Below are 288,358 nucleotides of genomic sequence, written 5' to 3' on the forward strand. Positions count from 1 at the left end.
CCCCTTGCACAACGAAGAACTCTCAAATTTAAGCTCTGGAACTATTTGGCAAAAAAAAAGATCTAGATGAAGGTTTAGGGTTGGAGAATGGAGGGAGGAGCCATGAAGGCTCCCCTTTTGGGGGCTATGAATTGGTGAATATTATGAATTAGGTTATGGGGTATATATAGGCTTGAAAATGATTTAAACTTGGTAAAAAGTCTCCTCCAAGTAATAGTAAATATGAAATTTCCGTGCCCCATAGGTTAAGGAAAAGATTTGGCTTGACAAGGTAATGTCTTCTTTCCTTATTTCAATTTCCGCCACCAACTCTGCACTTGACAGTTTTGCGCGACTTTGGTAGAACAGCCATAACTTTCTCCACAAAACTCCGACTGAGATGATCAAGGTACCAACGTGAAGCTCTTTCAAAGAAGAAGAGAATGACATATAGAACGCCCTAATCGGACTTCAAGATCGCCAGAAAATTGAGTTTGAACACAGGTTGTCATGCGCGACTGGGCCCAGCGGGCCGCTGGCAAGGGCCCAGCGGGCGCTGGAGAGAGTCAGAACATTCTGGAGTGATTTTCAATGACCGCTGAAGTGCGGCAGCGGTCCGCTGGGTTGCCTTCTGCTCCAGTTTTCGAACTTTGACGTTTTTATGCCCTTTTTAGCTCTATTTTGCACATTTCTCACAAAACACGTCAAAATACCAAAATAAATAAAATATACAATTAATGGACATGTAATACAACTTTGACACTCCAAACGGTCCATAAAATGGCCTTAAAATAGTGTCAAATCCGAGCGTATCAATCGACAAGAGAGACTGATAATAACAAGGGGGAGGACACAACGACGTGGGTGATGGATGAGTTTGTTATAAAGTGTCAATAGCTGGTGAAAGCGTGAGTATACTTCTAATTAATGACCTAATTAAAAGCCGCTATCATTGTGTTTTTTTTTATCTCTATTTTTATTTAGAATTTATTATTACGAGAAATTTTCAGCTATTAATTACTAGTGGGCATCGATTTGTTGCTAGCGGAGGAATCTGCTCACTGATCGCCTACTAACTCCACTAGTAATTATGGCACGTGATCAAGACGCCAAAATTAGTAAGAGGTCCACTGCTAATTTTAGGGCTGACAATTTTTGACACGACACGAACTGGCACGAAATTAATGGGTTTGGGTCAGAGCTTATTAGGTTCGTGTCCTTATCGGGTCAACCCATTAAGGACACGGAAATTTCGTGTCGTGTTCGTGTCGGATTCGTGTTATCCGTTAACAAATAATATTTTAATATTATTAATTCTTATTATTTTCATTTTTCAATACTTATTAAATGACTCTTACAATCTCATTTTTCAATACGTGTTGTTATCGTATCGTGTTGAAAATTCCATCATCATTTTGCTGCTAATAGTGCCGGATTTCATATAGTAGTACTCCCTCCGTTCCCTCATAGTTGAGGCGGAACTTTTCGGCACGGAGTTTAAGAAATGAATATTGAGTGTGTTAAATAAATAGATAAAAAAGTAAGAAAGAGAAAAAGGTAGAGAGAATAAAGTAAAAAGTTAATAAAGTAGAGAGAATAAAGTAAGAGAGAGTAAAGTAAGAAAGAGAAATAAGTTACTATATATGGAAATGACTCAACTATGAGGGAACTTCCTGAAATGGAAAAATAATTCAACTATGAAGGAATGGAGAGAGTATAATACTCCCTCCATCCTACAATAATATGAATTTTTTTTCTTTTTAGTCCGTCCTATAAGAATATGCACTTTCTAATTTTGAAAGTCTTTTATCTCTAATGAGGTGAGATCTATTCTCCACTAACAATATTTTAATTACTTTGTCTCTCTTACTTTACCAATTTTACAATAAAACTCGTGCTGAATCTGAGCATATTCTTGGAGACGGAGGGAGTATGATTTTAAAACATGATTGTTTTTTAGTGTTTTAACCTTAAAGCATGGACATCTGTAAACGTCAATTTAAACAAACAAGATTGTTCTTAATCTTCAAATTGTTTATACTAGTGGGCTTTTCTCCAACATGGATAGTGTACAAGGGAGAAATGAGCATTCTAATATAAATACATAGATAGAGGTATACGGGAGTGAGGTTTTAACTTTTTATCGGGTCATGAGATTATTTACACTAGCTCTCGTGTTAATGGGCCTGAAGTGATGGTATATCATCTCCAAAATTCTCAAATCGCAAATCTCATTTTGTCATTCCTTTCCTCTCTCTCTCCCCCAAAATGCTGCGACATGGTTCACGATCCCTCTTCAACCGAGCTTCCGCCTCATCCATGAGGTGGCGCCGTCTGTTTTCTACCGATCTACCGGCGGAGACTGCCGAAGACACCAAGTTTGTGGAATCATGGAAGAAAATGAATCCGAATCTGGACCCGCCGAAAACCCCATCGGCCTACATGAAGCCTCGACCACCCACCCCGGCCAACATTCCATCCAAGCTCACTCTCAATTTGGTGCTTCCTTATGATTCTGTCTTATCTTCCAAAGAGGTACATTTATTTATTGGTGATCATATTTTGATGTGAATTGGTATTGATAGATTATAGGTTTTGACTCTTGTCTCTAATTTATTCATGATTATTGCTTTTTTCTCTTTTACTGTGACTATGGTTGTATGCTGCATTTTAAAATCGGAATCTCTAGCTAATTTATTTAAATTTGGATCCAAAGCTCCAGGATATGCAATTTTATGTTTTTAAGTGGAAATAGGTGTTTCTATTGCTTGTTTTTTCATTAACCTTTTTAGGATGGATTGTTCATATTTCCTTAAAGATGCTTGGTTCTTACAACCTAATTTTGTCAGACTCTTCCTATGGACAGTTGGCATATAGGTTTAGGGTTTTATGTTGGACCTTTTACAAAAATTTTGGTGAAATTTTATTCGCTATTAGCAGGTGCAGAGCTAGGAATTCAACTTAGGAGGGGTAAAAACATGTGAGGATATTTTGAGGAGTTTTGAAGGGGCATATATGTCGAAATTTAGATAAATTTGCAGAATTGAAGAACAAAGTAATACTCCCTCGGTCCCCCAAAATTTGACAAAGTTTTATATGGCACGGATTTTAATTTGGAATTGGTAAAGTAAGAGAAAGATAGGAAAAAATAAGAGAGAGGTAGAAAAAGGCAATGGAAGTAGTGTTAGTGGATTGTGGGGTCCACATTATTAGTAGTGTGTTTTTGTTCAAAATTTTCCTTATTGAGACTTAATCTAATTTTGGGGGACGACCCAAAATGGATTAACTAGTCTATTTTTTAGGGACGGAGGGAGTATAAGTTTATGCAAAATTGCCCCTCCTAGAGCTCACGTTGCCACTGAATATTAGGACCTATTTTTCTGAACTATGATCTTTGATTTCTTTCTCCATTGTCAACTACGTACATTTGTATTTTTAATAAGCAAATTAGAGATTTTCTCCTTACTTATTTCAGTCAATCTTATGGGTTACCTGTGTTTGTGCTGTGTTCTCAATTGTGCCCCTGCTCTGTCTTAGGGAAGAGTTGTGAAATTTTGATTCTTATTCGTTTTCTTGCTAAGTGAATTCTATATTTATGTCCAAATCTAATTTCCACTCTTCGATGATTACATTATTTTAGGAGCTAAGATGTCTTAGGTGTTATTCTGCCAATCATTAGGAGCTCTAGTAAAAGTTACTTGTTGAATTGTCTGTTCTCATTCATTTGAGATACCTACAATCACTGTGAACGATATACTCATACTATTTAATCCAACATTCATTCTCTATTCCATGCTAATGACTATTACCTTCAAGTCAATGCAGCTAACATCTCATCACTCATTTTCAATCACGGAAATACTGTAGAACAGTTAATGGTTAATTTGTTTGCCAAGATGGAAAATTTCTGTGTTTTATATTATCTGCAAATGCTACTATGTTGCTTAATAGACCTTAGTTGAACTTATAGCTATCAATTCCTGGATCCTTTAAATTTATTGGAATAATATAATCAATGTATTATAAATTACACTTATTCATTGTTCCGTTCACTGGTGTGATTTGAGTGTTGATATAGCCTAGAAGCGAACATGTAAAGTGATGAATGTGTCTCTGCTTTTATACAGGTTGATATGGTCATAGTACCAGCAACTACGGGACAAATGGGTGTTTTACCTGGTCATGTGGCTACAATTGCAGAGCTAAAACCTGGGATATTATCAGTTCATGAAGGCAATGATGTGACCAAATATTTCCTCAGCAGCGGGTTTGCTTTTGTCCATGCAAACTCTGTTGCAGATATAATTGCTATTGAGGCCACACCTGTAGACCGCCTAGACCCAAATCTGGTTCAGAAAGGCCTCGCAGATTTTCAACAAAAGCTAAACACAGCATCAACCGATGTGGAGAAAGCTGAAGCACAAATTGGCATAGACGTACACAGCGCTCTCAATGCTGCCCTTACAGGTTAAAGTTACCCCGGAATTGATTTATTTCTGCTTCTGTGGATTCTTTTTGTCCCCCTTTTTTCAAGGCCTTATGCTTGTTGATCGAACTTTTAGATCTCTTGAGTTTTCTTTATAGGGTTTTATGAAATAAATACTGGCTTTGATGCATTTCCCTTAACTTGTGATCTGGTGGTTGTAGCCAGAAAACAAATTTACAATTGGATGGTCTCATTTTAAGGTCTTGTATTTTTAACTATGTGAGTTTATGATGGAGCTTTTCTATTTTGTGGTCAATGAATACACTAGAATGTTGATCAAAACTCCTTGTTTGCAAAACTATATGCATTCATAGATTTATATGACATCCAACTTCAAAAACTACATTAGTAAGAGATGTAAAAATCATGTTTGGTATGCTTAATAACTCATCTAGGGATCGTATTTTATCAATAAAGTCATTTTTGCATAGAATTTCATTAACTATCCTACCAAACATGCGCTTAATATTTTTGTTCATAGAATTTGATCTCAAGATAAGTTATCTACTCTACCAAAAAAATTGTCATGTCTTGAGATATAGAAGGCATTTCAAATAGGACGTTCTTGAATTTCCAGTGGTGCGAGACCAGAAACGAAGAGCCTTTATAATCACCTAATTGTTAATAACCCAATATATGTTTTTTTATAATATTAATCCTAATTCTAATTCAAATTCAAATTCAAATTTATGGGTTGGTCCAAATAAATTATAAAAAAATGAGAGCTGCTAGTGAATTGTTAGAGCATCCCCAAGCTGCCGGCCGAACCGCACTTGGGTCCCGGCCCGTGGCCCAGCGTTAAACGTCATGATTTTCTGGATTGGGACGGTCTCGGTGATGCAGTCGCGTCCCGGGGCTGCGCCCAGGGTCCGGCCCGGCTCAGGGTTAGCCATGCCCGTGACGCAGATGCGAGTCTCGGCCCGGCGTTGGATGTCTTCGGGCCGGGCCGCAAGTCCCCTAATTTTTATTTTTTGCAGTTGGAATTAAATTCCTTGAAGAAATGGAAGAGGAAATGGAGAGGAAGAAGATGGAGAGGTAGGGCTGACAATTTTTTATCCGACACAATAATCTGACATGAATCCGCAAGAAGTTAACCCGACACGAACACACACGTTTAGGATTTGGGTCTTTATATGGTCGACCCAATAAGAACCCGAAAATTTTGGGTTGGGTTGGGTCGGGTTGGGTTATCCGTTAAGAAAAAAAATGATTATTTTGATTATTTCTATTAATTAAAATAATATATTAAATTTTAATTATTTTTATTAATTAAAAAAATATTATAATTATAATTTTATTAGTAAAAATATGATTAATACTATTATTACTATTTTTTATGATAAAAAATATTACTCCCTCCGTCCCATTGAAAATGACTCACTTTCCTTTTTGGTTTGTCCCAATCAAGATGACCCATTACTTAAAATGGAAACACCTTTATCTCTACTTTATTCCCTCTCTCCTACTTTACTCTCTCCTCTTACCACACAAAATATAACTGCATAAAATCCCGTGCCGCCCAAGGAAGGGGTCATCTTCCTTGGGACGGAGGGAGTACTACATACTTAAATTTTATTAAAAAATAATTATTTTAACTTTATTAGTTAGATTTAATTTTAATATACTTTAATTTTATTATTTACATTTAAAAATTATTTAAATTAATTATTTTAATTTTTTAATATTTATTTTATCGTGTAATATAAAATTTTAAATATATAATATCATATGTCTGTCATTATCGTATAGAGTTTATATTTTGTTGTAACTTACTATCATTAAAAGATGACCGATATTTTTTTGGATGACACGAAATCCGCACGAATCCGACACGAATCTGTTTGGGTTGAACCCGATAAGAATACGATGATTTGGGTTGGATTGGGACCCGATAAGGTTGGGTTGATATTGGGTTGATCCGATAGCAACTCAATCCGCACGATTTGCCAGCCCTAGGGAGAGGAAGAGGGAGAGAAGCATTACTTTTAATGTTGGGAATTGGGAGTATAAATTTTGATTATAATTTTATATCGGGAATTGGGAAGTAGAGTATAATTATAACTAGTGTTAACCCCGCGCCATGCGCGACCTAAAATATTCATTCTATTAATTTTGGATTGTAAATAAACTAAATAAAATATGAAACAATATAATTACATAAAATTAAAAAATAAAAAATCATGTCCTTAACAACATACACACTTCAATACTAAAATACTATTAATATGAAATAGATATAAAATATTTATTATATACAACTTAAAAAATATTAGGAGGACAATGAAATCGCCATAAAAAGAAAAAAGATAAACATCCTTAATTACAATGATACAAATAGTAAAATGAAGAAAAAGAAATAGTAAGTACAAATCCAACCAAATACACCATCAGAGCGCTGCAACTTTTCTCTCATGCTTATTTCTCTCCTAATCTATTGTTGACCTTATATTCCACCTTAATTTGTGCTCTTCATCTTCTTAATTTGCTTTCTCTCGACATTTCGTTAACTTTGGGTGTTTTCTTACTTTAAAACTATGAAAGTGGCGAAATTGACAACGAATATGAAAACCATTATCATACAACTTCTGCTATTTCTATTATAAAAAAATATCTATTATAACTAAAACAAAAAAATTAAAACAAAACTAACAAAAATAAAACAAACTAATATTGAGAAAAAGCTTATATATATGAACTAACATCACTCAAACAGAGAATGATCATCAAAATTGGATTTACAAGTGTTGTTTTTATTTCACCTTCTCTCACATGACTATCTCTCCACAGCTTATGTCTCGGGCTTCAGGTCTTCGCCTTTCACTCTCTCTCACAGGATTATATATCCACCGTCTTTGTTACTCCGTCTCCGTTGACAAAGTTATGCTGAATTCAATGGTTTTCGGTTTTCTTCCTATAGTAAGACCACAATATTAGTAACATAATAATCATACAAAAAGTGGATAGAATAGATGAACAAAAATATGCTATTATTAACAAAAGAGTAAGAATCCTACCGATCTTTTATGCAATGGGAGAAAGCAAGAAGGAAATGCAAATGACATATATTTATAGACAAAAAATATAAAACAAAATATTTGAAACCCACCTATTAGTAGCCATAAATTATTTGACCGTTAATTTATGTTTATATAAGTAAATATTCATATTAAAACCTTCATTTTGTAGTTTACTATTCTTTAGAAAAACTTAAAAATTCACGCATGAATTATGATAAATAAGTAAAAGAAAAGTTAAAAACTGAATAATTAATTTAAAAATTGATTAATGGAGTCTAAGGCTTTATAAGAAACGTTTTTTCTTGCAGCACCCAATTTGATACCAAGAACTAATGTACGTAATTATTTTTATCGTTACTTATCCTTGAACAAAGATATTAATACTTCTAAAGGCATTGTCTATAGAAATAAAAGAAAAAAAAATTAAAAATTACATTCCACCAATCAATTTTTTTAAATTAATTTATAACAATAGAATATAAATAATTATAAATAGCATTTAATATAGTTAACAATATAGTCATTAAAATACGCATAACTTATTGCTTAGTATGTTTCATAATTTATTTGACATTTGAATATAATATCCGCAAAATTTAGATATCCATTCATCATAAATAATTTTGCAATGGATAACGGCTTAATTTATACCAATAACTCCAAAAACGCATGTAACAGCTCAATTTATACCAATTATTCCCTTATGGAGTGATCAATTGCTAACTAATCATTTAATTGCTAACTACAACTAAGTTAAGATTATAGGATTTTAGAAAATTTGTGGTCTACAATTTGCCACGTGTAATTTTCGTTTTTATTAATTAAATCGTAAAAGATAAAAAAAAAACTACCAAATTAGGGTTTTGGATGAAAATGTCAATATAGTATTTCGAAAATATCAACACAATGCTTTGAGAATGTTAACACATTGCTTATATTGACATTCTACATGTACTATATTGACATATTTTATATACTATGTTGACATTTGCGCTGTACGAAAAAATAATTTTTTTTTTAAATCTTTTCAAATTTTGACTTCGGAACATATGCAAGTGAAATCTTGTTAGAATCCTTATGAAATTATCTTTAATTTGATATATGTTGTGCGAAAAAATAATTTAAATCGAGAAATATGCGTTTTAAAGTTATGGGATATTTTTCAAAAGTTAGTTACAACTAATTTGTTGTAAATTGACCTTAATACCCTTATTGACGATTTTTGTTGATCATATTGACATTTTGGGGTTGATGATCTAGGACCTTAATTTGAATATCTAATGGCTACTATTATTTAATTGTAATTAGAGCATCTCCAACCATTCCACTAAACTCAAACTCATTTTAGTGTAAATCACACACTAAATATTGATTTTACTCCAACCATTTACACTAAACTCAAACTTAAAAAAATATTCTCTATATTATGCCTTTTTTACTCACAAAATTTTAAAAACTTTTAGGTATTGGTTTAGTGTAAACCTAAAGATAGGTATTTTTTCTCAAAAACCAAAAATAGGATAGGTTTTTGAGTACTATTGGAGCAAAATACCTATCCCATTTTAGGTTTTAGTGTACCCTTGGAGATGGTCTTAGCAATTAAGTATTGAGTTAACAATATAACACTCGAGAAAATATTCCATGGACTAGGCATTACCAAGGTGGATGTATGATGTGGTATGCTCCACTAATAATATTTGAACGAATGGAATTCACACTCCAGCTGGACTAAATCCACTCCCACGCAGTTAACAGCACAAATTCTTGAATATGGAAACTTTGGATTCCCATATATAAATCATACATAACTTAAATCTCTCGTCATTTTTCAAATCAATTAAAAATAGTTTTCATAGCTATCAATGGAGTTCAAAGATTCGCTACTTTTTTTTATTTTCTTTGTTTATAATATATACAATGGCCAGTGGCGGAGCCACGCTGTGGCTGGGGAGCCTTTGGGCCCCTCAGCCATTTCAACTTTCCCTATATATTATATATGTAAACAGCCTATTTCATATGTGTTTCTAGCTCAGTTGGCTTCATGGTTAGCCTTCTATCCGACAGAACCTGAGTTCGAGGACCCTCGAAAGCATATTTTTATGCTTTTTATAATATACTTCCTCCGTCCCAAGGAAGATGACCCCTTTCTTGGGCGGCACGAGATTTTATGTAACTTTATTTTGTGTGTTAAGTGGAAAGAGTTGAGTTCGAGGACCCTCGAAGGCATATTTTTATGCTTTTTATAATATACTCCCTCCGTCCCAAGGAAGATGACCCCTTTCTTGGGCGGCACGGGATTTTATGCAACTTTATTTTGTGTGTTAAGTGGAAAGAGTAATGTAAGAGAGAGGGAATAAAGTAGAGATAAAAGAATTTTTATTTTAAGTAATGAGTCATCTTGATTGGGACAAAAAAAAAAAGTGGGTCATCTTTAATGGGACGGAGGGAGTACCTCTTTATATTCCTCTTTTATGTTTAATACTACCATATTATGTTCTAGTATATTTATATTTATTCTCTATAATTTCAAAATTTAAACTAATACATATTTAAATATAAAAACTATTCCTTGACCTCAAAAATATGTGAAATAACATACCCTATCATTATTTTCTTTTATGTTTAATACCACCATATTATGTTTTAGTATATTTATATTTATTCTCTATAATTTCAAAATTTAAACTAATACATATTTAAATATAAAAATTATTCCTTGACCTCAAAAATATGTGAAATAACATACCCTATCATTATTCTCTTTCATTTTGTAATTTTTATGCCTTTTATAGTATACCTCTTTATGCTTTTTATTCCCTGACCTCATTGGCATATTTTTATGCTTTTTATAATATACCTCTTTATATTCCTCTTTTATGTTTAATACTACGTTCTAGTATATTTATATTTATTCTCTATAATTTCAAAATTTAAACTAATACATATTTAAATATAAAAATTATTCCTTGACCTCAAAAATATGTGAAATAACATACCCTATCATTATTTTCTTTCATTTTGTGATTTTAGTCTATGAATAAAAATTAGTTTATTATTCCATGAATATGTAAATACATATAACACTAGCATCTTTAATTTTCATTTATAGGTTTTGTTGATTTTCCCACAACTAGTAATTTTATAAAATGAATTTCAGATACTAATATATTCATAATTTAAGAAAATATTTAGTAAATTAATTCACATTGACTTTGTCTTCAAATATGTTTATATAGTTTTTATTGTCCATATTTCAATTATTTTCACTATCTATTTGTTCCTCTCAACAATTCCTTATTGCTTATGTTGCTATTCCTCATCGGCTCTGGACAATTATCAATTAGAAATTTGGGCTCCCCATCGAAAAATTCCTGGCTCCGCCACTAACAATAGCGTAGTATATATACGCATTAAAGATCCAATTTTTACGACTTAAATCACCCATTAATTATCTTCCAAATTAATTGAAATAATGCAATACTACTAAAATACTAGTACCATTTATTATATTAGATTTGAATTAGGTTTAGTTTAATATGAACTCAGCCAATTAAAATACTACTATTGTTAGGTTTAAATTAAAAAGTCACAATCTTATTTTTATGCCATTAAAATGATATTATACTAGGTTAAAAAATGATCATAAAACCAACAAGATAAAACTTTAGCAAACCTACATGTAGAATTCAAAATATTTAATTATAAAAGAACAATTACAAAACAAAGAAAATAAAAAAAAGTGGCGAATCTTTTAACTTCATTGGTGGTAATGAAAACTCTTTTTTTGATTGATTTGAAAAATGATTGAGAGATTTAACTTCAAGAATTTGTGCTGTTAACTGCGTGGGACTGTATTTCTTCCGGCTGAAGTATGAATTCCATTTGTTCAAATATTATTAGTAGAACATACCACATCATATATCCACCTTCGTATGTCTAGTCCATGGAATAATTTCTCCATAACACTCCCCTTACTTCATAAATATCCATATTCATTCCATAACTTAAATATTGCATAATAACACCAAAACTTATAAATATTTTAAATGAATACCAAAACTCGTCTTTTATATATGTATAGATTTTATATTGGGAATTGGGGAGTGGTAGAATTAAAAATGAAATTTATAATTTCTAGTTTATAATTTTCTCTGATCAAATTTTTTTAATTTCTAGATTATAATTTACAATTTTTGAATTAAAAATGATATTTTCGTATTATAATTACTCAATATTTTCAATTTTTACAAGTAAAATAGGTTAGAGTTGTGAATACTGTAATTTAATAGTTGTGGTCCGGGATGGGGCCTGAAGGGCTAGGAGGAGTTGTAGTCTGAGATTCAAATTTAGGGGAATGATGATGTGGAGGGGACTTGGGACCTGAATTGAGGACATGATTGGGGATGCTCTTATAACTAGAAATCATATCTTGGATATTTATTTGTACAAGCCCCGTAGCCCGAACGGCTTGTACTGACTGAACCGAAAAGCTTGCAAGGAAGCCCAGAATATGGAAGAGTAAAATTATAAAATTATCAGATTTTTGTGCTCAGATGTTTAAGTTATGCATTATTTTAATTTTGTAAAATATATACTCTATTCGTTAGCCAATAAATATCTCATTTAACATTTTTTTTATTTGTCCGTCAATAAGTGTCTCAAATTAAGTGATTAATATCATTTTTTTTAGCAAAAAACAACTCTTTATTAGTTTATTTTTTCTTTATCTCTCGTTTTATTTTTTTTGTCTCATACTTTATTTTCTCTCCACTTAATTTAAGATAGCATCATTTTCTTAAATTTTGTGTTGAAAAGAACTTGATCACTTGCGTAGGGACGGATGAAGTACTATTTTTTTGTAAGTGGACCTCACATTTCATTAACTCACTTCACTCACATTTTATTATAAAATCGATATATAAAAGTAAGACTCACACTCCATTAACTTTTTCTATCACTTTATTTCACAAATTGGAACCATTTAAAACTCAAAATCAGTAAAATATGAGATTTTTATTAACGGACGGAGGAAATACTTTTTCATCAAGTTTTTCAATATTATATTATTCTCTACTGAATTTTATTTTCATTATCCTTCTTATACCTAAGTTCCAATATCTCATTCATTCAAGAAGATATACACAAATTAAAACATCTATATATTAACGAAAATACTAAAAATTGGATTTAACTTTGTGTAAAATGATCCATAATAAAGATATTTTCTTTAGAATATGATCACTAGGTACTATAATTTTAAGGAAGCCGGTGTCAAGTTTGGAAACTTTTTTTCTCTCTTAGATTATGTACTTTCTGGAAACTCTTTTCTCTCTAATAAAGGTGGGGTTCACTCACTACTAACAATACTTTAATTACTTTTCTCTCTACCTCTCTCTTACTTGCTAAAGGTCGGCAGCTTCAGAGCCTGCAGAAATGGCAGGTTGATTTCCAGCTTACCAAAAATCTCCATGAAGTCCTCAGTATCCTCCTTCTACTTCTTAGCTTCCCCTCGTAAGGAAACGACTTCATTCGTTTTAATACACTTGTGGAACCTCCAACTGAAGGCTCTCCAGTTTCCTTCCTTCTTCAATCTCCACCTCTGGTTCTGGGTTTAGGAAAAATGGATCAGCCACACGGGGTAGTGGTCTTTCCAAATCACCTTCCTGAAGACCGTCCTCAACTCTGGTGCTCCTTATCTCCGTGCTTCTTTGGTCAGGGACTAAACTCTCCTTCTCCTTGCTTACCATGGGGGGTACATCTTTATCATCCTTCATCACTGGACCTTCATAGCCACGCCCTGATCTCAGAGTAATCTGACTGATGTTTGCCTTGTCAGGTGGTTTCACTGAGGCTGGTATCCTTCCTTCATTCCCTCACATCTCACTCAACGAAGTAGCGATCTGGGACATTTGCTTAGCCAACATGTCCATTGCAGCTTTCTGCTCCTGCTGTGTATCCTGAAGTTTATGCACCACGTCATTGTTGGATTGCATGTTGTTCTGCATATGAGAGCTGACTAGGTCATGCACCATATCGTCGAGACTCCTCTGGGGTTTAAAGTTGGGTTGACTAGGTCATGAACCATATCCTTGACCATGGTTTGGTCCACCCCTGATTCTGGCGGAAGTTCCCTTGGCCTCCCTGATTGTTGTTGTGCTGGTTTCCTGACCCTTGATTTTCTTGGTAGTTAGGCTGGAAATTCTGATAATTCCCAGTGGTGTTTCTCTGGTGTGGTGGCACATAGGAGCTTCCTTGGTTGTTCTGGTTCCTATTGCCCCAATTAGGCTGGTCTCCTTGAGTTTGGTAGCCCCAGTTATTCTGCCCTTCTTGACTCCTCCCTAACCAGTTCCAGTTGTGATGCGGCCCTTCTTGATTCCGGTTAGGCCAATTCTGTTGGTTCTCAGCTGGACCATGATACTGAAGTTGAGGTTGTTGGTTCCCGTCAGTCCATTTGAAACAGGGTTGTCTCTCCATGGGGCTTCTTTAATCTTCCATTGGTTCCAGCCTATATTCTGGTTATTCTGATTCCAATTTCCCATAGCGTTCGCCTGGGCTTGGTATTCTCCATCGGTTGACAGACCATAATAGAGTTGGAGTTGATTTTCTTCTTGACCTGAAAACTTCTTCTTTCTCCTGTGAGACAAAGGAATTCATCTTTTCAATTGCGCTGAGAAGTGCCCTTTCCAATCGATCTATTCTGGCCCCCACTCCTTCTCCTTCCTTCTCTTGCACTGCATTTGCTGAGCTCCTTCTAACAAGATTACGCGGGTTATCATAGGTCTTCTTTGCATCGATCAACCTCCCAAGGGTTTCTCGTGCTTCACTTGCTTTATTTTTGGTGAAATTCCCATCACTCGAGGAATTCATCAAATCCTTTGACTCGAGGTTGGCTCCATCATAAAACAGGTAATAAGTTTCAGCTCCCATCATCCTGTGGTTGGGGCAAGCATTAAGTAATCCCTTAAATCAAGACCAATACTTACTCAAAGTCTCATCGTAGTCTTGCTTGCACTCCTGAATCTCCTTCTTAAGGGTACTTTGTTTGTTCGAAGGGAAGAAGTAATCCAGGAATTCCAACTTGAAATCTTTCTAGGTATGAATTGAGTCCGGTGGCAGCCTTAACAGCCATGTGTTGGCTTCTCCCTTCAAAGCAAACGAGATTGAGCGTAAGCGATAGTCCTCCTCCGTCGCATCATTTGGCCTCTTCTGGATGCTTCACAGCTTGCTGAACTCGTTCAGGAACTCATATGGACACTCATTCCTTCGCGCTGCAAAAGTAAGTAGAAAGCCTAGCACGTTTGTCTTTATGTCGATGGACCGCTGATTTGAAACAATAGCATTAGCTGGTTCGCCATCTAGATGTGCAGTGAGCGAACCGATCTCAGGATCAGGATCAACTCTGCTTCCTCCTCTGTTTCTGAGTACTCTGTTTTGATGACATAGGGTCCTCTCTGCCTGACGAATTCCAATCTTCGTCACTGTCTGAACCAAATGGAAATGGATTTCCTGTCGTTAACCCCGATCTGGTGGTGACCGTAGATGTTGACTCCTTGACCTGCCACCTGAACTGAACGTTCCTTGACCCAGACGAGTTACTCCAGTTTCCAAACCGTGAGCCTCTGCTCATAAACTGAAAAGAAAGAAAAACAAAAAAGAAAATCAAAACTATATACGCCAAAATCTCTGAACACTCACACAAACTACGCCATCCATCCCCGGCAACGGCGCCATTTGAGAGGTCGGGTTGAGAGCACAGCACATATCAATTAATTCATAATCCTCAGGTCAAGGAAATTTACTAGACTGCAAGATCTAGGAACTCGATAACTAGGAAGATTATGGTCGTTGGACTCACCTTCAGCCTGCTGTCAAAGAAAATAATACCTCAACCCACTACACTGTAACTAGCATAGAGAAGCAAGGGTCGAACCCACTGAGATAGATAGGACGCGAGTGAGAGTTAAGAGGACTTTGGACTGGTTTGGCTACTACCACGCAAACTTGGATTTAGAACTTAACTACCAGACTCGGGAAGTGCACATGATCTACTCTAACAGCTAGACAGACAAAGAACAGACTATGGGGACCATTTCCAAAAACAGCAAAGGTACAAATGAAAGGCTGCAAATAACTAACTGTGAATTTAACTAACATCCATCTTCATATTTTCAACCGGTTCAAGCATAAACATGAATGAAACAGAGCAACAACCCAGATTCAAACAGAACATGACGATTCGAACGTCGAAAAAATACAAATAACCATGCAGAATTCAACAGATCTAAACATCGGATGCTTCATCCGCCCCGGATCCAAGCCATCCACAACAAATCACGGCATATTCCATCTCCGATCACTCCGATCTAACCAAATTCATCCGATCAACTACAATTCCAACACAATCCAAATTCAAAAATACAAATCAAGTGCAAAAAACATCCAAGGTAAAGCAACAAGCAACGCAAATATAAAACGAAAACAGAACATGAAATTTCATAGCTAAACGATTCAGAATTCAACAAGGATTCAACAACAAAACAACGCCGAGCTTCGAACAACGAAGACTCGGGGAAATTCAGAACAGAAATTAAAACGAAAGCAGTAGATTGTTTCTTCGCCTCACGTGGAGACGGTGGTTCACAACAGCAACTCAAAAGACGAACCCCAACCCCATGAATTTCCGATAACCCCCAAGTGTGTGTAGAAGTGTGTGAAAGTGAGCTAAGAGCAAAATGTGAGAGATCCTTTCATGTGTGTTGCGTGCTCTCTATTTATAGACGTGGAGGTGATCTTCTGGAATCTTCTTGAATTCCCTTCTTTTCCCTCCATCTAGCAATCTCTCCCGTCTGGTAATTTTTTCCTTTTCTGCTCACTTTCTCGCCAAACTCCTTCACCAGGTGATTTTCTTCCTTCCTTCTTGGATCTGGCGATTTCTTGAATATAACCCCATAACCAATGCATGAAATTAGCCTTATCAAATTTGTATAACCATAATTGTGAACGCACATCCTTAGAATTCTCATATCTCTCATACTTTATCTTTGTGATTTAATAGCATTTAGTTGTTTATTTTCTTTTAATTGTTTTTGTCCAAAAATTCTCTTGTTTCTCTAGATAGTATTTGACGCTTAGTACATAATAGCCAGTTGCAATTATATTCCCCGTGTTCGACAACTCGGTACTGACTTTTGGCAATACTAGATCTACTCTGTATACTTGCAGGTATTTTTAGTGCTAATAAAAAGTGCATCAAGTTTTTGGCGCCGTTGCCGTGGAATATTCTTGCTTTAAGCTAATATTTTAGAAAGGTTGATTATACTAATTTAGAGTATAATATTATTTAATTTTATTTTTCTTTTGATTTTTTTTCGAGGTACATGAGGAGAGCAAGAAGCGCAACAATGGATGCATTTCAATATTGGAGACAACCGACATGGGCATATACCAATGATGAATCCGAGCAAAAATGCCATGGACATGAATTCATATTACAAGAACTTGAAAGACACAGAGAGGAGAGTCTACAACAAGGGAGAGAAATTAGAATGGAAAACACAATGAAGTCCATGGAGAAGAAATGCAAAGAGATCAATGAAGGACTCGAAAATATTAGCAAGATGATGACTAAGGCGATACTTCTATATTTTGAAGAAAAATTAATTATTGAAGAAGAGAAAGAGGAACAGCCCCACACCAATTGGGAGGAACTATTAGAAATTTGCTTCATCGAGGTACAAGAAAATATGAAGGTGACTAATCAGAGGTTGATGAATTTGGAAAGACACACCGACCTTTTAGAGCAAGGAGTGGCAAGTTTTGTCGCACAAGTGGGAGACTTGGAATACAATATGAGGATTTTGGCCACTACAATAGTGACAGAGAAGAAACAAACTTATTCATCGCCAGCCGTTGATCGTCCTCAGCGTCCCGCATCTTCACAGTGGTCCGCCGGGAACTTCACAGCCAGCCGAGCCTTACTCGGACACAGATGAAGGGCAGCCACCAGCGGCCGTTGCACCACTTTGCAGCGGTCCGCTGCCTGAAAGTCAGTTCCCAGAATCGCAGTTTCCTAGCACTGACACCATGACCATGCCTCCCCATGAAGATGAAGAAGATGAGACAAACAAAGTTGTAGTTAATTCTTTCTAACCCTCTCTGTCTATAATGTTAATTCCTTTTATTGCTAACAAATCTGATTTTGGTGAGGATTCACAATTAAGTCATGCATGGAGGAAAAGCTGGAGCAAAACCGAAAAATCCAAGTTCAAGCTAAGAAGTTGACCAAAATATCTGAGGTACAATTTGTGTGGGTTCAATATTATGTGTCCATTGTCACATTCTGTGTTTGCAAAATCTTCTACTGCAACACTTGATAAGCTCCGTAGAGCGTGGGTGAGATATAATGTTCCATGTTGATTGCTTTCTAGTTTTTGTTAATTTTCTCGATTAGTTTGTTTTTCCTCCGTAGAGCTGAAGTTTTCCTCCGTAGAACTAAAGCTAGTAATAGTTTTTTTTTAGTACCCTTCGTTTTTTATTTTCGTTTTGAAAAAAAAAAACTTTCTGGAGCAGGGCTAGCGGTCCGCTGCATCGAACTCAGCGGCCCACCGAAAGAAGAACAGTGAGGACAAACCATCCTCAGACCCTGTATTGCAGTCAGCGACCGCTGAGGCGAGTCAGACACAATATTCTACATAACATATGATTCCTCTTTTCATTCTTTCATTCTTTTTCTTTCTAACTCTAGCATCCACTTCTTCCCCTTTCTTTAAATTCTATTTCTCCACATTATTCATCCACCCACACTCCAAATTCACATCACTCAGTTTACAGTTCGAGAACCAGATAAAAGATACGTGGTTTAGTATTAAAGATCTTCACGTATAGAAGGCGCTAGCTATCTTCGAGTCTTTGGAGAATCATCAAGGTAAAATAGCTAAACCGTAGAAAAGCATGTTTTAGATTTTAGTTAATTTAAAGCATGATTTATTTGAGTTATGAGCATGATACATGTGATATTGCGCGAATAGAATTTGTCTAAATAATCGACTAAATAGATCTTGATTATCTGATTTATTTGAATTGAAATTAACGCACGCTTCTGCTGCCTGTCCCTTTAATTGGTATCAGAGCAAGTCTTTGGCTCTGATTATTTGAATTTAAATTTCGCGAAATTCATGTATTCATGCGTTTTTTTTTCAAAGCATGTTCTTTATCCTTCTTGTTATGACGAACTTAAGAACATTCGAAACAAAGAACTCAAATATTTCGAACGCACGAGACGTGCGATTCATCGGCGCTTGCGTCGAGAAAATCACGCTACATGCGATCGAAGTAGGGTTGTCGAGGAGTGGGAGCTAGGGAGGTGATCAACCGGCGAAGCGCGTGCAGACGAGGGTGGACTCATGCACGCCGCCGGCGAGACTACCAGTCCCAGAGTAGCTTCGGAAATTGCGCCAATCGAGTGGGAGTGTGGAGCGATCATAGGCGACGTGAAAACGAGCGAGGGCTCGTCCACGCCACCGGCAAGAGCGCGGCCCCTGCCTTCCCCAGATTTGACGGCGGACGACGGTGGAGGTGGTTGTCGGAAGCCGCTACTCGTCCGATCGTCGCTGAACCGAGAGCTGCGACGCCGCTCGCGGCGGCTGCTGGTTCTGGCGAGGACGAACGGCGACAAAGGGAGTTCGCCGGAGAAGCGCGACTATCGCCGAGCAAAGGCTGACGTCGACGGAGGGAGAATTCGTCGCATTCGCGTCGGAGAAGGAGAAAGGAAGAAGCCGCGTTTCACGCGGGCTGCCGGCAATAGCTGGAAGACCAAATCGCCGTTCCGGCGAGCGAATCCCGGCAGATATTCGTCGTCGTTGATCGTGCTAAACTCGATCACGAGATAACGATGGATTATTATTTTAATGATTATTTAATTCCTAAATTAAAAGATATCATTAAAAATATTACTCCCTCCGACTCGCATTAGGAGTCACACTTCCGTTTCTGCACTCGTTTTATAAAAATGATAATAAATAGTTAAAGTGGAGAAATGGTAAAGTAAGAGAGAGAATAATGTAGAGAAAACTTTAACTATTTATTATCATTTTTATAAAACGAGTGCAGAAACGGAAGTGTGACTCCTAATAGGGGACCGAGGGAGTATTATTTAATGGAAATAAAATATTTTGGAAAGATTTCCCTAGATTTTAGGAATATTTGGATAATTGACTATATCTATGGAAATAAATATTTTTATTTTATTCCTAGATGATATGGACAAGAATAATTTAATAGTTTCCTAATTATTATATATTTTGAATCATAATAAGGATAGATGTGTAGAATTTCATTAAATAATATAATATTATTATGTTCCCAATCTTAATAAGGAATTAATTTAAGTTTATTTATTCATGTCAGTTCAAGATATAAATAATTTAATTATTTTAGTAATTAATATATTATCCTTTAATAAGATGTTTAAAAGATAATAAAAGTTTTAATTATCCAGTCAATTAAATGCCAACATAATTTAATTTAGCCTTTAATCTGCACTAAGGCTAAGGATAATTAATGAAAAACCATAACTCAAATATCTAAGCGATAATTACGAACTATGTTTGTATATGGTCTCCATCAATTGGTCCACAACTTACGAAGCTACTTTCTGAATCTTATCGCCACCCATGCTGTGGGGACAATAATCCTAAGAAATAGCGAGTTCGTATAGGTCGACGTCTCACATGTGAATAGTATGGACTAGAAAGTAGTTTCCAATATTATCGCCACTCATGCTGTGAGGACAATAATCCTAAGAAATTCCGAGTTTCAGAAGTCCAAAGAGAATCCACGAGATAGCTTGGTCTTGTTATCAACTCATGAGCATTGTTATGGGAGTGTGTTGTAGAAACAAGATACTGTAATGCTAAATCTGATGGTCTTACTTAGGAAACATTTGGCGGCCATGCCGTGCTGCGGTCTCTGGACTATTCGTCGGTGTTGTGACCAGTAAAAATGTTAAAATTTTAATGCGTATTGACCTCTACTTGAGAGTTAAAAATTTTAATTTTACAGTTATAAGAATTTGAAAAGTTTTATGGTTAATCTCTTCAACTTCATTACATAAGTTTATGACAAATAGTAAATATTATGTTTTGCATTGCAAACAAAATCGTCAGAATGTCACTCAATCCTCTATCTGCAATTCTTAAAGAAAACAAACTCGAGGGCCAAAATTACATTGAATGGAAACAAAATTTGGACATCGTTCTCACGGCTGAAGAGTACAAGTTTGTGCTCACTACTCCACCGTGCCGGCGGCTAATGCCGCACAGATAGTTATAGATGCACATAAACGGTGGCATAAGGTGAATGAGATGGCTAAGTGTTATATGTTGGCCTCCATGTCAACAGTTCTTAGACATCAGCATGCTGCCATGGCCACTGCCGCCTATATTATGCAAAATCTCACAAACCTCTTTGGTACTCAGGATCGAACGGCTAATTCTTAAGCCTTTCGGAGTATCATGGCAAAGACTATGAAGGAAGGCTTTTCTGTGCGGGACCATGTCCTCGAGATGATGAGCCACCTCAATCAAATTGAGGTTTTGGGAGGCGTCATTGATGTCGAGTCCCAAGTTACTATCATCCTTCAGAGTCTGCCCCCTAGCTTTCAGCAGTTCAAGCTCAACTTTGAGATGAACAAAAGAAACTACACCTTGGCTGAGTTGTTGACTGAACTTCGATTGGCAGAAGATCTCATGAACCAAGCTAAGGCTGCGATGGTTAGTTCGACACATCGTTCCTCTGGCCCTAGGCCTGGCGCAGGAAGGAAGAAATTGTGAACCAGGTCGTAGCTAAGGAAGCTAAGGGAAAGAGGAAGACGAGGTTAGGCAAGAAGCAAACAGGAAAATGAGAAGATGCATTGGAAGCCAGACTGCCCCAAAAAGGGTAAGGCTACACGTATGCACCAAGCTCTAGTTGTCGAGTCATGTTTGGCTTCGACTTCATCTCATACTTAGGTTATTGACATTGGAGCCACTGATCATATTTGTTTTGATCCTGACTTAATGAAGGTGAGAAGACAGCTATATTATAGTGAGATCGAGGTCCAGCTGGGTGATGCTACTAAAGTGGCGGCCGTAGTAGTGAGAGACGTTTATTTGCGTTTTAGTAGTGATAGATTTTTGGTTTTGAAGAATGTTTTGTTGGTACCTTCTTTTAGAAGAAATTTAATTTCAGTTTCTAAATTGATTTTTGATGGATATTCGATATCTTTTAATGAAGTGTTATTAAGAAAGATGGTTCTTATATCTTTCGTGGTATCATGGAAAACAATTTGTACGCAATCATATCTACACAATTTAATAATCGCAAATTAGAACTCAATAATGCATCGAAAATTTCTAGGAAAAGAAAGGAACCTTCAAGTTCAATGAATGGAACGTACTTATGGAACCTTAGACTTGGTCATGCCAACCGAAGAAGGATTCAAACTCTCGTGGACCAAGACCTTCTTAAAGGTCTAGATACTGAGTCGTTCTCCACGTGTGAATCCTGCTTAGAAGGCAAGATGACTAAGAGACCTTTTAGGGTGAAAGGCAATAGGGCCAATGAAGTACTAGAACTCATTCATAATGATGTGTGTGGACCAATGTCAACCGAGGCAAGAGGCGGCTTTGGCTATTTCATCACTTGTATTGATGATTACTCGAAAGTTGGATATGTTTATTTGATGCGTTTCAGGTCTGAATCTTTTGACAAGTTCAAAGAGTTTAAGGCTTATGCGGAGACACATCATGGAAAACGTATCAAAAGCATGCGATCTGATCGCGGACGCGAGTACCTTAGTGCCGAGTTTTTTGGACTACTTATCACTAGAGGGAATTTAATCCCAACTGACTGCGCCGGGGGCACCCCAGCAGAATGGCGTAGCTGAAAGAAGGTGAAGGAACTGTCACATAAATCAATTACATAATAATTCTGATCTATTTAGCAGATTATTTAGACAAATTCTATTCGCGTAATTATCACATGTATCATTCTCATAACTCAAATAAAACATGATTTAAATTAATTGAAACCTAAAACATGCATTTCTACGGTTTAGCCATTATACCTTGATGATTCTCCAAAGAATCGAAGATAGCTAGCGCCTTCTCCACGTGAAGATCTTTAGTACAAAACCACGGATCTTCTGTCTGGTTCCCGGACTGTAAATGATGAATTGGCCCGGATCTCCCTGCTTCACTGCCCTAACCTTTTGGATGATCTCACTGCAATGATTTGGTAGCTTAAGGTTGGCTTTAGTCGGCTTCTTCTTCCTCATCACCGTCTCCCTTAATAGCTTTGCATACTTTGGTATCTCCTGCAATGATTCAACAAGAGGGATGTTATTATGGACCTTACAAAACATATTAAGGAATTGCTTGGACAGTCTCTTCAAGCTTGAACTTCCTCTTTGGCTGAAAATGGAATACAATCCCGTTGTGCCGCACGAGCTCCTGCTTTGTGGACGATTTTGCCGACTCAATGGCGGTCCGCCGCGGGGTGCGCGGCGGTCCGCCGGCGGTTGGGCAGACTGCAGTCGGTGGGTCAGCGGCGGCCCGCTGCGGTGGTTGCAGCGGCTCCGCCAGGCGCGGGGCGGTCCCCAGATTTTTGCTTTGCCACCCACTTCTTGTTTATATTGTTCACTCGTGTTGCTGCCTTTGCCTTGTCCTTATCAAGTTTCTTTTGGACCTGCTCCGTTTGAGAATTGATGTTCGAGATGGCAGTCGAGATTGTGTTTATCCCTTGCTCGAGATTGTTAATTCTAGCCTCCACAACTCCGATCTTGGTATCATTGATTTTTCTATCTTGTGCAATTACCTCCAGGATTTTCGTGATTCCTTGGTCATACTTCTCCTCCTTCTTGACGGGTTCAACTACTCCTCCTTTGCTAACATTAAATCCTGCAGGGGGTTGCAAGAAATTATTGTTAGAATACGACAGATTAGGATGTGGACGGTTCCTATTATAATTATTGAAATTACCGCCCCCTTGGTTAGGGCGATAATTGTTGTTGTAATTTCTGTTGGGACCGCCTTCTTGCATGTAGTTGGTCTCTTCCACTATCGGGGCAAGACTTTCCGGTTTAGAGACCGCAATGATGGAGGTTGGTGGAATCGGATCCTCCTTCCTCGATGTGTTCATTTGGTCCACCCTAACTCTGAGCTCGGCCAATTCCTTAGCACAGGAGCTTTCTTCGGCCTCTTCTATAGCAGCTACTCTCCTTGAGTTGTGCCTTTCTTTCAACCACCCTCTACTGTTGGTGGCGAATTCCTCGATCACCGCCATGGCATCCGTGCCTGTCTTCCTCAAGAAACCACCGTTTGCCCCCGAATCCAACATAGCACAAATTCTTTCTTTAAATCCATTATAAAGGATTCCTACCTGATGGTCCACGGTAAAACCGTGGTTGGGCACTTGCGGAGAAGAGCTTTGAAACGAGCAAACGCCTCATAGAGGGGCTCATCAGGGCCCTGAATAAATTGGAAGATCTCGCTTTTATGCTTCAAGATAGTGCCCGGCGGGTAGTACTTTTCAAGGAAGGCAGCTATTATGTCCTTCCATGTGGAGACCTTCTCTGTGGGCATTCACTCAAACCACTCTTTATCAGAATCAATTAAAGAAAAGGGAAAGATTTTTACCCTTATGGCATCGTCGTCGACACCATTCAATTTCGGAGAGTTGGCGATCTCCACAAATTTGGAGAGATGGCGGTTGGCATCTTTTGCGGCCCTACCTACAAAGGGAGTCTGCTCGACCCTTTGGATAAGGGTCATGCGTAACTCAAAATTGTTAGCATTTATACGAGGCCCTTCGGGAAAAGCAACCATATTCCCGTGATTGAACATGTTCATCATAGGTACTATCTCTCTGTTCTTCTTCTCCAGTGCTTCGCGGGCTGCCCTTTCCGCGTCTCTCTCATCCAACAATAGCTGCACCATCTCTTGCAACTTCTCGAGGTTTGTTTTGTCACCCATTGAACCTGATCCATTTTCACTTCTTATTTTCCTACGAGTTTTTTCGAGTTCTAGATCGAGCGGTTTTAGGTTGTCCTTCCCAGAACGCGTTCGCATACAAAACCTGAAAGAATAAAAAATATTAACAAATTAAAACTAAAAACAAAAACAGAAAGCAATTAAAATACAAAGTAGTAAAATTTTCCGCTTGAAGATATCACTCCAAAGTGAATTGTCTTCCCCGGCAACGGCGCCAAAAACTTGATGCACTATTTTTTAGCACTATTAATACCTGCAAGTATACAGAGTAGCAACAGTATAGCTATAGGTGAATGTCTATCCTTTACTAAAACTCAATTACTATATGAAGAACCGAAAGATTTTGAAAACTTTTGAAAATTGAAAGCAATAGAAAGCAATAAACAACTTGATGCAGATAAAACACATATATAAAAGTATAGAGATAAGGGAATTCCAGGGATGTGCGTTCACAGTTATGGTTATACAAATTCCAAACTACAATACCCTAGCACAGTTATTACTTTGATAGAACGAGTCACCTAACTTATGCTCATGCAATGCAAACGTTGATTACTAACATTAAGGTTGTCAATCCTAACACGTAACTCTGAAAAGCTCCTAAGACCCTTAAAAAGTCCCCTCTCTCAATTAACAGTGTGGTTTTAAAGGAAGCTAATTGTAGTGTCTACTAAGTGAACCTAATTCGCTAGAACTCTCTCACAGTTATGAAGCAAATTATGTTGGATCAACACAGAATGTTTCACTCAGACGTGAAGCGTCAAGATTAACTTAGGGAAGAAACAAAGTAAAAACAAAACGGATATTAAATAGAAAATAAGAATTGTATAACCAAAGTCGTTATTAACACATCCCTAGAATCCTATGAATTTAGTTACATATGATGTAATAATTTAAACACATAGATTGAAGGAAAAACAATTGGAACATAAAACTAAAGCTAATAAAACCCGTAGGTTGAGTCGTTGTCGTTCTTGATGTTCTTGAATCCTTCTTCAACTCCTTGCACAATGACGTACTCTAACTTTTAATCTCTGGGAATTATGTTGCAAAAAGAAGCTCTAATTTGATGAAGCTTGAGGGCCTATTTACAGGGGAAAGTCATTCCTCATCTTAGAAGGAAAAGATCTTCAAAATATTGTAAATCTTGGAGAGAAATCTAGGTCAATTCGGATTCACCGCTTTTTACGGCGGGTCGCCGCCTTGTATTCCAGAGTCTCTGTCTCCTTGGTGGCGGGCAGCCACACGTCCTCTGGCGGTCGCCGGATGAGACTCCTTTTCTAGCATAGATTTTTGAGGCGGGCCGCTGCAAGCAACTAACCGCCGCAGTACATGTTGCGTCGGCCGCCGGTCGCCGTCTGAACTCCAAATTTTCAGACTTTGCGTTTTGACTCCCTTTTTCGGCTCAAATATGCACATATCTCACAAAACACGTCAAAAAACCAAAATCTATGAAATTCAAATAATAGACATGAAATGTGATTTTGACATTAAAAACAGACCAAATAATGGCCTTAAAATAGTGCAGAATCCGAGTGTATCACTTGCTTGGATATAGTGATAATGAAACCGAAGTTTGTTTCCTTTTCTCATTTCGGTTATGAATATTCTCTTTCTGCCTAGATTAGTTAGATCTAGTAGTTTAGCGTCGATTTCGATATTTACCTGCATGGATTTCCCTTGTTAGATTAGATTTGGTTTTTGTGCAATATTTCAAGTATTCTGATCTGTTCAATTCTAAGAAAATGTCAAGATCTCGTAGTTGTTAAATTTCTGCCACCTTGCATGCTAGTTTGTTTACGTAATTCGTAGGGTTGTATGTTAGTCATCTCCAATTTTCAAGTTTAAGTTTCATATCTGAGTTTGTTGCATGATTAACTTGAGTTTGTCAATGGAGTTTTCGATTCACATCTTCGCATTTCTTGGTGATCAAGACATCTCTATCTAATTTGGGGACCACTTATTGCTTTTAGCCACCTTTTGCGTTTTGTCCTTTCACCTTTTCCAGCTTTTCTGTAGATCTGGCAGTTAGTCGCCCAGTACCCTTGGAATCCTCTGTTACTTTGTCTAGTCATTTATAGTAATTTTTTTGCTTTTTACATGCAACAGAGTAGTATAGTCTTACATATTCACACACTCAGTCACATGCCGAAGTAACAGTTACTTACTGGTTAGGATAGTATAAGTTCCTCTTTTTAATTTACGTCTAGGTAAACTCAACCCGAAGTGTAGTAGCGAACCAACCCTTCCAAAGTGTTGTCACAATCATATCACGCAACTATCCGTCTCTGTGGGATTTGACCCTTACACCACTATACTAGCCAGTATAAGTGGGTTGAGATTTTGATAACATGTTTTAGGTCTCGTGTCAAGTACACTGCTAAGTCCAGGTCACCTCCTGACTAGTTGACGTACGACCCTGCATTAACCTGCTCTTTCACAAGGTTAGGATAGTGCAAAGCACAAGTGATTGAATTGATTTGTAAAAATCAATATATTATTCATATATCAACTTTTAGACCCTCAATAACCACATCCCATTTGACGAATTTTTAATTGTCACAAATTTGAAGCCTTAGCAGATCCTAAAACACATGGCAAGTGGCCAAATGTAGTTCGATGTAGGATAACACATAGTAGTATGTTTTAATTAGAAGAGAGAAAGAGAAATGAATAATGGAAGAAAAGGAGAACGAGAGAAGATTTTTATAATACTATCATATTAGGTCATTTTTCGTAGAAGCCCAAAAATGTCCTCTATGGCTAAAATGTGAAAATGTATATTCGAAGAACATTTTGAAGCGAAAATTAGCTTCAGATACCAAAAATGAGATTTTCAAGTACTAGAAATGCTATAGAAAAAGATCAAGAATTATTTTCGTAAACTGAAAGATCAGGTACCAATTTTAATGTTCACCTTTTCTTTATTTGTTGCTTATCATAATTCAATTTAATGCTGCCAACTTTATTTTGATTCCTTGTGAATATATCAGCACATGATTTTCCAATAATTTTGTAACTTGCAGATTAATCAAGAATGTATTCCACCCTCCGTCTTATAAGAATATGTACTCTCTCCTTTTCTATTCGTCTCACAATATGCATTTTCTAATTTTAAAAAGTCTTTTTTCTAATGAGATAAAACCCATTTTCCGCTATCAATATTTGAATTACTTTTCTTTTCTATCTCTATCTTACTTTACCAATTATGCATTAAAACACGTGCTTAATCTAGAGTGCATATTCTTGTGGACCGGAGGAAGTAATAATATATGCAGCTTGACAATTGGAGTAAATTAGTACTACTACAATTCACACTACGATTGCCTTCATCATTCATACACAGTTCTGGTTCTTGAGTAAAACCCAAAGCGCCTTAAATAAAAACAGTAACCAAGAAGAACAAAAGAAGAATCATTAATTCAGAAACAAAGACAGGCAATTTACCGAGAAACCAGATTATCTTGCAGAACAAGCACTGTTCTTACCCTGACTCTTACATCTACACACAAAATGCTACTCAAACTTTAGTTAGGTCCAAAACGCCATTGAGTAAATTGACAAATACATGCGTCCACATATTAAAAGAGCATCATGATCATGATAGTTCACATGGACAACCCCCCTTCATGGAGGTCAGAAAAGCACAAACTCAAAACAAGTTATTGGGAAGACTAATCATTTAGCATTCCATAAGAAATGGGGGCCAACTTGCCACCCCTTTAGTTGGACCACACATGAACAAGACCATGCCTATTTCCAGTGTATATTTCGTTGCGGTCCTCATCATAGAAGAGGGCAGTGATATCTTCCAAGGCCTCAGCAACGGTGCTGATTCTAGAAGCTTGGATGCGCTTCCTTGAGTTGCACTTCTTCCCCCCACAACCTGCACTGCAGTTGCATTCGTTCATCGGAAGACTGTTGCTTGCTTTTATTTTTGCCAAGCACTTACCAGTTAAGATATTGCTGATGTTGATAGAACCCGCTGCATCAACAAGAAATACATGAGGAACAAGACAAACATTAGGCCCATTAATAGAGATTGTCATGTTAACATAGTTCCTATTGTATTCCACAGAGGTTAAACGAAAATGTAGTGCCTAGTGTAAAAGAAAAATTCATATAAAGAACCCAATCTTTACAAGTAAAAGTGAAAGGTTAAAATTTTGACATGGACAAAAGTGCACAGATGAACATTAATACTAATATTAATACAAATAAAAGTGAAGGGTCTCAATGGACCCACCACCTGCTTTAAAAGTATAGAAACAACATACTCCCTCCGTCTCATAGAAATAGGCCATATTTCTTTTTTCGTCCGTCCCATAATATCCATATATAGTAACCTTTGTTCTTCTTCTCTTTTACTTTATCATTTATGGTCCCACCACCCACTTGTACTTTCAACTACTTTTTCTCCTCCTCTCTTATTTTACCAATTATACATTAAAACCCGTGCCAACCCTAAAGGGCCTGTTTCTACGGGACGGAGGGAGTATCTGTTTTCCCTAATGAAATATACACCATGTAATAGATATAGAGAACTTAAGGAATGACTATGTGCTTCCGGAACATACCTATGCCATCAGACAATGGTTCATCAGAATCTGCTTTGCAATACGAAATGATGAGATCCTGATCACTTGTGATATATATGTTGTTAGTGTTGCAATCAGGATGCCATAAAAGGTGATCCTCAAATGAGGTCACAAGTTCCCCTCTGAAGTTCCAGACAGCAACTGTTCGGTTTCTGAAAGTCAGGAATAATTGGTTCTCATACAGAAATATGAATGCAGAAGGGGTCATGAACTCGGTCCGGCTAACTTCTGTTATCTCAACATTGCGAACCTAAATAGACAGGACGTCAGATTTCGGAAGGACAAGAACATCACAATTGCAATATATAGAAACTTACATCAACAATCTGGAGATTCTCATTCTCTTGCTTGACTAGAAGCTTCTCATTGAACTGCTCGATGAAATCAACCTTCTTGTTTCTATGAAGAAGATGGTTAAACGATTTCAAAACAGTCCCATCTTCAATTGAGAGAATCTTCAAGGGGACGGCGCCTTGGGTTTTTGTGAATATCAAAAGCATGATTCCTGGACTATTGTACAAAACATATGCAAAAAATATTAAACAAAATGCCAGCAGAACACAATCAGAGGGAGGGAAACAAATTTACAACCTCCAATTATCATTGCAAGTAATTCAGCTAATAGTCGATTACTCAAGCATGCATAAAATCATAATAGCACAACTGGCATACCCAAACCACAGTTTTCAATATAATCCCAAAGGTAAAACTATAGTTTCAAGATTAAAAGAAGCATCCCCCCTGTAACATTACCTGATCTTGATCTCCTGAACATTTTTATCTGAAATCGAGTACAACATCGTGTAGTTTTTCAAGTCAAAAACCTTGTATATGCTGAAAGAAGACAGTTGTAGATATCAGAAAAATATACGTGTCAAATATAATAGATGATCCACTTATCAGCTAAGATTACCTGTCTTGTGCAGAGTAGGTAAGAACCTTTCCATTCACATCATCAAACTCGACAAAACCAGGCCACTTCAATGACTCGGACTCAAAAAGAGGGAAACCAGCATCAGGTTTGCCCCTTCGTATGTATCTAAAAGATGGGCCACAGATGTAATGAGGAGTAATAAAACAAAATGAGAACAAAAAGAAACAGCAAGCAAATGGTAAGATGAAATTACTCTATCCGTGTTGTTCTGCATTTTAAGGAACTAAAATTATCCGAAGCATAGACAGAAACAGTAATTAGTGAATCATTATTTTTGTTGTAGAATAAGCTCCGAATGACTTCATCAGGACAAACATTCAAGAAGCATATCCTCTCGTTAGTCTCTGCATCAAATAGGTGACATATATAAGCCCTTTAAATAGCCAAGAGAAAATGCACAAGGAGCTTAAATTTCAGTAGTTTTGTACCTCGACTAAATGCTGCACACACACCAGATTGGGCAAGTGCAAAGACAATATCACGGGCAGCAACTATCTCAATAATTTTTGACCTCTTCTTAAGAAACGGTAATGACAAAGAACAATATCCCTTGGGATCATGAGTATCATACTCCTCCTGAACCAAAAGATCAAGGTCGGTATTAGTCCATCATGCACATAGGCAACATTATATCCATTCTCCTCATGACAGTTGAATACAATATAAACAGCCAAAAATAATGAGTTCTAGAGAAAAAGACTTCTTTCAAATGAGTTGATGCTTATAATGTGATCAGTTTGACATAAATGTTATAACACCTCCATCAGATTTTAGGAATTAAAATTTAGCTGATAATGAACAGAAAAAATGACAAGAACTTGCTCATCCTCTACACCAAAACTAGAGAATTTTCATGAGCAAGAATTTTCATGCCGCATATCACTATCATACATGATAAGTGAAGAAACTATTTGAACTCAATTAAAATCAAATTTATCAATATACTAAAGTATATGAGAAGAAAGTTTATGTACTTAAAACAAATAAAAGAAAGAAACTTGCTCATTCAATAAACAATTACAAATTGTATCTTCAAACTCATACTAGTGCTACAGAACATTAAATTCCTATACCAGCTTCTTCAATAGTGGGGTGCAAAAGTATAATACATTTTTCACAAACGGCTTGGAATTATAATCTTTTTTACATTACTAAGCATAAGCATGGACGACCCCTCCAAAACTTGTTTAATCGGGCCATCATCTTCACTCCATGTATCATAGCAAGTCATTACTCGGCCCGCGCCTGGGAGGGGCAGACTGGGGACAAAGATAGGGATGCACAAGGGCTGCCTGAGTTGATGAGTCTCTAGGAAGCTACCTTGAGGACATTCTAGAACACTAACAAAAACTAGACAATGTAGCAACCAATATGGATGACGAGAAGAGCAATTCAGAAAAGTAGCAATCGACATTTTTCAAAAAATAGAAGGGTTTAATATAATGTGAAACCAGACAAAGCCAAAAGATTTAATGGCTAACAAACCTATAACACCTTATTTGTACAAAATCTTGTTCATTAGAAAACCCTATTATTTGACCTAAAAGTGTTAAAGAAGAGTAAATCACTGTACTAGAGAAGACTTAGGTGCATAATTTGTTGACCATGTAAGTAGATTCATGGATATCGCACTCTAAAGAACCATTTCATAACATCTATAACATCTATATGTGTCAGTTGAGTTGACGAAAGAATCATGGAGAAGGTCATAACCCACTACTACTATCTAATATGTCTCTCAGCTTCCTTTATAAGTCGTGGCATGTTAGCATAAAAGGCGAATTATAATATCGGCTTTAGGTATAGACTGAAACACCTATCCATGTAAAACACTGTTATAACAACTAAAAATATTGTAGCACATTCTCCACACAAAAAGATAAATAATACACCTTCTGGTATACAGATCTACAAACATGCTAATTCAAGTGAGAAGCAAAAAAAGGGGAAATTGAGGTGAAAAAATGCCCTCCAAATCTCGGCAAACACTTCATCAAGCAAGCACCCAAAAGCCCTAATTTTTCTGTGCGTCAAAATCTTCGTTATAGGCAAATATAGTTCATCAAAGTTCAAATCTTTAGAGGCAACTACCTACAAACCCTTGAAATGGGCCAAAACCTGAAAAGGTTGAAGAAGTCGAAAAGATGGTGAAAATCAACTAAACCTGCAAGCTAATGTTGCGGAATCGCTCCTGAGCATCGCTCATGCTAAAAGCACGATCACGCTTCGAGGAAATCTCCCTTCTCTGCAGCTTCTTCACGCTATTAACAAAACCATCTAAACCACCGCGCGGCCGCTTCTTCGCGACCACTCGCCGGCCACAGCACGGCCTGGGGCTTGCCGTTATTCTCCGCCCGTCCATGGCACTTTTTACAGAGAAATCTAAACCCTAAAGAAATTATGCATATCGAATGTATCCGAGCTTTGAATTGTAACATGCAATGAAAAAACCCTAAATCTCCGGACCCAGAAAAGATAGTCGGGGCTCCTTTACAGGCCAAGGTCCGGAGCGAAATTCAATCGGAAACAAGAGAAAAATCAGTTTCTCATCCTCTTCACAGTGAGTTTTTGAATTAATCGTCGCATTTACGCAAATTTAGATGCGAGAAAATCACTTTCCCCTTTTCTCTCTGTGCCTTCCTGTAGTAGTAAAATATTTACTCATGAGAATGCAATATGGCAAAGAGTAAAAGCTCTGGGTTTGAAACGAGGATCCAAAAATAGAGAATGCGAGAAATTTGTCGGATTTTAGAAGCGTTTGGCGACCGACTAGAGTTCAAATTCCAGATTGACAACATTGGACCCAATTGTAAAATTCTTCCGCTTTCCAATGTTTATAGTTTCCGTTCAAGTTTTAAGAAATGTAATGGATAGAAAAAATTAGTGATGCATCGTAATTTAAAAAAAAAATTGTGATGTAGTAGTATGTGTTAATTTATAAAGGAGCACATAAGTATAATACTCCTTCCGTCTCAAGCTACTCGCACTTTTTATTTTAGGCCGTAAATTTGAGATTGATTTTTTAATGTAATTAAATTAAAATTTTAAGTGTAATAAGACATCACTTAATAAAGGACCTCTTAACTTAATCTAACATATTAATTAAATGCATTAATTCTAACTTAAACTATAAATAGTGTAAGGAGTTTGTGATGTGCCGAAAAGTAAAAGTGCAAGTAACATGGGACGGAGGGAGTATAAAAATATAAAGATAGAATGGCGAGGATAAACACCGGCCATAGTGTTGGTAGCAAGTCTAATATATCAAAGAGCAATACTCCTTCTCCTCGTTTGAGCTCTCCGTTTCTTGCCAGCACTGCTGGTTTTGGCAGGAACAGAGCTGGCTCGTATCAAGAATCTAGTATCAAGAAGGGGCAAATTGCCCTCCTCCATTTTCATCACTTATATATAATTTATGTACTATAAAATTTATTTATTTTAATTTCTCATTAATTGCCCCTTTTAAAAACCCTTAATTTTGCATATGTTTTATTATGCCCCCTCCAACCCCATCCCCCGGTTATAAATTCTTGACGTCGTTCCTGGGTTTTGGCACATACCGCAATGCTAAGTGCGAGATTTGGGGAGCTCTACTAAAATATATATTTATGTGTTTTCTTCTTTTATTTAGTCTCTGAATGTGAGTTGGTAAAATCAAATTTAAATGGTAGTACATTTAAAAAAATATATGTGGAATATTAATTGCAAATAGAATAAATGTAAGTTCAGATATAAATGAAAATCTTTAATAATATAGAATTAGACATGCACAAACTGATCCAAATCAGCTGTTAACCGCCGGTTCGAACCACCGGACAGTTCGGTTCAGGTTCAAGAATTTGAGAAATCGGAACTGTTGGTTCGCCGTCAAACCGGCGGTTCAACGGTTCAAGTAGGTTTTCCGGCTAGGTCCTAGGCTTTTCAGGTGCAGTGTTGCAAAAAAGTGGGCAAAAACCATCAGTTTTCCGTCAGAAACCGTGGACTGAACCACCGGTTCAGCCCTAAACCGCCGGTTCCGGCGATAAACCGACTGAAATTTCAAATTTCAGTTATTTTTTTTAAAAAAATTGGGTTTTTCCAATTTTTCTCCTATAAATACTCCCTTCCCTATCATTTCTACTCACCCCATTCTCGTGTGACAAGGATTTCTCTTCTCAATCTCTATTTTCTATTCTCATTCTCATACTTCAAATTCAATATGTCTTCTTCTTGTGATGCACTGATACGCTCGGATTTTGCACTACTTTAGGGCCCTTAATTTGTTTGTTTTTAGTGTCTAAATCACAATTCATGTCCATATTTCACGTATTTTATCTATTTTGGTATTTTGACATGTTTTGTGAGAATTGTGCATATTTGAGCCAAAAAGATAGGAAAAAGTTGAAGATGGAATTCCGACGCGTTCAAGACGCCCAGTGGCTCGCTGCGGGTGTGCCGCAGCGATCGTTGGCCCACAGCGACCGCTATGCTTGAAGCGGTCCGCTCCGGAAAAGTTGTGCTGAAAAGTCTGAAGACGCAGTCGCTGGGACATGTGCAGCGACCGCTCAAGAGAATCCCGTAGCCACTGGACTTGATCCAATTCACGGTTTTAGCACAAGGGTCATCAACCCGCCTAGCTAGTTGGGTAACTTTAAGTCGAGCCAACGACTTCAAAACAAAGGCGCTTGTTGGGAGGCAACCCAATATTTTATTTTCTTTTATTTTCTCTTGATTATCGTATCTCCGTTTTCCAAAAAAATTAAATAAAAATAAAAATAAAAATAAAATTAAAAATAAAAATAAAAATTTAACGGCAACCGCTACGTAACCCACAACGGTCGCTGCCATTTTGACACGTGCGTAGGAATAGGGTCGGGCCGTAGCGGTCGCTGTGTGTGCCGCAGCGGCCCGTAGGAGACCGCCGTCAGGAGAGACCTGCAGCGGTTGCTGCGCGAGAGGCAGTGACGCGAAAACTGCTTTAGAGTTAGTTTTTCTTTCTCTTTTCTTCATCTTTTCTCTCCATTCTCTCTTTTCAAATCACTCCAAATCAAGGTATGGAATCCCCACTTCAATTTCTGAGCTTTTGCTTGAATTTTTCCATGGATTTTGCTTTATTTGATGAATTGTTCGGTTGAGAAGTTTGTTTCAACATGGGGGATGAGTTTGATGTTGTTATTTCATGATTTTTTTGGTTATATTTGAGAATTGGGTGATGAATTGTGAGTTTTGATAGTGAAATCCCTCCTTGCTCTTTGTTGTTATACATTGCAATCATGTTCATAGCATTGTGAGGCTATTATTATTCCCATGAATTGCAATGCACGAGTAGATAATAGAGATTGTTGGTTTTGTTGTTTATGATGATGCGTCTCTGCATGGGGATTAATTCACGTTGGGGGATGGATTATTGGTGTTCTTTTGTGCTGATGTTGTTTTATGTCTTCATGAGTCACTCTAGAATACATGCTAAGTACAAGCTTGCACAACATGGTCTATTTTTGTTGATCATTGCTTGGTTGATTGCAAGTTTAGGGGGAAGCCCTTGTTTGTCACTTGATGATGCTCTTTTTATGAGTTTTGTGTTTCTTTGTAGGACCATGACAACAAGAGGAAAGCCCGAAACGCGAAGAGCTATGGCATTAGCCTTCCGTTGGAAGCACACAAGGCAATGTGGAAGAAAGTCTCGGTGAGAGACACCATGCCTTCAAGATACCCACATGATCTTCCCCTCGCCACTTTGGGGATTATAGAGGACTTTTTGGCGTTGTATGACATCAGTGAGGGTAATGGCCTTGGCCATATGTTTCGTGGGAGGTGGCCATCCTACTGCAGACTCACTCTTGAGTTTCTAAGTAAACTTAAGGTCAACAAGGACCGCCGCACCCGCATCCCCGAGTCCATTGACTTCCGCTTCGGCAACCACAACCACACATTCACCATGGCGGATTTGTGCGAGGTGTTCCAGTACCACAACCCCAACCCCAACCCCGACGAGGAAGTGGAGTGTAACTACTTCGACATGTGGAGAGCTATGACCATCGAAGGGGAGGACTTTTTGACGGCCTACGCCAAGTATTCTTCCATCCGCAACCCCGTCCTTCGATACCTCCACCGGGCGATGACGCAGCTAATGTTTGCCCGGATTGACGGTGGGAGTGTCTCCCAAACCGAGATGGACGTGATTGGAGCTTGCTCAACAAGAAGGGGATCAACTTTGGAATCCTCTCCACCATCTACGTCGACCGCATCTCCAAGAAGGACGTGAGTTGATCACGGCGATTGCCGAATATGTTGGCATCCCAACGGTGGACTTCACTCCGGATATGGGTGAGATGTTCATCAGCTATGAGGTCCTTTTTGCAGTAGGTCTTTTGAAGACCGACTTGAGTGGCCAAGCCTTCTTCCTACAGTCGGCGCAGGATTACTTTCCCGTTCCACTCCCACAATTGACCAAGGTTGATACGTGGGACAATAAGGCAAATTGGAGGCTCGACACCGCTGCCCACCGGAGTGTAATCGAAGCTAACCCCATTGATGGGGAGTTTAGGAGGCGGAACATGCCGCTGCACTTCCCCAACTTCGAACCGGAAGTTGATTCCACCTACGCCACCATTGATGAATGTGGAGGGTGGAGAGCATTCGTATGCTCAAGGAAGTGGGGCACCGCCACCGCCGCCGCCGCCTCGGCATGAAGAGGAAGAGGAGGAAGAAGTAGAAGGCCACCGCCGCCGCAACAGGAGGAACCGCCGCCGAGGTCGACCGGATCCTCAAGAGGAATTCCAAGCCGGTTCCTCCGCCGAAATAGGAGAGATGTTCTCCTACTTGCAAAACATGTCCAACACTTGGGCCAACCGTTGGGTGGAGCAACAACAAGTCAACGCTTTCAACCAACAAGGTTGGAATGCTCAAGGCGATTGGCGGGCGCCCGAGACGAACTTTTGGGAGGCTCAAAGGCTCGAAGACGTTCATCAACGACAACAACTTGCCGAGCTTCGCCAAATGGCCACGGAGGCTCAAGAGGAGCGTCAAACCATGAGGGAGGACATCACCAATCTCATCGGAGCCTTCGAGGACCATAGTGCTCGTTTCCCTCCTCCTCAAGAATGATGAAGTCAAGATCATGACTTTAAATGAGCATTTGTATCATTACTTTGTCATAAGACAATTTGTTTTTGATGTTTTGACAATTTTTTATTAAGTTTTTGGTTATTTTTATTTTGAATTTTCGTTTTAAAGCCTTGAAATTTTTTCGCAGGTTCTGGACTCCCGCCAGCGACCGCTGCATGTGTTGCAGCGGCCCGCTGGCCATGCACTTGATAGGTCTGACTCATCTGCAGCGACCGCTGCCCAATGACAGTTCCAGCACGATTTTTTGATCTTTTTCGAATTTTCGCCCCGTCCGGACCCCACGAGAAAATTTCAAGGTATTTTTATTGCTTTCTAGTTTACTCACGTCCCTACCAACTCTACAAACTTATTTTACACTTTGTTGTAAATAAGTTTGGGGGGATGAAGTGGTGGACCGTGAGTTTAGGGTTTCTGTTTTTGCTTCTTTTTTTTTTTTGCTTTGTTTTGAAATAAAACCTGAAGATGAATCCTTGTGAAAACCTTGAAACATGTCGTGAGCATAACATGAAGAACTTAGAAACACGCATGCTTAGGGACACACTTTAGATCGAGTTGACGATGATATTACATTCCATCTATGTTTAAGTATGGCTTAACGTTTTGATTTGATGGTTTGGTGAAAAGGTGCAAAATTAGTGAATTGCTTGTTCGCCTTGAATCATGCTTTATACCTTGTGAGATTTGAGCTTTAAATTTCTTTCTTGTGTGATTTATGTGCATTCATGTATATGTTTCTAGAACTTGCTCCTAGTCTTGCCTAAATTTACATAGTGTTTAAGTTGATTTAGGAGGATGTTAGGCCATCTTTTCTAGCCTACTTTTATACCCAAAATTTTCGACCCTCTCAAAATTTTCAAAATTCCATGTGGAGCCAATTTTGAGCCTTTAAGCCTTTTCTTTGGAAGCCAAATTAAACGGAATCTTGAACACTTGTTTGCAAGTGTAAATAGTTTAATTGCTTTCAAATACAAAAAAAGTCCAAACAAAGAAAAAGTTAATCTTCAAAAATATTTTCGAAACACCAAACTCTTCAGGGAAATTGTTTTGTCACTCATACTCCTCAACCTAGGAACTTGGTGTTTCACCTTTAGTTTTGTATGGAATCGTGAATTGCTAGGGGAGGAAGGATTTTCAGAACAAGATTTTGGAGGGAAGTCGATTGTTTTTTTTGAAATTCAAAATCCACCTTTCTAGGAGGCGTACGGTTGCTTACATCACCTTGCAACCATTCGCCAACCTATCCTAAAAAGCAAAATAACTTTATTCCTTCCCTTTCAAATCAAAAATTTCAACCAACCTTTCTCTCTCTAATCTCGCGATTCTCTCTCTAATCTCCCCCAAATTTCTCTCAAACCCTAACCCCGAATTTTACCCTAGCTTTTGTGAGTCTTTGCAGAAAAAAACCATGGAGAAGGCACAAGATGTTGCTGCAAGGAAGGAAAACCCCACCACCAAGCCACCGTCCGGCGATTCGTCCAAACAACCGCCGGTTCTGGCGACTTTTCCAGTTCTTGAGATACGCTCTGAGTGGCGTGCTTTCGCAATTCCAGAGCCCACTGCCGCCGAAAACTCTGAAGAAGCTGCATTCTTGAAGGAGTTGGAGGAAAAGTTTGGCAGCAGGGAAGAAGCCCAGAGAATCTTTGGCCTGTTTTCGGCGATGCATCAAGGGAGATCTGCCGGAACCACAGCCATAGCGCCACAACCACCAAAAAGACCTGACGAATCGATAGCCCAAACCCAAGATCGACCACATGCAGAAACTGGGCCGAGCCCAAACATCGGAGGACAAGAAGGGGTTGGCGGACTTGAGGAGGAACAGGAGGGCGTTAGCGGTTTTGCGGACGAGCTTGACAGAATGGAGGTGGACGATTCTGGGAATGAGGCCGCGAGGAAAGGTAATACTTCTGTTATAAAGTCTGTTGAAGGGGAAAACCCTATTGAAGAGTCTGTTGAGGGGGCAACCCCTATTTTAAAGCCTGTGGAGAGGGAAACCCTAAATCTGTATGTTGAGGGGGGACCCTGTTTGAATCTGAGGGGGAAACCCCGAAACACACTGAGGAGGAGACTCTGAAACCATCTAAGGGGGAAACCCCATCTATGTTTGCTGAGGGAGAGATCCCTAAGAAATTTGTTGGGGATGAGGTCCCCGTTGTGGATCTGGACGATGTGCCAGAGGGAGACGACTCGCCAGTGAATCTGAGGGAGTCAAGAAGGATGGCGCGAAGGAGCATGCTGGATGAAGTAGATGATGCAACCAGTCCAGGGGATCAGGATCCTTTGCCCCAGGGGCAAAGAGTGTGCAGGAAGAAGAGATGCCTGGGTTAGAAGAAGAGGTGGACACTGCGGAAGAGCACCACGTGGCTATGGAACGCAAAAGAAAGGGCAAGAAGGTGGCCACTCCTAAGCCCAGGAAGTCGTATCGAATCTCTTCAGTCAGGGAGGAAGCACTGACGCCGCCCCGTGCACCATCTAAATTCCCTGGACCTGGCAGTCCGGCAGTGGAACACGAGTCAGAGGAAGAATCTGAGGAAGAATGGGTGCCAAATTATGAGCGGACAGAGATCTGGGTCACGAAGAAACTGCTAACGTCCATGGCGAAATTTGATGACCCCAAGCGAGCCCAAACATACAAAGACAGGAGTGCAGTGGGCAAGTTGCTAAATTCGGGAAACGCTTTGATCTGAAGGCTCTGGAATTCATTGAGTCAGAAGAAGAATTCTTGTCCTTTATTAAGGACATTGGCTTCGAATGGTTGCTGAACCATAGTGACCAGGTGGTACCGCTCGTAGCAGCGAGGGAATTCTTCTCGACTTTCAAGCTCAAGGCAACCACTGATCAAGATGCAGATTCGATTTCCTTCCGCCTCTTCAACATAGAGCACGAGATGAGCATTAGAGAATGGTCTCTGCGGATGGGGCTTTTTACAAATGCTGAGGATGACGAAGGAATCTAGGATGAGCGGATGTTCGGACCACCAAAGCACACCCCAGGATTTACGCCGCAGACCGCATGGGAGTCTATCACGCATGGAAGGAGTGGAAAGTTCAAGACGAGTGTCTTGAAGGGCCTGCACATCACAAACCATCTCTTAAGATTCGCGCAGGTGTTTATCAGATACAATCTGATGGGAACCGCGAGCTCTGCCCTTACCACTACTGAGTTATACTTCACATGGTGTATGTCTAAACGAATTAAAGTCCACCTGGGGTATTGGTTAGCACAAGCCTGCCATCAGATGGCCGCAAATCCCTCTCGCCACATGTTCACTTGTCATTTACTGGGTGCCTACATCAAACTTAACTATATAATGAAGTTCGGGAAGACAGAACCGGATGTGACGATGTGTGAGCCACCGGAAGTGTTTAGTCTGGATTATTTTTTCAACAAGGGGCTGCTGTACATGGAGGGAGAAAAGGTCTGCTTCTACGATATGGGTGCAAGTGTGGACAAGGTGAAACGCGAACCGGACCTGGTGGAGGATGTGATGACTACGGACGTGGAAGAGCTGCGGAAAGAGATGGCTGTGATGAAAGAGGAGCTCGGGGGAGTAAAAATGGGGCTGCAGGAAATCAAAGGGAGTCTGGATGTTCTGGCCGAAAGGTCTGTTGGTGTTTGTATACTAAAAGATGCTTCGAGCGTACATGCCTTTGTACAGTCAGCTTGTGCATGTATACGAGAAACGCCACGTCCACTTGTTTACCTAATTATGAGAATAAATAATATAATATAATGGTTTATTATTGAAATATGATAAACAAGTCTAAGGCTTTTTACTAAGAAGGTCAAGTAGGGAAATTCGATGAATCTCCTCATGAGTTTTCCAGTAGGGGACTTGGCCAGATCTAGTAAGAAGAAAAACGTATTCACAACCTAGATAGGCTTTGGCTACCTATTGGTACGGTTGTGGTGTTTGTGATAATTCTCTTTTACCTAAGAAGAGATTAGTAACACCAGTGTGGTAAAGCACTGAAAGGATCTAATCCGAAATGTATTCTTTATTGCTATCTACTGAAAGAATATATTTCAGAAAGTTTAGTATTTTCTAGTCTATGATATTAATATCAATATTGTTTATTCAATCAAATGCCACTTTGACTTATCAATATGTGAGAGTTTGTACGTAACTCAAGTTCATGATATCTTGGGTGGTAGTAATTGAATAACATGAAGGTATTGGAATATTATTTCATAGAATTCGCGTGCCCAGTGTGGTATGATTAAATCCCTAAAAGGGTGATCCCCAATGAGGTGTTTGAAAGAAGAATTTATTATTCAGAAATCTGCGCAGTTGGAATTTATTCCACGAATAATAAATAAAGTTTCAAACTAGAAAAACTCTTTGGAGAATTAATTTAATTCTAATCACATAGCAGACAAAAGAATTAAATTGATGGATCAAGATAATCTTAAACGCGGGAAATATTATAAAATAAAATGGACCCAAGTTATTTGTAATTTGGTGATTTAAGTGGGAGTGCAATATTATTCTTTAGTGGAACAAAATAATATTCCATTGATAATATATTAAATCATGGGTCATTTGATTTAATTAGTAATTTATCTAATGGCTGAGCCCAACACTTAAGTCATTCCATGGATCCCCATCCTAGCCCAACAAGTCCATGCTTATAAATAGTGTAGAGATGGGAAACCCTAGTAAGCACTCCACACATCACAAACCCTAACCCTAGCCGCCATAAACGGCGCTCTCTCTCTCCCCTCTTGCCTCGGTTTTCGTGCCTTTGCACGAGGGAGATTAGGGTTTTGGTTTTTGTTCTTGTTCTATCCTAATTCATATGATTAGATCAAGACAATTTCGTGTTTGTGTTGGTTTTCCCTAGATCTCATATCACTTTTATTTGGTTCTTCGAGATCCGCCCACACGGATGGAGAATCAAGGACAAGGGAATAGGTTGGAAGATTCGTGGTCGATAAACCAAGGATCTCCGGGTGGTGCAGCTAGCAACGTCAATCCAATGATGGATTATGAGGTAACAATCGAATCTACATCGAATATGCATGATTATGTGTTTATTTGATGTTATATCTATAGATCTATGTTTATTGCATGAAATTGGAGTCGAATGCATAATCACCTAAATAGATCCGTTCTAGGACCTGTTTTGTTTCCGTGTCTTCCGCTGCAGTAGTCCCAACAACTGGTATCAGAGCCAATTTTTAGGCTCTGATTATGTATTTGATTAATTGAATTTTTCGAAAATTATAGTGTTAAAACTTGGGATTTTCGAAAATAATGCAATATGTGTTGGATCTATGTTTTTCTTGATTTTAATTTTGGATCTATGATATGATGTTCTAGATCGATGAAAGAATATTATGAATCTTGAATTTTATTCAAGTTTTTCACAAAAATATTCTAGATCTATGATGAACATCATTAGATCTATATATTCTAAGTAATATGTACTAGATTATATGTTTGTTGATTACATATATGTATGTGTTTAAGTGAATATGTGTTTGAATCAAGAAATAAAGTGGTCCATGATTGAATACTTGGATCGATGAAAGAATATTATGAATCTCGAATTTTATTTGAGTTTTTCACAAGAATATTCTAGATCTAAACAAGTATTCATTAGATCTATAGTTTTATGTTCTTAATATGCTAGATCTATTTAAATTGCTAAATGCTTGATATTTAAATATGCATATTTGATATGAACATAAAAGATTGTTACAATTGAGAAACGTTTTAATAAGATTTAAGATCGCGGTCAAGCGAAGCGACCGCGATGAATCAAGTTGATTAAAATTGAAAACGAATAAAAGAACACAAGGTTTTAAACCTAAGTGTGTTTGCGTTCCGGACTGTCTTCATCGGGGATCCGAAATCCAGATCCGGTGAGGAGAGGCAGCGGCGCCCTCGGCTAGTCGGAGAAGTGGCACGGGCAGCCCTCACGGTTGCGGATCCGGGCAGCAGCGCGAGCGGTAGGCAGCGGGCAGCGGCTCCGGCAGCGACTGCTTCGTCTTCGGATAGCAGCGCCGGACAACCGCTGTGTTGTCGACGGGCAGCGGCTGCACAGCCGCATGGGAGCAGCAGCGAGCAGTTCCAGAGGCTGGACGGCAGCAACTCTGCAGTCGCAGCAGCTCCGGCAGCGGCAGTGACTCCAGGCAGCAGCAGCAGCAGCTGCGTCGCCTTCGGGCGTCGGCGGAGGAGTTGTCCTCGTCGGACAGCAGCTTCTTCTCCGGGCAGCAGTGACGCTGCAATGGTAGCGGCGTCTGCAACGCCGGATTCTTCGTCGCTGGACGTCGGTGGCTGCTCCAGTGGGAGCGGCAGAGACGGGCGGCGGCGGGCAGTGGCGGCGGCAGTTACTGCAGTGGGAGCAGCCGCGGGAGGCGGCGGAGGCCGGGTGCGGCAGCGGCGGCTGCTGCGAGGCCCGTCATGGCCCAAACCCTAATTAGGGTTTTGGGTTGCATTGTCTCGTCGTCTCGTTTCGTTTTCATTTCGTTTCTTAACACGCAAGCTATTTATAATTGTGGTTTAAAATCCTAAACCTAGAATAATTAAAATATCTTGTGGGAATTAGAATGATTTTGCCATTAAGTCAAGATTCTAATTTAAAGAGAATAATTGTCTTCTTTAATTTTGCCAATTGGAATAATTAGTCAAATAATTGATTTAATTTGTTAATTAGTTGATTTTGATGGATTCTTTCCATCTAGATAATATCATGATAATTAACATAAGGAAATTCAATATTTATTTGATCTAATTTTTGGCTTTTCCTTAAATAGATGGAATTTTAAAGAATATTCTCACTATATGCTTTCATGTTTTATTTTGAGATTTAATTGAAAATTGTTTATGTTTTATTTGGTGTGTTATGGAATTATTTCCTAGATATATACCTAAGGAAAAGACATGAGTTTTTCAATTGTTTTAAACCCTCAAAATTTTCGAAAATTACATGTATAATAATTGGATGGATTTTAATTGGAATTCAATTCCTAGTTTGAATTTTGTCTTTAATATGATGCAGGTGAATTTTATTTCATCTAGATAACATCGGATTAATTAAAGAAGTGAAAAATTCTTTTGGCATTAACATGCTACTTAAATCCTAAATTATTAAAGTTTGAAATAGTTAATTGGATTTTAATTGGAATTCAATTCCTAGTTTAATTTGAATTTTATCTTTAATTTTGATGAAGGTGAATTTGTTTCATCTAGATAACATCAAATGTGATTTAAAGGTATGAAAATTCATAGAGCATTAATTTTGCTATAAAAATCCCTAATTATTTATTTAAGTTGAATTTTGTCTTTAATTTTGATGAAGGTGAATTTTTATTTCATCTAGAAAATATCATTTTGAATTAAAGATGTAATAAGATTCTTCTTGTCATGTGATTTTATTTGAAAGCTATGAGAATTTTAATTCTCGAATTTAATTGGTGTGTTTTAAATGGATTTAGTCTTGATTGGATAAATGCGGATTTATATATCCAAGTGGGCATTTAAAATTAAGACTTAGCTAATCTTTTATGATATACACCTAGACATTAATTTTAGGATAATGATGGATTAATTCTATCTAAGAAAATCCTAATAGTATTAAAAGGTAATTATAATAATCAAGATACGTTATTTTAACTAATAATGTATGATTGTTTAAGATTGGACTTAATGTCTAGATAATCTTGTTTATGTGAAGATAGAATTTTAATTCTATCTATTTATTTTAGATGCTTAATTAAATGATCAAGTTTCGTCATTATGTTTATGTGAGCCTTTTGTAAATGTGTTTACATGTTTTATTGATGATTGATGGATATTTAATTTGAGTTATGATTTTATTTGTTAAAATCTAGTTTAACTCATGCATCGCCTATGTACTTATTGCCTTGCATGCATAGCTAGTACATGTTTAATTATTCTTTGAATGTGGATATCTGCCTTATCTGCTTAAGTGATAATTAAACTATTAAAACCACCAACAAGAAAATATGAAGCGATAATTACAACACATTTGTATATGGCCTCCATAAAATTGGTCTTAGTGCGAAGTAGTGACCGACCTGTATTTACGGGAGGAACATTACCAGTTCGTAAGTTTGGACTTCTCTAGATAAAGGTTATTAAAATCGTAAAATTAGTTTTTCAGTAATATCGTGACTGGTCTTTACCGGAGCAATATTGCTGCGAAATTATAAGGATTGTATTTTAATAATGCTTAGAGGGAGCTATAGGAGGAGGTGCTTGTCCGGTTCGACCTTTCTTTAGAGGAGTTCACGCACAAGTAAAGAATCCTTAGTGCTTAATTTTATGGTTATACGCTTTAGCATTGTTAGTCAGCCATACCATTCTTATGGTCTCTGGACTATCTGTCGACATTGTGGCCAGTAAAAATAATGGATTTCTTGCATGAATATGACACGGCTTCCTAGTAGAAGAACGTTTGTGCTTGATTTTTGTGGATGTAAAAATTGATGAATTGTTTTGTGGTTATTTGCAATTCCTTGAAATTTTACATGTTTATATTATTGGTATTTATTCTCAGCTTGAACGAAAGATGTTTACTACTTGGGAAGTTTATAGTGCGATCCTTAAATCGAAGGAACGCGATTCTGATTCTTATTTGGATTGGAAAAGGAGACTTGACGTTGATCAGTTGGCTAGTGATTTGAGGTTAGTCCTCACTAAGGATCGCCCCTCTGCTTATTACATATCAGACAAGGAAAAGGATGCTTGTGATCGATGGGATACCGCGAGCGGTCATGTCAAGAGGTTTTTGTTGGCCTCGGTCGGCAATGCTCTTGGCAAGATTGACAAGCCTGACAGGTCATTGATTGAAGAACCTAAATGGTTTGATGAAATGTCCACCAAGTGTCTCATGAGATCCGTGGTGAACATTTTGAGGAGAACGGTCTTGAAGGAGAACCAAAACATTAACGACTATGTCGTGGAAATGGTTGATGGTTTTGATAGGCTCGAGGAGTTGGGTGGGAAAATAGGCCCAGAAACCCAACAACTCATGATTCTCGATGGACTTCCAAAGAGCTATGAGAAAGTAAAGAAAGAGATAATGGACAAGCTTTGACCAACATCTCTTCTAGTACTCTCTAGCAAGCTCATTGAGGCACAAGTCCAGATAAGGAAGATGGAGGGTGGGATGGTCAATAGCTCCACTGACCTAAGACGCAAGTCTGACATGGCAGAGAGTTCGAGCCAACCCAATGTGATTAGGAGGAAGACATGATCTTGATCTAGCTATGACATTTATGTTTTGAACAATGAAAGTCTTATTTTGCTTTATTTACATTGTTGAATTTTAAGAGTTTTTGATATTGTTTGGTTTTGATATCATATGGATTATTGATATGGAATTTTATTCCTAGTTTATCAATTGTGTTTTTGGATTATCGATGTCATTTTATAATGCTTGCATTATTAGATAAATGAAATTTTGATTATCCAATTATTTATGACATCAAATGTAACATGGTTAATATCAAAATGTTTACTTGTGATTAAATTTGTTGATTCAATTATTATGAAGTTTTCTTCTAGAAATATTGATTATTAAGTTTCTTTAATCCTTAAGTCTTTTGAACCATTATTTTGTTGATGAGTCAATAGAACATTAATGTTCGACATGGATTCAATACAAAATAAAATGATCTAATGATCGCGTTTGTTCAAATAAAGGTGTAAGAAAAATAATCACAATAATTGATTACAAGGCAAGTAAATTAAATTCAACTAGAAACAAGATAAGTATTTATTATAAATACTAGAAATTCTTGTATAGTAAATATAGTGTGCACATTAAATTTGTTTTAATGTTTCAAGCCAAGGGTTAACTATTTAAATAGTTGATATTTTATTTATTTTGTTGTGAAAGTGATAATTAAAATAGTGGGAGCTTTTCTTAAATGAATGATTAAATTCTAAGTGTTTAATAAGAGCTTCATAGCTAATTTTATTAAACTAGGATGAATTTAACTCTAAGCACTATTTAAATTGTTTTAATAGCCTTAGAGAATATTGAGACTAGTATTTTTCTACTTTTAAAAGTGGGAGCTAAATTTAGTCTCATAGAATATTCATAAATGGAATTAAGGTAATGTTTGATAGAGTTAGAAGGGTTCACACCCTAGAATGAAAGAAGTGATGACTTGCACACTTTCTAAGACTCTAATAAACATTAAAAGATATTTCCAAGTTAGCTATTAAAATTAGAATTACTTTTGGGTTTCCAAAGGAAGTATTTCTAAAAGTCACAAGAAATGGTTAAATAAATGAACTCTTGGAATTTATGACTATAAAACAAAGAATGCAACCATTCGGTTTTATTTTGTCATAAGGACTAATTTCCAATTAGTCATTGTGATGAGGTAATTATGTTCATGCATAAATTTACATCACAAGTTATATAGCAAGGATAATACCAAATTAGGTTGGTATTATATAGTTAAAGTTTTGGGAATCATATTCGACATGATTAAAACTTTATATTTGCTATAAGTATTCTACTTTAATTAGTAGAAATTCAGAAGGATCAAAATAGTGGATTTTGATAGAGGAATATGTATAAGTGCACTTGAGAAAGGCACATAAAATTATTCCACTGGATCAAAGGGCCTAGAAATATTTTGATCAAATTATCGTACTCCTTAGCAAGAATTAAGGTTATAAATTACAAGTATATTTTCGTTTTATGTACTCTAGAAAACTATGTTGGTAGATTCTTTTAAAGAATTATAGTTTTGAGTACATAATGGCCAAAGCCTGCTTTGAGTATAAGTGGGAGAAAATGTGTGTGAATGTGTAGCACAAGGCCAATAAAGCGGTTGGTATACTCGAAAGCATTCTTTGAGTATAAGTGGGATATTGTTGGGGTTTGTATACTAAAAGATGCTTCGAGCGTACATGCCTTTGTACAATCAGCTTGTGCATGTATACGAGAAACGCCACGTCCACTTGTTTACCTAATTATGAGAATAAATAATATAATATAATGGTTTATTATTGAAATATGATAAACAAGTCTAAGGCTTTTTACTAAGAAGGTCAAGTAGGGAAATTCGATGAATCTCCTCATGAGTTTTCCAGTAGGGGACTTGGCCAGATCTAGTAAGAAGAAAAACGTATTCACAACCTAGATAGGCTTTGGCTACCTATTGGTACGGTTGCGGTGTTTGTGATAATTCTCTCTTACCTAAGAAGAGATTAGTAACACCGGTGTGGTAAAGCACTGAAAGGATCTAATCCGAAATGTATTCTTTATTGCTATCTACTGAAAGAATATATTTCAGAAAGTTTAGTATTTTCTAGTCTATGATATTAATATCAATATTGTTTATTCAATCAAACGCCACTTTGACTTATCAATATGTGAGAGTTTGTACGTAACTCAAGTTCATGATATTTTGGGTGGTAGTAATTGAATAACATGAAGGTATTGGAATATTATTTCATAGAATTTGCGTGCCCAGTGTGGTATGATTAAATCCCTAAAAGGGTGATCCCCAATGAGGTGTTTGAAAGAGGAATTTATTATTCAGAAATCTGCGCAGTTGGAATTTATTCCACGAATAATAAATAAAGTTTCAAACTAGAAAAACTCTTTGGAGAATTAATTTAATTCTAGTCACATAGCAGACAAAAGAATTAAATTGATGGATCAAGATAATCTTAAACGCGGGAAATATTATAAAATAAAATGGACCCAAGTTATTTGTAATTTGGTGATTTAAGTGGGAGTGCAATATTATTCTTTAGTGGAACAAAATAATATTCCATTGATAATATATTAAATCATGGGTCATTTGATTTAATTAGTAATTTATCTAATGGCTGAGCCCAACACTTAAGTCATTCCATGGATCCCCATCCTAGCCCAACAAGTCCATGCTTATAAATAGTGTAGAGATGGGAAACCCTAGTAAGCACTCCACACATCACAAACCCTAACCCTAGCCGCCATAAACGGCGCTCTCTCTCTCCCCTCTTGCCTCGGTTTTCGTGCCTTTGCACGAGGGAGATTAGGGTTTTGGTTTTTGTTCTTGTTCTATCCTAATTCATAGGATTAGATCAAGACAATTTCGTGTTTGTGTTGGTTTTCCCTAGATCTCATATCACTTTTATTTGGTTCTTCGAGATCCGCCCACACGGATGGAGAATCAAGGACAAGGGAATAGGTCGGAAGATTCGTGGTCGATAAACCAAGGATCTCCGAGTGGTGCAGCTAGCAACGTAAATCCAATGATGGATTATGAGGTAACAATCGAATCTACATCGAATATGCATGATTATGTGTTTATTTGATGTTATATCTATAGATCTATGTTTATTGCATGAAATTGGAGTCGAATGCATAATCACCTAAATAGATCCGTTCTAGGACCTGTTTGGTTTCCGTGTCTTCCGCTGCGGTAGTCCCAACAAGGTCATCTGCCCAAAATGATATGATGGCCGATGCGGTCAGAATTATGAAGAAAATGACAGAGTGGAGGAAGTTCTCCCAGACCCAGCAGAAGCTGCCCCCTGGACCCAGTAAAGTGGTCAGGCAGCCCGGTCAGGGAAGCTCGTCACTCCAGAAACTCCCTCCCCCGTCCAAGCCGTTGGTAGCCCCTCGTGCATCTCAAGCTCTTGCGTCCGTCTCTATGAAGAAGCCCCTGCCTAAGACCCCTGTGATAACTGAAGAGGAAGCGCTGGCGTCGCCGGCTAAGAAGAAGTTGAAATTGAACCGCCCCAACGTACCATCCAAGTCTGGCTCCCGAGGGGGCCAGACTCAGAATTGAAACCCCCCATTGACCAAGTAAATTTTATTTTTCAATTGTTTTATTTTTCTTTTATATGTTTATGTTTTATTTGTGCTGAGCATGTGTAATTGTTGTTATGTGCATTCTCCCACTTAGCCCAATCCTTGGTCTAAGTGTGAGAAGTTTTTGTTAAGTTGAGCATGTTGTTTTTCGGTTATAATTCTGTTTTCTCCCACTTAGCCCAATTCTTAGTCTAAGTGTGAGAAGTTTATGTGTATACTCAACATGTTATTTCCTGTTTTGTATCTTTGTCTTCTCCCACTTAGCCCGTTGTCCGGTCTAAGTGTGAGAAGTTTTCTTGTTTGATTATATTGTTTCTGTGTTTTGTTGTGATTGTGTGCACCAACTCCCTTATTTCCCCTCTTCGCGTATTGCTCAGGTTGAACACAGGGTGGTGCTACATCTCCAGAATGCCACTAAAGCAGGGATCTTGATGACGAAACAGTGGGTGGGTTGTTCTCCGTCTCCTTCGCCCCTGCTGAATATGCCCGGCCCTCACCCGGTAAAGAGACCAAGACCGGTGCTTTGGAAACGTCCGCAACCTTCCTGGTGCAAGCTCAACACGGATGGTACCTTCACTCCCTCTGCCGAGAGATCAGGAGGAGGAGGAATTATCAGAGATGAACATGGCGATATCATCGTGGGCTTCTACCAGCCGCTGATCGCAGACTCGAGCATCGAAGCCGAACTACTTGCTCTAGCCCAAGGCTTGGAAATGGCGAAAGAAGTGAGAGGTAATATCTGGATTGAAATGGACGCTGAGATCGTGGTAGATAACATCCGCGAAGGGTGCCTCGGAGCTTCAACACATAGTCACGTTATGGCAAGAATCATAAATTCCATCCGAGACCAGAATTGGAAGATTTCCCATATCCATAGGGAAGGAAATAAGGTGGCGGACAAATTAGCTTCTCTTGGATATCAAGAGCAGTACAGTAACAATTATGACAAACAATCCGCCCCTCCTATGATCAAAGCTCTGGTACATATGAATCAGCTGGGATTTCCATCATTCTGGTTTCAACCTCCTTGATGTCAATTTAAACCAACTAGAGAGTACACGGTTGTCTGCCGCATCTTAGAGGTGGTCCCCTTTGTACTCTTAGGGTCCCTCTCTTTTATGTCTCTTGAACCATGTAATTTCCTGCCACTTTTGGGCACCTTGTAATTTTCTCGCGTTAAATGAACGGGTTGAGGGTCCGCCTAACCCTCCGCCAGGAAGGCGTTCAAAAAAAAAAATGCAACTTTAACACTCAAAACGGACCACAAAATGACCTTGAAATAGTGCAAAATCCGAGCGTATCACGACACTAGTCGGTTGCTTGCGCCCACAAACTCCTTCCTTGACTCCTCGTATTTTCCTCGGCGATGTAGAATAAATCCCAAGATTTAGTTAAGCGCGTAATTCAAAATCTCGCAATTATTTTTCCTCGAATTACTTTATTCCGGGCTTAAAATAATTATTCATCCGGCAAATTAATTAAATACTTTCCCTACATTTAAAAACAAGCCCAACAAAATTATTTACTTTGAACCAAGACTCCAATTAAATTAGCCCAACGACAAATTGAGCTAGTCCAAATAAGTAGAGGGATCGGCCCCTCCTCATTCCATCTGCCTCATCTCTCTCACACCATCTCCCCAAAATCCCCAAAATGAGAGGAAATCCCTAACTCTCTTTTCTTTCTTCCGCCGACGCACCACCACCGTCTCCGTTCTCCCCCCCTATTCTCAGACCTGCATTTAATCGGTCTCCCCCATCTCCTCAGTTTGAAATTTCACACAGGAGAAATCCCCAAATTAAATCCCTTGCGAGTGACGCAGCACCGCTGCCTTCGCCTCCCTCTCACTCCCTTCCATTCAAGCACGCCGACGCACCACCGCGGCTCTAATCGCGACACTGTCTTACTGCTGTGCTCGGGTTCGAACAGCCACCGGTCTCAGGGAGGGAGAGCGCTGCTGCCTCTTCGCCGCTTCGCTGGATTCACGTCGCAGTTAGCCGCCTCCATCTTTCCGGAGTCGCCGCAGTCTACACCCAGCCGTTCGCAGCTCACCACCAACGCTGTTCGGGGTCCAGACCCGCCGTCGTAGCCAACACCCGTACCCCGTCGTGCCAAGTTGCTGTCCGGCAGAAGCTCGATTCACCCGAAACATTTGAAACAGCTCCGAAACAACCCACAAGGTAAGTTTCTTATACAAGATATGTTTCTCGTGTGTGCCGTGAGGGTGTTCTATTTGTGATGTTCGATTGGGTTCGTTGTTGATTTAATTTCGACTTTCGATTGATGCAAAAGGACATGCTTGATGTTTGGAGTGAAAGGGAATGGAGAAAACGTTACCGTGCTCGAATTGGTTGATGGAGGAGGGGAATAAGTTGGAATTCTCAGTCACTGCCAAAAGGAATTTTTTGAACTTAATTTCACAGTTGAGGGTTTGGTATGTGAAATTGTGAATTGCAATTACCTTTGAGTTTGGAATGAAAAAAAATGAGATAGCTGTGTACTCCCTCCGTTTCTCTCATTTCTCTCTTGCTTGTGATGAAGGAAGCTTTGATAACTTTGTATGAAATGTGGGGTTGATGTGTTAGCTGAATGATATGGTCAATTTTTCCTAAAAAAAAAAAAGAAGATAAATGAGACTTTAAATCACGGACATCTTAAAATTGCAAAATATGACATTTTTTTGCAGACGAAGGGAGTACTTATAAACCGGATAGAAATAAAATTGGGGATCGATTTGGTGGGAAATATGTTTACATCCCTAGGATACTCAATTGACAAAAGTAGAAAGAACCCTAAGAAAATTTCGGAGCCCAATTCTCTTTCTCTGTTAAAATTCCTTTCCTCAATCGTGGCTGCTTAATCTTCTGATTAAACCCCTAGAATCGATCATTTTTATTGTTCTAGTCACGTTTCTTTTTTTCTCTTTCATTCTATTCGCATCCTCGGATTCCATCTCACTCTATAACAAAATGTGCTTTTTTTGTGTTCATGTATTATTTCCCAAATTTTTTTTTGGCTCAAGTATCGTGAGATTTTCGATTGCACAATTGATAGGGTTTCGCTATTCTCTCCTTTTATAATCTTTTTGCGTAACTTTGCTTGAAGGGACTAGGGAAATATGTCTGACGTTTTTGACGATGAAGTTGATGCTGAGCCCACGATTTCAATTGGGGATTACCTGAAATCTGTCGAAGAAGAGGAGTTGGTGAGTGATTTATTATGTATTACTACGAGCTTATCTAATTATTGATGTTTTTGGATAAACTAGAAAAGTTACCAACTCGAAATTCAGGGTGGGAATTTTGTGGAAAAGAGGTTTTAAATGCTGCAATTAAAGTGCAGCTCTAGGATATGACGGTTATCCCCAGTAATCCAACACCGTATTTTTTACTGATTCATTAAATAGAATCTCATTTCTTATGATTGCAGTTGGTAGAAAGCCTAATTTGTTTTTCTTTCTGTAGATTAAGAACATGTTTAAAATCTGATTCTTACAGTTGGTCTTTCTATTAGACAAAATATGTGGTAAAGATTTTATTTTCAAAATCATTCGAGACACTGAGTTTGATGATGTGAATGTATGCATTTTGGCCGTGATTGGAGTTACTGGTAATCAATCTGCTTATTAAATAGTGGAGGAACTAACTCTTGTTGCTAAGATATTGTTTTGCGCAATACCCAAACATCTAGTACTATGGAGGCAGCAACTCTTGTTGGCAAAAATGTTGTTTTTCTATCTCTCTTTCTTTGAGCATCGATCTTACTTTCCTTTCCAATTTTGATATCCCTATTGAAATTAATCTTTAAAAACAAGATCCTTTATGTTACTTGCCCATGCTAATAACTTTGACATGAGAGATAACCAACCATTTATTAAAGTGGAAATAGATAGGAGAAAGTGAGACACAGAATATGCATTACTATTTGTGTATTATGATGTATCAGTCATGCTGTTGATATGTTAGTATTTTCATCCCATGCCATTTTACAGATATGGTACCTTTTACTGGCTGAATCTTTTCTTTCTTTCATACACTTTAAAGGAAGCAGATTTAATTCTGGGAGGTGATGAGGGCAAGGAGTGTACCTACGGAAAAGGGTATGTTAAAAGACAGGCAATTTTCTCATGTTTGACCTGCACACCTGATGGGAATGCTGGGGTCTGCACAGCATGTTCTTTGGTTTGCCATGATGGCCATGAGGTATATTTGAGTTCTGTAATAAGTTTTGGGTTTTCATTATTAATTTCTTTGCTCATTCACGGTATATATACTTATGATAATGATGTGTATGTTTATTTGGCATGTAGTGACAAGTTTGTTATATTTGGATGTGTACTTTACCTTCTTAGCTCCCATACATTTTAAGATATGTGTTAAAAGAAATGGTTTTAATATGGGGAGGAATGAATAACTTGCACTACGGTTTCTAACTGATACTATGTGCTGCTCTAACTAGATACTGGAACTATGGACCAAAAGAAATTTCAGATGTGATTGTGGAAATTCAAAATTCGGTGAGGTTTACTGCAAGCTTTTAGCCAGCAAAGATGTGGAGAATACAGAGAACATGTACAACCACAATTTCAAAGGTACTTACTGCACATGTGATCTGCCTTACCCCGATCCTAATGTTGAAGAACAAGTTGAGATGATTCAGTGTTGTATTTGTGAGGACTGGTTTCATGAGGAGCATATCGGTCTTCAGTCTGGTGACAAGGTTAGCATCTATATTGTTACCTTTTGGCTTCTCTTATACTTCACATGTCCTTGAAAAGACAAAAAGCTCGCATAATGACTGCTAAAACATTCTTTATGGTGTTTGCATATTTTTGTGGAAGGCTGTATATGTATTTATTGGTTAATAATAATAATCTTTAGTCTGGAAAGTGAGAACTGAAATGGTTAATAATGGAACAAACACATCTGTACTTATGCTTGTTTTGTTGCTGGTTAACCCTTTTTATTACAGCATTGAGTCATGCTCCCTCTGTCCCATTGAAAATGAAACATTTCCCTTTTTGGGTTTTCTCATTAAAAATTAAATGTTTCCTAAAATTGTGATACCACCATCTCTACTTTTTCCATCTCGCATACTTTATTCTCTTTTCATTAACTCACAAAACAACACTACATAAAATCCCGTACCGAAAAGTAAACGTTTCATATTTAATGGGACGACACATTCATTCACGTTCAAATGTAGATTCTAATATATGAATTCAAATGTAGATTCTAATATATGAATCTGATTGGTTCCTCACAAATTACGGACGCTAGTAGACTAGTAGTTTGGTCTGTAATATTAAATCTCTATCCCCTTTACCACTGGCATGGTATGGTAGACATTGAACTGTCTTGTGTTAGTGCTTTGTGGTATGGTACAACTATTGTCTTTTGTTGAAAATATGTACTTATAGTATTATCTTATTGTCTACATGAGATACTTATGTACTCCCTCCGTCCCGGATAATTCGACCCAGTTTTCCATTTCGGTCCGTCCCAAATAATTTGTCCCATTTCCTTTTACCATTTTTGGTATTGGACCCCATATTCCACTAACTCATTCCTACTCACATTTTATTATAAAACTAATATATAAAGGTAGGACCCACATTCCACTAACGTTTTCAACCCACTTTTCATTACAATTCTTAAAACTCGTTCCCGGTCAAAGTGACTCGAATTATCCGGGACGGAGGGAGTAGTTATTAAGCGCTAACAATAAATTTGTTGAACTCTAGAAATATTGGTTTTCTTTGTCTTTTCTAATTATTATAATATTGTTACTGTTATTTTCTCCTTTCGCTATTGCGTAGTATGTATTTGAGTTTGGCCATCTTTCTATTGTCAAATAGATCCCTAGAGACGAGGAAGGCGAGCCACTTTATGAGGATTTCATCTGCCAAGGGTGTTCAGTCATCTGTTCTTTTCTTACTTGCTATCCTCAAATCATTTCAGCACCGGATCCTTCGGATACTGGGAAGGAAAAGGCCGTTGAAAACACTGTTTTGATATCTTCAGACACACTTGATGATGACAGTAGCTCCACTGTCTCTTGTTTAAGCAATACAAAATCTCTTACTGTTCCTGGAGAAGGTGATGCAGAAGCTGTAATTAAAGGATGCAGTGAAGTTGCTGGGCCGAGCACCAACTGTATTATTGGAGGCACAATCGAGAATCTCCCAGATACTGGGAATAGCAAACCCTTGTTTCTTTCAAAAGGTTGGAGAGAGTTTCTGTGTAGGTGTGGAAAATGTTCGGACTTGTATGCCCAGAGGCGAATTAGCTTCTTGCTCGACAAAGAGGACTCGATCGCTGAGTATGAGAAAATGGGAGAGCAGAAAAGGAATGAGAATATTCAGAAACTAGAGGGTGCTGAGTTGAACTTTATGAACAATCTGGGCCATGTTGAGAAGATGGAAATACTAAGCGGAATTGCTGACATGAAGAATGAGATATTTTCTTTCCTGGTATGTCGATATGTTTTGAAAGCTAAAGGCATTGCTTTTTGGTGCCAATAATTTGGTTTTGTATTTTCCATAACAGGAATCGTCAGACCCCTCGAAGCCTGTCACGACTGCAGATGTCCAGCAGCTTTTTGAGAATCTTGCAAAGAAGAGAAAGCGTTCTAATTAAGTTATGAAGCATAGTTGTGAAAACTGGCAATTTATATTTATGACTCTGTAGTTGGTGTTGGGAGCATTGTTTTGATATACTATATTGTTTTATGCATCTGAAGTTCTTGACTTGGGTTGTAGATTCTGTATGTTATCTTAACAGTTAAATCAGAACCTTTTATCTCTCTCTCTCCAACAGGATATTGTCATTCCTTTAAAGGGTGTGACAATTTGAGTATTCAGAGTCAGGAATGAGATTACTCGTTTTGGACCTACTCCTTCCCTCCGTACCATAAGAGCATGAACTTTTGGTTAGACACGGGTTTTAATACACAATTGATAAAGAGAGAAATAGAAAGAAAAAGTAATTGGAGTATTGTGCGACGGACTAGAAAGGAAATAGTGTATATTTTTCTAGAATAGGCGGAGGAAGTACTTTTTATCATGCATTTGGATGGACAAGAGTGTGACATAATCATTATATGAGTTCTTGATTGAGTTGAGTTGTGTTATGGAAGCGTGTTGCCTTGAGAAATTAGTCACACCTTTATAACAATTGATTATACAAATAAAAACATAAAATAAAGAAGTTTTGAAATCAACTAGAGCGTACACATGTTGATCCATTTTACTGTCTGGCAGTTTTTATAATTGTGAATACACAACTAAAAACATTAAATAATACAACCCTCTAAGGGTGTCCATTATAGTTGGCCGGGCCAAGCCACAAAATGTGGCCAAGCCATAAAATCGTGGCCGGGCCACCAACGCCCATGTTTTACACTATAGTGGACATGCCCAAGTCACCAAATAATTTATTTTTTTCATTTTGTGTATATTTTAATTAAAAACGGGTATATTTATAGAATTTGTGTAGGAATGAGGTAAAAAAATGTGTATACTTATAGAATTTAAAAAAAAAAAAATCAAAAAATATGGAGAGGCGCGGCTCGTGGAGGAGAAGAAGAAGAAGAAATTAACTAAAGCATACACACATGTTGATCAATTTTATTGTCCTTATGACATTTTTTATAATTATGAATTAATTGTTTGAAAGGTTGACTAAATTATTTATTTATAGAAATGGTAATTTGGTGGTTACGCATAGCAATAATTAAACTTTAAAGTAACAAAAATATAATGTAACGTGCACCCATTTAATACTCAGTCGATCGTTAAAGAACTTGTTAGTATCTTTGAGCATCTTATAAGTTTGCCTCACTTTCTGATTTAAGTAGATCTAAACGTGAGTGATGGAAATATAAAAAGGAGGATCATATTTTTTTCTAACGTATTTAAATTTTTATAATTGGAATGAAATGCGAATAATAAGTAATGCTCGTAATTATCTGAGTCCTATGCTAAGACAAAGCGGGAAAAATATTTAGATGTAGTCACATGCACTCGCGGCGGGGGCTTACCACTGCCGAGCTAGGCAGTCCCACACTCGCCCTCACACCCCGTTCACGCCCATGTTCATCCTGAACCACTCTCGACCACCCTATTCTCTCAGAATCTACAAGAATAGACTATGTGTTAGTCATTTCATTAAAGCAAATCAAAGTGAAAGTAGGGACAACACACAAGATAATTTGTACCATAATAGCCACCATTCCTCTCCCAAAAATTTGACGACCAACTCTTTTATCCATTGTTCTAACACTGTCAGACGATGATAACTCTACTTATATGCGCTGAGAAAATCATAAAAAAATCAAAAGGAAAAAAATGAACAGTTGAAATTTAAAAAAAAAGCCCAAAAATAGTGAAGTATCTTTTTCGCCCCTAAAGAATGTGAAGTGCAAAAAATTTGTCTTCCAAAAAGTGTTGTCAAAACAAGGATATCTCTACTTAAATGCTTTTAGAAAAACCCTAAAAACCCAAAATGAAAAAAAATGTAGAAATTAAAAATAAGCCAAAAAAAGAGTAAATTATCTTCTTCGCCCCTGAAAGATTGAAGTGGCCAAAATTCGTCGTCCGAAAATGTCGTCAAAAAAAGGATAACTCTACTTATAAATGTTTAGAAAACCCTTAAAATTCAAAAAATGATAAAAAAAAATGAACTGTATAAATTAAAAATAACATAAAAATAGTAAATTACCTTTTTCGCCTCTAAATGATGTGACGTGGCCAAAATTCATCGTCCAAAAAATGTTGTTAAAACAAGCATAAATCTACTTAAATGCATATCGAAAACCCTAAAAACAACTCAAAAGGAAAAAATGAACAATAGAAATTAAAAAAAAAACTAAAAAAGAGTATATTATCTTTTTCTGCCCTGAACGATGTGATGTGGCCGAAATTCGCCGTCCGAAAAATGTTGTCAAAACGAGGATAACTCTACTTATAAACATTTAGAAAACTCTAAAAACTCAGAAGGAAAAAAATGAATAATAGAAATTAAAAAAAAAATTGTAAATTATCTTTTTCGTCCCTAACCGATGTGAAACACCCAAAATTCGTCGTCCGAAAAATGTTTTCAAAACCAGGATACCTCTATTTAAATGCATTTAGAAAAGTCTAAAAACTCAAACAAAAAAAAAAAAACAGTACAAATTGAAAATAAGCTCAAAAAAGAGTAAATTATCTTTTTTGCCCCTACATTATGTGAAGTAGCTCAAATTCGTCGTCTGAAAAATGTTATCAAAATCAGGATAACTCTCTTTAAATACATTACAAAACTCTACAAACTCAAAAGTGAAAAAACAAAGAACAGTAGGAATTAAAAATAAGCCAAAAAAGTAAATTATCTTTTTCACACCTAAATGATGAGAAGTGGCCCAAATTCGTCGTCCAAAAAATATTGTCAAAACATGGGTAACTCTACATATATGCGTTTAGAAATCCCTAAAACTCAAAAGAAAAAAAAAAACCAACATTATAAATAAAAAAAGCCTGAAAATAGTAAAGCATCTTTTTTGCCCATGCACGTTTTGAAGTGGTAAAAATTCGTCTTCCAAAAAATGTTGTCAAAACAAGGATACCTCTACATAAATGCGTTTAGAAAACCCTAACGATTCAAAAGATAAAATAAACAGTAGAAATTAAAAATAAGCCCAAAAAAGAGTAAATTGTCTTTTTCATCCCTAGACGATGTGAAGTGACCAAAATTCGTCGTCCAAAAAATGTTGTCAAAATAAAGATCACTCTACTTATAAACGTTTTAAAAACACTAAAAACTCAAAAGAAAAAAAAAACAAACAACAGAAATTAAAAATAAGCTAAAAAAAAGTAAATTATGTTTTTCACTCCTAAACGATGTGAAATGGCCAAAATTCGTCGTCAGCAAAATGTTGTCAGACGAAGATAACTCTACTTATATGCGCTGAGAAAATCATAAAAAAATCAAAAGGAAAAAAATGAACAGTTGAAATTTAAAAAAAAAGCCCAAAAATAGTGAAGTATCTTTTTCGCCCCTGAAGAATGTGAAGTGCAAAAAATTTGTCTTCCAAAAAGTGTTGTCAAAACAAGGATATCTCTACTTAAATGCTTTTAGAAAAACCCTAAAAACCCAAAATGAAAAAAAATGTAGAAATTAAAAATAAGCCAAAAAAAGAGTAAATTATCTTCTTCGCCCCTGAAAGATTGAAGTGGCCAAAATTCGTCGTCCGAAAATGTCGTCAAAAAAAGGATAACTCTACTTATAAATGTTTAGAAAACCCTTAAAATTCAAAAAATGATAAAAAAAAATGAACTGTATAAATTAAAAATAGCATAAAAATAGTAAATTACCTTTTTCGCCTCTAAATGATGTGACGTGGCCAAAATTCATCGTCCCAAAAAAGTTGTTAAAACAAGCATAAATCTACTTAAATGCATATCGAAAACCCTAAAAACAACTCAAAAGGAAAAAATGAACAATAGAAATTAAAAAAAAAAACTAAAAAAGAGTATATTATCTTTTTCTGCCCTGAACGATGTGATGTGGCCGAAATTCGCCGTCCGAAAAATGTTGTCAAAACGAGGATAACTCTACTTATAAACATTTAGAAAACTCTAAAAACTCAGAAGGAAAAAAATGAACAATAGAAATTAAAAAAAAAATTGTAAATTATCTTTTTCGTCCCTAACCGATGTGAAACACCGAAAATTCGTCGTCCGAAAAATGTTTTCAAAACCAGGATACCTCTATTTAAATGCATTTAGAAAAGTCTAAAAACTCAAACAAAAAAAAAAAAAAACAGTATAAATTGAAAATAAGCTCAAAAAAGAGTAAATTATCTTTTTTGCCCCTACATTATGTGAAGTAGCTCAAATTCGTCGTCTGAAAAATGTTATCAAAATCAGGATAACTCTCTTTAAATACATTAGAAAACTCTACAAACTCAAAAGTGAAAAAACAAAGAACAGTAGGAATTAAAAATAAGCCAAAAAAGTAAATTATCTTTTTCACACCTAAATGATGAGAAGTGGCCCAAATTCGTCGTCCAAAAAATATTGTCAAAACATGGGTAACTCTACATATATGCGTTTAGAAATCCCTAAAACTCAAAAAAAAAAAAACCAACATTATAAATAAAAAAAGCCTGAAAATAGTAAAGCATCTTTTTTGCCCATGCACGTTTTGAAGTGGTAAAAATTCGTCTTCCAAAAAATGTTGTCAAAACAAGGATACCTCTACATAAATGCGTTTAGAAAACCCTAACGATTCAAAAGATAAAATAAACAGTAGAAATTAAAAATAAGCCCAAAAAAGAGTAAATTGTCTTTTTCATCCCTAGACGATGTGAAGTGACCAAAATTCGTCGTCCAAAAAATGTTGTCAAAATAAAGATCACTCTACTTATAAACGTTTTAAAAACACTAAAAACTCAAAAGAAAAAAAAAAACAAACAGCAGAAATTAAAAATAAGCTAAAAAAAGAGTAAATTATGTTTTTCACTCCTAAACGATGTGAAATGGCCAAAATTCGTCGTCAGCAAAATGTTGTCAGACGAAGATAACTCTACTTATATGCGCTGAGAAAATCATAAAAAAATCAAAAGGAAAAAAATGAACAGTTGAAATTTAAAAAAAAAGCCCAAAAATAGTGAAGTATCTTTTTCGCCCCTGAAGAATGTGAAGTGCAAAAAATTTGTCTTCCAAAAAGTGTTGTCAAAACAAGGATATCTCTACTTAAATGCTTTTAGAAAAACCCTAAAAACCCAAAATGAAAAAAAATGTAGAAATTAAAAATAAGCCAAAAAAAGAGTAAATTATCTTCTTCGCCCCTGAAAGATTGAAGTGGCCAAAATTCGTCGTCCGAAAATGTCGTCAAAAAAAGGATAACTCTACTTATAAATGTTTAGAAAACCCTTAAAATTCAAAAAATGATAAAAAAAAATGAACTGTATAAATTAAAAATAGCATAAAAATAGTAAATTACCTTTTTCGCCTCTAAATGATGTGACGTGGCCAAAATTCATCGTCCAAAAAAAGTTGTTAAAACAAGCATAAATCTACTTAAATGCATATCGAAAACCCTAAAAACAACTCAAAAGGAAAAAATGAACAATAGAAATTAAAAAAAAAAACTAAAAAAGAGTATATTATCTTTTTCTGCCCTGAACGATGTGATGTGGCCGAAATTCGCCGTCCGAAAAATGTTGTCAAAACGAGGATAACTCTACTTATAAACATTTAGAAAACTCTAAAAACTCAGAAGGAAAAAAATGAACAATAGAAATTAAAAAAAAAATTGTAAATTATCTTTTTCGTCCCTAACCGATGTGAAACACCGAAAATTCGTCGTCCGAAAAATGTTTTCAAAACCAGGATACCTCTATTTAAATGCATTTAGAAAAGTCTAAAAACTCAAACAAAAAAAAAAAAAAAAACAGTATAAATTGAAAATAAGCTCAAAAAAGAGTAAATTATCTTTTTTGCCCCTACATTATGTGAAGTAGCTCAAATTCGTCGTCTGAAAAATGTTATCAAAATCAGGATAACTCTCTTTAAATACATTAGAAAACTCTACAAACTCAAAAGTGAAAAAACAAAGAACAGTAGGAATTAAAAATAAGCCAAAAAAGTAAATTATCTTTTTCACACCTAAATGATGAGAAGTGGCCCAAATTCGTCGTCCAAAAAATATTGTCAAAACATGGGTAACTCTACATATATGCGTTTAGAAATCCCTAAAACTCAAAAAAAAAAAAAAAACCAACATTATAAATAAAAAAAGCCTGAAAATAGTAAAGCATCTTTTTTGCCCATGCACGTTTTGAAGTGGTAAAAATTCGTCTTCCAAAAAATGTTGTCAAAACAAGGATACCTCTACATAAATGCGTTTAGAAAACCCTAACGATTCAAAAGATAAAATAAACAGTAGAAATTAAAAATAAGCCCAAAAAAGAGTAAATTGTCTTTTTCATCCCTAGACGATGTGAAGTGACCAAAATTCGTCCTCCAAAAAATGTTGTCAAAATAAAGATCACTCTACTTATAAACGTTTTAAAAACACTAAAAACTCAAAAGAAAAAAAAAACAAACAGCAGAAATTAAAAATAAGCTAAAAAAAGAGTAAATTATGTTTTTCACTCCTAAACGATGTGAAATGGCCAAAATTCGTCGTCAGCAAAATGTTGTCAGACGAAGATAACTCTACTTATATGCGCTGAGAAAATCATAAAAAAATCAAAAGGAAAAAAATGAACAGTTGAAATTTAAAAAAAAAGCCCAAAAATAGTGAAGTATCTTTTTCGCCCCTGAAGAATGTGAAGTGCAAAAAATTTGTCTTCCAAAAAGTGTTGTCAAAACAAGGATATCTCTACTTAAATGCTTTTAGAAAAACCCTAAAAACCCAAAATGAAAAAAAATGTAGAAATTAAAAATAAGCCAAAAAAAGAGTAAATTATCTTCTTCGCCCCTGAAAGATTGAAGTGGCCAAAATTCGTCGTCCGAAAATGTAACGACCCGCCCATTTAGGGTATAATAAATGCGGCGTTCGCTAACTAGGTAGACTTAAATGCATCAAAGAATCATAGGCTAGGGTTTCATTAAGAAAGGATTTGACCAAAGCATTAAATGAACAATTAAGTAGAGGAAGAATAATGCCTTAGCAAGAGAATCCATCAAAAGATTAAAAGCTTAACCAAGTTCTTCAAAAGAGAATATTTCTAACTGTTCATATTCCAAAACATACCCACGAAAATAAAAGTATTCATCCCAACCAAAAGATAACAATTTTTCATAAAATAGCGGAAGCGACCAAGAAGAAGTGAGGCTATGTATGAAGACACAACGACACCTTAAGTACCAACAGATCATCTTATTATTCTCTACTCAACACCGCCGCCCGCTCGTCACCACTCAACCTGCACATAAGGAAAACACATGCAGGGCTGAGTACGATAATCATACTCAATGGGCTCATTGCCGAAAACAGTTTTATCACAAATATAGTTATTATCATGCCATTTTCAAGTGTCCGTCGGGGTTTTAACTTTAGAAAGACCCGAGGCACCAAAATATCTTCTTTCTCAAATATCACGGTCGCGCAACCATTTTTCTCATAGACGTTTACCATATCCTCATTCTACATGACAAGGAATGCGGCCGCAATCCAGGTCACTAGACCGGCCGACCCGTACGCCAGCACTCGGTCTAACATTGGTGTACACTAACCCAAGTAGAGTTTGCGGCTCTACAAGGATCCGAATTCGATTATAACAATAGTGGCATAGCCACGAGGGATAGGCACGACAAAACAAATCAAGGCATGATAACACATCTTTCATTCTCATCAATATCATTTTAGGACAATGTCCTTATTTTAAAAGAAAGCCCACCTCGTTGGTTTAGCTCGATAGTATTCTTTTCTCCTCGTTTATCACGCTGAGAGCGCGAAGTATCACCTTTAAATTAGGCATATCACAAATCAGTTTCAATCATGGATTTCAAATCATGCATGATCTCACGTTTCCCTTTTTTTCCCATCGATTATTTTCAAAATCATCAATCAAAATCAAAGTATGATTAACATACCATTTTTATTTTAATAACAACTCCAAATTCACCATTAAATCGTGTCACGCATGAGTGTTCCACACACACAACATACGCACACGATCATCACACTTGTGCACGCCGACCGAGGCGTGCACACACACACACACACGGTCTCGCACACACACACACTTGCACACATATCCCAAAATTCATCAATTTATTTCCCCTTCACTCAATCTAAATGCATGTGGACTCAAGAATACCGATTAATCGGTAGAAGAGGAGAAGATCAATAAATAAAGTACCTTTTCCAAAAGAACGAACGGTAGAAACAAGGAATTAGTCTTGATTCTTCAATAATCTCTTGAATTTCACTTGAATTCTTCTCAATTGATGAAGAAATCTTGAAGAAAACTTGAAGAAAACTTGGAGAGAGTGGAGGAGTAATTTTCGAAAATAATGGAGAGTGGGCGCCGGTTTTGTGATCTCTAGGGTTAGGGTTTCTCTCCTATTTATAGAGTCACAAATAATAATATCCCATAATTAAATAAATCAAGATTTGGAAGATATGGAGAGATATGTTGGTTGAAATTGGCGTGAGGTAGGGGAGAGATATAGGGAATTCGAAATTCTTGGCTATATTATTAGCCTATGATTTATTTCAAATATTTCACGGAGTAGAATAATATATCACGGAGCAAGAATAAAATAAAATACTCCCCAATTTAATAGGAACTAGGCGTGACTTTTTCCTTTTCCAATAAGGAATAAATTCAAATCCTAATTTAATTTGGATATGGCAAGATATGGTAGATATTCTAGTATATTTATATTTATTCATGGAATAGAATAAATAAGGGATCAAATAAAATAATAAATAATTTCTCCCTCCCAATATATGAGATTTTCGAAAATCTCATGGGAAAATCAAAGTGGAAATTTCGAAAATTCCATGATGGAATTAAAGAGTATTTGGACTTTGGATTTAATTTGGATAATTATCCCAAACAAATAATTAAATCCAAGAATAATATTATTTCTTCTCCAATAAAGATAGTGGCCGAAAATTCCACATGATTTAAATAAATGCTCCTATTATTTTTCTCACTCATCCCTTAGCAAAATAAATAATAATTTCCCCACAATTATATTTCTCCGCATCAAAATATTCACATATTCCAAATCAATCATCTCTTCACTTTCACTTCATTTTCTCATCGCATTGACCTTTCAACGGCCACGTCATTTTTCCACATCTTTGACTATTCAATAGCCACGTCAACATTTCAACAAGTTGACTATTAAACTCAATTAAAATTCTCATACGCAATTAGGTCACAAAGACACTATGCAATTAATCACTCATCAAATAATCCACATATGATAGCATTTAAGGCATTTAATGCAAAAATTTTATAACCCGAAAATTAGGGTTTGAAAAAGTGGGGCGTTACATTCCACCACCCTTAAAAGAAATTTCGTCCCGAAATTTTGGTACCTCATGGAAATAGTTCCGGGTACAGTTCCTTCATCTTGTCCTCAAACTCCCATGTGGCTTCTTCATAATCGTGGTTCCTCCATAGCACTTTCACGCTAGCAATGGATTTATTTCTCAAATTCTGAACCTTCCGATCCAAGATCATTTGGGGTCTCTCTTCATAGCTCAAGTCGGAATTCAACGCGACTTCTTCGTAGTGAATCACGTGCTTTGGATCGAACACATATTTTCGCAACTGCGATACGTGAAAGACGTTGTGCACGTTTCCAAGACTTGGCGGTAGCGCCAATCGATAGGCTACGGGTCCTATTCCTTCTAGAATCTCGTAAGGCCCGATAAAACGTGGTTTCAATTTTCCTTTCACACCCAAACGTGTTATCCCTTTCGACGGGGACACTTTGAGAAAGACTTTATCACTGGCTTGGAATTGTAGGTCGGTTCGTCGGACGTCAGCGTATGACTTTTGTCTGTCCTGAGCTTCCTTTATTCTAGCACGAACTTGTCGTCCGACTTCAATCATTTCCTCGACTGCATCGGGTCCTAGCACCCGTCGCTCGCCAACTTTATCCCAGTAGAGTGGCGATCTACATTTTCTTCCGTATAAGGCTTCATATGGCGCCATGTTGATTGTTGCTTGGAAGCTGTTATTGTATGCAAATTCAATTAGCGGTAGTACGGTCTCCCAACTTCCGCCTCGGTCGAGCACTACGGCTCGTAGCATATCCTCGAGAGTTTGGATCGTCCTCTCGGATTGCCCATCATATTGCGGGTGAAAAGCCGTGCTGAAATTCAGTTGCGTTCCCAACTCGCGCTGTAGACTAATCCAAAATTTCGATGTGAACTTCGGGTCACGATCGGACGTAATTGTCACTGGGACTCCGTGCAATCGCACGATCTCTTTTATGTAGATCCGAGCTAGCTTGCTCGATCCATGGGTTACCGGAATCGGTATGAAATGCGCACTCTTGGTAAGGCGATCTATAATCACCCAAATTGCGGTGTTCCCACTTAGGGTCTTTGGCAAGGCCGTCGCAAAATCCATGGCGATATGCTCCCATTTCCACTCGGGTATCTCCAGTGGTTGTAATTTTCCATGCGGTCATTGATGTAATGCCTTCACCTGTTGGCAGGCTAAGCAACGTTCTACAAATGCCGCGATATCTTTCTTCATGCCATTCCACCAAAAGGATTTTTTCAAGTCTTGGTACATCTTTGTACTTCCAGGGTGAGCAGTGTATGGAGTTTCATGAGCTTCGCTCATGATCTCGTTCTTAAGTTCTTCGTTGTTTGGCACGCACAACCTTCCTTCAAAGGTGAGGGCGTTGTCGGACTCCTCACTAAATTTTCTGGATTCGCCGGTTCTCACCTCAATTCGAATTTCCTCGAGTTCCGCATCCATCCGTTGCGCTGCAACGATTCTCGTTTTCAGATCTGGTTTAACCACCAAAGTGGCAATTCGCCCTTCCACTGTTTCGGGTGCTATTATCACTTCCAATCGCATTCTGCTAAACTCTCGTATCAAGCTCTCTTCTTCCGTTAGGAAAGTAGCCATTTGCGAATGATCTCTGCGGCTCAAAGCATCTGCCACAACATTCGCTTTGCCGGGGTGGTAGTTAATGCCACAATCGTAGTCCTTCACTAATTCGAGCCATCTTCGTTGTCGCATAATCAAGTCTCTCTGCTCGAAGAAATACTTTAAGCTCTTGTGGTCCGTAAAGATTTCACATCTCACTCCGTAGAGATGATGCCTCCAAATCTTTAGGGCATGTACCACTGCTGCTAACTCCAAATCGTGCGTTGGGTAGTTCAACTCGTGTGGTCTTAATTGTCGCGACGCATAGGCAATCACTTTATTATTTTGCATCAAAACGCATCCTAATCCAACCTTTGAAGCATCGGTATAGACTACGTAATTCACTCCAGACTCGGGTACAGCTAACACTGGCGCGGTTGTCAATTTCTCCTTCAAGAGTTGAAAGCTTGCTTCACACTCTGGGGTCCAATTCACCTTGACTCCTTTCTTGAGTTGTTGCGTCATTGGTCTCGCTATCTTGGAGAATCCTTCAATGAATCTTCGGTAGTATCCTGCCAAACCTAGGAAACTCCAAATTTCGTTTGGTGTTGAAGGCGACTTCCATCGTTGTACCGCCTCGACCTTGGCGGGGTCCACTCGAATTCCTTCTGCCGACACAATGTGTCCTAGAAAATTCACTTCCTTTAGCCAAAATTCACACTTGCTGAATTTGGCGTACAACTTCTCGGTCCTCAACGTTTCCAACGTGATTCGTAGGTGCTCCTCATGCTCCTTCTCGTTCCTTGAGTAGACTAGCACGTCATCTATGAAGACTAAAACGAATTTATCCAAATACGGATGGAACACTCGATTCATCAAGTCCATGAACACTGCTGGGGCATTCGTTAGGCCGAACGGCATCACAACGAACTCGTAGTGTCCATATCTCGTACGAAAAGCAGTCTTCGGTATATCCTCCCTTCGAACTCGTAATTGGTGATATCCGGACCTCAAGTCCATTTTTGAAACACGCCTGCTCCTCGAAGTTGATCGAACAAGTCATCTATCCTTGGCAGTGGATATTTGTTCTTAAGAGTCAACATGTTTAACTCCCTATAATCGATGCACATCCTCATCGATCCGTCCTTCTTCTTCACGAAAAGTACTGGCGCCCCCCATGGCGAGACACTAGGTCTAATGAAACCTAAGTCCATGAGTTCTTGGAGTTGTACCTTTAACTCCTCCAACTCCTTTGGCGCCATTCTATACGGTGCCTTGGATACGGGTGCAGCTCCCGGTTCAAGGTCAATCGTGAACTCCAATTGTCGATCTGGCGGTGGTCCACGTAACACTTCGGGAAAAACGTCGGGAAAATCTTTCACAACAGCAACATCTTCCATCTTCTTCTCGTTTTTCTCCTCTCCATGGAGGTAGACAAGATAGGCAGTTCGCCCTTTTTTCATCATTGCAGTCGCTTGCAGCGCGGATATGATGGCGGTTCGCCGGTTCATCGCGATTCCGTGGTATATGGTGGGTTCTCTTCCCGGAGCTTGTAGAGATATCTGCCTCTCCTTACAACGAATCGTCGCAAAGTTCGTTGTCAACCAGTCCATTCCCAAGATTATATCGATATCCTCCATTTTTATGACTCGCAAGTCATGAGCAACTATCCTAAATTCTCCCATAAAAATTTCTATGTTCGAGCACGTTCTAGATATTTCTATCATTCCTCCTACTGGTGAGGACACCATCATTCTACGTTCAGATTCGCTTGTAGGCAAGCTCAAAGTATGCACACATAGTTCAGATATAAACGAGTGCGACGCGCCCGTATCAAACAACACAACAACAGGGGTGTTGAGAATTTCACCCATACCTGTCAAATTCCCTTTTTCACGATCCTCTTGCTCTTTCTTCGGCTTCTTCTGCTCCAACGCGAACGCTCTAGCTTGGGGAGGAAGTCTGGGGCGCTGAGGTTGTGGTTGTCGCGATGATGAGTCGCAATTTCCTCCCGATTCATTCTGCGGTGCCCTAGCTGGCTGACGGGATCCCTGATCGTTCTGCCTTGATCCCGATCCTCTCTTGTTATTCGGACACTCCCTGGAAAAATGACCGTTTCCTCCACAAGTGTAGCACTTGATCACGTTCTGGTATCGGCATTCTCCGAAATGATACTTAGAGCACACATTGCATTGTGGTGCCCTAGGTTGGTAGTCTCCTCTCTGGCTAGACGTGCGCTGCCCTCCCTCGTACTAGGACCGATGTTGGCTCGACTGGTGCCGTTTTCCATCATGCGAAGCTCTAGGCTCATCCCACTTCCGTTTCTCCCTCGAGTAGTGCGGTGGGGGTAACGACGAAGTAGCGATCTCCTTAGCTTTCTCCTTAGGCATTGCTGCCTCAATATCCAACGCGAGTGCCAAAGCTTTAGCGTATGTGAGTCTCCCTCGACTGGCCAATGACATCTTTATCTCGGACCTTAGTCCCTCGCGGAACTTGTCCGACAGCTTCTCGTCTGTGTCGACTTGATCAGGGGCGTATCGGGTCATGCTGTTGAGTGCTCGATCATACTCGGTCACCGTCATGCGTCCTTGCGTCTGATTGTTGAACTCGGATGCCTTCGCTTTCCGGTAGCTTTTCGGCACATACTTGTTGTATAGCTCGGTCTTGAAATCGTCCCACGTCATTGCTTCCACTTGGCCTTGTGTCAAGGTCTTTGTTCTAGTATCCCACCAAAAGTCGGCTGCCTCTGTTAGCTGATGAGTAACGCAACTCATCCGTTCCCTATCATTGCATCCCAAGATTGCGAAGATACGTTCTATTGCGCGGATCCAAGATTCGGCTTTGGCCGGTTCTCCAAGTCCATCGAACACGGGCGGTTTCTGTTCCAAGAACAGCTTCACTACTTCCCTATTAACCGGGGGTGGGGGAGGCGGTGGTGTCGGAATCGACTGCGTCACACTCTCCTCACTTGAAGGTGGAGGTGTCGGTTGACGGTTATGGCGTCTTGGCGGCATTCTGATTTATCAACACAAGAATTATTCCCATGATTCTAACGATAGTCACATGGTATAGTTGAAATAACAAGGTTCATGGTTCAATTGTTTTGGAATATATGGCCAAGCGCAAGATATCATAAGTTCGTCACGTAGACGGATTGCAAAGAGTAGTGTCAATCAACATGGTTACCAAAAAAATTGGTTGCATCAAGGTCAATCAAAAAGATCATCGTCTCCTATCATCAAAGTAATGGCACTTAGGAAATAGTTGTACAGCTTTTAAGTGGCGGATACTGGGCGTCATAAGGTATTCAAAAAATGGTGATACTATAAGAGGCATGATGTGATGATGTGATAATATAGTGATAGATAATTTGTACCATGTACGAAAGGCAATCCATTGAATCCAAAATAAATATCTCCCCATGGCATATAAATCAAAAACGTTGCCTCATAGAGGTCTTAGTATCAATGCAGAAAAACGAAAGAGTAGCAAAAACATAAGGTAGCAAATCAATCCAAAAACATGGGGGAAAGCAAAAACAAATATTCCACGACTATCAATCCTAATCGATGTCGTTCATATCCTCCTCGGGGTCATCATCCTCATCCATCTCCAAAGCGGGTCCTTCCTCGTCCGGTTCCTCATTCTCGCCATATTCACCAACATCCGGGGGCGGCGGTGTTATCGCACGCATATCCTCCACATTTCCGTGGATAACCAAAGGATGTGCCACATTAGCCTTAAGCCTTGGCCTATTAGGGACACGATCAACATGCGGCTCCTTATCGTGACGATACCTCCATCGGCGGGCCTGTCCCGGCGGATACTTGTGGAGGGACTAAGCGGCGGTCCATCCCTCGCAGCTGCCATGGCTGGGAGTAGCACTCCAATCAATCCGATTATATCGCCTCGAGGCTTGTACTCCGGCGGACTGAACCACGTATATGGCAATGCAGCTTGGGCAGTCCATTCGCTCCAAGGACTCGGCAGAGTGTGGATCAATCTCGAGATCCCTGCGTGATGGGTAACTCCTCCATACGCGTATGCATCCATCCAACGATCGTAGAATTCGGTGACGTAGGTTAGGAGAAAGGACTTTCCATCCCACTCAAACTCTTGGTAGGTTTCGACAGGGAAAACCTTGTTCTTTGCGTAACGATCGCGCATCGGTGCGTAATAATGATTAAGCATCTACAAAAGAAATCTCAGCATCAGAACAAGGATCGAAGAAAATATCAATAGTGTATAAGATTTCAACTGATGCTGAGAGTACGATGGATATATATATATATATATGTGTATACGTCGAACGACGAAGGTGTGGAGGTAATATCATATCAAGAAATAACGGAATTTTCATTCCGTGCCAAAAGGTGTGCATATGTATATATGTTTTCACGTTTCAGCGCTTCACAATTCGTTCTCATAAGCCGCTCGCCTCGTATTCGGCGTTGGATGCCTCCAAGTTCGATATTATCACAAAATTTTCATTCACGGCACGACTTACAACTAGGTATAGCAGCGTGCTCAAGTTTGTTCTCATAAAGGTCGTTCATCACATTTCACGCAAATCACAATCACATAGAATTTCATAGAGTTTTATTGTTCAACTCATAACAGTCTCAACATATAATCACTTGCATAACAACATTTATTTTGCATAATCACATTTCGCAAATTTCACATGCAAGCATAATCATCACAATTTTCCAAATATATATCAACATCTCCCATTCGCTTCAACTTCCCATATTTCATAATTCAAATCAATATTCAAGAGATACTTGTTACCTTATTCATCGTGGTTGAGCGGAGACGAGTTGCGGTGTTGAGTCTTCGACGATTATCCATTAATCAATTTATACAACTTTCAAATTTTATTACAACAAGACTCTTGGGTCCAGAGCGAAAAGAACTGAGGCTCTGATACCAACTGTAACGACCCGCCCATTTAGGGTATAATAAATGCGGCGTTCGCTAACTAGGTAGACTTAAATGCATCAAAGAATCATAGGCTAGGGTTTCATTAAGAAAGGATTTGACCAAAGCATTAAATGAACAATTAAGTAGAGGAAGAATAATGCCTTAGCAAGAGAATCCATCAAAAGATTAAAAGCTTAACCAAGTTCTTCAAAAGAGAATATTTCTAACTGTTCATATTCCAAAACATACCCACGAAAATAAAAGTATTCATCCCAACCAAAAGATAACAATTTTTCATAAAATAGCGGAAGCGACCAAGAAAGAAGTGAGGCTATGTATGAAGACACAACGACACCTTAAGTACCAACAGATCATCTTATTATTCTCTACTCAACACCGCCGCCCGCTCGTCACCACTCAACCTGCACATAAGGAAAACACATGCAGGGCTGAGTACGATAATCATACTCAATGGGTTCATTGCCGAAAACAGTTTTATCACAAATATAGTTATTATCATGCCATTTTCAAGTGTCCGTCGGGGTTTTAACTTTAGAAAGACCCGAGGCACCAAAATATCTTCTTTCTCAAATATCACGGTCGCGCAACCATTTTTCTCATAGACGTTTACCATATCCTCATTCTACATGACAAGGAATGCGGCCGCAATCCAGGTCACTAGACCGGCCGACCCGTACGCCAGCACTCGGTCTAACATTGGTGTACACTAACCCAAGTAGAGTTTGCGGCTCTACAAGGATCCAAATTCGATTATAACAATAGTGGCATAGCCACGAGGGATAGGCACGACAAAACAAATCAAGGCATGATAACACATCTTTCATTCTCATCAATATCATTTTAGGACAATGTCCTTATTTTAAAAGAAAGCCCACCTCGTTGGTTTAGCTCGATAGTATTCTTTTCTCCTCGTTTATCACGCTGAGAGCGCGAAGTATCACCTTTAAATTAGGCATATCACAAATCAGTTTCAATCATGGATTTCAAATCATGCATGATCTCACGTTTCCCTTTTTTTCCCATCGATTATTTTCAAAATCATCAATCAAAATCAAAGTATGATTAACATACCATTTTTATTTTAATAACAACTCCAAATTCACCATTAAATCGTGTCACGCATGAGTGTTCCACACACACAACATACGCACACGATCATCACACTTGTGCACGCCGACCGAGGCGTGCACACACACACACACACGGTCTCGCACACACACACACTTGCACACATATCCCAAAATTCATCAATTTATTTCCCCTTCACTCAATCTAAATGCATGTGGACTCAAGAATACCGATTAATCGGTAGAAGAGGAGAAGATCAATAAATAAAGTACCTTTTCCAAAAGAACGAACGGTAGAAACAAGGAATTAGTCTTGATTCTTCAATAATCTCTTGAATTTCACTTGAATTCTTCTCAATTGATGAAGAAATCTTGAAGAAAACTTGAAGAAAACTTGGAGAGAGTGGAGGAGTAATTTTCGAAAATAATGGAGAGTGGGCGCCGGTTTTGTGATCTCTAGGGTTAGGGTTTCTCTCCTATTTATAGAGTCACAAATAATAATATCCCATAATTAAATAAATCAAGATTTGGAAGATATGGAGAGATATGTTGGTTGAAATTGGCGTGAGGTAGGGGAGAGATATAGGGAATTCGAAATTCTTGGCTATATTATTAGCCTATGATTTATTTCAAATATTTCACGGAGTAGAATAATATATCACGGAGCAAGAATAAAATAAAATACTCCCCAATTTAATAGGAACTAGGCGTGACTTTTTCCTTTTCCAATAAGGAATAAATTCAAATCCTAATTTAATTTGGATATGGCAAGATATGGTAGATATTCTAGTATATTTATATTTATTCATGGAATAGAATAAATAAGGGATCAAATAAAATAATAAATAATTTCTCCCTCCCAATATATGAGATTTTCGAAAATCTCATGGGAAAATCAAAGTGGAAATTTCGAAAATTCCATGATGGAATTAAAGAGTATTTGGACTTTGGATTTAATTTGGATAATTATCCCAAACAAATAATTAAATCCAAGAATAATATTATTTCTTCTCCAATAAAGATAGTGGCCGAAAATTCCACATGATTTAAATAAATGCTCCTATTATTTTTCTCACTCATCCCTTAGCAAAATAAATAATAATTTCCCCACAATTATATTTCTCCGCATCAAAATATTCACATATTCCAAATCAATCATCTCTTCACTTTCACTTCATTTTCTCATCGCATTGACCTTTCAACGGCCACGTCATTTTTCCACATCTTTGACTATTCAATAGCCACGTCAACATTTCAACAAGTTGACTATTAAACTCAATTAAAATTCTCATACGCAATTAGGTCACAAAGACACTATGCAATTAATCACTCATCAAATAATCCACATATGATAGCATTTAAGGCATTTAATGCAAAAATTTTATAACCCGAAAATTAGGGTTTGAAAAAGTGGGGCGTTACATTCCACCACCCTTAAAAGAAATTTCGTCCCGAAATTTTGGTACCTCATGGAAATAGTTCCGGGTACAGTTCCTTCATCTTGTCCTCAAACTCCCATGTGGCTTCTTCATAATCGTGGTTCCTCCATAGCACTTTCACGCTAGCAATGGATTTATTTCTCAAATTCTGAACCTTCCGATCCAAGATCATTTGGGGTCTCTCTTCATAGCTCAAGTCGGAATTCAACGCGACTTCTTCGTAGTGAATCACGTGCTTTGGATCGAACACATATTTTCGCAACTGCGATACGTGAAAGACGTTGTGCACGTTTCCAAGACTTGGCGGTAGCGCCAATCGATAGGCTACGGGTCCTATTCCTTCTAGAATCTCGTAAGGCCCGATAAAACGTGGTTTCAATTTTCCTTTCACACCCAAACGTGTTATCCCTTTCGACGGGGACACTTTGAGAAAGACTTTATCACTGGCTTGGAATTGTAGGTCGGTTCGTCGGACGTCAGCGTATGACTTTTGTCTGTCCTGAGCTTCCTTTATTCTAGCACGAACTTGTCGTCCGACTTCAATCATTTCCTCGACTGCATCGGGTCCTAGCACCCGTCGCTCGCCAACTTTATCCCAGTAGAGTGGCGATCTACATTTTCTTCCGTATAAGGCTTCATATGGCGCCATGTTGATTGTTGCTTGGAAGCTGTTATTGTATGCAAATTCAATTAGCGGTAGTACGGTCTCCCAACTTCCGCCTCGGTCGAGCACTACGGCTCGTAGCATATCCTCGAGAGTTTGGATCGTCCTCTCGGATTGCCCATCATATTGCGGGTGAAAAGCCGTGCTGAAATTCAGTTGCGTTCCCAACTCGCGCTGTAGACTAATCCAAAATTTCGATGTGAACTTCGGGTCACGATCGGACGTAATTGTCACTGGGACTCCGTGACAGTAGGAATTAAAAATAAGCCATAAAAGTAAATTATCTTTTTCACACCTAAATGATGAGAAGTGGCCCAAATTCGTCGTCCAAAAAATATTGTCAAAACATGGGTAACTCTACATATATGCGTTTAGAAATCCCTAAAACTCAAAAAAAAAAAAACCAACATTATAAATAAAAAAAGCCTGAAAATAGTAAAGCATCTTTTTTGCCCATGCACGTTTTGAAGTGGTAAAAATTCGTCTTCCAAAAAATGTTGTCAAAACAAGGATACCTCTACATAAATGCGTTTAGAAAACCCTAACGATTCAAAAGATAAAATAAACAGTAGAAATTAAAAATAAGCCCAAAAAAGAGTAAATTGTCTTTTTCATCCCTAGACGATGTGAAGTGACCAAAATTCGTCGTCCAAAAAATGTTGTCAAAATAAAGATCACTCTACTTATAAACGTTTTAAAAACACTAAAAACTCAAAAGAAAAAAAAAACAAACAGCAGAAATTAAAAATTATCTAAAAAAAGAGTAAATTATGTTTTTCACTCCTAAACGATGTGAAATGGCCAAAATTCGTCGTCAGCAAAATGTTGTCAGACGAAGATAACTCTACTTATATGCGCTGAGAAAATCATAAAAAAATCAAAAGGAAAAAAATGAACAGTTGAAATTTAAAAAAAAAGCCCAAAAATAGTGAAGTATCTTTTTCGCCCCTGAAGAATGTGAAGTGCAAAAAATTTGTCTTCCAAAAAGTGTTGTCAAAACAAGGATATCTCTACTTAAATGCTTTTAGAAAAACCCTAAAAACCCAAAATGAAAAAAAATGTAGAAATTAAAAATAAGCCAAAAAAAGAGTAAATTATCTTCTTCGCCCCTGAAAGATTGAAGTGGCCAAAATTCGTCGTCCGAAAATGTCGTTAAAAAAAGGATAACTCTACTTATAAATGTTTAGAAAACCCTTAAAATTCAAAAAATGATAAAAAAAAATGAACTGTATAAATTAAAAATAGCATAAAAATAGTAAATTACCTTTTTCGCCTCTAAATGATGTGACGTGGCCAAAATTCATCGTCCAAAAAATGTTGTTAAAACAAGCATAAATCTACTTAAATGCATATCGAAAACCCTAAAAACAACTCAAAAGGAAAAAATGAACAATAGAAATTAAAAAAAAAACTAAAAAAGAGTATATTATCTTTTTCTGCCCTGAACGATGTGATGTGGCCGAAATTCGCCGTCCGAAAAATGTTGTCAAAACGAGGATAACTCTACTTATAAACATTTAGAAAACCCTAAAAACTCAGAAGGAAAAAAATGAACAATAGAAATTAAAAAAAAAATTGTAAATTATCTTTTTTGTCCCTAACCGATGTGAAACACCCAAAATTCGTCGTCCGAAAAATGTTTTCAAAACCAGGATACCTCTATTTAAATGCATTTAGAAAAGTCTAAAAACTCAAACAAAAAAAAAACAATAGAAATTGAAAATAAGCTCAAAAAAGAGTAAATTATCTTTTTTGCCCCTACATTATGTGAAGTAGCTCAAATTCGTCGTCTGAAAAATGTTATCAAAATCAGGATAACTCTCTTTAAATACATTAGAAAACTCTACAAACTCAAAAGTGAAAAAACAAAGAACAGTAGGAATTAAAAATAAGCCAAAAAAGTAAATTATCTTTTTCACACCTAAATGATGAGAAGTGGCCCAAATTCGTCGTCCAAAAAATATTGTCAAAACATGGGTAACTCTACATATATGCGTTTAGAAATCCCTAAAACTCAAAAAAAAAAAAAACCAACATTATAAATAAAAAAAGCCTGAAAATAGTAAAGCATCTTTTTTGCCCATGCACGTTTTGAAGTGGTAAAAATTCGTCTTCCAAAAAATGTTGTCAAAACAAGGATACCTCTACATAAATGCGTTTAGAAAACCCTAACGATTCAAAAGATAAAATAAACAGTAGAAATTAAAAATAAGCCCAAAAAAGAGTAAATTGTCTTTTTCATCCCTAGACGATGTGAAGTGACCAAAATTCGTCGTCCAAAAAATGTTGTCAAAATAAAGATCACTCTACTTATAAACGTTTTAAAAACACTAAAAACTCAAAAGAAAAAAAAAACAAACAGCATAAATTAAAAATAAGCTAAAAAAAGAGTAAATTATGTTTTTCACTCCTAAACGATGTGAAATGGCCAAAATTCGTCGTCAGCAAAATGTTGTCAGACGAAGATAACTCTACTTATATGAGCTGAGAAAATCATAAAAAAATCAAAAGGAAAAAAATGAACAGTTGAAATTAAAAAAAAAAGCCCAAAAATAGTGAAGTATCTTTTTCGCCCCTAAAGAATGTGAAGTGCAAAAAATTTGTCTTCCAAAAAGTGTTGTCAAAACAAGGATATCTCTACTTAAATGCTTTTAGAAAAACCCTAAAAACCCAAAATGAAAAAAATGTAGAAATTAAAAATAAGCCAAAAAAAGAGTAAATTATCTTCTTCGCCCCTGAAAGATTGAAGTGGCCAAAATTCGTCGTCCGAAAATGTCGTCAAAAAAAGGATAACTCTACTCATAAATGTTTAGAAAACCCTTAAAATTCAAAAAATGATAAAAAAGAATGAACTGTATAAATTAAAAATAGCATAAAAATAGTAAATTACTTTTTTCGCCTCTAAATGATGTGACGTGGCCAAAATTCATCGTCCAAAAAATGTTGTTAAAACAAGCATAAATCTACTTAAATGCATATCGAAAACCCTAAAAACAACTCAAAAGGAAAAAATGAACAATAGAAATTAAAAAAAAAAAAAAACTAAAAAAGAGTATATTATCTTTTTCTGCCCTGAATGATGTGATGTGGCCGAAATTCGCCGTCCGAAAAATGTTGTCAAAACGAGGATAACTCTACTTATAAACATTTAGAAAACTCTAAAAACTCAGAAGGAAAAAAATGAACAATAGAAATTAAAAAAAAATTGTAAATTATCTTTTTCGTCCCTAAACGATGTGAAACACCCAAAATTCGTCGTCCGAAAAATGTTTTCAAAACCAGGATACCTCTATTTAAATGCATTTGAAAAAGTCTAAAAACTCAAACAAAAAAAAAACAGTAGAAATTGAAAATAAGCTCAAAAAAGAGTAAATTATCTTTTTTGCCCCTACATTATGTGAAGTAGCTCAAATTCGTCGTCTAAAAAATGTTATCAAAATCAGGATAACTCTCTTTAAATACATTAGAAAACTCTACAAACTCAAAAGTGAAAAAACAAAGAACAGTAGGAATTATCTTTTTCACACCTAAATGATGAGAAGTGGCCCAAATTCGTCGTCTAAAAAATATTGTCAAAACATGGGTAACTCTACATATATGCGTTTAGAAATCCCTAAAACTCAAAAAAAAAAAAAAAAAACCAACATTATAAATAAAAAAAGCCTGAAAATAGTAAAGCATCTTTTTTGCCCATGCACGTTTTGAAGTGGTAAAAATTCGTCTTCCAAAAAATGTTGTCAAAACAAGGTACCTCTACATAAATGCGTTTAGAAAACCCTAACGATTCAAAAGATAAAATAAACAGTAAAAATTAAAAATAAGCACAAAAAAGAGTAAATTGTCTTTTTCATCCCTAGACGATGTGAAGTGACCAAAATTTGTCGTCCAAAAAATGTTGTCAAAATAAAGATCACTCTACTTATAAACGTTTTAAAAACACTAAAAACTCAAAAGAAAAAAAAAACAAACAGCAGAAATTAAAAATAAGCTAAAAAAAGAGTAAATTATGTTTTTCACTCCTAAACGATGTGAAATGGCCAAAATTCGTCGTCAGCAAAATGTTGTCAGACGAAGATAACTCTACTTATATGCGCTGAGAAAATCATAAAAATATCAAAAGGAAAAAAATGAACAGTTGAAATTTAAAAAAAAAGCCCAAAAATAGTGAAGTATCTTTTTCGCCCCTGAAGAATGTGAAGTGCAAAAAATTTGTCATCCAAAAAGTGTTGTCAAAACAAGGATATCTCTACTTAAATGCTTTTAGAAAAACCCTAAAAACCCAAAATGAAAAAAAAATGTAGAAATTAAAAATAAGCCAAAAAAAGAGTAAATTATCTTCTTCGCCCCTGAAAGATTGAAGTGGCCAAAATTCGTCGTCCGAAAATGTCGTCAAAAAAAGGATAACTCTACTTATAAATGTTTAGAAAACCCTTAAAATTCAAAAAATGATAAAAAAAAATGAACTGTATAAATTAAAAATAGCATAAAAATAGTAAATTACCTTTTTCGCCTATAAATGATGTGACGTGGCCAAAATTCATCGTCCAAAAAATGTTGTTAAAACAAGCATAAATCTACTTAAATGCATATCGAAAACCCTAAAAACAACTCAAAAGGAAAAAATGAACAATAGAAATTAAAAAAAAAACTAAAAAAGAGTATATTATCTTTTTCTGCCCTGAACGATGTGATGTGGCCGAAATTCGCCGTCCGAAAAATGTTGTCAAAACGAGGATAACTCTACTTATAAACATTTAGAAAACTCTAAAAACTCATAAGGAAAAAAATGAACAATAGAAATTAAAAAAAAAATTGTAAATTATCTTTTTCGTCCCTAACCGATGTGAAACACCCAAAATTCGTCGTCCGAAAAATGTTTTCAAAACCAGGATACCTCTATTTAAATGCATCTAGAAAAGTCTAAAAACTCAAACAAAAAAAAAACAGTAGAAATTAAAAATAAGCTCAAAAAAGAGTAAATTATATTTTTTGCCCCTACATTATGTGAAGTAGCTCAAATTCGTCGTCTGAAAAATGTTATCAAAATCAGGATAACTCTCTTTAAATACATTAGAAAACTCTACAATCTCAAAAGTGAAAAAACAAAGAACAGTAGGAATTAAAAATAAGCCAAAAAAGTAAATTATCTTTTTCACACCTAAATGATGAGAAGTGGCCCAAATTCGTCGTCCAAAAAATATTGTCAAAACATGGGTAACTCTACATATATGCGTTTAGAAATCCCTAAAACTCAAAAGAAAAAAAAAAACCAACATTATAAATAAAAAAAGCCTGAAAATAGTAAAGCATCTTTTTTGCCCATGCACGTTTTGAAGTGGTAAAAATTCGTCTTCCAAAAAATGTTGTCAAAACAAGGATACCTCTACATAAATGCGTTTAGAAAACCCTAACGATTCAAAAGATAAAATAAACAGTAGAAATTAAAAATAAGCCCAAAAAAGAGTAAATTGTCTTTTTCATCCCTAGACGATGTGAAGTGACCAAAATTCGTCGTCCAAAAAATGTTGTCAAAATAAAGATCACTCTACTTATAAACGTTTTAAAAACACTAAAAACTCAAAAGAAAAAAAAAACAAACAGCATAAATTAAAAATAAGCTAAAAAAAGAGTAAATTATGTTTTTCACTCCTAAACGATGTGAAATGGCCAAAATTCGTCGTCAGCAAAATGTTGTCAGACGAAGATAACTCTACTTATATGCGCTGAGAAAATCATAAAAAAATCAAAAGGAAAAAAATGAACAGTTGAAATTTAAAAAAAAAGCCCAAAAATAGTGAAGTATCTTTTTCGCCCCTGAAGAATGTGAGGTGCAAAAAATTTGTCATCCAAAAAGTGTTGTCAAAACAAGGATATCTCTACTTAAATGCTTTTAGAAAAACCCTAAAAACACAAAAATGAAAAAAAAATGTAGAAATTAAAAATAAGCCAAAAAAAGAGTAACTTATCTTCTTCGCCCCTGAAAGATTGAAGTGGCCAAAATTCGTCGTCCGAAAATGTCGTCAAAAAAAGGATAACTCTACTTATAAATGTTTAGAAAACCCTTAAAATTCAAAAAATGATAAAAAAAAAATGAACTGTATAAATTAAAAATAGCATAAAAATAGTAAATTACCTTTTTCGCCTCTAAATGATGTGACGTGGCCAAAATTCATCGTCCAAAAAATGTTGTTAAAACAAGCATAAATCTACTTAAATGCATATCGAAAACCCTAAAAACAACTCAAAAGGAAAAAATGAACAATAGAAATTAAAAAAATAACTAAAAAAGAGTATATTATCTTTTTCTGCCCTGAACGATGTGATGTGGCCGAAATTCGCCGTACGAAAAATGTTGTCAAAACGAGGATAACTCTACTTATAAACATTTAGAAAACTCTAAAAACTCAGAAGGAAAAAAATGAACAATAGAAATTAAAAAACAAATTGTAAATTATCTTTTTCGTCCCTAACCGATGTGAAACACCCAAAATTCGTCGTCCGAAAAATGTTTTCAAAACCAGGATACCTCTATTTAAATGCATTTAGAAAAGTCTAAAAACTCAAACAAAAAAGAAAAAAAAAACAGTAGAAATTGAAAATAAGCTCAAAAAAGAGTAAATTATCTTTTTTGCCCCTACATTATGTGAAGTAGCTCAAATCCGTCGTCTGAAAAATGTTATCAAAATCAGGATAACTCTCTTTAAATACATTAGAAAACTCTACAAACTCAAAAGTGAAAAAACAAAGAACAGTAGGAATTAAAAATAAGCCAAAAAAGTAAATTATCTTTTTCACACCTAAATGATGAGAAGTGGCCCAAATTCGTCGTCCAAAAAATATTGTCAAAACATGGGTAACTCTACATATATGCGTTTAGAAATCCCTAAAACTCAAAAAAAAAAAAAAAACCAACATTATAAATAAAAAAAGCCTGAAAATAGTAAAGCATCTTTTTTGCCCATGCACGTTTTGAAGTGGTAAAAATTCGTCTTCCAAAAAATGTTGTCAAAACAAGGATACCTCTACATAAATGCGTTTAGAAAACCCTAACGATTCAAAAGATAAAATAAACAGTAGAAATTAAAAATAAGCCCAAAAAAGAGTAAATTGTCTTTTTCATCCCTAGACGATGCGAAGTGACCAAAATTCGTCGTCCAAAAAATGTTGTCAAAATAAAGATCACTCTACTTATAAATGTTTTAAAAACACTAAAAACTCAAAAGAAAAAAAAAACAAACAGCAGAAATTAAAAATAAGCTAAAAAAAGAGTAAATTATGTTTTTCACTCCTAAACGATGTGAAATGGCCAAAATTCGTCGTCAGCAAAATGTTGTCAGACGAAGATAACTCTACTTATATGCGCTGAGAAAATCATAAAAAAATCAAAAGGAAAAAAATGAACAGTTGAAATTAAAAAAAAAGCCCAAAAATAGTGAAGTATCTTTTTCGCCCCTAAAGAATGTGAAGTGCAAAAAATTTGTCTTCCAAAAAGTGTTGTCAAAACAAGGATATCTCTACTTAAATGCTTTTAGAAAAACCCTAAAAACCCAAAATGAAAAAAATGTAGAAATTAAAAATAAGCCAAAAAAAGAGTAAATTATCTTCTTCGCCCCTGAAAGATTGAAGTGGCCAAAATTCGTCGTCCGAAAATGTCGTCAAAAAAAGGATAACTCTACTTATAAATGTTTAGAAAACCCTTAAAATTCAAAAAATGATAAAAAAAAATGAACTGTATAAATTAAAAATAGCATAAAAATAGTAAATTACCTTTTTCGCCTCTAAATGATGTGACGTGGCCAAAATTCATCGTCCAAAAAATGTTGTTAAAACAATCATAAATCTACTTAAATGCATATCGAAAACCCTAAAAACAACTCAAAAGGAAAAAATGAACAATAGAAATTAAAAAAAAAAAACTAAAAAAGAGTATATTATCTTTTTCTGCCCTGAATGATGTGATGTGGCCGAAATTCGCCGTCCGAAAAATGTTGTCAAAACGAGGATAACTCTACTTATAAACATTTAGAAAACTCTAAAAACTCAGAAGGAAAAAAATGAACAATAGAAATTAAAAAAAATATTGTAAATTATCTTTTTCGTCCCTAAACGATGTGAAACACCTAAAATTCGTCGTCCGAAAAATGTTTTCAAAACCAGGATACCTCTATTTAAATGCATTTGGAAAAGTCTAAAAACTCAAACAAAAAAAAAACAGTAGAAATTGAAAATAAGCTCAAAAAAGAGTAAATTATCTTTTTTGCCCCTACATTATGTGAAGTAGCTCAAATTCGTCGTCTGAAAAATGTTATCAAAATCAGGATAACTCTCTTTAAATACATTAGAAAACTCTACAAACTCAAAAGTGAAAAAACAAAGAACAGTAGGAATTATCTTTTTCACACCTAAATGATGAGAAGTGGCCCAAATTCGTCGTCCAAAAAATATTGTCAAAACATGGGTAACTCTACATATATGCGTTTAGAAATCCCTAAAACTCAAAAAAAAAAAAAAACCAACATTATAAATAAAAAAAGCCTGAAAATAGTAAAGCATCTTTTTTGCCCATGCACGTTTTGAAGTGGTAAAAATTCGTCTTCCAAAATATGTTGTCAAAACAAGGATACCTCTACATAAATGCGTTTAGAAAACCCTAACGATTCAAAAGATAAAATAAACAGTAGAAATTAAAAATAAGCCCAAAAAAGAGTAAATTGTCTTTTTCATCCCTAGACGATGTGAAGTGACCAAAATTCGTCGTCCAAAAAATATTGTCAAAATAAAGATCACTCTACTTATAAACGTTTTAAAAACACTAAAAACTCAAAAGAAAAAAAAAACAAACATCATAAATTAAAAATAAGCTAAAAAAAGAGTAAATTATGTTTTTCACTCCTAAACGATGTGAAATGGCCAAAATTCGTCGTCAGCAAAATGTTGTCAGACGAAGATAACTCTACTTATATGCGCTGAGAAAATCATAAAAAAATCAAAAGGAAAAAAATGAACAGTTGAAATTAAAAAAAAAGCCCAAAAATAGTGAAGTATCTTTTTCGCCCCTAAAGAATGTGAAGTGCAAAAAATTTGTCTTCCAAAAAGTGTTGTCAAAACAAGGATATCTCTACTTAAATGCTTTTAGAAAAACCCTAAAAACCCAAAATGAAAAAAAATGTAGAAATTAAAAATAAGCCAAAAAAGGAGTAAATTATCTTCTTCGCCCCTGAAAGATTGAAGTGGCCAAAATTCGTCGTCCGAAAATATTGTCAAAAAAAGAATAACTCTACTTATAAATGTTTAGAAAACCCTTAAAATTCAAAAAATGATAAAAAAAAATGAACTGTATAAATTAAAAATAGCATAAAAATAGTAAATTACCTTTTTCGCCTCTAAATGATGTGACGTGGCCAAAATTCATCGTCCAAAAAATGTTGTTAAAACAAGCATAAATCTACTTAAATGCATATCGAAAACCCTAAAAACAACTCAAAAGGAAAAAATGAACAATAGAAATTAAAAAAAAAAAACTAAAAAAGAGTATATTATCTTTTTCTGCCCTGAATGATGTGATGTGGCCGAAATTCGCCGTCCGAAAAATGTTGTCAAAACGAGGATAACTCTACTTATAAACATTTAGAAAACTCTAAAAACTCAGAAGGAAAAAAATGAACAATAGAAATTAAAAAAAATATTGTAAATTATCTTTTTCGTCCCTAAACGATGTGAAACACCTAAAATTCGTCGTCCGAAAAATGTTTTCAAAACCAGGATACCTCTATTTAAATGCATTTGGAAAAGTCTAAAAACTCAAACAAAAAAAAAAACAGTAGAAATTGAAAATAAGCTCAAAAAAGAGTAAATTATCTTTTTTGCCCCTACATTATGTGAAGTAGCTCAAATTCGTCGTCTGAAAAATGTTATCAAAATCAGGATAACTCTCTTTAAATACATTAGAAAACTCTACAAACTCAAAAGTGAAAAAACAAAGAACAGTAGGAATTATCTTTTTCACACCTAAATGATGAGAAGTGGCCCAAATTCGTCGTCCAAAAAATATTGTCAAAACATGGGTAACTCTACATATATGCGTTTAGAAATCCCTAAAACTCAAAAAAAAAAAAAAAACCAACATTATAAATAAAAAAAGCCTGAAAATAGTAAAGCATCTTTTTTGCCCATGCACGTTTTGAAGTGGTAAAAATTCGTCTTCCAAAATATGTTGTCAAAACAAGGATACCTCTACATAAATGCGTTTAGAAAACCCTAACGATTCAAAAGATAAAATAAACAGTAGAAATTAAAAATAAGCCCAAAAAAGAGTAAATTGTCTTTTTCATCCCTAGACGATGTGAAGTGACCAAAATTCGTCGTCCAAAAAATATTGTCAAAATAAAGATCACTCTACTTATAAACGTTTTAAAAACACTAAAAACTCAAAAGAAAAAAAAAACAAACATCATAAATTAAAAATAAGCTAAAAAAAGAGTAAATTATGTTTTTCACTCCTAAACGATGTGAAATGGCCAAAATTCGTCGTCAGCAAAATGTTGTCAGACGAAGATAACTCTACTTATATGCGCTGAGAAAATCATAAAAAAATCAAAAGGAAAAAAATGAACAGTTGAAATTAAAAAAAAAGCCCAAAAATAGTGAAGTATCTTTTTCGCCCCTAAAGAATGTGAAGTGCAAAAAATTTGTCTTCCAAAAAGTGTTGTCAAAACAAGGATATCTCTACTTAAATGCTTTTAGAAAAACCCTAAAAACCCAAAATGAAAAAAAATGTAGAAATTAAAAATAAGCCAAAAAAGGAGTAAATTATCTTCTTCGCCCCTGAAAGATTGAAGTGGCCAAAATTCGTCGTCCGAAAATATTGTCAAAAAAAGAATAACTCTACTTATAAATGTTTAGAAAACCCTTAAAATTCAAAAAATGATAAAAAAAAATGAACTGTATAAATTAAAAATAGCATAAAAATAGTAAATTACCTTTTTCGCCTCTAAATGATGTGACGTGGCCAAAATTCATCGTCCAAAAAATGTTGTTAAAACAAGCATAAATCTACTTAAATGCATATCGAAAACCCTAAAAACAACTCAAAAGGAATAAATGAACAATAGAAATTAAAAAAAAAAAACTAAAAAAGAGAATATTATCTTTTTCTGCCCTGATTGATGTGATGTGGCCGAAATTCGCCGTCCGAAAAATGTTGTCAAAACGAGGATAACTCTACTTATAAACATTTAGAAAACTCTAAAAACTCATAAGGAAAAAAATGAACAATAGAAATTAAAAAAAAAATTGTAAATTATCTTTTTCGTCCCTAACCGATGTGAAACACCCAAAATTCGTCGTCCGAAAAATGTTTTCAAAACCAGGATACCTCTATTTAAATGCATCTAGAAAAGTCTAAAAACTCAAACAAAAAAAAAAAACAGTAGAAATTAAAAATAAGCTCAAAAAAGAGTAAATTATATTTTTTGCCCCTACATTATGTGAAGTAGCTCAAATTCGTCGTCTGAAAAATGTTATCAAAATCAGGATAACTCTCTTTAAATACATTAGAAAACTCTACAATCTCAAAAGTGAAAAAACAAAGAACAGTAGGAATTAAAAATAAGCCAAAAAAGTAAATTATCTTTTTCACACCTAAATGATGAGAAGTGGCCCAAATTCGTCGTCCAAAAAATATTGTCAAAACATGGGTAACTCTACATATATGCGTTTAGAAATCCCTAAAACTCAAAAGAAAAAAAAAAACCAACATTATAAATAAAAAAAGCCTGAAAATAGTAAAGCATCTTTTTTGCCCATGCACGTTTTGAAGTGGTAAAAATTCGTCTTCCAAAAAATGTTGTCAAAACAAGGATACCTCTACATAAATGCGTTTAGAAAACCCTAACGATTCAAAAGATAAAATAAACAGTAGAAATTAAAAATAAGCCCAAAAAAGAGTAAATTGTCTTTTTCATCCCTAGACGATGTGAAGTGACCAAAATTCGTCGTCCAAAAAATGTTGTCAAAATAAAGATCACTCTACTTATAAACGTTTTAAAAACACTAAAAACTCAAAAGAAAAAAAAAAACAAACAACATAAATTAAAAATAAGCTAAAAAAAGAGTAAATTATGTTTTTCACTCCTAAACGATGTGAAATGGCCAAAATTCGTCGTCAGCAAAATGTTGTCAGACGAAGATAACTCTACTTATATACGCTGAGAAAATCATAAAAAAATCAAAAGGAAAAAAATGAACAGTTGAAATTAAAAAAAAAGCCCAAAAATAGTGAAGTATCTTTTTCGCCCCTAAAGAATGTGAAGTGCAAAAAATTTGTCTTCCAAAAAGTGTTGTCAAAACAAGGATATCTCTACTTAAATGCTTTTAGAAAAACCCTAAAAACCCAAAATGAAAAAAAATGTAGAAATTAAAAATAAGCCAAAAAAAGAGTAAATTATCTTCTTCGCCCCTGAAAGATTGAAGTGGCCAAAATTCGTCGTCCGAAAATATTGTCAAAAAAAGAATAACTCTACTTATAAATGTTTAGAAAACCCTTAAAATTCAAAAAATGATAAAAAAAAATGAACTGTATAAATTAAAAATAGCATAAAAATAGTAAATTACCTTTTTCGCCTCTAAATGATGTGACGTGGCCAAAATTCATCGTCCAAAAAATGTTGTTAAAACAAGCATAAATCTACTTAAATGCATATCGAAAACCCTAAAAACAACTCAAAAGGAAAAAATGAACAATAGAAATTAAAAAAAAAACTAAAAAAGAGTATATTATCTTTTTCTGCCCTGAACGATGTGATGTGGCCGAAATTCGCCGTCCGAAAAATGTTGTCAAAACGAGGATAACTCTACTTATAAACATTTAGAAAACTCTAAAAACTCATAATGAAAAAAAAGAACAATAGAAATTAAAAAAAAAATTGTAAATTATCTTTTTCGTCCCTAACCGATGTGAAACACCCAAAATTCGTCGTCCGAAAAATGTTTTCAAAACCAGGATACCTCTATTTAAATGCATCTAGAAAAGTCTAAAAACTCAAACAAAAAAAAAACAGTAGAAATTAAAAATAAGCTCAAAAAAGAGTAAATTATATTTTTTGCCCCTACATTATGTGAAGTAGCTCAAATTCGTCATCTGAAAAATGTTATCAAAATCAGGATAACTCTCTTTAAATACATTAGAAAACTCTACAATCTCAAAAGTGAAAAAACAAAGAACAGTAGGAATTAAAAATAAGCCAAAAAAGTAAATTATCTTTTTCACACCTAAATGATGAGAAGTGGCCCAAATTCGTCGTCCAAAAAATATTGTCAAAACATGGGTAACTCTACATATATGCGTTTAGAAATCCCTAAAACTCAAAAGAAAAAAAAAAACCAACATTATAAATAAAAAAAGCCTGAAAATAGTAAAGCATCTTTTTTGCCCATGCACGTTTTGAAGTGGTAAAAATTCGTCTTCCAAAAAATGTTGTCAAAACAAGGATACCTCTACATAAATGCGTTTAGAAAACCCTAACGATTCAAAAGATAAAATAAACAGTAGAAATTAAAAATAAGCCCAAAAAAGAGTAAATTGTCTTTTTCATCCCTAGACGATGTGAAGTGACCAAAATTCGTCGTCCAAAAAATGTTGTCAAAATAAAGATCACTCTACTTATAAACGTTTTAAAAACACTAAAAACTCAAAAGAAAAAAAAAACAAACAGCATAAATTAAAAATAAGCTAAAAAAAGAGTAAATTATGTTTTTCACTCCTAAACGATGTGAAATGGCCAAAATTCGTCGTCAGCAAAATGTTTTCAGACGAAGATAACTCTACTTATATGCGCTGAGAAAATCATAAAAAAATCAAAAGGAAAAAAATGAACAGTTGAAATTAAAAAAAAAGCCCAAAAATAGTGAAGTATCTTTTTCGCCCCTAAAGAATGTGAAGTGCAAAAAATTTGTCTTCCAAAAAGTGTTGTCAAAACAAGGATATCTCTACTTAAATGCTTTTACAAAAACCCTAAAAACCCAAAATGAAAAAAAATGTAGAAATTAAAAATAAGCCAAAAAAAGAGTAAATTATCTTCTTCGCCCCTGAAAGATTGAAGTGGCCAAAATTCGTCGTCCGAAAATGTCGTCAAAAAAAGGATAATTGAAGTGGCCGGATCTCCGTCTTCGATGGTTTCGTATGTGAAATTGGAGTGTATTCCAACTGATCAGGAAGAGATTCCCGACCCAGCTGAGTCGTTGATACGATGACCGAGACCTGACTTCAAACAAATTTCCTCAACCCACTTTTACTGATTAGTATAGCGGAGGTAAGGGTCGAATCCCACGAGGATGGACACGTTTAGATAACTGTGGTGACTTTCCTGGGTGTTTTGTTAGCTACCACGCTTGGGTTGAGATTTACCTAGACAGGAAACAAAGGTAGTACTCTACTGACTAGTAGGCGGAAAAATAACAGACATGTGGGAGTGTTCGTGAGAATGGGGGACAAGGTGTATCAGAGACATATGGGAAGTGGACAGTTACTAAAAGAGGAAAGTTAGAAAACAAAGTGTATCTGATGGCTGGGGGCTTTCTGACAAGTCTGGATAGTACCTCTGAAAAGTAGGGAACAAAAGTAAAAAGTAACTTAAAAGTAAAAGTGGTTCAAACCAAAGTTGATTTTGACGTTTTCTTCTTCACCATGTATTGACAAAAATCATATGAACACAGACACCATAACTAAACTTCAGATTCATGAATTCAAACTCGAGATCCATCGATAAAAATGCTTAAACTTGAATTAAACGGTAAACTGCAACTTTTACTTCTACTGACTGACATGCAAGGTGATAATCACGGCGCAGAAAAGAAACTCATGCACGAAAATTTGACTAACTTAGCTACAACTTCAAATCAACAACTCCCGAATAGAAAACACTTAGAAATTGAAAGCAATGACTAAATCTAACTTTCCTAGGCAGAATGAAGCAAACTCAAACCAAAGTGACATGCGAAATAGAAACTTCATAATGTAAAAGCTGGAAATTAACAAGGTACTTCAAAAGAGCAACAACGATGAGTGTTAGCAAATAACTAGCAATGAACAAAAGTAAACTTTAAACTAAGAAAGCGATTAAAATTGTTTTTGCCACTCCGGGCGATGATACTACTATACTACTGCGATAACTGGCTGGAAGGGCGAACTGATGACTTCTCCGGCAGACTCTTGGACGTCAAGTGACCATGGTTGTGGCGAGGAACGAGAGGTAAGATAATGCTGAAGGATGGATCTTCTAGAGAGAATTCTACTAAGTGTGTTTTTCAAACTCCGAACCGAACTGCCTTTTTTTTTTCTCTCTCTCCAAGTGGCTTCTTTTATAGGGAGGCTTGCCCTTGCTTTTAGGGTAGACTTCTCCCGCACTTTGACCTTTTTGCCCTTGTCAATGATCATCCCAGCTATCCTCCTTCTCTATCTCGAGCCTTTTCTCTGGCATGCATTCTGGTCAGTATCGCACCCTTCTAGTGCCCTTTTCACTTGCGTCACCCGAATCGTCACCTACTGACTTGGATCCTTCAATCCTGCACACTTTAGCAACTGTTTTGCAGATAATACATGTATTTCACGACATACTGACCAGTAACCAAGGCTTAGAATACGACTTATCAAACTGCTCACACTTACCACATGCTTCTCCTCAAGCGTGAAGACAAACACAAAGAAATAAGTCGAATTCGAGCCTGGTTACTCCCCCTGACCGACTCTACCTAGCTAGACTCAAGACTCTGACGCAAACGAAAAGAATACTAACGACACAAACACATACACATATAGTTAACTTAAACACAAAGAACAGGCTATATTTTCAACCACCCTTCCCCTCGAGATCAGGTGCAATCCGGCCTTAGGCAGCCTTGAACTTCCGCCGCCCCCCTTTTTCTTCCCCAGTCAGTACATCTACTTGTCAGGATCACCCAATCCTAGGCCAAACAATGGGTTCACTTCAGTCACTCATTCCTCACAGGGGATGTTAGGACTGTTTTCTCTCAATGCTAAACCACAGATGTTTCGGACTCAGATCTCACATGCAGCTCCCAAAGGTCTTTAAGGTTTGTAATGGGGCTAGTAGTTTGTAATGTTTGGGGTAGTTGTCCCTAAGGCTCTAAGGTTCAAAAGCTAACTACTTATTTTATGAGGGAGAACTGTGTGCAATCGGGCTTCTGGCTAGGCTTCTTCTTTGGCTGGACAATTTCTAACATTGGCTTCCAACGGGTCAGTAGCTTCTTCGTGGCTTCGCCACCCTTATTCCTTCTTCTCCTTTCTCTTTTGTGGTCAAGTATCTGCGACCATTTTCTTCAATTTTTCTTTCTGTGGCTTCGCCACCCTTATTCCTTCTTCTATTTTTTGGATCTGGAAACTTCAGATCGATTTTCTGCTTCTTTCTTTGTTTTTCTCTTCTTCAGCTGGTTCCTTTTTGTATGTCCTCCTGGTCAGTTGCCTCCTTGCCTCATGCCTTGCACGCACACAGTTCCAGTGGCTGATGGTTTATTTCGGGGTATAATTCAGGCTAGAAAATGGGGTTCTAAGGGTAGTTTTTTTTTTTGGGGGGGGGGGGTTTCCTACTGCCTTCAGGGTTTGCTACACGCGGTCACCTTACCCTAGACATCATGTGGTAGCCTCTCTTCTTTTTTCAGTATTTAGTGGAAAGTGGTTCCACCTTAGGCCTTTAACTCACCTTTTAAGAGGGCTTTCGTGTCTGACCTAAGGGTTGGGTTTTTCCTTCATACTCGCATCATCTATACTGACTAGGGGTTACTGGAGGGGGTGGTTTCCGTTTTCCGGCATGTCTTATCTCCCTCAATTCCCCTCACCGTCAGTTCGAGACAGTTGAGTTTTAAGCCCATTCATAAAACATAGTACATAATTCCTAGACCTAAACAAACCTAAAAAAGAAACTAACATGTACTGACTCAAATAACACATAAATACATGTCATACTGGCCATTTGCTCCCCCCTCTCACTTCACAAGTGTCTGCCCCAGATACGGGCTGTGAAGTGAAAAGTGGGAATGACTAGTATGACGGACACACACTTATAACAAACACATATTATATCTAAAAACTTCTCACACTTAGACTATGCAATAGGCTAAGTGGGAGAGTTTCAGATATAAACATAGATGTACAAAATAAAATAAAAAAATTTACAAACATGATATATAACATATAAAGTCCTCACACTTAGACTACGCAGTAGGCTAAGTGTGAGGTAATATGCTCACGACTAAACACAAAGAAAAACATAATAACATATGCACCAAAGAAAGACATAATAACATAATAAAAGAAACACTAAAAAAAATTAAAATGAAAAACTAACTGGTCAGTTGGGGTGGTTCGATCAGATGTTCCTCCTGCTCCTTCTTGGGGCAGGGTTCTGTGCAGGTGGGTCCGTTGGTTCTTCCTCAGCAGGTCCGGTTTGGTTGTCGTCATCCTTCTCTTGCTCATCATCTTCCTCTTCCTTAGGTCCGGTGGTTCCAGCATCTTGTCCTCCATGTCCGCTTGGTCCAGCTTCATTGCTTGCTTTTCCTCTTGCCAACTCCTTTAGTACGCTCTCCATCAGTGCTGTCAGTTTCGCCATCTCCGTCAGCGATTGTCTGTTCTCCTCAGCCAGCTCAGTCACTGCCCACTCCAGATTCTCTTGCCTCAGCCTCTGCGCTTGGTCGATCGGGGCAGCTTGCACCTCCTGGCCTTGTTGTGCCCTTCCCCCAGGGGCTTCTCCCATTGGGTAGAACTGGGGTACTCCTTCTCTGTAGTATACCAAGTTGGTGCGGACAAAGAAGGGTACATCAAATAGGCCAGGAGCGTCGACCATGTACATTGGAGACAAGTCCTCTGCCTCCGTTATGATTATGTTGTTGCGCACAAAGGCTCCCAAGATGTTGCAGAGAGACAAGTTTCTGGCTGAGTAGGTGGCTATTAGATGGCATTGGTAGGCTGTCCAAAATCCCAAGTGTAGTTTTCTTCCACGCTTAGCACACCACACTAGGTACAATTCTGTCATGGACGTTCTGGCGGCTGAGTTACTCTGCCCCAGCAAGTTGTAGCCTAAGTAGAGCTGCACCAACCGTAGCATGGAATTGTTGAAGTGGGTGGATCTGGATTTTGTGGAGGCGAACTGGCCAGCATTGGGGTGGGTTAACTCCTCCCAGGCTTCCTGGGGCTCAAATTCTATATGACGCCTCGGTACCCCCTTCTCACGGCTTCTCCAGTCCGGCCCTATAGCCTCCTCCAGGCTACACATTCCCAATCTGGCAGTCCATTCTATCAAACTCATCGACAGTTCACCACCGAATATCCTAAACGAGATCGACACTTCGTCTAGGTCTGTGGTTACTTGGAACCTAAACGTGGTGAAAAACTCCTTCGCTAATCTCACGGATATCTCTGGGTCCCTATTATCTAACAGCCACTCAAAGCCCAATGCCTCTATACTGGCCAGGAAAGAATCACGTACAGACAACTCATCCAAAGAGGGTATATGGAGTACCTTTCCGCATTTGACTTGTTTGCTACTGTCATCCTTGTCGTCAAATGCGTCCTGAAGCTTTTGGGTGTCGAAGTGCTTCATGTCCTCCATAAGCTCATCAGTGAGCGTTACCCTCCACCGCCGGTACACGATCCTTTCTACCGGAGGGTGGACTAGTTCAAAGTGGTTGTCTGGGAGCTGCTGCTCGTGATAGTCTTCTCCTTCCAGAGAGATATCACTCTCTGAGTCAGAATCCTCGCTGGAAGTGTAGTCTGTGTCACTTGATCTCTCTTTCTCTTCTGGCTCTCTGATCACTATGCTTGCATTGGCAGTGCGCTGCTTCTTCATCACTTGTTTCGTTTTGACAGGGGCTTTCCCCTTCCTCTTCCTTTCCTGAATTCTCTTAGCTTCTTCGACATCCATTACCTCTGCTTCCTTGTTGGTTTGTGTTGAAGTGTCCTCCTGGGCGGTAGGCTCGGCCACCATGCGGGTACTAGTATCACTTCTTGTTGCCTCCTCCCGACCTACTGACTCTGATGCGAGGTCCAGACCCTCAGCCACCTTGTCAGTATTTTCCTCCTGGTCAGTCGGCGTTGTTGATACTGTCCCTGTTGCCAATTGGGTGTCCTCCTGGCTAGCATTCGAGGGCTCCTCCCCAGGTTTTGTAGGAGTAGTCTTCTCGGCATCACTCGAAATCTCCACTGCATCTGCGGCGGTGTTTGCTCCTGCCTTGTTGGACGTCCACTTTCCCAAACATCTCTGTGACACTCTTTGGGGTTTCTGCCTTTCCGTCTTGGGGTCGTTTTTCAACAAAAGCCTCCTCTTTACTGGTTTGGATTTAGTCACCACTGAGGCTTCCTCTTGAGGTGTTTCTGGGTCTCGTCTCTCCTCTTCAAGCTGTTCGGCTCTTCTCGGTTGTTCGTCTGTCTTCTCCTCTACTGACTGGTGGGCTACCCCTTCCGACCTTTCCGCTTTCTTTGTTGCTTCCTCCTTCCCTACTGCCTGGGATGCGAGGTCCAGTACCTCAGCCACCCCTTCAGGGTTCACCACGATTCGATCCCCTTTACCCAAAACCGCTTGAAATTCTTCCTCTGTCATTATCCCTTGCTTCCTGGCCGTTTCGTTCAGATCTATCTTCTCCTTCGCTGCATCGATATCTGCTTCAGTGGCCCTAATCTCCTCTGCTTCATCCTTCTTGCTCTCGCTTGCCTTCCCTCCACCTTCCTTATCTTCCGTTTCTCCCCAGTTGGGATCTTGATAGGCGGAAAGAGGGCTGACGTCCAGCGGCTCTGTTTGGTGTGTGAGAGAAGGGTGGGAGGGTTCTGCTTGTGCAGCAATTGTTGGGGAAATATTTTCGGACGTCGGAATTAAGGTTTTTGGGGTGGTGGTGAGTGGATTTTCTGTGGTTATGGTTGGGGTAGGGTTTGATGTCGCCGGCACTCCTCCGGTTAAGCCAAATCCGGCTAGGGTTGCTGCCCAGTCTCTGTTGGGGTCCTGTTGGCTTAGAAACGCCGCTAATGCGTCTAAAGGAACCATCGCCGGAGTTTGTGTCGTCGGCGGTGGTTGTGCTTGTTGTGGGCTTGGCGGCCTTGATTCGGCTGCTGTCTGGGGTTCAGACGAGGCCCCGCCGGCGGTAGATGCTCGGTTGACGGTTGCTTTCTTCTTTGCCATGGTTGTGCCGGTGTGGTTTGCGGTAGTTTCTGTAGTGGGTGGTGGTTTTTCGGAGTGGGGGTGGTGGTTGTGAGAGAGAGAGTGCAGGTAAGGGTTTGTAAAGTGAAGGGGAGTAGGCGGTGGGGTGTTTTATAGAGGGGTGGGCAGTTGAGGGTTTTGACCGATTGTAGGCGGTGGCTCGGTTGAGACGCTTCGTGTGGGAGGCGGTTGTGCTTGCTGACAGCCGATTGGACGTTGCTTGTCACGTCCTTGCCTCACGCGCCTCCCAGCCTCTGCACTCGCCTGCAAAGCTGCAACACGCCCAAAATTCAAACTTTACTCAACTCCCTCTTCTCAATTAGCTAGAAATAGAAAAAGTAGATAAATGGCTCTTTAATATAATTCAGAGTTTCACCCAAGTGGCATTCTCGTGGTCAGTACGAACTCCGAATTAATATTTAAGATCCGAAAAAAAAATCTTTTTGTTGTTTTTCTTTCTTGACTTAAATTAAAATAACAATTATTTACAATATTTACATCCTTACTAAGGGTATTTGAAGTTTTACCCGGTCAGTAAGTACAATACTATGCTGCTGACCAAGTGAAACTTCAAACCCCTTTCCTACTGATCATTTAGACGTTCTGAAAGTGTAGTGGAATTTCTTCCACTACACACACTTCTTCATTTTCCCTATATATTTTTAATCTATGTCCATTAACGACAAAAGGTTCAGAGTTAGGGATACTCCCTGAAATCTCGACCGCTCCATTGGCACGTAATGCAGTGATAATATAAGGTTCTGCCCATTTTGATTTGAGCTTCCCAGGCATCAGCTTCAATCTTGACTGGAAGAGTAGTACTTTCTGGCCAACTTGGAGATCCTTGGTTCTCAGATTTTTGTCGTGCCACATCTTTGTTTTCTCCTTGTACCACATGGCTGAGTCGAATGACTCCAATCTGAGCTCTTCCAGCTCTTGCAGTTGCAGCTTCCTTTCCTCTTCACAGGCCTTAGCATCCACATTAACCTGTTGTACTGCCCAGTATGCTCGGTGCTCAATTCCCACTGGCAAGTGACACATCTTCCCAAAGACGATGCGATAGGGGGACATCCCTATAGGAGTTTTGTATGCTGTCCGATATGCCCACAGAGCATCTTCCAACCTTATGCTCCAATCTTTTCTGGAGGGGTTGACTGTCTTCTCTAAAACGCTCTTTATTTCCCTGTTTGAGATCTCTGCCTGCCCGTTGGCTTGGGGGTGATAAGGACTGGATAGGCGGTGATGAACTCCGTACTTCTTCATCAATGCTTCGACCGTTCGGTTGCAAAAGTGAGTCCCTTAATCAGAGATGATTGCTCTTGGTATCCCAAACCGGCTGAATATATGATTCTTGAGGAACTTTGTGACTTCTTTAGATTCACAAGTGCTTGTGGCCTTGGCCTCTATCCATTTCGACACGTAGTCAACTGCCACTAAGATGTAGGAGTTTCCATAAGATGAGGGAAAAGGACCCATGAAGTCCATACCCCAGATGTCAAACACCTCACAAACTATTACTGGAACTAGCGGCATTTCATCTCTTGCGGAAATTCCACCGGTCAGTTGGCAACGGTCACAACCCTTGCAGAACTCGTATGCATCTCTATTCAGGGTTGCCAGTAGAATCCGCTATCTAGCACTTTTCTAGCAGTCTTCCTAGGTCCGAAATGCCCTCCACATGCCAAGGAGTGGCAATGCGTCAGTACATCCCGTTGCTCCCAGTCAGGAACACATCTTCTAATGACCTGGTCTGCTCCTGCCTTCCACAAGTATTGGTCATCCCAGAAATAATACCTTGCCTCGCTCTTGATCTTCATCCTCTGAGCCTTTGTTACGTTTGGCACCATTGGCAGCTCTCCTGTTACCAAGTAGTTTGCCAAGTCCGCATACCAGGGTTCCTGTCCCAATTTCTCCTTACCTTTGGTTGTTGCGTCCTGACCAGTAAGTCTCATCACTTCTTCCCAATTGATCTTCCTTGCGGAGAAAATTACTTCACATAAATGCTCTTCCGGGAATCGATCCCTTACATCTTCACTGTTCCCTTCTTGTATTATTCTGCTCAAGTGGTCCGCTACCTTGTTCCCAACTCCCTTCTTGTCTTCTACCTCCCAGTCGAATTCTTGTAAAAGCAGCACCCATCTGATTAGTCGAGGCTTTGACTCCTTCTTCGCAATGAGATACTTGATCGCCGCATGATCAGTATAGACGATGACTCTGGATCCCAGTAGGTACTGCCTGAACTTCTCGAATGAATAGACAACCGCCAACATCTCCTTCTCGGTGGTGTCATAATTCCGTTGGGCTTGATTCAGGGTTTTTGACGCATAGAATATCACGTACCTTTTTTCGTCTATTTTCTGACCCAGCACGGCCCCCACTGCTTAGTCACTAGCATCGCACATCACCTCGAAGGGGTGATCCCAGTCAGGAGCATGAATGATTGGTGCAGAAATCAATTTTTCCTTAAGGAGGTTAAAAGCAACCTTGCAATGCTCATCGAAGACGAATTCCACCTCGTTCTGGAGAAGCCTGGTGAGTGGTTGGGCAATCTTGGCGAAATCCTTGATGAATCTTCGATAAAATCCCGCATGGCCAAGGAAACCTCTTATTCCTTTCTGATCAGTAGGGAAGGGTAGTTTGGATATGACATCCACCTTACCTTGATCCACCTGGATTCCTTTTTCCGACACCACGTGTCCTAGAACAATTCCTTCTGTAACCATAAAGTGGCATTTCTCAAAGTTCAAGACCAGACTCTTTGCTTGACACCTTCCTAGCACTATATCCAAATGTTGCAAGCACGAGTCGAAAGAGTCTCCATAGACAGTGAAATCATCCATAAAGATCTCTATACAATCTTCAATTAAGTCCGAGAATATGCTCATCATGCACCGTTGGAAAGTACCAGGGGCGTTGCATAGGCCAAATGGCATACGCCTATACGCATAGGTTCCAAATGGGCACGTGAATGTGGTCTTATCCTGGTCCTCCGGGTTCACATAGATTAGAAATTATCCACTATACCCATCCAAAAAGCAGAAATACTTCCTCCCAGCCAGTCGCTCCAGCATTTGGTCTATGAATGGCAGGGGGAAGTGGTCCTTCCTGGTTGCAGCGTTCAGCTTTCGGTAATCTATACACATCCGCCAACCAGTAACTAGTCTGGTGGGCACTAGTTCATTCCTCTCATTCTTAATCACCTGGATCCCTGACTTCTTGGGGACCATATGGATTGGGCTAACCCATTCACTGTCTGGCACCGAGTATATAATGCCCAGTGAGAGCAACTTCAAGATTTCCTTCAGTATCTCTTCTCGCATGTTTGGGTTCACCTTTCTTTGAGAGTCCCTATGCACCCTGGCTCCATCCTCTAGCCTAATGTGGTGCATGCAGACATCCGGGTTTATACCTACCAGGTCCGTAAGGCTCCATCCAATAGCCTTCTTGTTTTTGCTCAGCACGGTCAGTAGTCTTGCCTCTTGTTGTTCAGTCAACCCGCTGTTGATGATTACAGGGAATGAGTCTTCCTCCCCTAGGTAGGCATACTTAAGGTTTGCTGGCAATTTTTTCAACTCCACTTGCGGGGGTAGTGTGTCTGTAGGTAAAGGGTTCTTCTCTGAATCCTCCTCTTGTTCCTGTTCAGCATCTGATTTTTCCTCCCTACTGACCGGTACCACGGCCCCTACGGATCCTGCTAGCTCTGACTTCTGACAGAATTCCATAATTGCTTCCTCGATCTCTTCGTCAGTCAACCCTCGGCTACTGATCAGATCACACCATGCGGCTGCTTCCACATCAGCCTGGGCATACACATCCAAGGCTTGGAGCTTTTCCTACAATAATTCGGTCTCAAGAAATTCTTGGACTAAGGGGTCAATTACATCAACATAACATAGATTTTCAGAATCTATTGGTCTCTTCATGGCTTCGTTGATGTCAAAGACAAATTTCTCACCATTAAAGTCAATGCATATTGTCCCTTCGGCCATATCCACAATTGTCTTAGCCGTTCTTAAAAATGGTTTTCCTAACAATATCCCGCTAGACTCCCTAGCTTCTGGTTCACTCATTTTAATGACATAAAAATCAGCGGGATAAGTAAAGTTCTGTATCCTGACCAGCACATTTTCTAACACACCCTCAGGGTTAATACACGACCTATCAGCCAATTGGATTAACACCCTAGTATTCGACAATTTTACCCCCTTTAACCGATTATAAATGGATAACGACATAACATTGATAGATGCCCCTAAATCACACATTGCATGTTCGATTTTCACATCTCCAATCGTTATGGGTAGGGTAAACATACCTGGGTCGGCTCTCTTGGGCGGTAGCTTCTCCTGTACAATGGCCGATGCTATTCCCTCCACCATGATCTTTCCATCTTCCTGGGCCTTCCCGGCTATAAACTCCTTTATAAACTTCCCCAGAGGGGGCAGTCTCACGGCTTGGAGGATTGGTATAGTGACATCCAGCTTCCCAAAGATCGACATGAAATCCACCGTGTTTTCCTTCTTCCTTTTCGTCACAAACCGGTATGGAAACGGTTTTTCTCCCTTAGCCTCTCCAGTCAATCCTTGTGGATTTCCCGTTTGTGCCTCGCGGGTCTGATGTGGGTATTACCCCTCCCGATTGCTCATTCCCAGGTTGTGTTTCTCCCTCCTTTTCTTCCACGGTAGGCTCCTTGTTTAGAAAAAACGGATCCTCCATCTGAGGCAGAGGTCTCGTTAGCTTTTCTGCTGGAATGACGTCGCTCAGCACCCCTTCTCCACTTGACTCCCCGACAGGGTTCTTAAGCTGAGGTCCGTTGTAAGCTGTTCCTGACCGCAGTGTAATCTTGCTCACATTTGCCTTTTCCGGTATATGGACTGTAGATGGGAGTTTCCCTGAGTTTCCCTTCATTTCGCCCACTGAGTTAGCGAGCTGGGCCAACTGCCTGTTCATCATATCCATATTTTCCCTATGCTCCTTCTGGGCACTTTGCATTCCTTGCATTGTTTCATTACTGGACTGCAAGTCATTTTTAATGCTTTGCTGCGAGGCAAGCATCTCTCCCATCATGTCCTCCATAGACCTCCTCGACCTGTTTGGGTGATGGAATTGGTTCGAGCTCTGATGCTGGTTATACTAAGGTGGTGGGTTTGACTGGTAGCCTGAGAAATTCTGTTGGTTTTGGTTCGGTGGGTACTGGTTATACTGGGCAGGAAGGTTATACTGGTCGTTGTTGTGCTAGTACTGACTTTGGTTTTGGTGGTGGGTGTTATGTTGAGGCCCTGGGTTAAATTGTTGCTGGTTCTGGTTTTGATTGTGGTTTTGGTTTTGGTAGTTTCGCTGATGGGGTGGCACATAGGTAGGGTTCGGGTTCAGGTTTTGTTGGTCCGCGGTTGGGATATTGATTCGGTTGGGGGTTGAGTTGATTTGGAGCCGGATTTTGGTTCTGATTCTGATTCCTATCTCCCCATCGGAAATTGGGGTGGTCCCTCCACGGTGCATCTCTTTGTTTCCCCGGAATCCAATTTCCGTTGGAATTGTAGTAACCTGCGGCATTCGCTTGTTCCACATCCGGCGAGTTGTCCGGTTGATCATACGGTAGTGCTGGGGCTTCTTGGCCTCCAGTTGGAGAAGGTGGTGGAGTGTTCTGCTTGATTGCAGTCAGCAGTTCCTTCTTCAATTCTTCCATCTTCAAGTCCATCCGTTCCTCCTGGTCAGTAGCCGAAGCACTCGCTACCCTTTCTCTGCTGTACCCATCTCTCGCGTTGTCGTACGTCTTCTTCGCATTCAACAGCTTGCGTAGCACCTTTTTGGCTTCACTCACTCTCAACTGGGTGAAATCTCCTCCAGATGATGAATTCGCCAGATCCTTGGTTTCTTTGTTCATCCCCTCATAGAAGGTGTGGTGCACCTCTATCTCCTTCATGCGATGGTTGGGGCATGACTCCAGAAGGCTCATGTACTTCTCCCAGTACTCGCTCAAGGTTTCATCATACTCTTGCCTTATGCATGATATTTTCCTCTTTAATGCACTTGTCTTCGAAGACGGGAAAAATTCAGCTAGGAATACTGACTTGAAGTCGGCCCATGTATTGATAGAGTCGGCTGGCAGGCGCATGAACCAAGTGTTGGCCTCTCCTTTTAGGACAAAGGGTAGGGCCTTCAAGCAGTAATCGTCCTCGCTCGCTCCTGCTAGCCGCCTCTTTGCCTTACAGATTTTGCAGAACTCATTTAAGAATTCGTAGGGTCCTTCATAACTCTTCCCACAGTAAGTCGGTAGGATTGCAATCACGTGGGGTTTCACATCACAGGCGGTCTGGCTTGGGGTGACCATTATGGCTTGTGGGGAATCTCCGTCGGCATGTGCGGTAAGTGTCGCGAGCTCGGGATCGTCCTCACCATGGTCAGCCATCCTCACTAGTGTCCTTACTGGCTGGGGTGGTATCTCCGGGAGTTGGTACTCTAGCTCCTCTTTTTCTTCGTCGCTACTCGTGACCAGGTCGGATAGTGCTGTCGACAGGCCAGAACGAGTGGTAACGAGTATTGTTCCCCTGGGAAGTATCCTTGGTCTCCACTGGCCAGGAGCCGAGCCACTTCTCATAAACTGAAAACGAAAAGAAAAGAAAAATTATAAACAGTATGTACACCAAAAAGATCACACACAATAACAGGTATGAACGCCATCCATCCCCGGCAACGGCGCCATTTTGAAGTGGTCAGTTCTCTGTCTTCGATGGTTTCGTATGTGAAATTGGAGTGTATTCCAACTGATCAGGAAGAGATTCCCGACCCAGCTGAGTCGTTGATACGACGACCGAGACCTGACTTCAAACAAATTTCCTCAACCCACTTTTACTGATTAGTATAGCGGATGTAAGGGTCGAATCCCACGAGGATGGACACGTTTAGATAACTGTGGTGACTTTCCTGGGTGTTTGGTTAGCTACCACGCTTGGGTTGAGATTTACCTAGACAGGAAACAACGGTAGTACTCTACTGACTAGTAGGCGGAAAAATAACAGACATGTGGGAGTGTTCGTGAGAATGGGGGACAAGGTGTATCAGAGACATATGGGAAGTGGACAGTTACTAAAAGAGGAAAGTTAGAAAACAAAGTGTATCTGATGGCTGGGGGCTTTCTGACAAGTCTGGATAGTACCTCTGAAAAGTAGGGAACAAAAGTAAAAAGTAACTTAAAAGTAAAAGTGGTTCAAACCAAAGTTGATTTTGACGTTTTCTTCTTCACCATGTATTGACAAAAATCATATGAACACAGACACCATAACTAAACTTCAGATTCATGAATTCAAACTCGAGATCCATCGATAAAAATGCTTAAACTTGAATTAAACGGTAAACTGCAACTTTTACTTCTACTGACTGACATGCAAGGTGATAATCACGGCGCAGAAAAGAAACTCATGCACGAAAATTTGACTAACTTAGCTACAACTTCAAATCAACAACTCCCGAATAGAAAACACTTAGAAATTGAAAGCAATGACTAAATCTAACTTTCCTAGGCAGAATGAAGCAAACTCAAACCAAAGTGACATGCGAAATACAAACTTCATAATGTAAAAGCTGGAAATTAACAAGGTACTTCAAAAGAGCAACAACGATGAGTGTTAGCAAATAACTAACAATGAACAAAAGTAAACTTTAAACTAAGAAAGCGATTAAGATTGTTTTTGCCACTCCGGGCGATGATACTACTATACTATTGCGATAACTGGCTGGAAGGGCGAACTGATGACTTCTCCGGCAGACTCTTGGACGTCAAGTGACCATGGCTGTGGCGAGGAACGAGAGGTAAGATAATGCTGAAGGATGGATCTTCTAGAGAGAATTCTACTAAGTGTGTTTTTCAAACTCCGAACCGAACTGCCTTTTTTTTTTCTCTCTCTCCAAGTGGCTTCTTTTATAGGGAGGCTTGCCCTTGCTTTTAGGGTAGACTTCTCCCGCACTTTGACCTTTTTGCCCTTGTCAATGATCATCCCAGCTATCCTCCTTCTCCATCTCGAGCCTTTTCTCTGGCATGCATTCTGGTCAGTATCGCACCCTTCTAGTGCCCTTTTCACTTGCGTCACCCGAATCGTCACCTACTGACTTGGATCCTTCAATCCTGCACACTTTAGCAACTGTTTTGCAGATAATACATGTATTTCACGACATACTGACCAGTAACCAAGGCTTAGAATACGACTTATCAATAACTCTACTTATAAATGTTTAGAAAACCCTTAAAATTCAAAAAATGATAAAAAAAAATGAACTGTATAAATTAAAAATAACATAAATATAGTAAATTACCTTTTTCGCCTCTAAATGATGTGACGTGGCCAAAATTCATCGTCCAAAAAATGTTGTTAAAACAAGCATAAATCTACTTAAATGCATATCGAAAACCCTAAAAACAACTCAAAAGGAAAAAATGAACAATAGAAATTAAAAAAAAAAAACTAAAAAAGAGTATATTATCTTTTTCTGCCCTGAATGATGTGATGTGGCCGAAATTCGCCGTCCGAAAAATGTTGTCAAAACGAGGATAACTCTACTTATAAACATTTAGAAAACTCTAAAAACTCAGAAGGAAAAAAATGAACAATAGAAATTAAGAAAAAAATTGTAAATTATCTTTTTCGTCCCTAACCGATGTGAAATACCCAAAATTCGTCGTCCGAAAAATGTTTTCAAAACCAGGATACCTCTATTTAAATGCATTTAGAAAAGTCTAAAAACTCAAACAAAAAAAAACAGTAGAAATTGAAAATAAGCTCAAAAAAGAGTAAATTATCTTTTTTGCCCCTACATTATGTGAAGTAGCTCAAATTCGTCGTCTGAAAAATGTTATCAAAATCAGGGTAACTCTCTTTAAATACATTAGAAAACTCTACAAACTCAAAAGTGAAAAAACAAAGAACAAAAGGAATTAAAAATAAGCCAAAAAAGTAAATTATCTTTTTCACACCTAAATGATGAGAAGTGGCCCAAATTCGTCGTCCAAAAAATATTGTCAAAACATGGGTAACTCTACATATATGCGTTTAGAAATCCCTAAAACTCAAAAAAAAAAAAAAAACCAACATTATAAATAGAAAAAGCCTGAAAATAGTAAAGCATCTTTTTTGCCCATGCACGTTTTGAAGTGGTAAAAATTCGTTTTCCAAAAAATGTTGTCAAAACAAGGATACCTCAACATAATTGCGTTTAGAAAACCCTAACGATTCAAAAGATAAAATAAACAGTAGAAATTAAAAATAAGCCCAAAAAAGAGTAAATTGTCTTTTTCATCCCTAGACGATGTGAAGTGACCAAAATTCGTCGTCCAAAAAATGTTGTCAAAATAAAGATCACTCTACTTATAAACGTTTAAAAAACACTAAAAACTCAAAAGAAAAAAAAAACAAACAGCAGAAATTAAAAATAAGCTAAAAAAAGAGTAAATTATGTTTTTCACTCCTAAACGATGTGAAATGGCCAAAATTCGTCGTCAGCAAAATGTTGTCAGACGAAGATAACTCTACTTATATGCGCTGAGAAAATCATAAAAAAATCAAAAGGAAAAAAATGAACAGTTGTAATTAAAAAAAAAAGCCCAAAAATAGTGATGTATCTTTTTCGCCCCTAAAGAATGTGAAGTGCAAAAAATTTGTCTTCCAAAAAGTGTTGTCAAAACAAGGATATATCTACCTAAATGCTTTTAGAAAAACCCTAAAAACCCAAAATGAAAAAAAAAATGTAGAAATTAAAAATAAGCCAAAAAAAGAGTAAATTATCTTCTTCGCCCCTGAAAGATTGATGTGGCCAAAATTCGTCGTCCGAAAATGTCGTCCAAAAAAGGATAACTCTACTTATAAATGTTTAGAAAACCCTTAAAATTCAAAAAATGATAAAAAAAATGAACTGTATAAATTAAAAATAGCATAAAAATAGTAAATTACCTTTTTCGCCTCTAAATGATGTGACGTGGCCAAAATTCATCATCCAAAAAATGTTGTTAAAACAAGCATAAATCTACTTAAATGCATATCGAAAACCCTAAAAACAACTCAAAAGGAAAAAATGAACAATAGAAATTAAAAAAAAAAAAAACTAAAAAAGAGTATATTATCTTTTTCTGCCCTGAATGATGTGATGTGGCCGAAATTCGTCTTCCGAAAAATGTTGTCAAAACGAGGATAATTCTACTTATAAACATTTAGAAAACTCTAAAAACTCATAAGGAAAAAAATGAACAATAGAAATTAAAAAAAAAATTGTAAATTATCTTTTTCGTCCCTAACCGATGTGAAACACCCAAAATTCGTCGTCCGAAAAATGTTTTCAAAACCAGGATACCTCTATTTAAATGCATCTAGAAAAGTCTAAAAACTCAAACAAAAAAAAAACAGTAGAAATTGAAAATAAGCTCAAAAAAGAGTAAATTATCTTGTTTGCCCCTACATTATGTGAAGTAGCTCAAATTCGTCGTCTGAAAAATGTTGTCAAAATCAGGATAACTCTCTTTAAATACATTAGAAAACTCTACAAACTCAAAAGTGAAAAAACAAAGAACAGTAGGAATTAAGAATAAGCCAAAAAAGTAAATTATCTTTTTCACACCTAAATGTTGAGAAGTGACCCAAATTCGTCGTCCAAACAATATTGTCAAAACAAGGGTAACTCTACATATATGCGTTTAGAAATCCCTAAAACTCAAAAGAAAAAAAAAAAAACCAACATTATAAATAAAAAAAGCCTGAAAATAGTAAAGCATCTTTTTTGCCCATGCACGTTTTGAAGTGGTAAAAATTCGTCTTCCAAAAAATGTTGTCAAAACAAGGATACCTCTACATAAATGCGTTTAGAAAACCCTAACGATTCAAAAGATAAAATAAACAGTAGAAATTAAAAATAAGCCCAAAAAAGAGTAAATTGTCTTTTTCATCCCTAGACGATGTGAAGTGACCAAAATTCGTCGTCCAAAAAATGTTGTCAAAATAAAGATCACTCTACTTATAAACGTTTAAAAAACACTAAAAACTCAAAAGAAAAAAAAAACAAACAGCAGAAATTAAAAATAAGCTAAAAAAAGAGTAAATTATGTTTTTCACTCCTAAACGATGTGAAATGGCCAAAATTCGTCGTCAGCAAAATGTTGTCAGACGAAGATAAGTCTACTTATATGCGCTAAGTAAATCATAAAAAAATCAAAAGGAAAAAAATGCACAGTTGAAATTAAAAAAAAAAAGCCCAAAAATAGTGAAGTATCTTTTTCGCCCCTAAAGAATGTGAAGTGCAAAAAATTTGTCTTCCAAAAAGTGTTGTCAAAACAAGGATATCTCTACTTAAATGCTTTTAGAAAAACCCTAAAAACCCAATATGAAAAAAAAATGTAGAAATTAAAAATAAGCCAAAAAAAGAGTAAATTATCTTCTTCGCCCCTGAAAGATTGAAGTGGCCAAAATCCGTCGTCCGAAAATGTCGTCAAAAAAATGATAACTCAACTTATAAATGTTTAGAAAACCCTTAAAATTTAAAAAAAGATTAAAAAAATGAACAGTATAAATTAAAAATAGCATAAAAATAGTAAATTACCTTTTTCGCCCCTAAACGATGTGACTTGGCCAAAATTCATCGTCCAAAAAATATTGTTAAAACAAGCATAAATCTACTTAAATGCATATCGAAAATCCTAAAAACAACTCAAAAGGAAAAAAATGAACAATAGAAATTAAAAAAAAAAAAAAGCTAAAAAAGAGTATATTATCTTTTTCTGCCCTGAATGATGTGATGTGGCCGAAATTCGTCGTCCGAAAAATGTTGTCAAAACGAGGATAACTCTACTTATAAACATTCAGAAAACTCTAAAAACTCAAAAGGAAAAAAATGAACAATAGAAATTAAAAAAAAAATTGTAAATTATCTTTTTCATTCCTAACCGGATTTTATTTCAAATTCCAACTCAAAACATGAATAAAAAAAGCATAACTACCATTACAAACCACATTTATAACCCAATAAATTTACATATTATAAATATAATTAATAATAATTTAATAATCCATTATAATCTATCTATCTATCTACACATATATGCGAGTTTTGACCATATTTTGAAATACTTATAAGTTATGGGGGTGATACTTGTCTTATTTCATACACAAACAGCCTTCTTCTCGTCAAAATACAATTTAATGCCTCAAATGTCATATTATTAGTTATAACCCAATCTATTCATATATAATAAATATAGTAATTGACAATCAAGATAAATGATCTGTTATAAATCATACTCAGTATGAACAATTCTTTTATAAGAATAAATTTTTAATTTTACCCAAACTTCATAAATATTTACATTTCTGTCCTAAACTCGGGTTTTATATATGTATAGATTATTTATAGATTGTTCAGGGATACAACTAATTTTATATAGAAAATCTAATTATCTTATCAATAGGTGACCATGCTGAGTAAAATATATAAAAAAAAATTAGTATTAAATGTAATTAACATTTACTAAAATTACTGCCAAATTAATTAACAACTAGTATCAACACCCGTGCTATGCACGGGTCATATAATTTTCACAAGTAAATATAAAATTTGAAATAATTAACAAAATAAGAATAATATATACATACTCTTCATGAAAAAAAAAAAGAAAAGAATATGCTTCTCTCCTTCCACTCTAAGTGAAGTATTTTCTATTCGGCATGTGATTTTGTATATTTTTATTCTGTGAGTTGAGTGAATAAGGAATAAAAGTGGATAAAGTGAAAAAAAATAATGATATTTTCATTTGAAGAAATGTATAGTATATTAATTAGAATAAGACATCATAAAAGAGAATATGTCGCTTATAATAGGATAAAGAGAGTACATACTAACACTTTAGTTTAATAATGTCTGAGGCCAAAGGTCTCGGGTTCGTCCAATCACTTTTTTTCCCACTCTAATTAAATGTTTAACTCTCTTCCTCACTCCATTTAATACTTACATCCATTATTTTTCCCTCGTAAATTAAACACATTGACCAGCAACTCCTAAAATCCTATGCCGACTAAGAAATGTGCCATCTTAGTCGGGACGGAGGAAATAGTAGTTTATAAGATTTGTTGCCGGTAATAACATCAAAACAACAAATCATAAGCTTTGGAAAAATGCTATACACAATAAATTAATAGAAGCAAGTTTTAGGGTCGTGCAAAGGGTAAGTGCACTGCATTATTTGCAAAAATCAAATTGATATATATAGGGAGTGGGTTATACTAAAATGACAATCCAAATTAAAATGACAACCTATCACCAATAAGGATTTGAAATTTAAAAGCAGATTCAACCTTAGTCTGTCATGCATTTTTTTTCTTTATATATGCTTAACCCATCTTAACACATCTTTATCAGAACAGTCAAATTTTGCATAAATCACAATATTTATTGTAATAAATTAATGAAGTAAATGGATTTAGTAGAGTATTCTTAATTCTTTTTGAAAAATTGAAAGAAAATTATAACTGTTCGACCATTATAACTGTTATCTTAATCCAAGATTGCTTGAAACCATTATTTGCCTATATATCTTGAATTGCTTGCTTATAATTATAGACTGCTAGCTAGCTTCGATTGTCAAATTGTTATTTTAATTTTGGTATTGTCAAATTGTTAAAATAATTAAAAAGAGTGGGTATGGGTGTTCTTCTTCCTATTATATAGTTTACGGTTATATCTTACATTTAAAATATTAGATATACTTCCTCCATCCCAAGATAAGTGACTCATATTCTTTTTTGGGGCGTCCCAAGATAAGTGACTCATTTCCTTTTTTATATTCTTTCTCTTACTTTTTCTCTCTTCTTTATAATTCTCTTATTTTATTCACTTTCCACTTTACTAACAAAACCTCATTTCCTTAAATCCCGTGCCGATAAGTTTGTGATTACTTATCTTGGAACGAAAGGAGTACATTTAAGTGTGTTCTACTCCTTTCATTGTTTTTATATTAGACCATATCCAAGGGTACACTAAAACCTAAAATGAAATAGGTATTTAGCTCCAATAGTACTCAAAAACCAATCCTATTTTTGGTTTTTGAGAAAAAATTATCTATCTTTAGGTTTACACTAAACCAAAACCTAAATTTTTTTTAAATTTTGTGAGTAAAAAAGGCATAATATAGAGAATATTCTTTTAAGTTTAAGTTTAGTGTAAATGATTGGAGTAAAATCAATATTTAGTGTGAGATTTATGCTAAAATGAGTTTGAGTTTAGTGGAATGGTTGGAGATACTCTTAGTGCATAGCTAAAACTTAAGGAGATCATTTAATTTTGCTTGTAATATCTTAGATATATATAAAAAAAATTTAAAATAATTAAAATGCATACTGTCTATGAGTATAAGATTAATCATGAATTTAAGTATGAAATAGTGGACCACTTTGGTGTACACATACGGTTAATATTGTGATACGTGTAAGAGAGAATGTGAAATCTGCTTAAGAAAATTTGTTCAGATAATGTGGAGAAACAATCAACTACTACTGTTATTTCATCATTAACTATGAAAATGTGCATAACGAAAAATTAATAAATCAAGCATTCCACCCTTATTGAAGCCCTACTTTGTAATTAAGAGATAAGTATAAATTACAAAATTTGTTTCAGCTTTTTGATGGGAGAGAAAGAACCGAAGGGGTGAATTTTCTCCGGCAAACCGGCGGTAACGGGGTGTGGAGGAAGGTCCAGTGTTCTTCTCAGCCTAGAGCCACCGACGGCGAATCATAGTACTTGAAGGTAGCTCTGCCATCTACCTCCTTTCCCCTCTCGTGTTCTCTCTGCCATAGTCTTGGGTGTCCGATGTTGCCATTGTTGCCGCCGCTTTTCTACTCACCTACATTTTATACACGAATATTGTTAGAGTTTGTATACTAGAAATCACCTTTCGAGTGATTGAATACTGTTAAAACTCTCATTTTATTTTCCAAATGAATAAAAGATTTTTTTTGTCATAATGTTGTTATATTTTACATTTAATGGATGTTTATTGCATATTTAAATGTATAAGTAATTTAACAAAGTCTAAGTCTTTGTTTTAGTAGACCGGTTGTGGGCGTCGTCCACTTTAAGGTAACACGGTCAGTTCTAAACAAAGAAAAAGAATGATTTCACAACCTAGATAGGCTTAGACTACCTATCGTGAAAGGTTGCAATGTCAGTCCGATTATTTCTAAGCCTTACTGAAATAAGATGACGTTGGTGTGGTATAGCACTGAATGGATCTAACAGCGAGACAGTCTTTATGCTATCTACTGAAAGACGAGGTCTCGTAAATTATTTCTCAATCAATGTACGTTAGCATTGAGCATACGGTATTGATTATGCACTACTTTGACTTACCAAATGGTGCGGGTTTTTCGCAACCCAATAAGCCTGGTATATTGGGTAGTGGTGATTAATATCTAGCGGTGCTAGGATTGCTATTATGTTGAATCGTGCGCGAGGTGAGTCTCGTTTGATAACATCCTCAAGAGAAGCTTGAAATAAGGTTTTATTATTCGGAACCTAGCTAGTTGGAGTTTAATTACTCTATGAATAATAAATAAGAGTTTCTTGCTGAGTCCTCTCTTGGAATAAATAAGATATTAATTAATTAAGTCCATAGCAGGCAATAATTAATTAATTGATGTTTCTATCTTAAGCGCGGGAAATAAATATAATTTATTGGAAACCCGAAGTACTTATAATTTCGGATTTGGATGGGGAGTGCAGTATTACTTCTGTAGTGGCTGCTCGTAATATTCAATTTTAAGCTTATATTAAATTAGGTTTAATTTAATTAGTAAAAAGCTAATTGGAGGAGCCCATATCCAAAGCCTTCCATAGATCCCTGTCTGGGCCCAATATGTGACTTATTATAAATAGGAGAATAAAGGAGACAGAAAATACACTAATTATTTTCTCAAAATTTTCGTCCCCTACTCCTAGTAGTAGTCGAAATTTTCTCTCCTCCGAGGGAAAGGATTTCTGTCTTCTCTATTTAAGTCCTAGTGCGCTGGTGAGATCAGCCCACCCAGATATCAGTTCACAGTCCGGGAACCAGTCAGAAGATCCGTGGTTTTGTACTGAAAATCTTCACGAGGAGAAGGCGCTAGCCATCTTCGATTCTTTGGAGAATCATCAAGGTATAATGGCTGAACCTTAGAACAGCATGTCTTAGGTTTCTATTAATTTAAAGCATGTTATTATTGAGTTATCAGCATGATACGTGAGATAATTACGCGAATAGAATTTGTCTAAATAATCCGCTAAATAGATCTGATTATTATGTAATTGATTTATGAATGCGCTTCCGCTGCCAACCCCTTCAATTGGTATCAGAGCCAGTCTTTGGCTCTGATTATTTGGATTTAAATTTCGCGAAATTCATGTATGCATGCGTTTTTGTTTTCGAAGCATGTTCTTGTTTTTAGTTGTTATTTTTATGCATGATGAACTCAAGAACTATCGAAACAAAGAACTCAAATCTTGGAACCCTAGAGACGTGCGATTCGTCGGCGCTTGCGCCGAGACGAATCGCGCGACAAGCGATCCGATTAGGGTTGTCGAGTGAGTGGGAGATCGGGCAGTGATCGACCAGCGACGCACAGACGAGAGTGGACTCGTGTGCGCCGCCGGCGTGACCACCGGAATCGGCGGTCTCCGAGCACTTACAGCCAATCGAGTGGGAGCTAGGGCGCGATCATGCGACGACGCGAATACGAGCATGGGCTCGTCCGCGCTGTCGGGAAGACAGCGACGGCTGCTCCTCAACTCAGGCGGCGATCGACTATGCCAGTGGTTTACAAGAGCCGCTGCTCGTCCGAGAGCAGCGACTGTTTTCCTCCGACAAGAAAAACCCTAACCCTAACCCTAGACCTAACCCTAGTCGAACCCAGCCCTAGCGTCGCCGGACCGGGAAGCAGCGACGCCGTTCGCGGCTGCTGCTGGCCTGAGCGAGAACGTCGGGGTGGAGGGAGATCGCCGGTGCTGCGCGGCGTCAGCCGCGCGCTAGGCGACGTCGACGGAGGGAGTCTCGCGGCGCATCAGCGCCGCAGTGGGAGAATTGGAAGCAGCCGCGCCTAGCGCGGGCTGCCAGAGATGGCTGAGCGGCGAACTCGCCGGCCCGGCGGTCGAACTCCGGCAGGTCATCATCGACGTGGATCGTGCGAACCTCGACCACGAGATAACGATGAAATATTATTTTATTGATTATTTAATTCCTAAATTAATAGAAATCGTTAAAATATTATTATTTAATTGAAATAAAATATTTTGGGAAGATTTCCCTAGATTTTAGGAATATTTTGATTATTTTCTATATCTATGAATATTTCATATCCTAGATGATATAGATGACAATAATTAAATAGTTTCCTAAATTATATTATATATCTAGAATCCTAATAAGGATAGATATGTAGGATTTCATTAAATAATAAAATATATTCTCTTCCCAATCTTAATAAGGAATTAATTTAAGTTTATTTATTCATGTCCGTAAAAGATATAAATAATTATTTATGTTAGATAAATCTTATAGAAGACATGAATATGGATTAAACTTTAGTAATTAATAAATTATCCTTTAATAAGATGTTTAAAAGATTATAAAAGATTTAATTATCCAGTAAATTAAATACCAACAGAATTTAATTAAGGCTAAGGATAATTAATGAAAAACCATAACTTAAATATCTAAGCGATAATTACGAACTAAGTTTGTATATGGTCTCCATCGATTGGTCCACAACTTATGAAGCTGATTTCTAATATTATCGCCACCCATGCTGTGGGGACAATAATCCTAAGAAATAGCGAGTTCATATAGGTGGACTTCTCAAATGTAAATAGTATGAACTAGAAAGTAGTTTCCAATATTATCGCCACCCATGCTGTGGGGACAATAATCCTAAGAAATTACAAGTTTCAGAAGTTCAAACAGAATTTACGAGATAGCTTGGTCTTGATATCAACACATAAGCATTGTTATGGGAATGTGTTGTAGAAACGAGATTCTGTAATGCTAAATCTGATGGTCGTGCTTAGGCAACATTTGGCGGCCATGCCGTGCTGCGGTCTCTGGACTATTCGTCGGTGTTGTGACCAGTAAAAATGTTAAAATTTTAATGCGTATTGACCTCTGCTTGATGGTACAAAATTTTAATTTTACAGTTGTGAGAATTTGAAAAGTTTTATGGTTTAATCTACTCAATTTCTTCACATAAGTTTATGACAAATAGTAAATATTCTATTTTGTAGTGCAACTAAAATCGTCAACATGTCACTCAATCCTCTATCTGCAATTCTTAAAGAAAAGAAACTCGAGGGCCAAAATTACATAGAATGGAAACAAAATTTGGACATCGTTCTCACGGCTGATGAGTACAAATTTGTGCTCACTACTCCTCGGCCCCCAGTGCCGGCAGCTAATGCCGCGCAGGCTGCGCGAGATGCCCATAGACGGTGGCACAAGGCGAATGAGATGGCTAAGTGTTATATGTTGGCCTCCATGTCAACAGTGCTTAGACATCAGCATGCCGCCATGGCAACTGCCACCGAGATTATGGAAAATCTCACGAATCTTTTTGGTACTCAGAATCGAACGGCTAAGTCTCAAGCCTTTCGGAGTATCATGTGCAAGTCTATGAAGGAAGGCTCGTCTGTGAGGGACCATGTCCTCGAGATGATGAGCCACCTCAATCAAATTGAGGTTTTGGGAGGCGTCATTGATGCCGAGTCCCAAGTTACTATTATCCTTCAGAGTTTGCCCCCTAGCTTCCAGCAGTTCAAGCTCAACTTTGAAATGAACAAAAGGAATTACACCTTGGCTGAGTTGTTGACTGAACTTCAGTCGGCGGAAGATCTCATGAACCAAGCTAAGGCTGCGATGGTTAGTTCGTCACATCGTTCCTCTGGGCCTAGGCCTGGCACAGGAAAGAAGAAAGTGACAAACCAGGTCACACCTAAAGATGCTAAGGGAAAGAAAAAGAGGAGGTCGGGAAAGAAGCAAACCGGAAAGTGTTTCAAGTGTGGAGAGAAGGGGCATTGGAAGCCAGATTGCCCTAAAAGGAGCAAGGCTACAGGTATGCACCAAGCTCTAGTTGTTGAGTTATGTTTGGCTTCGACTTCTTCTCATACTTGGGTTATTGACACTGGAGCTACTGATCATATTTGTTTTGATCCTGACTTAATGCAGGTGACAAGACGGCTATATGATGGAGAGATCGAAGTCCAGCTGGGCGACGCTACTAAAGTGGCGGCCGTTGCAGTGGGAGACGTTTATTTGCGTTTTAGTAGTGATAGATTTTTGATTATGAAGAATGTTTTGTTGATACCTTCTTTTAGAAGAAATTTAATTTCAGTTTCTAAATTGGTTTTTGATGGATATTTGATTTCTTTTAATGACAGTTGTGTTATTAAGAAAGATGGTTCTTATATCTGTCGTGGTATCATGGAAAACAATCTGTACACAATCGTATCTACACAATATAATGATCGCAAATTAGAACTCAATAATGCATCGAAAATTTCAAAGAAAAGAAAAGAACCTTCAAGTTCAATGAACGAAACGTACTTATGGCATCTTAGACTTGGTCATGCCAACCAAAAGAGGATTCAAACACTCGTGGATCAAGACCTTCTTAAAGGGCTAGATACTGAATCGTTTTCCACGTGCGAATCCTGTTTGGAAGGCAAGATGACCAAGAGACCTTTTAGAGTGAAAGGTAATAGGGCCAAGGAAGCACTAGAACTCGTTCATACTGATGTGTGTGGACCAATGTCAACCGAGGCAAGAGGCGGCTTTCGCTATTTCATCACTTTTATTGATGATTACTCGAAAGTTGGACATGTTTATTTGATGCGCTTTAAGTCTGAAGCTTTTGACAAGTTCAAGGAGTTTAAGGCTTATGCTGAGACGCATCATGGAAAACGTATCAAGAGCCTGCGATCTGATCGCGGAGGCGAGTACCTCAGTGCTGAGTTTTTGGACTACTTATCAGTGGAGGGAATTCAATCCCAAACGACTGCGCCGGGCACACCTCAGCAGAATGGCGTAGCTGAAAGAAGGAATAGGACCTTGTTAAACATGGTCCGATCGATGATGAGTTATGCACGACTGCCCATTTCGTTTTGGGGACATGCCTTGCTTTCCGCAAGTCATATCTTAGACAATTTACCGTCAAAATCTGTTCCTGCTACTCCATATGAGTTGTGGACTGGGCGTAAGCCCAATCTAGAACATCTCAAGATATGGGGGTGTCCATCTCATGTTTTGGAAAAGGATCCAACTAAGCTGGGCTCAAGGACAGAGGTATGTTTGTTTATAGGGTACCGCAAAGGTTCGAAAGCTTATGAATTCTATAGTCTCCGAGACAAGAAAGTCATTGTGAGTACTCACGCGACATTCTTAGAGGAAGACTTTGTTATGAATTATAAAACCAGCAGTGAGGTAGCTCTTGAAGAGCTTACTTCAGTCACAAGTTCCATTAACCAAGAACAAGTACCTGTAGTACAACCAATTCCTGAACCTTCAACTTCTACACCTAATATTGTAGTGCCGCGCCGCAGTGGGAGGGTCTCTCATGAGCCCGAAAGGTACATTGGTTTGGGAGAATCTATGGATCACTCCTCGGACAGTAGTGTACCAGATCCCTGGAATTTTGCAGAGGCGCAGGCGGATATCGATCATTGCGAATGGGTGAAAACAATGGATTCGGAACTACAATCTATGATAGACAAAGATGTCTATGATTTGTCCGTCCTACCCGAAGGCTGTACTGCCATTGGGAGCAAGTGGATATACAAACGTAAACGTGGACCCGATGGACGAGTTAAAGTCTTTAAAGCAAGACTAGTGGCTAAGGGGTATACCCAAAAGGAAGGTGTCGACTACGACGAGACCTTCTCCCCAGTGGCCATGCTCAAATCGATCCGGATACTGTTGTCTATAGCAGCTTACATGGATTGGGATGTGTGGCAGATGGACGTTAAGACTGCGTTCTTGAACGGTAGTCTTGAGGAGACCATCTACATGGAACAACCCGAGGGTTATGCCGTCAAGGGCAAAGAGCACATGGTTTGGAAGCTTAAGAAGGCCATTTATGGTCTCAAGCAAGCATCTAGATCATGGAATCAGTGCTTCGATCAAACTGTTCATAAGTTTGGATTCGAGAAATGCCCTAACGAAAGCTGCGTGTACAAGAAGGTAGAAAAAGGGAATGTGGTGTTCTTAGTTTTATATGTAGATGACATTCTTCTAATTGGAGACAATAAAAAGATGTTGTCATCAGTACGAACTTGGTTGTCTAACCAGTTCGAGATGAAGGATATGGGAGATGCGGGTCACATCCTAGGTATCAAGGTCCTTAGGGATCGTGAGAAAAGGACGTTGTGCTTATCCCAAGAACCCTACATCGAAACTGTACTTAGTCGTTTTATCATGCAAGATGCCAAGAAAGGTTTCTTACCTTTTAGACATGACATCCATTTATCTCAAGAGATGTGTCCCACGACAGCATCTGAGATAGCAGAGATGAGAAGGATACCATACGCTTCGGCAGTTGGTAGTCTCATGTGTGCTATGCTTTGTACAAGACCTGATATTTGCTTTGCTGTTGGCATGGTAGCAAGATATCAATCAAATCCTGGCCAAGGACATTGGACTGCAGTAAAGAACATACTCAAGTACCTTAAACGGACTAAGGACTATGTTCTAGTTTACAAAGCAGCCGAGCTATGCCCTTTGGGATATACTGATTCAGACTTCCAAGCTGATCAGGACTCGAGGAAATCTACTTCTGGTTATGTGTTTACCTTAGGAGGTGGAGCCGTAATTTGGAAGAGTGTAAAGCACAAATGCATTGCAGACTCTACCATGGAAGCCGAATATGTGGCCGCTTCGGAGGCTGCAAAGGAGGCTGTATGGCTCAAGAACTTTCTTATGGACTTAGGTGTGGTTACGAATCTGCCCAAGAGCATCATCATTTATTGTGACAATTCTGGTGCTGTGGCTAATTCGAAGGAACCAAGAGCTCACAAAGCGAGCAAACACATTGATAGGAAGTATCATATCATCAGAGATATAGTGCAGAGAGGAGACATAGAAGTGGTCAAGATTGCGTCAGAGAACAACCTGGCAGATCCTTTTACTAAGGCATTGGCGGTCAAACCGTTCAAGCGCCATGTAGAAGGAATGGGAGTTCGACTCGCTCGAGACCTCAACTCGCTTTCAGTATAAGTGGGAGAATTAGACGTAGTGCACATTTTTTTGTATACTCGAAAGCTGTTTTGAGTATAAGTGGGAGATTGTTAGAGTTTGTATACTAGAAATCACCTTTCGAGTGATTGAATACTGTTAAAACTCTCATTTTAATTTCCAAATGAATAAACAGATTATTTTTGTCATAATGTTGTTATATTTTACATTTAATGGATGTTTATTGCATATTTAAATGTATAAGTAATTTAACAAAGTCTAAGTCTTTGTTTTAGTAGACCGGTTGTGGGCGTCGTCCACTTTAAGGTAACACGGTCAGTTCTAAACAAAGAAAAAGAATGATTTCACAACCTAGATAGGCTTAGACTACCTATCGTGAAAGGTTGCAATGTCAGACCGATTATTTCTAAGCCTTACTGAAATAAGATGACGTTGGTGTGGTATAGCACTGAATGGATCTAACAGCGAGACAGTCTTTATGCTATCTACTAAAAGACGAGGTCTCGTAAATTATTTCACAATCAATGTACGTTAGCATTGAGCATACGGTATTGATTATGCTCTACTTTGACTTACCAAATGGTGCGGGTTTTTCGCAACCCAATAAGCCTGGTATATTGGGTAGTGGTGATTAATATCTAGCGGTGCTAGGATTGCTATTATGTTGAATCGTGCGCGAGGTGAGTCTCGTTTGATAACATCCTCAAGAGAAGCTTGAAATAAGGTTTTATTATTCGGAACCTAGCTAGTTGGAGTTTAATTACTCTATGAATAATAAATAAGAGTTTCTTGCTGAGTCCTCTCTTGGAATAAATAAGATATTAATTAATTAAGTCCATAGTAGGCAATAATTAATTAATTGATGTTTCTATCTTAAGCGCGGGAAATAAATATAATTTATTGGAAACCCGAAGTACTTATAATTTCGGATTTGGATGGGGAGTGCAGTATTACTTCTGTAGTGGCTGCTCGTAATATTCAATTTTAAGCTTATATTAAATTGGGTTTAATTTAATTAGTAAAAAGCTAATTGGAGGAGCCCATATCCAAAGCCTTCCATAGATCCCTGTCTGGGCCCAATATGTGACTTATTATAAATAGGAGAATAAAGGAGACAGAAAATACACTAATTATTTTCTCAAAATTTTCGGCCCCTACTCCTAGTAGTAGTCGAAATTTTCTCTCCTCCGAGGGAAAGGATTTTTGTCTTCTCTATTTAAGTCCTAGTGCGCTGGTGAGATCAGCCCACCCTGATATCAGTTCACAGTCCGGGAACCAGTCAGAAGATCCGTGGTTTTGTACTGAAAATCTTCACGAGGAGAAGGCGCTAGCCATCTTCGATTCTTTGGAGAATCATCAAGGTATAATGGCTGAACCTTAGAACAGCATGTTTTAGGTTTCTATTAATTTAAAGCATGTTATTATTTGAGTTATCAGCATGATACGTGAGATAATTACGCGAATAGAATTTGTCTAAATAATCCGCTAAATAGATCTGATTATTATGTAATTGATTTATGAATGCGCTTCCGCTGCCAACCCCTTCAAATACAAATAGAGTAAATAGAGAAGGAGCAAAACATAGTCGCCTCCTCTGGGGTTGGTCTGCCGGAAACCGCCGGCTGCGACTGCTGCTCTTCTACAACCAGCACTCCTCTCTTCCCGTTCACTTTGTTATTTGTCTTCTTCACATGAGACTGAGTAGATAACTTAAGGAAATTTGGAAAGAGAAATATAAGTACCGATGGTTCTGTTCTTCCACAAACTCAGTTTTATAGTAGTAGTACAAAACTTCTAGTGGAAGCCATTTCTTTTAAAATTAGTAGGAGTGTGGGATAGATGCCTGACTGCACTTGGTTTAAGATTTTGGTAAATGCACAATCTGCATCGTGATATGCACACAAATTGTACTGGCATCTGATTTATAGAGATATAACCGAGTTTTAAACCTTTTTCATTCATTTTCCCGCCAAAATGACATATAATGGCATTTCTGTTAATATCCCAACAACTCTCCCTTTATATATTGATAGATTTATTTTATCATTGCAAACGTTTCAAACTTTCATGAAATTATTGCAATGAATGATTCTTAATGTGATCAAATTAATTCAAAATAAAGGCAATCAGCCGTTAGTCGATATTTTAGTTTTGTAAGAGTCTCATGACTATTTTGTTTTGCCTATAAATATGATATTTGAAAACTTACTATCCACACGCTCATTTCTCAAGCTTGGTATTTTTATTCTCATCATAAGAAGAAAGGTTCAATACCTTGCTAATTGATCTGGAGCCTTTATTCGGTTATGATAACTCAAGTTTGATATTTTTATTCTAAATTTCTAATCATAGGAAGAAAGGTTGAAAGCACTAAACCATTTCATACCTTGCTCAATGATCTAACCTTCCATAATTTATTCTGTTATCAAAATTCGTTGCATTCATTTTATGAAACTACTGCTCATGAAGTCAAAACCAATACCTATTAGTTTAGAGTGTTGACCGTGTGATTTGTTGTTTTGAGGTTCCGTCAATTTTACACGATAGGTTCGGTGATGTACAAAATTCGCTGCATTCATTTTATGAAACTACCGCTCATGAAGTCAAAACAATGTATATCAGTTTAGAGTGTTAACCGTTGTTTTGAGGTTTCGTGAATTTTACACGTAGGTTCGGTGATGTAATTAAAGAACGGGGGATTTTTGTACGATTTCAGGTTTATTATTTGTTGTATATTTTGTGTAGTTCTATTTTTATTTTTATTTTTTTTTCGTTTCTTGACGGAAAATTGTGTGTGGACGAAGGCCGATAATGTTGCTAGATTATTCTTTTAGTTATAGAGACTGAACCATTAAGCTATTCATCGAATAAGCTTCCTATTTAAGTGGTCCTTATATATTATTATTATTATTATTATTATTATTATTATTATTATTATTTTTATTATTTTTATTTTTATTTTTATTTTTATTATTATTATAGTTGAGTCATATGAATTATCAATGCTTTTGGTAAATTGAATGTTTTATATAGTTTATTTTGTATTTAATTCTTATTTAATGATTTGATTTAAATATTATCTGAATTGTTTAGCTAACTGTTTTTATAATTTATTACTCCATGTCAATATTTTAAATTTATTGTTATTAAATGTATAGAATATATAAAAAGTAGTAATAAGTTCATTTGAATTTGTCTAAAACCTGTTTATTTACAGTATAGAATTTTTTATAGAAAATATTTCATGAGATGTTATATTTTCGCCTCTAATATACTCCCTCCGAAAAAAGTAAGAAACGAAAAGGAGAAAAAATGGATAAAATATGAGTTCTATTTTTTTAATGGTAGTACTATTTTTTCTTTTTTTTTATTGCACATTCTAAAATGACAAAAATATGACAATTCTTTGTGAACGAATGGAGTAATAGTTTTAAATATTTGATAAGTTTGACGAGTTATTTTACCTACGAATTCTGTTACCTATGAATTCTGTTAAAGAGTGACGAATTGTGAAGAATTGTAAGTTTTAGTTTATAATGATGAGATTGATTTTAAAGAAGTGTTAAAAACGATGAGTAACTATTCATTGTGTTTAATGCTTTATTGTTATAGACTTTTATCTTCATACTCCATGATTTAATGTTTACACATTAGATTAATGTGATTTGTTTCAAATTTATTATTCTTCTGTGCATAAAGGCGCGATACTAGTTTTTTTAATATTTAACATAATTATAGTATCTACTAAAGTTAAATTTGTTACACAAAATAAACAAGCACGTAGTATTAAATATATTAATTACTGGTTTACATCTTAAACTAAAAAATAATGAAATAAACATCATAAATAAAAACAATATTCCTAGAATTGCTAAATCGCCGCCCCCTTCCAATTATTATGCAACTTAGCAGCTAGTTTACAGCTTTTTTCAAACTCAAAATTCATCAATGGAGCTTCTTCTTTACTAAATTTTTATCTTTAAATTTATTTTTCTTCTCTAAATATCCTTCCTATTATAATCCATAACAATAGTTTCTCTATATTTCTCTACTCTCTTCTTTATTTATTCTCTTGTAGGGTTTTATTCTCTCTTCTCAGGACTAATTTGTACTAAACAAATTGTCAGCATATAAAACCAACTATACAATATATAAAAGGCGAGTTTTGGCCTTATTTTGAATTTTTATGAATTTTGGGTACAGATTTGAATATTAACAAATATAGGGTATGGAGTTGGAATATTTGCATTCAAATGAGAAATCCCATGAATTCATAAAATGAAATGCTGCATTATGAGAAACCGCTGCATTCAAGCTTCACACCTAATCAATTACTCCCTCCGTCCCGCTTTAGCAGTCCCATTGACTTTTCTGCACTCGTTTTGTAAAAATGATAATAAATAGTTAAAGTGGAGAAATAATAAAGTAAAAAAGAGAATAATATAGATAAGACTTTTCTCTATATTATTCTCTTTTTTACTTTATTATTTATTCACTTTAACTATTTATTATCATTTTTACAAAACGAGTGCAAAAAAGTCAATGAGACTGCTAAAGCGGGACGAAGGGAGTACAATATTATTATATGATTAGACTATTAGTCATCCAACATAAATGTGATGATCAATTTTGAATTAAAAAATTTAACCACTAATAAATTATAATATTATAATTAATTGCGTATAAGTAACTAATTTGTAACATCTATTCTCATAATTTTATACTTATGATGTTTTAATTCCATGATCTCTCGTATCCTAATTTTGTGCCTATAAAAAGTGTAGAGTTGTGGATGAATTACCCACCAACAAAAGCATTCTCCATTTTCTCTTAAGCTCTCAACATTTTATTGTATATATTTTAGGAACATTGTATTGCTCAATTTTTGGAGCTCCATCAAGTTCATCGGTGCCTAGCGGGTTTGAGATGTTATATACGTTAGGAGGAAGTCGTCTCATCTTTGGGGATAATACGTCAATTCGAGTGCACTAACCGTGATGTAATTTGTCTTGCGGAAAGAGGGTTTTTCTCGACTAGATTTATAGTTTGGTTTATTTTATAATTTTGATTGCAATTTCCATTTAATTTGTTGTTATTATTTTTTATTTGATTACAATAGTTAGAGTACCGAGTGCATATGGTTCAAGAATTTTAACCGAATATTTTTTACAATTCTTAGAGACGGAAGAATTGTAACATCCTTAACTTGAAACATGAATAATGTTTATCTTCATCTTTACACAATTTATTATTTTTGTATATTTATATTGTCACTAGCACTATAATTATATTAAGTGGTGTCACACAAAAAATAATATTTTATCACTTATGATGAATTAATAAGTGGTGCATAATATGCATATTTGCAGTGAGATAATTAAACCTATAAAAATCGAGTTGATCAAACAATTAGTTGGTCAAACAAAATAAAATAGTCAGCTATCAAATTTTGGTTTACTAATAATACGATTATTGTAGTTAGGATTTATCACTTAATTGTTCAGGGATACAACTAATTTTATATAGAGAATCTAATTATCTTATCTATAGGAAACTATGCTCAGTAAAATATATATTATATTAAGTATAATTTTACAAAAAAAAAATTGCAGTATTGAATGTAATTAACATTTACTAAAATTACTGCCAAATTAATTAACAATTTATTTTATCATTGCAAATGTTTCAAACTTTCAAGAAATTATTGCAATGAATGATTCTTAATGGGATCAAATTAATTCAAAATAAAGGCAATCAGCCGTTAGTCGCAATTTTAGTTTTGTAAGAGTCTCATGACTATTTTTTTTTTTCCTATAAATATGATATTTGAAAACTTACTATCCACACATTCTCATTTCTCATTCTCATTCTCATTTCTCAAGCTTGGTATTTTTATTCTCATCATAAGAAGAAAGGTTCCACACCTTGCTAATTGATCTGGAGCCTTTATTCGGTTATGATAACTCAAGTTTGATATTTTTATTCTAAATTTCTAATCATAGGAAGAAAGGTTGAAAGCACTAAACCATTTCATACCTTGCTCAATGATCTAGAGCCTTCCATAATTTATTCTGTTATCAAAATTCGTTGCATTCATTTTATGAAACTACAGCTCATGAAGTCAAAACCAATACCTAGTAGTTTAGAGTGTTGACCGTGTGATTTGTTGTTTTGAGGTTCCGTCAATTTTACACGATAGGTTCGGTGATGTACAAAATTCTTGCATTCGAGAACCTCAACAGTCCCTCCATTTCGGCTCATGCGTGTGCATTAATGAGTTCCAAAAGGCAGAGGCGGTTGGATGATTCAGAAAATGCATGCGGAGAAGGCATTGATCTGCTGAGTTGGTTCTTGGCTTGTTTCTCATTATGCAGACAATTGTGCTTATGAGATAGAGGGTGCCGGTAATCGACAGATCATTTGGCTTTGACTCTGCTGTCGAGGGCGTACTCAACAAGTTGCTTCTGGAATCAGGCTTCTACAAGGTGTTGGCTCTGGATATCACAAAGGATCATCTTGAATTGTCTATAATAATGCATAGCAAGTTGTCTACATAATGAGAAAGAAGAAACAAATGGATTATGGATAGCTTCAATATTTTCCAAGTTGTTTAGGAAAATGAAACTCAATGGAAAATAATGCAAATACAGAGCATAAATAAAATCATTCTTCAGCCTAAATCGAATACTTATTTGCAATTCATTGCTCTGAGTCTCATTTTGAACCAACTAGCAAGACTGCAAATAGCATACTCCAATAGGGATTGAAACAATTGAAATGAGAACAATATACAAAAAGCAACAGACAATATAACAACAGTAGAAGATGTCAATCACCCATTATCTACTACAGATTATAAAGTTCAAAATATGCAAATACTATCACAAATAAATTAAGGTGTAAGAATTCCTAGAAAAACTTTGTTTTAATTTGAAGAATTGAAAATAGGTCAACAAAACTAGGTAAGCAAAATATTGAAACACCTAAGATTGTAAGTATGAAAGGCCAACTCTAGAGATCAAATTAGCCAACATCAGCAACTGATTCCAAGGGAAAAAGTAAAATAACAGTTTCAACTCCTTTTGCAAAAAGAGAGATCATTCTGTCTTGAAGCTATCTTTTCTTCCACTTGCAGAACTGATCAAGTCTTCTCATTCTTGTTGCTTATTTCTCGCTCTTCATTGTCATGAATGGTACCTTTTCTAACACATTGCTTCTTCAAATCCAATCCAAATGCATCATTCCTTTCACACATATCTTCGAACAGTTCTTCCGCATTACATCCAAAGTGAACACATTAATAAAAACATTGATACGCAGATTTAAGCAATAGAGGTGTGGTAATTTCAATTCGGAGCAGAGTTGGGGAGTATTAAAATGGCTGAGGCTTTTATCACCAAAGGAAACCAACAGAGATGAAGAAAACAGTCAACACCATCCTCTACACAGCAACCATCCTCTTCATCAAAGCAAGGCCCGAAAATTATGGTGAATTTCTTCTTCTGATTGTGGCGCAGCTTTTAATTGTGATAAAATTAAGGATTGGGGAAGAAGAAAGCTGGAAAGAGACGAGCGAATTTTGCAGATTTAGAGGAGCGGTGAATTTCTGCATCCCTATCGAGATCAATTTTGATAGTTTTGAAGGAGAGATGCGTTAAATTTTGAAGGAGAGATGACGTGGAGACAGGCGCTCACATTAATCGCTCAGCAGAACAAATCTCTTATTTGGTTAACTAATTTGGGATGAATTCTTTTGAGAGTTCAATTAAGTTTTAAATTCAATAATTTTGGTGCATCTCATGTTCCTTTATGTATTTTACTAATATTCAAAATAGATTAGTCGAAACATGACGTTGTCAAAGTAACCTCTCTTGTCTAGACTTCTTTATTGCGAATATTAGGACGGTGAAGTGTGTGTGTATTTTAATGCGGATATTAGTCGGCCCAAAGGAAGATTATTATTTGGCACGAGATACACACATACCTGTGGTGGTAAATACGTGACAATTATCCATTTTTTCGTGTAAGTAATTGTGATGCCCAAAGGTGGACATTACTTGACATGATCTTATTGTCAGTGTTTGATCACTACAAAGAGGTTGCCACTTACAAGTTTATATTACTGTCCAAAGACTTGATATAAATGTTGTGCCGGTACCTCAAGATGTTACCTTCTTATTTGAATTTTATGATGTTAGCATGACAGTTAATTTGGTTTTGTTTCTCTGTAGTTATGACGTCTTCTGCTACTATGTCTACCAACGTGCAAAACATACCTATGTTGAATGGGTCTAATTTCAAGGATTGGAAGGAAACCCTTCTGATCACTTTGGGTTGCATGGATCTTGACCTCGCGTTAAGGACTGAGAAACCCGCCCCTCTTACGGATGTAAGTACCGCTGATCTTAAGCGGGACTTTGAGAGGTGGGAGCGCTCGAATCGCGTGAGTCTTATGATCATCAAGCGCAGCATCCCAGAGGCCTTTCGGGGCACGACTTCTGAGGATATTGCTAATGCTAGTGAATACCTTGCCAAAATTGAGGAGCGTTTTGCTAAAAATGAAAAGTCCGAGACAAGCACGCTTCTGGCTAGCTTGATCTCAATGAAGTATAAGGGCAAGGGAAACATAAGGGATTACATCATGCAGATGTCTCACATTGCTTCAAACTTGAAGGCGCACAAACTTGAAGTCCCTGAGGACTTACTTGTGCATTTGGTGTTACTCTCTCTTCCTACACAATTCAGTCAATTTAAGGTCAGTTATAACTGCCAAAAGGAGAGGTGGTCTCTTAATGAGCTCATTTCATACTGTGTACAAGAAGAGGAGAGATTTAAGTAAGATAGAGTTGAGGTTGCTCAACTGGCTACTAGCTCAAGCAATAAGGCAAAGGGCTTGAAGAGAAAGCCTATTGAGAATGCTGTTGTGGACAAAAGACCATCACAAAAGAAGCAACATAAGGAAAATGGTTGCTACTTCTGTGGTAAGTTTGATCATATGAAGAAGAATTGTGCTAAGAAAGGTATGATTCTTCTTCATATGATCAGACTTACCACAGAAGTAGCAACCATTTTCCTTATGTTGCTTCTTTTGTGATGGTCCCTTGTCCACAATAGCATTCTCAATAGGCTTTCTCTTCAAGCTCTTTCCCTTATTGCTTGAGCTAGTAGCCAGTTGAGCAACCTCAACTCTATCTTACTTCAATCTCTCCTCTTCTTGTACACAGTATGAAATGAGCTCATTAAGAGACCACTTCTCCTTTTGGCAGTTATAACTGACCTTAAATTGACTGAATTGTGTAGGAAGAGAGAGTAACACCAAATGCACAAGTAAGTCCTCAGTGTGCTAGGAAAGGTATGATTCTTGCTTTAGTCTGTTCTGAAGTTAATTTAGCTTTAGTCCCTAGTGATATTTGGTGGGTAATTCTGGTGCTACTACTCACATAAATTTATCAATGCAGGGCTGTCTGAGCTTCCGAAAGCCAATTGATGGTGAAAGATACATCTATGTGGGAGATGGCAAATCGGTAGAAGTAGAAGCTATTGGGAATTTTAGATTGTTGTTAAAGACTGGAATTTTTCTGGATTTGAAAGACACTTTTATTGTACCGTCATTTAGATGGAATTTGGTTTCTATTTCTGCATTGGACAAATTTGATTCTTGTTCATTTGGAAATAAAGTTTACTCTTTCAAATAATTCTGGTATTGTGGGCACTGATTCTTTAAGTGCATATGACAATCTTTACATGCTTGATTCTGTTACTTCATATTCAGAAGCTATACATGTTGAATCAAAGGGGACTAAGCGAAAATTAAATAATGAAAATTCGGCAAACTTATGGCACAAGCGATTAGGTCATATCTCAAAATCAAGAATTGAGAGACTTGTGTCAGATGGTATATTAGACACACTTAATTTTTTAGATCTTGATGTGTGTGTTCAATGTATCAAAGGAAAACAGACCAAACATAAGAAATTAGGTGCCAATAGAGCTACAGACGTCTTAGAATTGATACACACGGACAATTGTGGTCTATTCCCTTCGGCTTCTTGGAATGGTCAAAAATATTTTATATCATTCATAGACGATTATTCTCGTTATGGGTACCTATATTTAATCCATGAAAAGTCTGAGGCTCTAGACAAGTTCAAAATATTCAAGGTTGAAGTCGAGCTCCAACTCAACAAAAGCATTAAGAAAGTCAAATCTGATCGTGGTGGTGAATACTACGGCAGAAATGACGGCTCAGGTGAACAACGTCAAGGACCTTTTGCCCTCTATTTGGAAGAGTGTGGGATCGTCCCTCAATACACTATGCCGGGGTCGCCTAGCATGAATGGTGTAGCTGAAAGACGAAATAGAATTCTTAAAGATATGGAGAGGAGTATGATTTCTCATTCCTCCTTACCGCAATCACTTTGGGGAGAGGCATTAAAGACTGCAGCATATATTCTCAATAGGGTACCAACTAAAGCAGCTGCTAAAACACCTTATGAGCTTTGGACTGGGCGAAAGCCTAGTCTAAGTCACGCTCACATTTGGGGATGTCCAACTGAAGCTAGGCCTTACAAGCCAAATGAAAAGAAATTGGACTCCAAAACAGTGAGCAGCTACTTTATTGGTTATTCAGAAAAGTCAAGGGGTTACAAATTTTATGATCTCACCACAAGAACAATTTTTGTGACGGGAAATGCGGTGTTTTTTGAGGATGTTGAGCTTGGGGGGAAGAATGCAATAAGGGACATCACTTTTGAGGAGGAATCTATAATGATTCCTACTACTTCTTCTGACAATGCTCGGATTTCTATTCCTGACATTGAAGAAGAAGCAGATCAAGAACCTCAAGCAAATGATATCATAAATGCACAACTCCAAGTTGATGATCCCATTGAGGACCAACATCATGTTGATGAGATTATTCAAGTTCAACCTCAACAACCTCAAGAACCAATGCCAATAAGGAGGTCCACTAGAGAAAGGAGAAATGCCATTCTGGATGATTATGTGGTTTTTCTCGCTGAAAATGAGGATAATATTGGTTTGAAAAACAATGACTCTGTCACTGTTGATCAAGCAATGAAGGATCCTCAGTTTGAGAAGAGTTTGAGAAGTGGACTCAAGCCTTAGATGAGGAATATAAGTCAATGTTATTTAATGACGTTTGGGATATTTACCCATTACCTGAAGGTGTGAAACCAATTGGTTGCAAATGGATTTTTAAGACCAAAAGGGATTCAAAGGTAATGTGGATAAATATAAGGCACACCTTGTAGCTAAGGGCTTTACTCAGAAGGAAGGCATCGATTTTAAAGAGACTGTGTCTCCGGTTTCTTCGGAAGACTCATTTAGAATAATCATGGCATTAGTAGCACATTTTAATCTTGAGCTACATCAGATGGATGTTAAGAAAGCGTTTCTCAATGCTGAACTTGAGGAAACGATTTATATGGAGCAACCAGAAGGTTTTGTGGTTGGAGACCCAAAGAAAATGGTTTGCAGACTTAAGAAATCCATCTATGGGCTCAAGCAGGCCTGTCGTCAATGGTACCACAAATTTCATGAAGCAGTTCTCTCATTCGGTTTCGAGAAGAATGTTATTGATGATTGTGTGTATCACATGTTCAATGGGAGCAGATGCATCTTCTTGGTATTATATGTCGATGACATATTGATTGCCACAAATGATAAGGAAATGTTGCACGATACCAAGAATTTTCTCTCAAAGAAATTTGAGATGAAAGATCTTGGTGAAGCCTCTTTTGTATTAGGGATCGAGATTCACCGAGATCGCTCTCGTGATATTCTACGATTGTTACAAAAGGGATATATTGAAAAAGTGCTAAAAAGGTTTGAGATGCATGGCTGCAAGCCTCTAGACACCCCTGTGGCTAAAGGAGACAAGTTTAGTGTTGCTCAATGCCCTAGAACAAGTCTTGAGATTAGTGAGATGCAAAAGTTTCCATATGCTTCGGCTATTGGAAGTCTCATGTATGCCCAAGTATGTACTAGACCCGATTTGGCTTTTATTGTTAACATGTTGGGAAGGTATCTTAGTAATCCCGGAATGGATCATTGGAAAGCAGCAAAACGCGTTATGAGGTATTTGCAGAGAACAAAAGATTACATGCTCAGATCATTTGGAGATCATTGGGTATTCTGATTCTGATTTTGCTGGATGCCACCTCGGGTTATGTATTTCTGCTGGCAGGAGGAGCCATATCGTGGAGAAGTGCTAAGCAGACACTTGTGGCACCTTCCACCATGGCAGCAGAATTCGGAGCTTGTTATGAGGCATCTTGTCATGGGTTATTGCTGCGAAATTTTGTCACTGGGCTGCGATTCAAGGAGTTGAAAGACCACTTAAGTTGTATTGTGACAATAACTCTGCAGTGCAGTACTCCAACAACAATAGGAGCTTTGCTAAGTCAAAGCATATTGAGATAAAGTTCCTAGTTGTAAAAGAAATGGTTTAGATTGGAAAAATTTCTATAGAGCATATAGGAACGGATTTGATGATTGCAGATCCGCTTACTAAGGGACTACCACCTAAGGTCTTTCATGGGCATGTAGCCCATATGGTGTTTTGTCATTTGAGGACACTTCCGTTTAGTGGGAGTAGTGAATTTTGTTAATGCTCTATATTGTGTTTAAACATGTTATAAAACTCATGTTATTTTCTGTAGAAATAAAGTGTTATATTTTGTCCATTACTTGTGTAATTTGGTTTTGGTTTGATATCACTTTGGGAGGACCAGTTGGAAATAGGCATGTATGATCACCTTGCATGAAATTTCCATGCTACACTCCATAATTGATCTGTTGTTGATTATATTTACATATGTGATTACTGATGGGTTTAATCATGAAAAAATATGGTGACTGCCCCTTTAGTCCTATGTCGATATGGTTGATAATAAGATTGTTCGGAAATACACTATGTGATAGCACTTTTGAGCGCTCGTTCAGTTTGTACACATTTATTTGGTGTCATGTGTTGCCCAAGTGGGAGATTGTTAGAATTTTGGGCTTCCACATGACTAATTTAATGTGTATGGCTATCTTTCAGTTGCCCAATTAAAGTGATCCAATAAAGATTAAAGTTTGGGCTAAAGTGTATTTATTTTGTTATGGAAATAAGTGTAGATACCATATGGGATTTTCTATTTGATGAGGGACTGAATAGAAAATAAAGGGGTTTATATTTTATGTAAATATAAACTAGGGTTATGGTCCCCAGGCGTCAGAAGAACGTTCAATATCTCTGTGAAGGACGTCTCTGATCGTTTGGAAGATCCATAGCCGCTGCAAAGCAATTCAGCCGTTCTATTCAATATAGATCAAGGTACGCTTCCGCTTTACAGTTTGTGCTCCTTCTCCGTCGTTCTCGGTTAATCATCATAGAGAGCTTTATGTAATTGTTCACTCAATTCTTCCAGCAGGTTCCACTCACACACCTTCAGTTTGCGGATGATACAGTTATCTTTGCCCCGGCGGAGAAAACCATTCTGGAGAATTACAAAAAGCTCCTAAACTCCTTTGCTTTGATGACAGGGCTTAGAATTAATTATGGAAAATCCGTGCTCATTCCAATAAGATGCAAGGTGGACTGGATTGAAGAAATTTTGGCAACGCTGAAATGTGTGGTGGCCAACTTGCCAATAACTTACCTTGGTATTCCTTTAGGGGCTAACCCAAAAAAATCTCACACGTGGAAGCCAATCCTCAAAAAAGTAGAGAAAAGACTTGCAATGTGGAAAACAACAACCCTGTCCAAAGCAGGAAGACTGATTCTGATTAAGGCAGTTCTCAATAGCCTCCCAATGTATTACCTTAGTCTCTTCAGATTACCGAAGACTGTAGCCAAACGCATTATCCAGTTGCAGAGACGGTTTTTTTGGGGTAAAAAGGTAGGATCAAAGGGAGGCAACTTAATTGCATGGGAAATTATTCAAAGGCCTATTGATCATGGAGGACTAGGAGTTGGCGACATCCACATAAGGGATGCAGCTTTATTATTCAAATGGTGGTGGAAATTTACAGAAAATAAATGCCCTCTCTGGAAGAAAGTTGTAAGCTCCATACACAATACTAGACACATTGGAGATCTTCAAATGATTGAAAAGAGAAGCATGTCAAGCCCATGGGGTCAGATTCTAAACTTCTCACATTTTAGTAAAGAAGTGCAGGAAGTGGCAAAGCATGGAATCAAAGTGAAAGTGGGCAATGAGCTAACACTAGATTTTGGCTTGACAATTGGATTGGGGATGATACCCTCAAGACTCTATTCCCAAGGTTATTTGTAATTTCTACTCAACAAAATAACCTTATTCGGGAGATGGGTAAATGGGAGGAGAAAAAATGGATTTGGAACTTTATATGGAGAAGAAGTCTTTTTGCTTGGGAGGAAGATTTGGAAAGGGACCTCTATCTTGCCGTGGATCACAAAAATCTGAGTGAGAGTGATAGTGTGAGAGATGTGAGGATGTGGACTTATAACAAACTAGCTCCTTTCTTTGTTTCTGATTTTTACTTGCAGGTTACTCGCATTTTGGGGAAAGAAAGGAACCAATTCTCTAACGGAAAGTTGGCATGGAGAAATGTGGCCCCACCGCGTGCACAACTCCTAATTTGGTTTATATTGCAAGGCAGACTAAACACTAAGTAGAGACTCTTTCGATTTCGCTTCCCTGGAGTCGAAGATGAGCTTTGCGTACTGTGCAGAGAAGAACCAGAAACAATTGACCATATCATTTTTCATTGCAGATTCTCCAGTAACCTATGGTATTTTGGATGCAAGTGCTGGAATCTCACCTTTTGCATGCCCAAGGACCCAATATCTTGTTTTCTTACATGGATGGACACACCGTTCAGGAGATTTGATAAGAAATTTGGAGCTCTCTTTTCTACGTGATCTCTTGTTCAATCTGGTGGCTCAGGAATAAAGTAATCTTCGAAAAGATGAAACCAAATTGGGATGTAGAGAAAAAACTACTCCTTTGGTTGGGACACAAATGAAGTTTATCTGGTGAGTTGTGGCTTTTCATCTTTGGTGTGGATGTTTGGTACTTTGCTGTAGTTTTTGGTTTGTCGTGTGTTCCTTTTGGGCTGGCTTTGTTTGCGGCGGTTGTTGGTTGTGATTGGTATGTTGTTTTGTGGCGTTTCTTTGCTTTTGGGGAGTTGTAGTTTTTGTTTAAGTTTTGTACTCCTTTGCTCACCATGTTGAATGGTTTGAGCCTATGAAACTACCACTCATGAAGTCAGAACCAATGTCTATCAGTTTAGAGTGTTAACCGTTGTTTTGAGGTTTCGTGAATTTTACACGTAGGTTCGGTGATGTAATTAAAGAAGGGGGGATTTTTGTACAATTTCAGGTTTATTATTTGTTGTATATTTTGTGTAGTTCTATTTTTTTTTTATTTTTTTTTTCCCGTTTCTTGACGGAAAATTCCAAAAAGTGTTGTAAAAACAAGGATAACTCTACTTAAATGCTTTTAGAAAACCCTAAAAACTCAAAATGAAAAAAAATAACTGTAGAAATTAAAAATAAGCCAAAAAAGAGTAAATTATCTTCTTCGCCCCTAAAAGATTGAAGTGCCAAAATTTGTCGTCCGAAGATGTCGTCAAAAAAAGGATAACTCTACTTATAAATGTTTAGAAAACCCTTAAAATTCAAAAAAGGATAAAAAGCCCCAGAAGAATCGAGCTAGCAACTGCTCAAGTTGTTTAATTACTCTAGTCGTGGGTTCGATTGACTGGAATATGTGAATCGGGATGGCTTCGAGTGTACTTTTAATCAAGGTGAGGCGACCCCCGAAGGAGAGGTGCCGATGGCCCCAACCCCTGATCCTTTTAGCAATTTTCTCTCGGAGGAAAAGAAACATGTCTGATCTCTTTATGCCTCGGTAGATAGGCACTCCGAGGTAGAGGAAAGGGAAAGATCCTCGCACGATGCCCCCGATGTCTTGAATACGTGCAGCCCAGCCAGAGAAGCCTGCAGTGACATAGAAGTTACTCTTTTGGAGGTTGATCTGTTGACCAGATACCGCCATGTAATCGTCAAGGCACTGTTTCAGTCGCTGGAGGGAAGCATCGGCTGCCTGGGTGAAGATAAGGATGTCATCTGCGTAGGCTAGGTGGCTTACCTCCATGCTCGGCCGCGAGGATTTAAATTTCATTTCCTTGTTACCCAGGATAGTCTTGTCGAGAGATCGTGAGAGGTAATCGGCAGCAATAACAAAGAGGGCCGGAGATATGGGGTCTCCTTGTCTTAGACCCCTCGTGGATTTAAAGAAGCCGATGGATAGCCGTTAATTAAAACCGAGAACCAGCAGGATCCGATGCAGCGGTTGATCATGCTAATCCAACCACTCGGGAAACCCATTTGTTCCAGGATCTTGAGGAGAAAAGGCCATTGCACTCTATCATAAGCCTTTGCCATATCTAGTTTGAGTCCCATGTTCGGAGAGGGGCTACAGCGGGGTAGCTCATGGAACATTTCTTGTGCCAAAAGGACGTTGTCGCTAAGCAACCTGCCCTTGATGAAGCCGCTTTGGTTGGGAGCAATGATCAGCGGGAGGAGGGGGGTGAGGCGGCCCGTGAGGATCTTGGTGAGGATCTTATTCGTGACATTGCATAGGCTGATTGGCCTATAGTCGGTCCACGCCTTCGGGTTCGTCTTCTTGGGAATGAGCACAATTGTAGTGGCTGTGATGCTCCTTGGGAGGTAAGCACCATTGAAGAATTGTTCAGTTGCCCCAATCACGTCTTGCCCTACAATATCCCAACATTTATGGAAGAAAGCGGCCAAGAATCCATTGGGCCCGGTGTGCTATCGCTCGAGATGCCAAATATCGCTTCTTTAACCTCTTCTGGTGTAGGTGGGGCAATAAGGGCGTTCCTATCGATGTCCTCCGGAAGTCCCTTAATAAGCCCGATCTCCGGTTCATTGAGGTGGAGTTCCGTGGGGGCGAGAAGGTCTTGGAAGAAAGTGATCGCTGAAGATCTAATTTCCTCCGCCTCTGAGATTGATCTATCTCCTACTTGGACGGCGTGGATTCGAGCTTTGATCCTCTTTTGTTTAACCCAACTTTGGTAGAACTTTGTGTTTCTGTCCCCTTCCGCTATCCATCTTACGGCCGATTTTTGTTTCCAATAATCTTCCTCCATTTTAAGCAAGAGAATGTATTCCGCAATCAGCCTATTGAGCCGGGCTCTGTTGTGACCCGAGGGGTCTTCTTCAAACTCCCCTTGAGCCTCCGCGATGTTCTCTTCTGCCCGTTGCAGATTGGCGAATAAATTCCCGAAAGTGTCCCTGTTCCAACTCTTAAGTGCGGCTTTGAGGCGTTTGAGTTTGATTTCCAATTGAAGAAGACCCGAGGCGCCTGTTGTTTGACTCCATGATTCTCTTACAACTTGTTGGAATCCCTGGTGATGGAACCACATATTCTGAAAGCGGAAAGGGCTGCCTCCACGGCGGGGATCTTCCGAGAGCTTGTATCTCATGAGAAGTGGACCGTGGTCCGAGCAGATTCTAGGGAGGTGAGTGATTCGAGTGGTGGCGAAGGTAGAAGTACAGGTTTCCCCTACCAACATTCTATCAAGTCGTTCGAAAAGATTATTCTTAGTCCAAGTGAATCTTGGCCCATCGAATCCGGGGTCGGTCAGCCTGCAATCCTCGATGGTTTCCGCCAGGTCGATCATCTCCCGTTGTCTGTTTGTGTCACTCCCTTCTCTTTCCGAGGGGTGCAGGATGGTATTAAAATCCCCTCCGATCATCCATGGAACTCCTTCCATAGAGTCGGTTAGATCCCTCAGTTTATTCCAGAGGGGATATCTGCCTTCTCCTGTACATTTTCCATAGATGACAGAATAAAAATCGGCCGTGGTAGCTATCCCGCGCTCCGCCGCCCATGTAACACTTGATCTGCATCCATACTCAAGTCCTCGTCTCGATCTACCGCATCTTTGTATGCCTCTGACTCAAAAGTTCCATTGTCCATGAGTATGTAGTATTGATTTGTGCTGAGGGAGTTAAACTCAAGTGGATGTGCTCCCTTGAGTTCCTCGCCTCTTCGTTGGTCTGTCCCAGTGGAATGGGCGGGCGGTGAGAGGGAGTGTGTCCGTGGGGTGTTGTAGCTCATTCGTGCCGAGTTTCCACTCCCACTTCTACCCAGAGACTGGCTGTGTCTCTTAAGGTTGGGGGTTGCTTCCCTTCTCTCACGATCCCGATGTCTCCCTTGGGTTAGGAACCCATCGTCAGGTCCCTTAGGATTTGCATGGTCGCCTATAATATCCGATGGGCAGGGCAGGTCCGAGTTCAATCGGTCTCCATTGTTTGTCGGTTTTAGCACTAGTGCTCCCTCTGGCTGGTGCGGCAGTTGATCCTTTCTTGCCCATTCGTATCGCCCTTTAATTCGCTTCTGTTGGTCTCCATGCTCCTTACCATTGGTCTCATCGTTTTCTTTACTCTTCTGCTCGTTATTGGTTGAATCATTCCAAGGTTGTTGTTTTTTCCGGGCCGCGGCATAACAGTTGCACGTTTGTGGCCTACGTGTCTGCAAACGGAATAGTACGCCGGGAATTTATCCCATACCACCTTAACTTCAATCACGTTGCCACCCATTTCTATTACCACTTCCTCCGGTGGGGTTTTTGTGATGTCGATTTCGATGCAAAGCCGGGCGAAGGAGAGTCTCGATCTATCAGCCGTAGATTGATCAACTTGAATTGGATTGCCCAAGAGTTTCCCAATCGCAAAGAGAGCCGAAATGTCAAAGAGGTGAAGCGGAAGAGCGATCAGGTTGCACCATATAGCGGCAATTGGAGATTCATGGAAGAGATCGAAGTCCCAAGTCCACTTAAAGACACGCATTGGGGTGTGTCCAACGAACCATAGCGGTATACCCTTTGGCCCATTGAGCATCCTCGCGTAGTCCATGATATCCTCAAATTGAATCAAGATGTGTTTGGCGTTGATGTACTTCCATGTATAGCTATATGTGAACTTGATGTCCTCAAGGGCACGTTGAATTTGGAGCGAGGAGGGCATCAACTGAGAGAACTTCCCAACTATGGCGTGCCCCATGTTTTCTGCAAGTGAGTGGGTTTCTTCAGCTGAAAAATAGATAGCAGGCTTGTTGTTGTTGATGGCAATTGAACCAATCTTTTTCATCGCGTTGGGTTCGAAGGGTTGCGGCCCTGAAGCAGGTCTAGAGCTCCGGAGGATATCGGCTGCTGTCTTTGGGTGTGGGCTGCTGGCGGAGAGGGCGGAACTGCTGAGCTTCCAGCCTTGGTTCTAGATTCCTTCCTTGGGGGGTTTTGCGGAGGCTTAGTCTCCGGTAGGACGGTTCCTCTTAGGACAGCTCCCTTTAGTGCACCAGAGAGATTTGTAGAGGGGGGAGGGGCTGAAGGGCCACCTGGTTCAAAGTTGTAGCACAAGCTATTCGTTCTGCCACGACTAAGTGGCGGGAAGTCTTCCGGAGGAAACAGGAAGTCATGGGTTGACGGAGAGAGCCTCTCGGGGGACTGCCATGTAGTTGTCGGAAGACAGAAGATGCTCTGTTTTTCCGGCTGGTTCGGAGGGGCCGAGGACATAACCAGGGGTCTGCAATCCAGAGAAGCGAGTTTACAGTTTGCTGGTTGGAAGGTTGGACCACCATCGGGGAGGATGTGCTATCAGCCGGAGCCGAGATCACTTCCCCTTCGAGGGGAGCAACTTGATTATCCACCGTGATGGGATAATTAGCTGCGGCACCTGCTTGGATGGGATCGCCTATGAAAATCACTAGTTGATTACAGTGGGAGAGGTCTTCCTGCCGCGAGAGGGTGTTGCCGGCCGCCGGGGCTAGAGCCGGTTCGGAGCCCTTCTCCGGCGTGAGGTCTGGTTGAGCTCTATCTTCGACCATGTCTGTTGCGTCATTGCCAGCAAGGAGGGGATTGACATTTTTGGAACTATTCAAACTAGCATTGACCAAAGTAGCCGTTACTTCTATTTTTGGGAAGAGGTTGGTGTGACTTTCCAATTTGCCTTTTGTATCTTTGCTAGAGTGGTGCTTTGAGTCAGCGTAGGGGCCAGCAGGTCTTTGCATTGCTACAGGGGCGGGAGCATCTAGACCAGCTGTTAGGGGTTGGTGGTCGTCGGCCGGATGGACGCCCATCTGTTCCGGAAGATCGCCAGTGGCGGCCGATGAGCCAACCATAACTTTAAACTTCCCCACGGTGAACTCGGGAACCTCCTTCTCCTTTTGATGGACCCCAACCGGTGGAGCGATGACCGCCGGAGTGGAAGAAGAAGCCTCGTTGACCTTTGAGAGGGTTGGGATATTAACCATGTCGGCGACCTCCGACAGGTCCGACAAGAGATTTCGCCTATTTCGGAGATCGCGGCCCCGCTCCTCTATGAATTCATTGTTTTGAAGGCTTGTTTACGCTCCGGCGATGGTGAGAAGGCGAACCTCTTCCTACCTCCCTCTTTCATCATAGGTCGGGGGTAGATTTTCTGGATTTAGTACGCTTGGTGATCTTTTCTCTATGTTCCTTTACTGTCTGACTCTCACTAGAGTCGGGATTGCCGGAGGCTCGAAAGACCACCGGCTGGTGAATGTTACGACTTCCATCGGGCTCCTCCATGGGGAGCCGGGGAGGAGATCTCCGCCGGAAGGTGATGGAGCTGTAGAGAGCCCCTCGGAACTGGGCGGTCTTACGGGAAAGAGCGGAGGGGGAGACGGTGCGAGAGCAAGACGAGGAGAGGAGGGGAGGAGGAGGTGGGGGGAGGGTTGTGGAGAGATTGGGGGGTCGCCGGTGAGATTTTGGTCGGGAAGGCGAGGAAGGGTGCTGCTCTAGCGAGGAAATTCTAGAGAGGAGATTCTAGAGAGAGAGACCGTCCGAAATTCCTTATAGAGCATGATAAGCGTTGTTGTTTCATTTTTTTTTTCTTCATTCTAACTATTTATCTTTAATTTTTCAAAATGAGTGTGTATATGGCTATTATTTAACTATTTACTTTTTTTCTCCACTTTAACTATTTGAAACACTTCTATTAATATGAAACGAAGGGATTATTAAAAGATGGAATATGACTAATACTAATAATAACGGGAATTATTGGGACCAACGGGTATACCCGCGCGGGTAGTGGGTATACCCGCTACCCGCAAAACTCTAAAACACAATACCCGATCCCGCCCCGTTTCCCGTTATCGTCGGGTAGTGGGTACCAAATACCCGGCGGGTAGCGGGTCGAGATGGGAATTACCCATTACCCGCTACCCATTTTGCCACCACTAAATTCATTTGAAAATTTGTGGTTATTTATTTTGATGATATTCTTATCTATAGCAAAAATGTGGATGAACATCTTAATCATGTGCATGTTGTTTTGGACACCTTAAGAAAAGAATCATTGTGTGCTAATCTCAAAAAGTGTTCTTTTTTGCATGGATAAAGTTGTTTTTCATGGTTTTGTGGTCAGTGCTAATGCGATTAAAATGGAAAAGGAGAATGTGAAAGCTATTTTAGAATAGTCAATTCCTCAAAATGTAGCACAAGTTAGAGGTTTTCGTAGTCTTGCAAAGTTTCTATAGGAGGTTTGTTAAGGATTTTATTTTTAAACAAATTCTCATAGAAAGGAGGAGAATTACAACTGATGTGAAGAGGGCTCGAACTCGGCACCTCATACAATAATGTCTAAGCTCCTTGTTGCTAGGACAAAGATTCTGGACAGGAGGTTTGTCAAGATTTTTAGTACAATTGGTGCACCTTTGAATGAAATTGTGACAACAAATGTTGGTTTTCATTGGGGAGAAAAACAAAACATGATTTAACCTCCTTAAATATGTTGGGTGCCACAAGTTGCTATCATCGAACCATCCCTATTATGATACTCAGTGGCGGATGCAGAAATATTTTATGGCATGGGCTGTACAATAACTTTTTTTAGTTAACATACACTTCTTTCGTCTTTCGATAAGAGAAATTTTGTGGCGACACGAGTTTTAAAGTGAAACTGGTATAATTAGAACAAAAAAAATGATAAACTATTTGAAATAATATTAGTTGCAGTGAAATCTAAATTATTAGCAGTGTAATAAAGGATACAAAGATTTTTAAAATTTTTAAATAACTAATGAATCAAAATGAAAAACATTTGAAGTTACTGTATTTATAAGAGTAGTAAAAACATGTACTAGTACATTTTTAAATTACAGTGCAACAATTAAACATTTTTAATACACTAAAAATTACTCACTTCGTTTCATTCAAGATGACCATTTTTCCTTTTTTGTTTGTCTCAATTAAGATGACCATTTTCTAATTTTGGAAATAACCTCCTCTCTCATCTCTCCTCATTAAAATATTCAACTACTTTTTTCCTCTCTAATTTATTTCACCTATAACATTTCCTATAATCCCGTGCCACTCAAGAATATGACCATCTTGAATGGGATGGAGGGAGTACTAAGTGGAACGCGTGATATAGGCATAGTCTATAGGTAGGGGACTTGACATTTGCCAATTTTACTATTCTTATTAATTTAATTAGTCTTAGTTATCTCATCTCATCTTCTTTCTCAAATAGCAACGACAACCATTTTATTAAAAATTCCTTCTGTAATTTTAAATTTCAGCGCATCCTTGTTTAATCTTTTACATTTTAGACTTCACAATTAAATTTCAGCGCATCCTTGTTTAATCTTTTACATTTTAGACTTCACATACATTAGATTGGTGAGGGCTAAAGACATTTTTTAGAAATTTCAAAATTTTTTGAAGTATAAAATATTAAAAGAAAAAGTAAATTGAGGAGGGCTTAAGCCCTTCCTCCCTTCGTTGTGTGTCTGCCACTGATGATACTCTCTCCGCCCATTAAATATTTTCCAAGTTTGACTTGGTGCGGATTTTAAGAAATATGAAGAAAAGTAAATTGAAAAAGTTAGTAAAATGAAGGTCCCACGTTTATATATTAGTTTTATAATAAAATGTGAGTGTAAAGAGTAGGGGAAAGTGAGGTCCATTTATAAAAAGTATAAAAAAAAAAGCAAAGTGGATTAACTATTCATGGACAAACCAAAATAGCAAAATTGGACAACATTTCACGGACGAAGGAAGTATTAATTTAACGCAGTACGAAAATAATTATGAAATTAGTAATAAAATATTTCATTGAAATATTGAAATTATATTGATTTATCATATAATTTCAGTTTTTCATAGTCTTGTCAATTTGTGCAGGATGAGCTATATATTAGAAGATTGTTTTATATGTACTGAGTCAAAGGATCTCCCATCATCAGACTATATTATATTATTAATAATATTTTATAACAATGTCACACGTTCACATAATATCATTCAATGATAATAGTTTCTTAAATATATAAAATTTTCATTTTTAAAATCTTATCAATGTATACTAAGAAATAGTATATACTAGCAAAATAATATGTATAAAAAATTAAAAATATATTATTACAAAGAAATATTAAAAAATAAATTTAAGTGAAATGTTTTTTTATTGCAAACAAATAAATTTTCCCTTTTGAAATTTCTACCAACATGTACTATAATACTTGCGAAGAAATTAAAATAAAATACAAGTAGATTTAAAAATATATATGGCATAATACCAGAGAAATTTCAAACAAAAAATATTTTTCCCAAATTGTACTTTATAGGAAAAGAAATAATTTTTCTATCTTCATATCGTTGTGGTAGTTTAAATATAATGAGTATATTAAAATACTATGAATGACTATTCTATCTAAAATTTTATTATTAATCTTTCAATAAAAATGGATATTTTCAAGAATAAAATCAATTACATATTTTATAATATAATATAATATAAATAACTACGAAAAATTGTAATAATAGTGTATTTTTTCTCCTATAATTATAAAATAGGGTTAAATTAGCTATAAAGTAGGTAATTAATGATGCTAAAAATATAAAATAATTTGGTCTTATTCTAGTTAAAATTGAATGATATTTTGTGTATATATAACTTTTATTAATTAATCTTTATCCTTAGTTAAATTTATAATATTTAATGTCATCCATAAAATTGGTCTTAGTTATATATTGAAAGTATCATACGAAGCATGTTGATGCATGTTCAATATGCATAAATCATCCCATAAATAGGGGAGAGAAAACAGCGGCTCGTGATAATCAAGCAAACAAATGAGCTGCCATGTGATTGGTGGTATGGTCCCACATCCCACACTCGTTATTCAAGAGATTAGTCAATAAACAATATTCCCTCCGTCCCACAAAAAATGTCATATATTTATGGGACGGTACAGAATTTTAGGAGGTTTTGTTTTGTGTGTTAAATAAAAAAAGAAAATATAATTTTTATATTTACGTGAGAGAGATTTTTTTCTATAAAAGAAAATATAATATTTTTTATGAGACAAACTAAAAAGGAAAGTATGACATCTTTTATGGGAGAGAAAGTAATTAGATTTTGATACCTAGCTTGCATAGGAAAAAAAGCTCCGACTAAATACTCATTTACAAAAATAATGATAAAGGTTTATCAATATATATTGGCTTTATTCAGTGCATTAGTTTGTCGAATAAAAATGAATTAGTATACTCTAGCAAAAGTATTTAGGATCAACGCGAATATAACAAATGGATTATCAAGCAAAAGTAAGAATTCTACTTCCTCCATTTCAAATAAGATAAAACAATTTTCCTTTTAGTTAGTTTCAAATAAGATACTAATACATTTGTATTATTGAAAACTTTTTCTCTTCAATTAATACACTAGACCATTATTTCTCTTTATAATTAAATTTTTAATTTTCTTTCTCTCTCTATTTAATTCTTAACCCACATTTTCTCTTTCTAATTAAATACATTAATCAATAATTTCTAAAATTCTCTATCGACTAAGAAATGTGTCATTTTACCAAGAAGGAAGGAGGGAATAGTAATCAAGTTTTATACTTCCTCCGTTCCATAGTAATTGAGACGTTTCTTTTTGGCACGGAGATTAAGTAGATTTGGAAAAATGTGTTGACTTTAACTAAAAAGAGAAATGACTGTATTACTATAAAACGTACTACAATGACAAAATGACTTTATTACTATGGAACGGAGAGAGTATGTTATTCTACTAATAAGAAATAGCCAAGCAAATGGACAACAAATAAAAACGAAAAGAACTAGGCTGAACTGGAATGGCCTGTAAATTAATAAACCTTCTAACAAAGCAAAGGAATTAACCCACCACAATTCAACAATCTATATCCTCACTTAATTAAATAAACAAAAATATTCCAAAACCAAGGAATAAAAGAAAACACGCATCACATGGTAAGGGAAAACATTACTCTTCCCCATATTATATTACAAAAAAAAAAAAAAAAAAAAAAAAAAAAGAAAAAAAATTGAAGATAGGAAGGGAAGAAGAAAGAAAAGGAAACCTTTGTCCTTGTCGTCGAAGAATTGCTAGTGTTGTGGCGGCGGTGCCGCTGCTAGTGGATGTGTAGCGGGCGGCGGCTTGCACTGGTAGCACTTGGCGAATAGCCCAAATGTATCAACTTGTCTCACAAAATTGGTCACACTAGCCCAACCACCAAATCCGAACCCCACTATCAAGACCCAAATAACTATGAATGTATTTATAGCGTACATGGCTGCCCAGCTTGGGAGAAAGAATGGAGGCTTCTCGGCAGCATTCTGTAATGAAACCAACATGTCAACTCTAATTCCAAAACTATGTGTATGGTCACAACTCACAAGTAACATCTAAATTTTATATAAATATGTTTCTTGATCAAGCAGTAAACTAGTTAAAGTCTGAGGTCAAAAGTCAAAATTGCAATCCCTTGTATCGTACCATCTCCGTCCCACAATAGGAGTCCACATTTGACTTGGTACAGGTAGGAAATGTAAAGGAAAGTAAGTTGAAAAAGTTAGTGGAGTAAGAGTTTCACTTTTATTTATTACTACCTCCGTCCCCTAAATTTTGACATAGTTTACCATTTCGGTTCGTCCCTGAAAAGTTTGACACACTTCACTTTTTTACCATTTTTGGTAGTGGACCCTATATTCCACTAAATCATTCCTATTCACATTTTATTATAAAATAAAACTAATACTTTAAAAGTAGGACCTACATACCACCAACTTTTTCAACACACTTTCCATTACATTTCTTAAAACCCGTGCCGGGTCAAACCGTGTCAAAATTTGGGGGACGGAGATAGTAGTTTCATAATGAATATAAGTGGAATAGGTTAGTAGAATGTGTGACCTACTAACCATTTTATAGTAAAAGTAAAAATGTAGTCTTATTGTGGGACGGACTAAAATGGCAAAAAGTGGAATCTTATGATGGGATGGAGGTAGTATTTTTTTAATTTTAATAATTATAATTATCAAAATAAAAAAGTACTGTTTTAAAATTTTACTAATATTATAATTATCAAAATAAAAAAATAAAAATTATTGTAGGAACTTGTAGAAACTAAAATATTCAAACTAAAAAAAAAATCCAGTTTTTCTTTATCTTTTGTATTTTTTGGATAATATCTAGATAACCAAAGGTCATCCTCCTTCCCAAAAACGCAGTCCATTTGCTTCATATATCCAGATTTTAAAAGGGTAGTTGGTGATACTTATTAAGGTATAAATTCATAGTAAATCATCCTTGAATCAAAGCAGTCTGCATATAAATTCTTGGAATCTTGATTAGATCTTCCATTACGCTAGCTTACCATATAGGGAAAGTGGACATTAAAGTAGCCACTTACATTTAATTACTAGTTCAAATGTATAGATGAAAAAAAAAAAAAAAAAAAAGGTTACCTGACGAGCGGAGGCTTTTCGGTAGGTAAGCATATGCGCAAGGGCCGGAATGATGTAGACGGTAAAACTGACTAGAAGAGCTCCGACGGCAGAATTGATGGGGCCAAAGAATGGGAATATAATAGCCAAGAACCATATTGGTATCACCACAGGCAGCCTAGCCAGTGCCCTCAAGCACATGCTCCTCGTGTCGTGCATTCCGATCACCTTCTCCCACACGAAGTAGAGTGGTGTACAGGCGAACCCGAATGTTATAAACTGCAGTCAATTAATTGTGATGGATCCAAAGATTTAAAAAATCAATTTTAAATTTTTAATGCGAAGAAAGCAAGTAGCAGACCTGATGGATGAGCATGAGGATGACTGCAGCGTCGCGCCATCCGGTCTTGGGAAGGAGTGAGAAGGCGTTGGAGTGGTTGAGAAGCTGATCGCCAAACGCCCAATAGACTGCAGAGGCTGACGGAATGGTGAGAGTGAAGACATAGAGTGTGGCCACCAAGTATATGTACTTGAACTTTTGTGGTTTCCACATTGCGTGCATTATTTCACTGTTAAAAAACAAAATGTGAGATAGTAAAGGAGAGTGACATAAATGCATTTTTAGTTTTAGTAATGGCTCATCTTAATTGGGACAAACCAAAAAGGAAGATAGATCATCGTTTTTTTTTTTTTTTTTTTTAACAAAAAGCAACCTTTTTACTTTGTTTTCTTTTTATCTCCTTACAATTTTTCCTTTCCTATTTTACTCATTTTTAACATAATTTCTGCGAAAACAAAAAGCATCTACTACTAAAGAAAGATGGGAGGGAGTATTGTATTTGTACTCTGTTTTCACAGCCCCGGAGATTACCAGCAAAAAGCTGGTGAGGAAGAAGAAGATGAGATGATATATAGTATAGCAAGAAAAAGCTTACACTGTAACAGCATGCCCTCCAAAAGTATAGAGTATATTGGTGGCGCCGGTGAAGTAGAGCACCAGCTTTTTTGGGCCAGTGTGTTGTACATCTGCAACCTATTAATATAAAATTATTTAGTAGTAGTAGTAGTAGTAGTAGATAAAAATTGATTAGATTACCTGGCCATGAGCGAGTGAGGCGGCAGTTAAGTACCAAGCGGTATAAGTGGTCATCCCGAGACCTAAAAAAGACCAAATTCTGTAGTTGTGGAATGATGGAATGAAAACAGTGGTTGCACAGCAAGCTCCAAATATGTAAGTCCATGTTCTCTTGTCCAAATGATCATTGATGTAGTATATGTTGCTGTAACAAAACATGTTAAATTTAATTTTTGAAAAATTTAATTTTTGAAAATAGTAGTAGTACCTAGCACAGGCTATAAGCTGGATGACAGATCCGAATAAAAGGAAAGTGCAGTTGAAAGCCAAACCCATTGCTTTCCAGTAAGGACCAAGTAATCCATCCAGAACTTCAAACCACTGAATCACATGGTTTTTGAAGCTCACACCTTCTTTTTCCTTCCGGCTTCTGTACTCCATGTACAAAACGCTGATCAGATAAGCAGTCCAGCTTCCCACCAAACCGTAGAATATTTGAAACACTATACCAGACACCATCCCAAGCTGGGAAAATGAGTATGGGAGTGTCAGCAGCACTTGCGCAACCTATCACCACCAATAATACCATTCACATTCAAACTCCTTACTACTTTTTTAGAGAATTCACTACTACTACTTACTTGATTGGAAGAGCAGCTGAACCAGGCGTCCCAAGCGGATCCGCCGTGCCAGAGCAAGTTACTCATACTGAAAGAATGATCTTCTTCCTTGTCCTCTTCCTCCTCCTCCTTCCCCCCGCTCGAGACAATAGCTTCCTCTGCTTGCCTCTGCGTCGACATTCTCTCTACTCTGCCAATTCAGATCACAATCACATCCCAACTTGTAAACAAAACAAAATATAATGAATGAAAAACGGCTCACTTACCGTTTTCCCTGCGATCAGATCGAAACTATCTCAAAAAGCACCAAACTTCTTCTTTTTTCCTTTCTTTTATACTTCAGAATCTAAGAGAGAGGAAAGATCTTAATTACAGAGTAGAGGGGAGTGAGTAATGAAAAGCGAATAGATATGACTTTCTGCCACTACTAAAGCAGCTCATATATATAATCATTAAAATATTTATTGAATTCTTCTCTGTTTCTTTTCTGCCTTTTTCCGTGTGAAACTCTACAGTCTACACTCTTTATTATTATTATTAAAAATAATTTGTAACAACTGAATACAAATTTTGCATAAAATATATCATGTGAATCGTGATACGTGCTATGATTGATAATAATACCATGTGCATCAAAACATGGGATACAACTTGACACGGAATGAGTTCATTGTCAAAAGTAGGTATGTATATTGAAATTACTTTTGAAGAACATATTATGATTGAACTTGACAAATGATTCTCAAGTAAATTAAAGTTTCAAGGCATTATTAGTTTCCTAAAACAAAAACTCATATGTGAAATTCCACTGTGTAATATGATAATGTACAATAGATAATAATAATAATAATAATAATAATAATAATAATAATAATAATAATAATAATAATAATAATAATAATAATAATAATGAAGGCTTTTTTTCCGCTCAATTAGTTCTTTCTTCTTTATTCATTATATAATCGTTGATAATAATGCATTTACCATTCACCTACCTTTGTTGCTTCCTCAAGAAATATGGAGCACGTCTTCCTTTTGCGTTTCATGCGTGCAAAGATTAGATTGTGATAAAAGAGAATCTTAAGGCTCAAGTCGTAAACAAATTAATCATTCTTAAACTTCAGCCAACCAATTTAGACTGCTACATATAATAAGCACTCCTTAACAAATACACATGAATCACCAATTCCATATGTTCACACATTTAGGAACAAATTCCCTAAAATAATTGTATTTTTAGGGTATTTCCAATTTTGTGACCAAGTTCGTGTTTCAGTAAATTGATTTACAAGTTTCTAAAATCAATAATTCATTATATTATATTTTCAGTGCTTGATAATCAATTCATATATCTACTTATTCCTTAAAAAAAAGGTGGGAGAAAAAAGGAAAAACCTCAAAAAATGTACTCCCTCCGTCCCAAGGAAGATGATCCCTTCCTTGGGCGGCACGGGATTTTATGTAGCTTTATTTCGTGTGTGAATAGAAAGAGTAAAGTAAGAGAGGATGAATAAAGTAGAGATAAAATGTGTGTTCATTTTTAGTAATGGATCATCTTGAGTAGGATAAACTGAAAAAGAAAATGGGTCATTTTTAATGGGACGGAAGTAATTTATAACGTGTAGGCCTTGTTTAATCCTTTTTTTAAACATATTATTTTCATGCTGCCGAAACTTTCAGCTCCACAACACCGCAAATTAAACCATATTCTCATTACATACACATGATATAACATTTATACTATCCATGTAAAATAATTTGTAATCATGCCTTAAATTGTTACATGAGTTAATTAATTTCAGTATCAATGATTTTTCGGTTTAGACACTCTTATTGGACAAGTTATAACGATAGAAAAATCATAATTTAACTGTTAATTTTGGTTTAGAGCTTAAGCATAGAAACAAGTTCCGGTTCGTCGGAATTAATTAGTTAATTAGCTTGAGCTGAGAAAGTGGATCGAGCAGTGAGTGAGTGCAGTCGCTTTCACATTAAAAACACAGAACACGCGCGGAATAAAGCCAGAGAGGCCCACTTCAGACTCGGCTCACAATTTACAATCGTTTCTTTACGGCTCCTTATGCCGTGTGAGCGGCGCTTAGGTCCCATAAGTTAATTACTTATTGAAATCCTTTTCCTTTGTTAAACTTTGTTGGCAAATTGAATGGGGAGGAACAATCTAATATACTTAATTAAAAGCGTGAAGACTGGATCATTATTTGTAACTGGACAGTGGAAAAAGAAAAAAGTAATGCAAATTCAAAACATTTTGATTGATATTTGGCCATAAAAGGGCATGATTATCTCCTATTCTAGATTATTTGGTAATTTTATAATTTTGTGAAGTTGTGTAGAAGAAGAATAAATAATTACCGAAGAATGGCGTATAAAAGAGCTTGGAACGAAATTGAGGACATAAATGTCTCAGCGACACTCCGTAACCGACAAAAATTTCAAAGCTTAGCCAGTGACTCACTGGAACATGCTTTTTTCCGGAGACCACCCAGAGACTCACTGAATGGTGACTCAGCGATTCGCTGGGACGAATGCGAGAAGGATTTGGAAACGTACGAATAAAAGGGCCACAAACACAACTCCAAACACAACCATTCACGTCACAAACATCATATTTTCATCAAAAGCAAGAGGAAGACATCTGGAAGACTTTGATCACCAAGTTGGCTTCTAATGCAGTTATAGAAGACAAGACATGTAGGCTAAGAAAGTTAAATTTTAGGTTTTATTTATTTCCTAGTTAATAGAATTAGTAGATGGAAAAATATTTTGAGGAATTGTTTTTCCTTCTACTAAATTAGGTTTTCCTTTTTATTTTATTTCCTTTTAGTTATTTCCTTTTAGTTTTATTTTCCATAACTTTAGGATTTCCTTTTGACTATATAAAGGCCTCATTGTTGAATTAAAAAGACAGACTTTGATTATTAATTTTACATTGAGTTCTTTAACTACCATTTCAATTATTCTCATACGTTTCTGCATCATTTGGTGTCACGATCCAGGTTGATTATCATTGGCTGAACGTAGACATGGCGGCAGATGTGGTGACGCTCGTGGCGGCAGTCGTGGTGGGGGACATGGAAATCTCCCAAACGTAGAGGCTGCACGACAGCCTGATCTGCACGACAACGTGATCTACGCAACATCGAGAACAATGATCAAAGACAACATGTTCGAGACCTCCAGTGCGACATTGAGAATTTGCAACAACAGGTTCGAGACCTACAGCGCAATTGGCGCGACTAGATGAGCGTCGGCGGAAATCTAACCTGATGAGGTCTAATGCGCCAGAGCGTCGTTCGGTGGATGATCCATTATTCAGTGACGTCTTCACGTCATCTAATGCGGATGAACCATCGAAGAATAGTAAAAGAAATATATTTTTGATGCCGGTGTATGATACACCTGTATACAACGAGGATATATACTCGATGTCGATGTATGATACGCCTGTATATAATGAGGATATATTCTATGAGCTTCCCGAAGCACCAAAGAATAGTAAGTACAAAATATTGTCGATGCCGGTACATGATAAGCCCGTATACGACGAGGATATATTGTCGATGTCAGTGTATGACAAGCTCGTATACGACGAGGATATATTGTCGATGTTGGTGTATGATAAGCCCATATATGATGAGATGGTTATTGACGTTTCTGTTCCCTATTCGATGGTTTTGCTGCTTAACTTTCCAGCGGAAGCCCCTTTTGGCTCACATGTTCATGGTCCTCCGTGTTCATGGACAAACATATATGCTGCAAATTCAGCTCAAACTTTGGTGCATGTAACATTGGTTAGGGATCATCAAATATCAGATCACGCTAGTAGGGAATCTGCTGTCTTGAAAGCATCATTGCATATTGCTGCATTTTCCCCCCTTATTATTCATCAGGCAGGTGATGGGAACTAGTTTGGTGGTTATTGGTTAAATTGGATTCATATTGAATCTCAAAATCAGCTGGGCAGTTTGGATTATCTGTATCTTATGCCTCATACTCACTTGGATGTAATGCTTCAAGGGAGACTAGAAAGATGGGGCAAGGATCTCGAGTATGATGAGAATGTTGCAGTGATGGTTGAACCAAATGGCGTGATGACTGTTGTAGTCGGAGAACTTTTGATTGGGTTAAGATGCTATTTCAATAAAGCAGACTTGAGGACGAGTCTTTTTCAAGAAAGGGAGTATGATGCAGTTATAGAGACAAGACTTGGAGGCTAAGAAAGTTATATTTTAGGTTTTATTTATTTCCTAGTTTATAGAATTAGTAGATAGAAAAATATCAGGAGGAATTGTTTTTCCTTCTACTAAATTATGTTTTTTCTTTTTTGTTTATTTCCTTTTAGTTATTTCCTTCTAGGTTTATTTTCCATAAGTTTAAGATTTCCTTTTGGTATAAAGGCCTCATTGTTGAACTAAAAGGACAAACTTTGATTATTAATTTTACATTGAGTTTTTATATTCTGAAGTTCTTAATTTGTTGAGTTCTTTATCTACCAGTTCAGTCATTCTCATAAGTTTCTGCATCATTTTGCATCAACTCCCATCCGCACAACTCTTCTCTTTAGCATTCATCTTCTCGTTATTAATAATTTATTGGCTTTTTGGCTTTTTAAACCAAAACCTTTCTCCGAATTCCGGTTTTTCCCATGAACTATGAGATTTGTTTTTAAAACCATGAACTTTCATTTCGTTAGGATTTTCCGACCTGAATTGCACATTTTCGACCCGAATAGCGTAATTCAAAATGTTAAAGTTGTGTTTTGTTTATTCAAAAATTGTCATTTGTTATGTAATAATTGTGACTGTATGTATTATTGTGCCAAATAGTACTAAGTAATCAATTTAGTGACAAATATGATTAAAATTGACATGTAGACAACCCGGGTTTCGTCGTTGACCCGCCAGGGGAAAATCCTAACGAAATGAAAGTTCGTGGTTTTAAAAACAAATCTCATAGTTCATGGGAAAAACCGGAATTCGGGGAAAGGTTTTGGTTTAAAAAGCCAAAAACCCTAATTTATTTGTAATCTACCGAATATTTTGCTAGAATAGTTATGAACATGAGTAGCTAAATACTTTTGAAGGGTTTTTGGTGAAGAGTGCAAGTTTATGTTTAGAATTATGCAATTGGACCTTTTTACCTCGCTCTTGTGATTATTTTTATTATTCTTGTGCTTTTATTGTTCCTTTGACCGATCAACTTGAGAACTATATTCGTTTAGCTAAATTAATCAAGAGATAGTTAGCTTTACATGGTAAAGAGAACGACCACCACGTAGATTATCTGCACTCGAGAGAGGGGATTCTTTGTGAGGGCTTAGGTCTATTAACCAAAGGAGTTTTATTCTACATATTGGAAGAAGACTGATTTTTAGAATCTACTGTCCGTTTGCAAAAAATCAACAAACTCGTAAATGACACGGGTTTTAATGTGCAATTAGTAAAGTAAGAGAGGGATGAAAAAAAGTAAAAGAGAGATAGGGAAAATGTAGTGAAAGTATTGTTAGTGAATTATAAGGTCAACATTATTAGTGGTGTGTAAATGGTTAACAACTTTCCATATTTAGACTTGGTCTAATTTTGGGGGACGACCCGAAATGGTAACACTAATTTTTTAAGGACGGAGGGAGTAATATACTGGGTAAGTGCACTTGAGAGAGGGCTTAATAAATTGAATCTAGACTAAGACTTTGTAGTTGCATCAACAAACAATTTTTCTTTTGTTTTGTTTACTTTCATTGTTTAATTAGTAATTTTAGGCCTCAGAAAACAAACCCCTTTTTCATAGTCTAGATAGTGAACAGTAACAATTCGAGATACTCAAGTGCTTTTTCGTCATTGTGGATACGATACTCTAGCTTTCCTTTACTACGATAACTCCGTACTTTTATGGACTATAGATGCAAAAATTTAGGCGAGTTAGTGCTTCCAGTGTTGATTCATTGTGATAATGAAGCTGCTGTAAATGGTAACATTTTGACATACTCAAGTGCTTTTTCGTCATTGTGGATACGATACTCTAGCTTTCCTTTACTACGATAACTCCGTACATTTGTGGAATATAGATACACAAATTTAGGCGAGTCAGGGCTTTCAGTGTTGATTCACTTTGATAATGAAACTGCTATGAAAGCGCAAAAAGTGTCTTTACAATGGTAAGTCTCAATATATTCGTCGATAACATGATACCTTGATATATTGATCACAACAAAGATTAATTCAATTGATTATATGAAGCCATTGGATAATCTAGAGAATTCGTTAACCAAGGGGTTAAACAGAGATTAAGTAAATAACTTGGTAAAGGAAATGAGTTTGAAATCTATGGCTTAAATAATTGTCATAGTGGTTACCAAACTATGAAGACTGGGGATTCCAATGTGACGCCCCAGAATTTCGTTCCCTTCTTTCGAGATAAATCGGATTTATTAGCTTAATTAATTTCATTTAGAAGATTTGTAATCGTACATTCCTCGTTGTATTTCGACTTTGGAGTAATTTAAGTATTCTCATTGGAGGAAATAAAGTGCAAGAAAATTTAGTTCAAGAATAAAAGTGGAGAAAATACTTTTATTAGAGAAATGTGAAAATGCTTGGAGAAATAGAAATGCATGGGATGTAATTGAGAATAAAGTATTTAAGTACATTCATCTTTATTTGGTACAAGAATGAATAGTGACAGCTACTACTATCCTAATGGTCTCAAGACCTAAGACTTTGGCTCCAAGCTAGGAGTAAGAATGAGAATGCAGACATAGTAGGGATAAGATTCTCTCTTCTTCAGCCACAAGACTCCAAATTTCCAGCTATGGTACCTGCAAATTAACACAAAAATGGGGTTAGAAGATGACTCACAAATAAAGAGGAAGGGAGACACAAGCTCAATTAGGAAAGGGAAGTAGTAGGCAAGGTAGAGGCTGCAGTATAGAGCCTGAGGTCAGCCATTTTTGGCACATTCTCAACTAGCATCAAAGAGGAACCAAGACAAGAGAGCTTAGTAGAATGAGCCTCTACACAAGCCCATTATAGACATGAGCAAGATTCTAGTTTTCCATCGATCAAGGCTGAGGATACAGCCAAGAGAGAGACATCCACACATACACCAAAGTAGTAAGAATAACATGAACATGAAGCTCAAAAGAGGTAGAGCTGGAAGCCCCAAAATAGGAGCCTTTGCCTCCAAGTCTCAAGCACAAAAAGCCAAGAATAGAGCACTATATAAACAACCCCAATCTCCTTCTCCTCCCCTCATTCTCAACACTATAATTTCACCAAATAAGTCAAGGAATAGCAAGGAAGGGAGGAGGAGCAAGGAGGAGAGTTTGAGGCAGGGCATCGGTCCCATCCGAGAGGATTCATCAAAGTGAGGTAACAACCTCAACACCCAATAACCTTTGCATCATGTAGAACAACAAATAGATAACACAAGAACTTAGAAATTTCCATAAGATCCTCACATCAAGTATGGAACAGTAGCATAGATATCTAAAGGCTCATTTCAAAGAATAGAATCACCACAGTAGACTTCCTATGCATTAAGACATCAATAGCAAGAAAATTCACATTTCGGTTTGGAGCTAAGAATAATGGCAGAGTGGCCAAAAATTAAGGACTCTTTCCAGTAGCCAAACTATTTCTCAAGATCAACATTAGAACAACTTAATCAAATTCCCAGTTACCAAATAGTTCTAAATCAATATCGCAAAGCAAGGAAATAAGTTTAAGGGAAAGGGGGAAAGAGGACTTAGCTTAAGTGTAAAATTGACCGGCGACGGCGGGACTCCGAGGAGCTCTGCGGAGCAGCTGCAGGCCGCGGCTGAGAGAGGGAGAAGGAGGCGATGCCTCCTCTCTGCTGCCGGATTCGCCAAGGGTGGAAGAGCTCAGCAGAGGGCGTGAAACGGAGAACATTCGACGAAGGGCGTACTGCCTCCCGGAGAGATCGACGGAGCAGCGATGAGAGAGAGAGAGAGAAAGGGAAGGAGGCGGTGGCGATGCGTGCCGCGCGCTGCCGGCAACGCAGAGGAAGTGCCGAACGGAGCAGCGGCGGGCGCAGGGAGAAGACGCCGCCATGTTCTTCGATTTGGGAATTTAAATTGGTTTTGAGATAAATAGAAAGAAAGAAAAGGAAAGAAGGAGATTCAGCGGAGGAGTGGACGAACTCTGGCGATCCGCCGGAGAGGTCGCGAGGAAGGAGGGAGAACCGCCGCTGCTTCTTCTCAATCTAAATCCCTAATTTGGAGAATTGAGAAAGAGAATTGGGAATGGAGAGAGTTAGACCGATGGGTCTGTAGTGGAGTATGAGATGATGGGCCATTTTAATTGATAGAGAGATTTGGACGTTGGAAATTTTAAAGGAAGGAAAAGGAGGCTAGTAGACTTAATTTAAATTAGATTAGGCCGAGAGAATCTCTAAGGATTTAAAATTGGGCTACATAAATTAATTATTTTTTGGGCCAAGATTTAATTATGAGAAGTTGGATGGGATTAATTTAAGGACTTGAGTTGGAGCTCAATTAATTAATTACCGAGTAATTTGCTAAGTTTCCAAAGATGGAAAGTATAGAGTTGGAGCTCGAAAGCTGATAAATTAACCTCCGAATAATTTATTTAGATTCCGGGAAAATAAAGTAGTAGAGTGGGAGACGCGAAAGCCGACCGGCGTCGCCCCGCGACGCCATGGGCGGCCATAAGAAAAATCCGAAGAAAAGAATTTTAGAAGAGACTTTCCAAGAATTTCCTATTCTTGTAATTAAGGGCCGAGTATTCGTTTAAAGAAAATAGAATTTCTCCAAAGTTAATAAAGAGAATAAGTAAACTCTGCAGAGTAGTGAAGTTGAGGTAGGATTTAGAAAAATCCTATAAGACAAGACTGAGATATAGGTGCTATCCAATAGGATGCATGCATTCTTTCTAAAGAGAATTAATTCAAGTATTAATTAGCGTGCTACGCTATTTATTTTCAAGGGATAAATTGCATAAGGGCGAGTGAGGCCAAAGCGAGTTATTGAGTTGAGACATAAGCATATCAGGTGGGCTTTCTTTTAATATCCAGCACTATAGTGTGGATATAAAGCAAATTCTTGTGAAATTAAGAAAAATCTCTTTTCTAAAAATGAAGCAGTGATTATTTTAAAGTTGTTGTCATGCCATAAAATGTTTGTTTTGAGGCCTATCTGTTGGGGTTATAGCCCGCGGGTTTTGGCGATGCCAGCCCGAGTTTAACGAATTCGGTTCCCAATAGGACCACAAATCCTGTTCGGAATAACGTGCACGCGAGCCGTGAGTCATCAGCGTTTGGCCGGCGATGTGTCCGCTGAAGGTGGCCACCTTCACGGTACACGATTCTCAGATAAGGCGAGGATCCAAAAGAACTTAGATTGATCAATCGAACTTTTAGCTCACAAAAGAATTTAGTATGCTCAGGCCTTTTAAGAAAACCCCCGTGTGATACTGTGGATGGATGACAACTATATATTGTATGTTTTGTTTTCGGCATGTGTCCACTGAGTACTCCTGTACTCAGCCCTGCATGTATTTATAAATGTGCAGGTTGAACGTCAAGAGGATGGAGAAATGATCGGAGTCGATGCTACTAAATAATCCAGTGGATCTTTCTCACGATTCGTGTCTTCATACACGAAGTCGTCTAGTATGGACTTATTCCGCTGCTCTTTTGTGAAGTGAGACATCTTAGAATCTCACCTTCGAACTCTGATTTGTTGATGTAATGTTTATGCTAGTTCTAAGACCATGTAATGGTACATTTGGCTTCTATTCTATGATATGATCGACTTGGCCTTCGGCCATATTCACAAGTTCTTTTCCCTTTTCTTTCCCCGTTTCTTTAATCCCTCCCATTAGTCGCGATTTGCCCGCTTTCGCTATCCTTAGCAAAGTGCGGTCGTGACAGAGTGGTATCAGAGCCTCAGTTTCCTTCCTGCTCTGAGATCCAAACTTTCTTCACTCAAGATCTAGACTTGTTCACTAGATCATTCCAAGTAATCGACTCGATCATCTCCATGACGTTTAACCAAGTTGGAAGTAAAGAAGTGGAATTTTGAGATAACCGATGCAAGTGTGACCAGAGATATTCCCAGTCGAGAATAAAAGAACATAGTGTGAAAAAGAGTTTCCTAGAAGAATGTAGCTCAAATTGAGACTACAAAGGATGAACTATAAATCCTATAATTGCTTTCCTAAGCAACAATTTTGAGACGATGCTAGACAGAGTTAGGCACGAAAGCGTGATCTGCGGTGACACGACTTTTTACACGAGAAGAGCCGACGCCCAGTGCACGACAGCATAAGAGGGGCAAATGTTGAAAATGGAAATGAGGAACGATGCTATAAGGGAATAGCACAAGATAGATCCTCACTGTGGCTATGCCACTCGACTAGACCCGAAAGAGAGTATCGATTCCATCACGTTTCCCGAGACCCTTTAGAAACGTTAGATTTGAGGTGTGAACTAAGTTTGTTGACTTTAGATCACACAGTATAGTGGCTCTAGTTGAGGATTCCTTTGACTTAGACTCTCATGCATCGCTTTTACGCTATGTTTTCCCTGCGAGTACTACTTTTGACTCGTGATATACCTTGTGTAGATGGCTCGTCGACGTTTTACCGCATGGAAGCGGGTCAGGAGGGGTGCTAGCCCCGCAGAGTATGTGCGAGCTTACCAGACTTACCGGAGGTGTCATGGTGACTCACTGGGGGAGTTTCTAGCGCATTTTCAGCGCCTATGGTGGGATGCGGCCTTCCATGGCAACGTCACTGGATACGACGGCATAGCCCGTCTACTGAGCTTGCTCCCCGACGGATGGAGAGAGTGGGCCACTATGGAGGCCAAAGAGTACGTCGTCCCTACTTATCCTGCATACGACCTAGTGGGAGATTTCCCCAGATTCCTGTCAGCAGTATTCACTCGTTTCGTGTGCCACGGGTCTCTCCCGCCACCGATGACTGATTTGCCAGTGTCCGAGGTCCAGGACCCTCCGGCACCAATGGCGCCAGGACATCCCAGTCAGTGGGGGTCCGAAGCAGGGCCATCCCGCCCACCGGCAGGGAGTAGGACTCCCACTTTGCGCAGAGCACCACCAGCGCAGCCACCGTCTTCACAGGATCCCGTATCCCTCCCGGAGATAGAGCATAGGGCACAGGAGGCTGCCCGGAAGGGGAAAGCCCCTGTCCCCGATTCTGAGGAGGATGAGGAGGAGCTACCCGAGGTCGCTCCAGTTAGGAGCTCTAGTCTGCAGGCCATCGCGGTCCCGAGCAACTACTCACGCTCTCACTCGGCAGCTGAGGCCGATTACCCAGACATGGGGAGGCGTATGGTGCCAGTGGACGCCATATGGCCGAACCTTAGGGAGACTGGAGTTGAGGCCGCACCCCCAGCCCCCACCGAGGAGAACAAGGAGGACCCGCATCTCATGTGGGACTGGGCTTGCGGAGAGGATGAGAATAATCCTATACTTGTTGACAGCGATGAGGAGCAGGGGCCAAAAGAGGAGCGCCCACAGGACAGTGACAGCGAGGAGGCCTGGGACTGCGGCTACTACACTGCTTCCGGGAAGTGGGTTTGGTACTGAGGATCAGTAGGGAGGTTGTACCATTAGAAACGTCCTAGTATGATGGCGCTCTGATGTAGTTGTTCTTTTTTTTCTAGGACTCTCAGTAGATCACATTTTGTTAGCACATAAGACCTAGGATGTTAGGAGGGCAGTGGCTAAGTACTTTAGTGATGTTCCGCAGTATCGGGGCTTCACAATACGTACTTGGGTGTACGTTTTAGGATTCATCTTTTGTAAAAATTCCTTTCGAGGCTGACTCTTTTATCCCTTTGACGATGTACTGATCTGACGGTTTTTATGGAAAATTCGTTATCTTGGAAAAGTCGTGTTCGCTTCTATGATTAAGTTGTTATGTTTTGTCCTCAATATTTTGATAGTACTTAATGAGTAATTGCACGAACTATTAGGATGCCTCCAAGGAGAGCTGATGGGCCACGAGGCCGAGGACGTGGGAGAGGCCGAGGTTGAGGCCGAAGGGAACTCCCTATCTTGGAGAAAGTACAAGGAGACTGGTATGAAGTAACACCACCCCCATCGCCTGTTCCACCACCTTCACCACCCCCACCATCACCCCAGCCACAGGACCGTAGGGTCGAGGAGATGTTTCTGAGACAGAATCCACCAGTGTTCAATGGGTTAGGAGACCCAACTGTTGCTGAAACGTGGATACGCGCACTAGAGTTCACATTCAACTTTTTGCACTGCACAGACCAAGAGCGTCTATCTTGCGTGACCTTTCAACTGATTGGACCCGCGGACTTCTGGTGGGAAGCAAGGAAGAAGACCATGACTCCGGAGCAGCTCAGGGAGATGACTTGGGAGGAATTTAAAGCTGAGGTCTATGGCAAGTACATCCCTAAGAGCTACCGGAAGAAGAAGGAGGTAGAATTCTACCATCTGAAACAAGGACGGATGTCAGTGACTGATTATGATCGTATGTTCTGTGAGATGGCTCGGTACGCACCAGATCAGGTGGACACCGACCAAAAGATGGCCGAGAAATTCTGTACCGGTCTGAGGTACGAGATAAGGATGACTCTGGCCAGTCATGAAGGACTGTCCTACACTGAAGCTCTAGGACGAGCACTGGACATTGAGGCAGCTATGCCGGGAGAGAAAACCGGGTCAGCTGTGAATCATGCTCCACCCCCAACTCAGTCCCAAGCATCCAGGGACAAGAGGAAATGGGAAGGACCGCAGGCCCAATCTGAGCCTAAGCGGGGAGGATATGGACCGAGCAAGCCACAAGGTGGCGGATATCAAACTACCCCTGGGTCATTCAAGGGGAATACCCCAAAGTCCAACTTATGCCCCAAATGCAACAGACTGCACAGCGGCATCTGCAAGTCAGGGAATGATGGTTGCTTCAACTGCGGGAAGACTGGGCACTTTGCCAAATATTGCCCAAACAAGACTTCAGGGACGGGAGCAAAATCTCACCCGTCAGCTCAGCGCCTACAACTACGCGCAATGAATGTTCAACCTGGAGCAAATCCACGACAGGCACCGAGGAATCAGCAGCAGAGGCCAAAACTCCCATCACAGGCTCGAGCTTATGCAATGAGGCAGAAGCAGCCAGAGGTGAACCAGGGAAACTTGGCGGGCATGGGTAAGCTCTTCGATACCCCTTTTATGCTTCTATTTGATACTGGTGCCTCGCATTCGTTTATTTCTGCAAACTGCGTGACTACTTTGAAACTCGCTACTAAGGACTCAAAACATAGAATGGAAGTAGTTTCCCCAGTAGGAGGTCGTATAGAGATTTCTCGTACTTGCTCGAACTTAGAAATCACTCTGGGTGAACTTAAGATTGTAGTGAACGACTTGAGTGTTATGATCATGTGGGATGTGGACATAATACTAGGAATGGACTGGCTGGCTGAAAACCATGCCACGATCCTTTGCAAAGAGAGACGAATTTCGTTTGGAAACCCCGAAGGTGAAGCTACACACTTGCACGAAATTTCTTTAGGAACGCGAAAATCTGTAATCTCGATGTTGCAAGCCAACAAGCTGATGGGAAAAGGATGCCCCGCATACCTTGTCTACTTGAACAAAGAGGAGAAAGACGAAAGGAAATTGGAAGAGGTCGACATCGCTCGTGAATTTCCGGATGTGTTTCCTGACACACTACCGGGTTTGCCGCCAGACAGGCAAGTGGAGTTCACTATAGATCTAGAACCAGGATCTGCTCCAGTATCAAAGGCACCATACCGAATGGCCCCAAAAGAACTGGATGAACTGAAGGTACAACTGCAAGAACTCCTGGACCTGGGATTCATCAGACCCAGCGTCTCGCCATGGGGAGCACCTGTACAGTTCGTCAAGAAGAAAGATGGGACCATGAGGATGTGTGTGGACTCTCAAGAACAAGTATCCCTTACCCAGGATCAACGATTTGTTTGACCAGCTCAAAGGGGCTAGCGTATTTTCTAAGATGGATCTGAAATCGGGATACCACCAGCTGAAGATTAAACCAGCGGATGTGCCCAAGACGGCCTTCCGAACCAGATATGGTCACTATGAGTTTACAGTGGTGCCGTTTGGACTAACGAATGCACCGGCGGTGTTCATGGACCTGATGAACCGCGTTTTTCATCCTTACCTCGACAAGTTTGTCCTAGTCTTTATCGACGATGTGCTGGTATACTCTAAGAATAGGAAGGAACATGAGGAGCATTTAAGGACTGCTCTAGAGACGCTTCGGGCAGAGAAGTTGTATGCCAAATTCAGCAAGTGCGAATTTTGGCTCAATGAGGTGAATTTTTTTGGACATATTGTGACAGCGGAAGGGATCCGAGTGGACCCTGCAAAAGTGGAGGCGGTACGAAATTGGAAGGTACCAACTACGCTCAACGAGATCCGAAGTTTCTTAGGACTGGCCGGCTACTATAGAAGATTCATTGAAGGATTCTCGAAGATTGCACGGCCGATGACTCAGCAACTCAAGAAGGGAACCAAAGTCTCATGGTCTCCTGAGTGCGAGGCAAGTTTTCAGCTGTTAAAAGAGAAATTGACCAGCGCACCCGTACTAGCAGTCCCAGAGCCAGGGACGGACTACGTTGTGTATACGGATGCCTCCAAGAGCGGACTTGGTTGTGTGTTGATGCAGAATGGGAAGGTGATCGCTTATGCATAACGACAACTCAGGCCACAAGAGCTCAACTATCCAACACACGACCTAGAACTGGCGGCAGTGGTCCACGCCTTTAAAATTTGGAGACACCACCTATATGGAGTTAGGTGTGAAATTTTCACGGACCACAAGAGTCTCAAATACTTTTTCGAGCAAAAGGACTTGAATATGCGACAGAGGAGATGGCTCGAATTAGTAAAAGACTATGACTGCGGCATAAATTACCACCCAGGCAAGGCCAACGTTGTGGCAGACGCGTTGAGCCGGAAGACTCAGCACCAAGTGCAGTCCTGTTCACTCAGGAAGAAGAATTGCTGCGAGAATTCGATAGAATGAGTTTAGAAATGGTGCGAGCACCAGAGACGGTAGAAGGCATAGTTTCTACTCTAGTAGTAATTCCCGATTTGAGAGGCAGAATCATCGAGGCCCAGAGACGGGACGAAACTCTAGAGAAGTTGCGCCTAAAAATGAGAACGGGCAAACAAAAGAACTACCAGGAGGAGGCAGATAACACCCTCACATTCGAAGGGAGATTGTGTGTGCCGAACCAGGAAGAGCTCAGGAACGAGATAATGAGCGAGGCGCACGATACTCCATACACCGCCCACCCAGGGAGTACAAAGATGTATCAGGACTTGAAAAAGAAGTTCTGGTGGGACGGTATGGAGAGAGATGTAGCATCTTTCGTTGAGAGGTGTCTTGCCTGTCAACAAGTGAAGGCACTACACCAGCGACCTTATGGGAAGTTGCAGCCGTTGGAAATTCCCGAGTGGAAGTGGGAACACATAGCTATGGATTTCGTTATGGGATTGCCGAAATCTCAAAAAGGAAATACTGCAATCTGGGTGATAGTGGATCGTCTCACTAAGAGCGCCCATTTTGTACCGATACCTATCACGTACGGGTCAGAGAAGCTAGCCCAGTTGTACATGAGGGAGATCATTCGCCTGCGCGGCATACCAGCGACGATCACGTCGGACAGAGATGCTAAATTCACGTCCAGATTTTGGAAGAGCCTACAGAAAGAGCTAGGGACGCAGCTGAATTTTAGTACTGCTTTTCATCCACAGACCAACGGACAATCGGAGAGAACGATTCAAACATTAGAGGACATGCTAAGGGCAGTAGTGCTCGATAGAGGGAGCAATTGGGAACAAGTACTGCCACAAATAGAGTTTGCCTATAACAATAGCTACCAGGCAACGATTGATATGGCTCCGTACGAAGCTCTGTACGGAAGAGAGTGTAGATCACCCCTCTATTGGGACGAGGTTGGTGAGAGGAAAATTCTGGGCACAGATGCGGTCGAAGAGATGATAGAAGTTGTCAGAAAAATCTGAGAGAGGATCAAAGAGGCTCAGGACAGACAGAAGTCCTATGCAGGATAAGGTTTTCTTGAAAGTATCTCCCTCGAAGGGGATCACCAGATATGGAGTCAAGGGAAAACTCCGACCCCGCTACATAGGACCGTATGAGATTTTGGAAGCGGTAGGACCAGTAGCGTATCGATTGGCGCTACCGCCAAGCTTTGGAAACATTCACAACGTGTTCCATGTATCTCAGCTTAGAAAATATGTGTTCGATCCGAAACATGTGATTCACCAAGAAGACATGATAATAAATCCGGATCTGAGCTATGAGGAAAAGCCAAAGGCAATCTTGGACAGGAAGGTGCAGCAATTGAGGAATAAGTCTATCACTTCGGTGAAAGTACTGTGGGAGCACCACGGGCAAGAAGAAGCCACGTGGGAGTAGGAGGATAAGATGAAGGAACGTTACCCCGAACTTTTCAAGTAGAGCTGCACAAATTTCGGGACGAAATTTCTTATAAGGAGGGTGGAATGTGACGCCCCGGAATTTCGTTCCCTTCTTTCGAGATAAATCGGATTTATTAGCTTAATAAAGTGCAAGAAAATTTAGTTCAAGAATAAAAGTGGAGAAAATACTTTTATTAGAGAAATGTGAAAATGCTTGGAGAAATAGAAATGCATGGGATGTAATTGAGAATAAAGTGTTTAAGTACATTCATCTTTATTTGGTACAAGAATGAATAGTGACAGCTACTACTATCCTAATGGTCTCAAGACCTAAGACTTTGGCTCCAAGCTAGGAGTAAGAATGAGAATGCAGACATAGTAGGGATAAGATTCTCTCTTCTTCTTTCCCCCACCCTTCTCGATTTCTTCAGCCACAAGACTCCAAATTTCCAGCTATGGTACCTGCAAATTAACACAAAAATGGGGTTAGAAGATGACTCACAAATAAAGAGGAAGGGAGACACAAGCTCAATTAGGAAAGGGAAGTAGTAGGCAAGGTAGAGGCTGCAGTATAGAGCCTGAGGTCAGCCATTTTTGGCACATTCTCAACTAGCATCAAAGAGGAACCAAGACAAGAGAGCTTAGTAGAATGAGCCTCTACACAAGCCCATTATAGACATGAGCAAGATTCTAGTTTTCCATCGATCAAGGCTGAGGATACAGCCAAGAGAGAGACATCCACACATACACCAAAGTAGTAAGAATAACATGAACATGAAGCTCAAAAGAGGTAGAGCTGGAAGCCCCAAAATAGGAGCCTTTGCCTCCAAGTCTCAAGCACAAAAAGCCAAGAATAGAGCACTATATAAACAACCCCAATCTCCTTCTCCTCCCCTCATTCTCAACACTATAATTTCACCAAATAAGTCAAGGAATAGCAAGGAAGGGAGGAGGAGCAAGGAGGAGAGTTTGAGGCAGGGCATCGGTCCCATCCGAGAGGATTCATCAAAGTGAGGTAACAACCTCAACACCCAATAACCTTTGCATCATGTAGAACAACAAATAGATAACACAAGAACTTAGAAATTTCCATAAGATCCTCACATCAAGTATGGAACAGTAGCATAGATATCTAAAGGCTCATTTCAAAGAATAGAATCACCACAGTAGACTTCCTATGCATTAAGACATCAATAGCAAGAAAATTCACATTTCGGTTTGGAGCTAAGAATAATGGCAGAGTGGCCAAAAATTAAGGACTCTTTCCAGTAGCCAAACTATTTCTCAAGATCAACATTAGAACAACTTAATCAAATTCCCAGTTACCAAATAGTTCTAAATCAATATCGCAAGGCAAGGAAATAAGTTTAAGGGAAAGGGGGAAAGAGGACTTAGCTTAAGTGTAAAATTGACCGGCGATGGCGGGACTCCGAGGAGCTCTGCGGAGCAGCTGCAGGCCGCGGCTGAGAGAGGGAGAAGGAGGCGATGCCTCCTCTCTGCTGCCGGATTCGCCAAGGGTGGAAGAGCTCAGCAGAGGGCGTGAAACGGAGAACATTCGACGAAGGGCGTACTGCCTCCCGGAGAGATCGACGGAGCAGCGATGAGAGAGAGAGAAAGAAAGGGAAGGAGGCGGTGGCGATGCGTGCCGCGCACTGCCGGCAACGCAGAGGAAGTGCCGAACGGAGTAGCGGCGGGCGCAGGGAGAAGACGCCGCCGTGTTCTTCGATTTGGGAATTTAAATTGGTTTTGAGATAAATAGAAAGAAAGAAAAGGAAAGAAGGAGATTCAGCGGAGGAGTGGACGAACACTAGCGATCCGCCGGAGAGGTCGCGAGGAAGGAGGGAGAACCGCCGCTGCTTCTTCTCAATCTAAATCCCTAATTTGGAGAATTGAGAAAGAGAATTGGGAATGGAGAGAGTTAGACCGATGGGTCTGTAGTGGAGTATGAGATGATGGGCCATTTTAATTGATAGAGAGATTTGGACGTTGGAAATTTTAAAGGAAGGAAAAGGAGGCTAGTAGACTTAATTTAAATTAGATTGGGCCTAGAGAATCTCTAAGGATTAAAAATTGGGCTACATAAATTAATTATTGTTTGGGCCAAGATTTAATTATGAGAAGTTGGATGGGATTAATTTAAGGACTTGAGTTGGAGCTCAATTAATTAATTCCCGAGTAATTTGCTAAGTTTCCAAAGATGGAAAGTATAGAGTTGGAGCTCGTAAGCTGATAAATTAACCTCCAAATAATTTATTTAGATTCCGGGAAAATAAAGTAGTAGAGTGGGAGACACGAAAGCCGACCGGCGTCGCCCCGTGACGCCATGGGCGGCCATAAGAAAAATCCGAAGAAAAGAATTTTAGAAGAGACTTTCCAAGAATTTCATATTCTTGTAATTAAGGGCCGAGTATTCGTTTAGAGAAAATAGAATTTCTCCAAAGTTAATAAAGAGAATAAGTAAACTCTGCAGAGTAGTGAAGTTGAGGTAGGATTTAGAAAAATCCTATAAGACGAGACTGAGATATAGGTGCTATCCAATAGGATGCATGCATTCTTTCTAAAGAGAATTAATTCAAGTATTAATTAGCGTGCTACGCTATTTATTTTCAAGGGATAAATTGCATAAGGGCGAGTGAGGCCAAAGCGAGTTTTTGAGTTGAGACATAAGCATATCAGGTGGGCTTTCTTTTAATATCCAGCACTATAGTGTGGATATAAAGCAAATTCTTGTGAAATTAAGAAAAATCTCTTTTCTCAAAATGAAGCAGTGATTATTTTAAAGTTGTTGTCATGCCATAAAATGTTTGTTTTGAGGCCTATCTGTTGGGGTTGTAGCCCGCGGGTTTTGGCGATGCCAGCCCGAGTTTAACGAATTCGGTTCCCAATAGGACCACAAATCCTGTTTGGAATAACGTGCACGTGAGCCGTGAGCCATCAGCGGTTGGCCGGCAATGTGTCCGCTGAAGGTGGCCACCTTCACGGTACACGATTCTCAGATAAGGCGAGGATCCAAAAGAACTTAGATTGATCAATTGAACTTTTAGCTCACAAAAGAATTTAGTATGCTCGGGCCTTTTAAGAAAAACCCCGTGTGATACTGTGGATGGATGACAACTATATATTGTATGTTTTGTTTTCGGCATGTGTCCACTGAGTACTCCTGTACTCAGCCCTGCATGTATTTATAAATGTGCAGGTTGAACGTCAAGAGGATGGAGAAATGATCGGAGTCGATGCTACTAAATAATCCAGTGGATCTTTCTCACGATTCGTGTCTTCATACACGAAGTCGTCTAGTATGGACTTATTCCGCTGCTCTTTTGTGAAGTGAGACATCTTAGAATCTCACCTTCGAACTCTGATTTGTTGATGTAATGTTTATGCTAGTTCTAAGACCATGTAATGGTACATTTGGCTTCTATTCTATGATATGATCGACTGCTTTCGGCCATATTCAAAAGTTCTTTTCCCTTTTCTTTCCCCGTTTCTTTAATCCCTCCCATTAGTCGCGATTTACCCGCTTTCGCTATCCTTAGCAAAGTGCGGTCGTGACACCCAAAAACTCAGTTCAATGGAAAAACTAAGCTTTGAGAGTTTGTGTGAAACAATTATTTATGTCTATACTGTAGAGATCAATATAATGTTGAAAACTTGTCTAATAGAGAAGAGGTTAAGTCTATAACATTTATTGATTCCTAAAAAACACAAGTAGATTGAGTATGACAAGATACTCGACAAAGAATTATCTATTTAAGTGAGAAGTGGAGTCGTTCCATAAAATACACTTTTGAATCCAAAGGGTGTCTAGACCTACAACAAAGTGTAAGAATGGATGAAGTAGAGGTGTTTGAGTATTAAAGTCATTGTCTCGGTGCACAGCGTGGAGGAACAGGTAAAGGATCGTGCTAATAAATCCCACACGCATTCGGTGCAACTGCCGCATGCCCTTCGCCTACTCTCTTTCCCCCGTGACAAGTTCGTGGGCCTTGGCTTTGGGCCTTATATCTTGATCCGAGCCCAACTTAAAACTTTTGGACCACAGATGGACCAAACTGCAATATTATAGTCCGATTCTGATATGCACACGTAGCCGAATACAATGTGGCAAATAAATATATGCGCTCGGACATGTAGTTATACAGTCGTGTATGCACCTTGATCGGGTTTCCCAGGTACGTCACCCGAATGAACAATTACATGAGAGACACATCTGTCTAGGTTCATAATATGAACACGTCTCGGCACACGTCCATGAATAACGCTTGTGATGCACTGGTTATTAGCACTAAAAATACCTGCAAGTATACATAGTAGATCTAGTATAGCTAAAGGTCAGTACCGGGTTATCGAACACGGGGAATAAGATCACCAATTGGCTACCTTCTACTAATCTTCTTTTACTATTTGGAAAACCAGAGAATTTGTGAAAACAATTAAATTGAAAACAGACAGCGGATGAATGCAGCACAAACTAGAGGTCGAATTAATGAGATAAGAGAATTCCATGGACGTGCGTTCACAACTATGGTTATACAAATTCCTAATACAATACCCTAGCACAGTCTATACTTCGATAGGACGAGTCACATAAGTTCTGCCCATGCGGTACAAGCGTAGATTACTAACACTAGGTTGTCAATCCTAGATCCGTAACTCCTAGAAGCTCCTAAGACCTCACTCTCAATTAACAGTGCCGTTTTAAGGGAAGCTAATTGTAGTGTCTATTAAGTGGATCTAACTCGCCAACCTCCTCTCACGATTACGTAGCAAGTTATAGCAGATCAACACCGAATGTGTCTTTCAAACATGCAATATTACGGAACAACTTAAGGAAGAAAAGAAGTATAAACAAAATGGATATTAAATAGAACACGGAATTTGTATAAACCAAAAAGAGTTACTAACACATCCCTAGAATCCTATGTATACACATGATAGAATAATCTAAAAACATAGTTTGAAGGGAAAACAATGTAAACATAAGTACTAAAGTGATAAAACCCAAAGGTAGAATCCTGTAGCCTTGATCTTCACTTGACTTCGTCTTCAACCTCTTGCACAATGATGAACTCTCAAATATTTTTTCTCTAGGATTGTGAGGCAAAGAGTGTAAAAGGTGTGTATGAATGAAGAGGTTTAAGGGGGTATATATAGGGAGTAAGTCGAATCTTATGGATGAAAGGAAAAGATTGGCTAATCTTGGTAAAATCTGGAGAAAATCTGATTAAATTCGTGCACCGCCTTTTCGCAGTGAGCCGCTGCGCCTTGGCCAGCGGTCGCTGTGCGTTTGTCCGAAGCCTCTGCGGATTTGGGTAGCGGTCGCTGCATGTCCTGCAGCGACTGCTGCAAATTAGTCCAGTGGCTACGGGATTCTCTTGAGCGGTCGCTGCACACGTCCCAGTGGTCGCTGGGCGTCTTCAGACTTTTCAGCACAAGTTTTCCGGAGCGGACCGCTTCAAGCATAGCGGTCGCTGCGACACACGCAGCGGGCTGCTAGGCGCCTTGAACGCGCCCGAATTCCATCTTTGACTCTTTCCTATCTTTTTGACTCAAATATGCACAATTCTTTTAAAAAACATGTCAAAATACCAAAATAGATAAAATATGTGAAATATGGACATGAATTGCGATTTAGACACTAAAAACAGACCAATTAAGGGCCCTAAAATAGTTCAAAATCCGAGCGTATCAGCTTGTAACATTGATTACTACATTGTAATATTGATAGCAGAGTTAACTTTACATATTGCTTTCCAGGCTCCACATTCAATACGCTTGGCATATAGATAGGATAACCATCCATGCTTTGTTCTCACCAATTCTCAGCATTGCATATGCGCTCTCTCTCGCTGCATTCTTCTTGTCGAAACTCTGCTCTTACCTCCTCTAGTTTGCCAGCGAGTTCTATCTATGGTGCAACAACGGACAAGACAAAGTCGGATCAACTTTGGAGATCACATGCCTAATCTAAGAGCACCACCGAGGCATAACCCGTCTCGCGGACAATGGTCTTCCTCGACTCCTCTGCACTACGGTTTTTCTAGTTTATGTTTGATTATTATTATCAATTTATTTATAGTGTATTTCCTATTATTTCTTTTGGGTTGTATTAGCTGGTAAGTTTCATTTCTTTACTTAGTTCCTTACATCACATAAGTAAGTCATGCAACTATTTCATCAATAAAATCTTGATTGGTTACAAAATTAGAATAAATTAGTAGTTTGTTAGTTTAAAGACTGCTTTCAAATTTGATATTCAAAATCAGAATTTTACAAAATTTAGGAATTAACAGAAATATTACAAAAACATTTCCTCTCCATTCCCCATTAAGTGTTTCACTTTTCCATTTTCGAACGTTCCATATTAAATGTCTTATTTCAGTTTTACATTTATTTTAATAAATAGTGTAATACATTTTAAAACTTTTTTCTACTCCTTTCCCTTTTTGTCTCTTATAACATGTGTAGAGGCAAAGTTGAACAATTAATGAGAGGGTCATGTTAAATGTACTCCCTCCGTCCGCCATTAGGAGTCTCATTCATGGGCGGCACGGGTTTTAAGAAATATTAAGAAAAGTGGGTGGAAAAAAGTTAGTGGAATAGGGGTCCCACTTATATATATTAGTTTTAAATGAAATATGAGTGGAATGAGTTAGTTGAAGGTGAGATCCTATTACCATTTATGGTAAAAGTGAACCGGGACTCTTATTCGCGGACGGACTAAAATGGAAAAAAAGGACTCCTATTCGCGGACGGAAGGAGTATATAGTATCCAATCCACAACTAAGACTAATCCTACACTGTTAGATCTTAACATGAGTGGATGAGATTAAAGATCACATATTTGAATAAATAGTAGATAAAATATCAACAAAGGGTAAAATAGTCAATCTGTTATAACATAATAAATTTAACAATTTTTTATATCAACATAATATATTAAAAGTATCAATATAAATGCCAAAAAATATCAACATAGTTATATTGATATTGTTCATGCATGATATTGAGATTGTTTCATGCATTTAATGATATAAAATTTGTTTATCAACATATACGAAAATTGAAATAAAAATTTCATCATCTGACCATCGTCTAAACATATGCAATTGAAATCTCGTTAGAATCCTAATAAAATTACTTTTAATTTGATATATTTTTCACGAAAAAATAATATAAATGGAGAGAGTTACGTGAATTCAAAATTTAAAGATAATTTTAACAATAGTACCCTTTAAGTTTATTTAATAATTTTTTTAATTTAAAATATAATCCATATATCTCATAATTCAATAGCTAAGATTTAGTTTTAATTTGGGATTGATAATTAGATTGATCATAACCCCAAGATATGACAAGTATTACATAAGAAAATAACAAATGTTTATGAGATATCTTTTAATGTCAAAGAAATTATGATTTTTATTATAGGGGTCAATGAACAAAATTAGATAGTACTATAAGACAAATAAAATATTGCATCCGTTTCGAAAAATACTCTCTCCGTCCCAGCGAGCCATTTCTTTTGGGTACGAGATTTAAGAAATTAATATTAAAGAGTTAAAGTGGAGAGAGTAAATTATGAAAGAGAAAGAAGTAGAAGAATGAATTTTAAAAGAAAAATAATTCTCTTATAGTGAGACAGAGGGAGTAGTCTATGTTTACTATATTTTTTGTCAATCTAATAAAACTAATTCATATTGACTTAGATAAAGTTTTTCTTCATACATTACATTACTAAAGATGTAGATAATATTATCTATTGGAACTATTTTAACTATTTTTTTCTCTTTTTTCCCTCTACATTATCAATTTTTACTATTAAAATTTGTGTCTATCTACAAAATTTGATTTTAAAGGAGCGGGAGGAATGTGTAATTGTTGTGCATAATATTTTGCGGGTGACATGAGAAACGTTATGGCACCACTTGCAAGTGTGGGGAGCGATAGTGGCGGCCGCCGCCACCATGGAGGCATGCTGTGGCGTGAATGGGTAGCATAATGGGGCTGAAAGTATTAGCCTTGTTAGACGGAAAATAAATGGCATTTGACGCCCTTTCACTAGGGCTTTGTCGGCAGCCTTGCTCGTTTAGTTAGTATTTTGTAATTACTAGGGCTGTGATTATAATTTAATTCTAGTTAGTATTTTGTTAAAGTTTTGAATTATCTTAAATTTTACGTGAACTTAGAAAATAAATATTAGTCTGGAGCTTAATTTTCTTGTAAGAAACCATGTGATAATTTTCTTGAAAACAAGTTCACTATATTCATCACAAAAATTGTTGTTTCCCAAGGTGAAATCATAATACTACAAATTAAAATTGATTAAATTTCGAATTTGGAGATGTTAATTTGTAAAAATAGCATGCGTTAAGAAACAATTGGGATAGTTGGCGAATCATAAATTCAGTGTTAAAAGTTTAGTTAATAAGACAAAATGTTTATCTCGGTCTCGTATTATAAAAGATATACATGACTATTAGTAATTTCTTTTTCTAATAATGAAAAATAAAACCACGTTCGTTTTTTGTTTTCTTACTATACTGTACTCCATATGATACGTGCTCATTGATTGAGTTACAAAACGGGGGTGCAGAATCGCTGTAAGGCAATGAAAAAGGGCGATTTGTTGAATCAAGAAATAATTAATGAGATAGTTGAAATGGTGATTAGTGGGGAAAGCAATGATTAATAAAATAGGAGTATATTTTTGGGCACGATCGAATTTCGGAATGGTGTTCCGATTTGCTCCTCACATGGGTCCCCTATTTACGCACATAAGTTAGATTTTCACTTTCACTATGTGCTCCATACCAAATGTGTAAAACACACACTCACATACAAAAAAACTAGTACATTAATTGTTTTTCAACTTTTGATGGAAAATCACTCTCAAATATGTTACTCCTGAATTCCATCTCATCATAATTAATAATAAAAAATGCTATATTAATTGATGTTCTAGGATTGATCAAGAGAAAACAGATATGTAATTATTTTTGGAGAGTACAAGTCTTTGGTAAATATATTCTGATCGCGCCTCGATAAGTATGTTTATTATAAAAGATCACGTAACAAATTACTTAAATTATCAAATTGAGAATCCATAGAAACGTTAGTTATGAATTTATGGATTACTTTTGTAATACAGTTATGATTTGGCTTTGGCACCCAATTTAGAATAATTGGGGTTAGTTTTAAAAGTAAGTCTCGTTTTGGTTGAGTCTAATGAAATGGCCGCCGGTAAACGTAATCTTTGAGTGGTTAGAGTATTAGATTCCCATCTCATATTATATACTACTCCACCGAATTGTATATCGAATTGTATTTAATAGTTGGATTATTTGTTCAACAAAATTCTTTTTTTCATGATAGTTTAATTAGATATACGAATTACTAACTAACGAGTTTTATTGGTAGGTAAAAATGTGGTTCATGCTGCCACAAATAACATTTTTTTAGTATAATTAAAAAGTAGTAATAAAATATTATTACTTTCTCATTCTATAAGAAATATAGTAATAAGAAATCTATATTTGAAAGTGCAAGCCTTTAGTGAAATACTACATACATAAGTAAAAGTATAACCAGTTATATTTTTTTTCTATAATAATCCATCTATTTGTCTCCAGTAAATGACATTTTTGGCGTTTTATACTTTGCAATTTGCATCCTTAATTCCTTCATACGTTTATTAATAAACGTACGTTATTAATAAATTTTACTTCCTTGGATAAAATAGACATATTATCTCAAGTTATACTTTCTGCAAATATGCGACCATGATTGATGGTAATTTTGATGTAACTAAATGAAAAGGTGGAAACAAGATAAACTCGAATTTGTAGAAAGGGATCGATATTGTTTTATTTTGTTTTTGTATACAACAATCTATGAATGAGCTTAAGGGTGTTCGGTTTGCAAGATTGTATCCCGAGAATTTAATTAGTAGTGTGTTTGGTTCATAAGATTTAGTCCTCCAACTCAATCGTAGATGGATAATCATAGCTAACACCCTATGACTAAAATAATCTCGCAATTCAATCCTAGATTATAACTTGGTATTATTTTATATAGAAAACTGAACACCACCTTATTATACTACTCCTAACACAGATAACCATATCTAGATAACATACATGTACCAAGATTCCAATCTTTTAACATAATTCAGGGCTCATACATTACTATCTTTGCTCTCTTACTTATAGGATTCTGCACGCTCATAAATTAGGCTTACTCAATGCACATATTCAATACTAAGGGGCAGGACTAGTGGTGACAAATAAGAGTTTTATAGCATTTGTAACACGGCTTGACCACAGCTCGGGCTCGACACTGTGAGCTCACATTGCGGGTGTTTAGGCTCGGGGGAGCTGGGCGAGCCATTTGTAGTGCACGGTTTCCCCGGAATGCTTGAGAGCATTAGCAATGGTTGGACGATGTCTCGCCTTCCCCATCGGCCCCATCGGCCCCATCGGCCAACCATTGCAAGAAGAAGGCCTATCAAAGGCCCTTCCCATATGGCCATTGGAATGGCCTAGGCTGGTCCCATATTTTCTAATATAAATACCCCATTCCCTTCATTCTATTTCCTACACCATCATCTTTTTCTTCTCTCATTTTTTTAGTAATTTTTCTCTCTCTAGTTTTATTTAAATTTGCATCTTGTTGTATTTTTTTTTCAATATTGTAATACAATGAATATTTTTGCATATTAATACTTTTGCATTTAAATTTATTTCATTTGATAACATATTAAATATAGAAGTGCTAAAAAATAAGAGTGAATTACATATTTAGGACCTATACTTATTACGACGCACCTTTGTGGTCTCTATACTTGCAAAATATCATTTGCGGTACCTATACTTGTATTTATGCACGTTTCAAGGTTATTTTCTTTTTTTTTGACATTTTTTAGGACAAACATACCCCCAAATAAAATGAAGGGCAAATTATATACTACTATTTACTCTCCTTTTTCTTTCTTCTGTAAATGACTTGTATAATTACAAGAAAAATTGAGATGAGACATATTTGAAGAATGAAATAAGACAAATCAAATGTTCAGCTAAAAAGTTTAGTTTACATTATTTTGTTAGAATTGCGAAGAGAAATTTCTGATGAAAGAACCCACATAAGTCGCGGGCGCCGCCCACTTGCTAAATACACAACCAAAATTACCATAATTTCATCCATTCCATTTATCACTTATTATTCCTCACTTTACGAATATTCACTTGTTGAAATTCGTCATTCGAATTTCTAATCTTTTATTTACGGGATCATTAATTATAATACTCCAATTTGAAGCATAATCACAAATACTCTAGTGTGATGAAGGAAAATGACGTGAAAATGGAAAATTTATCATCATATGATTAAATTTCACAAAAAAATTAATAGAACACAATGAAATAAGAATAACAAACCCATAATTTTAGTTCTAATTTTATTATAGACAAAGGAAAAAGAAAGAAGGAGGAGGAAAGAGAGAAAATAGTGTACAAATTTTCCCTTTAGCCATTTGGGGGTATTTTCGTCCAAAAAAGGATAAAAAGGTGAAAAGAACCATAAAATGTGCATAAGTACAAGTATAGAGACCGCAAATGATATTTTGCAAGTATAGGGACCACAAACATTCGTCGTGATAAATATAGGTCCTAAATATGTAATTCACTCAAAAAATAAAACAAAACAGTGATGATGTGGAAATGAAATGGAATGGGAGGGCCCTTCCATTGCAGGGAGATATACCCTTAAGTCAAATGATGATGCGAAATGGGAGGGCCCTTCCATTATGCTCTGATAGTGTTATATGCATGCATTGACAATGGATGAATTGTCTAACGTCATGGAGGGGGCGTACACACGGCCACAAATGCACCCACCCGACGGTCATCCTAGAGGCGGTCGCCGTTCAAACAACGATATCAACGTTCTCAACCAATCCGACCTCTTCAATAATATTTTACGAGCTAGAGAATAGGAGGTAACCCTCACTGCCAATGGTCGTCACTACAACAGGACATACTATCTCGCCGATGGTATGTATCCGAGGTGACCGACCTTCGTGAAGACGCTCAACATGCCGCAAGAACCCAAACAGATGGCACGGAGGCAAGAGGTTGCTTGGAAAGATGTTGAAAGAGAATTCGCGGTTCTACAAGCATGATTCGCAATCATCAATGTCCGAGTCGTTCTTGGTTTGTGCAAAACTCACTGACATCAAATATGTGTGTATTATCATACAAAACATGATAATTGAAGACGAAGGATCGGATGCAGAAAATAGGTTTGACAATAAAACCCTCGGCAACTCAACCGCAAGCATTCCCCCCGTTAGGGTGCGCCGCCCCAAATGTGTGAGAAATTAGCAATTCAAGCAACGACGCGTGATACCGCCGCTCACATTTGGACGAGATTTGGCAACCAATAGCTGATATCCCGTAGCATTTTGCTTGCGTAACTCTATAGTGGTGGTAGCTAATTTTGCACGAGCCATTAGATTTTAGAAATATTCACATAAGATAAATTGTAATTTTAAGATTTGAATTATGTAATTTTATGATTTGAATTAAGTCAATTTTTATTTGATTTTTCAACAATATTGTCAATTTTTATAATATTAAAATATTTTGAATTAAATTTGTTGAAAAAAAAATAAAAATGAAATGAAATTGGTGAATAGTTAGAGAAGAGATGATAAAGAGATGGAGGGTTACAAATTTTGTCTCTTGATTAGAGATGAAGAAAAAAATGGTATAGAGCCACAAATAGTGAAGAGAAAAGATGGAAAAGAGACCTTCGTAATTTGCCTTAGCCCCAAACCAAATTCAATTATTTTCAACTACATTTGTAATTTAAATGAAAATTTACATTTGTTAGTAAACAAAGACCATGATGAAGTGATAATCAGATTGGCTATAAGAGCTGAATGTACAAATATAAAATCGGTTTTGACATGAAATAGATATATCCATATATTTCCTTACTCATATTTTTTAGATGTGATGAGATCGTGTTTTCCTAGAAATTTATAATGTATTGGTGCATGGAAAATATAAAGGGAGTTACTCATATTCGAGCATGTTTTAATAATATTATTTTCACAGTTACTGATTTACTGATTGGAGTTGTTTTCTAATCATGTACAGATACTTGTGAGTGCTTCTTTATCCGTCTATGTGTTTAGTTGTTGCTAAAAATTCTAACTTATAGTTTAGTTCAAAAAATTGAACCTACTGTACTCTCCAAATATCTAATTTTCACTAGTAGGAAAAGGACGTTCACAATGGATGGTTTGTGGAGGTAGAACCCTTTTTCATTATCTCTAAACACTGATAAGTCAAAAGGGAATATAGGTATTTACCAACTTCTATGACTAACACTAGGGGGCTTATCTCTCATGTCCAATAATTTAGCCACTATCATAATTGAAGAATACTAAGAAATTGACATAGTATTTTTTTTTTTTTTTTGTTGAAAAGATGTCTTTGCTTATTGATATAACATTTACACGTTCTTTATTATCATATGCTCTATGTATCTTGATTTGTTTATCTTTTATTCTTATTTTTTTGAAAGAATCTACCTAATTAAAAAAATATAACCTTATCAATTGCCTTCAAAATATCTAAGAAATCCAAACAGTCTATGATTACTCATTGCTCCGGCATCTATGCAAACTCATGCAATTATCAAATTTAATAATTAAATCTAAAAATCATTGATTGCTCCTATGCAAAAATGTTCTCTTTTATGGGACTGCTTTATTTGCATCAACGTGCATAATTTAAAACGAAAAATCTTTTCCAAATATAATTTAAATGAATACGGAAAGATAGTTTTTGAAGACGGAAATTGCCTTTTGTAGAGACTACGTATGAGCGCACCACTAATTTATCTTGGTGCAAAACTGCTGGCTGATTTATAATTGTACAAGTGTATCTTCAGATTAATTTGGAAATTTTTAGATGTTATTCTCTTTATTAAAATTAATACTATTAATAATTTGCCTTTAAAAAAAAACTAGATATCAGATAAAAGACATTGATTCAGAGCATCTAACATGCATATAATTTACCCCTCTCTCTCTCTCTCTCTCTCTCTCTCTCTCTCTCACACACACACACACACACACATATAAAAGGTGAATTAATGGCTCCAGTTAAGGTGTAAATTGTGGAAAAGTGAAAATATAAAGAAATTACCCTTACGGGAATTAGATTGCTTTTGAAGAAAAAAGAATTAGATTGCTTTTGAGTAGTGCACCCTATCTTTTGGTTTGTATTCTTGTTTTGTCAAAACAATTAATTCTCCTTTACATTAGTTATTGTGGATTTCTTTTACCAGAACATTTCTTGTTTCTGTTCTCTTTTCTTGTTGGTTTTTCTGGAGTTAGTTTTTGGGCAATATGTATAACCTCAGAGACGAAATTGGTTCCATCTCATTTAATAGGACATATTACCTTTGCATTTCCAAAATATAAATATTTGAAACAACACGAATTTCAATCCACAATTGAATTAATAAAATAAAAGAAAAAAATTGATAAATAGGTAAAGTAATGAGAGAGAAAAAGAAAAAAATAATTGGAATAGTGTTACTGAATTGTGGGATTCATTTTCTAAAATAAAAAATTTAAAAACTTTCTATTTTTAAGAAATAGGTCAAAATAAAAATAGTTTTTATTTTTAAAAGAGTAAAGATAATAGTATTAAAATCCCCCACTAACAAAATGTGCTAAATTAAGACTTTTGTAAATGCAATTATTCTCAAAATCACTCGCTTGAATCCAATGTCTTTAATATTAGATAACTGTCTTTTGTCTAAAAAATTAATATTGGGTGGGTCAGCAATAAATGCGGACCTGGACATCAGACTCAATATTACGAAATCGTTTCATTATAACTTGAAATTATTATTCTCATTCAATTTACTATATATACTGCAAAATATTTTGCTGTCTAAAAGTAATTTACTTTACTCCTCTCTAATATTTTATACGAGCAAATAAATAAATATAATATATCAATTCAGTAGTATTTGTTCTAATTCTTGTATCAATAGTAGAATTTTTATGTGATTTGTCAGTCTTTTCTCAGTTGAAGTACTTAGAAGTTAGAGCTGATCAACCGAACAAAATCCTAAAAAAAACCAATGTCATTATCATTTTTGTGTAGCAGAAGACTATGATAACCTACTTTCAAAAGTTTACAACTTCAGTCAAATTTGCCTTGTATTGATTTAGAAATAACTCCTACCTCCATGCAATAAATTAGTCTAATAATTGAATGATACAAATTTTAATGTAAAATTAATAAAATAATATGAAAATAAATAGATAAAGTGATTAATAAATTAGAGTGGTGCTAAACAACCACATTATAGACAATGGCACAAGATTATATTAGTAAATTGAAGCATTAATTATATATTATAATATTAATTATAGTTGATAAAATGAAAAGACGTTTTTAACCCTCAGCCTCATTTTTCATTTTTTGAATCAAAATTCCCTTTCTTCTTACTTTTTAAATTTAAATTAAAGTCATGTATTAATTAGATGTTATACTTCCAATAAAAGTAAAAATTAATACACAATTCTTTTATATAACCACAATATTTTGAAATAATATTACTTATACTCTATAATGGATGGCATTACCACCGCTCGAGAATTTGGAGAATATTTTTATATACTAATAGAAATTAAAAGATGAGAATTTCCATAACTTAATCTACCAATCCACAAAATTGTGAAATACTCCCTCCGTCCGCCATTAGGAGTCCTGGTCACTTTTGGGCACTCGTTTTGTAAAAATGATACTCCGTAATAAATAGTTAAAGTGGAGAAATGGTAACAGAGATAATAATGTAGAGAAGACTCTTCTCAACACTATTCTCACTCTTACTTTGTCATTTCTCCACTTTAACTATTTATTATCATTTTTACAAAACGAGTTGTCGATTTTTTTTCTTGCTTTTATTCATATACTAATAAAAGTTTGTCGATTTTTTTTCTTGCTTAATTTTGATAAACCTATCTATCTGTATATCATATACAATTTGTTATATAAGGGAACACTATGGTTCCACCATAGATAGAGTAACACCATACCACCAATATAGTCCGTTAGATTTGGAAATTCAATGCTCATGATTAAATTTCGCGAACAGAGTATATATTGTTGTCTAATGTATTACGAATTGATGTCGGAGGAATTTTAGTCATTTCATAAATTCGAACTTGAATCAAATAAAGGATATCTTCCAAATTAGCTTGACTTTCTACCTCCCCTCTCTTTCCACGCCGCCATTACTCTCCTTCAACCATCTGCTATTCACAATTGAGAGAAACCTTAAATTCACAAAATTTTGTCGCCTCCGCCTGTACACCGTGAATCGACAATTTCCGGCCACCACTACTTCGAGAATTGGCGATTTCTGACCACCGCTACATTGTGAATCGGCGATTTTCGGCTAATTTCAGGAATTCTAAATGGCTCTATAACGTGCATTCAAAAAATTCATCAAACATGCACCCACTAAACAACGAAATCAGTCCACAACTACAAGGTTTTAGGTTTTTTCGTCGTCAAGGTATTTTGATCGGATTTCGTTTGGTGTTGACCGGAATAAGGTTTGAGAATGATATTGCGTTTGTGCATGCAGATTAATGTATGTGTTTATCCATTTTTGTTCTTGTTTCCTTAATGTTGCTGCAAGATTTAAGAATATTATTCATGTTGATTGGTGTTTTGTCCCTAAACCCTTTCTGCTTTGTTTAATATTGATTGGTATTTGTTTGCTAGATTTATTGTTTGGATCTGAGGTTTAAGTGAGATTTTGGATATTGTTTTGGAAAACCTAGAAGAACAAGCTGCACTCGGTTAGGAAACCCTAGATCAGCGAGCTTCTATACCCAAGCGACATGCCATCAATTTTTAATCAATTAATTGCGTTTTGTGGATGATTTGGTCGTCGATAAGCTGTCGCATTGCATACACCGTATTTTTTTGGATGTTGTTTGTTTGGTGGACAATATTGATTGATACTCTTAGTTTAATGCAGTGGGATAATAATTATAATGGCAATGAAAAGAAGGACAAGGACAGAGCCGGATGAGGAAGAGGGTGAACAAAGCATTAGTAGAAGTAACATGGATGAGGAGGAGGCTGAAGCGAGCCATAGTCAATGGAATATGGATGAGGAAGAGGTTGAACAAAGCGGGAACAAAATGAATGTAGAAGAAGAAGAAGAAGAAGAAGAAGAAGAGATGGATCAGACAGAGTCTGTACAACACAGTAGGAGAGAGAATGAAGCTGGAAGTTTAGGTAGGTTTTGGTGTAAGAGAGAAATGACATTTAAGGTGGCGCGTCGATGCATGGAGATCAGCCATCTCGCTTATGCCGACGACATTATTATTTTCACGCAGGCGGCGGCCCCATCCTTGCGCCGTCTAAGAGCCTGCCTGAATGAGTATGAGGCGATCTCCGGGCAAAAAATCAGCCTCGGCAAAAGCAATTTCTACATTGCAGAGGCACACGCGGACTGGACTACTCCCATTCAGACAGAAGGGGGTTTCTCTCCCGGCTCATTCCCCTTTCTTAATTTGGGAGTCCCTATTTATCGTGGAGCAAAGCGCACAGAGATGTTCATGTTCCTTCGGGAAAAGATCGCTAACAGAACCTCGGACTGGGCCCACCGACATTTATCCTTTGGAGGGAGACTCACGCTCATCAAGAGCACCCTGGAAGCTGTTCCAATCCACATCTTCCAAGCTATCGAGCCAACGGTCAGTGCTCTCAAACAGCTGGATCAGCTTTTGGCGAGGTTCTTTTGGGGTTCGACAAATGAGAGGAAAAGGACTCACTGGATCAGCTAGAACCAGATCTGCTTACCAACATCAGAAGGAGGCCTCGGTGTTCGTAGCTTTAAAGAGGTCATCAGAGCCTTCACTATCAAGCTTTGGTGGAGATTCCGGGAGCAAAACTCCATCTGGGCTAGGTATTTGATGTCTAAGTACTGCTCCAACTTGTCGCCGATCTCGCTTGGCCCAGCGGGACGCGTTAGCCCAACATGGAAGAGGATTCTTGCATGCCGCCCATTTGCACAACCACACATCCGATGGATTATTGGGAAAGGTAACGTCTTCTTCTGGGATAGCATTTGGATTGGCAATACCACCTTGACAGAACTATGCCTTGATGAAAGAGGTTCTCCCTGGGCTCTTGTTTCGGATTATATCTCAAGTGATGAATGAGACGAGCCCAAACTCCAGCAGCTACACTATCAGGCTGGACTCCCCCAGCACATCATTGCAAAGATCCGGGATATCCCTATCATATCGGGAGAGCCGGACATCCCGAGATGGGACCTTTCTAATTCTGGAGATTTCTCGGTATCCTCGACTTGGGACACCATCCGCAACCGTAGGCCGCATATCCCAAGCCTCGATGACATCTGGAAGGCCGGTCTCACCTCCTCCATTACCATCTTTGCTTGGAGACTCCTCTCAAATAGAATCCCAGTTGACACCAAGCTCCAATGGCGTAAGATCGAGCTTGCGTCTAAGTGCCTATGTTGCCTCCTCAGACCCGGTACGGAATCTCTCCAACACCTCTTTATCCAAGGCATCGGGACCTTAAGAGTTTGGAGAGAATTTGATGGTTGGTTTGAAGGCAACTCCCCGAGCCTCCATATCAATGATACCATTCCGGATAGGCTCGAAGTGTGGTCCCAAAGAGGTCAGCACACAAGCAGGAAGCATCTGAGCCGCTCCATGCCATTCCTCATCATGTGGTTCATATGGGCCGAAAGAAATAGGAGCCGACACCATGAGACACAATTCAAGCCGTACAATGTTGTCTGGAAAGTTCAAATGTTCATTCGTAATAGCATCGCCAATGGATGTCTCAAGCCATAACATTGGAAGGATGTCAAGCTTGGCACGTGCTGCCCGAGCCAAGTTGAAGGTAGGCGTCCCATTCCGTGCGCTATGGCAGTAAAATGGAACCCCCCGGAGCTCCCGTGGATCAAATTGAATACGGATGGTGCATTCTCAGAATCGACAGGCAAAGCCGAGGGGGGAGGCATTATCCGAGATCACTCGGGCAGAATGCTTGCCGCGTTCTCCACCCCGTTAGATGCTCAATCAGCGTTGGAGGCGGAGCTCCTGGCCATACATCATGGAGTGTCCTTAGCCAGGGGATACGCTCATCCTCTATGGATTGAATCAGATGTTGCCCAAGCAATCAACCAAGCTAAGGGGTCAAGCTGGGGGCCAGCCCACTCCTGTCGAGCCGTGGGCCACCTGACCTTGCACAAAAGACATGGCAACTTTCGTATCTCCTTTATCCATCGGGAAGGGAACAAAACAATTGATTACCTTGACAAAATGGGGTTGGAAAGAGAGGAATATGTTTGATTCATTGATCAAACAACACCAAGATTGCTCAAAGCCATTGTTAGATTGGAAGGAATGGGAATACCCAACATCCGCGTGTACGAAGATGACCCCGGATAGGCCTCGGTCTCCCGGGCCGGACATTCGGCCGCTGCTCTTCAGTGGTCGCCTTAGAGTAGGTGGGTGTCGAGCCATATCTAGCTTGTCCCCTATTTACTCTTCTGGTGATATTGCCCCAAATTCTCATGCTTGTATAGTTTTGTTTTCCCTTGAGAGGGGTTGATCGGGCCTTTTGTATTGGTGTTTCCGGCCCGCCACTTTTGGGCATGGCCAAGTATTGTACCTCTTGGAGTTATGATATCTAGGGATGAGGGACCCACGAACCCTCCACCGCTTGGTGTTTAAAAAAAGAAAAAAAGAAAAAGGTATTGGTGTTAGAGTTTGTATACTAGAAATCACCTTTCGAGTGATTGAATACTGTAAAAACTCTTATTTTATTTTACAAGAAATAAAACAGATTATTTTTGTCATAATGTTATTATGTTTTACATTTAATGGATGTTTATTACATGTTTAAATGTATTAGTAACTTAACAAAGTCTAAGTCTTTGTTTTAGTAGACCGGTTGTGGGCGTCGTCCACTTTAAGGTAACACGGTCAGTTCTGAACAAAGCAAAATAAGAATTTCACAACCTATATAGGCTTAGACTACCTATCGTGAACGGTTGCAATGTCAGTCCGCATATTTCTAAGCCTTACTGAAATAAGATGACATTGATGTGGTATAGCACTGAATTGGATCTAATAGCGAGACAAGTCTTTATGCTATCTACTGAAAGAAGAGGTCTTGATAATTATTGTTTCTTAATCAATGTGCGTTAGCATTGAGCATACTGTATTGATTATGCACTACTTTGACTTACCAAATAGTGCGGGTTTTTCGCAATCCAATAAACCTGGTATATTGGGTAGTGGTGATTTATATCTAGCGGTGCTAGGATTGCTATTTTATTGAATCGTGCTCGAGGTGAGTCTTGTTTGATAACACCTCAAGAGAAGCTCGAAATAAGGCTTTATTATTCGGAACCTAGCTAGTCAGAGTTTGATTACTCTATGAATAATAAATAAGCATTTTTTGCTGAGTCCACTCTTGGAATTAATAAGAGATTAATTAATTAAGTCCATAGCAGACACTATTTAATTAATGGATGTTTCTATCTTAAGCGCGAGAATTAAATAACAAGCAATGGAAACCCGTATTACTTATAATTTCGGATTTAGATGGGTAGTGCAATATTACTTCTGTAGTGGTTGCTCGTAATATTCCAATTAAAAGCTTATATTAAATTGGGGTTCAATTTAATTAGTTAGAAGCTAATTGGAGGAGCCCATATCCAAAACCTTCCATAGATCCCTGTCTGGGCCCAATATGTGACTTAATATAAATAGGAGAATAAAGGAGACAGAAATTACTTTTAATTTTTAAGCAAAATTTCGCCCCCCCCCCCTCTCTACATAGAAGAGGACGAAAATTCCTCTTTTCTTTCCTCCGTGAGATAGGTTTTCCGTCTTCTTTATTTAATTCCTAGTATACTGGTGAGATCAACCCACCCTGATATCTGTTTACAGTTCGGGAAGCAGACAGAAGATCCGTGGTTTAGTACTGAAGATCTTCACGTGGAGAAGGCGCTAGCTATCTTCGATTCTTTGGAGAATCGTCAAGGTAAAATAGCTTAACCGTAGAAAAGCATGTTTTAGGTTTCAATCATTCTAAAGCATGATTTTATTTTAGTTATGAGCATGATACATGTGATATTTGCGCGAACAGAATTGTCTAAATATTCTGCTAAACATAATTATCTGATTTATTTGTTAATGCGAAACACCGCATGCTTCCGATGTCAGTCCCTTCAATTGGAACTTAATTTCATACGTAATTTTGCATGATATTGCGCTACATCTTGTTGTAATGTGTTCCATGAATTGCATCTTTGCATCTTGGAATTCCAGATTAATATATTTCATCTTTTACAGTATTGCAGTGCATTATTTTATGAAGAGCAGACCATTTATAATATTGCTTGTTATATATTGCAGTATTGTTTATCATCAAATATTGCAGTACCTCATTTGCAGAATGTACTATGTAGTGCATTATTTTGTAAAGTGCAGAGCACTTGCAGTATTGCTGGTTTTATATCGCAATGCATAATTTACAATATTCCAGTGTTGCTTATCAATTTTTGCCTTTTAGAGTTGCAGGTTATCATTATGCATGTACTCTTTTATTTTGTAGTGTTGGAGAAAAAGAAGGGACTGATAGATGTTGAGAAGATGGTCGTGGAATACCACAAACGGTGACCGAGGAATGAACTCTTGGTGTTTTTGAACATGCATTCTAATTTTGCCAATTTTGGAAACTACTCGTAAATATTGTAAAAATTCTAAACTATGATCTGGACCATTAGATATTGTCAACGAATGACAAAATAGTAGCAACAGAAAAATGTCATCATAGTGTCAACGGTTGATGCTGTGTTGAAATTGTGTTGACACAGTGTTGACATTTTTTGTTGCTATTATTTTGTCATCTGTTGATATTTTGTAATGGTCTAGACTATAGTTTGGAGTTTGTACTATATATGCATTTTATTTTATTTTTTTTGGATAAACACCTCAACGGTGGAGGGTTGAGTAGGTCCCTCGTCCCATATATATCATTCAAAAAACGTCAATACAAAAGCCATCATCAAAACTGAATATACAAGAGGACAATAACAAACCAAAGTAAACCAGGAAAGCCAAAAAGGGATACATCAAAACCTAAAGTTTGGAAGGCCAAGCTGATCCATCCTGCACAAAGCCTTGACTCGCGCTGGAGCTGAATCTCTCGAGAAAGTAGTCATGGATACGGACTGTAAGCCAATCTCCGCCAAATAATCCGCCACCTTATTGCCCTCTCTGAAGATATGGGAGACTTTCCAAGTAATTCCCTCAAGCTCCTTTCTCACCTTCTCCATCTCAACACAAGTTTCTGCTGCCCCCAGCTGCTCAGCAGCCAACCAACGGACCACAACCTCCGCATCAGATTCGATCCAGACCTGGCTGCCAAGACGTTTAGCTAGCCTGACACCCAGCAGAACCGTATCAACTTCAGCCTCCAGCCCAGAACCGCTCTTTAGACCAGACGAGAAGGCCAAGAGAATTTCCCCTTCGCTGTCCCTCACCACTCCCCCGCCCCCTGCATTCTGCGATGAAGATGAGAAAGCTCCACCCACGTTGAGCTTAATCCAATGTAGATCAGGAGGTTTCCACAGAACCATACCCGTTTTTCTCCTGCACCTCTCCTGTACCATACCATTCATAACATCCAACCTTGGATAGCAGCCTTTCCACTGATCAGACCCTATCACTTTAGATAGCACCAAATTTCTCAAGTGGATAAAAACTCTCCTAATTACATTTTCTGCCTCAAATGATTTCTCCCTATGGACCTGCTCATTCCTTTCAGTCCATAAGAACCAAAAAATAAAGCAAGGGAGCAGCACACAAAGATGCTGGCTGGAACCGAGGCCTAGGTGCCTTTGCTACCACCTAAACCTTTGATCAAGATTTTCGCCCCTGTCAACAAAAGAAGGAGCCTGCGGGAACCAGCTTTCGAAATGTCCCCAGACCCTTCTTGCCACCTCCCCGTTTACAAAAAGAAGCAATCTAGACTCCACATTAGGCTTCACACAACACCTGCATTTAGAAGCCAAGGAAATACCTCTCCATTGTAACTTCAAGTCCACCGGGATTCTATTAGCTAGAAGACGCCAGAGAAACATTGATATAGAAGGGCTAATACAGTTCCCCCAGATTAGTTCAAACACATAGCGCCTTTCAGCCTTATTTCTTACAAGCTCCCACGCTGATGCAATAGAGAAATTACCGTTGCCAGTCATCTTCCACCTTCCCCTATCCTTATTTCTCCTATCAAACGGGATTTGGAGAATTTCCTCAACAACCCCATCCGGCAAGCCCACCTCCCCTGCTACCATCCACAAATCCATTTCATTCCAATGGTCACCTTCCCATAGAACATAAACTTTTAAGCTAGGAAGAGGGATACCTGGATTACACAAGTCTGCCAAAGGGACGTTCCACACCCAAGAATCATGCCAAAAGCTGATATTCCCCTCTCCAAGCACCCATCTAGTTTGATCTCGGCACAAACCCCCAACTTTGAACATTCGCCTCCACATAGGACTGAATCGATTGGATCGATATGCAACCATAGGAAAGGAAATCGAGCAATATTTCTGAAACATATAGACAGCCCATAAAGAATTTTGCTCACGAAATCTCCACCACATTTTGATACTAAAAGCCTCCACCGTGTCCGACAGGCTCCGAAAACCTAAGCCCCCTTCAGCCGTGGGAAGGCAAATGCGTTGCCATTTGATCCAATGTGTTTTCCTAGTAGAATCACAGGATCCCCACAAGAACCGAGCCATCACTTGCTCTATCTGCCTCAGAGCACCTTTTGTAGGATCGAGGACCTGAAAGATGTGGAGAGGAATAGCCCCAAGAACACTCTTTAAGAGTGTTAGTCGACCCCCAAAGGATAGGTGCCTATGGATCCAGCCATGGATTTTTACAGAGATCTTCTCGCGCAGAAACAAGAACAAACTAGTTTTCTTCGGACCTTGGAAGATTGGCACACCAAGATAGTTGAAAGGCAGACTCCCCTGTTGGAAACCACTAGTTGCTGAGATCTCCTGAGCCCACGAGTAATGTTTTTTATCAAGATAGAAACAACTTTTTCCAAAATTGACTTTCTGACCCGAGGTCTTCATATAATGGTCCAAGCACTCAAGAAGGCTAAGAATGGCTGACCTCTGTGCTTGTGAGAAGATGATGATGTCATCTGCATACGCGAAATGTGAAACTCTCATAGTATACCTTGCCGTGCGATACATCATTTCTTTACGGCCTAAAATCAGCCGATCGAGCGACCTTGAAAGATAGTCAACGGCTAGAATGAAGAGAGAAGGAGAGATTGGATCCCCTTGTCTCAGTCCGCGTGTAGATTTGAAAAAGCCCGCATGACAGCCATTAATTAGAACCAAGAACCAACAAGGAGAAATGCAATTCTCAATAAGTCTCACCCATTTATCCGAGAAGCCTATGTGACTTAGAACTTTAAGGAGAAACGACCACTGAACCCGATCATAGGCTTTTTCCATATCAAGCTTGAGAACCGTGTTAGGGGATGACACACCCTTCCAAATCTCATGGAAAAGTTCCTTAGCTAACAAAACATTATCACTTAGTAGTCTCCCCCGAATGAAGCCACTTTGATTAGGAGCTGTAAGCAAAGGCAGGAGTGGAGCAAGTCTTGAAGAAATAATTTTAGTGATGATCTTGTTCATCACGTTACCTAGGCTAATTGGCCTAAACTCTGCCCATCTTGTTAGGTTCTTCTTCTTTGGGACAAGAACTATAAGAGTAGCTGCAATACCTCTTGGGATTTGAGTCCCATCAAAGAAGTCCAGGACTGACTCAACAACGTCCTTCCCAATTATTCCCCAGCACACCTGAAAAAACAACGCTGAATAACCATCTGGACCTGCCGAGCTATCTGCATTGATGTCAAAAACTGCTCGTTTGATTTCCTCAACCGAGGGAGCTTCTCCCAGAAGATCCATGTTTACATGACCAGGGAGGGAGGATAGAATATCCAGGTTTGGTTCTTCCAATAACCCCACATCATCAGAGAGCAAGTTCTGAAGAAGTTTTCAGCCGAGCTTCTAATGTCACCATCCTCAGTTAAAGTTTTCCCGCCATCCTCAATCATGTGGATCCTAGATTTAACTCTTTTCTGTTTAACCCATCCTTGAAAAAATCTTGTATTCCTCTCCTCTTCGGAGACCCATTTAAGGGCTGCCTTCTGACGCCAAAAATCCTCTTCCATTTTCATCTTTAACAAATATTCAGCAGTTAGTCTGTTCATTTCTGCACGCAAAGGCAGAGAAGCGTTCAGCTCATACTTTTCCAAGGCCTCCTTAGCCCCTATTTCAGCCATTTTCACCCGCTCAAAGATGTTACCAAAGACAACGTGGTTCCATAATTTCAGACTCCGCTTAAGGCGGCTCAATTTCAACTGGATCATCCCCCTCGTCCCCGTCTCCTCTTTCCAACACCTATCCACCTCTTGCAAGAATAAATGATGTCGAACCCACATGTTTTGGAAGCGAAACGCAGCCCTAACTCTCGGACCCGGGAGCCGACACACAATCAAGAGGGGACAATGGTCAGACAGAACTCTGGGAAGGTTTGTTACTCCGGTGACTTCAAACAAGCTCGACCACCCCTCACTAAGCAAGACTCTATCGAGTCTTTCAAAAACCTCACCTCTAGCCCAAGTAAATTTAGGACCATCCGCACCCACATCCAGGAGTTGACAATCACTAATAGTTTCTGCAAAATCTGACATTTCCCGAGTTCTTTTCTTTCTACCACCTTGCCTTTCCTCCTCAGTCACAAATGTGTTAAAGTCACCTCCCACGAGCCACGGAAAACCATCCATCTTTGAATCCAAGCCTCTAAGTTTATCCCACATTTCAATCCTTCCAACCCTGGTACATTTTCCATAAGCCACCGAGACAAAAAAAGGAGCAAGTAACAAAGGAGAAGAAAAGCGAGCATGCAGGATCTGTTCTGAATCGTCCCACTCATCCACCTCCATCCCTTCCCCAGAGACTGCTAAAGAAGTCCGGCTTCGGCTTTATCAGGGACTCAATGATAGCTAAAACCATAATCTTGTTATCTTTAACCAAACGCTTGATAATATTCTGGGTGTTCATATTAGCCACACCCCGAGCATTCCAAATCATTAGATTAACTAACATATCAAACGGGTTCAGAAGGAACCGAGGAACTCATTCTTCCCTTCTTCGTCCTACTATCCTCCTCCATCCCCTTTGAAAGAACCATGGCAACATCTCTTTTATCAGCTCCACGGCCTTGCTGAAGAAGAGCCTCCCTCTCTAGATCCTCCTCACTTTCCCACTCCTTTTCATCTTTATAAGCTTCCATATCATAGTCACCATTAGGCAATAAATTCATATAACACGGATAGGATTTATTCTTTTTAGCAAGATCCGCAAGAGAGCAATCTGCCGACTCCATTGGAAGGGCATTAAGCAAAGAGAACCTGTTGGCAGGATCAAGACCAAGGATACACTCAGAAGATCCCCCCTCAGAGGCACCAGCCACCACCTCAGCCCCTAAGGGGACCCCTTTCTGCACACTCGAACCCTCTGCCCCAGCACCCTGTTTCACCCGCCTCTTCCCCTGCAGCTGAAACCCCCCATCCCCCTGCCCTTTCCCGATGTCCGCCGACTCCAGACCCCTACCAGAAAAAGCACCAAGATTCCCCAACTGCCCCTCCACAGCAACAAGAACCCCCTCACCCCCAGACACCTTACTGCCCTCCTCTAATCTCTCCCCTCCAACCTGAATCCTCGTACCCTCCTCAGCTGCCTTAGCACTCAACTCAACAGGAACAACCTGTGCATTATAGGATTTATAATCTTTTTTCATCGGCCTTACCCTCTGCCCGTTAGCATAACACATATCACCTGAATGTCCAACATGCCTACATTCCCGACTGTAAAGGGGAACCCGGTCCCATTTCACCATCTACCTGATCTCTCTCCCCTGCAAATTCAATATGATCTCTTGGACCAGAGTCATGGATTTATCAATCTCAATGCACAATCTAGCAAAGGAAAGTCTAGTTCGAGAAATAGTCGCATGATCCACTTGAAGAGGCACACCTAATAATTCTCCAATAGGAAGTCCAATCAGGTTGCACCAGATAGCCGCAATAGGAGACTCAAAGAAGGGGTCAAAATCCGGGGACCATTTAAAGACTCTCATGGGGTGACGATCAACAAACCAAACCGGCTTTCCATTAGGACCACTCAAAAGTTTTGCATAATCATCAATCAAATGAAACTGAATTAAAACATGCTTCGCATTGATGTATCTCCACGAATATTCCCCCAAAAATCTCATGCCTTGAAACGCTCTTTGCAAATGGGAAGAAGAGGGGATAGAGTGTGAGAATTTACCTACCACAGCAAACCCCATCTTCTCAGCAAGGAAAGCATTTTCTGCCCCTGAAAATTGGATTGAAGGCAGCCCATTGGTCTCTCCCTGCACCCCTAACTTCTTGATCTTTCCTGGTTCAAAGCTGACTGGAGAATTACCCCTAGACTTAACCCCATCAGCCAGCGAATCTTTGTAGTTTTTGGCCCCAGCCCCTTTGCTGCTTTCCCCCTTAGAGATCGGACTCCCCCTCAGGCTCTCCTTATTCTTGTCCATTTTCCCCCTTGGCTGTTGCTCCACACCACTTCCAGCTGCATTTCCTCCAGCTCCCTTAAAACTTCCTTTTTCCTTGGCCACCCTCAGCCCCTCCCTGCCCAACGGAGGGAAATCCCTATTAGACACCGGAGGAAGAACCCCTGACCCAGCCTGCAAGCTCGATTCCACCACCATATTATCCTGCCCAGAAGCTGCACCTGTGAAGGGTCTCTTTTTAGGTCTTTTTTCTGTGTATTCGGTTTTCGTATGTAATTTGGAGTGTATCCAACTGATCAGGGAGAGATTCCCGACCTAGCTGAGTCGTTGGTACGACAACCGAGACCTGGCTTCAAACAAGTTTCCTCAACCCATTTCTACTGGCTAGTATTGTGGAGGTAAGGGTCGAATCCCACAAGGATGGACGCGTTTAGATAACTACGGTGACTTTCCTGGGTGTTTTTTTGGTTAGCTACCACGCTTGGGTTGAGATTTTACCTAGGCAAGAAATAAAGATGGTACTCTACTGACTAGTAGGCGTGAAAATAACAGGCATGTAATGGTGTTCGTGAAAATAGGGGACAAGGTGTCTTAGAGGCATATGAAAAGTAGACAGTTACTAAAAGAGGAAATCTAGACAACAAGGTATATCTGGTGGCTGGGTGGCTCTCTGACAGGTCTGGACAGTACAACTGAAAAGTAGGGAATAAAAGCAAAAGTAACTTAAAAGTAAAGTGATTCAAACTAAAGTTGATTTTGACGTTTTCTTCTTCACCAAGCATTTACAAAAATCAGATAAACACAATCACCATAACTGAACTTCAGATTCATAACCTCAAACTCAAGATCCATTGATTAAATGCTCAAAATTAAAATAAATGATGAAACTGCAATTTTACTTCTACTGAATGACATGCAAGGTGGTGATCACGGCGCAGAACAGAAACTCATGCACGAAAATTTGATTAAACATAACTACAACTTCAAATCGACAACTCCAGGTAAGAAAGCACTTAGAAATTAAAGGCAACAACTAGATCTAACTTTCCTATGCAGAATGAAGCAAACTCGAACCAAAGCGACATACGAAATAGAAACTTCATAATTAAAATGTTGGAACTTCACAAAGTACTTCAAAACGCAACAGCGATGAGTGTTTGCAACAAAACCAACGACGAAAACAAGTAAAAATTAAACTAGAAAGCAAAATAATGATTATTTGGCCACTCCGGGCGATGGTACTGCTTATACTACTACGGCAACTAGCTGAAACGGTGGATCGATGATTTCTCCGGCAGACTCTCGGACGTCAAGTGACCATAGCTGTGGCGAGGAACGAGAGATTGGGTAATGCTGAAGGAACTAATCTTCTAGAGAGAATTCCTTGTTAATGATCATCCCAGCTATCCTTCTTGGACTTTTTTCGAACTCCTTCTCTCTCTCCAAGTGGCTTCTTTTATAGGGAGGCTTACACTTGCTTTTTAGGGTAGACTTCCTTCAAGTTTTGACTTTTATGCCCTTGTTAATGATCATCCCAGCTATCCTTCTTCTCCATCTCGAGCCTTTTCTCTGGCATGCATCCTGGTCAGTATTGCACCCTTCTAGCGCCCTTTTCACTTGCGTCACCTGAATCGTCTCCTATTGACTTGGATCCTTTAATCCCGCACACTTGAGCAACTGTTTTGCAGATAATACATGCATTTCACGACATACTGACCAGTAACCAAGGCTCAGAATACGACTTATCAAACTGCTCACACTTACCACATGCTTGTCCTCAAGCGTGAAGACAAACAAAAAAGAAATAATTCGAATTCGAGCCTGGTTACTCCCCCTGACCGACTCTACCTAACTAGACTCAAGACTCTGACGCAAAGGAAAAGAAAAAAACAAACAACGACACAAACACATAAAACATATAGTTAACTTAAACACATAGAATGGGCTATATTTTCAACCACCCTTCTCCTTGAGATCAGTTACAATCCGGCCTTAGGCAGCCTTCAACTTCCGCCACCCCCTTTTCCTCCCCAGTCAGTATTTTTGCCCGTCAGGATCACCCAATCCTAGGCCAAATACTGGGTTCACTCAGTCACTCATTCCTCACAGGGGATGTTAGGACTGTTTTCTCTCAATGCTAAACCACAGATGTTTCGGACTCAGATCTCACGTGCAGCTCCTGAAGGTCTTTAGGGCTTGTAACGGGGCAATTGGTTTGTAATGTTTGGGGTAGTTGTCCCTGAGGCTCTAAGGTTCAAAAACTAACTATTTATTTGATGAGGGAGAACTGTGTGCATTCGGGCTTCTGGCTAGGGCTTCTTCTTCGGCTGGACAATTTCTGACATTGGCTTCCAACTGGTCAGTAGCTTCCTTGTGGCTTCGCCACCCTTATTCCTTCTTCCTCCTTCCTCCTTCCTTCTTCCTTCGCCACCCTTATTCCTTCTTCTATTTTTTTGGATCTGGAAATTTTCAGATCAATTTTCTCCTTCTTTCTTTGCTTTTCTTTTCTTCAGCTGGTTCCATTTGTATGTCCTCCTGGGCAGTTGTTTCCTTGCCTTATGCCTTGCACGCGCACAGTTCCAGTGGCTGATGGGTTATTTCGGGGTATAGGTCAGGCTAGAAAATGGGGTTCTAAGGGTAGGTATTTTTTTTTTCTTTTTTTTGGGCGGGGAGGGTTTCCTACTGCCTTCAGGGTTTGCTACATGCGGTCACCTTGCCCTAGACCTCATGTGGCAGCCACTCTTTTTTTTTTTTTTTTCAGTGTTTAGTGGAAAGTAGTTCCACTTTGGGGTTTCTAACTCACCTTTTAAGAGGGCTTTCGTGTCTGACCTAAGGGATGGGTTTTTCCTTCATACTTGCATCATCTGTACCGACTAGGGGTTACTGGAGGGGGTGGTTTCTGTTTTCCGGCATGCCTTATCTCCCTCAATTCCCATCACCGTCAGTTCGAGGCAGTTGAGATTTAAGCCCATTCATAAAAAAAAACATGACACATAATTCCTAGACCTAAACAAACCCTAAAAAAAAAACTAACATGCACTGACTCAAATAACACATATATACATGTCATACTGGCCATTTGCTCCCCCCTCTCACTTTACAAGTGTCTGCCCCAGATACGGGCTGTGAAGTGAAAATTGGGAATGGCTAGTATGACAGACTCACATTTACAACAAACACATATTATATCTAAAAACTTCTCACACTTAGACTATGCAATAGGCTAAGTGGGAGAGTTTCAGATATATACCTAGATTTATAAACAAAGCAGTATAATTTACAAACATGTTATATAAATATATAAACTCCTCACACTTAGATTACGCAGTAAGCTAAGTGTGAGTTAACATGCTTATGACAAAACACAAAGAAAAACATAATAAAACACATGCAACAAAGTAGCAAACCCTTTACTTCTCACACTTAGACTATTAAATAGGCTAAGTGTTATGAATGGGGTTTGCTCACAATTAATACACATAATTCTACCTATTTAACAAAGTAAAAAAAACAGAACTAAAAGAAAACTTAAAAATTAAAAATTGGTCAGTTTGGGGGTGGTTAGATCAGATGTTCTTCCTGCTCCTTCTTGGTGCAGGGGTCTGTGCAGGTGGGTCCGTTGGTTCTTCTTCAGTAGTTTCCAGTTGGTTGGCATCTTCCTCCTGTTGTCCATCATCTTCTTCTTCCTCAGGTCCGGTGGGTTTTTCTTTCTTTCCTCCATGTCCGCTTGTTCCAGCTCCAGTGCTTGCCTTTCCTCTTGCCAATTCCTTTAGGATGCTCTCCGTTAGGGTTGTCAGCTTCGCCATCTCTGCCCGTGATTGTCTATTCTCCTCAGCCAGCTCAGTTACTGCCCTCTCCAGATTTTCTTGCCTCAGCATTTGCGCTTGGTCGATCTGCCCAGCTTGTCCCTCCTGGCCTTGTTGTGCCCTTCCCCCAGGGACTTATCCCATTGGGTAGAACTGGGGTACTCCTTCTCTGTAGTATACCAAGTTGGTGCGGACGAAGAAGGGTATATCAAACAGGCCAGGAGCGTCGACCATGTACATCGGAGATAGGTCTTCTGCCTCTGTTATGATGATGTTGATGCGCACGAAAGCTCCTAGTATGTGGCAGAGAGACAAGTTCCTGGCTGGGTAGGTGGCTATCAGGTGGCATTGGTAGGCTGTACAAAATCCTAAATGCAGTTTTCTTCCACGATTAGCGCACCATACCAAGTACAATTCGGTCATGGACGTTCTGGCAGCTGAATTACTCTGCCCCAGCAGGTTATAGCCTAGTAGAGTTGCACCAATCTCAGCATGGAATTGTTGAAGTGGGTGGATCTGGATTTAGTGGAGGCGAACTGGCCAGCAGGTTAGCTCCTCCCATGCTTCCTGGGGCTCAAATTCTATGTGTCTCCTCGGTACCCCCCTCTCACGGCTTCTCCAATCTGGTCCTATTGCCTCCTCCAGGCGACACATACACAGTCGCACAGTCCACTCTATCAGACTCATGGACAGTTCTCCACCAAATATCCTAAAGGAAATTGACACCTCATCTAGGTCCGTAGTGACTTGGAACCTAAACGTGGTGAAGAACTCCTTTGCTAATCTCACAGATATCTCCGGGTCCCTAATCTTTAACAGCCATTCAAAACCCAATGCTTCTATACTGGCTAGGAAGGAATCACCAACAGATAACTCATCCAAAGAGGGTATGTGGAGTACCTTCCGCATTTGACCTGCTTGCTACTGTCTTCCTTGTCGTCAAATGTGTCTTGAAGCTTTTTGGTGTCGTAGTGCTTCATGTCCTCCATAAGCTCATCAGTGAGCTCTACCCTCCATCGTCGGTACACGATCCTCTCTACCGGAGGGAGGACTAGTTCTGGTGGTTGTCGGGGAGCTGCTGCTCATGGTATTCTTTCCCTTCTAGAGAGATATCACTCTCCGAGTTAGACTCCTCGCTGGAAGTGTAGTCGCTGTCGCTTGATCTCCCTCTCTCTTCCGGTTCTCTGATCACTATGCTGGCATTGGTAGTGCGCTATTTCTTCACGGCTTGTTTCTTCTTGACAGGGCCTTTTCCCTTTCTATTCCTTTCTTGGATATACTTGGTTTCTTCGATTTCCATTGCCTCCACTTCTTCGTCGGCTTGTGTTGAAACGTCCTCCTGGGTGGTAGGCTCGGTCACCACGCGGGTACTAGTATCACTTCCGGCTGCCTCCTCCCGACCTACTGACTCTGATGCGAGGTCCAGACCCTCAGCCACCTTGTCAGTATTCTCCTTCTGGTCAGTCGGCGTTGATGATACTGTCCCTGTTGCCATTTGGGTGTCCTCTTGGCTAGCTTTCGAGGGCTCCTCCCCAGGTTTTGTAGGAGTAGTCTTCTCATCTTCGCTCGAAACTTCCACTGCATCTGCTGCTGTGTTTGCTCCTGCCGTGTTGGACTTCCACTTTCCTAAGCATCTCTGTGACACTCTTTGGGGTTTTTGCTTCTCTGCCTTGGGGTCGTTTTTCAACACTAGCCTCCTCTTTACTGGCTTTGGTTTAGTTACCATTGAGGCTTCCTCGTGATTTGTGTCTGGCTGTTGCCTCTCCTCTTCAAGTTGTTCAGCTTTTTCCGGTTGTCCTTCTGTCCTCTCTTCCACTGATTGGTGGACTACGCCTTCAGACTCTTTTGCTTCCGTGGTTGTTCCCCCTTCCCTACTGCCTGGGATGCGAGGTCCAGTACTTCCGTGGTTTACCACGATCCTATCTCCCTTGCCCAAAACCGCTTGGAATTCATCATCCGTCATTAACCCTTGCTTTCTGGCCATTTCGTTCAGATCTATCTCCTCCCTTTCTGCTTCATCAATTTTGGCCTCAGTGGCCATTATCTCCTCTGCTTCCCCTTTCTCGCTCTCGTTTGCTCTCCCTCCACTCTCTTTTTCCTCTGTTTCTCCCCAGTTGGGATCTTGATAGGCTGAAAGAGGGCTGACGTTGAGCGGCTCTGTTTGTTGGTGTATGGGAGAAGGGTGGGAGGGTTCTGATTGTGCAGTTACTGTTGGGGTAGGGTTTTCGGATGTCGGAATTGAGGTTTTTGGGGTGGTGGTGGGTGGGTTTTCTGTTGTTGCTGTTGGGGTAGGGTTTGGTGTCGTCGGCATTCCTCCGGTCAAGCTAAATCCGGCCAGGGTCGCTGTCCAGTCTTTGTTGGGGTCTTGTTGCTTTAGATACGCTTCCAGTGCGTCTAAAGGAACCATCGCCGGAATTTGTGTCGTCGGCGGTGGCTGTGATCGTTGTGGGCTTGGCGGCTGCGACTCAGTTGTTGCTTGGACTTCTGACGAGACTTTGCCGGTGGTAGATGCTGGGTTGTTGGTTGCCTTTCTCTTTGCCATGGTTGTACCGGTGGTGGTTCTCTTTTTCCGGTAGTGGTTCACGGTGGTTTTCGTAGTGGGTGGTAGTTTTCGGAGTGGGATGGCGGTTGTGGGTGAGAGAATGCAGGTAAGGGTTTGTAAAGTGAAGGGGAGTAGGCGGTTGGGTGTTTTATAGAGGGGTGGGTAGTTGAGGGTTTTGACCGGTGGTAGGCGGTTGCCAGGTTGCGAGGTTTCGTGTGGAAGGCGGTTGGGAGTTCTCGCAGCTGATTGGACGTTGCCTGTCACGTCCCAGCTCCACGCGCCCTCCCAGTCTCTGCACTCGCCTGCAAAGCTGCAACATGCACCAAAATTCAAATTTTACTCATCTCCCCCTTCTCAATTAGCTAGAAATAGAAATAAAGCAAATAAATGGCTCTTTAATATAATTCAGAGTTTCACCCAAGTGCTATCCTCGTGGTCAGTACGAACTCCAAATTAATATTTAAGATCTGAAAAAATCTTTTTGTTGTTTTTCCTTCTTAACTTTAATGAAATTACTAAATATTTACACTATTTACATCATTACTAAGGGTATTTAAAGTTTTACCTGGTCAATAAGCACAAATCATATTACGTTAACCAGATGGAACTCTAAACCTCTTTCCTACTGGTCATTTAGACGCTATTAAAGTGTAGTGGAATTTCTTCCACCACACACATCTCTTCATTTTCCCTATATATTTTTAATCTATGTCCATTAACGACAAAAGGTTCAGAGTTAGGGATACTCCCTGAAATCTCGACCGCTCCATTAGCACGTAGTGCAGTGATAATGTAAGGTCCTGCCCATTTGTACTTGAGCTTCCCAGGCATTAGCTTCAATCTTGACTGGAAGAGTAGTACTTTCTGACCAACTTGGAGATCCTTGGTTCTCAGATTTTTGTCGTGCCACATCTTTGTTTTCTCCTTGTACCACATGGCTGAGTCGAACGACTCCAATCTGAGTTCTTCCAGCTCTTGTAGTTGTAGCTTCCTTTCCTCTTCACAGGCCTTAGCATCCACGTTAACCTGCTGAACTGCCCAGTATGCTCGGTGTTCAATTCCTACTGGCAAGTGACACATCTTTCCAAAGACGATGCGATAGGGGGACATCCCAATAGGAGTTTTGTAGGCTGTGCGATATGCCAACCGAGCATCCTCCAACCTTGTGCTCCAATCTTTTCTGGAGGGGTTGACTGTCTTCTCTAAAATGCTCTTTATCAATGCTTCGACCGTTCGGTTGCAGAAGTGAGTCCCTTGATCGGAGATGATTTCCCTTGGTACCCCAAATCGGCTGAATATATGACTCTTGAGGAACTTGGTGACTTCTTTAGATTCACAAGTGCTTGTGGCTTTGGCTTCTATCCACTTTGATACGTAGTCAACTGCCACCAGGAGGTAGGAGTGCCCATAAGATGAGGGAAAAGGACCCATGAAGTCCATACCCCAGATGTCGAACACCTCACAAACAATTACTGGAACTTGCGGCATTTCGTCCCTAGCGGAGATCCCACCGGTCAATTGGCAACGGTCACAGCCCTTGCAGAACTCGTATGCATCTCTATTCAGGGTTGGCTAGTAAAATCCGCTATTTAGCACCTTCCTGGCAGTCTTCCTTGGCCCGAAATGTCCTCCACATGCCAAGGAGTGGCAGTGTGTTAGTACATCCCGTTGCTCCCAGTCAAGAACACATCTCCTAATGACCTGGTCGGTTCCTGCCTTCCATAAGTATGGGTCGTCCTAGAAATAATAGTTTGCTTCGCTCTTGATCTTCATCCTCTGAGCCTTTGTCACGTTTGGCACCATCGGTAGCTCTCCCGTTACTAGGTAGTTGGCCAAGTCCGCATACCAGGGTTCCTGTCCTACTTTCTCATTGCCCTTGGTTGTTACGTCCTGACCAGTAAGTCTCATCACTTCTTCCCAATCGATCTTCCTTGCGGAGAAAATCACTTCACACAAATGTTCTTCCGGGAATCGATCTCTCACATCCTCACTGTTCCCTTCTTGTATTATTCTGCTCAAGTGGTCCGCCACTTTGTTTTCAACCCCCTTTTTGTCTTCTACCTCCCAATCGAATTCTTGTAAAAGCAGCACCCATCTGATCAGCCGGGGTTTTGACTCCTTTTTCGCAATGAGATACTTAATCGCCGCATGATCAGTATAAACGATGACTCTGGATCCCAGTAGGTACTGCCTGAACTTTTCGAATGAATAGACAACCGCCAACATCTCCTTCTCGGTGGTGTCATAATTCCGTTGGGCTTGATTCATGGTCTTAGATGCATAGAATGTCATGTACCTTTTCCCATCGATCTTCTGACCCAGTACGGCCCCCACTGCATAGTCACTAGCATCGCACGTCTCCTCGAAGGGGTGATCCCAGTTAGGAGCCTGAATAATCGGTGCAGAAATCAATTTTTCCTTAAGGAGGTTGAAAGCAGCCTTGCAATGCTCGTCGAAAACGAACTCCACCTCGTTCTGGAGAAGTCTGGTAAGGGGTTGGGCAATCATGGCGAAATCCTTGATAAATCTCCGATAAAATCCAGCATGGCCAAGAAAACCTCTTATTCCTTTCTGATCAGTAGGGAAGGGTAGTTTGGATATGACATCCACTTTAGCTTGATCCACCTGGATCCCCTTTTCTGACACCACGTGTCCTAAGACAATTCCTTCTGTAACCATAAAGTGACATTTCTCAAAATTTAAAACCAGACTCTTTGTTTGGCACCTTTCTAGTACCACATCCAAAAGTTGCAAGCACGAGTCGAAAGAGTCTCCATAGACAGTGAAATCATCCATAAAGATCTCTGTACAATCTTCAATCAAATCTGAATATATGCTCATCATGCACCGTTGGAAAGTACCGGGGGCGTTGCATAGGCCAAATGGCATACGCCTATACGCATAGGTTCCTAACGGACAGGTGAACGTGGTCTTATCCTGGTCCTCCGGGTTCACATAAATTTGAAAGTAGCCACTGTACCCATCCAAAAAGCAGAAGTACTTCCTCCCAGCCAGTCGCTCCAGCATTTGATCGATGAATGGCAGGGCAAAATGGTCCTTCCTGGTTGCAGTGTTCAGTTTTCGGTAATCTATACACATTCGCCACCCAGTAACTAGTCTGGTGGGCACTAGCTCATTCCTCTCATTCTTAACCACCTGGATCCCTGATTTCTTGGGGACCATATGGATTGGGTTGAACCATTCACTATCTGGTACCGAGTATATAATGCCCAGTGAGAGTAACTTCAAGATCTCCTTCAGTATCTCTTCCCGCATGTTTGGGTTCACCTTTCTTTGAGAATCTCTATGCGCCTTGGCTCCATCCTCCAGCCTAATGTGGTGCATGCAGACGTCCGGGCTTATACCTACCAGGTCCGTAAGGCTCCATCCAATAGCCTTCTTGTTTTTGCTCAGCACAGTTAGCAGTCTTGCCTCTTGCTCTTCAGTCAGCCCGCTATTGATGATTACAGGGAACGAGTCTTCCTCCCCAAGGTAGGCATACTTAAGGTTCGCTGGCAACTTTTTCAACTCCACTTGCGGGGGTAGTGTGTCTGTGGGTAGAGGGTTCTTCTTTGAATCCTCCTCTTGCTCTTGTTCAGCTTCTGATTTTTCCTCCATACTGGCCGGTAGCACTGCCCCTACGGATCTTGCTAGTTCTGACTTCTGACAAAATTGCGTAATTGCTTCTTCGATCTCTTCGTCAGTCAACCCTCGGCTACTGGTCAGATCACACCATGCAGCGGCTTCCACATCAGCCTGGGCATACACATCCAAGGCTTGGAGCTTTTCCTGCAATAATTCGGTCTCAAGAAATTCTTAGACTAAGGGGTCAATTACATCAACATAACATAGATTTTCAGAATCTATTGGTTTTTTCATGGCTTCATTGATGTCAAAGTCAAATTTCTCACCATTAAAGTCAATGCAGATTGTTCCCTCGGCCATATACACAATTGTCTTAGCCGTTCTTAAAAATGGTCTTCCTAACAATATCCTGCTAGACTACCTAGCTTTTGGTTCACTCATTTTTATGACATAAAAATCAGCGGGATAAGTAAAGTTTTGTATCCTGACCAACACATTTTCTAACACACCCTCAGGATTTATACATGACCTATCAGCCAGTTGGATCAACACCCTAGTATTTGACAATTTTACCCCCTTTAACCGATTATAAATGGATAACGGCATAACATTGATAGATGCTCCTAAATCACACATTGCATGCTTGATTTTCACATCTCCAATTGTTATGGGTAAAGTAAACATACATGGGTCGGCTCTCTTGGGAGGTAGTTTCTCCTGTACAATGGCTGACGCTGTTCCTTCCACCATGATTTTTCCATCCTCCTGGGCCTTTCCGGCTATAAATTCCTTTATAAATTTCCCCAGAGGGGGCATTCTCACGGCCTGGAGGAATGGTATGGTGACATCCAGCTTTCCAAAAATTGACATGAAATCCACAGGGTTTTCTTTCTTCCTCTTAGTCACAAACCGATATGGAAACGGTTTTTCTCCCTTAGCTTCTCCAGTTAGTCCTTGTGGACTTTCCCTTGGTTCCTCCTGGGGTTGAGGTTCCGATGCGGGCATTGCTCCTTCCGGTTGCTCATTTCCAGGTTGTGTTTCTCCCTCCTTTCCTTCCGCAGTAGGCTTCTCGTTTAGAAAGAACGGATCCTCCATCTGAGGCAGAGGCCTCTTGAGTTCTTCCGCTGAGATGGTGTCGCTCAGCACCCTTTCCTTACTAGATTCCCTAATAGGGTTCTTGAGTTGAGGTCCATTATAGGATGTTCCGGACCGCAGTGTAATCTTACTCACATTTGCCTTTTCAGGAACATGGACTGTAGATGGGAGTTTCCCTGAGTTCCCTTTCATTTCGCCAACCGAGATAGCGAGCTGGGCCAACTGCCTGTTCATCATATCCATATTTTCCCTATGCTCCTTCTGGGCACTTTGCATTCCTTGCATTGTTTCATTACTGGACTGCAAGTCGCTTTTAATGCTTTGCTGCGAGGCAAGCATCTCTCCCATCATGTCCTCCATGGACCTCCTCGACCTATTTGGGTGATGGAATTGGTTCGAGCCCTGGTGCTGGTTATACTGGGGTGGTGGGTTTGACTGGTAGCCCGAGAAATTTTGTTGGTTTTAGTTATGTGGGTACTGATTATACTGGGCAGGAGGGTTGTACTGGTCGTGGTTGTTCTGGTACTGATTTTGGTTTTGGTTGTGGCTGTTATGTTGAGGCCCTGGGTTAAATTGGTTCTGGTTTTGGTTCTGGTTGTTTCGCTGATGGGGTGGCACATAGGCAGGGTTCGGGTTCTGGTTTTGAGGGTTTTGGTTCCGAGGATGCTGATTTCTTCCTGCCCAGTTAGACTGGTCGTCAGGGTTTGTTGGGCCACGGTTGGAATTTTGGTTCGGGTGGGGGTTGGGTTGATTTGGAGCCTGATTTTGGTTTTGATTCTGATTTCCATCTCCCCATCAAAAATTTTGGTGGTCCCTCCACGGTGCATCCCTCTGCCTACCCTTGAATCCAATTGCCGTTGGAATTGTAGTATCCTGCGGCATTTGCTTGCTCCACATCTGGCGAGTTGTCCGGCTGGTTATATGGTAGTTCTGGGGCCTCTTTGCCTCCAGTCGGAGAAGGTGGTGGAGTGTTCTGCTTGATTGCAGTCAGCAATTCCTTCTTTAATTCCTCCATCTTCAAATCCATCCGCTCCTCCTGGTCAGTAGCCGAAGCACTTGCTACCCTTTCTCTGCTGTACCCATCCCTTGCGTTGTCGTACGTCTTCTTCGCATTCAACAGCTTGCGTAACACCTTTTTGGCTTCACTTACTCTCAACTGGGTGAAATCGCCTCCAGACGATGAATTCGCCAGATCCTTGGTTTCCTTGTTCATCCCCTCATAGAAAGTGTGGTGCACCTCTATCTCCTTCATGCGATGGTTGGGGCATGACTCCAGAAGACTCATGTACTTCTCCCAGTACTCGCTCAGGGTTTCATCATATTCTTGCCTTATGCACAATATTTTCCTCTTCAATGCACTTGTCTTTGAAGACGGGAAAAACTCGGCTAGGAAAACTGACTTGAAATCGGCCCATGTATTGATAGAGTCGGCTGGCAGGCGCATGAACCAAGTGTTGGCCTCTCCCTTTAGGACGAAAGGTAGGGCCTTCAGTCTGTAATCGTCCTCGCTTGCTCCCGCTGGCCGCCTCTGCGCATTACAGATTTTACAGAACTCATTTAAGAATTCGTATGGTCCCTCGTAACTCTTCCCACAGTACGTCGGTAGGATTGCAATCACGTGGGGTTTCACATCACAGGCGGTCTGGCCTGGGGTGACCACTATGCCTTGTGGGGGATCTCCGTCGGCATGTGCGGTAAATGTTGCGAGCTCGGGATCGTCCTCACCTTGGTCAGCCATTCTCACTAGTGTTCTTACTGGTTGGGGTGGAAGCTCCGGGAGTTGGTACTCTAGCTCCTCTTTCTCCTCGTCGCTACTCGTGCCTAGGTCGGACAGTGCTGTCGACAGGCCAGAACGAGTGATAACGAGTATTGTTCCACGGGGAAGTATCCTTGGTCTCCACTGGCCAGGAGCCGAGCCAAATCTCATAAACTGAAAACAAAAAGAAAAGGAAAATTATTAACAGTATGTATACCAAAAAGATCACACACAATAACAAGTATGAACGTCATCCATCCCCGGCAATGGCGCCATTTTGAAGGGTCTCTTTTTAGGTCTTTTCTGTGTATTCGGTTTTCGTATGTAATTTGAAGTGTATCCAACTGATCAGGGAGATATTCCAGACCCAGCTGAGTCGTTGGTACGACAACCGAGACCTGGCTTCAAACAAGTTTCCTCAACCCATTTCTACTGGCTAGTATTGTGGAGGTAAGGGTCGAATCCCACAAGGATGGACGCGTTTAGATAAATGCGATGACTTTCCTGGGTGTTTTTTTGGTTAGCTACCACGCTTGGGTTGAGATTTTACCTAGGCAAGAAATAAAGATGGTACTCTACTGACTAGTAGGCGTGAAAATAACAGGCATGTGATGGTGTTCGTGAAAATAGGGGACAAGGTGTCTTAGAGGCATATGAAAAGTAGACAGTTACTAAAAGAGGAAATCTAGACAACAAGGTATATCTGGTGGCTGGGTGGCTCTCTGACAGGTCTGGACAGTACAACTGAAAAGTAGGGAACAAAAGCAAAAGTAACTTAAAAGTAAAGTGATTCAAACTAAAGTTGATTTTGACATTTTCTTCTTCACCAAGCATTAACAAAAATCAGATAAACACAATCACCATGACTGAACTTCAGATTCATAACCTCAAACTCAAGATCCATTGATTAAATGCTCAAAATTAAAATAAACGATGAAACTGCAATTTTACTTCTACTGATTTGACATGCAAGGTGGTGATCACGGCGCAGAACAGAAACTCATGCACAAAAATTTGATTAAACATAACTACAACTTCAAATCGACAACTCCAGGTAAGAAAGCACTTAGAAATTAAAGGCAACAACTAGATCTAACTTTCCTATGCAGAATGAAGCAAACTCGAACCAAAGCGACATACGAAATAGAAACTTCATAATTAAAACGTTGGAACTTCACAAAGTACTTCAAAACGCAACAGCGATGAGTGTTTGCAACAAAACCAACGACGAAAACAAGTAAAAATTAAACTAGAAAGCAAAATAACGATTATTTGGCCATTCCAGGCGATGATACTGCTTATACTACTACGGCAACTGGCTGAAACGGTGGATCGATGATTTCTTCGGCAGACTCTCGGACGTCAAGTGACCATAGCTGTGGCGAGGAACGAGAGATTGGGTAATGCTGAAGGAACTAATCTTCTAGAGAGAATTCTAACTAAGTGTGGTGCTTGGACTTTTTTCGAACTCCTTCTCTCTCTCCAAGTGGCTTCTTTTATAGGGAGGCTTACCCTTGCTTTTTAGGGTAGACTTCCTTCAAGTTTTGACTTTTATGCCCTTGTTAATGATCATCCCAGCTATCCTTCTTCTCCATCTCGAGCCTTTTCTCTGGCATGCATCCTGGTCAGTATTGCACCCTTCTAGCGCCCTTTTCACTTGCGTCACCTGAATCGTCTCCTACTGACTTGGATCCTTTAATCCTGCACACTTGAGCAACTCTTTTGCATATAATACATGCATTTCACGACATACTGACCAGTAACCAAGGCTCAAAATACGAATTATCAACCTGCCTCTAGCAACAACACCGAAGAAATCTGCTCCCCAATGAACCCCATCTCATGTAAAGGCTGGGAAGAGATTAAATCCAGAGCGTGATCAGAGAGGTCTCCTGTTGGAATTTGCACCGAAGGGGGAGAGCCACCATCTGCAGAGCTATCTCTGGGGGTCGAGACAACCCCAGCAACCCCAGTTCCATGCACCCCTTCCATAACCTCCACCAAAGCATCATTAGAATCATCACATTCCGGGGTTGAAGACAGGGGTTGAGGGGTACGACCCTCCAGAACTTTAAGTCCCGATTGCCTCAGAGCCCTACCACGTAGGCCGCCCGTTCTCATCTCTGCCATCCTCAGCAGGGGAGATTTAGGTCTCGATTTAGCCGGACGACCACGGGAAGATACAGATCGCAGAGCCATCTTCCTCGGAGCCTGCTTGAAGCTAGGAGATCCAGACTCACCAACACCAATTCGCAGTGCCAGGGGCTCTCCCTCCCTTGACGGAGAAAAATCCCCAATCAGCGACACCCCCTCTTGAACCTCCGCCATACCGAAGCCAAAACCAGAGAAGCCCCGAAAAACACCCAACGCCTCCCAGCTACACCCGCCAAACCCAAAACCCCAGCACCTAGCACTCACCAAAGCTTTCCGAAAGGATCCAGGCGCCGAAAGGGAGAAAACAATCGAACAATAGAGACGAAATCTAGAAGAAACGCAAGAGAACAAAGCTGTGTGAAAATCGCACACACACTATGTGAAAATCGCACACAGTGAGTGTGAAAAGAGAAGCATTTTCTTCAAAAATAACAAGTATAGTTCCTATATATGCGTTAAGGTAACATCAGTCTTAAACGTGTAGCATGCAATCTGCGATACATAGGCAAATAAATCGGCATATGGTTCCAAGCAATTTGGGATACGAAATCAGAGCACTATGGTGACACCATAATTAAAATGATAATCTAGACAAGCAATCTGCTATACATAGGCAAGCATTTTGTGATACATAGGCAAGCAACTCAGCATATGGTTTCAAGTAATATACGATATGAAATTAGAGATAATCAAGCAATCTGCGATACATAAGCAAGCAAGCCTGCCACGTAGTAGACTAAGATTGAATCTGCTATGATCAAATCTTTTGGTGAGATCATTGATTAAATGACCAAGTTTATAAAAAAAAATATGATCAAATCTTTTCAGGAATAACTCATTGATCAAATAAGCAAGTTGATACAAAATTATTAATATATATTTTGGATTTTATTGATAGCAAATGTATGCAATTTTGGTGAATGTTTATTTGGATTGCATTGTATGAGAATAATTCACTATTTGTTACATTTATTTTGTAATATTAAATCTCAAACATGTTAAAAATTCTTTATTCAAACAAAGTTATAGGGTTTCTTTTACATACCAAATAGTCGGTGAGAATAATTTCTATTTATTTCTTGTGATGGTAGAAATTAATTAGATTAAAAAGTTATTTAATCAAATAACAATGATGGCATGATTTTTCTAATAAATAAAAAATTTGGATGAAAATAAATCATTGATTGAATTTTGCAATATTAGATCTAAAGAATTCAAGACTAGTTCATTTGTATTTCTATTATAAACTGAATAGTTAGATCATAACAATTCACTATTTTATCTGTTTACTTTTGCAATATATATATTTGCTTCAGCTTTGAATTCATTATCCACGGAAGATGATAAGATAAACTGGGCACAAGGAGAAATGAACAAAAAAAAAATAATGAACTCATTTAGGCATTTATTAAAATACATATACATCCCTACTTCTTATTCTAAATCTATCCATTTCTTTACAGAAACTGAAAGTAAATGTAAAACAATTGAATTCCACATCAAATTTTATACAATTTTTTACGCCCTCTGTCTACGAAAATAGAGCACATTTTCCATTTTTGATTGTCCACGAAAAATAGAGCACATTTGCCATTTTTAGTTGTCCACGTAAAATAGAGCACATTTAAAAAAGGAAAACAACTTCTCTCTTATTACTAATATAGACCCTCACATTTCACTAACACTATTTCTCTCTTACTTTTTTCCATTATCTCTTACTAATAATATGGACCTCACATTCCATTTTTTTTTTTTTTTTAAACTCACCCCAGGGGTGGAGGGTTAAGGCGGAACCACACCAATGCATTACTGAAGCTTCTTTCTTTTTCTTCTTGTTTAGAGACTGCATGCACAGAAAGGAATAACAAGTCTCCTAGGTCCAGCGAATCCACTAGATCACAGGGTCTAGGAACTCACGGAACGTTGGAAGATCTCGGTCGTCGGACACACAGAATTTCGCTTCAAAACCCTCAACCACGTATACTAAAATTAGCACAGGGAAGTAGGGATCGATCCCACAGAGATGAATGCACAATTAAACATGCTCAAGGATTCGTGACTATTTTTGGGTTGGCTGCTGCCACGCATTTTTGGGTTGAGGAAATTAAACTAAACTTGGAGTTGAAATCTGCTACGCTAACAGCTAGATCTAGGCAGAACAGAAATCATGCATATAACTAGAAAAACGTAACAATCACTAGATCTAAGAAACTATTTTCTAAATTACCTAGACCTGGGAAATGAACTGACGGTGGGGACCATTTGCTGAAAAGGTAAAGTACGGATGAAAAGCTGAAAAACAACTAACTAAAGTACCAACTAACAGCGACATCATCTTCTCCAATCAATTTGCATAAAATTTCAGTAGAAACAGAGATGGAACATGAATCGGAAATGAAGCAGACTGAATTTAAAGCAATTAAACGAAGAACAGTTTAAAACTAAGCAGATCTGCGACTACTAGACGAAGTAAAATGAAAAGAGAGCGAAAGTTCGAAATCCATGCACAACTTGATTCCCCTTTTCAGATCCAACTTCGGATGCTAAATCCACTCCGGATCCAAGCATCCGACACAAACTCCGACCAAAAGTATATCCATAGCTACAGATTCGCCAAACAACCACCGATCAACAACAACAACACAGATCCACAACCTCTTTCCCAGATCAAGCACAGAATTGTGCAAAACAGAGAATAACTTTCAACTTCCGAAATTAAACCTCAAAAACACAGAATCAACGTAAATCAACACAAGATAAACACCAACATGACATAAATCAAATGCATAGATAACGGTAATAGCAAACAACCCAATCGACTTCCAAAACGATGAAGTTCGACGGAATAAAAGTGCGAAAAGCTGAATGTAAACAGATTGTTTCTTTGCCCTCCGAGAGGACGGTGTTACCACTGACTTTTTCCGAAGATGAACCCCTAGAAACCTTTACTACCCCAGAATTCCCAAATTTCCCCAAGTGTGTGTGTGTGTGTGTGTGTGTGAGCTGAGAGCAAAAATCATCTATATCGTGTGTGTTTCATGCTCCTTTATTTTATAGGCGTTGAAATTGGTCCAGCGAGGTATGAAGTCTTTGTTGCCCTCAGCTATTGACTTCCTTCGTCTAGCCATTTTTGTTCTCTTCAACTCTGCTCACTTTCTTTCATTTTCCTTCGCTAGTCCATTGCCTCCGGCTTTTCCTGGATCTAGCGTCTCCTTCACACGCCTGGCTTAAAAACTGCGTTAGACCCAGCAAAATAAAGTGTTTTTCACCACATAACCGATGCATGAAATTAGCCTTATCAAACTGCTCACACTTAAACCATACTTGTCCTCAATTATAAAGACAAGAAAAAGAATAAGGCGAATATCAAAGCACGGTTATCCCCTGACCGACTCTTTAGACTCTAAATAGACTCCTAGACCTAGACACAAATAATGCACAGATAACAAACACTTAAAGATAAAACACATAGACACATATGCATGAACTAGCTTCAACTTTTAGGCAACCGTCCCCACAAGATTAAGGTCAATCCGACAGGCTGCACTTCTCCAAATTGGCCCCTTCCCTTCTTCTACCTAATCAATCTGTCAGTTCGTCAAGATAGCCCTTTACTTTCCCAATTGTTGGATTCACTCGATCACTCATTCCTCACCAGGGATGTTAGGACCGATTCTCTCATAAGTTATTGCCATACCACTGAAGCGTCGGGTTATGAGAGTTTTCTCCTTTTATACTTCGTTCTCCCTTTTTTACTTGGTCAGGTTACTATTGTTTCCTGCCCTTAGACATATTCCCTCTGGACTTCGTCCAGCTTATACCTCATTTTTTTTCTTTTCATCATTTTTTCTGCTCTTTTTTTTTTTTTTTCTCTGGACTTCGTCCTGCTTATTCTTCCATTTCCCTCTTCTCTCCTCTGGACTTCGTCCAGCTTATTCTTCCATTTCCCTCTTCTCTCCTCTGGACTTCGTCCAGCTTATACCTTCATAACCCAATTCCCCTATTTTTTCTCCGTCATGACTCTTCTCCCTAAGCATTCAGTGGCGGCCCCTTTACATGTGTTAGCTCAAAGTTATTTAAGGCTTATAACTCACTCTTATAGTGGGGCCTCACAACTAAGTAAGCTAAGACATCCTCTATCATTCTTACTTCGTCCAGATTGACTTGGCTTATTAAAGGAAAAGGCTTCTAAGTTGAAATACATCTTATCTTCAATTACTTTCACTAAGGATATCATGCCGTATTATACTCACCAGCTCATGCGACGCAAATAAAACTAGACTTACGACTCATAACATGCTGACAACTACACGCATTGACTCCCCTCCCCCTCCCACTTCACTCAAGCTTGTCCCCAAGCCATCGTCGTGAAGGGGGCAAACAAGGTAGTCAATTCGACACACAATAAACAAATAATAATCCTATAAAACTTCTCACACTTAGACCGAGCAACGGGCTAAGTGGGAGAAGACACAATAAACAGAAAACATAAACTTCTCACACTTAGTCCAAGCATTGGGCTAAGTGGGAGAAGGTAAACACATATAGCAAATATTCACGGAGACACAAATAATAACAACAAACATAAAAAAACAGATATAACGAAAAGCAGAACATAAAAGTTACTTGGTCATGGGGGTGATTCACTTCTGGGTTTGGCTCCCTCGAGAGCCAGATTGGGGTGGGATTCCGGGTCTGGTCATCTTCACTTTCTTTTTCGCCGGCATCTCCGGCTCCTCTTCTTCCTTCTCTTGCTCTGGTTGATCGGACTCTGGTTTCTTTAACATCATGGACTTTGATCTGGATGGGATTAACACTGGCTTGGACGCGGATGGGGTGACCATTTGCTTGAGCGGGTGCGGTGGTCGCTGGATGGAGGGACTGCTCTGGCCTGGTTGCTTGACCTCCCTGCTGGACCCAGGAGTTGCCTTCGACTGGGTCAAGGGGAGTGTCTTCTCCAACCATTTCAACATCTTCATTACAAGCTCCACAGCCTCCGTCATCCGCTCGTTCTGTTTGGCGGACTTCACCGCCAGGTCCGCAATGTTTCCCCGCAGGGTCTTCACCTCTTCACGGCTCCCGCTCAGCTCTTTCCTTATCCCTCCAAGCTCTCTCACCATTTCTTTCCTCATCACTTGCATTTCTTTCTTCACCTCCTGAACATCCTTCCTCAGCTCCTCGACCTCTTCACTCGGCATAGCCTCCGCAGTCTCCTCAGCCTCCGCTTTCACCTTGTCTCCTACCGTGTAGAAGAAAGTTTGTTTGCCGTGAGCTTGGAGTAACCCCTTATTGAAAAAGTACTCAACACTGAAAGTCTCCGGGGGTTCGCACATCACGACCAAGGGAACGGTTTTGGCTATCTTCATTTCAATATCCCGCTGGAGGTAGGCACCTAGGAGGTGGCAGGTATACATATGTCGAGCAGGGTTGCTTGTCATCTGATGACATGCTTGAGCCAGCCAGTAACCCAGATGTACCTTAACGCCTTTTGCCATGCACCAAGTGAAATAAAGGTCGGTTGTTGTCAGAGCTGAATTTGCAGTTCCCATTAGGTTGTAGCTGGTAAACGTCTGAACAAAGCGGAGGATTCTGTCCTCGATGTGAGAGGCCTTAGAGTAGCTGGACGTGAATGCTCCTGTCTTGGAGTGAGTAACCAGTTCCCAAGCTGCTTGTACTTTAAATCCTGGCGTGTTCTTCGGTACGCCAACCATCCTCTCATTCCATATGCCTTCATCGTCCTCAGCCTTGGTAAATAACCCCATTCTCAAGGACCACTCCCGAATGCTCATTTCATGTTCCTCATTAAAAAGTCTGAATGTGATGGAGTCTGCGTCGAGGTCAGAAGTGTTCTTTAATCGGAATGTCGAGAAAAACTCCCGTGCTAAGTCCACCAGCACCTTCTCCTGGCTGTGCCTCAATAACCACTCAAAACCGATTGAATATATACATGCGCGGAAGTCTTCATCACATGCAATCGTCATAAGTTCCTCGGAGCAGTACTGCTTGCCAGACTTAGCCATCTTTCCAGCACTGCATCTCTCTTTGTACACTGTGGCCCGTTTCTGATCGTCGAAATGCCTCATCAACTCCAGCAGTTCCTTAGTCAGCCACACCTCCGGACATCCTTGGACAAACTACCTCTTCAGATTCTCCAAGTTCAGAATCGGACCCAGGAGTAGGCTTGTCTTGTTCATCGGTCGAGGGAACTTCGGTCACTGGGGAAAGGGTCTCCTCAACCTCCTCGACGGAGGGAGCTTTCCTTGACCGTTTTGGCTGGGTCGCAGCTGCCTTTCCTTTCCTTGCCCTTTTCTTGGCCAGGCGACGATACTCTGCCACTTCCGCTTCTGTTCCTCGGGCAGGGAACTCCTCCTTCTCGGAATAGACCAAATCATCTACTTTATCAAGCAGACTCCTCCTGACCCTTCTCCTCTCTGCTCTCTCGTCCACCCGGGGTTCGTCTTCCTCCAGGTCATCCACCAGGTCCACAATCAGATCTAGCCCTTCCTCAACGGGCTCCTGTACTCCAGTAGTCTCTAGGTTCGTTTCTTCCACAAGCTTTTCCGGGGTTTCCCCCACATCATCCACCATCGGGGTCGCCCCCTCAATATAAATAAGGGTTTCCCCCCTGACATCACTTGGGGTCGCCCCCTCCTCCATGGGTTCAGGGGTCGCACCCCTAAAATCCTTCTGGGTTTCATCCCCAGTCTCCATAGGGGTTTCCCCCTCAGCCATCAACTTAAAAACAGGGGTTTTCCCCTCAGCAAACTCTACCAAAACGGGGGTTTCCCCCTCAACAACTTCTTCGTGAACAGGGGTTTCCCCCTCAGCAATCCTCTCCACAATAGGGGTTTCCCCCTCAGTAACTTCCTCTCGAACAGGGGTTTCCCCCTTTTTCTTACCCTCAGAGTTAGGGTTTCCATTACCTTGTCGTTCGGCCTCCACCTCCGTTTCACCGTCGTTCCGCCCACCGTCAGCTGGCAGTTCATCCGTCGCCTCTTCTTTATCCGCCTCCAGTGAAGCGGTTTCTTCTTGTTGAGAACCAGAGTCTGGTACTCTGGTTGAATCTTGAGGCCTTTCTTCGTGGGGAACTGCGGGTTGTGTCGTCGAATCCGCTGGGATCGTCGGTGTTGGTAAGGCCGCCGCGGATGTCATCAGGCTGGCGGAGAACAGAGCGTAGACTTCCTTCGCCTTCTCGACGCTACCTAATTTTTGCGTCAATTCTGCCAACAGAACTGCGTCGTACACCGCCGGCTGCGAACTTCTGGTTGCCTGAGTTGGATCCATGCTGTAAATCTGAACTTGGTCGAATTTGGTTAGGGTTTGTGTTTCTTGAGAGAGAAACAAAGTAGAGAGAATGAAGAGAAAATGCAGTTTTCGTCGATTGGTATTATTGGAGAGAGAAATGCCGGTTAGCCTTTTCTGGTGAAAAGATGGTGCGGTTGCAGGCGTGATGTAAGCAACCGTACACCTCCCATAAATATCGGCCAATTTGAAATTCAAATTATCTCCATCCCTCCTTGACTTCCTTCTCCAGGATCTCCTTCCCTAGCGGATTTCCCTGACCATGACCCTATACTAAAAAAATATATAAAGACGCCAGACTCCTAGGTCAAGGTTAGAATATAAGGCATCGGTTTTCCTACCGAGTCTGGTGCTTCGAAAATATTTTTGGAAGATTTAAATTTTATATATATTTTTTTGGATTTTCCTATGTTTAAAACGTAATTAAACTATTTACAACTCCGTTCAAGTATTCCCGAGATCCCCTGGTTCAGTGTATATATTTAAAATGTCAACCAATTTACCTGGTCCAGGAATTCATCGAGAATACCTCCTTGTCTGACTAGGTGATAATAGGGAGTGCGCGTAGTGGCATTTCCTCCACTACACACAACTCAGAATTATCCCTATAGACTTTCACTCTGTGACCATTAACAAGAAAAAGGACAGAGTTAGAGGCACTTCCCTGAATCTGTACTGCTCCATTTGCGCGGAGGCCGACAATGGTATATGGACCGATCCATTTAGACTTCAACTTCCCTGGCATCAGCTTGAGCCGGGATTGGAAAAGGAGCACCTTCTGTCCCACATGGAGTTCCTTGACCCTGAGATTCTTGTCATGCCATAATTTTGTCCTTTCCTTATACCACATGGCAGACTCATAAGACTCCAGCCTCAGTTCCTCCAGTTCTTGTAACTGTAACTTTCTTTCTTCCTCACAAGCCGAAGGCTTTATACTCATCTCCTTGACTGCCCAGTACGCCTTGTGCTCGATACCCACGAGCAAGTGGCACATTTTGCCAAACACCATCCTATAAGGCGACATTCCGATAGGAGTCTTGAAAGCAGTTCTGTAGGCCCATAATGTATCGCCGAGCCTCTTACTCTAGTCTTTCCTTGACGGATTAACTGTCTTCTCCAATATTGCCTTGATCTCGCGATTAGAAATTTCTGCTTGTCCGTTAGACTGAGGGTGGTATGGGGTAGATACCCTATGGTGAACACCATATTTCTTCATCAGAGCCTCGATGGTGCGTTACAGAAATGTGTCCCTTGATCTGAGACAATGGCTCGAGGAACTCCATATCTGTTGAAGCTATTGGCCTTCAGAAATTTTGCCACCTCCTTCGATTCACATGTCTTGGTGGCCTTGGCTTCTATCCATTTAGACACATAGTCTACTGCAACCAATATATATGTGTTCCCACAGGATGATGGAAATGGTCCCATGAAGTCCATCCCCCATACATCGAAGATTTCACAAACAATCACCGCGACCTGGGGCATCTCGTCCCTCCTTAAAATTCCTCCTGTCTGTTGGCACCTCTCGCAATACTGAAAAAACTCGAAAGCATCTTTGTTAAGCGTTGGCCAGTAGAAACCGCTGTCCAATACTTTCCTTGTTGTCTTCCTTGGTCCAAAGTGACCTCCACACACCAAGGTGTGGCAATGAATTAGCACGTCTCTTTGTTCCCATTCGGGAATGCAGCGTCTAATCACTTGATCCGAACACATCTTCCATAAGTAAGGATCGTCCCAAAAGTAACATTTGGCTTCGCTTATAATTTTCATCTTCTGGGCCCGGGAAACTTCGTCTGAACTTGGCACCTCTCCCGTGACCAAGTAACTCGATAAGTCAGCAAATCATGGTTCTGCGTTAAGTGTTCGCTTCCCCTTGTCGGATTCTCCTAGACCGGTTAATGCCAAAACTGCCTCCCAACTGATCCGTCTAGGAAAATCCCCTAGATAATACAAATGCTCCTCAGGAAAAGCATCGGGTATGGCCTCTTCCGTTTCACCTTGATGAATTCTGCTCAAATGATCGGCTACTCTATTCTCCGTTCCTCTTTTGTCTCTCACTTCCCAATCGAACTCCTGCAAAAGCAACACCCAACGGATTAACCTCGACTTAGACTCTTTCTTAGCCAGTAAGTACTTTATTGTTGCGTGATCTGTGAAGACTATAACCCTCGACCCAAGAAGATAAGGTCGGAATTTTTAGAACGAGTAAACGACAGCCAACATTTCCTTCTCCGTGGTATCATAGTTCTTCTGAGCTTGATTTAGAGTCTTGGATGCATAGAAGATCACATAACTTTTTCCGTCTATCTTCTGCCCTAGGAAAGCTCCCACAGCGAAATCACTCGCGTTGCACATTATCTCAAAAGGGTGATTCCAATCTGGCGTCCTGATTATTGGCGCGGACACGAGTCTGTCCTTAAGCAACTGAAAGGCCTTCTTGCATCCTTCGTCAAAGACGAATTCCACATCATTGTGCAACAAATGAGTGAGCGGTTGCGCGATTTTCGCGAAATTCTTGATAAACCTCCTATAAAATCCTGCGTGACCCAGGAAACCTCTAACTTCTTTTTGGTTCGTGGGGTAAGGTAACTTTGATATCACCTCGACCTTTGCCTTGTCCACCTATATTCCTCTTTCAGAAACCACGTGACCCAGGACAATACCTTCAATCACCATGAAGTGGAATTTTTCGAAGTTCAAAACTAGGTGCTTCTCCTGACATCTTTTTAATACTAGGTCAAGGCTGGCCAAACACGTGTCGAACGAATTCCCATATACGGTAAAATCATCCATGAATATCTCAATGCATACTTCAAGCAAATCCGAAAAAATACTCATCATACACCGCTGGAACGTTCCTGGTGCGTTACACAATCCAAACGGCATTCTTCGGTATGCATACGTACCAAAAGGGCACGTGAACGTGGTTTTCCCTTGGTGCTCTGGGTTAATGTAGATCTGGAAATAGCCACTGTATCCATCAAGGAAGCAAAAATACTGTTTGCCAGCCAATCTTTCTAACATCTGAACAATGAAGGGTAGGGGGAAATGATCCTTCTTTGTGGCCTCATTCAGCTTCCTGTAGTCGATGCACATCCTCCATCCCGTCACCAGCCTAGTGGGCACCAATTCGTTCTTGTCATTCTTGACAACCTGTATTCCAGACATTTTGGGCACCATATGGACAGGACTAACCCACTCACTGTCCGGAATGGAGTAGATGATCCCTAGAGAGAGCAATTTCAACACCTCCTTCAGAACTTCCTCTCGCATGTTCGGATTCAGTTTCCGTTGTGCGTCTCGGTGAGCCTTCACACCTTCTTCCAAACGGATGTGGTGCATGCAGAGATCAGGACTGATTCCTACTAAATCAGAGAGGGTCCACCCTATTGCTTTCTTGTTCCGCCTGATCACTTCTAACAGTTCCTTCTCCTGCTCCTCAGTCAAGTTATTGTTGACTATTACAGGGAATGCCTCATCCTCCTCCAAGTAAGCATACTTGAGGCCTGGTGGGAGTGTCTTCAGTTCCTTCCTTGTGTTATTCGTTTCCTGGGGCAAGGGATTTTTTTTGGCAATATCAGGTAATGTTTCCTTCCTAGACTCAGGAGAATTCTCCAGACTAGCCACATGGGCTGATCCTCTTGATCTAGCTGACTCGGGATTTCTGCAAAACTCCATGATGGCCTCTGTTAATTCCTCATTTGTCAATTCTGTTGTGTTCATTGCTGCACACCACCCTAGTACTTCTCGATCGATTAAATGGCTCAACTCCGAGTTGTCAATTTGTTCCTGTATCAATTCTGTCTCAAGATATTCTTGGACCAAGGGGTTAATAACATCTATAGCATACAAATTCTCAACATCCAAAGGCCTTTTCATTCCCTCATCGATGCTAAATGTATATTTTTCCCCATTATAATCCAAGCAAATTGTTCTATCGAAGACATCGATAATGGTTTTAGCATTGCGCAAGAATGGTCTCCCTAAGAGCACGCCACTAGATTCAGCAGACTCATTATCATTCATTTTGATAACATAGAAATCAGCAGGATATAGAAAATCATGCACCTTGCCTATGACATTTTCTAACACACCTTCTGGGCAGATGCAAGTTCTATCTGCTAACTGGATTACCACCTTGGTGGAGACCATCCTAACCCCTGTCAGTTTCTTGTAAATTGAAAGCGGTAAAACATTTATAGACGCCCCTAGATCACACATAGCATGCTCGACTTTGATATCTCTTAGAGAAATGGGTAATGTGAGCATACCTGGGTCTGTGCATTTCGAAGGCATCCTTCTCTTTTGTATCACAGCAGACACGTTCTCCCCGATCACAATCTTCCCGTCCGGCTTGGTTTTCTCAGCTATGAATTCCTTGATGAACTTGCTAAAGGCAGGCATCTTCAGGGCTTGCAAGAAGGGCAGGTTGATTTCCAGCTTGCTAAAAATCTCCATGAGGTCCTCTGTATCATCCTTATTTTTCTTTGCTTCCCCTCGGTATGGAAACGGCTTTGCCCGCTTTACTGCATTTGTGGAACTCCCAGCTGGGGTTTCGCCAGCTTCCCTGCTTCCTTCCTTACTTACTAACTCAGGCTCTGGATCTAGGAAAAATGGATCAGCTGCTCGAGGTAAAGGTCCCCCTAAATCTCATTTCTAGAGGTCATCCTGAACATGAACTTCTCTGGGTCTAGGGCTATCTCCCTGACTCTCCTTCCCCTTACTTGCTTGCGCGGGTTCTTCTTCGTTGATTTCCAGCGTCGGTCCTTCATAGCCCCTCCCGGATCTCAAGGTGATGTGACTAATGTTTACTCGGTCGGGTGGCTTGACCGTGGCAGGAAGTTTTCCTTCATTTCCCCGCATCTCATTCAAAGAAACCGCGATCTGGGACGGCTGTTTTGCCATCATGTCCATGGCGGCTTTGTGTTCCGACTGAGCGTCTTGCAATTTGTGCACCACGTCGTTTTTGGAATGCAAGTTATTCTGCATGAACTGCTGTGAATTCACTAGGTCGTGGACCATGTCATCCAAACTCCTTTGTGGCCTGGAGTTGAATTGATTAGAATTTGATCCTTGACCTTGGTTCTGTCCTTGGGTTTGTCGATAGTTCCCCTGATTTCCTTGGTGGTTATTGTACTGGTTTCTAGACTCTTGATTCCCTGGGTGATTTGGTTGGGAATTCTGATAGTTCCCTTGGTTATTCCTCTGGTGAGGTGGCACATAGGAGCTCCCTGGATTGTTCTGATTCCTGTTTGCCCAATTAGTATGGTCCTGATTCTTGTACCCCAGTTGCAATTGCCCCTCTTGATTTCTCCCTGACCAGTTGGACTGCCTCTCCGGAGGGTGTGCATAATTTGTGAGCTGCAGTGGGGGCGGCTGACTTTGATCATTATCAGTCCATCTAAATTTGGGGTGAGTCCTCCATGGGGCCTCCTTTTGTCTCCCTTGGTTCCAACTTCCATCTGGATTCCACCTTCCCATTGAATTTGCCTGGGCTTGGCATTCCCCTTCACAAGGTTGACCATAATAAGGCTGAAGTTGCCTTTCCTCTGGACCAGGGGGTTTCTCATTTTCTGATGGAGCATGAGGGTTGTACTTCTCAATTGCATTCAGCAGTGCTTTCTCCAATTTATCTATCCTGTCTTCCACCTTCTTGTCATCTTGTTCTGTTACTGCATTGGCTGATCCCCTTCTCAAAATGCTCCGCGGGTTATCACAGGCCTTCTTCGCCTCGATCAATCTTCCCAAAGTTTCTCTGGCTTCACTTGCTTTATTCTTGGTAAAATTTCCCCCGCTCGAGGAATTCATCAAGTCCTTTGACTCAGGGTTTGCACCTTCGTAAAACATATAGTAAGTCTCTACCTTGATCATCCTGTGGTTCAGACAAGCATCCAACAGTCCCTTGAACCGGGACCAATAAGAGCTCAGAGACTCATCATATTCTTGCTTGCACTCCTGGATCTCCTTCTTCAAGGCGTTTGTCTTGTTGGACGGGAAAAAATAGTCCAAGAACTCGAGCTTGAAGTCCTTCCATGTGTTGATCGAGTCTGGTGGGAGCCTCAATAGCCAAGTATTAGCCTCCCCCTTGAGGGCAAACGGGACTGCACGCAAACGGTAGTCCTCCTCAGTCGCCTCGTTGGGCCTCTTTTGAATGCTGCACAGCTTACTAAACTCGTTTAGGAATTCGTAAGGACACTCGTTCCTTCATCCAGAGAATGTGGGCAAAACCCCCAACACATTTGTCTTGATATCGATAGACCTCCAACGCGGGTTTGAGACTATGGCATGGGCGGGCTCACCATCTAGATGTGCGGTGAGTGAACCTATCTCCGGATTGGGATCCACTAAATGTGCCATATTCACGTCGTCCTCTTCCTCAGTCTCGGAATGCTCTGTTTCAGTGGACGACTTCGGGTCCTCTTCTCCTGACGAGTTCCACTCCTTCTCACTTTTTGATTCGAACGGAAACGAGTCTACTGTCCTTAACCCTGATTTGGTAGTGACGGTGGACGTAGACTCCTTGACTTGCCACTTGTATCGGGCGTTTCCTGACCCAAATGAACTAGCCCAACTTCCAGAATGGAAGCCCGTGTTCATAAACTGTCAAGAAAAACAAAATAACAGAAATTAAACTATTTACACCAAATCCTCAAACGCATAAACAATTAACGCCATCCATCCCCGGCAACGACGCCATTTGAAGCTTCTTTCTTTTTCTTCTTGTTTAGACACTGCATGCACAGAAAGGAATAACAAGTCTCCTAGGTCCAGCGAATCCACTAGATCACAGGGTCTAGGAACTCACGGAATGTTGGAAGATCTCGGTCGTCGGACACACATAATTTCGATTCAAAACCCTCAACCACGTATACTAAAATTAGCACAGGGAAGTAGGGATCGATCCCACAGAGATGAATGCGCAATTAAACATGCTCAAGGATTCGGGACTATTTTTGGGTTGGCTGCTGCCACGCATTTTTGGGTTGAGGAAATTAAACTAAACTTGGAGTTGAAATCTGCTACGCTAACAGCTAGATCTAGGCAGAACAGAAATCATGCATATAACTGGAAAAACGTAACAATCACTAGATCTAAGAAACTATTTTCTAAATTACCTAGACCTGGGAAATGAACTGACGGTGGGGACCATTTGCTGAAAAGGTAAAGTACGGATGAAAAGCTGAAAAACAACTAACTAAAGTACCAACTAACAGCGACATCATCTTCTCCAATCAATTTGCATAAAATTTCAGTAGAAACAGAGATGGAACATGAATCGGAAACGAAGCAGACTGAATTTAAAGCAATTAAACGAAGAACAGTTTAAAACTAAGTAGATCTGCGACTACTAGACGAAGTAAAATGAAAAGAGAGCGAAAGTTCGAAATCTATGCACAACTTGATTCCCCTGTTCAGATCCAACTTCGGATGCTAAATCCACTCCGGATCCAAGCATCCGACACAAACTCCGACCAAAAGTATATCCATAGCTACAGATTCGCCAAACAACCACCGATCAACAACAACAACACAGATCCACAACCTCTTTCCCAGATCAAGCACAGAATTGTCCTAAACAGAGAATAACTTTCAACTTCCGAAATTAAACCTCAAAAACACAGAATCAACGTAAATCAACACAAGATAAACACCAACATGACATAAATCAAATGCATAGATAACGGTAATAGCAAACAACCCAATCGACTTCCAAAACGATGAAGTTCGACGGAATAAAAGTGCGAAAAGCTGAATGTAAACAGATTGTTTCTTTGCCCTCCGAGAGGACGGTGTTACCACTGACTTTTTCCGAAGATGAACCCCTAGAAACCTTTACTACCCCAGAATTCCCAAATTTCCCCAAGTGTGTGTGTGTGTGTGTGTGAGCTGAGAGCAAAAATCATCTATATCGTGTGTGTTTCATGCTCCTTTATTTATAGGCGTTGAAGTGGGTCCAGCAAGGTATAAAGTCTTTGTTGCCCTCAGCTATTGACTTCCTTCGTCTAGCCATTTTTGTTCTCTTCAACTCTGCTCACTTTCCTTCATTTTCCTTCGCTAGTCCATTGCCTCCAGCTTTTCCTGGATCTAGCATCTTCTTCACACACCTGATTTAAAAACTGCGTTAGACCCAGCAAAATAAAGTGTTTTTCACCACATAACCGATGTATGTAATTAGCCTTATCAATTACCAAAGACAATAAAAAATAAACACCAACTCGCCCAAAAGTGACGAGTCGCCAAGACCATTGAGAGTACAATGAGGGCTTCTCTATCAACTAGAGTGGCCACCTATCTACTCTTAACGAACCCTATTACAGTTGGAATGATGCCACCCGCATCGCAAAACCAAGATTTCCAATGACCTCACAAATTGAGGTTGGTCGAACTTCCTCCCGGATCGATCACCTCGGCATTGCCTATCCCAAAAGACACCGTCGCCACGTTGCTGCCCTTGAGGAGAGTCTCCAAATATTTAGCTTTATGAGGACCTCCTTGCGGTTGGTGAAAGGTATATGTCAGTTTTCCTTTCCGTCGGTTTGACACTAATTGAAACCCATCTTCATCAACTTGGATTTGCACCTTCGTTGGTGCTTTCACTCTTGATGTCTCGTCCGCATCCCCCTTCTCTTTTCTTGTCCTCGGCTCGGTTGCCTCCCTGGACGTGGTCTCTCGGTCCGGGTTCGGGATGTGGATGTCGGACAAAGGCTTTTTTGGCCTCCAAGCCCGTCGGGTGGAATCCGACCAGAGATTGGGTCAACGGGTATGAGAGGGTCGACTAGGCTCCTTCGTGGGCTGCTCCTCCTTTTTCTTCCTCAATGTGAAGCATGCTTCCTTGACGCGCCCAACATGTTTGCATTCCACACAGTACAAAGGGATACGCTCCCACACCACCTTGTACCTAGTGTCCTTGCCTAGGATGTTGAGGATGATCTCTTCCGGTGGAGGCGTCGAGATATCAATCTCAATACAAATCCAGGCAAAGTGAGTCGGTTTTGGTTAAGTGTTGCACGATCGGCTTGAATTGGCTTCCCTAAGAGCTTGCCAATCGCAATAAGGGTTGATTGGTCGTAGAGGTGGATTGGGAGACCAATCACCCTACACCAAACCACGGAAATCGGGGATTCAAAGAAAGTGTTGAAATCCGGTGTCCACTTGAACACCCGCATAGGATGTTGCTCTATGTACCACACCGGCGCTCCGTTGGGGCCATTGAGCATCCGACCATAGTCTCGGGCATCCCGGAATTGAATGAGGATGTGTTTGGCATTCACAAACTTCCACTTGAAGCCATCAATGAATTGTATGTGGGATAAGGATTTTTGGATTTGTTGTGGTGTCGGGATGGTATGGGAAAACTTCCCGATGATGGCGTGCCCAATCTTGTTCGCCAAATACTTTGTTTCGTCGTTTGAGAAAGTGAGCGATGGAACTCCCTCGCACCTCCCGGCTGTTCCCAGCTCCTTATCATGACCGGCATCAAGGGTCACCGGGTCGGTATCCGCTGCTCCTCCAATCTCTACCTCGGCACTTTGGTTCTCGAACTTCTCCCCAAGCGTTGGTTTGACACAGTGGTTCCAAACATTACCGAGCGGATCAGCATTGGAAACGATCGGCTCCAATGGTCTTCCGGAGGGTGCAGCCACGCTGCCTTCCTCAAATACCGGGCTGTCGGGTTGGGGCTGACCATTATCATGCTGGGCCAAATTTTGCTCCGGCGAGTTTTCCAGCGCCGGCGGCTTCCCGTCGGCCTCAGCCTTGCCATCCACGTTGGCTTCCTTGGGCAAGGTGGTTGTACCTGCATCAGATTTGAATTCAAAGTTGATTTTACTTTGAGATAAGTCACATGTCTCACTATCTAGTGCACAACTAGACATTTCCGGATATGGTGCAGCAAGAATGGTTGACTCGGAAAGCATGTTGGCACCACCCCCGATCTGGAGTATGTCCTCATCCATTTTAGCTAGGCTTGCAGCTACCTCCACTTGTGTTGACCGAGACATGTCTAGTGCAACGGCACTATTCTCCTCCGGTAGGTCATCCTCCGGCCGAGCTCCGGCCACGCTCATCTGGCCTGTTCCGGCATTAACATCCGGCTGGTTCCACGCCGAGCCTTCCTTTCGGCCCATGGAGAAACGCAGCTCCCTCGCGAGCAAAGGGAGAGCTCCCGGCACCATTTCGGAAGCGCCATTGTTGGCCTCGAACGGACCAGGTCGCGCCTTCCTAATCCACCGACCTCCCTTTCTATCACCGGTCGGCGAGCTCACCTTGACCTCTCCGGCAAGGGCATTAGTTCCACCATTACTTCTGGCAGCAAGCTCCTCGAGCTCAAACACAATCTTCTTCCTCACCCGCCCGGTCTCCATCAATGAGACAAGAGCATTTTGTTTTATATTACCTTCGATTTTCACAGGGTGAGGAGTGGCTGGCCTTTTCATTTTCCGTCTCGCTTTGGGTGGCCGGAAATTCCATCTCGGCGAGGAGGACGAGTTTGTGTCCTTGCCCTCTTTCGCCGGTGAGTCCCTTCCGGACTAAACCATGACCGGAGAGAAACCGGTCACATATCCACCTCACCCAAGGTGAGGGAGGTGGACGAAATCTTAGAGAGATGTGAGAGGAAAACTTCTAGAGAGAGAGAGTTTGCTCTTTTGACCAAAAATTAATGATCTTGTCTTGGACCTCACATTCCACTAACATTAATTTCTCTCTTACTTTTTTTCCTTCTCTTTTATTTTATCAATTTCATATTAAAATTCGTGACATTCACAATATGACGGATGGAGTATTTGCATGTAATTTGGTGTTGGACTATTGAATGACACATATATAGTCATCTCTCCATCCATTATTTAAAGACACATTATCACTCAGCACGAAAAGAAATTATTTGGATGATTCTCTTAATAGACCAACGCTTTGTCGCTCGTTTATAGACTTTTTGAAATTTTTTTTGATTTTTGTTGGATTAAAATGAATTATAATTTTATAAAATATATTTATGATCATTAGTAGTTAATTAAATTAATGGCCAACACACTTTATTAACTGCTCTCTCCCTCCCTGAAAATTTGTCATTTATTTCCTTTTTCGGTAACTGTTTTCTCCGTCCCTGAAAATTTGTCATTTATTTCCTTTTTCGTCCACGTTCCACTAACTCATTCCTCTCACATTTTATTTTAAAACTAATATATAAAAGTAGAACCCACTTGCCACTAACTTTTCGACCCACTTTCTATTACATTTCTTAAAACCCGTGCCGGGTGGAATGGTGACGAATTTAGAGGGACGGAGGGAGTATTTCCATAGATTGTCGTCTCAGACAAACAATTATCATAGTGTGTATGAGACAGATTATTCATGTATATTATGATTAATTGTATGCACATATACATAAATAATCGATTTTGCAACTATATCAGAAAATTATATCATTTGATGGTTTTATCAATAATAATAAACTTTTGCATGACTTTGAATTAAATTTAAATTAAGTGCAATTAAGTGCCATGTTTCAGTATCCTTTACGATGGTTAATAAATGTTAATAATGCGAACCAGTTCAAATTATTTTTAAGAGTTATTATGTTTATGCAACATTGAGTAAGTTCTATTGTAGTTAAAAAATATTTCCTGAATTTTTTTTTAACTTTCTTTTCATTTTTTTTGTAATATTTCGGTAATACTATATACTTGAGTGATGTTACTCTATACTATCATATACATAACAAATATCGAATATTAAGACTGAAAATGTGATATTTTTGGAAATATATTGTTTAGATTTTGCTGTTAAAATGTCTAATCTCACAATATTTGGATCCTAATGCTTAATAACTTAATTTACTGAATTTTGCTGAATTTAAATTCTTCCATTAGTTATAAGATGCACATATAATTATATTTTTTTTTGTATTTGGCTCACTTTCGAGTGTCCAGAACGATATTAAAATATGTTGTTTGACGTGATCCAAATTTAATTATTGCATATGATTCAAATTCATGAGAGAAAAGTACTTTTAACTGGTCTGCCCAAAATTATGCCAATATTCTTGTCCACAAATCTATAATATATGTTTCCTATTTGTTTCTATCTCCACTAAGAAAATGTTACAAGAAACTTACTTAACAAACTCATCAGCATTGCATCAGCATGATATATATGCATACCAAAGTGCAATAGTTAGAGAATTAAATAGGGTATAGAAGGTAGAGATACAAAATGTATTTGAAAAAAACAATAACAGTGTCATAACTTCTATTAGTACTCCCTCGATTTCGAAATAAGAGTCTTATTTAGTTATGGCACGAATTCTACGAAATGTAAAGAAAAATAAAGTTGAATAAATTAGTAAAATATGAATCACACTTATATACACTACTATTAGATTTATAACAAAACATAAGAGCATCTCCAAGGGAGAAAGATAAATTGAGATGGTATATTTCTCATTTACCTTCTCAAAAAAGGTAATTATACCTTCTTAAAAAGTAATGGACTCCAAGAGAAGAATGTAAATTAAGAATGCAAATAAAAATAACTAACTTTTTACATTTTCTTCCAAGAAGAGGTAAAGATATCTTCTCAAAATGAAAGAATGTATAATACCTCTCCAAATACCTTTACCATTGGAGCATGAAATTTTATCAAGAAGAGGTATATAAGGTAGTTATTTCTCTTACCTCTCCATTTACCCTTTCCCTTGGAGATGCTCTAAGTGGAATAAGTTGGTAGAATATGAAGTCTACTTACTATTTATGATAAAAATGAAATAAGACTTTTATTGTAAGAAGGACCGAAATAGTAAAATATGACTGTGAGGCGGAGGGAACAACATTCTTTCCCTATATCTAAACATCGTGACAACAAAAAAGGTTTCAAAATTAGATTTGTCGATGTTATATTTTAAATTTACACATTTAGTATTATAAAACTAGCGAATATTTATTCAATTGATAATGCAAATTTTTATTTTAAAAAAAATGTAATATTAAAATCAAGTTAAATAGCGTAGTAAAAAATTAACGTGGAAACCTGAAGTAAAAACATAAATTTAAAGTGAAAATCAAAATAAAAGTTAAGTAGCGGACAGAAGACCTTTTATCAAAGCCCGATACTTATGCAGAAATCAATTGAGCTACTGCATTTAGTAAAAATAGATAAATTTAAAAATAATTTAAATTGATCGGCTTATTCCTCCCATATCCCGGTGTACTGCGCCAGTGTATATATAGGGATATATTTTTAAAATAACTCGATTTCAAATAATAGCTCATACCAATTCATAATAATTAGATTTGAAGATCCGATTATTAAAATAATATCAACTGAATTATATTTAAATTTAAATAATTATTAAATAAATTAAAAGAGTAATAATGTCGATCTCTATATGTGATAGTTAATACTAATAACTTTCTCTCTCCTATAAATCATCTCCAAACTTTATTGTCACATGACTCTTTCTATTTAAATTATTCTAATAGAAAATATATCAAGGATGCTAACGAGATCCTAATTACTTATATTCGGATGACAAAATTTGAAAATTTTATTTAATTTTCTATATATTTCGATAAATAATTTAATATCAACATATATACTCTCTCTATCTACCAAAAATAGTCTCATGGTGGAAGACACAAATTTTAATGAAGAAAAGAATAATTTTTTTTTTTATCAGAACACGTGAGTATGCAAGCAACCTAGCTTTTCAACAATATTTCTTTGCTCGCACTTCCCCAAAACACTATGGATTAGTACACTGTAAGTTGGGTGTCCAATCCACGAGGAATGGTGATTGGACTAAGAAAATTCATACGCTAGAAAAATTGGCTGTGCAACCATGCTTTAGCTATTGGTACGTGTAACTAACTACTAACTTGAAATAACCTAACTAAGTGAGAACTTAGGCAATTTACAAAAAATAGGAATGTAATTCTTAAAACTTGGACAATTTACTAAACTGAACAACGTTGGCTCTACCAGAACTTGTAACACATAAAACAATTTAAGATAAATAAGCATGCCAAACACTAGCTAATAAAGGATGAAATATATAAACCACTTGGACAAGTTATGAAACTGCACAAGTAAAAACAATACTAGGAATGGTAACATGTAAAGTTAATAGAAACTGATGCTCCTTGTGTGAAGCTGAACACTGACGGTGCCTTCTCTACATTGACATTGGAGACCGGAGGTGGCAGCTTGGTTCGTGGCTGTGAGATATAATAGACCACAATTGTGGTGGGCTTGATATTCATCAGCTTGGGCTAAATTAATTTATGTGGCCCATTCATTTCTTGGTGACCCAAGGCGGTTTGGCCCAATACTTATTTGAGGGATGCTATGATGGCTGCCACGTAGCCACCCCACGCGGATCTGCAGCGTGGACCATTGGATGTAGGGTTGTGTTTGTTTGGGTGAGAAACTCAACCCATTCTCTCTTCCGCTTTATTCGATTCACCTTCTGCTCTCTCTCTCTCTCTCTCTCTCTCTTCGGTTGATACTCTGTCTTCTATCTAGAACTCTCATCTCTCTTACCTCTGAAATGACTTCAATCGTCTTCTTCGGGCACTCTCTTCTCTGTTTTAGTGAGACCTGAGTGTTAATCTCTCAACTCCTGTATTGAGATTCGAACGGTTGTGTTTGAGTCAGTTCCTCCGGTTAAAAATCCTCGGTTGATTTCTTAGATCCGTGAGATTCTTGTGTTCTTGAGGCCTTTTGGCAGTGATTGTGAGACGTGTGGTGATTGTACGTTGAGGTTGCTGGTGTGTTGTAGTAATCGGAGTATCCCTAGGGATTTGGGGTTCGCTCGTTTCACTGTGCTCCCTTGTAGTCTCTATTGGCAGGTAATTACGGGCCAGCTGCCACGTCGGGGCTATGGAGAAATTTCCATTTTCCGTGAGGACCCATCAGCAAGTCTCTTCGGCTGCTCTGTGGAAAGGAGTTTCCATAATCTTATCCGCTATGTCCTTTGGGTAGGACGTCTAAGTTTTTCTTCATCCCATTCTTTTCCCCTCCAGAATTCCCGAACCAATATATTGTTGCGGTGAGGGCCATCGCTGCAGATGGGGAAGTTCTCCAACCATATATCGTCCCAAAAGTTAACCTAAGGAGGTGGGAATTTAATGAGAAAATTTACCAACCACTCCGTAACCCATCCATTCCGTTAGGTAGTCTGTATCAGAACCGTGAAGGATATGGAAGGGATGCCATCTTGTGCTCCAGTTGTACCTAGCTGCCTGATTTTTTTTGGATCAAACGCGGTATGGTTTGTTGCATCGGAGCGCTGGTGTTGCTTATAAAGCTGCCGTTGCTGAAAAGTGCTTTGTTCTTGCTCACTCCAGGCCTTTGTCTTTTTTTATGGGCTCGCTCCCCTTTTCATCTTCATTACCCCTTCATTGTCATTTTCATTTGCCTTCCGAGAGCATACTGTAGGTGAGCCATTAGTAGATGGCTCTGGTTTCAAGGATGGATGACAGTGTTGCCTTTTGCAGGATGTTTTGGCATTTGACTTCCGTGGAATCTCGTGAAAGTGATTTTCCCATTTTCATTCTCATTCCTTGCTTATGGAAGAGGCGTTTTCTAGAGGCATTTTTGAGGGATAGTGATGGCGCGAAGCAAGAAGAACAGGTTCTGATGGTGGGAGAGCAGTGGGGAGGGGAGGGGGGTTACCCCCAGCTCCTTCATTGACAGAGGCAACCTTGAATGAAAGAACAACGACGAGGAGAGGACACCGGCCAGTTTGAATCAGAGAATCACGCCGTGAGTGATGTGTGTGAATCAGTGGGTGTAATAGTGTGTGAGGGAGGGGGGAGCGAAAATCATCCATAGCGAAAGAAAGGTCAAATACTCAAAAACCTTAACACATGATTTTTCCGTGTGACGCATTTATCTCCATCAAAGATTTCTCTATTGTCTCGGAATTACCAGAGCTTGGTACAATTCATTATCTTTAATCTTACATAAATCTATTATAATTTTTCCCGATTATCATTCATGGTTAGGGAAGAATTCTTCAAAATTTGATCTATATTTCCATGGCTGCACTAATGTCCAGTACCCAGGACAGAAGTCGGTTGTTTGAGTTCGATCCTTCGGGAGGATCCTCCAGCTCCCTCCACCAAGACCCTCAACAGTACCAACCAGAAATCGCCACCTTCTACTTTGAGCAAAATCATAGCCGTCGCTTGCTCCATACCATAAAACGCGCAACCACAAAGAACTCCAGCCAACGATCATTCTCAACCAAACCTCCACAATCCAACTGTTTCTGTAACTAACAAGTGATACAACCAAATCAGTCCTGACGCAAACTGACCTGAGAAACACCGGAAAGACGTCAAACATGTTTGGTTACGTAGTGGAAATTGTTAATAAACTAACGGATCTCTAATCAGATCTATTTAGGGGATTATGTTAATTAATTCGTTTACATTTTAAATAATATGTATATGCAATATCACATACCTCCTCCGTCACACAAGAATATGCACTCTATCCTTTTTAGTCCGTTCCACAAGAATATGAACTTTCTAATTTTGGAAAGTCTTTTCTCTCTAATGAGGAGGGACCCATTCTCTACTAACAATATTTTAATTACTTTTTCTCTCTATCTCTCTCTTACTTTACCAATTATACATTAAAACCCGTGCCGAACCCAAAATGCATATTCTTTAGAGACGGAGGGTGCATAAATCACTAAACTAAATTATATGTGATTGCAGAATATATTTTGATTTTACAAAGAATCGACGTGGCTCGCGCCTTCTTCACGTGTCGTGTGGGTACCCAACCTTGAATCATCTAACCCATCCCCAAACTTCAATTTCTCCTTTCGTGTGGACGAATCTTAGATACAAATTATAAGGGTTTTGATAGATCTAGAGATAAGAATCCCATGCCATGAAGAACTTGAGAATTAGATCTACTCCTATGAATTTGTAGAGTTCAAGAAATTCCTTCTTCTCTCCCAAGAGCGAGGCACCAATTTTGATGTAGGTCAAGACGAGAAAAATTAGGTTTTCTTGTCTCATTTTATTTTCTAATATAGTGAGTTGTATAGTGGACCAGTTTAGAGATCCATGGATATTGGACTTGGACCAATCCATTGGATAAATATTTATTAACTTAATTAACACATAATTTAATATCCATCCAATGGAATATTATTTCGAGTCACTATAGAAAATAATATTGACTCTCATCCAATCGCAAAATTACGAGAAATCTTGGTACCATTAATTTTTATAGTATTTTCTGCATTTAAGATGGCAATACCCATTAATTAATTCTATAAATTGTGAATTAAATTAATATATTTTTCAAAGAGTTCTCTAGTTCAGAACCTTATTTATTACTTATTTAATAAATTCCAACTGGTCAATTTTACTTTATAAATTATTTTTCCAAGCACTTATTAGGGTTATCAACACACCTCGCAGGCGCACGATTGAATGCAATAACACAACTAACATATACTAGTCATTAGTTACTACTCCATCCGTCCCATAGAAATTGGACATATTTTATTTTTCGTGTCTCCCATAGTAATAGTCCATATCCATTTATGATAACCTTTTTCTCCTTCTCTTATACTATATCATTTATGCGCCCCACCATCCACTATACAATTTCAACTACTTTTTCTCCTCATATCTTACTTTACCTAGTATATATTAAAACTCATGCCAACTCCAAATGGCCTATTTCTATAGGATGGATGGAGTACTACCCAAGATTTAAGAATTTTACTAGGTTACGAAAAACGTACACCTCTTTGGTAAGTTAAAGTACTCCCTCCGTCCCCAAAGAATATGCATTTTGGGTTTGACATAAGTTTTACTATAAAATTGGTAAAGTAAGAGAGAGGTAGATAGAAAAAGTAATTAATGTATTGTTAGTGGAAAATAGGTCCCACCTAATTGGAGATAAAAGACTTTCTAAAATTAGAAAGTGCATATTCTTGTGGGACGGATGGAGTAATATCTTATTAATGACATGTGCCTTATGTTATACAAGGATTAATAAACACTACTCCCTCCGTCCAATTAAAGATACACTTCCTTTTTATGATGTCCAATAAAAGATGTCACATATTCCTTTTTGAAAAATGTTCTCTTTCACATTATTATAATATATTATTTTCTCACCATTTGAATCACAAAATAACATCTGCTAAAACCTGTGCCATTACTCAAGTGTGTCATTTATTATGGGACGGAGAAAATACCAAACTTCCAAGATTATATCTTTCGGTAGATAGCTATAAAGATATATCTCAAATTAGATTTTGGTCAATGTTATACCACACTAGTGTCATTAGTTTTCTTAGGTAAGAAAATAATTTTGGACTTACATTTCAACCATTCACGATAGATAGCCAAGCCAAAGCTCTACCTAAGTTATGAAAATACTTTTATTTTGCGAGGGACAAGCCAAGTTCCACTACTCGACCCACAATGTAAAAATCCTTAGACTTATATATTTTACATATGTATTCAACATAGTATTATTTTATAAAATAATCCATTGTGATATTGTATTTATTCTCATTTCGGTGTGAAGTAGATCTAACATATGTATACACTTGATTTGGTGTCAATGCAAGCACCATTCACACTTGAACTATATTTTAGTATACCAAACCCCAACAAGACAACCACAAGACAACTCAACATTCGACAAACTAAAGAAAAAAGACTAAAAACGACGCAAAAACAAAGAAATTAATCCATAGATACAAACTAAAATGAGAAAACTTCATGGAATAGTGTTGAGAATTAAAATCAATTGGGAATATGGATCAGTTCTATCCTAACTTTAACTCGACAGGCATGCTCATCATCTAGAGGACACGAGCCCTTGCAGACGAGCCCTCTAGGAAAAATTTATGCCTCAACTTCATTATTTCCACTCTAATAGCAGCCTTTTTCGTTTCCTATATGGGCTGATCAGATTCATTTTCCTTAGCCCTATGACCTTGAAGTACATTAGTTACCGAGCCCCAAATAGCTTTTCACAATGTCATTAGCATCGTACCACTTATTGTGTGAATATATCTTTTGTGCCGTTGAATGAGAAATTGGCTTAGGTGTTATACGCTCGAATTTTGCATGGTTTTAAGGCTATTATTTGGTCCGTTTTGAGTGTCAAAGTTGCATTACATGTTCATTATTCGCATATTTTATCCATTTTGGTATTTTTGACGTGTTTTGTGAGATATGTGCAAAATAGAGCAGAAAAAGGGTATAAAAAGGTGAATTTCCGGAAGCAGGAGCTGAGGGACGCCCAGCGGGCCGCTGCAACATGCACAGCGGTCGCTGCAAAGAGTCCAGAAGGCTCTGACTCTCTCCAGCGGTCGCTGGGCCCTTGCCATCGACCGCTAGGAAAACGGAGCGCGCGACAGCTATCTTAAAACTTAATTTTCCGGCGATCCTGAAGTCCGATCAGGGCGTTCTACACAACATTCTATTCGTCTTGAAAAGCTCTCCAAGATGGCAAAAGAATCACCTCAATCAGAGTTCTGTGGAGAGAGTTATGACTTTTCTACCAAAGTCGCACAAAGCTGCCAGCTGCAGTCTAGGCGGAAATTTAAAGAAGAAAAGAAGATATTACCTTGTGAAGCCAAATCTTTTCCTTCTACTATGGGGAACGAAAATTACATCTTTCCTAATGCTTGGAGGAAACTTATTACCAAATTTAAATCCTTCTCAAGCCTATATATATCCCATAACCTCATTCATAGAATTCAACCATTCTATAGCCCCAAAAAGGGGAGCTTTCATAGCTCCTCCTCCAACCCTGATCTTTCATCCTTCATCTTTTTGCCAATTAATTTCATAGCATAAATTTGAGAGTTCTTCATTGTGCAAGGGGTTGAAGAAGGAATCAAGAGAAGATCAAGGCTACAAGGATTCAACCTTTGGGTTTTATTTGCTTTAGTTCTTATTCTCTTTATGATTTACCTACAATCTATGTTTTTAGCTTATTCTTTCATGTATAACTAAATTCATAGGATTTTAGGGATGTGTTAGTAACTCTTATTGGTTTATACAATTCCGTTTTCTATTTAATATTTGTTTCGTTTATACATCGTTTCTTCCTTAAGTTGTTCCGTAATACTGCATGTTTGAGTGACACATTCGACACTGATTTGCTATAACTTGCTACATAATCGTGAGAGGAGGTTGGCGAGTTAGATCCACTTAATAGACACTACAATTAGTTTCCCTTAAAACTGTTAGGTTTGGTATACTGAAAAGCATGTTTCGAGCAAGTTTCGCTCGAATAGAATCTTGCTTGTATACGTAAAACTCTATAATCCACTTTTAACCCGATTCAGTATTATTCGAGCAGTTCCGCACGAATAGAATCACTATCATTATTACATTGTGTTTGCTTGTGCATTTATAAGATGTTTTACAAACATTTAAATGCATAAGAAGTAAACAAAGTCTAAGTCTTTTGCTTAGTAGACCGGTTGTGACAACCTAGTCTTTTGACCATATTAAGAAAGTGAAGCCTTATATAATACTACTCTATTACAAAATAACTAAGATCGTGCAGGTCTCGGGCATCTTGTTCGACGACCATGCATGATCCCAGTATACCTCTAAGTATTTTTGAAGGTTCTATAATTAGAATCTGGAGTAAAATTATGAATAATAATACAAATACATCAAATATAATAATTATGATAAAATAATAATAATAATAATAATAATAATAATAATTTTCCATCATTATTCCCCACTATAGTCTATAGCCTTGCCCAATAAATAGGCCAAATCACTTACACGTAGTGAGTAAATCCACGTGTAGCACCAAGGCCATATATATATATTGAACTCACTCCAATTGTTTCCACCTTTTCACCAAGCTTTAGAACATTAGAAGAAAATCCGTAACCGGTAAATATTTTCTTAACCTTCATTTCTTATTTTAGTGCTTTTATATTTTTATTTTTTTTGGAGCATAACACCTGAATCTTCAATAAGAATAACACCTACTACTGCAACATGTTCTATCACCCAAGTTTTCCTTTTAGTAAGCTAACATGCGTAGTATTCCCAAAATATATAATTCATAAAATAAACAAGTCAAGTCTTAAAATTCCAATAGATACAATTGTTAATGGCTTATTTTAGGAAGTAGTTTCTGCTCCAACTTGCAGAAAGGACTATGAAGATTCCATAAACCCTAGGAAGGATGGAAACCTCCCATTTTATAAATTTTGAAACTATGGTGACAAAGATTAATATTTTATAGTTATGAATCTTTTGAGGATAAGTAAAAGAGATGAGGGATAAGAGAATAGTGATCTTATCAGCTGTCGGAACCTGCGAACATGGAGAGGGGCAGGGGCAGCTGCGGTGCGTGACCGCCGCATGTAGCGGCGACATCCACCACGCACGGAAGTAGCCGCCCCAGAGCCCAGCGCAGGCGGGAACCATAGCCGTCGCATACAGCGGCGGCGTATGAGGTGTGAACGGTGGCGTTGGGATGACTGGCAATTTCCGGGGGTGCAGGGTGTGGGCGAAGGGTGGAGAGACCGTCGCTTGTGCATGCACAGCGGCACACAGAGAGAGAGAAAAGAGAGAGTTTCTCTCTCTTTGTTGGGGGCTAGGGTATGGAAGGATTTGAAGGGAAGACTCCTTAGGCTTTTATGCTTAGGACAGATATTAATCTGGTCTCCCTGTTTTTTTCTAATTTTTGGAGTTAAGCTACATAATTAAGTAAATAGAATACCATATAAATCAAATTTGTTTGACTAATCTTTATTTACAAATCCTCAGCCCCAATTTCCTTATTTACATGATTCATTAGAATTTCAAGTACAACTTGATGCAGTTAAAGTTATCTTAGGTTGATAAATTTAATTGTTACATCCTTACGTAAATTAGTTATATCTTAGCTAAACCTCCAAATTTATTTATAACATTGAGTTAAAAGAAGAAATTATAGAAAATAGGATGTGTACCGTGAGTTGGCATATTATCTCATAGCTTAACTAACTTAGTTTGTTTTTATATTTATTTATTTATTTATTTTAAAAGGTAAGAATCACGAAGGAGATCGTCGTTGAAGCAAAGGGTTGTTTCCAAAATCTTGGAAAATAAATAAGGTGAACTTCTATCCTACATTTAGTAGGGATAAAAATACAAATTATTTTCGAGCTGAGTTTTGATGAAAATCCGAACTCATGTTCATTATCTAAAAAAATGTCGTTGTCTTGTCATAAATATTTTTATGTGAAGATGTCTATCTGTTATGCTTATGCCAAGAATATTATGAATCGAATTCGGGTCCGAGCAAGGGTGGTGTCCCTACTTGGATTAGTGTACACAGTGGACCGACAGCCAAATGGCGGGTTCAGTGACCGAGGAAGGTGGCCACCTTCCCGGCACAAGAAAGTTATAGGTGACCGTGGTAGAACACCATCTCCACGGCACGAGATGATGGATATGGCGAGGTAACTTAGACTGCGCAGTCAAACAGTAAGCTTGGGCCTTTTAAAGAAAACCCCTGAGTGTTACTGTGATGACATGGCAACACTTTCATATGTATAATTGTATCTTTCGGCACTGCGTTCATTGAGTACGTATGTACTCAGCCCTGCATGTATTTCTAAATGTGCAGGTTGATAAAATGAAGAGGTGGGAATCTGGTGTTGAGAGGAGGAAGTTTTTGGCCGTTTAGACTAAGCCTCTTAGATGTTCATATTTCAATATATGGATCGTGTTTATCTACTTCCGTTGTGCAAGTTTAGGAACACCAAAACATATTTTGTGCTATTTCTCTTACCTTTTGGTATTGTATGAACTTTTACTTAGTATAAAATGTCTTGGTGGTTTTAGTAACCAAGTATTTTTGTGTCGATCTTCCCCCATTTCTTCTCCCCACTCCTTTTCTCCCCCTCCTAGTCACGATTATCCGTATTATGTTATCCTTAGCTAGTGCGGCCGTGACAGAGTGGTATCAGAGCAAGTTCTTTTCTGCCCTGAACCCGAGTGTCATTTTTCTTTTCATTCCTCTGTCTAGACTCTTTTTCACTAGACTGTAAGGTGATCAACTCTCAACACTCTCACCTATCGCACTCAACCAGAAGAATGATTCAAAAGCAAGTTATGTAATTAAGGAAGAAAGAAAAAAAAATGAAAATGAGATATTGGGTCGAAGAAGAAAATAAGCTATTACCGTCTTTCGCTTTTCTGATAAAAAAAGTAAGAATAAAGGGGAGATTATCACAAGTAGAAAGTAACCAAGTAATAAAACTCAAGTATGGAATCTTGAGGCAATAGATAATTATCATATCTCTTCATAATTTATTTTGATATCATATATATGGATATACTTATGTGGCATGGCGAGATGTGAATTGATGAATGTTTTAGTGTAGATGGCCCCTTTCCGACTGACTGCTAGGATGAGAACGTCACCGATACAAAGCCCAGAAGATATGATAGAAGAGTATGAAGAATGTGCTATGAACTTTAATGAAGATCTAGGAGAATTTCTTGCTCGGTTTGGAAAGCTCTGGAGGCGGGCCAACCGGTACGGGGCTGATGATATGGATGGGATTTCACGACTTATTAGTCTACTACCTTTTACTTGGCAGCAATGGGCTAGGATGACCTCCAGGAATTATATCTTCTATCGTAGGCCACGTTTTGTGTACACGGGTGATTTCCCCCGCTTCTTAGGGGAAATTCAGTTGTGCTATACTGTTTACAAACATGCTCCTCTGGGACCATATATACTACCCGGTGACCCTATACCAGCAGGAGGATCCATACTTCCGTGTCAGCCGAGTATTGCACCTGGGATGATGCCACCTCCCCCTTTACCCACTGTTTCGAGACAGAGGGCACGATATGATGCTGAGGCAGGCCCGTCTACCCCACCTTTGGACGAGTTGATGTGGTCACCAGTGAGGATCCCTGCGACTCAGGAACCTACTCAGCATGCGAGGTCTCCAAACACAGTGACAGAGAGACACCGGAGGGGCAAGGCTCCGACTCATACTGTTGAGGTTGAGGACTTTATTGACCAGCCAGCTCGAGTAGGTACCTGCCATCTGCAGTCCTTACCTACCTTCCCAGGCGCTGACCCCCTTAAACCTCCCGTCAAGAGGAGTTCCCCAGTTTCTGCTTACCACACACCGACTTCAGCAGAACTCAGGTTTAATGCCTGGGTAGTTCGCCATCTTGATGAGATGACCGGTGGCCGATATAGGCCAGGAGGGTGTCGTATGACTGCCATCCTCAATGAGAGCAGTTCCGAGGAGGAAGACCTTGAGGAATTGAACCAGAGCAAGACCCAAAACGCGAGTCAGAGGCTAGTGCCGCTGGAACAGGAGCACCTCAGTAGTATATTAGATATGATCCGTGTACTATTCAGAAACAGACCCGATATGAGGCTGTTCTGATATAGATTTTGCCTTTGTAGATATTTAGTATTACTTTTTGTATGACACGATACCATGAGTACATGTTTTGATGGTCTTTTTGTTAGCAGTATGACATTTTGCTAAATTATATTGTACAAAAAGTCCTTTTTAGTTTGCAAAAAGGCAATTTTCATATATATATATGTACATGTTTAAACCACTTCATTATCTTTGTAAGTATTGTAATGATTTGGTTGTACTGTTGTTTATTCCTCTAGTTGGGCATAATATAAGTGATGTTCATTTCTTCATCAATATAATTGGAATTATTGCATATATGTGTGTAACTTATCGAGCACTGTTATTATCAATCCAGAATGCCGCCAAGGAGAGTTGGGCGACCCACAGGGAGAAAAAGAGGGCTTGGAATAGTGACACCACCTGAACATGACGAATTTGAAGAATGTGCTGAAATGACTCCACCTCCATCTCCTCCACCGCCACCACCACCTCCGTCTCCTCCTCCTCTTCCATTACCAAATTGAAGAATTAAGAGATTTTTCTGAAACAAAAACCGCCTATATTTAATGGGATGGGTGATCCTACGGAAGCAGAGATTTGGATACGCGCACTTGAACGCATTTTTGTCTTCTTGCGCTGCACAGATGCCGAGCGATTAACTTGTGTGCCTTTCCAACTTACCGGGTCAGCAGATTTCTGGTGGGAGACACGCAGAAAGACTATGACGCCTCAAGAACTGGCTAATATGACCTGGGAACAATTCAAGGAGGCAATCTACGACAAATATATTCCAAAAAGTTACCGAAAGAAGAAAGAGATGGAATTTTATAATCTGAAACAAGGGAGGATGTCAGTTACAGAATATGATCGTATCTTCTGCGATATGTGTAGATATGCCCCAGATCAAGTTAATACGGGAGTGGCTGAAAAATTTTGTGGAGGTTTGAGATACGAAATAAGAATGACACTGGCGAGTCATGGTGGGTTATCTTATTCTGAATCACTCATGCGGGCTTTGGATATTGAGTCAGCAATGCCAATGGAGAAACATATGACCAATATTGCCGCTCCACCACCGCAGTCTCAAACTCAAATTTCAGGAGATAAAAGAAAATGGGAAGGTAATCGAACTCAGCCGGAACAGAAGAAACCATGGTATGGCCAAGACCGCTCACAAAACTTTTTGAGACAACCTACTTACAACCCAACAGGAACTTTCCGGCTAAAGCCCATTCCAAGTTCCAAGTGCAACAGGATACACCGTGGGGTTTGCAAGGCAGGGTCAGATAATTGCTTCACTTGTGGTAAAGGTGGTCACTTTTCCAAAAATTGTCCAACCAAGCCTCCTCTGAGAGGTGCAGGACCCAATCCGCCAGCACATCATCAGGGAAATCAACATATACCTCCACGATATCCGCAACAGCAGCGACAAGGTCTTCCACCACAGGTCAGGGCATATGCACTGAGGCAGCAACAACCAGTGAGGAACCAAGGAAATCTGGCAGGTATGGGCATATTACTAGACGTACCTGTCATCTTATTATTTGATACTGGCGCATCACACTCTTTCATATCGGCTTCATGTGTTGATATCTTAAAGCTCCCGACCGAACAAACTGAAAATAGATTGAGTGTAACCTCACCAGTCGGGGGAACCATAGGAATTACTCAAACTTGCTCGAACATAGAAGCTTTATTGGGAGAACATAAAATCCTAGCTAATAATCTAAAGGTTATGAAAATGTATGATGTTGATATTATACTAGGAATGGATTGGTTGGTTGAAAACCATGCCACAATCCAATGCAAGGAGAGAAAAATTTTCTTCCAGAACCCAGGACAGGAACGAACAAGTTTCCACGGAGTTTCTATGAATAAAATAATATCTATAATCTCCGTTTTGCAAGCAACAACATTGATGAAGAGAGGATATCCTGCCTACCTCGTTTACTTAAATGAAGAACAAAAAGAAAAGGGGAAAATTGAGGATACGAACATCGTGCGTGAATTTCAGGATGTGTTCCCTGACATTCTACCTGGGTTACCACCAGATAGGCAACTAAAATTCACCATCGACTTAGAACCTGGATCCGCCCCAATATCGAAAGCACCATATCGGATGGCACCTAAGGAGTTAGGAGAGCTGAAGATACAATTACAGGAACTCATGGATCTAGGCTTCATCAGACCTAGCGTATCGCCATGGGTAGCTCCCGTACTTTTTGTCAAAAAGAAAGATGGATCGTTAAGAATGTGTATCGACTACCGGGAACTAAATAAGTTAACACTTAAGAATAAATACCCGTTGCTGAGAATTGATGACCTGTTCGATCAGCTTAGAGGTGCCAGTGTATTTTCCAAAATGGACTTAAGATCCGGCTATCACCAACTAAAAATCCGACCAGAAGATATACCCAAAACGGCCTTCCGCACCCGATATGGTCACTATGAATTCTTAGTAATGCCTTTCGGATTGACTAATGCTCCCGCCGTATTTATGGACTTGATGAATCGTGTATTTCATCCCTATCTGGACAAGTTCGTCCTGGTTTTCATAGAAGACATACTCATCTACTCCGAGGGTATAAAAGAACATGAAGAACATTTGAGAGTTACCTTAGAAACCTTGAGGACTGAAAAGCTCTATGCAAAATTTAGCAAATGTGAATTTTGGCTTAACGAAGTGAACTTCCTCGGCCACGTCGTAACTGCTGAAGGAATCTGAGTGGACCCGGCAAAAGTAGAGGCTGTACAAAATTGGAAATCACCAACCACCCCGAATGAAATCCGAAGCTTCTTAGGGTTGGCTGGTTACTATAGAAGGTTCATCGAAGGTTTTTCCAAAATTGCTAGGCCGATGACACAACAACTCAGAAAGGGCATCAAGTTTGCATGGACTTCAGAATGCGAAGACAGTTTCCAATTGCTGAAGGAGAAATTGACAACGGTTCCCGTATTAGCAGTCCCCGAATCAGGAAAGAATTACGTGGTCTACACAGATGCCTCGAAGAATGGTTTGGGTTGTGTTTTAATGCAGAATGGGAAAGTAATTGCTTATGCATCACGACAACTGAGGCCCCACGAAATGAACTACCCAACACATGATCTGGAATTAGTTGTGGTAGTACATGCTCTGAAAATTTGGAGGCACCACCTTTACGGAGTTCGATGTGAGATTTTCACTGATCACAAAAGTCTCAAATACTTCTTTGAACAGAAGGACCTAAACATGCGACAGAGAAGATGGCTCGAGTTAGTGAAAGATTATGATTGCAGCATAAACTACCATCCCGGCAAGGCTAACGTGGTGGCCGATGCATTGAGTCGAAAATTTCAACAATTGGCGGAGGTGATCACTCATGAAGAAGAACTATTGCGAGAATTCGACAAGCTGAAGCTAGAAGTTGTAAAACCACCTGAGACTATGGAAGCGAGAATTTCCACTCTAAAAATGGAACCGGATTTAAGGACCCAAATTGTAAATGCACAAAGACGAGATGACAACATGGAGAAAACTCGAGCAAAAGTACGATCTGGTGATCAGAAAGGTTTTAGGGAAGAAGCAGACAACGCTCTTACCTTCGACGGAAGAATATGTGTGCCAGATGATGAAAAACTAAAAAATAAAATTTTGAGTGAAGCACATGACACCCCTTACACCGCTCACCCTGGGAGCACCAAGATGTATCAAGATTTGAAAAAAATATTCTAGTGGGATGGTATGAAGAGAAGCATTTCCGCATTTGTGGAAAGATGTCTAGCATGCCAGCAAGTTAAAGTGTTACATCAACGTCCTTATGGAAAATTGCAACCTTTAGAAATTCCTAAGTGGAAGTGGGATCATATAGCAATGGACTTCGTGATAGGTTTGCCCAAATCCAGACGAGGGAATACAGCTATCTGGGTTATCGTCGACCGTCTCACAAAGTGTGCTCATTTTATTCCCATCCCAACCACATACGGGTCTGAGAAGTTAGCCCAATTGTACGTACGAGAGATCATACGCCTACATGGGATCCCGATAACCATTACATCGGATCGAGATCTGAAGCTTACCTCTAGACTTTGGAAAAGCTTACAGAAGGAATTGGGCATGAAACTGAATTTTAGCACAGCTTTTCATCCACAAACAGATGGACAATCAGAAAGAACGATTCAGACCCTAGAGGATATGTTACGCACCGTCGTACTGGATAGAGGAGGCAGTTGGGAATCCACCTTGCCCCTGATACAATTCGCATACAATAATAGCTACCAAGCAACCATCGATATGGCACCATATGAGGCATTATATGGAAGGAAGTGCAGATCGCCACTTTACTGGGATGAGGTTGGTGAAAGGAAAATGCTAGGTCCTGATTCAATCATGGAAATGGTAGATATCGTAAGACAAATCCGTGTTAGAATCAAGGAGGCACAAGACCGACAAAAATCTTATGCTGATGCCCGTCGGACAGAGCTGAAATTTAACATTGGAGATCATGTATTTTTGAAGGTATCTCCTTCTAAAGGGATAACTAGATTTGGAATCAAAGGAAAATTGAAGCCACGATTCATCGGACCTTACGAGATTCTTGATGAAGTAGGACCAGTAGCCTATCGTTTAGCACTACCATTGAGCTTAGGAAATATACATAATGTGTTTCATGTATCTCAACTCAGGAAATATGTGTATGACCCTAAGCATGTGATTCATTATGAAGAGGTTAATCTCCCACCAGAATTGAGATATGAGGAGAAACCTATAGCTATCCTGGATCATAAACTACAACAGTTACGCAACAAGTCAATTTCAACAGTGAAGGTCTTGTAGGATCATCATGGACAAGAGGAGGCAACCTGGGAACTGGAGGAGAACATGAGAGAACAATACCCGGAATTATTCATACAAGGTACAATCAAATTTCGGGACGAAATTTATTTTTAGGGAGGGAGAATGTGACAACCTAGTCTTTTGACCATATTAAGAAAGTGAAGCCTTATATAATACTACTCTATTACAAAATAACTAAGATCGTGCAGGTCTCGGGCATCTTGTTCGACGACCATGCATGATCCCAGTATACCTCTAAGTATTTTTGAAGGTTCTATAATTAGAATCTGGAGTAAAATTATGAATAATAATACAAATACATCAAATATAATAATTATGATAAAATAATAATAATAATAATAATAATAATAATAATAATAATAATAATAATAATAATAATAATAATAATTTTCCATCATTATTCCCCATTATAGTCTATAGCCTTGCCCAATAAATAGGCCAAATCACTTACACGTAGTGAGTAAATCCACGTGTAGCACCAAGGCCATATATATATATTGAACTCACTCCAATTGTTTCCACCTTTTCACCAAGCTTTAGAACATTAGAAGAAAATCCGTAACCGGTAAATATTTTCTTAACCTTCATTTCTTATTTTAGTGCTTTTATATTTTTATTTTTTTTTGGAGCATAACACCTGAATCTTCAATAAGAATAACACCTACTACTGCAACATGTTCTATCACCCAAGTTTTCCTTTTAGTAAGCTAACATGCGTAGTATTCCCAAATATATAATTCATAAAATAAACAAGTCAAGTCTTAAAACTCCAATAGATACAATTGTTAATGGCTTATTTTAGGAAGTAGTTTCTGCTCCAACTTGCAGAAAGGACTATGAAGATTCCATAAACCCTAGGAAGGATGGAAACCTCCCATTTTATAAATTTTGAAACTATGGTGACAAAGATTAATATTTTATAGTTATGAATCTTTTGATGATAAGTAAAAGAGATGAGGGATAAGAGAATAGTGATCTTATCAGCTGTCGGAACCTGCGAACATGGAGAGGGGCAGGGGCAGCTGCGGTGCGTGACCGCCGCATGTAGCGGCGACATCCACCACGCACGGAAGTAGCCGCCCCAGAGCCCAGCGCAGGCGGGAACCATAGTCGTCGCATACAGCGGCGGCGTATGAGGTGTGAACGGTGGCGTTGGGATGACTGGCAATTTCCGGTGGTGCAGGGTGTGGGCGTAGGGTGGAGAGACCGTCGCTTGTGCATGCACAGCGGCACACACAGAGAGAGAAAAGAGAGAGTTTCTCTCTCTTCGTTGGGGGCTAGGGTATGGAAGGATTTGAAGGGAAGACTCCTTATGCTTTTATGCTTAGGACAGATATTAATCTGGTCTCCCTGTTTTTTTCTAATTTTTGGAGTTAAGCTACATAATTAAGTAAATAGAATACCATATAAATCAAATTAGTTTGACTAATCTTTATTTACAAATCCTCAGCCCCAATTTCCTTATTTTCATGATTCATTAGAATTTCAAGTACAACTTGATGCAGTTAAAGTTATCTTAGGTTGATAAATTTAATTGTTACATCCTTACGTAAATTAGTTATATCTTAGCTAAACCTCCAAATTTATTTATAACATTGAGTTAAAAGAAGAAATTATAGAAAATAGGATGTGTACCGTGAGTTGGCATATTATCTCATAGCTTAACTAACTTAGTTTGTTTTTATATTTATTTATTTATTTATTTTAAAAGGTAAGAATCACGAAGGAGATCGTCGTTGAAGCAAAGGGTTGTTTCCAAAATCTTAGAAAATAAATAAGGTGAACTTCTATCCTACATTTAGTAGGGATAAAAATACAAATTATTTTCGAGCTGAGTTTTGATGAAAATCCGAACTCATGTTCATTATCTAAAAAAATGTCGTTGTCTTGTCATAAATATTTTTATGTGAAGATGTCTATCTGTTATGCTTGTGCCAAGAATATTATGAATCGAATTCGGGTCCGAGCAAGGGTGGTGTCCCTACTTGGATTAGTGTACACAGTGGACCGACAGCCAAATGGCGGGTTCAGTGACCGAGGAAGGTGGCCACCTTCCCGGCACAAGAAAGTTATAGGTGACCGTGGTAGAACACCATCTCCACGGCACGAGATGATGGATATGGCGAGGTAACTTAGACTGCGCAGTCAAACATAATTTTAGTAAGCTTGGGCCTTTTAAAGAAAACCCCTGAGTGTTACTGTGATGACTTGGCAACACTTTCATATGTATAATTGTATCTTTCGGCACTGCGTTCATTGAGTACGTATGTACTCAGCCCTGCATGTATTTCTAAATGTGCAGGTTGATAAAATGAAGAGGTGGGAATCTGGTGTTGAGAGGAGGAAGTTTTTGGCCGTTTAGACTAAGCCTCTTAGATGTTCATATTTCAATATATGGATCGTGTTTATCTACTTCCGTTGTGCAAGTTTAGGAACACCAAAACATATTTTGTGCTATTTCTCTTACCTTTTGGTATTGTATGAACTTTTACTTAGTATAAAATATCTTGGTGGTTTTAGTAACCAAGTATTTTTGTGTCGATCTTCCCCCATTTCTTCTCCCCACTCCTTTTCTCCCCCTCCTAGTCACGATTATCCGTATTATGTTATCCTTAGCTAGTGCGGTCGTGACACCGGTTGTGGGCGTCGTCCACTTTAAGGTAACACGGTCAGATCTATGCAATGCTTTGCAAAAGAAAAAGAAGAATTTCACAACCTAGATAGGCTTAGACTACCTATCGTGAAAGGTTGCAATGTCAGTCCGCATATTTCTAAGCTTTACTGAAATAAGATGACATTAGTGTGGTATAGCACTGAACGGATCTAACAGCAAGACGTGTCTTTATGCTATCTACTGAAAGACTAGGTCTTGATAAAATGTTATTTCTTAATCTGCATATGTTAGCATTGAGCATACGATATTGATTATGCACTACTTTGACTTATCAAATGGTGCGGGTTTTTCGCAACCCAATAATCCTGATATATTGGGTAGTGGTGATTAATATCTAGTGGTGCTAGGATTGCTATTATGTTGAAACGTGCGCGAGGTGAGTCTCGTTTGATAATGTCCTCAAGAGGAGCTCGAACAAGGTTTTATTATTCGGAAAACTAGCCAGTTGGAGTTTTATTACTCTATGAATAATAAATAAATGTTTCTTGCTAAGTCCACTCTTGGAATTAATAAGATATTAATTAATTAAGTCCATAGCAGACATTAATTAATTAATGGACATTTATATCTTAAGCGCGAGAAATAAATAATAAATAACAGAAACCCGGATTACTTGTAATTTCGGATTTGGATGGGGAGAGTTCAATATTACTTCTGTAGTGACTGCTCGTAATATTCCAATATAAGCTTGTATTAAATTGTAAGTTCAATTTAGTTAGTAAAAAGCTAATTGGAGGAGCCCATATCCAAAACCTTCCATAGATCCCTGTCTGGGCCCAAAAGGAACTTAATATAAATAGGAGAATAAAGGAGACAGAATAATCACAATTTTTGTTCTCAAAATTTTTGAAAATTTCGAACTCTCCAGCTGTGGAGAATTTCGAATTCTTCTCCTTTTCCCAAAAGGATTTCTTCTGTCTTCTTTATTCGAGTCCTAGTATTTTGATAAGATCAGCCCACCCTGATATCGAGATACAGTTCGGGAACCAGAGAGAAGATCCGTGGTCTAGTATTGAAGATCATCGTGGAGAAGGCGCAAGCAATCGACGATTCTTTGGAGAATCAAATCGGTAACTCTAAACCGTAGAATTCATGTTTTAGGATTTACTTTCTTTGAGCATGAATTATTTGCGTTCTAGCATGCAATTATCTGTTTAACATGTGAATTGATTAATCGCATAATCGATCAAATAGATCCTACGTCTGATTTATTTGTTTTGTACAAGTCTTCCGCTGTGCAAGGGGCACCAAACCCCAGCAAAAACGATACTGTTAATTGAGAGTGAGGACTTTTCAAGGGTCTTAGGAGCTTTTAGGAGTTACGAATCTAGGATTGACAACCTTAGTGTTAGTAATCTATGCTTGTACCACATGGGCATAACTAGTGTGACTCGATCTATCAAAGTATAAACTGTGCTAGGGTATTGTAGTTGGAATTTGTATAACCATAATTGTGAAAACACATCCCTAGTATTCTCTTATCTCTCATATTTCATCTTTGTGATTTAATTGCATTTAGTTGTTTTCTTGTTTGTAATTGTTTATACAATAAAAATCCAAAATTCTCTTATTTCTCTAGATATTATTTGACGCTTAGTACAGAATAGCCAGTTGCAATTATATTCCCCGTGTTGATAACCTGATACTGACCTTTAGCTATACTAGATCTACCATATATACTTGCAGGTATTTTTAGTGCTAATAAATAGTGCATCATGTTTTTGGCGCCGTTCCCGGGGAATATTCTTGCTTTAAGTTGATATTGTAGAAAGGTTGATTATACTAATTAGAGTATAATATTATTTTATTTTATTTTTCTTTTGATTTTTTTCGTGGTACTTGAGGAGAGCAAGGAGCGCAACGATGGATGCGTTACAATATTGGAGACAACCGACATGGACATACACTACCGATGAAGAATCCGAGCGTATCAAGGTGTGAGAGGATTTTTCGTAACGTGTTTGATATTTTCACTCAATAAATCTATATCAATTCTTATTTTCCATTCCACAAAATTTTTGGATTCATTTTTTATTTATACTCTATATTTATAACTCATTGCACTTTATTTTTTTAATATTTGATAAACCAACAATTAAAATGAATTAATCGTATTTCTCAATTTATTTGCTAAGCTAGGGCATTGGCCAGCTTATTGCTAGCCTATAGCTGGACTGTTGTTTGGTTAGCCTATGGCTAGCACGTGGAAAGTCCATGATAATATGATAGGAGGAGTTTTTAATGAGCATATTGCTAGCTTTATCGCTAGTCTGTGGCCTATTATAAATGCTCTTAATACCATAATTAGTACCAATAGTTTTCTTTCACTTTATAAGGTCATACACTTTAGTAAGAAATTCTTTTACAACAATCTCACAACATTATTACAATGAAAATCTATTTATTAAAAAGAATTCTAATCACATCAACTTTTAATTTCTAAATATTGTGCTTCCACTAGTGCGGATAACGATACTACCATAAATTACTTCATATTTAAATCAATTTATGGAGATCAAATACTACACTTAAACAGTTGTAATTATCGTTAAGTTATTTTTAATTGTTGTTCTCATTTGATTTTCAAACATAAAGCAGATATAGGATAAATATTACATAAATGGTAAAGACAATTTAAAACATTAATAATCCAATGAATAATCAAATAAACAAAAAATAATCTATTATTTTTTTTAAGAATATCTAGACATGTAAAATAGAAATTAATCAATAATCTAATATTTTTTTAAAGAATATCTAGATATCAATCAAATCTTCAACATGTAAAATAGAAATTAATCAATTTATTCTAGATTTTATAATAAAATCAAATCTTAACTATATAATTAATTTATTTAACTATCAAACATTTCACCATGTGTGCAGTGCCCCAATACCAAACTTACAACCACGTAGAGTGTTGCTGATATGAAATTACCCATCACAGAGAACCAACCTGTTTCGGATATCACGAAATCGAAGAAGCCCCACTTTCTGAGTTTCAATGCAGATTTGCATCCATTTCACAGTTATTATATTCCCATTTGAATCAAACGAAACTGGAACAATAATCTTTAACATTTTATCCGTCTCTTATTTAGTGAAACCTATTGTATTTGAGAAGAGAGCAATGTGGGATTGATAACAAAACACGAAGGCGTTATTTAGTTTCTGTGACGGGATTACTGATCTAGAATTAAGTCGTGGGATTCAATCTTATGAAGTTATGTACATCCTTTGTTCCATAATAGGAGACACATTTAGTGTGAGCACAGGTTTTAAGAAATGTAAAAATAGTGGATTGGAAAAGTTTGTGGAATATGAAGTTCACTTTTTAATATTGGTTTTATAATAGTATGTGAGGGAAGTGAGTTAGTGGAATGTGAGATCTACTTATCAATGGTAAAAGTGAAATGTGACTTTTATTGTGGGACAGGGAGAGGGATAGAGTAATAGTACTCCCTCCGTCCCATGTTACTTGCACTTTTACTTTTCGGCACGTCACAAACTCCTTACACTATTTATAGTTTAAGTGTAACAGCCCGGCATTTCTAGGGGATAATAAATACGGCGACTGTTATATAGGCGAACTTAAGGCGACAAAAATGTAGACTAGGGTTTCATTTAAAGAGATTTGACCCTAGCATTTAATGAAGTATCAAGGCAAAAGTCAATGGCTAACTCACGAGAATCAAGACTTAATAGATTAGGCTCAAAAGAAAAAGGTTTAGCATAATTCCAACAAGACGCAATAATTCCCCTCATTCCAAACAAAAATTAAGTTCACCACAACCAAAGATAATAAGTTTCAAAAATATTCAGCGGAAGCATATCAAGAGAAAGCGGAGCCATGTATGAAGACACGACTACGCTTATAGTTTAAAACATCCATTTTATTTGAATCAATCTTCTCAACACCACCGACCGCCCATCGCCGCTCAACCTGCACATAGGGAAAACACATGCAGGGCTGAGTATTTTAAACATACTCAGTGGACTCATGCCACAATATTTTATAGTTATGCCACCCTTACCATAGTGAACTCGAAGTTTGCATTTATTTAAAGATAAGCAACGAGTATCACAAAAATATATCATGGACTGGCCAGTCAAATATAACCTCCCATTTTCTCATCAATCATCATTTCATAGTGCGACGAAAGTGTGGCCACACTATTCGCCCACGAGATCGGCCGACTAGCAAGGACGGCTCCCGATCCCACCGTGTACACTAGCCTGATAGGGTTTGCGGCCCTACTCAGACCCGAATTCGTTTTTATAGCCGCTGTAGCCTAATGGAGCGTACTCACAATCTAGGCATCAGGCAATCACAATATCCAAAATAATTTATAGGCATGGCATAACAGTTCAATCCACCCTTATTTCTCCAACATCATAAATTTGCACATAGAAGAGAGTTTAGAATAAAGCCCACCTCGATTTCTTTCGAGTTCAACAAAAATGCACTTCTTCTTGATATCCCACCGGGAACGCGAACTATCACCTTTAGTTCATATTTTTCAAATAAGTCTCAAATCAACTATCACCTTTAGTTCATATTTTTCAAATAAGTCTCAAATCATGGATTAAAATTATGCATGATCTCACGTTTCCCTTTTCCCTTCGATTATTTCCAAAATCAACAATCAAAATCAAAGTACGATTATCATATCGTTTTTATTCACACAATCATTCCAGATTTATCATCAATTCGTGTCACGCATGAGTGCTTTTCTACACACAACACACGCACACACACCACACACATGTGCACGCCTACCGAGGCATGCACACACACACACACACTCTCGGCCACACACACACACTCACATCCATGCATCCAAATTCACCGATTAATTTCCCCTTCACTCGTTCTAAATGCATGTGGACTCAGAAACACCGATTAATCGGTAGAGGAAGAAAAGATTAATAATAGAAGTACCTTTTCTTGCAAAAACAAACGGTAGAAACAAGTAGAATCTTGATTCTTCAATGAAATCTTGAATTGCAGCTTCAATTCTTCTCCAAAAGATGAAGAATTAATGGAGAAAGTAGAAGAAAAATTTGAGAGAGTGGGAGAAAGAGAGAGACCGAAAATTGGGAGAGTGGGGGACGGTTTCTGTAGTGCTAGGGTTTTGATTTCTCTCCTCTTATTTATAGAGTGCAAGATATACTCCAATAATTAAATAAATAAAGATTTGGAAGAGATATGGAAGAGATATGGTGGTTAATTGGCGTGATTTTCCAGGAGAAATAAGGGGGTTTCGAAATCTAGGCTATTAAATTAGCCTATGATTTAATTTGAATATTTTACGGAGTAGAATAAAATATTACGGAACAAGAATATAATAAATAAAATACTCCCCAAGTCTAGCCAAAAGTGGCGTGACTTTCCATTCCTTAGAAGGAATTAATTTTAAATCCTATTTAAATTAGGATATGGTAAGATCTTCTTAGATTTGGCAAGATATGCTAGGATATTTGAATTTAATTATGGAAGAGAATAAACAAGGGATCAAATAATAGAATAAAATAATCCCTTCTCCCATAATATAGGGGATTTTCGAAAATCCCTCTAGGAATAACATAGATTTCGAAATTTTCATCAAATAAAAGGAATAATCGGACTTTGGATTTAATTTGGATAATTATCCCAAGCAATAATTAAATCCAAGAAAAATAGGATTTCTTTCCAATAAATAGGAGGGTCGAAAATTCCACATACTTAAATAAAATGCTCCTATTTAATTCTCACTCATCCCTTAGGAAAATAATTCACCACAAATATTATTTCTTCCTACATCACAATATCCACATTTTCGAAAATCATCTCCACTTCACATTTTCAAACGACTTTGACCATTCCACGGACACGTTATATTTTCCACAATATTGACTACTCAATAGCCACGTCACATATTCAACAAGTTGACCATTCAACTCAAACTCAACTCCATATCGCAATTAGGTCACAAAGAATATTGCAATTTATCACTTATCATTTAATGTCACATATCATAGCATTAAAAGCATTTAATGCAAAAATTTCCACGTCACCAAAAATTAGGGTTCGAAAAAGAGGGGCGTTACATTAAGTTAGAATTAATGCATTTAATTATTATGTTAGTTTAAGTTAAGAGGTCCTTTATTAAGTGACGTCTCATTACACTTAAAATTCTAATTTTATTACACTAAAAAATCAATCTCAAATTTACGGCCTAAAATGAAAAGTGCGAGTAACATGGGATAGAGGGAGTACATTATTTAATCTTGAGATAGCCTAAATTGAATAAAAAAACGTAAGATTTTGAGTGAATTAATAGTTTGTTAGTTTACTTTGCTAGAATTCATTAGAGTTTTATTCCCCTACATCATGTAACTGATATATTTGTGTACTGTATACTATTGCTCTATATTTGTGTACTACTATATTATTGATCCAAGTTGTCAAAATTGTTAAATGAGTTGTGGTCCGCAGTAGACAGCTAGTTTATGAATAAAATTCAATCTTTCATTACTTTGATGTCGAAATTCGGAAAAATTGAAGCCATATGTACCATATAAATTATTCAGAAAAATTAATGTATTCATTTTTTAATAAATGTCCTAATCATCAAATTACACATCTTATGAAATTAGAAGATTTTTCCACATAACTTTATCTATTATCTTATATATGTACTACTCAAAGAAGGATAAGAGTAAATTTTAATTAGCTAAGGAAACTAATATGCATTATTTTCTTTATCAGTGTTCCAACTAAAAATATGGAATATAAATGAAAATGTCCCAGAAAAGCAAAAGATTAAGTCGTAGTTGACATATGTATCCTCAAATGATAGTTTTCTAAATGCACTAAAATTTTATTTCCAATTTTATGTTTTTAAAAAGATGAATTTGTTATAGTACTATACAAATGTAAAATGAAAAGTACTCCCTCCATACAATAATAGATGACATATTTGGGAATTGACACAGAATTTTAGCAGATGTTGTTTTGTGTATTAGATGGTGAAAGAAAATAATATATTTAAATTAATGCGAAAGAGAACTTATTTCAAAAAAGAAAATTATGACATCTATGATGAGATGGAGCGATAATCATATTCTTAAATTTTTATCGACACGCCTACTGCTGAAAAAGAAAAAATGTACACTAAATAGAACCCTTATTGTAAAATGGATGAAGTGTTATAAAGTTCAGTGCAAAAATATAGAGTATATACAATGTATATAGCACCTGGATTAGGATTGCATCTTTACTTTGAGTATCGCATGCCACAAAGTAATTAATTTATGCTACTCGTGAGTTAGTTCAATTCAGAAACTATATAATAAATTGAAATTTAAGATTTTAGAATTTATATCAAATGTGGACCAATTTTTATATATTTTAAAATATTTGCAGGCGATCCAAATTTAATTATGAAATTGTGAGGCATAATAGATTGTCATCAATAAATTGAGTTGGAGACCATCCCTATCTATTGAAGAATAAATAATAATTTGAAAACGCCTACAATTCTATCCAAATAATAGAGGAGTTGATTTTCACTGAAATTGATACAATAAAAAGAGGGACCACACTCACCGATATTGCACGACTATATTCATGAAATTCCTGCATGTTGGTCGGGACTTGAATCACATGGATCATTTCACAATTTAGATCCAGATATAAACATACATACATGAGTAACGTTTCAATTATAGGTATGGTTGAATGATTTCTATTTTTTTCATTGGAGAATGGGACATATTTTACCTTAAATTTTACCGTAGTCATAGAATTTAATTTTCATATTAGAAGAAATCAACTGAAAGGTTATATAAGAATGATTTCGATTAATATATGCTGAATTTACTACGAAATTGTGCTTTAAATGCTGGTGACAAAAGGATAGGCTACTCAGATTTAAAGCCTTCGAAATTGAGGACGATCGATACACTTTTTGCAAGGAGAAGCCGGAAACCTTGGAACATATTGTCTTCATCTGTAGAGGCTCTTTGGTACTACTGTTGTAACATGTGGAATAAATCTTTTTGCTTACCTAAAAAGTCAATAACATGCTTCCTATCTTGGTTAGACACTCTTTTTCACAAGTTTGACAGGAAGTTGTGGATCTTCTTGTTTTATCAATTTGGTAACAATCTCTTTTGTATATCATACTTCTGCTTGCCTTATCTGGTTTTAGCCTTTTTAAATGAAAAAAAAATTATCTGTTGGCCAATTATTCAGCTAGACGCAAGATGGTATTGTACATATAAGGGAGTGATAAATTGCTAACTAATTAGCAATCCCAAACTAAGACTAAATTTTTATCATTAGATTAGAAGATCTAGTGGTTGAAATAATGTCACATGGATTATATTTTTAATTAAGAAAATTAATAAATAAAATTAGAGTGTATTAATGTCAATTCCCTCTCATTAAAATCATCTTAAAACTTTAAATTTACGTAACTCTCTCGATTTAAATTATTTTTTCGCAAAAATTATATCAAATTAAAGATAATTTTATAAGGATTCCGACGAGATCTCAATCGCATATGTTCTGACGACGTTCAGATGATGAAATTTGATACTCCTTCCGTCCCAAGGTATTAGACCAACTTTCCTTTTTGGGATGTCCCAACATATTAGACTCATTTCCTTTTTTAGCAAAAAGCATATATCTTATTTTATTATCCACCTACTTTTTTCTCTCTTCTCTCCCCTACTTTTTCCCTCTCTCATACTTTACTCTCTCCACTTTAACTATTTAAATATCAATTCCTTAAATCATGTGCCCAAAAGAAGTGAGTCTAATACTCCGGGACGGAGGGAGTATTTTTTATTTTAGTTTTCGTAAATGTTGATAACCAGATTTTTATCAACAAATACATCAAAAAACCTCAATAAAACCATGTAAAAATCTCAATAATATGTGTTGATACTTTCTTGTACTAGTGTTGATATTCTTATGTCATATTGTTGATATTTGTAATACACTACGTTGATATAAAAAAAACATTCACGAAAATTATTATATGATAACATAATGACGATATTACCCTTTTATTGATATTTTGTCTACTATTTATTGAGATTCGTAAGATTTAATCTCATCCACTCATTTTAAAATCTAAGGATGGAGATTTGGTCTTGATTTTGGATTAGGGTACTATAAGCATTAGAATATGACCCTGTACATACATACATAGGATTGTGATCAATTGAGATTTTTTATGCTAATTGAGAAATGAGATGCAATATCAGCCACTCATTTTTATTAAATGAGTGGTCCAGATTTTTCCACATGGAAAATATCTTTAGATTAATTAATTATGAAATGGCAGAATGGTAATATCATGGTAAATTTTATTCAGTAAATATTTTTTTTAATTTTTTATTTTAATTTTTTATTAATTTTTTTTTTAAATTTTTAAAATTATTTTTTTTTAATTTTTTAATTTTTTTTAATTCTTTAATTTTTTTTTTCAAATACATATACAATTCATGTCAACTACACACATATAATGTCAACTATGTGTACAATCCATGTCAACCACACACACAATTCATGTCAACTACACACATATAATGTCAACTATGTGTATAATCCATGCCAACTACATATACAATTCATGTTAACTACACAACATAATGTCAACTACATGTACAATTCATGTCAAATAGTATTTATTGAATAAAGTTGTTGACATTTGATGTGTAGTTGACATGAATTGTATATGTAGTTGAAAAAAAAAATTTAAAAATAAAAAATAATAAAAAAATGAAAAGGAAAATTAAAAAAAATTTAAAAAAATTAAAAAAAAATTAAAAAAAAATAAATTAATTAAAAATAAATAAATAAATAAAATTAATAAAATTACAATTATGCTCCTTTGTTGACATAAACTACGTGTTGTTGACATTTCACAAATATTCTGGATGAATGGCTGAGATTGCATTTCAATTCTCAATTAGGTTGATAAATCTCAACCTAACAAGACCCTACATACATATATATATATATAGGGATGTACTAGTATAACAACTAATTTTAAAGTTACGACATACATCCAACCACGTGCTGCCATGTGGCACGAAAAATGCAATATTGTATACAGAAAAATGCAATACACATTTGTAGAAGCTATAAATGAATTTCGGCGGATTGCATTTTTGTTATATGCAGATTGCATTTTTATCATTGAGTTTTGCATTTTTGATATTGACTGTTTAATTTGCATTTTATATATAGACGAATTGCATTTTTATATGTGAAAATTCAAAACTTAACAATAAAAAATGCAATTTATGTGAAAATGCAAAACTCAACACTATAAAATGCAATTTACATACAACTAAAATGCAATCTGCGAAAATGCATATACAACTAGATTGCATTTTTGTGTTTAAAATATTGCATGTTTTGTGCCACATGGCAGCACCAGATTGGATGTACGTTGTGACTCTAAATAAGGGGGCACCCTAGTGCTCCCCTATATATATATATATATATATATGATGATCAAAATAAGAATGCATTTAAATCCAGAAATGCAGCCCAAATCTTGGCCCTAGGATTAGATGATCTAATGGTCAATAATTAACTCAAAACACGGAAGGTCATAATTAAGTAGTTTTAGGTCATATTATAAGATTTGGGTTTATGTCATATTAAGATCATTTTAGGTCATGCTTTGTTAGCATTACCTAAAAATAAACTAACTATGACCTAAAAATGCCCTACGTATGACTTTGTTCTGCGTTTCTGTATTTAAATCTGGTCTTCATAGATCAAAACCCTACATATATATATATATATATATATATATATATATATAGGATTGTGTTAAAATGACAACACCTCTTAAAGTAACACCATACCACCATTCCTAGCCAATCATTTGTACATGTGGACGAATAATAAGCTGCCATGTGGCAATTATAAAAATTGCTCAAGGGTAAATTTTCACGGACTGCAATATCCAATACACTAGACTGCAATTTTTCCCGACTGCAATATCCAATACGCTAGACTGCAATCTATAGATTGCAGTCTAGCGTTTATACTATTGCAGTTTACAATATATAATATTGCAGTCTAGCGTGATGTCACAGTGTCATTTTAAGAGTGTTGTTATTTTAACGCACCCCTATATATATATATATAAATTAATTTTGTTTCTTTTTCATCAGCCTAAATTTAAAAATAATATATTTACAATTTAGTTTATCTTCAGTATACTTTAAAAGAGTCAAACATAGACGTACATACGTACAAACATACATACCATATTCAGCAAAATATAAAATCGAGAACTATATTGTTTACAAAAAAGATTATGTTTAGTCAAGATCGTCATATGTAGGAAAATTGACAGAATAATGATGTTCTCTTCCCTCCTAATATCTAGCGAAACTCATTTAAGAAGACTGAAAAACAGAAATCACAAAACTAAATTAACAAAGATGAAATGCAGCTATTGTTTCAGAATTTTTGAAAATCAACGTGATTGACATAGAATTTTAACTACATCTACTTTTCCAAAATCATGTTCGGATTTTATTAAAAATATCGAAAAATGCAATAAGTTTCAACCTTTTTGTAAAGGAAATTTTCTACTTTATTAATGTTAAATTGGAGTGATATTAATACATTGGATTCAGATAACCTGTCAGATGCCCGCCTCTATGGGTACAATGTCATGTGCATTAATATTTGGGGGATACCATTCATAATAGATACTCCTCTTTTCCTTTTACATTTTAATATTATTTATTTCCGCTAAAATTATAAATCTAAAAAGTATTTGTATAATTCAAATATATTTTACTTCAACTTTGATTTCGTTATTTTACCAACAAACATCGGATTTTTTGTTGCTTATCAATCTACTGCTCCTATTCATGAAATAAAATATGAACATTTAAATATATTTTCATATAGACCGGGTATCCTGTCAATTAAAACTAATGATTTAGATCAATTATTAAAACAATACGGAACCTATTTATATTGAAGATCAATCATGAACCTAGTCACAATAAATAATTGGCAGCAGTAACATGTTTTTTTTCAATTAGAGTCGTTTAATTACTCTCACATGAATATGATTAATGATTGAAGATCCCATGCACAATAATGCACATGGCTCGTTCATTATAATAGTATGACGCCATATACAATAGAACTTTCAAATTAATACTACTTGCTTTAAAAAATTAAATTGCATGTTAGCTCGTATGTTTCAAATCAGTTCACCTTTAAATGTTAATCCTCCCGTCTCAATCCCATAAGATTACGTGTTCTTTCCTTTTAAGCTGGTCCTACAAGAGTATACATTTTCTAATTTTAGAATACTTTTCTTTTTATCGACGTAAGACTCACTTTTCACTAACAATATTTTAATTACTTTTATTTTCAATATACCTCTTTTACTTTATCAATCTTTTATTTTATCAATTGTGGATTAAAATCTGTGCATAACCAAAAGTGCATACTCTTGTGCAACGGAGCGAGAATTAGTTAGAAATTGTATCAGTAGAGTCAAATATTGCAATTTCTTGTATATTACTCTATTTATAGTTGTTTCGCTTAAATTTATATGCCAATGTTGTGTCCAATTGATTAGTCATAGTATTGTCTTCCTTATATTACTCTATTGGAAAATGGAAATTAGCATTAAAATATTAATCTAGACCTTTTTGTTCTTGAGCAATGAAAAAATGAAGTGGAACACATGGTTCCACAAATTTGTGGGATAAGAGAAATGGGGCCTATTTTGATTGTGGATTGAATGCACCCCAACCCTAGAAATTAATCAGCCCAAAACCGCGTTTGTTTCCGTATTGCTTAGCTGTATAGGGCCACAATGTTTCAAGGCCCTTTTTTGAAGCATTCTTTTTTTTTTTCTCTCATATAATTATATTTTTTGTCCGAGGTTTAGCAATAACTGTAAATAATACTTTTTGCAATTTTGTAATGAGAAACCGAATATTTAAATTGAGATGTGACTAGGGGTGGGTCGATACGATATATCGTATCGAAAACGTTGTATCGTGTATCGTATCGAAAATATCGATATGAAAGAATTTCATATCGTTATCGTATCGAAAGTTTCGATATATCGAACTTTCGATATAAAAAAATTTCATATCGTTATCGTATCGATATTTCGATATATCGTATCGAAGTTCGATGTATCGTTAAATATCGATATATATCGAAAATAAAATATTGATATATATCGAAAATATCGATATATCGAAAATTTTCGATATATATCGTATTTTCGATATAAAACGATATATCGCGATATAAGGAAATTCATATCGTTATCGTATCGAAAACTTACGATACGATATCGTATCGTATCGAAAATTACGATATATCAAAAATTCGATAATTTTTCGATATTTTTCAATACGATACGAGCGATATATCATTTTTTCGATATTTTCCCCCAGCCCTAGACGTGACATGTGTGGTTCATAATTGAACTTATCTAAAATTATCGTAAGAAAGCTCTCTTCGTGCATCTCATGTAGGGGTGGATCGATACGATATATCGTATCGAAAACGTTGTATCGTGTATCGTATCGATATCGAAAATATCGACATGAAAAAATTTTATATCGTTATCGTATCGAAAGTTTCGATATATCAAAATTCGATATATCGAAACTTTCGATATAAAAAAATTCCATATCGTTATCGTATCGATATTTCGATATATCGTACCAAAATTCGATATATCGTTAAATATCGATATATATCGAAAATTTCGATATATATCGATATATATCGAAAATAAAATATCGATATATATCGAAAATATCGATATATCGATAATTTTCGATATATATCGTATTTTCGATATAAACGATATATCGCGATATAAGGAAATTCATATCGTTATCGTATCGAAAACTTACGATACGATATCGTATCGTATCGAAAATTATGATATATCGAAAATTCGATAATTTTTCGATATTTTTCAATACGATACGAGCGATATATCATTTTTTCGGTATTTTTCCCCAGCCCTAATCTCATGTGCCTACTACAATTGAGATGGAATATTACTCACCCAGTTCCGCGATAGTTGAGTCCTTTCATTTTTTTCATTCATTTTAGAAAATTTATACTCACTCCGTCCCGGCTAAGATGACACATTGCTTAGCCGACACGGAATTTTAGGAGTTGTTGGTTAAAGTGTTTAATTAAAGAGAGAGAAGATGTAAGTATTAAAGTAGAGAGATAAAGAAAGATGAATATTTTAAATGGAGTGAGAAAAGTGGTTGAGTGTATTAATTGGAGAGAGAAAGTTACCAAAAAAGGAAAACGTATCATCTTAAGCGGGACGGAGGGAGTAATAAATAGTTAGAATGAAAAAAAAGTAAAGTAAGTGAGAGAATAATGTAGATAAGACTCTTATCTACCTTATGTATATCACTTACTTTACTTTCTCTCCATTTTAACTATTTATTACTCCATCCGTCCCTGATAATTTGTCACCTATTTCATTTTTCGTCCGTCCCTAAAAATTTATCACCTTTTACTTTTACAATTTTTAGTAGTGGACCCCATATTCCACTAACTCATTTTCACTCATATTTTATTTTAAAACTAATATATAAAAGTAGGACCCACATACCACCAACCTTTTCAACCCACTTTCTATTACATTTCTTAAAACCCCCGGGTCAAATGGTGCTAAATTTTTAGGGACGGAGGGAGTATCATTTTTCCAAAATGAGTACAGAAAATAAAATGACTCAACTACCGCGGAACGGAGGGAGTACTATACAGTATATACATCAAACTTAATTAAATAAATATTGGCTACTAAATTTTTACTAATTTAAGTAATTTATTTCCTGTTTTAACATTAATATGTAGTTTCTACAATCTGCATGTGGGTTGATTGAAATTTAAGCTACTTCCTTCCTCCTATTATGCGTGATACATTTATTTTAGATACATATTTTTAAGTAATGATGTTTAGTAGTGAAATGGAGAAAGAATAAAATTGGAGATAAGAGAAAATAAAAAGTAAAAAAGAGATAGTGTTATTTTTTATTATAAAAAAAAATGTGGCACTTATAATTAATTAGACTATCCAAAAAAGTACATATTACTTATAATAGGACAGAAGGAGTATTAAATATTTCACTACATTTTTTTGTGACGTAGGATTGGTCAAGAACTAAGTAAAGAAAGAAAATACCACATATAAAAGGACAAAATAAGGGAACATCTGAGCACATGAATTTTATCTTTTTCGATGTTTCAAGAAGTTTTTTGGAATATATTTTCTTAGTTAAAGTCAGTTTGGGTATGTGGAACGACAATGATTTAGCAAGACTATCCATTCAACAAAAACAAGCCAAATAAAAATTATTTTATCTTGTCAAACTTTTCTGGAAAAGTTCAATAGAAAGGGAATTGAGAAGAACCCCTGTTGCAGTTGCTTTCGTCGATATCTACTACTCATATATGTTGATCTAGTTCATGAAAACTATATTACATGCACTTGTTAAAAAAGCAATCTGATCACAAAAAGCTCTTTCACTCTCCACTATGATAATCTGAATGCATAGCTATATCTCAAATTATGATTACTTATCCATTAATTTAAATTATGTTTTTTTATAATTAAAATTAAGGTTAACTATCGATTAATTTGGAGAATTTATATTGTTTGAGTTATAGTGAACCATGCACGGCAGGAGACTTACATAAACATATAATTTAAATATAGATCAATTTAAAAAAATTACATTTTCGAGATAAGATTACACATTTCTTAGTTGACACGAGATTTTAAGAATTATTGATCAATGTATCTAATTGAGTACAGAAAGTAGGTGTAAGTATTAAATGGAAAGAGAAAGAGAGTTGGATATTTTAATTGGAGAGAAAAAAAGAAGTTGAGAGTATTAATTAGAGAGTGAAAGTTTTCAAAAATATAAATGGGTCATCTTATTTGGAACAAACTAAAAAGGAAAATGTATTATTTGGGAAGGAGAGAGTAGGATTAATCATATTTACATGTTAAATATATAATTGAATGCTGGTATAACACAAATAATTCTTGAATAAAGAATATATGAATCCTAAATCATGAATTCTACGATATAGAAATCAATAAACTAATTGTCCAAAGAATCATAAATTGATTGCAATCTCTCCGGGTGATGTTATTCGTACTTAACCATAAATATTTTAACAGTTTCCCAAACTCATACTCCCTCCATCCCTAGTAATTTGTCACCATTTGACCGGACATGAGTTTTAAGAAATGTAATAAAAAGTGGAATGAAAAAGTTAGTTACATGTGGGTCCTACTTTTATGTATTAGTTTTATAATAAAATGTGAATGAGAATGACTTAGTGGAAGGTGGGGTCCGCTACAAAAAAATGGTAAAAGTGAAAGGAGAATAATTTTTAGGGACAGACGAAAATGAAAATAAGTGACAAATTGTCAGGGACTGGGGGAGTATCATGATCGTTAGGTGTATAATGTACTACTCCCTCCGTCCCAGCCTAAGTGAGACGTATTTTATTTTTGGTACGTCCCAACCTAAGTGACACGTTTCCTTTTTTGACAACAATCAACTCACTCCTCTCACCTACTTTATCCTCTCATCTCTCCTACTTTATCTTCTCTCTTACTTTATTCTCTCTTTCTCTTTCTTACTTTATATTCTCTTTTACTTTTTTTTTCCTTTCTCTTTCTTACTTTACTCTCTCCCTTACTTTACTATCAATAATTTAATTCATTAAACACCACTACCTAAATTCTCGTGCCAAAATAGAATGTCTCGCTTAGGCCGGGACGGAGGGAGTATATTTTAGGACTACAAGTACTTGCAAGTATACAAAAGGTATGAATAGTATAGCTAAAGGTAAGCACATGGATATCGAACACAGGGAATACATTCGCAAATGGTCTATCTAAGACTAGGCTTCTATCACTATTTGGAGACATGGTTAGGGATTGGTTTTTAATGTTGAAAATAGTAAATAAACAATTAAAATAAAGCAAGTAAGCAATAGCCGATTAAACACGAGAGTAAAATAGATGGAGACAAGGGAATTCTAGGAATTTGCTTTCACAATAATGGTTTATAGAAAACAAATTCCAACTATAATACCCTAGTATAGTTCATGCTTAACTAGAACGAGTCACATAAGTATTGCTCATGCGGCACAAAGTAGGTTACACATTAAGGTCGTCAATCTTAGATTAGCAACTCCAAAAAGCTCAAATAGACTCTCGAGATGTCTTCACTCTCAAATTAAAGTACTGTTTTAAGGGATATTAATTGTAGCGTTAACTAAGTCCTTTTAAAATGCAAATTCTCTTCGATTACTTTAAAAGTCAAGAAATCATCGTCGAATGTGTCACACAAACAGAAAGCATTATTGAAACTATTCCCTTGTCGCACTCACAATTCACAAGTAAATTAAAACACATAAGCCATAACCTGAACCCATAATACTACCGGTCGTTGGATGACTACTACCCGTCGTTGGTTGTGAACGAGAGACGAAGAGAGAGTTCAAGACCTTAACCCACAATACTAAGTACCTAGTAAGGGAAGTAAGGGTTGAATCCCTCTGAGATGGATGTGGTTGAGGTTGGGAATGAGATATTTGGAAGGTTGGCTGCGGCCACGCTTTACTTTTTGGGGTTAAGACTTAACTAAGGGGAAACTGATCAACTATCTAGAGAAATTTTAAGTTAAATGAGCGACTGGATCAACTAAGCTAAAAGAGGAATGAAATAAAGGTACGCGGGACCACTGACACATACGCGCGCATGACTCAAAAAGCTGCCAACAACGTAAATGGTGACGGAGACGACAGTTTTAACTAACTCTTTTCTGCTTCTATTCTGAGCAACTAGACGGAAAACAAGAGCACGAATCTAAAACAGAGCATAATCATAAAACACAAAATAAAGCATAGTGAACGTAGATCCTTAAGAAAATTACGTAGACGAAAACCGATCTAAGCTAATTAAACTAAATTCTTGCAAGTTGACAAGCGGAAAATATAGATCTACCTACTGGAAAGCAATAACAGAGCAGATCTTAAGCGAATAAAAGCGATCAACAGAGAAAACACTAGATCCAACAAGGTTTGAACTAAAAACTCCATTTCATTAAAAGATCTTTGGTAAAAGACAACAGAAACAGAATTCTAGCGCAAATCAACAACAGCGAGAAAGAAACAAGAGTAGCAACTAGATGTAAACATGATTAAACTACCAAACTACGAAAGCGATTAACAAAACAACGAAATGTAAAATGTTTAAACCCTCGGAAACTACACAAGAGCTGAGCTAGGATGACTTCTACATGGATCTGGTCTCGTCTCCCTGGATGAGGAAGAAGAGATGAAGACTTGAAAGTGGAAGGGCGACTCCTCGACAGTTGGCTACTTCTACTCCATAAGAAAACTAGGCTATGTTTGAGTGACCGAAGAGGGTGAGTGATTGATCGATGATGAGTCTGTGCATCCTTGCCATATTTATAGAGCAAATGTTGGGCCCAAATCCCTAGGGCAAACCCATTTTGTTCTTTGACAATTCTGCCCCTCTATGGTAGCCTTTGCGTTTTCTCTCTCATGTGACTCAGCACTGCAGATGCATGACTTCATTGGATCAGTTAGCGACTCAACGGATCAACTTGGCTCTTTTCCACGATATTTTCACTCCTTTTTTGAGTTGATCTGGTGATCCTTGCACTCTCTGATTCTTCGTTTTCTAACTTCTACACACTCAAATTTGCCATTCTTTTTGCTCATTGTTAGCCATGTTTGTGTAATAAACCCAATAAAACTATGCATGTATCGAGCCCGATCAAACTGCTCACACTTAAACGTGCTTGTCCTCAAGCATGAAAGATCAACAAGAAAGGGTGAGATGCATGCATGGGTCCTTGACCGATTCCTAAAAACAACAACACACAGACAGACACTCGAAAACAACAATAAAAACACAGACAAAGACATCTACATGTTTGAAACTGGCTTAACTTCGGGCAACATCCCCGTAGGCTCAAGGTCACTCCAATTACTTTTGCAGTCTCAAATTCTTCCCTCCCCTTTGGTTCAGTCTGATCAGCCTATCAGTTTATCAAGATAGCCCCTATTCTAGCCAATTGTTGGATTCACTCGGTTACTCATTTCTCACCGGAGATGTTATGACCATTCTCTCATCATTTTTCCATACCACTGATGCTTTGAGTTCCATAGGCACAGACTAGTTCCTTAAGGTCTTTTATTAAGGTTGTAATAGGGCCGAGAGTTATGGTGTAGATAGGCAGGGTCCTAGGGGTCCTAAGTTCATACAATTTGAAAATGATTAAGGACATGTGGGCTCAGGAACAAAGGTGAAGCAACCTCCCTTTTACACTTTTATTCTTCCCAGAATCTAGCAACACTCATTGGCCATTTTGGCCTTATTTCTTTGTACTTCTACTGCAGGGTCAGGTTACATCAAATAACTGCCCTGCCTAGCTAACACAAGATTTTTCTCTTCTTTTTTTTTGGGGGTGCCAGGTTACAATTTCTCCTTCTCTTCAATCTATTATTTCTCTATCTTTTTTCTGGGTCAGGTTATAAGCTCCTACCCTTTTTTCTTTCTTCTTTCTATTCTATCAGCTAGGTTTTGGCTCTTCTTTCTATCCCTTCTACCCCATTTGGTTGGCTGCTCCATTCTATCCCCTTATTCACATGGCATGGAGGCTCATGGTTCTGGAAGAAGGATGAAATCGATTATAGGCTCAAATTGGGTTAACTAGGGGGTGCCCGTACAATAAGACGGGTTCTTCTGGTTCAAAAAAAAGAGGTCCAACTGGTTATTTCCTAATGCCTTTAGTCCTCACTAGCCTGGGTCACTTCCCCATCACAATAAGTGGTAGCCACTCATTTCCTTTTTGTGTTTAGCAGAAAGTGTTCTACTCTGGCTTACACTCCCTCCGTCCGCAATTAGGAGTCCCGGTCACTTTTGCGCACCAATTTTATAAAAATAATAAAAAATAGTTAAAGTGGAGAAATGGTAAAGTAAGAGAGAGAATAATGTTGACAAGAGTCTTCTCAACATTATTCTCTTTTTTACTTTACCATTTCTCCACTTTAACTATTTTTTATCATTTTTATAAAATAAGTGCGCAAAAGTGACCGAGACTCCTAATCGCGGACGGAGGGAGTAACTCACCTTTAGAGGGCTTCACAGTTTTGTTTTTTTTTTATTATTATTATTATTATTATCAAAAACGGCCAAAGTGAGCCGGGGGTTTAGGCAGACCCCCAACCCGTGAATAAATCAAAATATAACGTTCCTAAACATGATCCTAGCCCAAAAGTGACTAGTATCTAAAGCAAGAACATGAAGGAGAAACAGATTGGAGCTCCCACAAGCCGGGATGTTCCATACGATCAAAACTAAACTAGTAGCCAAATGAACAAAAGGAAGAAATATACAAAGCAGAACTATCAATCAGTCATAATCAGTCCACATCTTTGCGTCGGAAACGGAAGTTAGGATATCCCAGCTGGTCCATCCTAACAAGCGCCTTCAGGTATCGAGGCGCAAAGACAGAATCATAATATGTCATAGTAGGGTTCTGAACCCCCCTACCTGCAAGAAATTCAGCAGCACGGTTTCCTTCTCTGTAGATTTGTGAGAATCGAACCTGCCGCTGAGATGTCATCCTCCGGATCAAAGCCATATGATGTCTAAAATTGGCAGAACTAGGTCGTCCAGATGTGAGTAAAGTAACCAGAGCCGCTGAATCAAGCTCTATCCAAATGTGTGTAGAAAACTCCATGGCCATTTCCAAACCTCGAATGAGAGCCATAAGCTCCGCCTCAAAGCTCGAAGATGCATCCACCAGAGAATAGAAGGCCCGCAGAAGTCCTCCAGCAGTACCACGAACCAATCCTCCCTCTCCCGCCTCCAAAGCTGCTGAAGAGAAGGCACCATCTGTATTCAGCTTCACCCATGGGGCATCAAGGGGGGTGCCAAAAGACCATGAGTGATCGCAGAACACGCTGTCTGGGAGAAGAAGGCATGAAATCCACCGACGTCGACCAACCCCTCCAGTAAGGGGGTTATCTTGTCGGCCAACACGAACGTATGAAGATGATAAGTGACCTGCCAAATAACATGAGTGTGACGGAAAGGACGACCACGGTGCTTGCATCCATTCCTCTCCGTCCAAAGAAACCAAACGATCAAACACGGAACAATAAAACTAATATGCATAGTGGGAGCACTAGAGAAAGAAGCCTCCGCCAGTGACCTAGTTTATGTGCAATATCAGTGCGCGTATGAATAGGTGTGTGCGAGGGGGGAAACCAGGCATCGAAGAACTCCCACACAGAAATCGCCGGCTGACTCGAAAGAAAGGCGTGACTAAAAGACTCAAAAGAAGGAGACCGACAACACTGACACCTAGAAGCTAACTCAATACCCCGATGCTGCAACTTCTCATCCACCGGCAGCCTACCATACAACAACCTCCTAATAAAAATCGAGATGGTGGGTGTCAACCCCTCACTCCAAATCAGTCCCAAAATCTCATACTTCGGCAGTCTCATCCGGATGCTCTCCCAGGCAGAAGTCACAGAGAAATCACCATGGCTAGTCAGACTCCAACGCCTCATATCCTTCACCCCCACCTCGATCGGCGTGGCTCTGATCTGATCGATCGTGTCGAGAGGTACGCCAAACCTAAAATATAAGCCATGCACCATATCCTCATCCCATGCATGCTCATGCCAGTATGATGCAACGGCCTGAGATTGAGGAGTATCATATCCCGGGATGCACAGACTCCGGATGGAGCTAGCACCAAGCCAGACGTCATCCCAAAAGCTCATCTTCCCCTCACTCAAGGACCAACGAATATAATCATGCATGAATGACCAAATACGACGCAGACGACACCAAGTAGGACTATCATGTGACCAACATGCAGATGTATGCAAATGACAAGGGTTTTATTTATGCCTTCTATTTTTGCCAGCTCATTCATGGTTTCCTAGGATGACTTGGACAAGCACATAAGGATTGATTTGACATGCTTCGCTTATATGACTCACTACTTACCAACTGACCTATCAACTGATCAAGTTATGATTCGACATGCTTCGTTTAGTTGACTCAGATGATTAAACAGGCAAGAAAGGTAAACATTGAAGGAACTGACAACGGAAGCTTGTGTCGAGATATCATAATTTAATCATTATTAATCGAGCAAATAAATGACATAATGATCAGATCTATTTAGCAGATGTAAGATTCTTGTGATAAGCACAACGTTCTCTTTGCACGGTTCCGAAGAACCTTGATACCGAGAATGTGTCCCGCATCACCCATATCTTTCATCTCGAACTGGCTGGGCAACCAACTTCGTACTGATGACAACATCTTTTTATTGTTTCCAATTAGAAGAATGCCATCTACATATAAAACTAAGAACACAACATTTCCTTTTTCCACCTTTTTATACACATTATAAGTAACCCGAGTTTCCGTTTTAACTTTCATTTCCTGTGCTTAAGATAAAAATTTCCATTAATTAATTAATGTCTGCTATGAACTTAATTAATTAATTTCTTATTAATTCCAAGAGTGGACTTAGAATCAAACGCTTATTTATTATTCATAGAGTGAGATACGTCGGCGATACTCTCACTGGAGCGGCGAGTTCGCCGCCCAGTCGCCGCCGGTCAGCCCGCGCACGAGGCGCAGCGCTTCCTCTTCCCACTCCGGCGTGAAAACGCCGAGACTAACCCTCCAGCCTGCGACGCCACACAACTCCAGCGATCTCCCACTGTCCCGACGGTCTCGCACGAACCAGCAGCCGCCGCTCCCGGCGTGGCTGCTCTCAGTCGCGCGTCGCTAGGGCTGGGCTACTAGGGTTAGGGTTAGGGTTGTCGTGGTGGAGAGAAGCCGCTGCTCTCGGAAGAACAGTGAGCTTGTTCTCTCTCCACCACCGTTTGAATCTGTCGTCAGCTTCGAGGAAGACCGGCAGTGCGGTCTCAACGGCGGCGTGGAAGAGCCCGTGCTCGTATTCACGTCGCCGCGTGATCGCATCGATCCGTGCTTGATCGGCGCGATTTCTAGGCAGCGCTGGGACCGGTGTTTTTCTCCGGCAATGCGCACGAGACCACCCTCGTCAGCGCATCGTCGGTCGATCGCCTCCCAAGCTCCCACTCAATTCGATATCCCTCTTCGATCGCATGTAGTGCGATTCGTCCCGGCGCAAGCGCCGACGAATCGCACATCTCGTACAATCGAATATTCAAGTTCTATTGATTCGAATGTTCTTGAGTTCATCGTGCATAAAATTAAACAATAAAATACAAGAACATGCTTTGAAATCAAATAAACATGCATACATGAATTTCGCGAAATTTAAATCCAAATAATCAGAGCCAAAGACTGGCTCTGATACCAATTGAAGGAACTCGCAGCGGAAGCATGCGTCGAGATATCATAATTTAATCATTATTAATCGAGCAAATAAATCACATAATAATCAGATCTATTTAGCAGATTATTTAGACAAAATCTATTGGCGTAATTCTCACATGTATCGCGCTCCTAACTTGAATTAATCATGCTTTAAGAATATTGAAACCTAAAACATGCTTTTCTACGCAGCAGAAATAATACATAATTAATTCTCTAAAGAATTGATGATGGCTAGCGACTTCTCCACGTGACGCTTTGAAAACTAGATCACGGATCTTCTCTCTGGTTCCCGAACTGTACTCCAATATCAGTGTGGGTTGATCTCACCGGAATACTAGTAGAGGGGGACGAAATTTTAAGCTGTAAAAATTATGATTTCTGTCTCCTTTATTCTCCTATTTATATTAAGTTCCTTTTGCGCTCAGACAGGGATCTATGGAAGGTTTTGAATATAGGCTCATCCAATTTACTTTTTACTAATTAAATTGAACCCACAATTTAATATAAGCTTTAATTGGAATATTACGAGCAGCCACTACAAAAGTAATATTGAACTCTCCCCATCCAAATCCGAAATTATAAGTAATCCGGGTTTCCGTTTTAACTTTCATTTCTAGCGCTTAAGATAAAAATGTCCATTAATTAATTAATGTCTGCTATGGACTTAATTAATTAATTTCTTATTAATTCCAATAGTGGACTTAGCATCAAACGCTTATTTATTATTCATAGAGTGATCAAACTCCAACTAGCTAGGTTCCGAATAATAAAACCTTGTTTCGCGCTCCTCTTGAGGACATTATCAAACGAGACTCACCTCACGCACGATTCAACATAATAGCAATCCTAGCACCGCTAGATATTAATCACCACTACCCAATATATCAGGATTATTGGGTTACGAAAAACCCGCACCATTTGATAAGTCAAAGTAATGCATAATCAATACCATATGTTCAATGCTAACCTACATTGATTAAGAAACAAATATTTATCAAGACCTCGCCTTTCAGTAGATAGCATAAAGAAAAGTCTTGTTGTTAGATCCGTTCAGTGCTTTACCACACCAATGTCATCTTAGAAATATGCAGACTGACATTGCAACCTTTCACGATGGATAGTCTAATTCCATATAGGTTGTGAAATTCTTCTTTTTCTTTGTTGAGGACTGACCGTGTTACCTTAAAGTGGACGCCGCCCACAACAGGTCTACTAAAACAAAGACTTAGACTTTGTTAAGTTAACATCCATTAAATGTAAAACATAACAACATTATGACAAAAATAAGCTGAAACTAAGCAAATAAATAAAAACTTCTCACACTTAGACCGAACACCAGGCTCAGTGGGAGAATGCAACAACCGAAAATAGGTAAAACATGCAAACCACACAAACTTCTCACACTTAGACTGGAGACTAGGCTAAGTGTGAGTAAAATCGAAAAGAAACAAATTAAAACAGAAATCTAAATTACTTGGGCAGTGGGGATGGGTCTATCTCCATGGCTGATCTGTTCTGGAGTCAACTGATCTAGGGTGGGCATCATCTCTCCCAGCCGGTCGCCTGCTGCCTGAACTTTGGGCTGCATGTTGGGGAGCCCTCTACCTCTGCGGGATGAACGTGTTGGCCATCAGAGACACCATTTCTCGCACTGTGAATACTGATGTCCTAACATCCTGATGGTACGTCCTATGTGTCTCAGTCTAGGATGCCAGCAGTTGCGTCTGGGTCGGGGCAGTAGGTCATTTTATGTATCTTCTATTAGGATCGGTATACTGAAAAGCATATTTCGAGCATGTTGCACGGATAGAATTGCTTGTATACAATAAATTCTACAATCCACTTTTAACCCAAGGCGAGAAGAAGTAATTTTATTGCATTGATGTTTGCTTGTACATTTATAAGCTGTTTTTCAAACATTTAAATGTATAAGAAGCAAATAAGTCTGATTCTTCTGCATAGTAGACTGGTCGTGAGACTTCTCCAGCATGCTCTTTAGTCAACTTGCCTATTTTGAACAACACACAAAGCTACCTTTTAGAAAGGCAAGAGAATATTTCCGTCTCGGTTGACCCCTCCTCCCAAACGGTAACCAAACCACACAAACAGACAAATATAGAATCCCTCCTCTGGATTGCTGACCCCAGCAGCGCCGGAAGTCTAGACACCCTCACCGCCCAACCCCTTGGCCCTCCGGCTCTTCCACCATCCTCGCCAAAACAGAGCCCCCCACGCCTACTGGAACCGCCCATCCCCCATCTCACCCTTCCTCCTCCCTTGGCCAATCCAACTCCTTTCCCTCTGGAAGATTTCCCTCCCCTCAGCCGCGGCAGAACAAAGGAGCTATGCCAAACATTCGAAATGGGAGGTTCATCGATCCCTTCCCCCCTGCTCTGCCTCATAGCTCCTCTAATGGCTGGGTGCCACCCCGCATTGTCCCTTCTCTTCAGAAAGAAAATCTACAACCTCCTCTGAAAGCAAATGAACCTCAAAAAACGTTCGGCACAGTTGCTGGTCCTCCACGCATCCCGGTTAAACCACCTATCCCTCCGAAGTCAGCAGCGGAAGTTCTCCGGGGCAGCAGGGCAGAGAAAGGCCCGCAGCCTTTTGATCCCAACACGGTAAAGAAGATGGGCCAGATCTCTATCAATAACAACAGACCTGCTATCCATTTCTCAGTAGAAGAGACTCACATGCTTGTGGAAAGAATGAGCCATGCCATTGTCGGAAAATTCTCTCATTCGATCCCATCGACATCGCAAATTCAACGTGCTTTGGATGGTATTAAATTTTCCTATGGTTATACATGGAAGCCTATTAATGCAAAGCATATCTTGATCCAACTGGAGGATATCACGGACTACGCGAAGCTGCTCAATGGTCTGAAAGGCACCCCGGTTTGGCTCATCGGGCATCACCCCATGCGAGTCTTTAAATGGACGACGGACTTTGACGTCTTCCACGAGTCCCCTATTGCCACCATCTGGTGCAATTTGATCGCTCTACCACTCCACCTCTACGACACCTCAGCCTTATTCGCTATTGCTAATCTCCTGGGAAATCCAATTCAGATAGATCATGCCACGGCAGACAAATCCAGACTCTCTTTTGCTAGACCATGCATTGAGATCGATATCACGAAGAGCCCAGAGGAGGTCATTGTTATAGAAATGGGATGGAGTTCAATTGAAATCAAAGTGGTTTGGGATAAGCTCCCTTCTTACTGTACCGATTGCAGGCATGTGGGACATAAACGCTACAATTGCTATGCTTCAGAAAGAAAGGAAAACAACCACATAATGACCCTGCCGCTACCGCTGCCAACCATAAGAATCAAGAGACTGGAACTTCCAACGACATGGTCCTCGCTGTCCAACAACCCCAGCCAAAGAACAAGTACGAGTGGGCAAGAAAAGAATACCCCCTGATCAACCATGGTGGGTCGAGGATTCCCACTAATGCAACAAACATGGATACCGATCATGTGAATCATGGCCAAATGCCGGACATTTACGGTGATCAAGTGGATCCTAAGGACCATGAAACGAGTTTCCAATTTCAAAATAGGAGGAGGGAGCGTGAACGGCGACAAAAGCTGCAAAACCAGTTGAGACTTAGCAGGTCCCTGTTCGGGGAAACAGGGGGAAGTCGGAAGGAGGGCGCCAACAAAGTCCGAGGTCACACTCCCTCTCTCCATCCAACCAAACCTGTGTGAGAGAGCCCCGGGTATCCGAGTCACCAATAACCTCTTGCCCGCTAGCTCCAAATATCCTAAGTCTTAATAAATTCTTCAAGCTTATGGAGGATGGCACATTTGACACAGAGGCTTACGAGGGAGAGGATCATCAAGACAGCACCATGATCATCGACGGAGGAGATCTTATGAAAGGCCACCTTAAGGATCATAATGACTGTAACACTAAGGATGGAGCCAAGGGGGGTGATCACTCCTCAGGTACGAACCTCTCCGTTTGAATGTCTATCAATTTTCTGTTTTGGAATGTTCGAGGGGTTGCTAATACGCCCTCTCGCAACGCCATAAAAGGGTTAATAGTCTCACATAAAATTGGTTTTCTGGTCATCATCAAACCTCTTACGGCTCCGGACCCGGCGCTCTACTCGAGGATTTTGGGGCTGTCCTTCTGCAGTAGCAACGTTAATGGGAAAATCTGGGTCTTTGCTCATCCAGATTCGACATTCGAGGTGGAAGAAGACTCTGAGCAAATTCTCCATGGGAAACTATCGGTTAATTGGCTCCCCCAACCGTTTTTCATCTCGGCGGTCTATGGGAAATGCACGAGAGAAGGGAGATACCCTCTATGGAATAAACTCCGGAAACTTGATGAACGAATGGAGGGTGTTCCTTGGCTCGTCGGAGGAGATTTCAACACTATTCTGCAGGCTTTAGATCGAGAAGGAAGTACTACCAACAGGCAGCGGGAGATGATCAACTTCGCAGAAACCATTGAGGATTGTCGACTGACGGACCCAGGGTTTGATGGGTCGAGATTTACCTGGGCTAAAAACAATTTATTCGAAAGGTTTGTTAGGTTCCTCATGGGGGAAACGTGGTCGGCCTTATTCCCGTCAACGCGAGTGACCAACCTTCCCCGCATCTGCTCGAATCATGGGCCTCTTCTGATGCAATGTAATCAAACACCCGGGCAACAAAGCGGAGGGAGAGCTTTGTGGATCCGACATCAAGGGTTCCAACAGCTAGTTCGCGAATCTTGGAGCCAGGATATAGGGGCCTCTGGCCTTCTAAGCCTCCAACTGAAGCTAAGCCAACTTAAAAATACACTCGAGCAATGGAACAAAAACACCTTCGGAAATCTCTTCGTCAACCTACAGCAGATGGAGGCAGACATCGCGGAGGCACAGTCGGAATTCGAGGAGGACCCCTCTGCCACAAACAGAGCTCTTACCAACCGGCTGATCGCAGAATATATCCTCCTCCTCAAGATGGGGGAGGATTTCTGGAAACAAAAAGCTGTGATACGTTGGATCGGAGAGGGAGATAGAAATACAAAATTCTATCATAGTTGGGTTCGTCAGAAGAGGATGAAGTCCCGAGTCCATGCCATTCAATGCGGTGATAGAACAATAACAGAGGGGAAGAAATCCGAGCTTCCGCTGTCTCCTTCTTCCAAGACCTTCTCGCCCCTCCAGAATCCTCACTTTGTGAACCGAACCTGGACCTTATCAAGAGCCTTCCTCAAGAAGTTGATAAAAGTTCCCTAACAGATCCTCCAGATTTGGCAGAGGTTCGGAAGGCGGTTTTTAGCATCTCAGGGGACAGCACGCCGGGTCCGGACGGCTTCTCCGCAACCTTCTTCCACAAATGTTGGGATATCGTTGGGCAAGACGTTGCGGAGGCAGTCACTCAATTCATCTACGGTGCCTTCCTGGTTTATCTTGCTTAAATGGTCAGCCACTCTGTTTTCTGTACCAGCCTTGTCTTTAGCTTCCTAATGAAATTCTTGAAGTAGCAACACCCATCGGATCAGTCTGGGCTTAGACTCCTTTTTCGCCAAAAGGTATTTTATCCCTGCATGGTCAGTATAAACAATCACCTTGGATCCAAGTAAATAGAGGCGAAATTTTTCAAAGGATTATACTATAGTTTACATCTCTTTTTCCGTCGTATCATTGTTCTTCTGAGCTTGTTTCAGAGTCTTGGAAGCATAGAAGATGACATAGCTCTTCCCGTCAATTTTCTGCCCGAGAACTGTCCCTACTGCAAAATCACTAGCATCGCACATCACCTCGAAGGGGTGATTCCAGTCTGGTGCTCTATAATAGGTGCTGATACAAGGCGATCCTTCAGGAGTTGGAATGCTTTCTGACATGGTTCATCAAATACAAATTCCACATCATTTTTTAGCAGATCAGTCAATAGTTGAGCAATCTTTGCAAAATCCCTGATGAACCTCCTGTAAAACGCGACAGGTCCAAGGAAGGCTCGTATATCCTTTTGGTTTGTAGGGAAAGGCAACTTATTGATGACCTCCACTTTTGCTTAGTTTAGAGTAATCTTGCGTAGCCTAGAAAGTGGCAACACGGTGGAGATGATCTTCATACCCTGCTAAGGAGCACGAGGATGATAACAATGTTCTACGAGAATAACCCCTATAACATGCAAGGAAAAATAGTATGAAGATACGACTTTCAACTACATTTATTAATTTTAACGATATGAGAAAGCTGCTTAGAAATTGGAAGACAAGATGATGGCGAAATATTATAATCGAAGGACGTAAGCAAATTTGTGACGAAATTTTTGTTAAGATGAGTAGATTATAACACCCCGACTTTTTCAGTCTCTTTATGTGTTCTTGATAGGACCGTCGTTTGTGCACTTGAAAGTTATTCGACCTTGTTTCTTTTGTCGAAAGAAGAATATTACTTTTTGGGCCAAACAATTATTCTTTCCTTACCCAATTTAAAACCCAATTGTTATGGGCCCAAAACACATTTTATTTCTTTCTTTTGAGCCCAATTTTGGAGAAACCCAATCAAGATTTTAAATGCATGAGATTTTCTTCCACTCAAATCTGATACATAGAAATATGCCACGATCTACCCTATTTGAAAAATAGGAACCAAGTTAGTTTTAGCAAAACCCTATCAACAATCTATATATTCCCACGTTCCACAATTTTTACTTTTCTTCCAAATTCTAAGAAAAACAAAAGAGACAGCAGAGGAGTAGGGCGGCCGTGAGTTCTCAGATTTTGCTTCACAAATTTTTGATCCATCAAACCAGAGGTATATTCAAGTCCCACGTTTCTTTTTTCTCCATGGAATTATTTGTTCATATTCATGTTAGTTCATCCACATTAAATTAATACAGCACTTTGAAACCTTTTGAGAGACCTTTTGTGATCAAGCTCCAATCTTTGATTCCCGATGAAGTACTTTAGCCCCCCTTTGAATCAAATAGTTTGCCAATTCGTTAATCAACTCCGAAATCTAATAAAACTTGAATGGGAAAAGGGGGGAGGGACTTACCTGCTTGAGGAAAGAGAGGGCAGTGACAGCGGCAGCTGCCGGAGCTTCCGCAGCGACGACAGCAGACCGCGGCGGCGGTGCAAAGGAGAGGCAGCGGCGGTGACGGAGACAACGTGATTCCAGCGTGACAGAGGCAACGGCGCTAAAGACGTTGTGAATTTTTGGTAGTGACGGCGACGAATTGTAACGGCCTTGTGCGGGCTACTAGTGCAGATTTTGAATAGAAGTGAGAAGAGACATTGAGGGAAGGAGATGAGTGTCGGTAACTTAGACTTAGCATTTTGTGAAGGTAATTTGTTTATCAATTTTATGAAGAAAGACAGAGAGGGACTTGCAAATTGGGTATGCGTGAGTTTTAGGAAGAGAGTTGCTGGTTTTAGATGATGTTTTGATTTTCTTATTCTTTTTCCTTAGTTTTAGTTTGGGCCATTGTTAGTTTTAGTTGGGCCTCAATCAATTGTTACGTATTGGACTAAAGGTTATGTTGGGTTTAGATGTTGGGTTGACCAATTGTTTTGGGCGACAGTAAATATTTTGCGGACTGAACGATTTAAGGATTTATGTTTTCTATACGAAGGAACGAAGGATAATTTGAGCACACACATAGGATGCATGCATCATTTTTAAATTAAATTATTTTGCAAAATCTGATTTTTGCATATTATGATATTTCGAAAAGGGTGAACTTGTGCACGTTGTTGCGGTTGGAACTAGAAAGTGTTTGAGGAGTTAAGGGTTTGTGGTGGGCTTTCTTTTTAAATAAGGGCTATGCCCTAAGTATAGTTTTATGTGAAAATGATATGAATATTTGTCATGCCGTGTTTTGTTTTATCTATGGAACCTATCTGATGTGGCTTTTGACATCTATGGATAATCGAATTCGGGTCTGACTAGGGAGTGATTCCCTACTCAGGCTAGTGTATACCAATGGGGATCATGAGCCGTCTTTTGGGTCGGCCGGTCTAGTGACTTGGATTGTGGCCACATTCCTTGTCATCAATGGATTAGATATGGTAGACATCTATGGGAAAATGACTGCAGTCGAATTTAACGATGGAAATGATTTTAGTATCTCGGAAATTTCTAAAGTTAAAACCTCGAGGTCACTCAATGGTGGCATGATAAATACTTTTTTATAAAATATTTTCGGCATGAATCTACTGAGTGCATCAAGTACTCAGCCCTGCATTTCTTTTTAAAAATGTGCAGGTTGAGTTGTGATGAGCGCGGTGGGTGTTGAGAAGAGCTGGTGAAGATTTATGTTTGCTTTTAAATATTCCGAATATATTATGTCTTCATACACAATATGATTCTTCTCTCGAATGCTTCCGTTGAATGTTGTTTCTTTTGAGTTCAAGTTTTTTTGAGATATTATTCCTTTGAGCTATTCCCATTTATTTCGAGCAATGGTCGAGTTTCGTTGTTTTTCCCTTTCTTTCCCGCTTCTTTAACCCTCCCCTAGTTGCGATCAACAGTATTTTTTATGCTTAGAAAATGCGGGCGTGACAATGTGTACTCCTTCTGTCCCAATTCAAGATGTCCACTTTCTTTATTTGAAAATAAATCCATCTAAGGCAAGATATATCTTTATTGCTATCTACTGAAAGATACATCTTGGAAGTTTATTAATCCTTATACTCCCTCTGTCCCAAGTTACTTGAGTCGTATTCCAGTTTTGGATTGTCCCAAGTTACTTGAGTCATTTCTCTTTTTGGCTAAAAATAAAATATCTAATTACACCTACTTTATTCTTTCTTTTACTTTACCCTCTCTCATCTCTCTTACTTTATTATCTCTTTTATTTTACTTTATTTAACCCACTAAAAACAACTTTCTTAAATCCCGTGCCCAAAAGAAATACCTCAAGTAACGAAGATTGTCCCAAGACACTATTTTGACTTAGCGAAGATGTGTGGGTTTTTTATAACCCAATAAACATGATAGCTTGGATAGTATAAATTAAATAATTATTGTATGTCAGTTTTATAATTGAATTGAATCGCGTGCATGCGTGGTTTGATAATATCCCCTAGAGGTGTTTGGAATAGGAATTTATTATTTAGTGACACTGTTCAGTTGGAAGTTATTCGATGAATAACAAATAACGTTCCAAACTAGAAAAATGTTTGGAAAAAGTTATTAAATTTAATTCAGTCTATAGCTAATAATTTACTAAATATTACATCTTAAACATAGAAAATATTATTGATTAAAATGGAACTCATATCACTCGTAAGTTTGGGATCAGATGGAAAGTCAATATTATTTTATATAGTGATACAAATCAATATTTCGTTAGATATATAATAAATTATGAGTTAATTGATTTAATTGAGAATTATCTATGAGTTGGCCCAAGTCTAACTTCTATATATCCCCAACCTAGCTCATACATAACTCCATAAAAGGGATGTCATAGAAGACAAAACCTCAGTCTCCTTACATTGGGCTTATGGAAACCGGAGTGCATCGTGTCGTCAAACATGGGCGTCACTCTTTGTCTCTCGATAGAATTATATCCACTGCCATGTCTTATTTTTTTCCTTATAGAATTCTAAGTAGTTTATTCCTTCAGTAGTACCCGGTGACATTGATAACTTTAATATTTTATTTTCACTACATTTATTCTATTACTTAGGGTTTAAATGTTTTGAATACTCTTTTCAAAATTTTAATAATTAAGTTGTGTTTGAGTTAAATGTTTTCTTTTATTAACCTCCCCCCACTTCTTCCCCACTTTTTCGTTTCCTCCACCAGTCACGAGATCCATTAGCGAGGTCAAGTCATGACAATGGTGGTGCTCACACGATTCCCTTTTGTTGATTTTTTCCCTTACTTGGTGATTCGATTTCACCATTTCTTGGACGATGCTCTCTTGTTGACAAAATTTGTTCGTTAAAAGCCAATATATCAGGTTGCTCGTATTTTCCTCTCAATACCATAACAATGACCTAAAATAGTTCGTCTCTCATTTGTCATTCGCATATCCATCAATCAACTGTTTACATAAACCTCGTTCAGCAACAGGGTTCTTTGACGTATAATAACTTTTCACAAAATTTCGTTTCTAAAGATGTAATTTCTAAGTATAAGCACAACATTCGATCTTTGAGCAACTCGCTCTAAGTTGTACGTATTTGCGGAGTATTTAACGTTTCGTGATATTGGTCATGTCAACTCTTTTGGTTCGTGTGTCATTTATGCGCGTGTCTGTCAACAAAAGCTTATTTTGTAACGTCGTGACTTTTTTGCATTTTTTTTAAATTGAGCTGGAATTGATGTCGAATTTTCATTCTGGAATTTTGTTTTCTTTTTCCTTGTTCTTTTCAACGATAAAGAAAGTTTTATGTGTATGTCGATCAAGAAGAATTAAATTTAATTTATGTTTAAGTACTTGGAATAACACCAAGTTACAACAAGACAAATAATAAATTGTTGTTACGAATAAAAGAATGTCCAAATTAATTTAAAATACAAACTTGAGCCAAGCCAAGTAAATAAAATTAAAGTCCAATTGTTTTAATAATTACAGTACAATTGGGTCTAAGGATAAAATAAATTAGAAAGCCTTGTGCTTAAAATATTAGTTAAGAATAACTAGAGCCCACTTTCGCAGCCCAATGAGTTTTTTCTGTTCTCATAATCCCTCTCTTTTGCAGTTACAATTGGAAATTTATTACACTATGGTCATATTTGGTTGGCGGGAAAATAAAGTTGGCAAGGATAATTATTCCTGGAAAAATGAATCCCAAAAATATGATTCATAGTAACTTTATTTTCCTGTGTTTGAAAAATATCAAGATTTTAAATTTTAATTTTAATTTAAACATCAAACTAAAAACTAAAAGTATACTTATTACTTTTTTATTTATAAAAAACAATAATAAAATAAAAAATTTAATAAATTATTATTCCCTCCGTCTGCGAATAGGAGTCCCGTTTTTCCATTTTAGTTCGTCCACGAATAAGAGTCCCGGTTCACTTTTACCATAAATGGTAATAGGGTCCCACCTTCCACTAACTAATTCCACTCATATTTTATTTAAAACTAATATATACAAGTGAGACCCCTATTCCACTAACTTTTTTTCACCCACTTTTTTCTTAACATTTTTTAAACCCGTGCCGCTCATAAATGGGACTCCTAATGGTGGACGGAGGGAGTAATTACAAATAATAATTATTCTATTATTATATTTATTATTATGGTGGATAGTTTAAATATGGATTGCCCATCACGATATATAATAATATAATTGTAATTATAGTCACATAGAATATTATACTCATTTATTATAATTATAGATATGATTGTTATTTTTTTTTATTGTTATTATTATTATTATTATTATTATTATTATTATTATTATTATATTTATGTATATTATAATTGAATAAATATAATAATTATTGTATGTTATATAATTGATATTATATAATTATATTTTAATTATTTAATAAATTATTAATTACTTTTATGAAATATTATAAAATATAGTTATAATTTTGATGATTTTAATCGTAGTTATTTATTATACTGAAATTAAGTACTAAGTTTAAATTATTTTTAAAACATCATAATTTATAAATAATAATAATAATAATAATAATAATAATAATAATAATAATAATAAAACTAGCCAATATTGCATTAAATATGTAAGAATCCTAAACTGGGAAATAGAATACCTAAGAATAGTTAGGATTTAGAATCCTGGAAAGTTCTACTACCTTTCCTTGTTCTCGGATTCTGATTACTATCCCAATTTAATTAAAAACCAAAACAAACACAGGAATTTAAAATATAAGAAATTAGATTACTTTCCCAGACAGAATCCTGGCAACCAAACATGACCTATATTCAATATTTAATTAGCATAATAAATCAGCATATAATCATAGGTAGGATCAACGGTATTTACTTGTCATTCTCTTTACATTATGCATTCCAAAATTAATATAAACAATTATATATGTTATTACTACTGCATATAATAATAATTATAAACCAATATAACTATTTTCTTTTATTTAATGTATAATTGTATGTACTTATCACTAAATACATTTATAGTTAGACTCATATAATGATATTATTTCTTACTTCAAATAAATATTTCATAATTTGACATATATAAATTAGATTGTGCATTATACTAGTTCTAAATAAAGGACGAGAACATAATCGAACTTTAGGATGTTTTCTTGCAATCTAAATAATTATTTCTTGAGATTAAAGTGTATTTTATTTTTATTTTCAAAAGGGTTGCCTTCGTACACAAGTTAAGGTTAAATCGAGACTTTTGAGTTAAGGAAAATTCTAAGCTTTTGAGGTGGACTTTTCTATCCTACATTATTTTGTGGGCTTTCATTTAAAATCTTTTGAAGAAATTTTCAAGTATGAATAATGTACTCCCCTGTCCCACTATAAGTGATTAACTTTTTATTTTGGATTGTCCCACCAAAAGTGATTGATTTCTTTTTTTGGCAAAAATCAACACATATATCTCTCTTACTTTATGTTATCTCTTTTACTTAATTTTCTCTTTATCTCTTCTACTTTATTTTATCCACTTAACTAAATAAATATTACTTCTGTCCCACAATAGGAGTCACATTTGGTGTGGGCACGAGTTTTAAGCAATGTACAGAATAGTGGATTGGAAAAGTTAATGGAATATGAGGTTATTTTTTGATATTGATTTTATAATAGAATGTAAGTGAAGTGAGTTAATGGAATGTGAGACCTACTTACCATCTATGGTAAAAGTGAAATGTGACTCTTATTTTGGGACAGACCGAAATGGCAAAATTTCACTTTTATTGTGGGATGAAGGAAATACCATTTTTTAATAACCATGCCCAAAAGAAACTCCTCACATTTTAGCGTGACAGAGGGAGTGTCTACTTTCCAAATACCTTTTGGCTTACCCTATTTTGATTTTGATGAGTTGTCTATATGATCATTAACGAATTCATGTTTGACTAGAGGCTGAGCTCTTACTCAGGCTAGTGTACACAGATAGGGATTGTATGCCATCTTTCGAGTTGGCCAGTCCAGTGATCGAAAATGTGGCCACATTCTCATTTCACCATATATGGCATATGATGGTCATCATGCACACTTTAGCTCATGATGTGTGCATTATATTCCCCAAAAACATGCAAAAACACCCCAAAATCAATGCATGAAATGAGCCATATCACTGTGTACAAGACCGGATGTGTCACATGCCATGAGTGTGGTGAACAGGTACATAGGGCATTGGCATGCTTTAGAATGGACAATAAAGTATCTAAAAGGAGAAAGTTGACCAATGCTTGATGCTTCACAAGATTGAAGGCTTAAAAGGAGATGTTTTGGTAGGTTTATGTGATTTAGATTATGTAGCTAACTTGTAGGCTTAAAAGGAGATGTTTTGAAGGCTTAAAAGTCTAAGTCAAGTTACATATTCAATCTGCTTGGTATCGCCATTAGCTGGAAATCAAACTTGTAGTCAGTTGTTGCTCTTTCTACAAGTGAAGCTGAGTACATTGCACTTACTAAAGCTGTGAAAGAAGGAATATGGCTAATAAAAGTGATGGTTGGAGATTTTGGAGTTGATATATTGTGACAGCAACAATGCTATTATCCATATAGGCTCTAGCTAAGCATCAAGTGTTCCATGGGAAGAGTAAGAACATTGATGTGTGACTACATTGATAAGGATCCTATGCAGATAAAGAAGAAGGGTACAGAACGTAACCTTAAGGTTATACTAAGCAAGCGATTATCCTTTTCTAGGTTCAAAAAATGCTTGGAATTGGTAAATCTGGTTGCAATCGAAGCTATGGAATAATATATGTGTCGAGGGAAGCTTTAGGATATTGATAACGAAGGTGGAGATTTTTGGAGAAGAGCTAAATGACATTGCTACAGAGTCCATTCAAGAAGCTGTTAATACGGTTAGGAGCAGAGAGTTGTACTTTTGTATGTGTATATAAAAGATAGAGAGGGAGAAGATTCACTTATTGGTGAGATTGAGCTTGTGGTTCTTGAATTATTAATTCACCAATAGCTTGGAGACTAGAGTGTTCTTCACAGTTCTTTGTATCTTGTATTCTTCCTTTTGTCACTTTTCTTACGGTCAAATACTCTCTGTTTAATTTAGACAAGAAAGTAGCAGAAAAATGAGAATAAATAAAAGAAATGAAGAGTACTACGCTTTTCTTTCTCCGAAAAATGAAGCTGACGTTACCAAATCATTAATGAGAAAACTTTCTATGCCTGGAATGTTGTTAGAAGCATTAAATTTCATAATAAACTCAATGGCTAAATCTATTAAAACGGTTGTGGGGTCAACATTTAACATCTAATTAAGGGCGCCTAGTCTATATCAATTCATATTGTTACATCCACATAAGCACTTAATTAGTAGTACAATATTAATGAAAATGAGGATTGTTGCAACTACAAAAAATTTTGTGTTTGAATCTACAAAACAAATTTATTCTGTACTCTTTAATCTCGTATTTATTAATTTAATAATTATAATTTACTTAATTTGTGTATGTATACCTCATCTATCATAAATATATGTATAGGGTTACGATCAGTTGAGATTTTTAATGATAATTGAAAAATGAGATGCAATATCAGCCACTTATTTTATTAAATGAGTGGTCCAAATTTTGCCACACAAAAAATAATTTTAGATTAATTTATTATAAAAGGGCAGAATGGTAATTTGATTTCAGAATCTGCCTCCAGAAACCACAACGAAGCCGAGAAACGCCGCTCAACTCTCCACTCTCGCAAACTCATCCCCAAATCCGAAAAGGTACTTTATCTCTCGAATCAAAATCAAAATCAAATCAAAATCAGAATCTAAATCTCACCGAATCGATCAATTCCGATCAATGTAGATGGACAAGGTCAACCCGACCTTCTTCCTACACGTTGAGCACATGTTCGCCGTCGACGCCACCGCCAGCGCGGCCTGGATCTGAGCCTTCTCAGGGAGGAAGATCAAAACAGCCGGCGCCGGTCAACGGGGCGGGGAAGACGGAGGTGGAATCGGCGGAATTTGGATCCAATCTTCGACAAATCTTCAACAAATTTCGCTCGCACCGCCCTCCACCGCCGGAGCCGCCGCCGTTAGCCGCTGCCTCCACTGCGCCTTTGTGGCGGTGGTCACTCAGTCCACTCGAGAGCTCTGCCGCCTCGTCAAGGACGAGAAATTCGATCTCGTCGATGGATTGTTGGAGCTGCAGTCCGCGCTCGAGGATTCGTCCAATCCGCAATTCGCTGCAGTCTTTACTAATAAAGCGATTGGTTTGCTCACTAGACTTGGTTTTGAGCGGAATCCGTCGTCCTTTTAGTTTTTCTCGTCGGGGAATCACCCATTCGTCAAGGTGTGGCTGTTATTTTTGAATATGAAACGATTTGAAGTTTTGAAAGTTGAGCTATGTCTTTTTTCCAATGAATTTCTGGATTAGATTGCATGTGAAATGATAAAAATGAATTAATAATGTACATTGGCTGCTTGCTATTAAGCAATTTTAGAGAATGTTTGTATATGCAAAATCTCAATAGGTTGAATTGTTTTAGTTTAGTTTATGATTCATGCAATTTGATGGAGAAATACATATTGATAACATTTTGCTATAAGTTGTTGACATTCGATATTTTGGCTATTGATAAGTGTTATTTGACATTCGATATTTTGCTATAAGTTGTGAATTATAAGTGTTATTTGTTAGTTGTTGACATTTTAATACGAGTTGTTGACATTCGATATTCTCGCTATTCATATGTGAATTATAAGTGTTATTTTTTAGTTGTTGACATTTGATATTCTCGCTATTGATATGTGAATTATAGGTGTTATTTGTTAGTTGTTGACATTTTAATATGAGTTGTTGACATTCGATATTCTCGCTATTGATATGTGAATTATAAGTGTTATTTGTTAGTTGTTGACATTTTAATATGAGTTGTTGACATTTGATATTCTCGTTATTGATATGTGAATTATAAGTGTTATTCGTTAGTTTTTAACATTTTAATACGAGTTGTTGACATTCGATATTCTGGCTATTGATATGTGAATTATAAGTGTTATTTTTTAGTTGTTGACATTTGATATTCTCGCTATTGATATGTAAATTATAGGTGTTATTTGTTAGTTGTTGACGTTTTAATACGAGTTGTTGACATTCGATATTCTCGCTATTGATATGTAAATTATAGGTGTTATTTGTTAGTTGTTGACGTTTTAATACGAGTTGTTGACATTCGATATTCTCGCTATTGATATGTGAATTATAAGTGTTATTTGTTAGTTGTTGACATTTTAATATGAGTTGTTGACATTTGATATTCTCGCTATTGATATGTGAATTATAAGTGTTATTCGTTAGTTTTTGACATTTTAATACGAGTTGTTGACATTCAATATTCTGGCTATTGATATGTGAATTATAAGTCTTATTTTTTAGTTGTTGACATTTTAATACGAGTTGTTGACATTCGATATTCTCGCTATTGATATGTGAATTGTAAGTGTTATTTGTTAGTTGTTGACATTTTAATACGAGTTGTTGACATTCGATATTCTGGGTATTGATATGTGAATTATAAGTGTTATTTGTTAGTTGTTGATATTTTAATGAGTTGTTGACATTCGATATTCTGGCTATTGATATGTGAATTATAAGTGTTATTTGTTAGTTGTTGACATTTTAATGCGAGTTGTTGACATTCGATATTCTGGCTATTGATATGTGAATTATAAGTCTTATTTTTTAGTTGTTGACATTTTAATACGAGTTGTTGACATTTGATATTCTCGGTATTGATATGTGAATTATAAGTGTTATTTTTTAGTTGTTGACATATTAATACAAGCGGTTGACATTTGATACTCTGGCTATTGAAATGCATTATACACAAATTGAATAATATTCTATACTCTATTCATATAATGCTACCCACATGTGAATATATTACAGATTTAAGTAATGATTATATACACAAATTTCTCTACTTTTATGGATGGCTATTGTGCATGTGTTAGAAAATTGCATACAATTAACGAGAGTAATGAAGACCGCGGTGAATGAATTCTAAACATCTATTTCACAATGATGATACAACACTATAGTTGTTACAAGTTTCCTCTTATATTTTTGATAATGACGATTTTCTTCAAAAATTCAAATAATCTTTCTAATATATTAATAACATAAAGAAATCATCATGTTCAAACTTTATACAGAGCCCATAAAGTTGTGAAGGCAACTGATCATATGCATAGAGCATATAGCTAGTCAATTTATAAACGATCAAAATATTAACATTTCAAGCTTTCTTTTGCTTATTAAATGCCAATTTAATTACATGTTCTTCGTATTAAATTAATATATTGTCGGAACCTTTACTACTCGTTGATCAGTAACTATTTCGATATTTCCATTTCCTTGAAGAGATTAATGTTCGTCTACATTTTTTAGTACAAATACTAGTACTACCACTTTGCTCATAATTATTAACGAAAATAGTTACAAACTCGGGCGAAACATACATAAATGTAATACTTAAAGATGTCTACTATTCTCTGAGCTACATATTGCATAATATTGGATTATGTTTTAGTCAAATGATGCTTGGCAAATAGTTGAATAACTTAGCAACCTTCCATGAACACCTTCCTTTTGCAGAGGTATAAGGAATAATCATAAAAATATTTACAGGGGAGAGTCCTTATAATGCGCATCAAATTAATTAAATGGACAGCCACGATTGATTTCTCACGTTGAATCTTTGTGTATATATAAATATGAATCTTAGATGAAAACCCATTTGATATATTGCTATAATTCTTCTATTTATGACGATTATCAATTTAAATTGGTTTTTAGCTTTCAAGGGATAGAATTATATTATTTCGTATTAATTAAATATCAGTACTCCATATTCTACACATACACAATTGAGTAAGCCCATATACAATGATTCATAATAATGACTCCGGTAGAGCGGCACAAAAGAACTAAAAAGTAGGCTAATTGAATGTTAACATATGCATTCAACTACTTGGTCACTCTCGTCACAACTGCCACCGATTTAAGTTTCAAATCAGCCAATCATCTTTTAAGAATAACATATTGCCAAAAACCAGCACCAACCTATTTTCCGGCCTCACTTCTTTTTAAACCCATCCCTCGCCTCCAATGCTCACACAAACAAATACAACTTATATCTCTCTAAATAAAAATGGTCGCCAATAGGCGGTTCGAGCCGATCACACGATGCAGCACCCAAGGCCGGTCGAACCAAACTGTTGCGGCTGACTTGGACGGCACTCTTCTCCGGTCGAGCAGCGCATTTCCCTACTTCATGCTCGTCGCATTGGAAGCCGGTAGTTTAATTCGGGCTCTAATTCTTCTCGCATCGGTCCCTTTGGTTTATTTCGTGTATGTGTTCATGTCGGAGTCCGTGGCGATTGAGATGCTTGTGTTCATCTCTTTCGCTGGGCTTAAGGTCCGTGACATCGAGCTTGTAGCCCGCTCCGTCCTTCCAAAGTTCTATGCCGAGGACGTCCGGCCCGACGCCTGGGACGTGTTCAATTCCTTCGGAAAGAGATATATCGTCACGGCGAATCCGAGGCTTATGGTCGAGCATTTCGTGAAGAATTATCTTGGCGCGGATAAGGTGCTCGGCACGGAATTGGAGGTCACGAAATCCGGCCGGGCTACCGGATTCGTGAGGAGGCCCGGCGTGCTTGTTAGTGGTCATAAAAGGGCCGCGGTCGTGAAAGAGTTTGCCAATGATGTGCCGGATTTGGGCCTCGGTGATAGGGAAACTGATCATGACTTCATGTCCGTTTGCAAGGTCAGAATTTTTATATACTTAATAATTTTACATGACAAAAATTGAATAAGAGGTGAGATTGTTGTGATTGGTGTTGGTGGAGTTGAATAGCATTGATTTTGACTAGAATGGTTTCGTAATATAACAAAATGAAAATGAATTATGTAAGTTGGTTGAGAGGTTCAACAATATAATTTTGTCATACACCTTGCGAGGGTAATCGAACCTTGTTATCTTATGATCCCATGCATAATTCATTCTTACGACTTATGCTTTTTCATGGTCGTCGTTTTCACTTCTCATACCACAATTGTGGTGTAAAATTAACATCATCTATTACATGTATTATCATGCGTCAATATTCTTGAAATTAATTTGAAGAAATGAATTAAGAGAGTCTAATTGGTTAAAATCATCACGTTTTCATTAAATAGCAAAATAGTATTTCATTTATCCCATTAAAAATGAAATGTTTCTTTTTTAGGTTGTCCTATTAAAAATGACATGTTTCCTAAAATAGAAATAACAGCATCTCTATTTTTTTTTTGTCTTTTACTTTACTCTCGTTTCATTAACTCACAAAACAATTCTACATAAAATCGCGTGCCAAAAAGTATTTAATGGGACGGAAGGATTAAGACATTGTGAAATGTCGTTTAACACAATCTTGATCCGGTTACAGGAGGGATACATGGTACCAAGAACGAAAACCGAAGCATTGGCTAGAAACAAGCTACTGGCCCCAATCATATTCCATGAGGGGCGTTTGGTACAGCGCCCGACGCCCCTCGTGGCACTCGTCACGTTCCTATGGATGCCAATCGGCATCATTTTAGGTCTCGTCAGAGTGTACCTCAACATCCCCCTCCCCGAGAGGATCGTCCGCTACACCTACATGATGCTCGGCATCAAGCTCATTGTCAAAGGAGCCCCTCCCCCGCCGCCCCGTCCCGGCCACGGCGGCGTCCTCTTTGTGTGCAACCACCGCACCATCCTCGATCCCGTCGTCACCGCGGTGGCGCTCGGGCGCAAGATCAGCTGCGTCACCTAC

General features: G+C 38.5%; 6 protein-coding genes, 1 long non-coding RNA gene and 3 pseudogenes across 12 annotated transcripts in view; 5 read left to right on the top strand and 5 right to left on the bottom strand.

The window, feature by feature from the left end:
* The first annotated feature begins 2,130 nt into the window (after window positions 1-2,130).
* On the top strand, window positions 2,131-4,721 carry LOC125203919 (ATP synthase subunit delta', mitochondrial-like). The gene is made up of 2 exons (XM_048102435.2): window positions 2,131-2,514; window positions 4,107-4,721. Exons 1-2 carry the CDS (start codon window positions 2,248-2,250, stop codon window positions 4,449-4,451), a joined length of 612 nt encoding a protein of 203 aa, XP_047958392.2. The 5' UTR covers window positions 2,131-2,247; the 3' UTR covers window positions 4,452-4,721.
* A 23,205-nt stretch (window positions 4,722-27,926) lies between these two features.
* LOC125206013 (uncharacterized) lies at window positions 27,927-32,836 on the bottom strand. Of its 2 annotated transcripts, XM_048105271.2 has the most exons (9): window positions 32,206-32,836; window positions 30,470-30,617; window positions 30,235-30,385; window positions 30,021-30,146; window positions 29,861-29,941; window positions 29,425-29,617; window positions 29,087-29,357; window positions 28,462-28,494; window positions 27,927-28,400 (listed from the first exon to the last, which is right to left on the bottom strand). In XM_048105271.2, exons 1-9 carry the CDS (start codon window positions 32,401-32,403, stop codon window positions 28,192-28,194), a joined length of 1,410 nt encoding a protein of 469 aa, XP_047961228.1. In that variant the 5' UTR covers window positions 32,404-32,836; the 3' UTR covers window positions 27,927-28,191. The 2 variants fall into 2 exon arrangements, with proteins under 2 accessions (XP_047961228.1, XP_047961227.1); XM_048105270.2 differs by having other exon boundaries at window positions 27,927-28,494; window positions 32,206-32,835.
* An 18,716-nt stretch (window positions 32,837-51,552) lies between these two features.
* Window positions 51,553-56,744, top strand: LOC125205406 (PHD finger protein-like protein). Of its 4 annotated transcripts, none has more exons than XM_048104311.2 (7): window positions 51,553-52,122; window positions 52,235-52,376; window positions 53,048-53,147; window positions 53,986-54,144; window positions 54,401-54,661; window positions 55,800-56,414; window positions 56,491-56,744. In XM_048104311.2, exons 3-7 carry the CDS (start codon window positions 53,061-53,063, stop codon window positions 56,578-56,580), a joined length of 1,212 nt encoding a protein of 403 aa, XP_047960268.1. In that variant the 5' UTR covers window positions 51,553-52,122; window positions 52,235-52,376; window positions 53,048-53,060; the 3' UTR covers window positions 56,581-56,744. The 4 variants fall into 4 exon arrangements, with proteins under 4 accessions (XP_047960268.1, XP_047960270.1, XP_047960269.1 ...); XM_048104313.2 differs by having other exon boundaries at window positions 53,055-53,147; XM_048104312.2 differs by lacking the exon at window positions 52,235-52,376.
* Window positions 56,745-57,955: 1,211 nt separating this feature from the next.
* LOC148923140 (uncharacterized) lies at window positions 57,956-94,547 on the bottom strand. Its single transcript, XM_089061408.1, has 2 exons — window positions 93,857-94,547; window positions 57,956-58,077 (listed from the first exon to the last, which is right to left on the bottom strand). Exons 1-2 carry the CDS (start codon window positions 94,545-94,547, stop codon window positions 57,956-57,958), a joined length of 813 nt encoding a protein of 270 aa, XP_088917534.1.
* A 2,569-nt stretch (window positions 94,548-97,116) lies between these two features.
* Window positions 97,117-215,823, bottom strand: LOC148923141 (uncharacterized; annotated as a pseudogene).
* LOC148923142 (uncharacterized) lies at window positions 126,329-129,177 on the top strand (annotated as a pseudogene).
* Window positions 143,224-147,020, bottom strand: LOC125203582 (auxin transporter-like protein 2). Of its 2 annotated transcripts, none has more exons than XM_048101962.2 (8): window positions 146,811-147,020; window positions 146,566-146,729; window positions 146,193-146,491; window positions 145,946-146,129; window positions 145,785-145,882; window positions 145,211-145,418; window positions 144,871-145,128; window positions 143,224-143,739 (listed from the first exon to the last, which is right to left on the bottom strand). In XM_048101962.2, exons 2-8 carry the CDS (start codon window positions 146,722-146,724, stop codon window positions 143,509-143,511), a joined length of 1,437 nt encoding a protein of 478 aa, XP_047957919.1. In that variant the 5' UTR covers window positions 146,725-146,729; window positions 146,811-147,020; the 3' UTR covers window positions 143,224-143,508. The 2 variants fall into 2 exon arrangements, with proteins under 2 accessions (XP_047957919.1, XP_047957918.1); XM_048101961.2 differs by having other exon boundaries at window positions 146,566-146,734; window positions 146,811-147,019.
* A 20,608-nt stretch (window positions 215,824-236,431) lies between the features above and the next one.
* Window positions 236,432-237,402, top strand: LOC148923143 (uncharacterized; annotated as a pseudogene).
* Window positions 237,403-248,637: 11,235 nt separating this feature from the next.
* Window positions 248,638-250,090, bottom strand: LOC148923144 (uncharacterized). The gene is made up of 3 exons (XR_016132596.1): window positions 249,893-250,090; window positions 249,386-249,454; window positions 248,638-248,893 (listed from the first exon to the last, which is right to left on the bottom strand). It is a non-coding gene; the product is annotated as an uncharacterized LOC148923144 (long non-coding RNA).
* Window positions 250,091-286,600: 36,510 nt separating this feature from the next.
* Window positions 286,601-288,358, top strand: part of LOC125204630 (glycerol-3-phosphate 2-O-acyltransferase 6-like) — a 2,419-nt gene continuing 661 nt past the window's right edge. Inside the window, exons 1-2 of the mRNA XM_048103337.2 lie at window positions 286,601-287,328; window positions 287,990-288,358. The exon at window positions 287,990-288,358 is cut by the window's right edge and continues 661 nt beyond it. Of these exons, the coding sequence (XP_047959294.1) occupies window positions 286,711-287,328; window positions 287,990-288,358 (987 nt within the window). The 5' untranslated portion in view covers window positions 286,601-286,710. The remainder of the gene's footprint in view (window positions 287,329-287,989) is intronic.

This window comes from Salvia hispanica, chromosome 6 (genome assembly GCF_029641045.1).
Source record: "Salvia hispanica isolate PSC_SH4W2 chromosome 6, Shi_PSC_v1, whole genome shotgun sequence".
Taxonomy (NCBI): Eukaryota; Viridiplantae; Streptophyta; class Magnoliopsida; order Lamiales; family Lamiaceae; genus Salvia; species Salvia hispanica.

Excerpts from the sequence above, each read along its gene's own strand:
- LOC125203919 (XM_048102435.2), top strand. The coding sequence starts at position 2,248 with ATGCTGCGACATGGTTCACGATCCCTCTTCAACCGAGCTTCCGCCTCA. Across the intron at positions 2,515-4,106 it reads CTGTCTTATCTTCCAAAGAG|GTTGATATGGTCATAGTACC; the intron begins GTACATTTATTT and ends GCTTTTATACAG.
- LOC125206013 (XM_048105270.2), bottom strand. The coding sequence starts at position 32,403 with ATGGACGGGCGGAGAATAACGGCAAGCCCCAGGCCGTGCTGTGGCCGG. Across the intron at positions 30,618-32,205 it reads TCCGCAACATTAGCTTGCAG|GAGGAGTATGATACTCATGA; the intron begins GTTTAGTTGATT and ends CTTTTGGTTCAG. Across the intron at positions 30,147-30,234 it reads TGCAGAACAACACGGATAGA|ATACATACGAAGGGGCAAAC; the intron begins GTAATTTCATCT and ends CCCATCTTTTAG.
- LOC125205406 (XM_048104311.2), top strand. The coding sequence starts at position 53,061 with ATGTCTGACGTTTTTGACGATGAAGTTGATGCTGAGCCCACGATTTCA. Across the intron at positions 54,145-54,400 it reads TTTGCCATGATGGCCATGAG|ATACTGGAACTATGGACCAA; the intron begins GTATATTTGAGT and ends TGCTCTAACTAG. Across the intron at positions 56,415-56,490 it reads ATGAGATATTTTCTTTCCTG|GAATCGTCAGACCCCTCGAA; the intron begins GTATGTCGATAT and ends TTTCCATAACAG.
- LOC148923140 (XM_089061408.1), bottom strand. The coding sequence starts at position 94,547 with ATGGATGTCGAAGAAGCTAAGAGAATTCAGGAAAGGAAGAGGAAGGGG. Across the intron at positions 58,078-93,856 it reads AGGGCCGGACTGGAGAAGCC|ATTCTGAGAGAATAGGGTGG; the intron begins GTGAGAAGGGGG and ends CTATTCTTGTAG.
- LOC125203582 (XM_048101962.2), bottom strand. The coding sequence starts at position 146,724 with ATGTCGACGCAGAGGCAAGCAGAGGAAGCTATTGTCTCGAGCGGGGGG. Across the intron at positions 146,492-146,565 it reads TCAGCTGCTCTTCCAATCAA|GTTGCGCAAGTGCTGCTGAC; the intron begins GTAAGTAGTAGT and ends TGGTGGTGATAG. Across the intron at positions 145,419-145,784 it reads GGAGGGCATGCTGTTACAGT|TGAAATAATGCACGCAATGT; the intron begins GTAAGCTTTTTC and ends GTTTTTTAACAG.